We start from the raw sequence: 288,358 nt of genomic DNA on the forward strand, positions 1-288,358 counted from the left end.
AGTTTTAAGTTAGGCATTAAAGGGGAACTGCTGCTTTTTACAACCTGGACCTTATTTCTGGCATAAAATACGATCATTTACTCACCCATATAACTTTGGTGTCATTTGTAGTCCTTCGGAAGATATTTAGATCCGCGTATATCCATATAATGGGAGTGACTGGGGCACCGAAATGCAGCCTCTAAATAACACATTATCTGCCGCAAAACTCGTTCATTTCACCAATATTTTGTTATCGTACGCTAGTGCTATTCCCCGTTGAGTCCGGAGTTACCTGTTATTATCATCCGGGGTCTGTAGATTGACCTACAGCCCCCGGAAGATGTCTTCTGACCTGGATGATGACAGTCGGCTTGTTTACCTGTAATTTGCTATTGCTATGGTTCGTCCACATCCTCAGAATTGGAAAAATATTCAGCCGTGTTGTAAAAAACTAGCAGTAGCAAATTACAGGTAAACAACCCGATTAGCACTAGCATACGATAACAAAATATTGGGGAAATGAACGTGTTTCGCGGCAGATAATGTGTTATTTAGAGGCTGCATTTCGGTGCCCCAGTCACTCCCACTACATGGATATACGCTGATCTAATTATCTCCCGAAGAAATAGAAAAGTTATATGGGTGAGTAAACGATCGTATTTTATGCCAGAAATAAGGTCCAGGTTGTAAAAACAGTAGTTCCCCTTTAAAATAAAACCACAGAAACACCTCCAGTTTACTCAAATGATGTCAAGTATCATCTCATTAGAAGTCTAAAGTCAAGAAGCTGCAGCCAAACGAGGAATTCGGTAAAATGAGTTGATGAGACGTGATCAAATATAAAAGCATGTGAGACACAAGCAACATGGGGGACTTTATAAAAATATAAGACCGAACAAAATAAGTGTACGTATACATATCAAAATACATAGTTACTGGCGAGTACGTAATATTAATTAAGACATGAGGTAAGAAGCCTAAATATGCTAAAATACTCTTGTTGTGTTCACAAACAGGCTAAACAGACGGTAGCTAACTAACGCTACGAAGCAGTGCAGTGGCTCCACTAAGCTACCAAGCTGCTATTTCTACGTACACCCGAGAGGTTTATCTACATGGCATTTCATTCACACGATCGATGACAGAAACTTACCTTGTGAGGACAGCTTCAAGTTACAACATCTCACTAGGTTTCTCACTGATGACAGGGGCGCATGTTTTTCTCCTCCGCTGCTGTCTCTATAGCGGCTAGCTCGGGCTAGCTTTACTTCCTGTAACCCGGAAGTACATTTCGGTAACACCGCCTTAACCGGCAATTATTTTGTTCCGACCCCTCCATCCTTCCCTCAAACTCCGTTTGTTCAATATAAAAATAAACAGATAAAAAGAAAATAACAATAATAAAACACGGGCTTACCTTTTTCTTTAATGGAAATGGGATTTACAGTCAACCTCTGATTTATACTACCACTTTGAATATAGGATAGAAATAAAACGAAATAAATAATCTCTTGAGTAGGTTATTATATATAATAATAATAATAATAATAATAATAATAATAATATCTTCTGTTTATGTGTATTATTTTATTTTTGAGAAACTTATTTTGTTGGCTAGTGAAGAGATTTCAGGCACTTGTTTTTCATTCTTTTATCCATCACCTCCTTGCTTGTGTCTTGTGTGTCTTGGGCTTGAGGTACCATGATGTAGTCGAGGGTAATAGTGCCTAATAATAATAATAATAATTTATACTGTATTGATCCCAGAGGGGAAATTATGTTCCTGCTGTTTGACCCATCCATTCGTTCACCCACTAGTGTGAACAGTTGGAGCACCCGGGGAGCAAGTTGGGGTTAGGTGCTTGCTCAAGGCAAGCCATGGACACGGGGGAAGGTGAACCTGGGACCCTCCAGTCCCAAGCCGGCAGGTGAAAACTGAGTGGGCAGACTGCAAATTTACAGTATAGGGATGTAACAACTGTGGAAAGCCATGTTGTAAGGTGAGGACTGGTGCAAAAAAACTGACTATGTTGACAGACAGGCAATAAAGGAACTGTGAGACAAAATTCCCAAACAGTTACTTGGTTGTAAACCACCCTGGGTTTGATAAGGACTGGGGATGGGTGTGAGACTCATGAACGTTGGCAGCTTGTGGAGCACAAATACTGTGAACTGCTGGCCTCCGGCAAAAAGCAGAAGTGTTGTCAAAAAAGAGGGTGAGGGGTCTGACAAATGAAGGCGCTGTTCTATTCACTGGAATGAAACTGTTGATTTAAGCAAGTAAGTGGTGCATCCACTCCCACTTGCTTACTCCCTCTGTGGAGCCTTGAGTCATGAGTGTGCCAGTCTTGCATTTGGAAGGAGTCCTAATATCCAAAAATAACTTCCCCTCCGTGGACCAGTCCAGCCTGTGTCTGAGGATCTGGATCTTTCAGGTAGAGAGGCCACACTGGAGCAGGAGCAGCCTGGGAAGAGTAAGTAACCCAATCATGGTGAAACCATTCTCCCAGAAGTCCGGCAGCTTGAGAGAAAATGGCTGTCATGTTTGTAAAGAGCAGAAAACGCTCATCGGTGGAGAAAGTGGCAGAGCAGACACAGACAATTTCTCTCTGAAGCCACTAAGCTAAAACAGCAAATCCTCCAAACCTTAAAGGGGCCATGCACAAGAAACACACAAAGTCATAAATTTAAATTTAAATAAACTTAAATTCTTCCTTCAAACATGCACCAAGGCCAGTGTGACTACATGCTTTTTGTCTTTTGAAATAATATACCTCCTGTACAGTTACCTCCAAATTAAAAACATGCAAAGAGAGTAAACCTGTACGTATCCGCTTTCCTTCTTCCTTTTTTGCTTTAGTGGTTCATCAGGGGAATTTCTGTAAAAAGGCACCGTTTCCAGGAAACCGCATATTCACAAAACCAAAAGTGAAAGTGAGTTCACCGAGCATTAAAGACGCACTGTGCTCTGACTGCAGCACTTCTTAGTCGTACCAGGCGAAGAGATACGCTTCATCAGTAACAGCAAAGTTTAATCGAGATTGAGGCATGATTTGAAACAACCTTTTGAATAAACAATCAAATTTTGCAGCAGGCTCATCTCCTCTCGGAAGGTGAGTTGCTTTAGTCTACTGTTTTCTCGCTAATTTTCGCATCAACATTTGCGCATGACATGACGAAGATGGAAAGATTAGCGGTTTTTGGACAAGCGACTACTCACGCAGTGATTTCAGGGCTATATCTGTAAAGTATTCACACTTGAATCTCACTGCAGCCTCAACCCACAGCCGAAGGGGTCGAGTTTAAAGCATATTAATCTATAATGCTATACTTCCTTCTAGCCAGCACGACGCTCCATGTATTTTCTAGAAGCAAGCTGTTTTTTTAGTCATTATATTTCATGACGCGATATTAAAGCTACAGTTTTGCTAAGAGAAATAAATAAAAAAAAAATAATAAAATAAAAATAGAAATGCCATGACCCAAACTTTAATGCAGTTGTAAACATGGTTGGCTGTGTTGAAATGACAAAGCGTTTCCTTAAGGCTTGTCACAACCACGTCCTCGCCAGACCTTCACTGAAGAGTCTCCGGTCTCTTTCTGCTTAATTGCTCGGGGCTGTAGTAGTGATGGGAAGTTCGGTTCTTTTCCGAGAGCCGACTCTTTTGACATGACTCCCGAAGAAGAGTCGACTACTTTATTTAGTATCTGTTATGGCCTGATATTTTAGCCCAACACAGCATGGTTTGTGTGTTAAGAAGCCCTTTTGCATTCAATGTTTTTAATGATAAGTCTAATAATTGTCTTATTTTGTGCAGTTATTCTGTTACAAAAACATTCTTAATTTTGTTTAATATTTCAATAAAACTTTAATTATGCAAATAAATGAACAAAACACTGCAATGAAATCCACACAAGAAAAAACAGAACCAAACTCAGTAAACAACGGTATAAATGTCCTTATGCAGGTTTGTGGTGGAAAGTGATCTTTATATATTTTCATTTTGCAGTGAAGACACTAAGCTCTGCCATTCCCAATGTCTTTAAATGTCAGCTGCTGCTTCCTTTACGGGCGTCACTCATAACTACATGCGCTTGTACTCTTTTCCTCACCGCTGTCTGCTGTCTTACTCAGTCAGCAGCATCTATCCCCCTCTCTCTGCTTTCACATAATGGTATGACCCTAAGTCCTCACATGTAACTGGCCACATGGCGTTCCCATCAAAACAAAGTTCAGCTTCCTTCCTCACAGGAGCAGAGATGAAAGCAAAAGGCAAAAAAAATATAATAATAATAAAAAATAGTGGGGAGCCAGCTCTCACTGGATGGGAATCGGCTCTTCTGATTCGCTAACAAGCATCGGCTCTTAAAGCTGGCTCTTGTGTGAATGACACATCACTGTTGTCCAGTCACTGTTAATTGAACACAATAAAAGTTTGAACTGAATGAAATATGTTTTGTCAGTTTGGGGTAAAGACTTAAAGACTTGTCTGCCACTTCTTGTAGAGAGAAGCTGCCTGAGTAATCTGGAGCATGTCTGCACCTGCAATGGAGGTAAACTTATTCACAATATAACAGTAATACATTGCCCGTATATAGTGTCTGGGCTACTTATATATATATATTTTTTTCCTCATTTATCCTAAGGTATCCAGCGATGAGGATTCATTCGTTGATCTTTACAGTGAGGCTGTGGGGGACCAACACGATTGTCAACAGTCTGATACAGGAGGTAAAATTTGCTTTATACAGTTTATTGTTTATGCAGAAATACAGTGGCCAAGAGGTGTAAACCAGTACTACAAAATGTGAAACACTTTTACAAAGCTTGAGAAAAATGTACAATTTAGAAAACATTTTTACATATCATAAAACAAAATTACATTGTCATAACACATTTATGTCCGAAACAAATTTACATTTCAGAAAACAAATTAACAAGACACGAAGAACTTTTACAAACGCCGAAACAAATTTACAAGTGGCGAAACACTTTTACAAGTCCCGAAACAAATTTACAAACATAAACCATCAACCGGAAAGGGAATGTACCAGCTCCGGGGTTAAATGGGAACGGCCAGTACGAGTTGTTTTTGTCGTTGATGGAGTTTGTGGTGAAGCAAGATGGACAGCGATCGAGTGATGTTTTGCCTGTTTTGTGGCAAGCACAGTTTTGTTTTTTGTGATCACTCACTATTTTCTGTCATGTGTGCTCATTCGGATGAGACTAAGGACTGACTGTGACATGGTGAACGGGACCATGGCCGCAATTCAGTGCAGCCTACTCTGAATTTGTCACCCACAGCTTCATTATTTCAAAGTGGGAAATATATGAATAAAAAATAAAGCAAAGTAACGAGTGTTTATTACATTTTTGTATTATAGGGAAAAGGTTCAAAAAAGGCAACTGGACTTGTAGAGTTTTTTCAGAAGACGTTTCACCACTCATCCGAGTAGTAGTTCTGAACTGAAGAAGCTACTTTGGATATACCATGACCTGGATGACTGAGAACCTTCACAGACATTATAGAGAAAAAACGTCTTGAAATACTTGTTTGATTCATAAACAAGTATTTGAGACTTGTGGATCTAAAACAACTGAGAAAACACATGTTCACATACTTTAACATTATAAAAACCTCTTTAACAAAAGCAACTGCACATTTAGGTGCGCCAGTGACAACAAAAACAAACAACATTTTTAGAATCCAAGCTCTGAAAAATGCTGCGTTACGCGGCTCATGTGTTAGCTACAAAACGGGCAAAACATCACTCGATCGCTGTCCATCCATCTTGGGTCACCACGTGTTGAGTCTATTGGTAGCTTCGATGAGGGGAGACGCCTTCATCTGTTGTGTGACGTATTTTCCCATATGGAAGTTGAGGGGTGTTCCCAGTGTTTAAAGCTGAGCCATGGAAATGCGCGCTCATAGATTGTTTAGATTCCTTGATCCCCCCCCCCCCACCACCACCACCACCACACACACACACACACACACACAGACAAGTTTAGTTTGTAAATAAATAAAAGAATCGCCTAAGGACTATTTTTTATCTGCACCTTAAACCATGAACTCCATCAACGACAACAACATCTCGTATTGGCCGCTCGCATTACCACTACATCCCATTTCCGGTTGATGGTTGATGTTTGTAAATTTGTTTCGAGACTTGTAAAAGTGTTTCACGTCTTGTTAATTTGTTTTCTGAAATGTAAATTTGTTTCAGCGTTTGTAAAAGTGTTTTGCCTGCCACTTGTAAATTTGTTTCATCGTTTGTAAAAATGTTTGGCTTCTTGGTAATTTGTTTTCTGCAATGTAAATTTGTTTCGAGACTTGTAAATGTGTTACGGCAATGTCATTTTGTTTTATGATATGTAAAATGTTTTCTAAAATGTAAATTTGTCTCAAGCTTTGTAAAAGTGTTTCACATTTTGCAGTTTGCACCTCTCAGCCATCGTACAGACATGCCCTTGTAAGGTGTAGTCCAGCTTTAAGTAATTATCATCATTATTTATGTTATTCCAACAGCATCTAATGATAGCAGTGAGTTAGTGTCTCCTCACGTGGACCTTCCTGTTGGTGCTGGGCAACAAAGCTCCTTCCAAGCTCCTGAAGAAATGGAGCATGAAAGTATGAGCATGTCTGCTGTGACACATGCACTCCCAAGTAAGTAAAAAAACATGGTTTAATGCAAATTCAAATCTCCATATTAAAACCTTTTTATAAAATTAATGATTTAATATCCCTGGGGTTTGCAGTGGCATAACTTATAATGTAACACTGCTGCAAAAACTAATCACAGTTGAAGTGCTTAATATGAATGATGATGAAATCTACAAGGTGCTACATTAAATCTTTCCAAAGGCTGCCTGACATGCAATGTTGTGATTCACTCTAACACTTAAGCAGAGTACAAACCAAACATGAATGTGAATTGGGTATGAGTCATGTGAACAGCATATACCATTTAAAAATCCCAAAGCAGGAATCAGCTAATATTTATTCACTTCTCTGATGCATTCTTTGCATATCCATACTTAGTGTTAACAATATGCGGCTAAGTCTGCATTTTTAACAAAATGTTTGACACGCAGTCTCTCGCTTGTTTACAGTCAGCTCTGCGAGTTGAACACAAAGCACTCAATAATTTGCAAGACGAGAGATTAATGCCCAGATGGCAAGTCCACATTTCTGGTCGACATGAGAATCACATCTAATATAAAAATCAGATATATTAGTATGTAAAATTAGCTTTGATTAGCCTTGTAATGAGCTTAGTGGAATAGAAAATATTGATGTCAATTCAGTGTAGTAATGAATGACTAATAAAATGTTTCTGTTGGTTTAAAGTTGCATTTGAGTATTTAGTTTATATGTAGTGGATTGCAGAATATGGTTATGTAAATGTTCAGTGTTTATACAGTTTTACTAATGGCATTTTTGGAGAGGGATAGAAATTTAAGAAAACTAAACTTTATAATCCTGCTTTTGCTAAGAAATAACATGAGTCTTTATGTCCACAGAGACACACCTGGAGAGCTTATTGGAAGATCTGGGGTTGGAGCATTACTATAGAGAGAAGCTATCACTCAAGAAAATACTTCAGATTGATGAAAAGACCATCACTGATGAACAACCCGCCACATGCCAATCAGACCTTGCATGGTATTTTCTAAAGAAACTGGTGATGGTTAATGTGTCAGCAAGGAATGTGAATTGTACATCTGCATGTGAGCCAAACTGTGATGCTGCATCAGAGTTCGATTTTGATGATATTTTTGATAGGCAAAGTTCAAACATGCTAAACCCCCTTGACTTAATCACTGCTCTCTTTCTATGCTCTGATGGTTTTGTACAGCAGGAAATGGCACTCAAAATGTCTATGTGTCAGTTCTCTGTGCCTCTGCTGCTTCCCAATTGTGACACACGGCAGTGTACACTTATGCTGTGGGCCATGAGAGACATTGTTAAGAAGTATAGACCTCAGTCTCTCTCAGACTCCAAGGGCTTCATTGAAGACAGAATTGTTCTTTCTGAACTTCCCATGGTTTCTTTTGTGAGACTGGGTGAGTGCACCTTGTCTAAGTCTGAGAGCCTCAACAAGCTTCTGAGCAATCCTCAGCAATACCATGACACCTTTGTTCACCACAACATGGATGGTGGAGACAGTCTCAGAAGAATATCCAATGGACTGACTGAAATTACTTGGTACCTTCCTGGTGGAAACAAGAACATGGACATTTTCAGCGAACCAGTGGCCGTTGCTAACCTTCGTGGGGACATTGCTTCATTTGAAACCCAATATTCATTTCTGTGTCACACATCTGCAGCAGTTTTTGTGTTCTTTGACAATTTAGACTCTGGGTGTAATCTGCTGACTAACCAAATCGGCAAGGCACAGATCTTCTTGGTGGGTAACCACCAGAACAACAGCTTTAGTCGAGATGCTCTAAGAAAGGTAGCAACCCAGTTGGGCTTGACTAACACCAACATCATTATTAAGACAAAACAGAAAAATGATGCAGATTTTGTCAAAAGTTTGAGGAAGGCAGTCAGTGATATAGTTGAGAACTCAAAGGTGAAGATGCCAATAGAGCAGATGGCTGACATTGCTCATGAACTTGGAATTTTGGTTGATGAAGATGTTCCAGAGTGCAAGATTGGAAAGAAAAATGCAGATGCAATCACTGAAGCAATCCGTGACGCCCTGAAATTTAAAGAAGAACAGCTTCCCTTGCAAGGCCAAATATGGAAGGATCTGACTTGCTTAGAGAAGGAAGAATTCCGACTTCGAAATGTTGGGTCTAAAAACATAGAGAAGTACAAAAGTGATCTTCAGGTGCAGAAAACACAACTGCGTCAAAAACAGAACTCTTATGACATGTCAACTGCTATGTCATGCTTCATCAATGCAATATCAAGCCCCGGGATAGAGAGGCGTTACTTTCTGAAATGGATGAGAATGAACCTTGATAACGTGTCTCGTAAAAAACTGTCTGGACTCAGGGAGCGGTACAAAGTAAAATGCAAGAATTCTGACAACAAAGAGGAGATCAAGGAAATTGACAAACAGCTTTCTAACAGCTCACTGGGGACTGAACACTTCTTCCGTGAAATGGGTCAGCTCTACGAGGCTTCACTTTCTCTTCCAGAGACACACCCATCACGTCAACAATTACAGCATTTACCCAAACTCTGTGCTGAACTGTTGCTTGATGGATTTCCCCTTGAGCTTGTAGATGGAGATGCATCCAACATACCTCTCAGATGGGTGAACGATGTTCTCTCTCAGCTCAATGTCTTGGTGTCCTCAAAGAACAAGATACGAGTAGTCACAGTTCTTGGAGTTCAGAGCACAGGAAAGTCCACTCTCCTTAATACCATGTTTGGAGTGCAGTTTGCAGTCAGCAGTGGTCGATGCACTCGAGGTGCCTTCATGTTGCTCATCAGAATCAATGACGATGCTAAAAAACTTCTCAACTGTGACTTCATGGTGATCATTGACACTGAGGGCTTAAAGTCGCCAGAGCTGGCACAGCTGGACAACAGTTATGAGCATGACAATGAGCTTGCAACACTTGTTGTAGGGCTGAGTGATATCACCATTATCAATGTTGCAATGGAGAATTCCTCAGAAATGAAGGACATCTTACAAATAGTTGTGCATGCTTTTCTCAGGATGAAGGAGGTGGGCAAAAAGCCCAAATGTCAGTTTGTTCATCAGAACGTGTCCGATGTTTCTGCCCACGAGAAGAACTCACGAGACAGGAAACTGCTCTTGCAACAGCTGAATGAGATGACCCAGGCAGCAGCAAAAATGGAACGAAAAGAGGACAACAAGAGCTTCACTGATGTGATGGAGTACTGTCCAGACACGGGGAACTGGTACATACCTGGACTCTGGAATGGAAACCCACCAATGGCACCAGTCAATGCAGGATACAGTGAGGCTGTATATGAGCTCAAGAAGAACATCATCAAGCTACTGGGAAATTGTCAGTCATCTACCAACAACATCATGGAGTTTGAAGAGTGGATGACAAGCTTGTGGAATGCAGTAAAGCATGAAAACTTCATCTTCAGTTTCAGAAACAGCCTGGTCGCTGACGCATACATGAGGCTCTGCACAGAATTCAACAAATGGGAATGGGAATGCAAAAAGGAAATGTACACCTGGGTGACAAATGCAGAAACAAGAATTTCCAATTTTGGTACAGTTGCAGATAACTCTAATATGCCCAACATGAGAGATTTTCTCACAAGTTTGAAAACTGAAGCCTCCACAGAGCTGTCTACATGGGAGAAAAAGCTTCAAGACAATTTGACAGAGTACTTCAAGCAAACGGAAGGTCACGTCTATCTGATTGAAGGATACAAAGAGGAATTCTCAAACAGTATAAAAAGCCTTCGACGAGAAATGGAGAGGTCTGTAGTTGATCAGCTCACAGCAGCAGCTGACATCAAAACTGGAATGACGGAACTTGACAAGATCAAGAACAATCATACGAAAGAAATTGAAAAAGCAGTGCATGCTTTAATTGATGAATGTCGAAAGAAAAAGGTCCAGATGACAGACACAGAGCTGGACAAAAGATTTGATAAGATGTGGAAGGAAACACTGGAGAAACTGTCTTTTACTGAACAAAAGGCCACAGATGTCTTCACCAGTGTAGCTCACTACCTTAGATCAAATCTGTCACATAGGGGGGCTCACGCATGTGAATTGTTGAGTAAAAAACACCTCAGAGAGTGTGGACTGGTGCCTTTTAAATATACAGCTGAAGGATTCATCAACCAATGTACACACAAACTGAGCAAGCTGTTCAAGATTGAAGATCATACAATGATTGTACAAAAAATGGCTGACAACATCATAGATGATTGCACTCTGTCTGTAGGAGAAAAAATGTCAAGAAAGACCAATTACCATGATACTTACATCCAGGAGATCCTACACATAATCGATGAGGGTCTGAAGAACAATCCAGATGTTAAGATTGACATGGAGTTTGAAGTCTCTCTAAAACAGCACATCTGTGGATTTGCAGCCAGAAACTTTCAGGAGATGCATGAAGATTTCCTACAGGTCAATGACCCCTTCAAATGCCTGATGAAAAACAAGGGAAAATATTGTGCTGATTTCAAAGATGTCTTCCATGAACGAGACCAGTGTCAGAAGAAGGCAGAAGAATTCACGGACCAATGCTTGAAGCCTGCAGTTGAGGCCTTTGTCAATCGTTCCCTGGGTCCTAACATCATTGATGAAATGCTGAGAAAAGAGCAGTTCAGCACAAGGATGTCTTTCCAGTATTCAGTTTTACTGGATTTGCTTTCAAAGGACAAATTCGAAGACTATTTGAGCTACAACAGCTCTTACGAGAGTTTTGTAAAGAAAATAATACTTCAACAAATAGAAAAGTGTTTTTCAAGCAGCTCTGCAACACTTGAGTTTGAAGAGCGACATCTTGAGTCAAGTATCAGCAGCATAAATGACGCCATCAAAAAGGCCAGAACAGGAAAGAGTAACATGAAGACATTTGTTGAAGGAATCTGCAAAGAACTTGGAGATAAACTGGTCATTTCCCAGGATGCTCTTGGTGCTTTCATGATCCTGAACAATGCCAACCAGGAACAGTTTGCTGACTGGCTCACAGTGTCTGTGAAGGACATGGCAGAAGCTCTTAGAGAGAAGTTTAAAAAATCAGACATCAAAATGAAACTAAAACATCTCCATGTGCAGCCCCAGAATGAGCTTTTCACCAGAGTGATTGGATGTGGCAAACAGTGTCCATTCTGTGGAGCTCCTTGTGAGGCGGGAGGAAAAGACCATGGGAAGCACTTTACTTCACTGCATCGGCCACAGGGTCTGGGAAGATACAGGTGGGACAAATCAGAAGAACTCATTACTGACATATGCTCATCTTTGGTGAACAGTGACGCTTCTTTTCGCTGCAGTGCTACAAACAATGAATGGCACCCTTACAAGCGTTACCATGAAATCTTCCCAGACTGGGATATTCGTCCAGATGTGAGCCTTGTGGCGTCAGATTACTGGAAATATGTGATGACAAAGTACAACAAGGAGTTTGCTGAAGCATATCATGCAAAGCCTGCTGATATTCCTGGAACATGGAAGATGATCTCATCAGTGCAGGCAGTACAAAGTCTCAAAGAGTCATTTAGCATCAACTGATTCTAACCATGTGAAGATTTGTCCGTATGTTTTTCTCTATTACATAAAGGAGCATCCCAAATGACTTTACATTAGATGAGGTTAAACATATTATCAGTACACCCAGATATTTAACCTCCATGACTTACAATAGAGAAATACCAGAGATTTACTGAAATTTGTTATCATTGCCTGAGTTTGCATTTTAGAAAAAAGTTCATGTCACTATCAAAAATGTATGTAGCTGATCAGAGCCGTTTCTTCTTTTCATGAAACAAATATGATATGTATCCTTTTTATCTTTGTTTTATCATTTCTATCGTTTCTGTGCAGCATCTGATATTAAATGTTTGCATTTTTTTTTCTTATACCTCACTTAGTCTGTATAATACAACGTGAAAAGGTTGTTGACAAAGAATTTCAATAATTCTGTGTTTGTGTGAGGCATAGTGGATAAGTTATTGTTCATCAAACAAGAGTTACACATTTTACAAGAAATTTAAGTTAACTTAGTTAGTTAGTTAACTTAGTCACTATGCTGCTGTGCTAAAAGCATTCAACTCTAAATTCATTTTCAGAATGAGAGAGGTTGAAGAATGTGTAGAGGTCATGGGTAAAGCTTGTTGTGGAGAAATCTGTAAGGAAAACATTCTCACTGAAAAAGGAGATGTGATAGATGCAGTTTGTTCTCAAAATAAACTAAATATGATAGTGTGCATGCAATGCAGCTGAAAAGTGCTTCATTAGAACTACAAATAGCTAGTATGATCACATATCCCATTATATGCAGTATACTGTAATGCTTTTATTGTTTATATTAGATTATAGAAGTCTCTCCATCCCCTTTATCAAAAAGCTTTAACTAACTATTTAATATATGTTTTTATGTTCCATTTTTTAACATTTTTCTGCACCTCAAGTCAGGTGGTTTTGGTTTCAACAAAGAGAGTAAAAAGAAAACAAGTGACAATTTTACCTTGAAGTTGAAATTTTAAGCAGTGAGTGTGTATCATTGTTTTTGTGTATGTTTGACATTATGAAGTGTTAATCGTGTGCTTTCATGCACCGTCGACATAGGATTTTTAAATCACTTCAGTGATGTGCATGAAGTCTTCGTTAGACTGGCAGCACATTTCATGGCCTGAAATGAGACCAAGTGATATCTTGTGTGAACCATGAGGCTCAGTGTGTATGAACCTCTTCTCTTTAGAGTCAATGCTAGTCATGTGTAGGCTGTATAGTACATGATCTGCTGTCTGTGTAACTGTTCCTAATAAAATGCTTGGTGAGTGTAAACACATGTGTCTGGGTCATAGCAGTGACGGTGACAGTTTCTCCAAAGGCTGTGTGAATGTACATCCTGTAACCCTCCTCATTATAACATGACTCATATTGTTTCCTCCACCAGCATCTTTCATTTATCCCTCCATCATTTTACCACAATATCCAACTACTGAGGTTAAACATGCTGCCAGGAGAGACTGTGATGAAGGACCATGTGAAGAATGTCTCAACGTCATGGTTACACAAATCTAAAGATGTTACTATCAACATGTTTGTGACATTTGTGACTGTTAGTGTTAACTCTAACTGAAATGGTTCATGATGGGTCACTAACTGTCTCTTTGGAGCTGATTCTGGACCGGACTGATTTCTGAGCTGTGGAAAAATAAACAGGAGCCAAACTGATAAAATGAATCTAACATGAAAAATAAAGGCACTTGAATTAATTTGTATATTTTGTGTCAGTCTATTTGAAAAGTTTAAACCAGCTGTTCACTAGATGTTTTAGTAGATTTATTGTAGGTTTGTTTCAAAGGAATTGATTTAGTTTATCATAATCTTTCTGATATTGTTTATTTAGATCACATTCCTTTAATAGATGGGTATTTTAACAGAATACGAGACAAATGATTACCAGATTTAATGAAATATTGTCAATTTTGATCTTATACTTGACCTTCAGCTTTAATTTAATGCGTCACCTGGTGACAATGTGAAATCTACTCTGCAGGTCTCACAGCTTCAACACTGGTTCTTATCTGAGATGTAAGGAGGGGAAACAACTTTGTGCACATAGGCATCTGAGGGTACTTTCTTTTTCTTCCATCAGGGGATTTACTGGGAATGAGCAGTTTCTGAGAAAGCATGTGATCAAAAACCAAAAGTGAAAGTGAGTTCACCCAGCGTATAAAAGTAACGGTCTGCACTGCAGCACTTCATTGTCGCATCCAGTGAAGAGAACCTCTTTATCTACAGTAACAGCAGAATGAGAACAACTTACTGAAGACAGAATTCTAGTTTGTAATGGCCAGAACCTTTTTTTTTTTTTTTTTTTTTACAAAGGTGAGTTGCTTTAATGTAGTATTTTAATATGTTTTTTCATTAGGTTATGTGCCTGATGAGGAAAATGAAAAATGTTTGTAAATAAGGTAACAACAGAGCTGCTATTTTATACAAGTGATTATTCATGCATGGACAACTCACGTAGCATGACAAACTATTTCAGTTATTCACTAAAAATAAATTTACGTTACCGCCACTTTTTAAAACCCGATGTTTGTGCTCTTGCTTGTTGTTCTTTGAACTTCATGAGATATTTTTATTTCAGTTTGGGATAAAAACTTGAAGACTTGTCTCTCATTTCTTTCAGAGAGAAACTTCCTGAATAATCTGGAGTAAACTGGAATGGCCGAGTCTACACCCACAATGGAGGTAAACAGTTATGTTGAACATGTCCAAAATAAAATACAAATACAGCCTTCTTAACATAGTGTGTATGGGATAATTTTTTTATATTTATTTACAATTTACTCTCATTTATCAAAAGGGGGTCAGTGATGAAGACTTGTTTGTTGAGCTTTACTGTGAGGAAGTAGAGGATCTTCCAGCAACATGTTCTATCTGTGAGGATGATTGTCAACAGACTGATACAGGAGGTAAAGGTCAGCTTTAGGAAATGTATTGTTTCAACAGAAAGGTCAACATGATATGTAGTGTAGCTTCAAGTAAAATCATGATTATTATTATCATTCTTCTTCCTACAGATCCTTGCCTTCATGTGAAGAGGACAGTGTATAATATCAGCAGTGAGATAGTGTCTCTTTTGAAAAGTCCTGCTGGTGAAGTGGAGAGATGTATCGTGACCACATGCAGGGACGGACACATTGTACATGGGACAATAGACACAAGCCAGAAACCTGAAGATATAAGTAAGTGAAGCAATGAGTTACAATGAGTCCTTCCACCCATGATCCACCCACAGAAGTAATTATCACTTTATATCTGGGAATCCAAAACAGAAGCTTAATGTACTGTTACTCCTAAGCATGTTAATCATAATTATCAGTGAGTTTGTGAGTGAAGGTAGCACCATCTCTTGGTGACAGTAACACCCTGCAGTTTAAAGAATGGGTGTGTTGGGGGGGGGGGGTTGTTTATCATTACTGAGCTCTTCTACAGACCATAGGAGACTTACATTGACAAAGATTTACTGAAGTAAAGTTCAAAGGAAATTCTGTTGGTGAGGAAATCTGATTTTATTTTCTAGTAGATTATTTTGTTTGAATTCATTCACTTCCAGCCTTACATGTCATGTTCTAAATCATCCTGACTGTGACATAACATTATGTGAGGTAAAAAAAAATAACAGAACATGACCATGAAGCATTACAGAGCAGCATAAATTATTTACCAAATCAAAATATATACTTAACTGGATTATTTGACTGCTTACTGACAACTATGACTAAGCTATGACAACTGTGGATGCAAATGGTTTGGATTTATGGCAGAAAAGATTAAACCCCACAGGTTCTGGAAACACTACAATTATTCTGTTTTTGCATCCTTGCGCTGTATTTCATTGATCATTCTCCAGTAGAAGAATCCCTCAAAAAATAAAAACCCAACCAAAAAGAAACAGTATTTCAATTCAGATTTCCTTTGTCATTTTTATGCACCTCTCCATTTAAACTATGAGAGTAATTATAAATAAACTAAAAATATGAGGCCAAAAAGAGATTAGTTATAAATAAAGAAAAGGAAAAAGAACAGTGCGTATGCAGAGATTTGAAGAACGTCTGTGGCATTCATCAATATTTGTGTACTTTTCACTTGTTCTTAGGTAAGAGCATAATTTAAGAGAGCCCTTGACTGTGCTTAGCCAGTATGCACGGTAGGGCTGAACGATATGGACAAAATTTCATATCTCGATATTCATGCCAGATATCTCGATATCGATACGATACGATATGACTACGGGTTTGGTGTAAAATCAAGCATTTTTCAGAAAAATAAACACATCATAATACAAAAGAGTGCAGTTTTATGATTAGAACTCACTGCCAGTCATCAACATTACTATAACATAGTCACCAATCAATAAATAAAAAAAATAAATATGTTTACTGCAGCTCTGCTTTAACAAAAAAGTTGTTTCAGGTGGTGAAACATGTTTGTTGTGCTACCTTGCTTCGTCGCAATTTTCGCCAAGCACAACTTGCACAACACCTCGCTCTGGTTGACATCATCCTTTCTAAATCCAAATACCTCCAAATAATGGAGGATTATTTATGTTTTGGCACAAAATTAGTTTCTGCATCGCCACCGGCCGCATTATCTTCCGCACTCATGTTACTTTCGTTTTGATTTCCCCGCTGTGAATGTCCTGTGTGTGTGCGTCAGTCTCCGTCTCCCTCACTCCTGCCCTTCTATGTTTGTCATTGGCTGGCTTCAGCTGTCGATCCACATGAATTAAGCTTTGTGGTTGGCTGGCCGTAATGGTGCGTTCAAGGGCAATCGTAAAAGTGATTATGGTGACTGCCAGAGCTGTACATGCAGGGCGTGCGCGGAGGAAAATCTATCGTTTATATCGTTACTTTTTCGATATTAATATCTTGAATGTTCATATCTAGATATAGATACGATAACGATATATCGTTCAGCCCTAAACGGAAGTCAGTTTTATTTAATGCAGTGAAATAATAATAATGAACCTGATAAAGCAATTTAGATTATTACAACATGAATAGAAAAGCTCTACAATTATTCAGTGATTCAATCATTTTAATTGATTACACTTAAATATAATATTCATGCTAATGTATTTATTTGAGACTGTCATTTATTTGTGAATAAGTGGATGATATTTGCTGAGAGAATATCTTGCTTTAGGACCGTGATGATAAGGACAAAAATGTCCACTTCTAAAAAACTGCTACAAAAACTTAACTGATTCTTGAGTCATTAGCGGACAAAAAAGTCCCATACACTCCCATTATAACCACATTTTTAATCTCACAGTCTTGACACAATACATATACATTTTAGTCCTTAATGACTCAAGACAGTAGTATTTTTTTTTTGTTTTTTTTTTTTTTTTTTGTTTTGTTTGAATTTCACAGTTTGTGTAGAGCTATGCTGCCAATGCTTTAGTATGCTGCGGTATGAAATGCCCCAGCATGTCACAAGAATACTCGAATGAATTCTAGCGACATGCTGCAGCCACAAGCCACTTTTCAAGTTTGGCTCCTCTATTTCGTTGTCATGTTGCCATTGTACGCTAACCATCAGCAACCTCAGTTGTGTATGTTCAAATTAAGTCACTAAATAGTTGACCAGGGTTCATGGTTCAAGATTAGGTGCACTGATTTCTATTGATGCTATAAATTGTAGTTGTTTTCCAACTCACCATTGTAGAGCTTATTTTTGGAGGCAGTGATACCATCTTGTAAGCGAGCCAGGCAGGTATCGCACTCATCACTGTGGTCTATCTGAAAAGTGCCGCGTTTCCCAAATGCGATCGTTCTTAAGGACTTAAGAAGGCTCCTAAGAAGGGTTCGGCTAAGAAGGAGCGCTAAGATACGGGTGTTTCCCAGAAGCGTTCTTAACTGCCTTCTTAGGAGAACCTTAAGATCAAGCCTAAGAAGCTTCTTAAGAAGCTCTTAACGGGAGCTGTCAACCGCGGTGGTGCTGAAACTGAATCAATCGATGCCAGGCTAATCGATCACCCACTCCTTCATCAGCGCTGAGCGCAGCGCGCAGTCACACACAGCGTTGTTTATAAGCGTCTCTCCTGCTCAAACAAAGTGTTTGCACGTGGATATAGCATTAAGTTAATTTTTGTTTTAAGTGTGTGTATGCCATCAGGTGTATCCAAGTAGTAATCAAGCCCATTAGCGCATATATACCCCCATGAATATTGGCACACACATGTGAGAATGGATGAAACTGGCAGCAAAAAGAGCAAGCGGGCACCGTCGTTTACCGCGGAGGAGATGGGCGTCCTAGTGGACGAGGTGTGGCAGCACCGTGAGGTTTTATTTGGAGGAACAAAAGGGGAAAAGAACCGTGTATGGCAGGCTATAGCGGAGAAGATGTCCCCCTCCAGCCCATGTGGCCTGCGTGACTGGGGTGCTGTCAGAAAGAAGTGGCAGGAGTTTCAGAGCCTGACCAAAAAGAAGAGTGCCAAGGTGAGAAGGGAAGCCATGGGCACGGGTGGTGGAGCACCGGGTGGGACGACCCTCATTCCCGATGAAGAGAAAGTCCTCTCCATCATAGGGAAGACGGCCTCTGAAGGCATCACAGGGGGCATCGACGTTGAGGGGGACGAGGGCCTCTCAGAAAGTGAGGAAGAGGAGCCATCCGAGAGCGGAGTAGGGGCGTGCAGGCCCACAGGAGAGGACTACCCCACACAGCCGTGCCCTGTCCCCGCACAACCGTGCCCTGTCCCCGCACAACCGTGCCCTGTCCCCGTGCGCCAACCAGCACGGCCCAGTGTCCGCATGCGGGGAGGCTTAACCAGGCGGCCTGCAATAACCACCACACCGATCACCCGGGGGATCCCAGCCACTGCGTGGAACTCCTGATGGACCTGGCGGACCTCGTCCCGTGTGGTGGGCATCTTAATGTGGGTACGGGCATGGCGCAGGAGAATCGGTGTCACAGCTGCCACACTCCGGGACACAGATGCTTTGCTGAGGCCTGTGCCGTCCCCTACCACCTCCAGGAAGCTCCCCACTGCATAAAACCGCAGAGCAGCCAGGAGCTGCACCTCCGGGCTGAGGGCAAAATTGCGGCGGGTTGCTCTCTGGATATGTGGAGACACCAGAGTGATCAGCCGTCGGATCGTCGCACGGGGCAGCCGGTACTTTTCCTGGACAGCCCGGTCTGACAGTACGTCGAGTGGGGAGAAGTGCTGACGCACATAAACATTTATATAAACCGTCTGGCTCCGCGCTCGGCGACGCTGTTGATTACCAGCGAGAATGTGCTGTATTGCAGCCATGGTTTCTCACACACGCGGACTTTGGCAACACCTTTATATAGTAGCAGGTGAAGCCTCTCTGGATTAGGTTCAGCTGAGTTCAATTACATCTGTTTCCTTGATATCTGTGAAATGCCACAGGGTGGTTGATGTTTTTTATGTGTAAACTCATATGCAGATGTGTGGAAAACTTAAACGTGTACTTCAATAATATATTTTTTTTCCTTCTCTACTATTAGCCTATGTTTCTTGCGCCAGTGCTCCACAGCTATGAGTGCATTTCAACATTAAACATTGTTTTATTATTTCAAAAAGTGGAGGATATAAATTTCCCTGACGCAGCTTGATCACTGTAGCCTAGAAATCTAGACGCCCCTGGTGGCAGGCTATGATCACTGAGCATTTGATCGCTAAGAAGGCTGTTAAGAGTGGGTCGGATCGATCTTACGTTTCCTTCTTAGTGAAAGATCTTCTTAAGCTAAGAGCGACTCTGGGAAACGCGTTCTTTCGGAGCGTTCTGAAGAGCGCTCCAAAGAAGATCTTAGCGCTAAGAGCTTCTTAACTCGTTTGGGAAACGCGTAATTAGTAACACCATCACTAATGTCGGGTGTATTTCACCTGATATAATATAACTGATAAAAAATACTTCTCCTCAAAATATATTAAAGGGGTCCTAGAACACATTTTTTGACCATTAGGAATTGATCTTTGAGCCTAAATAATGGCATATGTAAATTTGTGGGGCTGAAAACGCCCCAGGAGCACTGCTAGAGAGCCTAATACAAGGTCATAAATAAGCCCTGCAATGAAACAGTTTGTTTTTCCCGCCCACTCAGCAAGTTCATGAATAATGAAATGAGCTGCGTGCTGATTGGCCAGTTTACCCAAAGGCTGATTGGCCCACATATCCTGAAAGCTGATTGGCCTAATCCACCGGGCTGAAGCTAGAGCCAAAGCCATCGATAGCTAACCGAACTACGTTTACTGCTGAGAAAGAAATTAGTCGAATTCGTCGGCGTTAGCAAACGCTATGCCAATTAGCAACACTAATTCTGCCCTGTATTTTTCGAGCCGGGCAAACTTTGTTTTCAATCCATATAATGACAACAGGTGATCGATCCACAAACGGGGAAAAAACAGGGAAAAACATATCCTAACACACAGCAAAAAGCCACAGGTCGGACTCGAACCCTTAGCTGCTGAAACTAGGAGTCAGCCTCAGCACATGGGTCACCAGCTTTACCCACTGAGCTATCCCGGCGACTCAGCCGACTTGATACTGTCCGAGGTTGGAGAAACACTCCGGGGTGAAGTGGGCAGAACAAACTACCAACCTCGGGTTGAAGCTCTGTGGAACGCGGTTGTAAATGAACATCAACCATTCCCGCTGACAGTTGAGTTCTTGGGGAAGTCTGTGTAGAGTCTTGACCTGCCCCAAACATCCTGGAACATTACACGCATAGTCCGACATACCGTATCCCTCTTGTCAGAAACTGCGGTTAGCTGTCGCTGGGGCTAGCAAGCTAACGCCTCCGCCCTTACAGTGGGCTGGAACATGCAAATGAGAGAGGGTGTATCCAAAAGGGCTGGGCAGGGCTGGGCGCCTATTACGTAATATCGGAGCTCTGTTCAGATTTGCCCATTTCAACACGGCCGTTTCTAGTTTTGAATTTGCATACGAAAGCAGGCTGGAGAAGGCGGTGAAGTTTTTGGTGTGGTCCTTAGACACCACTCGGAGCCTAAATTCAACAGGAACAACGTAAATGTGGTTTTGATTCTAGGACCCCTTTAAAGTCCAACAGTACATGGTATATTGAGTTACTTTTATTTTATTTTCAACTGTAAAACTTTCAACTGTATAGGGGTCCCTATAAAAAGGCTGTAAGATTGGTGAAAAAAATAAGTGAATCTAAGCTGATAGCTGTGCACGGTATGTTGCCATAAAAATCCGGTTCCCAATTATTACAATAGTGTACTAGTGGTATTGCACTTTTTTTGCAGTACTGCTGAGCTCAAATAGTAGGGTATGGCATGCCACAACATTCTAGTGATATGCCACGCCATACTGGCATACCATCTGCACATTCTTGCCATCAGTAGCTATGCTAACAATGCTCTAGTATGTCTTTGGTATGAAATGCCCCAGCCTGTTACGAGAATACTAGAACGCATTCTAATGACATGTCGCAGCATGCCACAAGCCACTTTTCAAGTTTGGCTCCTCTATTTCTTTGTCATTGTTGTCACTGTTAGGCTCCACAACGAACACTCCTAAGATGTGCAATAGTACACCACAAGTGTAAATAACATTTTTACAACTCAATCTGTGCAATATTCCAGTGCAATATCTGTTCCACTATCTATCTTCATAGCTACCCTTGCTCTTGTTTTTGCTATTTTTTATTTATTCTTTCTGTAAGCTGTTGTGAACTGCAATTTCCCCATTGTGGGACTAATAAAGGTTTTCTTATTATTCTTATTCTTATTGGACATACACAACTGAAGTTGATGATGGTACAAATTAAGTCACCAAGTAGTTGATCAAGGGGTTCCCCAAGGTTCAAGATTAGGTCCACTGTTTTTTATTGATCTATAAATTATAGTTGCTTTCCAACTCACCATTGTAGAGCATATTTTTGGAGGCAGTGATACCATCTTGTAAATGAGCCAGTCAGGTATTGCACTCATCACTGTGGTCTATATGAAAAGGTTGGCTGAACATCATTTCTCTTCTTTTTTGACAGTTGTTCCTCCACCAACAGAAGTAACTGTTCTCCATGCTGGCCTTGACGCAGTTTCTCTTGGCTTGGCACCCAGTGGTTCCTCTGTTAGGTATAAACTTCATGTAGATTATACCTGTAACACACAAGGAGGCAGTGTGGACATGGAAGACTGCAGCCCTGTAGATGTTGAAGGACTGAATCCTGGGACTGAGTATACCTTCAGCCTCACAAGGATAGCAGAAAATGGAAGTCAAAGCACAGTGACCTCTATATCCGCCTTCACAGGTAAAGTTACTGGTCCCTGGTTTTAAAGGTTTGTGTCTGGTAAAGAAATGCATTTTTAAAAAATGATTTTATATTTTTCTCACAGAGGTTGTCCCTCCTGCATCAGTAACAGTTTCCAGTATCAGCAGTGAGTCACTGTCTCTGCAGTGGGACACTCCTGCTGGTGAAGTGGAGAGCTATAATGTGACTTGTTGCAGTGAAGGAGAAACTGTGCAAGTGCTGAACACAGACACAAACAGTGTGACCTTCAATAGCCTGAGACCAGGGGTGTGTTACTCCCTCCATGTTTCTGTACAACTCAAAAATGGAAGAAGAAGCAAGCCAACTGAGACATCTGCTGAAACAAGTAAGTCAAAGTTAAACATAATAAAATCAAGAAATTAAAAAATCTTTTTCAATAAAGTTCCAAAATTTCTTAACTTATAAATAATGCCACCCTGTATCTGTGAACAGCAAATAAAAGGAGTAATGCTGATAAAAGCTCCATTTAATATGATCTCCTTTATTTTGTGTTGTCCCAACCTCTTAGTAACAAACTGCACTTTTAAACGATTACACCTCCACCTACAGATGAAGTGAAATACTTTCTCTCAGACCTCCCTCCCTCCTTTCACTTGTTTCTGTAGGGATGAGAGGAGCTCATGTGGTTGGGCTTTGGTGGCAACATTATAAAAGTTATGATTAAAACTTGTGGATAGAAAATTGTAAGGACTTTTAAATTCATCTTCATTCCTAAGTAGTGAGGAATAATGGGACACAAAGACAAGATGTGTGCGTTGTGGCACATGCAAACGTCAAGGACAACAGTGAGGGCATTGACATTTCTTGTCAAGTGGAAAGTTGGTTGAAGCCTACTTGACGTCACCCATAGATTTCCTGAAGAGCAGCTTTGAAACTCAGTGTGGTGGCTCTGGCAGTTGCCATCTTGACAGACTCTGACAATGGTTCGTTTATGGCGTATAACCCATCAGAAACTAGCTTGACTTGTTTCTATTAACAACAAGAAACTGACACTACTGAATGAACTAGTGTCCATTATCAGTATTTGGTGCCCTGGGTGAAGTTTGGTGAAGTAAGCATTTCTAAACAAGATCACATGGCCATCACTCTTAGCAGGTTTTTCACAAAATCACATTTGTAAAATAATAATAACTATAATGAAATCTAAATTGATTCCTATAATATGGAATCTTAAATACACACACACATGCACAGAAACACACCTGACGAATACTGGGGACGAGTCGAGGCAAATGTGTCTTCAGTCTCAGGATCAGATGGGATTTCTGACTGTGATGATACTTGTGTAGCTGAGGTGGTGGATGGCTCCTCATCCTGACTAGAAGATGCTCCAAAACACTTCAGAAGTCCTCCTAATTTAGTATTAAGGCAATGTAAGTATAAATATAATATACAAGTCTCAAACCATACATACATTTTACACAATTAAATACACGTCAGCATGCACAACTGATCAAACTTTCTGAAGCAGAGTCAGATGTATTTCCAAATATGTTTATACATACAATAGTTTGTGTTTGCTTAAGGTGGGACCTTGGTCTTAATACAGTATATTCATTCATTCATTTATCTTCTATACCCGCTTATTCCTGTTAAGGGCCGCGGGGGTCTGCTGGAGCCTATTCCAGCTGTCATCAGGCGAGAGGCAGGGGTACACCCTGGACAGGTCACCAGTCCAGTACAGTATATAATATAGAATTTTTACTGTTTACAATAGGAACAGTACAACCTCCTGGGTATGTGGCTGATACTAGACATTAGACATCCCCAACATGCTCAGTATGTCATAAAATATACTAAATGTGTCTATAATGTGTACATCTTCTATGGGAGCTTAATGAACTCAGGATCTAATCAACATCATGGTGGTGTCATATCATAAGTTCAAAAATAAATCATGTGTTGGGTTGTAACAGCATTAACTTTATAAGACAGAGTTTTATATCAAGTTTTAGCTGCTAGTTGGACTGATGATGGAAACCGTTGCCCTATTATAAGAGTATAGTGAGCAAGCACCATAGCAACAGGCTAACATAGTTCTACCATCCATCCTATTTCATTATTATATGCATGATATCACCATAATACTCATAAATAGATGACAGCAGCATACCTTTATCTCTTGAATGTTTTTCCTCCTCTTTTTTCTAAAGTAGGCACCTGATGGCTTTGACCTCTTCTTCTCCATGGGGTTAACGTGTCACTAGAGAATCAATACTTTACTCGTCCCCTCAGCGCGTCAGGACCAAACCAATTGATAGTGTCCACACTGCTTTTGTATTAACTTCATTATTTAAGACAAACCAGGACATCCTGTCTGTGACATCATGGGCCTACATTAACAGTAGAATGAATGAATTAATTTGTGGTTTATTTGACAGTGTTTCATGGTGTCATTTTAACCCTAGAACACTAACATTATAATTAGTAACACCATCACTAATGTCGGGTGTATTTCAACTGATATAATATAACTGATAAAAAAAAAATACTTCTCCTCAAAATATATTAAAGTCCAACAGTACATGGTAAATTGAGGTACTTTTATTTTATTTTCCACTGTAAAACTTCTCATAAAACCAAGAAAAGGTATCACAGGGGTCCCTATAAAAAGGCTGTAAGATTGGTGAAAAACAAAAAGTCAATCTTAGCTGATAGCGGTGCACGGTATGTTGCCATAAAAACCCTAACCCCAATGCCTCAGCATGTTACGAGAATACTAGAAGGCATTCTAGTGACATGCCGCAGCATGCCACAAGCCACTTTTCAAGTTTGGCTCCTCTGTTTCTTTGTCATGTTGCCGTTGGACAGGTTGTTGATGGTTACAAATTACGTCACCAAATAGATGATCAAGGGGTTCCCCAAGGTTCAAGATTAGGTCCACTGCTTTTTATTGATGGTATAAATTCTAGTTGTTTTCCAACTCACCATCGTAGAGCATATTTTTGGAGGCAGTGATACCATCTTGTAAGCGAGCCAGGCAGGTATTGCACTCATCACTGTGGTCTATATGAAAAAGTTGGATGAACATCATTTCTCTTATTTTTTCACAGTTGTTCCTCCACCAACAGAAGTAACTGTTCTCCATGCTGGCCTTGACACAGTTTCTCTTGGCTTGGCACCCAGTGGTTCCTCTGTTAGGTATAAACTTCATGTAGATTATACCTGTAACACACAAGAAGGCAGTGCGGACATGGAAGACTGCAGCCCTGTAGATGTTGGAGGACTGACTCCTGGGACTGAGTATACCTTCAGCATCACAAGGATAGCAGAAAATGGAAGTCAAAGCACAGTGACCTCTATATCCGCCTTCACAGGTAAAGTTACTGGTCCCTGAACTTTACAGACCTTACCATACACAAATGTATTTCTTACAGTGACGTATGTGACTTGGTTTTAAAGGTTTGTGTCCGGTAAAGAAATGTATTTTTAAAAATGACTTTAAATTCTCACAGAGGCTGTCCCTCCTGCATCAGTAACAGTTTCCAGTATCAGCAGTGAGTCAGTGTCTCTGCAGTGGGACACTCCTGCTGGTGAAGTGGAGAGCTACAATGTGACTTGTTGCAGTGAAGGAGAAATTGTGCAAGAGCTGAACACAGATACAAACAGTGTGACCTTTAATAGCCTGAGGCCAGGGGTGTGTTACTCCCTCCATGTTTCTGCACAACTCAAAAATGGAAGAAGAAGCAAGCCAACTGAGACATCTGCCAAAACAAGTAAGTCAAAGTTAAACATAATAAAATCAAGAAATCTTTTTCAATAAAGTTCCAAAATTACTTAACTTATAAATAATGGCATCCTGTATCTGTGAACAGCAAATAAAAGGAGTAATGCTGATAAAAGCTCCATTTAATATGATTTCCTTTATTTTGTGTTGTCCCAACCTCTTAGTAACAAACTGCACTTTAAAACGATTACACCTCCACCTACAGATGAAGTGAAATACTTTCTCTCAGACATCCCTCCCTCCTTTCACTTTCTGTAGGGATGAGGAGGAGCTCATGTGATTGGGCGTTGGTGGCAACATTATAAAAGTTATGATTAAAACTTGTGGATAGAAAATTGTAAGGACTTTTAAATTCATCTTCATTCCTAAGTAGTGGGGAATAATGGGACACAAAGACAAGATGTGTGCGTTGTGGCACATGCAAACGTCAAGGACAACAGTGAGGGCATTGACATTTCTTGTCAAGTGGAAAGTTGGTCGAAGCCTACTTGACGTCACCCATAGATTTCCTGGAGAGCAGCTTTGAAACTCAGTGTGGTGGCTCTGGCAGTTGCCATCTTGACAGACTCTGATAATGGTTCGTTTATGGCGTATAACCCATCAGAAACTTGCTTGACTTGTTTCTATTAACAACAAGAAACTGACACTACTGAATGAACTAGTGTCCATTATCAGTATTTGGTGCCCCGGGTGAAGTTTGGTGAAGTAAGCATTTCTAAACAAGATCACATGGCCATCACTCTTAGCAGGTTTTTCACAAAATCACATTTGTAAAATAATAATAACTATAATGAAATCTAAATTGATTCCTATAATATGGAATCTTAAATACACACACACATGCACAGAAACACACCTGACGAATACTGGGGACGAGTCGAGGCAAATGTGTCTTCAGTCTCAGGATCAGATGGGATTTCTGACTGTGATGATACTTGTGTAGCTGAGGTGGTGGATGGCTCCTCATCCTGACTAGAAGATGCTCCAAAATACTTCAGAAGTCCTCCTAATTTAGTATTAAGAGGCAATATAAGTATAAATATAATATACAAGTCTCAAACCATACATACATTTTAAACAAATTAAATACACGTGTCAGCATGCACAACTGATCAACCTTTCTGAAGCAGAGTCAGATGTATTTCCAAATATGTTTATACATACAATAGTTTGTGTTTGCTTAAGGTGGGACCTTGGTCTTAACACAGTATATTCATTCATTCATTTATCTTCTATACCCGCTTATTCCTGTTAAGGGTCGCGGGGGTCTGCTGGAGCCTATTCCAGCTGTCATCAGGCGAGAGGCAGGGGTACACCCTGGACAGGTCGCCAGTCCAGTACAGTATATAATATAGAATTTTTACTGTTTACAATAGGAACAGTACAACCTCCTGGGTATGTGGCTGATACTAGACATTAGACATCCCCAACATGCTCAGTATGTCATAAAATATACTAAATGTGTCTATAATGTGTACATCTTCTATGGTAGCTTAATGAACTCAGGACCTAATCAACATCATGGTGGTGTCATATCATAAGTTAAAAAATAAATCATGTGTTGGGTTGTAACAGCATTAACTTCATAAAACAGAGTTTTATATCAAGTTTTAGCTGCTAGTTGTACTGATGATGGAAACCGTTGCCCTATTATAAGAGTATAACGAGCAAGCAACATAGCAACAGGCTAACATAGTTCTACTATCCATCCTATTTCATTATTATATGCATGATATCACCATAATACTCATAAATAGATGACAGCAGCATACCTTTATCTCTTGAATGTTTTTCCTCCTCTTTTTTCTAAAGTAGGCACCTGATGGCTTTGACCTCTTCTTCTCCATGGGGTTAACGTGTCACTAGAGAATCAATACTTTACTCGTCCCCTCAGCGCGTCAGGACCAAACCAATTGATGGTGTCCACACTGCTTTTGTATTAATTTCATTATTTAACACAAACCAGGACATCCTGTCTGTGACATCATGGGCCTACATTAACAGTAGAATGAATGAGTTAATTTGTGGTTTATTTGACAGTGTTTCATGGTGTCATTTTAACCCTAGAACACTAACATTATAATCAGTAACACCATCACTAATGGCGGGTGTATTTCACCTGATATAATGTAACTGATAAAAAATACTTCTCCTCAAAATATATTAAAGTCCAACAGTACATGGTAAATTGAGGTACTTTTATTTTATTTTCAACTGTAAAACTTCTCACAAAACCAAGAAAGGTATAACAGGGGTCCCTATAAAAAGGCTGTAAGACTGGTGAAAAAAAGAAAGTCAATCTTAGCTGATAGCTGTGCACGGTATGTTGCCATAAAAACCCTAACCCCAATGCCTCAGCATGTTACGAGAATACTAGAAGGCATTCTAGTGACATGCCGCAGCATGCCACAAGCCACTTTTCAAGTTTGGCTCCTCTGTTTCTTTGTCATGTTGCCGTTGGACAGGTTGTTGATGGTTACAAATTAAGTCACCAAATAGTTGATCAAGGGGTTCCCCAAGTTTCAAGATTAGGTCCACTGCTTTTTATTGATGCTATGAATTCTAGTTGTTTTCCAACTCACCATTGTAGAGCATATTTTTGGAGGCAGTGATACCATCTTGTAAGCGAGCCAGGCAGGTATTGCACTCATCACTGTGGTCTATATGAAAAAGTTGGCTGAACATCATTTCTCTTCTTTTTTGACAGTTGTTCCTCCACCAACAGAAGTAACTGTTCTCCATGCTGGCCTTGACACAGTTTCTCTTGGCTTGGCACCCAGTGGTTCCTCTGCTTGGTATAAACTTCATGTAGATTATACCTGTAACACACAAGGAGGCAGTGTGGACATGGAAGACTGCAGCCCTGTAGATGTTGGAGGACTGAATCCTGGGACTGAGTATACCTTCAGCATCACAAGGATAGCAGAAAATGGAAGTCAAAGCACAGTGACCTCTATATCCACCTTCACAGGTAAAGTTACTGGTTCCTGAACTCTACAGACCTTACCATACACAAATGTATTTATTACAGTGATGTATGTGACTTGGTTTTTAAAGGTTTGTGTCTGGTAAGGAAATGCATTTTTAAAAAGGACTTTATATTTTTCTCACAGAGCCTGTCCCTCCTGCATCAGTAACAGTTTCCAGTATCAGCAGTGAGTCAGTGTCTCTGCAGTGGGACACTCCTGCTGGTGAAGAGGAGAGCTACAATGTGACTTGTTGCAGTGAAGGAGAAATTGTGCAAGAGCTGAACACCGGCACAAACAGTGTGACCTTCAATAGCCTGAGGCCAGGAGTGTGTTACTCCCTCCATGTTTCTACACAACTCAAAAATGGAAGAGGAAGTAAGCCAACTGAGACATCTGCTGAAACAAGTAAGAATAGAATAGAATAGAATAGAATAGGCCTTTATTGTCATTGTCACAAGTACAATGAAATTAAAAGTGCTCTCCTATCAGTGCATCATTGAATAAAGATATAAAAAAGAATAAATAAAAACATATAACAACATTAGCAGCATAAATAACACACAGTCATGCACACCTAGTCATTGCATAAAAGTGCATATTATTTTTTTGAAGCATTGAGGGTTGTTACTGCTGTTGGATAGAAACTGTGTTTAAGTCTATTTGTCCTTGCGTTTATTGATCTGTGCCATCTGCCTGAAGGTAAATGTTCAAACAGGGAGTGACCAGGATGGTGGGTGTCCTTTAAAATGTTCTGGGCTTTTTTGAGACAATGGGAACCGTGCAGTTCTTCCATTGTGGGGAGAGGGCAGCCGATGATTTTTTGTGCGGTGTTGATGACCCTCTGGAGTGCTTTCGTCTGAGCCACTGTACAGCTGGTGTACCACATACGCATGCAGTATGTCAGTATACTCTCAATGGAGGCACAATAGAAGGACACCAACAGTCTTTGTGTGATGTCATTCCTCCTGGAAATTCAATCTCTGCTGAGCCTTTTTCAGCAGCTCAGAGGTGTTCACTCTCCAGGATAGGCTCTCCTCTATGTGGACTCCAAGGAAGCGGAAGTCTGCCACCCTCTCCACATAGTCCCCGCTGATGATTAATGGTGGAACCTCAGTTTTCTTTCTCCTGTAGTCTATGATGAGTTATTTGGTCTTTGAGGTGTTGAGGTGTTAAATATAATATACAAGTCTCAAACCATACATACATTTTACACAATTAAATACACATGTCAGCAGAGTCAGATCTATTTCCACATGTGTTTCTACATACAAGAGTTTGTGTTTGCTTAAGGTGCGACCTTGGTCTTAGTACAGTATATAAATATAAATTTTTTTACTATTTACAATAGGAACAGTACAACCTCCTGGTTATATGACTGATACTAGACATTAGACAACCCCAACATGCTCAGTATCACATAAAATATACTAAATACGTCTATAATGTGTACGTCTTCTATGTTAGCTTAATGAACTCAGGACCTAATCAACATCATGGTGGTGTCATATCATAAGTTAAAACATAAATCATGTGTTGGGTTGTAACAGCATTAACTTTATAAAACAGAGTTTTATATCAAGTTTTAGCTACTAGTTGGACTGACGATGAAAACTGCTGCTATAAGAGTATAGCGAGCAAGCAACATAGCAACAGGCTAACATAGTTCTACCATCCATTCTATTCCATTATTATATGCATGACATCACCATAATACTCATAGATGACAGCAGCATACCTTTATCTCTTGAATGTTTTTCCTCCTTTTCCCTTTTTTTTTTTAATTTTAAGTAGGCACCTGATGGCTTTGACCTCTTCTTCTCCATGGTGTTAATGTGTCAGTAGAGACTCAATACTTTACCCATCCCCCCAACGCGTCAGTCCAGAGTCAGGACTAAACCAATTCACCTTGATGGTGTCCACATTGCTTTTGTATTAACTTGTTTATTTAACACAAACCAGGACATTCTGTCTGTGACATTATGGACCTACATTAACAGTAGAATGAATTAATTTGTGGTTTATGACAGTGTTTCATGGTGTCATTTTAACCCTAGAACACTAACGTTATAATTAGTAACACCATCACTAATGTCGGGTGTATTTTACCTGATAAAAAATATTTCTCATCAAAATATATTAAAGTCCAACAATACATTAAAATATTAAATAGAATCACGGGGCTGCCTATAAAAAGGCTCTAAAATTTGTGAAAAAATGTGAATCTTAAATGAATAGCTCCTTAAAAACTAATGGGGCTGGGAACTTGAACTTTGGTCCACATGTTCCTGGGACAAAATGACGAGCTAACTATAAAATAGTTTTTGACCATATGAATTCCCTTTGAAGGATTACATGGAAATTCCAGGACCGCTTATCTTGCTCTAGTATCAAAGAACAAATACATGTAGCTAGCAATTGCTAAAGTAAACTACCTTTAGTTATCTTGTACTCACTTGCTGGCATGCCAGATTAACCAGGCGTCTGACATGATGATACCTGTGCACGGTATTTTGCCATAAAAATCCGGTTGCAAATTATTACAATAGTGTACTTGTGGTATTGCACTTTTTTGCAGTACTGCTAAACTCAAATAGTAGGTTACAGCATGCCACAGCATTCTAGTGACATGCCACGCCATACTGGCGGCATGCCGTCAGTACATTCTTGCCATCAGTAGCTATGCTGCCAATGCTTTAGTTTATCTTTGGTATAGAATGCCCCAGCATGTCACAAGAATACTAAAATGAATTCTAGTGACATGCTGCAGCATGCCACAAGCCACTTATCAAGTTTGACTCCTCTATTTCTTTGTCATGTTGTCATTACACACACACAACTGAGGTTGCTAATGGTTAGCGTACAAATTAAGTTACCAAATAGTTGATCAAGGGGTTCCCCAAGGTTCAAGATTAGGTCTATTGTTTTCTATTGATGTTATAAATTGTAGTTGTTTTCCAGCTCACCATTGTAGAGCATATTTTTGGAGGCAGTGATACCATCTTGTAAGCGAGCCAGGCAGGTATTGCACTCATCACTGTGGTCTATATGAAAAGGTTGGCTGAACATCATTTCTCTTGTCTTCTGACAGTTGTTCCTCCACCAACAGAAGTAACTGTTCTCCATGCTGGCCTTGACACAGTTTCTCTTGGCTTGGCACCCAGTGGTTCCTCTGTTAGGTATAAACTTCATGTAGATTATACCTGTAACACACAAGGAGGTAGTGTGGACATGGAAGACTGCAGCCCTGTAGATGTTGGAGGACTGACTCCTGGGACTGAGTATACCTTCAGCATCACAAGGATAGCAGAAAATGGAAGTCAAAGCACAGTGACCTCTATATCCACCTTCACAGGTAAAGTTACTGGTTCCTGAACTCTACAGACCTTACCATACACAAATGTATTTCTTACAGTGACGTATGTCACTTGGTTTTCGGTAAAGAAATGCAATTTTAAAAATTAGTTTATAATACTCCCACAGAGGTTGTCCCTCCTGCATCAGTAACAGTTTCCAGTATCAGCAGTGAGTCAGTGTCTCTGCAGTGGGACACTCCTGCTGGTGAAGTGGAGAGCTACAATGTGACTTGTTGCAGTGAAGGAGAAATTGTGAAAGAGCTGAACACAGACACAAACAGTGTGACCTTCAATAGCCTGAGGCCAGGAGTGTGTTACTCCCTCCATGTTTCTGCACAACTCAAAAATGGAAGAAGAAGCAAGCCAACTGAGACATCTGCCAAAACAAGTAAATCAAAGTTTTACATTACATACGTTTTGAAACAATTTCTTAATTTATTTATTTATAATAGGGCAATTGTTAACTTATAAATAATGCCACCCTGTATCTGTGAACTGCAAATAAAAGGAGTAATGGTAAACGCAGCATTTAATTTGATTTTTCTGTATTTCGCGTTTCTTTTAGTAACAAACAGGATTTTAAAAAAAGATTACACCTCCAGCTACAGATGAATGAAGAAGTGAAATATTTTCTCTCAGACCTCCCTCCCTTCTTTAACTTGTTTCTGTAGGGATGAGAGAAGTTCACGTGATACCAAGGCGGGCTAGTGCCCCCTAGTCAGACAACTAGCAACCAGTTAAATATACATAATTCTAAGCCTCAATATAATTCAGACTGGTGACTTGTATAAAAATCTATCCATTGTACAGTTGTCATGAATGGTGAAATTAACTATGGAGACCAAAAATGTTTTTGCACCAGGCTCTAAACTTGATTATTTCTTTTGCTAATTAATGCAGCAAATCATGCATGCAAATCATGTTGTTGGTGTAGAAAATACTCTGACAAAAATAATATAAGTAGGTTAAGCCATTAAAACACCATGGTTGTCCTCTATAAGTGATCACCAAAAAAATATCAATGCACACCACCTTGAAAAGACGAATTTCCTCATAAAATGAAGTTGGCATCTCGGTAGTTCGTATTTCCCTGAAGATTGACAAACCACTTTTTTTCCCTCAGTGTTCCCACTGCACCAGTTTTCTTGGTAGAATGTGAATTATTTGTTTTCATGACATACCTTTATTAGAGTTAAGTGTATGATAGCTATCACAGATGTGCCAAATGGGACAATAAAAAAGTGAACTTTCCCCACCCACAAACCTTTTGTAGAGGAAAATTGGTTTGGTGTCACTCTGTTGGGATCTGATTATGCCACAGTAAAGATTGGCCTGACCAATGAAATTGTTTGGCTGGGATTCATGCAGTGATGGACAGAAGAGTAACAGGGACACAGTGATACAAGTTATCTAACCTCTGACCGCTGAATTTACTTAGATTACAACAAAATATGTCTGAATGTACTATTCAGTTGTATGGAGTTCTTTTTTCTGCTACTGTGATGTAGGGCAAAAACTATTTTACACAATTCCTTCAAGCCTTCTCTACATAACGTATCTTGTAAACAGCAAAGTGACTATTTAGCGGGGACATACAGGCATAGCTGATCTATTACGGTATTTATTAGTTTATTACTTGGGATTTGGGCTTCAGCAGTATAGTGAGAAACTGCTGGCAGGACTTCTACTACTAGATGGCTGATGCCTTGAAGTTTGGATCCATGATTTAGTAAATTAAAAACAATCGTGATTTTAATGACCATTTTCTTTATGTCCACAGAGACACAACTGGAGAGCCTGTTGGAGGATCTTGGTTTGGAGCAGTACTACAACGAGAAGCTATCACTCAGACAAATACTTCAGATTGACAAAAACACAGTTGCTGATAAAATTGCCCAATGTAAATCAGACCTTCCATGGTATTTTCTAAAGAAACTGATGATGGTTAATGTGACAGCTATGAATGTGAAATGTACATCTGCACATCAGTCAAACTGTGAAGCCAAATCAGAGAGTAAAAAGTTAGATCTTAAATATCTCGTCAACAATCCAAATGCAGTTGACATGCTAAACCCCCTTGACTTGATCACTGCTCTCTTTCTATGTTCTGATGGTTTTGTACAGCAGGAAATGGCACTCAAGATGTCTATGTGTCAGTTCTCTGTGCCTCTGCTGCTTCCCAACTGTGACACACAGCAGTGTACACTTATGCTGTGGGCCATGAGAGACATTGTTAAGAAGTACAGACCTCAGTCTCTCTCAGACTCCAAGGGCTTCATTGAAGACAGAATTGTTCTTTCTGAACTTCCCATGGTTTCTTTTGTGAGACTGGATGAGTGCACCTTGTCTAAGTCTGAGATCCTCAACAAGCTTCTGAGCAATCCTCAGCAATACCATGACACCTTTGTTCACCACAACATGGAGGGTGGAGACAGTCCAAGAAGAATATCCAATGGACTGACTGAAATTACTTGGTACCTTCCTGGTGGAAACAAGAACATGGACATTTTCAGTGAGCCAGTGGCTGTTGCTAACCTTCATGGGGACATTGCTTCATTTGAAACCCAATATTCATTTCTGTGTCTCACATCTGCAGCAGTTTTTGTGTTCTTTGAACATTTAGACTCTGGGTGTAATCTGCTGACAAACCAAACTGGCAAGGCACAGATCTTCTTGGTGGGTAACCATGAGAGCGAGAGGTTGAATTTAGATGGTTTAGAAAAATTAGCAAATGAGTTGGGCTTGACTAACGACAACATCATTATTAAGACAAAACAGAAAAATGATGCAGACTTTGTCAAAAGTTTGAGGAAGGCTGTCAGTGATGTAGTTCAGAACTCAAACAGGAAGATGCAAATAGAGCAGATGACCAACATTGCCCATGAACTTGGGATTTTGGTTGATGAAGATGCTCCAGAGTGCAAGATTGGAAAGGAAAATGCAGATGCCATCACTGAAGGAATCTGTGACGCCCTGAAATATAAAGAAGAACAGCTTCCATTGCAAGGTCAAATATGGAAGGATCTGACTTGCTTAGAGAAGGAAGAATTCCGGCTTCGAAATGTTGGGTCCAAAAACATAGAGGAGTATAAAAGTGATCTTCAGGTGCAGAAAAAGGAACTGCGTCAAAAACAGAACACTTATGACATGTCCACTGCTATGTCATGCTTCATCAAAGCAATATCAAGCTCCGGGATAGAGAGGCGTTACTTTCTGAAATGGATGAGAATGAACCTTGATAACGTGTCTCGTGAAAAACTGTCTGGACTCAGGGAGCAGTACAAAGAAAAATACAAGAATTCTGACAACAAAGAGGAGATCAAGAAAATTGACAAACAGCTTTCTAACAGCTCACTGGGGACTGAACACTTCTTCCGTGAAATGGGTCAAATCTACGAGGCTTCACTTTCTCTTCCAGAGACACACCCATCACGTCAACAATTACAGCTTTTACCCAAACTCTGTGCTGAACTGTTGCTTGATGGATTTCCAATTGAGCTTGTAGATGGAGATGCATCCAACATACCTCTCAGGTGGGTGAGTGCGGTTCTCTCTCAGCTCAATGTCTTGGTGTCTCCAAAGAACAAGATACGAGTAGTCACAGTTCTTGGAGTTCAGAGCACAGGAAAGTCCACTCTCCTTAATACCATGTTTGGAGTGCAGTTTGCAGTCAGCAGTGGTCGATGCACTCGAGGTGCCTTCATGTTGCTCATCAGAATCAATGAAGATGCTAAAAAACTTCTCAACTGTGACTTCATGGTGATCATTGACACTGAGGGCTTGAAGTCCCCAGAGCTGGCACAGCTGGACAACAGTTATGAGCATGACAATGAGCTTGCAACACTTGTTGTAGGGCTGAGTGATATCACCATAATCAATATTGCAATGGAGAATTCATCAGAAATGAAAGACATCCTACAAATAGTTGTTCATGCTTTTCTCAGGATGAAGGAGGTGAGCAAAAAGCCTAAATGTCAGTTTGTTCATCAAAACGTGTCCGATGTTTCCGCTCATGAGAAGAACTTACGAGACAGGAAACTGCTCTTGGAACAGCTGAATGAGATGACCCAGGCAGCAGCAAAAATGGAACGGAAAGAGGAGAACAAGAGCTTCACTGATGTGATGGAGTACTGTCCAGACACGGGGAACTGGTACATACCTGGACTCTGGAATGGAAACCCACCAATGGCACCAGTCAATGCAGGATACAGTGAGGCTGTATATGAGCTCAAGAAGAACATCATCAGACTACTGGGAAATTGTCAGTCAACTACCAACAACATCATGGAGTTTAAAGAGTGGATGACAAGCTTGTGGAATGCAGTAAAGCATGAAAACTTCATCTTCAGTTTCAGAAACAGCCTGGTCGCTGGCGCATACATAAAGATCTGCACAGAATTCAACAAATGGGAATGGGAATGCAAAAAGGAAATGTACACCTGGGTGACAAATGCAGAAACAAGAATTTCCAATTTTGGTACTGTTGCAGATAACTCTAACATACCCAACATGAGAGATTTTCTCACACATTTGAAAACTGAAGCCTCCACAGAGCTGTCTACATGGGAGAAAAAGCTTCAAGACAATTTGACAGAGTACTTCAAGCAAACAGAAGGTCACGTCTATCTGGTTGAAGGATACAAAGAGGAGTTCTCAAACAGTATAAAGAGCCTTCGACGTGAAATGGAGAGGTCTGTAGTTGATCAGCTCACAGCAGCAGCTGACATCAAAAATGGAATGACAGAACTCGACAGGATCAAGAAGAATCATACAAAAGAAATTGAAAAAGCAGTGCATGCTTTAATTGATGAATGTCGAAAGAAAAAAGTCCAGATGACAGACAGAGAGCTGGACAAAAGATTTGATAAGATGTGGAAGGAGACACTGGATAAACTGTCCTTTACTGAACAAAAGGCCACAGATGTCTTCACCGGTGTAGCTCACTACCTTAGATCAAATCTGTCACATAGGGGGGCTCACGCATGTGAATTGTTGAGTCAAAAAAGCCTGAGAGAGTGTGGACTGGAGCCATTTAAATATACAGCTGAAGGATTCTACAAACGACTTAAACACACACTGAGCAAGTTCTTCAAGATTGAAGATCACACAATGGTTGTAGGAAAATTGGCTGACAACATCATAGCTGATTGCACTCAGTCTGTAGATGAAAAAATGAAAAGAAAGACCAACTACCATGATACTTACATCCAGGAGATCCTACACATCATCGATGGGAGACTGAGAAACAATCCAGATGTTAAGACAGACATGGAGTTTGAAGTCTCTCTAAAACAGCACATCTGTGGATTTGCAGCCAGAAACTTTCAGGAGATGCATGAAGATTTTCTACAGGTGAATGACCCCTATAGATGCTTGATGAAAAACAAGGAGAAGTTTCGTACTGATTTCAAAGATGTGTTCAATGAACGAGACCAGTGCCAGAAGAAGGCAGAAGAATTCACAGACCAATGCTTGAAGTCTGCAGTTGAGGCCTTTGTCAATCGTTCCCTGGGTCCTAACATCATTGATGAAATGCTGAGAAAAGAGCAGTTCAGCACAAGGATGTCTTTCCAGTATTCAGTTTTACTGGATTTGCTTTCAAAGAACAATTTTAAAGGCTATGTGACGTACAACAGTTCTTATGAGAGTTTTGTTAAGAAAATAATACTTCAACAAATAGAAGAGTGTTTTTCCAGCTGCTCTGCAACATTTGAGTTTGAGGAGCGACATCTTCAGTCAAGTATCAGAAGAATAAATGACGCCATCAAAAAGGCCAGAACAGGAAAGAGTGGTAACATGAAGACATTTGTTGAAGGAATCTGCAAAGAACTTGGAGATAAACTGGTCATTTCCCAGGATGCTCTTGGTGCTTTCATGATCCTGAACAATGCCAACCAGGAACAGTTTGCTGAATGGCTCTCAAGGTCTGTGAAGGACATGGCAGAAGCTCTTAGAGAGAAGTTTAAAGAATCAGACATCACAATGAAACTAAAACAACTCCATGTGCAGCCCCAGAATGAGCTTTTCACCAGAGTGATTGGATGTGGCAAACAGTGTCCATTCTGTGGAGCTCCTTGTGAGGCAGGAGGAAAAGACCATGAGAAGCACTTTACTTCACTGCATCGGCCAAGGGGTCTGGGTAGAAGGAGATGGGACGAATCAGAAAAACTTGTCACTGACATATGCTCGTCTGCTGTAACCAGTGACGTTTGTTTTCGCTGCAGTGCTACAAAGAATGAATGGCACCCTTACAAGCGTTATCACGAAATCTTCCCAGACTGGGATATTCGTCCAGATGTGAGCCTCGAGGCATCAGACTACTGGAAATGTGTTATGGCAAAGTACAACACTGAGTTTGCTGAAGCATATAATGCAAAGCCTGCTGATATTCCTGAAACATGGAAGACGATCTCAGACAAGCAGGCAGAACAAAGTCTCAAAGAGTCATTTAGCATCAACTGAGACAAGACTACTCATATATTTCACATTACAGAGGGACACGTCTTCCACTTGTGGATATTTCTTTTATTCTAATTTGTTTTCTATCATACAGAAGAAGTTTGCAAGTAACATATATAATAAAAGAGTGGCTTTAAGTCTTGGTTTTAGTTTTTTACTACGCATGATTCATGTCATTGTGAAAAATGTATCAAGCTAATCAGAGCTAAAAGTTGTTTCTTATTTTCATTAAATCAGTATGATATAGAAGCTGAATAACCAAATATTTGCTTTTATTGTTCTTATACATCACTTAGTCTGGATGTTTTGAAACAAGTTTAAAAAACTGAAGGATGTCTGAATCTATTGTTTGAGAATTTAAATCAATGTGTGTTTGTGTGAGATGTCTGATGTTGAATTAATTCTCAGTATGAAAAGATAACTATTAAAAAGTCTGTCAATATGTACTGTATACATGACAGAAATGTTTTATTGTTAGCTACCTACTCAGGTAGTGATTTACTTCAGAATTTATAACTGCTTTATTTTATTTTCACTGAAGTGTCAGATGTCAAACATTCACACTGGAGAAATTAAGGATGATTTGTTTCATATGTGATACCATCATGTTATATTACTTCTTTTAACTGACTGAATAAAAACACACAGTCTGCAGTCTGGCTCTGAATGTCTTCAATGTTCCCCAGAAACAACTTGTTTTCAGCCAATGCTCCTTTGTACACATTAGTCTGGGTGACTCTGACTCATGTGAATCATCCAGAACCAAGGACTTTTTTCAGCAGGGGTTTTAGGTGACAGACTTAACAATTCCTACAGTGACTTGACCTCTAAAGTGTATTTCTGAAATGCTCATATGAGAACTGAACAACAAACTACTCCTGTCTTGCTGGACCTGACAGCATTAAATTCACATTTCAATGTTTGAACAGCTATTTTGTAAATGACCAAAATAAAATAGAAATACTATCCTCAAGATTTAGTGTGTCAACACCCCTTACACAGGTCCAGCTCAGAAAACTGTAGAATAAAAGCCTCTTGGACCATATAAGTCTGCTAAAATATATTTCCTCACATACAGAATTTCATTAAAAGACATTTTTGTCTTCTCCTAAACTGTATATCTGATGGCTTTTATGTTGACTAATGAAATTCCAAAGGAGCCCGGTTCAGAATATAAATGGACAAAATCATAAACAGCTGGGCCAATAATCACAAGAGAAGTTTCAATGTAGCAGCACAAACACACCCAGATCAACCACGAGGAGGCGCTACAAATCCAAGTGCTATTCAATTTGGTGCACATGCTCTGGGGTCAAGAGTTGCAGATGGTAAGTTATGAGCAAGATCCTACAGCTTATGTGAAATCAGAAAGGCAAACATTCTCACTGACTGACTTTCTCTAAAACAGAAAATATATGTGCACTAAAGAGATGAATGATGGTAGTGTGTATGTCCTGATGACACACTGTCACACACTAATCTACAAACAGAAAGTGACCACAATCACAAAAACTAAAATTGTTGTACAGCTGTTCAGAAACAAGAACTTCCTCCCAACAAACCCCAAAGCAGCTGAAAACATCAGTTAAGAGGAAAGTGCCTCATCTAAACTTCCAGTAGATATGTGTGATCACATCTCCAGTTCACAGGTGGGTACCTTTGTGTGAGCATGTACTTATTTCAGCATATAGCTCATATCTGGACTTATAGAATAAAATATAATATACTGTAGTGTTATTTCACTTCAGCTCTTACCTCAGGTTATTGTCTTGTTTTTCACCACACGTTTTCATCCCTGCAGATCAGAAACACAGCGTACAGAGTCTAATAACTTATCAAAGCCAGCTGAAAAACCTTCAGATCAGTTCACTGTTTTTGTGTATGTTTGACACTATGGAGTATTAATCATTTCTACCCTGTATAGTATATGATCTGCTGTCTGTGTAACTGTTCCTAATAAAATGCTTGGTGAGTGTAAACACATGTGTCTGGGTCATAGCAGTGACGGTGACAGTTTCTCCAAAGGCTGTGTGAATGTACATCCTGTAACCCTCCTCATTATAACATGACTCATATTGTTTCCTCCACCAGCATCTTTCATTTATCCCTCCATCATTTTACCACAATATCCAACTACTGAGGTTAAACATGCAGCCAGGAGAGACTGAGATGAAGGACCATGTGAAGAATGTCTCAACGTCATGGTTACACAAATCTAAAGATGTTACTATCAAAATGTTTGTGACATTTGTGACTGTTAGTGTTAACTCTAACTGAAATGGTTCATGATGGGTCACTAACTGTCTCTTTGGAGCTGATTCTGGACCGGACTGATTTCTGAGCTGTGGAAAAATAAAGACGAGCCAAACTGATAAAATGAATCTAACATGAAAAATAAAGGCACTTGAATTGATTTGTTTATTTTGTCTCAGTCTATTTGAAAAGTTCAAACCAGCTCTTCACTAGATGTTTTAGTAGATTTATTGTAGGTTTGTTTCAAAGGAGTTCATTTAGTTTATCATACAGGACGTAATCTTTCTGATATTGTTTATTTGGTTATTTTTTCTTTTAGTTTTTTTTTTTTTTTTTCTTATACTTGTAATGTTAATCCTGTTGTCTTTTCATCTTGTCTGTGTCTGTGTTTTTACTGCGCTTGAACATCCTGCCCAGGGACTACAGGTGTAAATTAGCTATTTAGCTAACCCTGGTATAGAAGCTATTCTATGCATGGTCCCTGTCAAACAAAACCAATAAACTAAACTAAACTATTTAAATCGCATTCCTTTAATATTTTAATATTTTGAGTATGAAACAAATGATTACCAGATTTAATGAAATATTGTCAATATTGACCTTATACTTGACCTTCAGCTTTAATTTAATGCTTCACCTGATAAAATCTGAAATCTACTCTGCAGGTCTCACAGCTTCAACACTGGTCCTTGATTATCTGAGATGTAAGGAGGGGAAACAACTTTGTCTGTCAATGAATTAGGAACTTGAATTTGGCGCAGTGAATTAGTTTATTTTCATGTAAACATTTTAAAACAGTTGTTCACTGGTATTTAGTTTAATTAGTCTTATGTATTAGACTTATCTTCAAAATAAGACACTGTTGCCCATAAAGTTGTAATAATTTTGTTTTCAGACACATTCCTTTTTTATTCCTATGTATACACATCAGTTACATGTTTGGAAGACATTGATCAATAAAGTTTTGAGAGGATATAAACTTTATCTTTTAGGAATAAATCATATTGTCACAAGGCTATAAGACAAATTGTTAAAATATTTGATTCATCTTTCAGTTTTAATCTTGAATTTGATCTGTTCTTGTTTTTGTTTTAATGCTTTATTTTATGCTAATAATCTCACTTCAACTCTACAGGTCTCATTGCTCCAACACTGTGTGTTTAAATTGTTATCACAGCAGGAAATACAACTTTGGACCCAACGTTATCTGAAAGATTTTATTACATTTCTTCAGTGGGATTTACTGGAAAGCACGTCATCATTAAACAAAAGTGAAACAGAGTTCAGCTATCAGATAAAAGCAGAGCTATTTACAGCAGCACTTCATTGTCATAGAAGGTGAAGAGAGGAGCTTTATCTACAGTAACAGTAGAATATATCAACATGATTTAGGTGTTTGGCAATGGCCAGAACTCTTCTACAAAGGTGAGTTGCTTCAATTCATTGTTTACACTTTTTCATTAGGGTATGTGCATGGTGAGATAAATGAGAAATTACTGTAAATAAGAGAAAAACAGAGCTGCTATTTAGACAAGTGATTATTCATGCAGTGCTTTTAAGGCTTCCTGTAAACTTGAAGCACTCACCCTCCGTGTTTTCAATGTTTACATTGACATTTTAAACCGAATTATCCAGTTTGGACTCGTCCTGCTTTGATTTGCAAACATCATATATGCCTCCAGATATCACAACCCCCCACCCTGATTTATAGGAAAATGTTTCATGTCCATTAATGGAGCTTCTAGTCAACGACAGGCGTTGCTCACATAACAGAAACTTTTCAAATGTTCAGAACTCACAATTTCCGGTGTGGCTTAGCTGAAATAATCAGTTTCTACTTCTCATGTCAGATATTTTATGGCTTGATAATGAGCCAATAACATATTCAGCTATAAACTTTGGGTGCAGTGTGACTGTCTGAAACCATTGAACCATTTAGCTATAGGAGGAGGTTAGCTGTCTTTTTTGAAAGTTTGAACTTGAGAACATGAGATATTTAGAGTCAGTTTGGGATAAAAACTTAAAGACTTGTCTTTCATTTCTTTCAGAGAGAAAGTGCCTGAATAATCTGGAGCAAACTGGCCGAGTCTACACTCACTATGGAGGTAAACAGATATGTTGAAATGAAATACAAATACAGCCTTCTTGACATAGTGTGTATGGGATCATTTTATGTTTATATTACTCTCATTGATGAAAAGGGGGTCAGTGAAGTAAAAGATCTTCCAGCAACATGTTCTGTCTGTGAGGATGATTGTCAACAGACTGATACAGGAGGTAAAGGTCAGCTTTAGGAAATGCATTGTTTCAGCAGAAAGGTCAACATGATGTGTAGTGTAGCTTCAAGTAAAATCATGATTATTATTATCATTCTTCTTCCTACAGATCATTGCCCTCGTGTGAAGAGGACAGTGTATAATATCAGCAGTTAGTGTCTCTGCTCTTGTAAAGTCCTGCTGGTGAGGTGGAGAGATACATCGTGACCACATGCAGGGACGGGGACATTATACACGGGACAATGGACGCAAACCAGAAACCTGAAGATATAAGTAAGTGAAAGAAATACATAAATGATCCACCCACATAAGTAATTATCACTTTATATCTGGGAATCCAAAACAGAAGCCTAATGTAGTGTTACTCGTAAGCATGTTAGTCATAACTATGAGTGGCTCTGTCTGTGTTTATCATTACTGAGCTCTTCTACAAAACATAGTAGACTTACATTGACAAAGATTTACTGAAATCACGATGAAGGGCCAAAGTTCAAAGGAAATTCAGTTGGTGAGGAAATCAGATTTTATTTATTAGATGATTTTGTTTGACTTTATTCACTTCCAGCCTTACATGTCATGTTCTAAATCATTCTGACTGTGCCATAACATTATGTGAGGTAAAAAAAAATAATAATAATAATAACAGAACATGAACATGGGGGGGGGGGGGGGTCCAGACTCAGTGTTACGGGGGCACTGGCCCCTGTTGCCCAATTCAAATCTCCATGTTAAAATCTTTTTATACAATTAATGATTTAATATCCCTGGGGTTTGCAGTGGCATAACTTATATGTAACACTGCTGCAAAAACTAATCACAGTTGAAGTGCTTAATATGAATGATGATGAAATCTACAAGGTGCTACATTAAATCTTTCCAAAGGCTGCCTGACAAGCAATGTTGTGATTCACTCTAACACTTAAGCATGGTACAAACCAAACATATGCTCTATCACTTAACTAATATTCTCAGAAAACAAAAATATTGTGAATTGGGTAAGAGTCATGTGAACAGCATATACCATTTAAAAATCCCAAAGTAGGAATCAGCTGATACTGATTCAGTTTTCTGGTGCATTCTTTGTATATCCACACTGTGTGTTAACAATATGCGCGATAACAATATCTCTCGCCTGTCGAATTACATCTAATATAAAAAGTAGATAGAGCAGTATATAAAATTAGTTTTGGTTAGCCTTGTAATGAGCTTAGTAGAATAGAAAAAATTGAAGTCAATTTAGTGTAGTAATTAATGATTAATAAAATGCTTCTGTTGGTTTAAAGTTGCATTTGAGTATTTAGTTTATACTGTATGAGGTGGAATATGGTAATGTAGCTAAATGTTCAGTGTTTATACAGTTTTAGTGTATGCTTGTGAACTTCAGCTGATTCCTCATAGCAGTGGTTCTCAACCTTTTTGGGGTCCTGGACCCCTTGCATATTTTTGATCGACGCTGAGAATTTAAAACCAAATCGTCACCTTAATCAAATATATATTATATATATTAATATTGCGTTGTTAAATCTTTTGGTGATCTGATTAATTTTTAATTCAGACTGTTTAAAAAAAATATATTCCATTATTTACCAGTTCGTGTTTTGACTGAAGGTTTAGATTTAAAATCAATTTTTATCTTTCACACAGAGAAAAGATCCCAATTAATGGATCGACGGTACAGTTGACTCAGCGTAGAAGAAGAGCAACAGAATGAACCCGTGGCTCACTAGCGCCCTCTTCCATGAGGCAGAAGTACTGGCTGCCTCATCTCGTTGTTTTTCAGTGCGATTTAATGTCAGACAAACAAGACTAAATATGTTACACTCATACATGAAATACAGGACATGGGAGATTATGACACCTGATGCAAATGTACAACCAATATATTGATGGCATACAGAGAGTTAGCCACAGGCACGAGCCTAACGCAGTTTGTGAGAGATTGCGCAACCCGAGGCTCGGCTTGCTGCCTCAACTCGAGTCGCTCTCTTTGGCCGCTCTATATTCACACAAGAAATACGTAAATTCAGCGATTTTGACTAAAAAAATGATCGAAATGACGGGAATCATACAGAAATTGCACTTATATCCAACTTATATCAGACCAATGGACAAATAGTATGATTTATTTTATCAATAGTATATTTTATCGTCCTTTCGTGATGCTAGGTGAGGCACTGACTCCCCTGACCGCACGTCTGTTTTCTTTTTCGGTGCCCCAGAGTCTGCTTCGTCCGAAACAAGCGGTATTATTCTCATTTGAGCCATTTCTCTATGTTGTCATGTTGAAACGTCGTCTTCTTCTCTTTGTGCTTATCATCTTCTTCGTTTGTTTGTAACATAAGCATAATTTCAATCTAACCTGAACCTTGCAGCTAATGAGTTTTACCACATCAGCTTCCTGTAAATATTTCACAATAAAAGCATTATTAAGAAATTAATGGTGTACCCCCACATGAATGGAAGCAAATAAATAGAACTATCAGCGTGTGAATACTGTGCAAGTGAGTTTTCACACATTTGGTAGGATCATTTTTAAAGTATAGTTTACTATTTATTTATTTGTATGTAAAATATTCCACAGTCTTCATAGAGATGAGATTCTATTATTACGTCTACTAATTTGACGGTCCATTCTAGGCCAATCTTCATCAAAAGTGTATTTTTATCTAGCTTTTAGGATCAACCAATCACACCTCTTGAAATGATGACTCATACCTAGCAACGGGGTCAACCACACCTCCTCACTAAGATAAGAGTTTCTGTCCATTCCTTGCTAAGAGTTCTCTGAGAATTTTCTGGAATCACTCCTAAGCTAAGACTCCTAGCTAGGAATTTTTAGGCTAAGTTAGGAGCTCTCTGAGAGGATTCTCAGAATCTTTAGGAATACAGGCCAGGACTTTGACTTGGCCATTCCAAAACATTAATTTTGTGCTTCATCAACCATTCTTTTTGGCTAAAACAAGGACATGATCACCCACCCCCATGTTTCAAACACGGGATGAGGTTCTGATGCTGGAATGCAATGTTTTTGGAATTGCAAATTTAGGATAACTAATGAATAACTAACTTTATAATCCTGTTTTTGCTAAGAAATAACACAAATGTTTATATCCACAGAGACACAACTGCAGAGCCTACTGGAAGATCTGGGGTTGGAGCATTACTACAGAGAGAAGCTATCACTGAACAAAATACTTCAGATTGATGAGAAGACCATCACTGATGAACAACCTGCCACATGCAAATCAGACCATGCATGGTATTTTCTAAAGAAATTGGTGATGGTTAATGTGTCAGCAAGGAATGTGAACTGTACATCTGCATGTGACTCAAACTGTGATGCAGCATCAGAGAATGCAGAGTTCGATTTTGATGATATTCTTGATGGGCAAAGTTCAAACATGCTAAACCCCCTTGACTTGGTCACTGCTCTCTTTCTATGTTCTGATGGTTTTGTACAGCAAGAAATGTCACTCAAGATGTCTATGTGTCAGTTCTCTGTGCCTCTGCTGCTTCCCAATTGTGACACATGGCAGTGTACACTTATGCTGTGGGCCATGAGAGACATTGTTAAGAAGTATAGACCTCAGTCTCTCTCAGACTCCAAGGGCTTCATTGAAGACAGAATTGTTCTTTCTGAACTTCCCATGGTTTCTTTTGTGAGACTGGGTGAGTGCACCTTGTCTAAGTCTGAGATCCTCAACAAGCTTCTGAGCAATCCTCAGCAATACCATGACACCTTTGTTCAACACAACATGGAGGGTGGAGACAGTCCAAGAAAAATATCCAATGGACTGACTGAAATTACTTGGTACCTTCCTGGTGGAAACAAGAACATGGACATTTTCAGTGAACCGGTGGCTGTTGCTAACCTTCGTGGGGACATTGCCTCATTTGAAACCCAATATTCATTTCTGTGTCAAACATCTGCAGCAGTTTTTGTGTTTTTTGACAATTTAGACTCTGGCTGTAATCTGCTGACAAACCAAACTGGCAAGGCACAGATCTTCTTGGTGGGTAACCACCAGAACAAGAGCTTCAGTCGAGATGCTCTAAGAAAGGTAGCAAGTAAGTTGGGCTTGACTAACAACAACATCATTATTAAGACAAAACAAAAAAATGATGCAGACTTTGTGATAAATTTGAGGAAGGCAGTCAGTGATGTAGTTGAGAACTCAAAGATGAAGATACAAATAGAGCAGATGGCTGACATTGCTCATGAACTTGGGATTTTGGTTGATGAAGATGCTCCAGAGTGCAAGATTGGAAAGAAAAATGCAGATGAAATCACTGAAGCAATCCGTGACGCCCTGAAATATAAAGAACAACAGCTTCCATTGCAAGGCCAAATATGGAAGGAGCTGACTTGCTTAGAGGAGGAAGAATTCCGACTTCGAAATGTTGGGTCTAACAACATAGAGGAGTACAAAAGTGATCTTCAGTGGAGGAAAAGAGAACTGCGTCAAAAACAGAACTCTTGTGACATGTCCACTGCTATGACATGCTTCATCAATGCAATATCAAGCCCTGGGATAGAGAGGCGTTACTTTCTGAAATGGATGAGAATGAACCTTGATAACGTGTCTCGTGAAAAACTGTCTGGACTCAGGGAGCAGTACAAAGAAAAATACAAGAATCCTGACAACAAAGAGGAGATCAAGGAAATTGACAAACAGCTTTCTAACAGCTCACTGGGGACTGAACACTTCTTCCGTGAAATGGGTCAGATCTACGAGGCTTCACTTTCTCTTCCAGAGAGACACCCATCACGTCAACAATTACAGCATTTACCCAAACTCTGTGCTGAACTGTTGCTTGATGGATTTCCCCTTGAGCTTGTAGATGGAGATGCATCCAACATACCTCTCAGATGGGTGAGTGCTGTTCTCTCTCAGCTCAATGTCTTGGTGTCTCCTGAGAACAAGATACGAGTAGTCACAGTTCTTGGAGTTCAGAGCACAGGAAAGTCCACTCTCCTTAATACCATGTTTGGAGTGCAGTTTGCAGTCAGCAGTGGTCGATGCACTCGAGGTGCCTTCATGTTGCTCATCAGAATCAATGAAGATGCTAAAAAACTTCTCAACTGTGACTTCATGGTGATCATTGACACTGAGGGCTTAAAGTCCCCAGAGCTGGCACAGCTGGACAACAGTTATGAGCATGACAATGAGCTTGCAACACTTGTTGTAGGGCTGAGTGATATCACCATTATCAATATTGCAATGGAGAATTTAACAGAAATTAAGGACATCCTACAAATAGTTGTACATGCTTTTCTCAGGATGAAGGAGGTGGGCAAAAAGCCTAAATGTCAGTTTGTTCATCAGAACGTGTCCGATGTTTCCGCTCATGAGAAGAACTTACGAGACAGGAAACTGCTCTTGCAACAGTTGAATGAGATGACCCAGGCAGCAGCTAAAATGGAACGGAAAGAGGAGAACAAGAGCTTCACTGATGTGATGGAGTACTGTCCAGACACGGGGAACTGGTACATACCTGGACTCTGGAATGGAAACCCACCAATGGCACCAGTCAATGCAGGATACAGTGAGGCTGTATATGAGCTCAAGAAGAACATCATCAAGCTACTGGGAAATTGTCAGTCATCTGCCAACAACATCATGGAGTTTAAAGAGTGGATGACAAGCTTGTGGAATGCAGTAACGCATGAAAACTTCATCTTCAGTTTCAGAAACAGCCTGGTCGCTGACGCATACATGAAGCTCTGCACAGAATTCAACAAATGGGAATGGGAATGCAAAAAGGAAATGTACAAGTGGGTGACAAATGCAGAAACAAGAATTTCCAATTTTGGTACAGTTGCAGATAACTCTAAAATATCCAACATGAGAGATTTTCTCACAAGTTTGAAAACTGAAGCCTACGCAGAGCTGTCTACATGGGAGAGAAAGCTTCAAAACAATCTGACAGAGTACTTCAAGCAAACAGAAGGTCACGTCTATCTGGTTGAAGGATACAAAGAGGAATTCTCAAACAGCATAAAGAGCCTTCGACGTGAAATGGAGAGGTCTGTAGTTGATCAGCTCACAGCAGCAGCTGATATTAAAAATGGAATGACAGAACTCGACAGGATCAAGAAGAATTATATGGAAGCAGTGCATGCTTTAATTTATGAATGTCGAAAGAAAAAAGTCCAGATGACAGACAGAGAGCTGGACAAAAGATTTGATAAGATGTGGAAGGAAACACTGGAGACACTGTCTTTTACTGAACAAAAGGCCACAGATGTCTTCACCAGTGTAGCTCACTACCTTAGATCAAATCTGTCACATAGGGGGAGTAATGCATGTGAATTGTTGAGTGAAAAACGCCTGAGAGAGTGTGGACTGGAGCCCTTTAAATATACAGCTGAAGGATTCTACAACCGATTTAAACACAAACTGAACAAGTCGTTCAAGAGTGAAGATCACGTAATGGTTGTACAAAAAATGGCTGACAACATCATAGATGCTTGCACTCTGTCTGTAGCAGAAAAAATGAAAAGAAAGACCAATTACCATGATACTTACATCCAGGAGATCTTACACATCATTGATGAAAGTCTGAAAAACAATCCAGATATTAAGATAGACATAGAGTTTGAAGTCTCTCTAAAACTGCACATCTGTGGATTTGCAGCCAGAAACTTTCAGAAGATGCATGAAGATTTCCTACAAGTGAATAATCCCCATAAATGCTTGATGAAATACAAGGGAAAATATTGTGCAGATGTCAAAGATGTCTTCCATGAATGAGACCAGTGCCATAAGAAGGCAAAAGAATTCACGAACCAATGTCTGAAGCCTGCCGTTGAGGTCTTTGTCAATCGTTCCCTGGGTCCTAACATCATTGATGAAATGCTGAGAAAAGAGCAGTTCAGCACAAGGATGTCTTTCCAGTATTCAGGTTTACTGGATTTGCTTCCAGAGGACAAATTTGAAGAGTATTTGAGCTCTTATGAGAGTTTTGTAAAGAAAATAATACTTCAACAAATAGAAAAGTGTTTTTCCAGCTGCTCTGCAACACTTGAGTTTGAGGAGCGACATCTTCAGTCAAGTATCAGCAGCATAAATGACGCCATCAACAAGGCCAGAACAGGAAAGAGTGACATGAAGACATTTGTTGAAGGAATCTGCAAAGAACTTGGAGATAAACTGGTCATTTCCCAGGATGCGCTTGGTGCTTTCATGATCCTGAACAATGCCAACGAGGAACAGTTTGCTGACTGGCTCACAGTGTCTGTGAAGGATATGGCAGAAGCTCTTAGAGAGAAGTTTAAAGAATCAAACATCAAAATGAAACTAAAACATCTCCATGTGCAGAAAGTGCTTTTCACCAGTGATTGGATGTGGTGAACAGTGTCCATTCTGTGGAGCTCCTTGTAAGGCAGGAGGAAAAGATGGGAAGCACTTTACTTCACTGCATCGGCCAAGGGGTCTGGGTAGAAGGAGGTGGGTCATATCAGAAAAACTTGTCACTGACATATGCTCGTCCTCTGTAACCAGTGACACTCGTTTTCGCTGCAGTGCTACAAACAATGAATGGCACCCTTACAAGCGTTACCATGAAATCTTCCCAGACTGGGATATTCGTCCAGATGTGAGCCTTGAGGCATCAGACTACTGGAAATATGTGATGACAAAGTACAACAAGGAGTTTGCTGAAGAATATAAAGCAAAGCCTGCTGATATTCTCGAAACATGGGAAAATATTTCATCAGAGCAGGCAGTACAAAGTCTCAAAGAGTCATTTAGCATCAAGTGAGACAAGACTACTCATATATTTCACATTACAGAGCAACACATCTTCCTCTTGTGGATATTTTATTCTATTTTGTTTTCTATCATGCAGAAGAAGTTTGCAAGTAACAAATGCAACGAAAGAGCTGTCCAGGTTTTACTTTTTACTACGCATGATTCATGTCATTGTGAAAAATTTATCAAGCTTATCAGAGCTAAAAGTTGTTTCTTCTTTTCATTAAATCAATATGATATAGGAGCTGAATAATCTAATATTTGCTTCGAGTTTTCTTCTATCACTTAGTCTGGATGTTTTAACTACAGGTTTAAAAAACTGAATGATGTCTGAAGCTATTGTTTGAGAATTTAAATCAATGTGTGTTTGTGTGACATGTCTGTTGTTGAATTAATTCTCAGTATGAAAAGATAACTATTAAAAAGTCTGTCAATATGTACTGTATACATGACAGAAACGTTTTATTGTTAGCTACCTGAGTGTGTGATTTACTTCAGAATTTATAATTGCTTTATTTTAGATTCACTGAAGTGTCAGATGTCAAACATTCACACTGGAGAAATAAGAATGATTTGTTTCATATGTGATACTGTCATGTTATATTACTTCTTTTAACTGACTGAATAAAAACACACAGTCTGCAGTCTGGCTCTGAATGTCTTCAATGTTTCCCAGAAACAACTCATTTTCAGCTAATGCTCCTTAGTTCCCATTAGTTTTTCCTCACATACAGAATTTCTTTAAAAACACATTTTTGTCTTCTCCTAAACTGTACATCTGATGGCTTTTATGTTGACCAATGAAATTCCAAGCTGGGCTAATTATCACCAGAGAAGTTTCAATGCAGCAGCATAAACACACCCAGATCAACCACAAGGAGGCGCTACAAATCCAAATACAATGTGTTATTCAATCTGGTGCACATGCTCTGGGATCAAGAGTTGCAGGTGGTAACTTATGGGCAAGATCCCACAACTGATGTGAAATCAGAAAGGCAAACATTCTCACTGACTGACTGTCTCTAAAACAGAAAATATATGTGCACTAAAGAGATGAATGATGGTAGTGTGTATGTCCTGATGACACACTGTCACACACTAATCTACAAACAGAAAGTGACCACAATAATAAAAACTAAAATTGTTGTACAGTTGTCCAGAAACAAGAACTTCCTCCCAACAAATCCCAAAGCAGCTGAAAACATCAGTTAAGAGGAAAGTGCCTCATCTAAGCTTCCAGTAGATATGTGTGATCACATCTCCAGTTCACAGGTGGGTACCTTTGTGTGAGCATGTACTTATTTCAGCATATAGCTCATATCTGGACTTATAGAATAAAATATAATATGCTGTAGTGTTATTTCACTTCAGCTCTTACCTCAGGTTATTGTCTTGTTTTTCACCACACGTTTTCATCCCTGCAGATCAGAAACACAGCGTACAGAGTCTAATAACTTATCAAAGCCAGCTGAAAAACCTTCAGATCAGTTCCATCATTAAACATCAGCATGGCTCATTAGCAAAACTTCAATGAAGAACAAACTGAAGGTTTAAGTGAGTGAGTATGTATCACTGTTTTTGCGTATGTTTGACACTATGGAGTATTAATCATTTATACCCTGTATATTACATGATCTGCTGTCTATGTAACTGTTCCTAATAACATGCTTGGTGAGTGTAAACACATGTGTCTGGGTCATAGCAGTGACGGTGACAGTTTCTCCAAAGGCTGTGTGAATGTACATCCTGTAACCCTCCTCATCATAGCATGACTCATATTGTTTCCTCCACCAGCATCTTTCATTTATCCCTCCATCATTTTACCACAATATCCAACTACTGAGGTTAAACATGCTGCCAGGAGAGACTGTGATGAAGGACCATGTGAAGAATGTCTCAACGTCATGGTTACACAAATCTAAAGATGTTACTATCAAAATGTTTGTGACATTTGTGACTGTTAGTGTTAACTCTAACTGAAATGGTTCATGATGGGTCACTAACTGTCTCTTTGGAGCTGATTCTGGACCGGACTGATTTCTGAGCTGTGGAAAAATAAAGAGGAGCCAAACTGATAAAATTAATCGAACAAGAAAAATAAAGGCACTTGAATTAATTTGTTTATTTTGTCTCAGTCTATTTGAAAAGTTCAAACCAGCTGTTCACTAGATGTTTTAGTAGATTTATTGTAGGTTTATATATTAACAGACTATAAAACAAATGATTACCAGATTTAATCAGTTTTGACATTAAACTTGACCTTCAGCTTTAATTTAATGCTTCACCTGTTAAAATCTGAAATCTACTCTGCACGTCTCACAGCTTCAACACTGGTTCTTGATTATCTGAGATGTAAGGAGGGGAGACAACTTTGTGCACCACGCTGTCAATGAATTAGGAACTTGAATTTCAGTAAATTAGTTTATTTTCATGCAAACATTTTAAAACAATTGTTCACTAACTGGTATTTAGTTTAATTAATCCAGGTGGAATTTGCAGGGTTTTTTTTTGTTGTAGAATTATCTTCAAAATAAGACACTGTTGCCCATAAAGTTGGGATAAATCTGTTTTCAGACACATTCCTTGTTTTTTAAGTTTGGAAGACACTGATCAATAATGTTTTCAGAAGATATAAACTTTATCTATCAAGAATAAATCACATTGTCACAATCATTTCATGAAAAGAGGTAAAAAAACATTTTATTCCAACTTCATGGGCAACAGTGTATGCTCAAACAGTACATCTTCTTTTTCTTACATTACTTACTCAGATTTTATAACTTTAGAAAAATAGATATTCATGTAGCCTATAAGACAGTGGTGTCAAACTCAATCAGGGAGAGTTGGCCAAAATTAAGAACTGACTCCAAATCACGGGCCAACCAGAATGGATATTTATTTAAAATGAGACACAATTAGTCTTTTCAGATGAATTATCAGACATCATTCACAGAAATATGAATCTAACTTTTTCCAAGCCATAGTAAAGAAATTAGAAATCTAAACTCACTGATTAAACAAGCAATGAGAACAAATTTTGAATAAAAGACATATCTGTGGGTGTTACTGGGAGATTTCAAATGAAAATGTTTTTTCTCACAAATTCAACAGATTTGAAGGGGACATAAATGGGGAAAAAGGGGATGAAAATCTCACTTTTGAAGCTTTTTCAATATTTGGTAGGGTGTGTGGCATGACTGCCAGCTCAGAAAAGCTGATAAAAAGCTGTGCAGTCAGTTTATCATGAAAAATGCTAGCAAAGCGAATCCATATGTCATTTCAGAATGCATCGTATACACATCAACAATAAAACGGTGCTGGCATATAAGTAATTTCCATTAAATACTGTACATTTCATTGAATATTTGCTGATTATTATTTTAAGGGCCTGAGATGGGTTAATGATTGATGATTTCCCTGGGCCTTCTACTACAAGTAAGTCATTAACCCCATGCTTATACCCATGTTGAGTTCTAAAAATGATTAAAAATACAAGATCAGTTTGAAAAAGAAAAACATTTATTTTATAAAGATGAACATTGAAAAAGAAACATGGAACATTTTGTTTGAAATGGGGAGAGGGCAAAAGACAGAGAGGGCAGCGAATGAGAGACAGAGAGACAGAGAGACAGAGAGAGAGACAATGTGTCTGGGTGAGAGTCCAACTCAAGTGAGGTAGAGACTGCAAATGGACAGACTGTGGCAGGTGCTTTTTGTCCGTGCAAAAGCCTTCCTGGTCTTACCTTTACTGATGAGAGAGGCGCCTACAGCAGCACCCTGCAGATATACATCTATTGATGAGTGGGAAAGGCGCCCTCTCTTCTTGATGTGTGGTGCGACCAGCATTTCTCTCACCTCTTCAATGTTGAGCCTCATCTGGTCTGGTTTCTGCTGCTGCCAGGATGGCTGGATTGATTTCCACACGACGCAAGCGTTGTACAGTCAAACTTCAACCAAGCTGTGGAAGAGAGCCAGTGGGCAAATGAGAGGGAAGGTCGGGCCTATTGTGGCGAATTGCGCTAATCAGGGCCAGTCTCCTCCTAAGCAGCTCCTCTGTCAGCACGAAGGAGGTGAAAAAAATGTCACAGGTAATGGTGTGTCTCTAGAGCCCCTCTGTCATCTCCAGGACCACCCTCATCCCCTGGTTGACTGCTTTACCTACTGTATGAACACCTGCAGTCTCTAGGCACAGGTCTTTTGAGATTAAAGAATGTCCAAATCTGTATTCCATATTTGACCGGCTTTTTTGGCATGTACTGTCTGAAGCGTCACCTGCCTCTGAATGGGATCAACTGTTCATCCATGCAGATGTCCCCGTCTGGGCTCAACAGCATCGGCAGGGGGTGCATCAACATATCTCAGAGTTGGTAGCAGGCAGCTTGTCATTACAGGGTCAGGAAAACTTATCATTGAACCGCAGTGTTCGACAGATGTGATGAAACCTCTTGTGGGACATCACCGCCCACAAAATGACCCGTCCTGATTTCTCACTGCAGAACCTGAGGGTTGATTCAGTTTTTGACCTGTGCAAACACCGCCCAAAATGAGAAGCCCTATATGAAAGCCTTCAGCTCCTCTGTGTCCAGATCTTCCCAGCCTGCAACTGAACATCTCCCATCCAGGTTTGTCATGGCCACAATATGCTGCAGGATTTCATCCATCAGCAGCAGCAGTGCAAAGCCGGATGTCAGATTCAATGATTCGGGCAATGGCATAGTGTGTAGGTCCTGGGACCAAGCCTCTTGCTGCTGGGATGTAGTGTTTGTGGGACATCAAAATATTTTTCCCAGTTTTTAAGTCCATCCCGTCCCTGTTTTATCCATCTCCCCTTCCACCTTGATCTTCAGATGAGTCAGAGTTGGACTCCAGCTGGTGTCCAACCAGCTGGAGTCCAAGCTGCTACCTCTGAGGCCTCCTCCATGCCTCAGTCCTTGGAGGAGCATGATGAGCAAATAAACAATCTGAGAGTGAAAGAAAACAAACAGCAGTTTTGATTTGGTTCACTCTCCGTATTTTTTTTTTGTTTACTAAATTAGTTTATAACACAGTGTGGCCTTCTAAGAGAAAAGACTTTGCACACACACACACACACACATTTATCCAACATCAACAGCGACACACATTCATATCCAAGAAAGGTTCATAAAATGGCAACTGGACTTGTGCAGTGTTTTTGAGAAGACCCTTCTAATTTCCATTATGGAAATTAGCTGCAAACAACCGGTTTCTGGTTGTTAACATAACAAGCTGCACCGGTTTCAGGTTAACATAACAACCAGAAACCTTTTTTGGATATACCATGACCTGGCTGACTGAGAACCTTCACAGACATACCGACACACACTCATGATTTCAGTAGCAAGACACCCTTGCAGAAAACTGTGTGAGAAACAATCTGGCACAATCTGGTAGATAACTATAAAAATGTTTAATTGAAAGCTGATTAATGAAATCTTAACATAAAGAAATGCATTTGTTTATGCCATTGTATGCTCATTTTAGGAACTGTCACAACAATTCTAATAAATGTTTAAAAATAATAGCCTCTGGCAGATTTCAGCTATATTTGTTCAAACACAGCCAAACAGTCTTGAAATTAACAATAATAAAAAAGGTTATTAGTTCACAGTTTGGTTTCTTAACGTTATCTGCTGTTATCGAAACTTTGAACTGACGCCGGAATAAAATGAAACCATAGCGGGGTTACTATATGGTGGAGACAGAAGGCTAACCAATTTAGCCCGTTGTCTGCTAACTGGTACAGCGTTACTACGTCTTGGTGTAAGAATCTCCGTTAACATGTTTAAGTATATAGTGCTCTAACGCTTGTGGCTTGAGCTTCTATGGGTCAACAGTATGAACTGATGGAGCTTCAGAGCGCCTCGCTGCCATACTCTACCGACACGCTGAACTGTTGTCAGTACAGTTGGGAGGAGGAGCTGATTGACGTAGGTGTCTGATGCGCAACATTCAGCTACCGCAGTGCAGTCTGGGATTTGTAGTATCAATGGCGCGCACGAAAAAAACCTGCGGGTTTATTCTAATAGATATAAAATATTATATTACGGGCCGGATACAATTGTCCCGCAGGCCTTGAATTTAACTGCTTTATTTTGTGTTAAGAATCTGACATCAGCTCTATGGGTCAATGTATCACAGCAGGAAATACAACTTTCCCAACGTCATTTGAATGTTTTTTTGAACCTTTGTTGGATATGGTTTTAGAACATCTCCTCAGGCGGATTTCCCGGAAAGCACGTGCTCATTTCAACAATAATGAAACTGAGTTCAGCCATCAGATAAAAGCAGAGCTATTTACAGCAGCACTTCACTGTCGTAGAAGGTGAAGAGAGGAGCTTTATCTACAGTAACAGTACAATACATCAACATGATTTAGGTGTTTGGCAATGGCCAGAACTCTTCTACAAAGGTGAGTTGCTTCAATTCATTACTTATTTTCATTAGGGTATGTGCATGATGAAATAAATGAAAAATAACTGTAAATAAGAGAAAAATAGAGCTGCTATTTAGTCAAGTGATTATTCAGAGCAATGCTTTTAAGGTTTCCTGTAAAGTTGAAGCACTCACCCTCTGTGTTTTCTATGTTTCCATTGACATTTTAAACTGAATTATCCAGTTTGGACTCGTCCTGCTTTGATTTGCAAACATCATATATGCCTCCAGATATCACAACCCCCCACCCTGATTTATAGGAAAATGTTTCATGTCTATTAATGGAGCTTCTAGTCAACGATAGACTCTGCATTTGAATACAGGGCGTTGCTCACATAACAGAAACTTTGTTCAGAACTCAGAGTTTCCGGTGTGGCTTAGATGAAATAATCAGTTTCTACTTTGCATGTCAGATATTTTGTGGCTTGATAATGAGCCAATAAAAAAGTCAGCAATTACTTTTTTGGGTGTGGTATGATTGTCTGAAAGGCAAAATCTTTTAAAAACTTTACCAACACACTGCAAAGCACGCCTTTTTCTCACTGAACCATTTAGCTGTAGGAGGAAGTTAGCTGTCTTGTTTGAATGTTTGAACTTCATGAGATATTTAGAGTCAGTTTGGGAAAAAAACTTGAAGACTTGTCTCATTTCTTTCAGAGAGAAAGTGCCTGAATAATCTGGAACAAACTGGAATGGCCGAGTCTACACCCATGATGGAGGTAAACAGATATGTTGAACATGCCCAAAATGAAATACAAATATAGTCTTCTTGACATAGTGTGTATGGGATCATTTTATGTTTATATTTTACTCTCATTTATCAAAAGGGGGTCAGTGAAGTAGAGGATCTTCTAGCAGCATGTGCTGTCTGTGACGATGATGGTCAACAGACTGATACAGGAGGTAAAGGTCAGCTTTAGGAAATGTATTGTTTCAGCAGAAAGGTCAACCGATCTGAACATCTCCCATGCAGGTTTGTCATGGACTCCAACTTATATGTTTCTACCTCTGAGGCCTCCTCCATGCCTCAGTCCTTGGAGGAGCATGATGAGAAAATAAACAACCCGAGAGTGAAACAAAACAAACTGCAATTTTGTTTTGTTTCACTCTCTGTATTTTATTTTTTATTTTTTTTACTAAATTAGTTTATAACACAGTGTGGCCTTCTAAGAGAAAAGACTTTGTACACACACACACAATTATCCAACATCAATAGCGACACACACTCATATTCAAAAAAGGTTCAAAAAAAGGCAACTGGACTTGTAGAATTTTTTTGAGGCAAAATCTTTTAAAAAAACTTTAGCAACACACTGCACAGCATTTTCTTCTCATTGAACCATTTAGCTATAGGAGGAAGTTAGCTGTCGTTTTTGAATGTTTGAACTTCATAATATATTTAGAGTCAGTTTGGGATAAAAACTTGAAGACTTGTCTCTCATTTCTTTCAGAGATAAAGTGCCTGAATAATCTGGAGCAAACTGGAATGGCAGAGTCTACACCAACGATGGAGGTAAACAGATATGTTGAAATGCAATACAAATACAGCCTTCTTGACATAGTGTGTATGGGATCATTTTATGTTTATATTTTACTCTCATTTATCAAAAGGGGGTCAGTGAAGTAGAGGACCTTCTAGCATCATGTGCTGTCTGTGAGGATGATTGTCAACAGATTGATACAGGAGGTAAAGGTCAGCTGTAGGAAATGTGTTGTTTCAGCACAAAGGTCAACATGAACATTACACTGTTACTGCCACAGTTTACATCTTTTTAATTGTTTTATATTATTCCCACAGAGCCTGTCCCTCCTGCATCAGTAACAGTTTCCAGTGTCAGCAGTGAGTCAGTGTCTCTGCAGTGGGACACTCCTGCTGGTGAAGTGGAGAGCTACAATGTGACTTGTTGCAGTGAAAGAGAAATTGTGCAAGAGCTGAACACAGACACAAACAGTGTGACCTTCAATAGCCTGAGACCAGGGGTGTGTTACTCCCTCCATGTTTCTGCAAAACTCAAAAATGGAAGAAGAAGCAAGCCAACTGAGACATATGCCCAAACAAGTAAGTCAAAGTGAAACATAATAAAATATAGAAATTAAGAAATATTTTTAAAAAAAAGTCCCAAAGTTAGTTAACTTATAAATATTACCACCGTGTATCTGTGAAGAGCAAATAAAAGGAGTAATGCTGATAAATGAACATGATAACATGATAAAAGTTATAATTAAAACTTGAACAGCAAACCTACTATTTGGCTGATCAGCTGTTTGTTAAAGATAACCCCTTCTTTTTTGTCAGATTTGGGTGATAGAAACTTTAATATGATGCAGGAGAGAGGGAGGAAGATAGCTTCATTTTTCAGTGTTTGAACTTTCTGAGATATGTATATTCCTAAAGAAATGAAGAGTTAAAGGTTTGGTTCTTGTTACTTTCAGAGAGAAACTGCCTGAATGAAGTGAATGAGTCTGCACCTACAATGGAGGTAAATAGATATTTGGTACATGTCAAAAATTAAGTAGAAATACTGTCCTCATTAGATAATGTGTATGGAATATTTACATTTAAAATTATTGTCATTATTATTATTATTATTAGTATCATTATTAGTCGTCTTCTGACGTGTCTCAAATTCTTGTGAGCTACAATGAGAGACACTGAAAATGCAAATGATGTGCAAATGGTTCACATGGCAACACCTCTAACATAAATTTGAGTCAGAAGTCAATCTCAATGTACGTTCCAGACTCCCCCCGCGAAAAGAGAATCCGCGAAGTGACGACCACATATTTTATTATTTATACTGTTTTATATGTATTTTAAACCTTTATGTACCCTTCCCACACATTTATTAACCTTCCAGACTCTTATAAACACTTTCCATGCTCTTGAACACTTTCTACACTCTTAAACATGCTGTGGCGTCCGACTGGATGTTAAAAGGATGACGAGAAGTTGGTCCGCAAAAAGTGAACCGCGAAGTGGCAAGGGACGACTGAAGGTCGAGATTTCTGATTTGATCAGTATAGGAATATAGTGATTTCAAAATATGGACCCAAGAAATTCCCAAGGGAGGTGACTCAAGACATAAACAGACAAAAATCTACAACTGTTGGGCCAATCATCATGAATATGTTCATGGAAGTATTTGAATCCTCAAATCAACCACTTGGAGGTGTAACAATTGCAAATGTGGAAAACTGGAGCTAGACAGTCACAATCAGATTCAAGATTTTTGTGTGATGTACCTAGACTCATATTCTTATCAAAATATTCTGATATCCTTATCAGTATATGAGTCTGGTAACACATTATTGGGCCTATTTCAACCAGTACAGAGGAAAAAAAAACACTGCATGCAATTGGATAGTCATACAACTAATCAGAGCAACAAATTATGAGGCGTATGCTACTTGTCATGTGCCTTAACTGCTGTTTCCATTATACAGTCTTATCAAATATACTTTAATTACTCAATTTTTAACTGTCTTTCCTAGAGGACCTATCCATATTTCCACGTCTTATTTGTTTCATTCAAAGCGATATGCTTTAGTTTTTTTGGTTTATTTGTTGCTCAGACTGACAAGATGCACACATTGTTGTATTTTATCACTATATAATCTGCATTGCTTATTAGATGTATTATTTTTGCCTGTTGTTTTGTTTTATGTCCAGCTGATCTTCACTGGACATAATGAATACGGGACTACTGACCAACTATTATCTCCAACACTAAGCCTGAAACCTGCTCATTACTTTTTTGTTTTGATACTGGGGGGTTGAAATGCTTCCTTCTGTTGTGCAAAAAAGAGGTGGAATGTGTGAACTGCCACTTGTGGCTATACTTTAAATACGGTGCCCATATATAGTATGCAGGGCTAGTTATTTATATATATTTTTTCCTTATTTATCAAAAGGGATCCAGCACCGAAGATTCAGCTGTTGATTTTTACTATGAGGCAACAGAGGACCTTCCATCAACAAGTTCAACTGGGAGGGATGACTGTGAACAGGCTGATACAAGTGGTAACAGTTTTAAAACACTAGAAAGTAAAAGCTAATGAAATGAATAATCATGATCAGTTCAGAAATAATTCAGGTAGTATGATGTAAGTGAAGAATGATTTTTTTTCATTAAGATTATTTTATGTGAATGAATTCACTTCCAGTGTTCTCTGCAGCCTTTTAAATTATTCTGACTGCACCATAACATTTTGTAATGTAGAAAAGAAACAGAAAAGAAAATGCTTCTTTTGTTTGAAAGTTCAATTTTGATAAAAAACTGAAAATACAGTTCAACCAGATGTTTACATACACTGTGTTAAAAGACACATAAACCCTTTTTTCCTTACTGTCTGAAGTTAAATCAGACTAAACCTCTCCTGTTTTAGGTCAGTTAGGATTTCCAAAATTATTTCTATTTACTAAATGCCACAATAATGAGAGAGAGAATTTCTTAGAGAATTTTTTATTACTTTCTTCAAAGTCAGAAGTTTACATACACAAAGATTACTATGTCTTTAAACAATGAAGGAAAGCCCTGATGATGATGTCATGGCTTTGGAAGCTTCCGATAGGTTAACAGACAACATTTGAGTTAATTGGAGGCACACCTGTGGATGTATTTTAAGGCAAACACACTGCTTCCTTGTTTGACATCATGTGATAATCAAAAGAAATCAGCCAAGATATCAGGAAGAGAATTGTGGAGCTCCACAAGTCTGGTTCATCCTTGGTTCCAATTTCCAGATGCTTGAAGGTGCCATGTTTATCTGCACTTTGTTAGCACTAATCCTGTCTGTTGTCAGTGAGCCAGGATGAGAAGGTTTACATACTGGCAGGTTGGACAAAACCTGTGGAATCCTGGTTGTCCATGCAGAGTTGTTTTGTTGTTCCTAGTCTTATAAACTTTGTATCATATATCCTTGTTGGACATAAGACAAGATCGGATCAGATAAGAAAATCCTTTAATTTATCTCACAATCATGTCCATGGACATGGACACAGAGATCCTCCTCTGTTCTCCTTGCAGAATTCTCATCTGGGTGCTGGCTTGTTTTGTTGCTTTTAGTCCTAGTAAACTTAGCAGGCAGATATTGTGACAAGGCTGTTGGCCTACTACTGGCCTAATAACTCGTTTACTCTCGGCTGGCAGGGAATTCATTGCTGATGATTCTGAAGACCGGAGTCCAGAATGTGTTGAAGAGGTCACTCATGGAGTCAGCGAACCATAAGAGTGGTAAGAGTTTTTAGAGATTAAAGAGTGAACAATATCAGAGCTGTCAACAAAGTTTTGCCTCATTCGAAAAAAACAAACAAAAAAAAAACCCCACACACCACTGCTATTAGCACTGTAACTGATGTCTGTTCATTAGTAAATAGAGCCTTTTAAAATACTGTCCTCGTAGCTGCTACTTAAATAATGAATAAATGACAAATGAACTAATAAAATTACATACAGCATCATTGCCCTCAGTCTACGTAAGCACACCTCTTCCTCACTCCACGTAAGGAAGGTGGTCTGCTCAGACTTATATGCGCTATATGTGCATGGATTTGCTTATGCTCCTGTGTGGGGAAAGGAGGGTGACAGAAAACCCACAGCTCAATCGGGCAATTCGACAACGCTGGGTTGAAAACTTTAAGTACAAAGGCAGGATTAGGTTTCAGTAAAACCTTGGAATTCCCCATCAAAAATTGCATACATAACGGGTTAACCAACACTTACGTGCTTGACAGATGCCAGTGCAAGCTACAAAGCTGTTTTGATAGATAGCTAGATCGATAGATAATTTATCCCGACGGAAATTCAGTGTCCAGTAACTTGATCACATAGAAGCACATATGAAAGATAAGTTATATAATCATACAGTATATAGTCTGGAATTCCAGACAGTTTATGTGAGCCGACTGCATCTGTGAACTCCATGCGCCATTTACTGTCCTGCCCTCGTGCATGGCTCCCCAGCCCGCTAGGGAGGCATCTGTTGCAATAACTTTCTTGCCAGGACCGTTCCCAAGGTAATGCCTGCAGTGAGGAAAGCTGTGCATCTCCAAGGGTTCAGCGCTACGACACCTGCTTTGGCAACCAAAACTTGGCGATGGCTGCCGCGTGTCAGGTCCAAGCCCACTGACGCAACGTGATGCAATACAACTAGGGATGCACCGAAATTAAAATTCTTGGCCGAAACCAAGGCCGGAAACTGAAACACCGAAAGAAATTATTATGACAATTATTAGAACCATTTCATTTATAGCTATGACTGTGTACTACCCTCACTAATATCAGGGCATTGCAATTGCATAAATTAATAGAATAAATCAAAGAATAAATCAATTACAAAATTATGAAAATATTTAGCACATTCCAACAATGCACAATATAAAATAAAATTCAAAATAAAATGTCTAACTTGACTCCACTCATGTTAAATAATAATGGAGCAGAAGCTTTTGCAGCTGGAAATCAGCATCGATCCACTGTGCGGTTAGACTGAGCATATTTGTTTTTATTAAAAATAAATGGGTGCACTGCACCTTTAGAAAAATAGCGCTGTCCCTTTAAGAAGGACGGTAGTCTTAATTGAAGCTGTGCACGGCTGTGGATGTGTGCCGCTGAATGGGCATGTCGCAATAAAAAGTGAAAAAAAAACCAAAAAGATGAACGTTTGTTTTGGAAGTGCAGCAGATAAATGATTTGACTATTTTTTTTTCCAATGGCATGCGATCTACCCGCACTGTCTTCGCGATCTACCGGTGATCGACGTAATGGGCACGGGCACCATCACTATGAAACTTTCTTGCTTGGATGTTTGGATTTCAGGTGATAAATTAAACCCGACTTTGCAGATGCACGCCTCTTGAAATTTCAGCATCACACATTTTGCAAATCGCTATCAGTGGGTCTTTATATATTTATATAATACTTTATATACTGAAATACGTCCACACGGCAGACATGTCCGTGCTGGCTGCTGTTGTTGCTGCAGTGGCGTCATCACAACATCCTGTTTCGGCTGTGTTGTTTCTGCGATAAAAGGCGATTAATGATAGAATATTTTCGGTGGCCGAATATTCGGTGCATCCCTAAATACAACGTGACGCCACACAACGTGATGCAACACAATGCTTCACTTGCGCAAACATCTGCCAGGGTGCAGTGGAGTGGAGGAGGAGGCATTTTCCTGGGGAGATACAGTTGAAGTGAGAGGCCAACAGTGGTTCGACCTAGGACAGGTGCGAGAAACCACTTTCCTCTATACCGATCCAATCCAGCGCCCTCCCTGGACAAGGGATCGGGTTGCTTCCACAAGGCACTCAGGAAAGACAGACAGCAGCTGTCTGGTAGATGATTTCGCTCTGGGCAGCCTTTTTCCCTCACAGCGAGACATGGTGGTCTTGGTGAGAGCTTCAGACCACGCGATGCTAAGCTTTATAGCCGTTCTTCTACAGGCCTTGTGCAGGTCCATGCTAGCTGTCAGGTTTGGTGAGCTGCTGCAGGAGCCCCCTGTGGCCGTCAGCTTCACAGCCTGTGGGATGGTGAAAGTCACATTGTTCTCTTCATCATGCTCAGAGCCGAGGTGTCTCCCACAATGTGGCCGTGCTCCACCATGAGGCTGGTGTCGTGCTCATCGGTGTCATAACATCCTTGCAATGGCCTAATTGAAACTAGTTTCCAATCCAAGGATACTTGCAAGTTTGAGTCTGCGCAGTAAGGTCCGAGAGAGGAGGCACTTGAATTTAAGGGTCTCTCATTCAAATTAGTGTCTTCAAGTTCAAGCTGTGTTAGTGTGATTGCTGTCTAGTAATGTGTTGTGATACAGTATACTGTATGACCTCAATAAAATGTCTTAACTAATTAAAATAAGGGAAAACAAACACAAATGCGTGAAAACGTGCTGTAATGTGCTGAATGGTATTCTCTTCTCTTTCAACAGATGTTCCTCCACCGGTAAAAGCAACTGTTCTCCATGCTGGCCTTGACACAGTTTCTCTTGGCTTGGCACCCAGTGGTTCCTCTGCTAGGTATAAACTTCATGTAGATTATACCTGTAACACACAAGGAGACAGTGTGGACCTGGAAGACTGCAGCCCTGTAGATGTTGTAGGACTGAATCCTGGGACTGAGTATACCTTCAGCATCACAAGGATAGCAGAAAATGGAAGTCAAAGCACAGCGACCTCTATATCCGCCTTCACAGGTAAATCTACAATAATAAGTTGTTGCTTGAATTAAAATTACTAGAGGTGGGACTCCCCTAACCTAAAAATTAGTCTAAGTAATTAGAGGCTTTGTAAGTAATTAATCTTGATTAATCACATTTTAACCGCAAAACAATATTTTCCCCAAAAAGCACTCACTGCAACATGCTTTGCATTTAGATGGCACTGTAGGGTTGAAGTGCTTCGGTGGTATGCAAACTCATCTGATTCTTCCATTTTGGTAGCGGCCGTTAGTCGAGCTCTGACGTGTGCATCAGTGTAATTGGTGTACCAGGAAATCGTGCACTGACAAAAGTTCTGCGTTGTTTGGAATGCAAACTGCAATAATTTTGGTAATTAATGTGTTAAAGTCCCACCCCTAAAAATTACAACTACTTCCCAGTGCAGACAGCTGTTGGCTAAATGATCCCTGAACTGCACAAAACCTTTAAAACATACAAAAATGTAGTTTTCACAGTCATGTATGTCAGTTAGATATACAGGTCTGTGTCAGATTGAATAGGTAAAAGCTATTTGTTTGTTGTATTTTTTTAAATTAATGAAACATTTTTATATTATTCTCACAGAGCCTGTCCCTCCTGCATCAGTAACATTTTCTAATATCAGCAGTGAGTCAGTGTCTCTGCAGTGGGACACTCCTGCTGGTGAAGTGGAGAGCTACAATGTGACTTGTTGCAGTGAAGGAGAAATTGTGCAAGAGCTGAACACAGACACAAACAGTGTGACCTTCAATAGCCTGAGGCCAGGAGTGTGTTACTCCCTCCATGTTTCTGCACAACTCAAAAATGGAAGAAGAAGCAAGCCAACTGAGACATCTGCCAAAACAAGTAAGCAAAGAAAAACATGAAAACAAAACAAAAAATTAAGCAATCTCCGAATTAAGACACTGAATTAGTCAGTATATTATGATATATGAACCCTGTGTCTGCGTGTGTTCTCTCCGGGTTCTCCCACTGTCGATAGACATGCTCGTTAGGTACTCATCCCCAGCAAGTTCGTTAGGTTCGTCAAAACTGTTTGTAAGTAGAGCTTCAGAACGCAAAAACAAAAGACTGGAGCAAGAAACTATGAGAAAAGAGGAGGCAATTCATTGAAAACAGCATTTTAACTCAAACAGGCTGTTCAAGTTAAGACCATAGCATTAAAAAGGGCAAACTCTGTGCACAAATCTGCCTTTTATGTCATTTTCTTTAAGACAGGGGTTCCCAAACTTTTCCATGCCAAGGCCCCCCGAACAGCATTAGCTTCTGGCCGAGGACCTCCTTTTGCAAATCCACAGACAATGCTACAAAATATGTAAAGAAACATCAACTTTAAGAATCCTTTTTTCTTACTTTTATTCACTGTATAACATTATAATAATTATTAAAAATAATTAGATTTTATTTTTTTATTTTTGCAATTTTTTTTTTCTTATCTTCCTTCCAATTGTCTGAGGCCCCCCTGGCCCCCACTTTGAAAACCACTGCTTTAAGGCATTCACACTGTCATGACATTCTGATGGCAAAAGCAAAAAGACTTTCTGTCTTTAAACGTGGCAGGATCGTTGAGCTCCACAAGCAAGGCCTCTCGTAATGTGCCATCAAAGTTGGATGCTGTAAGACAGTAATTTCTTAAAAGATCCTGAGGGGTGGTAGTAGGGCTGAATGATTAATTGCATTTGCGATAATATCGCAATATGATAAAACGCGATTTTCTAACTGCAACTTGCGCGATTACAAGGTGGTCACATGACGCGAGTGACGTGGATGATAAGCTTCTGACCTGGACGATGTCTCTGAGCGGTGCGCGCACCCGCAACGGTTGGCTTGTTTACCTGTAATTTGCTACTGCTATTTTTTTGCAACATGGCTGAATATTTGTCCGATTCTGAGATTGTGGATGAACCATAGAAGTAGCAAATTACTGGTAAACAAGCCGACCATAGTGAGTGCGCGCCGCTCAGAGGTCAGAAGACATCATCCGGGGTCTGTAGGTCAATCTACAGACCCCGGATGATGTTAACACGTAACTCCGGACCAATGCTCCGGACTTAATGGGGAATAGCACTAGCGTATCATAACAAAGTATTGGCGGAATGAACGAGTTTCGCTGCAGATAATGCGTTATTTAGAGGCTGTGTTTCGATGCCCTGACCACTCCCGCTATATGGATATACGCTGATCTAATTATCTCCTGAACAAAGTGATATTGGTGAGTAAACGATGACATTTTATGCTAGAAATAAGGTCCAGGTTGTAAAAAACAGTAGTTTCCCTTTAAATGCACAATGGCAAAGCCACAGATGTTTCTGTAATGAGCCGTTAAATAAAAATTTATTTCAAGTCATACATCTTTTAATTTAATTCTAACAAATAGGCCCAGCCTATGGGAAAGAACATTTTACACTATGTATCTAATATTGTGTTGTTCATATTTAAATCATTCATTATGTTTTGTTGGGAAAAAAAGAGGATAAAATAAAAAATAAAATAAAAAAATCGCATATTAAATCGCAATCGCAACATTGGGGGGGAAAAAAATCGCAATTAGATTATATTCACAAATCGTTCAGCCCAAGGTGGCAGACCCAAAACAATTTCACTGAGCTGGAAGATCTGTCAGGCTGTCTGTGAAGACATGGACCGATCCTTGACCCAAATGAAGGCCCTTACGGATGCCGACTACAGCCCAATAATTATCTACGTCAGAGACACTTAAAGAACAAAAAACAAAACTAATGTCATGTATGTGTATTGCTGAGGCCCAACATAATTGCTCAATGTCAGTGTTTAATGGTTATGTTTAATGTTTAATTACATAACACAAAACATTCCAGGCCAATTTCTGAAGCAATTTAAATGCAGCCTTACTTCAGTATGTAATGACTTGCAGTCTTCTTCTTTAGGGCCTTCGCCAGTAAACATTTCTATGAGTATGTACTGATCCACAGTTGTGAAGACGAAATAGCGACCCACTTCTGCCAGATGTCTGAACCACAAGATTACTTTAAAGTTTGGAGCCATGCCGTATTACATAAAAAATATTCATCATTTTAATTACTACAATCTTCTTCTCCACAGAAACATACTTAAAGAGTCAACTGGAGAGTCTGAGTTTGGAGCAGTACTACAGACAGAAGCTATCACTCAGCCAAATACTTCAGATTGATGAGAAGACCATGACTGATGAACAATCTGCTAAGTCTAAATCAGACCTTCCATGGTATTTTCTAAAGAAACTGGTGATGGTTAATGTGTCAGCAAGGAATGTGAATTGTACATCTACATGTGAGTCAAACTGTGATGCTGCATCAGGGATTACAGAGTTTGATTTTGCTAATCTGCTTGTCACTGCAAATGCAGTTGATATGCTAAACCCCCTTGATTTAATCACTGCTCTCTTTCTATGTTCTGATGGTTTTGTACAGCAGGAAATGGCTCTCAAGATGTCTATGTGTCAGTTCTCTGTGCCTCTGCTGCTTCCCAATTGTGACACACATCAGTGTACACTTATGCTGTGGGCCATGAGAGACATTGTTAAGAAGTATAGACCTCAGTCTCTCTCAGACTCCAAGGGCTTCATTGAAGACAGAATTGTTCTTTCTGAACTTCCCATGGTTTCTTTTGTGAGACTGGGTGAGTGCACCTTGTCTAAGTCTGAGATCCTCAACAAGCTTCTGAGCAATCCTCAGCAATACCATGACACCTTTGTTCACCATAACATGGAGGGTGGAGACAGTCCAAGAAGAATATCCAATGGACTGACTGAAATTACTTGGTACCTTCCTGGTGGAAACAAGAACATGGACATTTTCAGTGAACCAGTGGCTGTTGCTAACCTTCGTGGGGACATTGCTTCATTTGAAACCCAATATTCATTTCTGTGTCACACATCTGCAGCAGTTTTTGTGTTCTTTGACCATTTAGAGTCTGGGTGTAATCTGCTGACCAACCAAACTGGCAAAGCACAGATCTTCTTGGTGGGTAACCACAATGGGAAAAATTTCAGCTTAGAGACTCTAAGAAAGGTAACAGCCCAGTTGGGCTTGACTAACAACAACATCATTATTAAGACAAAACAGAAAAATGATGCAGACTTTGTCAAAAGTTTGAGGAAGGCAGTCAGTGATGTAGTTCAGAACTCAAACAGGAAGATGCAAATAGAGCAGATGACCGACATTGCCCATGAACTTGGGATTTTGGTTGATGAAGATGCTCTAGAGTGCAAGATTGGAAAAAGAAATGCAGATGTTATCACTGAAGAAATCCAAGATGCCCTGAAATACAAAGAAGAACAGCTTCCATTGCAAGGTCAAATATGGAAGGATCTGACTTGCTTAGAGAAGGAAGAATTCCGGCTTCGAAATGTTGGGTCCAAAAACATAGAGGAGTACAAAAGTGATCTTCAGGTGCAGAAAACACAACTGCGTCAAAAACAGAACTCTTATGACATGTCCACTTCTATGACATGCTTCATCAATGCAATATCAAGCTCCGGGATAGAGAGGCGTTACTTTCTGAAATGGATGAGAATGAACCTTGATAACGTGTCTCGTGAAAAACTGTCTGGACTCAGGGAGCAGTACAAAGAAAAATACAAGAATTCTGACAACAAAGAGGAGATCAAGGAAATTGACAAACAGCTTTCTAACAGCTCACTGGGGACTGAACACTTCTTCCGTGAAATGGGTCAGATCTACGAGGCTTCACTTTCTCTTCCAGAGACACACCCATCCCGTCAACAATTACAGCATTTACCCAAACTCTGTGCTGAACTGTTGCTTGATGGATTTCCCCTTGAGCTTGTAGATGGAGATGCATCCAACATACCTCTCAGATGGGTGAGTGATGTTCTCTCTCAGCTCAATGTCTTGGTGTCTCCAAAGAACAAGATACGAGTAGTCACAGTTCTTGGAGTTCAGAGCACAGGAAAGTCCACTCTCCTTAATACCATGTTTGGAGTGCAGTTTGCAGTCAGCAGTGGTCGATGCACTCGAGGCGCCTTCATGTTGCTCATCAGAATCAATGACGATGCTAAAAAACTTCTCAACTGTGACTTCATGGTGATCATTGACACTGAGGGCTTAAAGTCCCCAGAGCTGGCACAGCTGGACAACAGTTATGAGCATGACAATGAGCTTGCAACACTTGTTGTAGGGCTGAGTGATATCACCATTATCAATATTGCAATGGAGAATTCATCAGAAATGAAGGACATCCTACAAATAGTTGTGCATGCTTTTCTCAGGATGAAGGAGGTGGGCAAAAAGCCTAAATGTCAGTTTGTTCACCAGAACGTGTCCGATGTTTCCGCTCATGAGAAGAACTTACGAGACAGGAAACTGCTCTTGCAACAGCTGAATGAGATGACCCAGGCAGCAGCTAAAATGGAACGGAAAGAGGAGAACAAGAGCTTCACTGATGTGATGGAGTACTGCCCAGACACGGGGAACTGGTACATACCTGGACTCTGGAATGGAAACCCACCAATGGCACCAGTCAATGCAGGATACAGTGAGGCTGTATATGAGCTCAAGAAGAACATCATCAAGCTACTGGGAAATTGTCAATCAACTACCAATAACATTGATGAGTTTGAAGAGTGGATGACAAGCTTGTGGAATGCAGTAAAGCATGAAAACTTCATCTTCAGCTTCAGAAACAGCCTGGTCGCTGACGCATACATGAAGCTCTGCACAGAATACAACAAATGGGAATGGGAATGCAAAAAGGAAATGTACAAGTGGGTGACAAATGCAGAAACAAGAATTTCCAATTTTGGTACAGTTGCACATAACTCTAAAATATCCAACATGAGAGATTTTCTCACAAGTTTCAAAACTGAAGCCTACACAGAGCTGTCTACATGGGAGAAAAAGCTTCAAGACAATCTGACAGAGTACTTCAAGCAAACAGAAGGTCACGTCTATCTGGTTGAAGGATACAAAGAGGAGTTCTCAAACGGTATAAAGAGCCTTCGACGAGAAATGGAGAGGTCTGTAGTTGATCAGCTCACAGCAGCAGCTGACATCAAAAAGGGAATGACGGAACTTGACAGTATCAAGAGGAATCACACAAACGAGATTGAAAAAGCGGTGCATGCTTTAATTGATGAATGTCGAAAGAAAAAAGTCCAGATGACAGACAGAGAGCTGGACAAACAATTTGATAAGATGTGGAAGGAGACACTGGAGAAACTGTCTTTTACTGAACAAAAGGCCACAGATGTCTTCAGCAGTGTAGCTCACTACCTTAGATCAAATCTGTCACCTAGGGGGGGTCACGCATGTCAATTGTTGAGTCAAAAATGCCTGACAGAGTGTGGACTGGTGCCTTTTAAATATACAGCTGAAGGATACTACAACCGATTAAAACACACACTGAGCAAGCTGTTTAAGATTGAAGATCACATAATGGTTGTACAAAAAATGGCTGACAACATCATAGATGTTTGCACTCTGTCTGTAGATGAAAAGATGAAAAGAAAGACCAATTACCATGATACTTACATCCAGGAGATCTTACACGTCATCGATGAGAGTCTGAAAAACAAACGAGATGTTAAGATAGACATGGAGTTTGAAGTCTCTCTAAAACAGCACATCTGTGGATTAGCAGCCAGAAGCTTTCAGGAGATGCATGAAGATTTCCTACAGGTGAATGACCCCTATAGATGCTTGATGAAAAACAAGGAGAAGTTTCGTGCTGATTTCAAAGATGTGTTCAATGAACGAGACCAGTGCCAGAAGAAGGCAGAAGAATTCACAAACCAATGCTTGAAGCCTGCAGTTGAGGCCTTTGTCAATCGTTCCCTGGGTCCTAACATCATTGATGAAATGCTGAGAAAAGAGCAGTTCAGCACAAGGATGTCTTTCCAGTATTCAGTTTTACTGGATTTGCTTTCAAAGAACAATTTTGAAGGGTATTTGAGATACAACCGTTCTTATGAGAGTTTTGTAAAGAAGAGAATACGTCAGCAAATAGAAGAGTGTTTTTCCAGCTGCTCTGCAACACTTGAGTTTGAGGAGCGACATCTTCAGTCAAGTATCAGCAGCATAAATGACGCCATCAAAAAGGCCAAAACAGGAAAGAGTGGTAACATGAAGACATTTGTTGAAGGAATCTGCAAAGAACTTGGAGATAAACTGGTCATTTCCCAGGATGCTCTTGGTGCTTTCATGATCCTGAACAATGCCAACCAGGAACAGTTTGCTGAATGGCTCAAAGTGTCTGAAAAGGACATGGCAGAAGCTCTTAGAGAGAAGTTTAAAGAATCAAACATCACAATGAAACTACAACGTCTCCATGTGCAGCCCCAGAATGAGCTTTTCACCAGAGTGATTGGTTGTGGCAAACAGTGTCCATTCTGTGGAGCTCCTTGTGAGGCAGGAGGAAAAGCCCATGAAAAGCACTGGACTTCACTGCATCGGCCACAGGGTCTGGGCACATACAGGTGGACCATATCAGAAAAACTTTGCACTGACATATGCTCGTCCTCTGTAACCAGTGACACTAGTTTTCGCTGCAGTGCTACAAACTATGAATGGCACCCTTACAAGCGTTACCATGAAATCTTCCCAGACTGGGATATTCGTCCAGATGTGAGCCTTGAGGCATCAGACTACTGGAAATATGTGATGACAAAGTACAACAAGGAGTTTGCTAAAGAATATAATGCAAGGCCTGCTGATATTCCTGTCACTTGGAAGATGATTTCATACAAGCAGGCAGAGCAAAGTCTCAAAGAGTCATTTAGCATCAACTGAGACAAGACTACTCATATATTTCACATTACAGAGGGACAGATCTTCCTCTTGTGGATATTTCTTTGATTCTATTTTGTTTTCTATCATACAGAAGAAGTTTGCAAGTAACATGCAGTAAAAGAGCTGCTTTAAGTTTAGTGTTTTGATGTTTTCCTTCATGTTTTATGTCATCAAAAATGTATGCAGCTAATCAAACCTAAATGTAGTTTCTTCTTTTCATTAAATCAATACGATATAGAAGCTAATTAATCAACTATTTGCTTTTATTGTTCTTATACATCACTTAGTCTGGATGTTTTGAGAACAGGTTAAAAAAACCGGAATGATGTCTGAAGCTATTGTTTGACATGTCTGATGCTGAATTAATTGTCATGAAAAGATGACTATTAAAAAGTCTGTCAATATGTACTGTATACATGACAAATGTTTTATTGTTAGCTACCTGAGTGTGTGATTTACTTCAGAATTTATAACTGCTTTATTTTATTTAAGTGTCAGACGGCAAACATTCACACCGCAGAAATTAAGGACGATTTGTTTTATACGTGATACAGTCAATGTTCCCTTATTTCTTTTATATTTTCATATTTCACAACACATTGATTGTAGGTTTGAATTGTTCACTGACTGGATGCTTCACGTATCGTAAATTTATTTGAGGGATCCATACTCACCTATTCTCTATGGCTTTCAGGTGTATATTTAAATATTTCTTAGTTTTTTTCTTTAGCTGTTGAGCGGGATGTACGAGCTAGCAGCATTTATTTAGTTCATATTACATTGACTGTAGGTTTGAGTTGTGCGAGCCTAACTTAAGGAAACATCAGTGAAGGGAGGTGCCCACTTGACATGCTGCATACCGTCGTTGACTAGACATCTGATGTCTTCTTGGTGGTTGGTAGTTGACCAACTGGCTGCTAGCCTGCTGGTCGGTTTTTCAGTTGGACCGGGCCTCTAAATGTATTTTGCCTGGGATCTTGGCACAAAAGATTGTAACATCATATCCTGTGTATTAATGAATGCTTATTTTAACTGACTGAATAAAAACACAGTCTGCAGTTTTTCTCTGAATGTCTTCAATGTTCTCCAGAAACAACTTGTTTTCAGCCAATGCTCCATACACACTAGTTTGAGTGACTCTGACTAATGTGAATCATCCAGAACCAAAGAGTTTTTTTCTAGTTTTTTGCAACATGGCTGAATATTTTTCTGATTCTGAGGTTGTGGATGAACCACAGCAGTAGCAAATTACAACAACCCGACCGTCGTGGACTCAGAGATGACATCACCCAGGTCAGAAGACATCATCCGGGGTCTGTAGGTCAATCTACAGACCCCGGATGATGATAACAGGTAACTCCGGACTCAACGGGGAATAGCACTAGCGTACGATAACAAAATATTAGTGAAATGAATGAGTTTCGCAGCAGATAATGCGTGATTATTAAGTGTTAATCATGTGCTTGCATACACCGTTGACATGACACAGGACTTTTGCATGAAGTCTTAGTTTGACTACAGGCAGATTTCATGCCCTGAAATGAGGCTGAGTGATATCTCGATCCAGTGTGTGAACCATGAGGCTCAGTGTGTCTCCATTATTTAACAAATTGTGTGAAAGTGAACTGAACCTCTTCTCTTTAGAGTCCATGCTAATCATGTGTAGGCTGTATGTTACATGATCCGCTGCCTGTGTGACTGTGTTCCAAATAAAATGCTTGGTGGATGTAAACACGTGTCTGGGTCATTGCAGTGACGATGACAGTTTGTCCAAAGGCTGTGTGAATTTACATCCTGTAACAGTCTTCATTATAACATGACTCATATAGAACATATTCTTACTGATATCCTCAGTTTAATGCTTAACCTGGTGAAAATATACTTGGTAGGTCTCATGGATTCAACACTGATTTTTGAATTTGAGCAGGGGAAACAACTTTATATCTACAATAACAGAATAAAAATGCAAAAATTTTGCAACAACCAGAACTGTTCTACAAAGGGGAGTTCCTTTAATTCATTGTTTAAAGTTTTTAGGTACAGGGGAAATGTAATAGATAATCAGGTAATATAATCAGATAATCAGAGCCACTTAAGTGAAGACCATTGTGTACTATTTCGCATGAGCTTGATGACAATTTGATCCTGAACACATCCACATCCCAGACTATAAAAGTTGTGTACTCATATACAATTATGTGGTATTGTCCACATGTTGCATTTCTTACTTCCGTTGACTGAATCAAGAGACAGACATCTCGTCTGGCTATGAATGTCTTTAATGTTTCCCAGATCAGAATCACAGCATACAGTGTATAATAACTTCTAAAGTAAACAGAAATATCATCACCTCATGTATTTATATAGTTTTACTTTACTCTTTTTTTTCTTTTTCTTTTTTTTTTTTAATAATGGTCTTTTTTTTAAATTCAATTATTTAACATTTTCTTCATCTCAAGTCTTGGGCTTCTGAATTCAACAAAGTGTAAAAACAAGACAACAGGGGCAAATTTGCAGTGTAGACCAAGCTGAAGGATTGAATTAGTGAGCATGTATCACTGTCTTTCTTTATGTGTAAATCATAATACATTTAAACTGACATGACACAGGAAGGAATCATAAAAAGTAGTATGAGGCAATTTCACTTCATTTATCCAACTGCCATTTTTGAACATGAGAATAAACTGTAAAACTGCTGTAAATCATGATGCTGAGTGTCCATGTAGATCCAACCTGATCTACTGTTAACCACACATTCTCAGAGTCTGATAGGCTTTTCTCATTTACTCAACTAACACGACACCAATGTCCGTCTGTGGTTTAGGGCGTGATACTATTTTCTGCTACATCATGTCACTTTCAAGAGAACCGCAGCCTCCATGACCACAATGCAACAGAGTGTGGAAAGGGAAAACGTTGGATCACCTGTGTGATCTCATTGTTCTAAAGCCACGTTTCCACCCAGAATGAGAAAGAAACATTTTTCAAGAAACTAAAAGGTATGCATGGAGACCTTTTAGACTGGACAGTTAACACCGGTGACATATGGAATATGAAAGACTGATTTTTCATATTAACTGATGCGTCTGCATGGACACTCGTCCACTAGTCCTAACTGGAATGAAAATGCCTCACATAAACAAATCAATCTGAACAGGTTATCCTCTCAGTCAGACTGAGAGTTGTGGTGTGATTACATACATGCCTAATAGCCATGTATACTAGTTGGAACAAATATATTATTTCTGTAGATTGAACATCAGGTGAGGTGACGAGTTTCCGGGAGGGATAAAAACATGGCAGCAGTTCTACAAGTTGTTCAAACAAGTGTTTGAAAAGACGAACAAAGCAGAAGCTTAAACTTGAGTCCGTCTTGGTTGAATTTAATCATCTTCTTCTTCAATAGAATACAACAACAGCTGTAGCTTACTGGATTCAACACAACTGAATGCCAGACTTAGACTAAGCAAACACATCTTACAGTGTGTGTGTACCGATCAGTAATGTTCAGTGCTGCAGAACTGGTCCCCACCTTAGAACAGAATTTCAACCATAAGGGGGAAACACACAGTTTACTTCCAAAAGTAGCTAGGGAAGGTTCCTGCAGTGGAACCACAGCTTATGAGGATATGAGGCATCTTATGGTATCAAAGCCCTCATGTGTGTCCAACACGTATGAATAAGGTGGCTACATGTAAACACTGCTACATGTTCAGTCAGCTAGATGTATGTTCTCGTGTTTAGTGTTTATGTCCTGACCATGAATCACTGAAAGGCAAGGCTGGCTTTTAATCAGTGCTTTTAGCCTCTGAAACATAAACAGATCGTACACACGATGCTGCGCAGATTTATCAGGAGTTTTATTTCAAAATAAAAGCTTGGAGAAAAGGGTAAAATTGTGGAGGGTACTTGATTCTACTACATTTTATTTTAAAAATATTAAAAAATGACCAAATACTAACTAAAGTATTTTTGTTTCTCTGCTGTACGCAGGGCGTAAGTGGAAATTCATTTTGCTACAGTGACTTCCCTGGTTAGGAATGATGATGCTACAGTATACCCACATGACAATGGGTAAAAAGTAAAATTATATATATATATTTTTTTTTCAGTTATCAGTGGCAAGCATTTGTTAATTTGAAACCTCAAGCAGTTGGGCTGTTTCATTGCAAATTGCACCTGTTGTCTTTTTTGTTGTCACAAAATAAGCATATCATTCATTCACTCAAAAAAAGAAGAAAACAAACGAGAAACTTAATATTTACAAATATTTTGTCTGTTTGATTCTTACACTTAAAAATGTACAGTTTTGATCCTCATCCAGGTGTTGTGTCTGTCTCCGTCCTGCCATCCAGTTTGGTATTTTCTTCACACTTCCAGTGGTTCTGACTGCTGACACAATGGCGCCCTCCAGTGTTAGCTTATAAAATAGACAGGGAAAAAACAACAGGCACCCGAACTAAATACCTTGTTTCTGCTCTCACCTCCAGTGGCATCATTGCTGCCGTGTCGTGGTGAGGTTTGCTTCGTAACCCCTCACTGCCTCTGTATTCACAGAATTGAGTACAAAAGGGTTCATACGGACATATCAGTTCCCTTGTGGGCAGAAAGATGGCCATGCCTTTGAATGTCCTTTTTTCCCTTGTGGTCAGTTTGTCCTCTCTGATTCTAATTTCTACATTTAAGGCTGTGAGTCTTTTTCCAACACCCTCTCGGAGGCTCTTTTCCACAGCGTGTCCCTTTACTTGCGCTACAGTCCATCATCAGTTCCAGTGCATTCGTCCACCCGCGGCACACCCAAGTCAGTTGTTTTGTGATTTACATTGTGCACGTTTCCCTTTCAGTAAGCTTACAAAATCTCTGACCGGAGCAGCCAGGTGGGTTTTTTCCCCCCTTCCAGGCCTCCCCCACCACCCCTTTAGGCAGTAATAAAATAGAAAACAAACAATCAAACAGGCTAAAGCTAGAGCACAAGCAAAGACAGCACCGGTGACTAACTTCTCCCATACTGGATATAAGCTACCATTTGTTCCTGTGGGCTCAAAAGACAGCCCACTGATTCAGCTAACATACTGTGTTAACCCATGATCCATGTTTGACATCTTTATCAGACAATCAGAGGGGGACATCTGTTTTGTACCCTGTGGAGGAGATCCAAGTCCCCTTTTTGTCTTGAAGCTCGGACTCTGTGGTCGTGGAGACCTACCGGTTGCCCTCAGTGTGCTTAGAGTTTAATTTACAACCCATGAGTTGACAAATGTCACTAGCGCAGTGAGCTAACTTTAATGCGAGGACAATAGCCGAGCCGAACTGAGGTCAGAAATCGTGTGGAACGGCGGGAGCAGAGGAGTTATGGGCGATCACTGCAATGTGGACGCCAGTTTTGAATAAAAAGGTAGCGTACTGATGAAGGGAGGACACGGGAGGAAGAGTGTGGTGATGATACAGCAAGGGGTGATGCTTGGAGGTCATGTTTGAAAGTTTGGGGTGCTCTTCCCTGTCTGCCTCTCCATCTCTTTGTCATCTAATTCAAGGCCCACCTATGCAGGTCTGATGTCACGCGCCAACACACACTCTCTCTTACGGGCACACATCAAACATAATAAATGCATAAATGCATGTGTTGGAAAAGAAACGTGGGGAGACAGGACAGGGAAGGTGTACGAGTCGGAGCAGAGGCTCTGTACACTGAAATACAAACAACAGATTGGGTACCAGATTCAGACGCAATGAAAAAGTAGCTACTTGTAGGACGATGGGCTTTCTGTTGGTGTGCTGAGTCGCTTGGTTGGAAAAATACATATAAATAACACCATGAAGGACAGAATGAATGGAAGAGAGTGGAGCATCTTCGGAAACGAGTGGCTATTCCTAATGTTTTTTTTTAATGCACGTTGGGAGGTGCAGCTGATTTGTGCAGCGACGTCAGGAATTTCTGCAATACTCGTGTTCTGTGAGAGAAAACCGAGACCAAAATACTAAAAGTGGACAGATATGATTTGATTAGATTTGGGAAACGTGCATTGACAGATACGTTGTCCTCTCCCCCCGCCCCGCCCCACCCGTCGTCATCTTTAAAAAATAATTCATGCATAGATCCCCACCGAGAAAACCCATTTATATACTTTCTCCTTTGTACACATTTATATAGAACTATATATAATATCATTTCTCTATATCTATATTTTCAGCAAAAATTCTTTCCACAAAAAACAACATTTAAACAAATGCTTGAAAAAACAAAAAAAGAAGAAACAAGATGAAAGAAAGCAAATCACAATCGAGGGCCAGTTTGGCACTTTGTCATGAGAACACACAGCCTCTGTTAGTTGACAGTAAATAGGAATACTCTAGAATTTTCTTTAGTTTTTTTCTCCCTCGATGCGAACGCAAACACAGTAGTACATACTTGGCACCAATAATGCTGGTAGGATGAGTTATCAGATATCAGTATTTTCATATCTATACGTTTACTGTATGTACTCTATGCTCCATCAAACAGCTCAGCAGATGAATCCTTAGAGCACAGGAGAATTATGTAGAGAGGAAGAGAATCACATGTCGAATAAGAGGAACAAAGCAGTATTAAGACACGGATGTAGAAAAGATATGTGCACATAACACACCAGGGACAGAAAAAAGAGATGACACCAAAGTAAAAAAGAGAAAACAGCAAGGGGGCAAAAAGCATTCGTCCCTCCCGACAAACGCTGGGTGCCTTGAGTCTGGAAACAGCAGACTTTCTTTGAAAACAGTATCTTTAAAAGATCTAACTCACCCCCAATCATTTGCTGCTGTGCAGTACAGTTACATCTCCACACACCACCAGTGGAGGCAGCTGCTAAGTTTTACAGCACATGATGGAGGGGGTGGAGTTGTTTTTGAAGAAACAAGAGAATAAGAGAATAAAGGCCCACATCCAGAGGCCTTCCTTCTAGATCTGTAGCCAGTGTTCCTGGCCTGGTCCTGGTGGCACTGTGTCGGGGCCAGTCCCTACTATACCCTGGTAGTGGAGTGGGGGTGGGGCAGGGTGTTGTTGTGGCCGGTGGAGGGGAAAGTGTTGAAAGCATGAAGTGGCTGCATGCTGGTGATGGTACTGGGGATCATGGTGATGGTGTTCGGCGTCATGAGTGGAACGTCGTCGGGGGCGCGGCGCAGAGCCAGCGTGTAGTCAGGTGGGCAGGCGGGCCGTAGGATGTCGTGGGGACGAAGGGGCTCCATGTCATGGTGGGCGTCATGCTCCGAGTGCTTCATCTGCAGGGACATGATCTCCTCCTCCTGGCTATGAGCCAGGTCGTTGGCAGGACCGCCCCGCTGAGGAGATAGTCGGTGCCGTCGCATCTCGTGCCGCTTGTCGCGCTTGTAGTAAAGGGCAGCAAAGGCCAAGATGTTGAGGAAGAGGAGAGATGCCCCCACCGCGACTGTCACACTCAGCTCAGTGGAGTAGTCACGGGTGTCTCCGGGAAAGAGGTCCTGGTGGGGACGCTCTGAACCCTCAGGCTCGGGATCAGAGGGGAAGGTAGGGTATGGGTGACGAGTGGTTCGAGGGCCTGGGGCTTTGGGCCAGGGTCTGATGGTGCCGGTGCCAGGTCCTGGCGGAGAGCGGGTAGTGGTGGGGAAGAGCTCTTCGTGTAGACTGTGAAGATGAGGGACTAATTCAAGCCAGAAGGCCACCTTGTTGGCCCTGTAGTTGTCTCTAACGCGAGGTTTTAAGCCAATGTGGAGGTACTGCTTGTCCTTTGAGTTGAACTTGGTCCAGATGACCTCTTCAAAGCGGTTGGGCTTGGTGTGAATGAACTTGGTGTCCTGAGGGACTGGCAGGTTGGGGTCCCTGGTGAAGAACAAGGGAGGTAATTGGGTTAAATGCATCTGGTTAAGGTCGTGCACTGAAACAAACACTGAATACAACCTGGTTTTAATTAAATTTATTTTCGAATTACTAAACTGTTAAAATCTGGTTAGTGAAATCCGTCCTAAACTGAACCAACACCTCTCTTGTTAAAGAGAGGAAAACACTGGAAAGACAATGAAACTCAACTACTGAGGAGGCATGACACAAGCAGGATAACCCTGCAGTCACACCTCAGAACAAAAACAAGTTAACATATTAACAGAAAATAAAACCTACCCAGTCTTAGCAAAGTTGGTCCAGTAAGTCATTACCACGGCGCTCAACATCACATCGTTCTTCGAGAAGTTGCACGGGAACAGGTCTGTGGCACCGATCATGGGCACGCCAAACACGTACGGTATCTCGTCTCCATGGGCGGCGTCGGCCCATTCGGGTCGCGTCTCGGTCTGGCAGTGGTGGTAGAACGTGTAAAAATAGACCGGGGACTGAAACTCGGCGTGGAGTTTGGCAGTGGCCACCGCCGGCGCAACCCACTGGTGGTCGGTAAACAGAGCTAACAGAGTCTTCCTTCGCATGTCGCCATTATCCCTGTCAGCCCAGTCTGTGTACATAAACTTAATGGTCTCCCTCAGGATGTCTTTGCCTGGAGGATAAGACGTGGGAGGGGAAAGGGGACAGGGAGAAAAAGAAAAAGAGAAAAAGGAGAAATTTGTGACAAGACTAAAGTAATAACAGTGCTAGAACATTTTCAGAGTGGACAAGAGAATCTGTGAAACACAGGGCTGAGGTAGGTAGAAGTACACACTGCTGAGATGAACTGGAATTACAGGAATGCTTATGTGAGAGAGAGAGACAGAAAGATAGAGAGGAGAGAGAAACTGAAGAAAGACTGAGCGACACGAAGAACAAAAGAAGAAAATATGCCTCTCAGAAAGCAGAATGAGTGACAAGCACTTGAGAGGGAGCGTGACTGCATTATCCAAACGTGTCTCTATTTTGACTGAGGCCTGCTGTGAGGGGTTTGCCGGCTGATCTGTTTGGAACAACAGCACTGTGATTGGGAGCTGGCTGCCTGGGGGATGATGAGCGACAGCATTAGTGCCCACGGAGCCTCAAAGGCCAAAGCACAGACCTACCACGGTGAAAGATAATCTCCATGATAGGCAACCTCTTTAGTATGCTTGTCTTGGTTGATACACTTCACTGCATTCACATTTTCATCTCTTCTCATTCTTTGCCCACATAATGTTTTAAAGACTTGGCTTTCCACAGGGAGCTGTAGTTCTGGTGTATATTTTTGTTGAAATACTGTGTGAATATAAGCATTGTGGGACAAAAGGTTACCTCTGCCTATGTGACATCTTGGGTTTAAGGGAATCTGTTTGTATTCAATTCAATTAATGATTTCTGTTGTCTAATTTTACAAGTATACACTTGTATTTTTGTACCTTTTAAACTTCTCTCTTTAAACTATCTCCAGTGTTTTTTGAGAGATATCGAGAGATGGTAGAGAAAATGACAAACAAACAAGGACAAGTTCATATTACTCACCCTCAGGGTACCCGTAGAGGTTGTCCACAAAGTTAGAGATGGTGTAGTCGAAAGCCGCGGCCGAGATGCCATCATTGTCCTCGCTGTCGTCCACAAACTTCAGCCCCTCTCCTTGGTTCACACCTATGAGGATGTCATAGTTGAGGAACTCCCCCTGGTGGTGCAAGAAGAGAACAACACGTTGAGTTGAAATGGCATCACATGGTCAAATACAGTTCATATTACAGTTATTTTATTTACGTGACGTTAACATAAAAATGCTGGATAGGATTTTGTAAAAGCTGATACATTTTGTTATGAGGCCATCACTACACTCTCAGGAAGAGACAATAATTTAAAATTGTCACATCAAAAGACAGTAAACACATCTAATGTTGGCTCAGCACCCGAGGATACGGACTTGGGACAGCACATCCTGTAGGTGCTGATCATGTGGAGGTTTTAAAGTCTATGGCGTCAATTAATGCACGTCAAGAGCCAGAAACCTTTTGATGCTCACCTCTAATTATGTCTGACAGGTTATGAATTCTTTTGGGCATCTAGTAGGGAAATCTAGCAGCTTAATAACAAAGCAGCTGCAGAAGTCACACCAGGTTTATGTGATATTATCACTTTTGTGATATTTAGGACATCATGAACTGTCACATCTTCAAATAGTGTCCCCTTTGTAACATTTTTGAACAAATCAAGATCTTTGCCCCATGTATGTACAAACTACCAGTTATGTAATATTAATAATCATATCACATTTGTACAAATATCCAAATCTGTAGCATTTTTAACAAATAATTACATCTGTTACACTTTTAGAATAAATCATTTTCACATTTTTGTTCAATAATTGACTTTAACATTGTCAGGGTGTTTCTCTAAAAACTGTTTTTTTTTTTTTTCCCCCCCCAGCCTTTTTTCAACGGCCTTGTGAAAAAGGCTGCTGTTAGCGGGTAGTTAGCATGCAAGCTAGCGGAACTGGAGTCTCTCCACACTGTGCCGCTTTGCCATTGCCACAGTAGCCCCACAAATGAGACATACAAACATTTATTTTACTGCTGTAGAACGCTTCTTATCACTCACTGTGAAAATCTTTCGCTTATCTGCCCTATTTTTCTGCCGTTAAAACCCACTTCTAGCAAATCAACTTAGCTGCGCCTGCTTTCATACACACGTGATATTAAGTAGGGGTGTAAAGGTACACAGAAGTCACGGTTCGGCAAGTACCTCGGTGCAAGGGGGAAAAGCAACAAAACCCCGTATAAAACTAGCTTTTTTTTTTCATTCATTTTGAACAGACACCAATAGACTTCTGTTAAATAAAAGTAAAAAATAAAATAAAACATAAAACAAATGCATTAGGAGAGTTCTCATTAGAGATGTTACGCTGGAAGCAGACGCTCGAAATGATGTTGAGCTTTCAAAGCAGAAGTATCGCGACAAGATGTTTCGATGCCTCGCTTCATCAGTTGAAAAATCACGTGACTCCCCAAATGAAGCTTCATTACGTCACACACGCATCGGCCGCGTCATCGGCGACATGTCACGGGATTGTTAAACTCACAATGATTAGAAATGCGACAGTCCCTCAGATGGTTGTGGGTTTTTGAGAGGAGGAGAGTTTTTCATATGTTAGGCCTACGTAGTTTCATTGATTTAGAACGAGGGAGAGTGAAGTTTAAGGTAAGATTAGTATAACATTAGATTAACTGGCATACTCACATTGGCACATAGGCATTCACACACTGTACATTGATTTACATACCTGTATACATACATAGAAGAGGAACATACTAAAGCCTAACTCAGCTGAAATTATCATAAAAATCTCACCCAACCACCCAAATCCCCTTCCCAGTTTCACAAGCATTTTGTACAACTACTGTCATCACTGTCCCTAGATGCACAAGCATTTCACTTATTTTGTAAATATATTTTTGTATTTCTATCAATCTTATTAAAGCATATATTTAAAACATACAGTATTATATGATGGCAAACTCATACAAGTATATTATTAAAAGAAAAAAAATCAAGCATTTCAAAATGCACATACTGTAGATCCTGTATTGTTAAACACAACTTTCTGTTTCACGACCCGTTTCATGTGAATGCTATGTATTATCCAGCAGATGTCGCCACATTTAATTGTATCAAATGCTTCGAAACACCTGAACCATTTCAACACAATTGCTTCAGATTGATTCAGTGGTTCAGAAAGCTTCGGTTTCTCCATCACTAGTTCTCATACCATTCATTCATTTTGTTCATACCTACAGAGGAAAAGAAAAAGCACAATTTCTTGTAGGGATAAACTGAGGTAGTCAGGTAGCAACTGGCAACTAACTTCATTATAGGAAACTAAACTAACTTGTTGATAGATATATCGGGTGATGCCGTCTTTTTTGCGTTAGCATGTTTGATGTGTTTCCAGCGACGTACCGCACCTCCGCGAAACATCGTCGGCAGACAGTCTTTGTCCGGTCCATCACTCGCGTGCCATCGCCGTTATGTTGCACCGGGAAACCAAAGTGTTCCCACACTGGTGATTTAAATGAAGTCGGCTGCTATATGTCAATGCTTTCATCGCCACACTCTCCATTACTTTTCTTCTTCGTCTGTTTTTCTTCTTCTGTATTCTAATGACGTTAGCTGGCAGCTTTAAGGCTCATTACCGCCACCTGGATTGAAGTGAGGACTTTTTTTTTTTTTTAATTGGCTGTATTCACCGTATGACAGCCTGCACCAAACAGATACCATAGTGGTATCTTTGAAGTGCTATTTTTTAGAACATGCCTGCAGACTTTTTCCGCCAGTAGTGCGCTACCAGGTGGGTAGTTAGCATGGAAGCTAGCGTGACACTTACCGGATTGAAGTTGCAACAGTATGCACAAATGAAACATAAACACGTTTCTTTTACTGTTGTAAAACAAAACAAAAAAGAACGTTTCTTCCCACTTAGTGTGAAAATGGCATGTTTTCTTTAGCTTTTGTGCCATGTTTTCTGTCCTTAAACCCACATCTAGCTCCTCAACGCAGCCGTGCTCGCTTCCATACGTTGGTTAAAAGAAAGATAGCGGTTTGTCTTGCGCCTGACATTGAACTTTGACACCAGACAAGGTCAGAGTCCATAAATATGTAAAACTTTAAAAATATATATATTATTTAATATTCAATAATGCCATGTTCAAATCTACATTAATGCGCGTGTTATTGATATAAAAAGAAGAGTAACACAATTAAATATAATTTTAGAGGAGCTCCATGGCAACAAGTGTTATTTTTAGAACATGTCCTGCAGGCTACTCATGTGGTTCCTGCAGGGGACCAGGTGCCCAGGGGTGTCTACGCCAACACGTATAGCCACAAGTACCTCAAACCTCCACTGACAAACATACACTGCTGATGATAATAAACGTATTTGTACTGTGTAAAGAGAGACCCCAAATATTGTATATGAGCATACACCGATCAGGCAAAACAGTTGTGACTCATCAGAGAATGGACATGGGCCTTCTGAGGGTGTCCTTTGGTGTCTGGCAACAGAAAGTTGTTAATGGGGGGCCTTTGGGTCCTATGGGTTGAGGGGAGGGGCCTCTGTAGATCATCCCACAGATACTTGATCAGTTTGGGATCTAGCGAATTTGGAGGCCAGGTCAACACCTTGTGCTGTTCTTCAGGTTTTTTGTTTTAGTTGTTATTAAAGTGTTATTGTGTGTGTGTCTGTGGAGATGACTGCTGCCATCAAGGAGTGTTATTGCTATGGGGTGGGGGTGCCTGGTCTGGTCTAGGTGGGTGCTACATGTCTAAGTAACATCCACACGAATGTATGCCACGTCCAAAAGTTTCCAAGATGGTCAATGTTATTCATTTCTTCTCGTCAGTAGTTTTAATGATGTGGCTGATACACAAACTGTACTCTAGCAAAAGTGTATACAAACAGATATTTGTGTTTTTTCCTCCACATATTCAGTTTATTTAATGTTAACTACCTGTGCTGTTGTGTCTTTTCCTATGGACGCTCAATAATGACACGAAGCTCATCTTTTATTCCACGCCTTGACACAGAACACAATGCCACGGAATAAGATGCAGTTTATTTTGTGATGAGCTGTACTTCGCAGTTTCATTTTCTTCCCCTTACGGGAGAGACTTCCATTGTTTCACCAAATGGCTTTTGAATTAAACTAACCGATTTCCGCTGTGAGTCAAAAGAGCAGGTTAACAGAGCCACTAAGTGAGGACAATATTAGGACTGAAAGATTTTCCCATCCACAGAAAAACTGAGTCATGTGTTATTGTCAAACGCTTGTTCCCAAACCTAAAGGCCACCGGATAAAGTAAGAATGAAAGGGGACAAAGGGAATGAAATTCTGGAGGGAATGAGCATCACCAACGCTGCAGTTATTTTTCACTGCTTTACAGCTTTGTAGGGTGCGAGTTCACACCAGCTGGTAAACGTCACAGCCAGACCTGTAACTCTGTGGAAAGGTCACACTCACACCTACTCCGGATGAGTTCTTCCTGTTCTCTTCTGTCTCGAGCCGCTGTACTCGCTCAGTGACAATCCAGCAGGGATTAGATTATGTAGATAGCTCACCTGCTGCATGAGGATCTCAGGATCGTCTGGCACCACGTCTCCGTCCACAACGGGGCCAAAGGCGATGTGGTAGCGGGCCGGCTGGATGTCCTGGTCCACCAGCTCCCTGAAGTTCTTGCGCCGCAGGCAGTCAACGAGGTCGGCCGTCTCCGTGTAGGTGCAACCCACCTTCCGGGCCAGGATCTTGGTGTACTTGAGGGGCTGGTAGTTGACAGACCAGCTGGAGATAGCCGTCCCACTCTGAGCTATGGCTCTGTGGAACAGACCTGAAAGAACAGAAAAGGGTGTGTTTTTATTAAAGCATGAGGAAAATATAAATGCAACTTTTATTATTTCTGCAGGCGGTATGTAGCCCTGGGAAGAGTTTCAGATTAGGGACAGGACAGGATGTGGAGAGAGATGGCTTGATGTATTGATGCTACCAGATATTAAACACTGACAAGTTTTGAAATTTTCAAAAAGCTGGCCTATATGGGATGATGCAACAGACCCAAAGCATCACGGATAGAGCAGACTATAGTGCTCTAGCTCAGAAAAACGAAGGTGGCAGGAGCGGGAATAAGCTCATCTGAGATGTCAAAACATCCATTTTCCAATTTTTTTTTTTGTGTGTGTGCCAGCTGTTTCTTCTCTCAGCCTGTCTTCTAGCTGTATCCCTCTCTTCATCTTCATCTCCCTCTTTCTCTCGCCGTCTCCTCAGCTCTGCCTGTCCTGTGCCATTTGAACCACTCAAGTGGCTCGTTAAGGGGCCGCCTGCCTCACTAGTTTCCTCCCTTTTTTCTCTCCCGGGCTGAAGATCGGTCAGTTAATTATTAAGCAGAGCCGCAGAGTCCCCTTTCCCTGGGAAATCAATTAAGGTACGAAGCGGCTTGGAAACACCTACACCTACGTATCTGTACCGAGAGAGACGGAGATTGAGAGACGCCAAGAGGTGGAAGGTGGATATATTTTATTCCTCTTAAAAATCAGTTTCTTTGTCACTCCCTAAGTGCCTCTTGCCTTCCCTCTTGTGGTACCTTCCTATATTAGCCCAACTATTTTAGTTTCCATTTCAGAGCTCTCTCATTTCTTTTTTCTCACTCGACGACCTCTCTTTCTATCCCTCCTCTCCTTTTCTCAACACTCCTTTTAACACGTGCATGGACCCCCTCCCCCCTCCTCCACCACACCCTTCATCATATCAGTATCACTTACAGCATCTCCCTCCATCCCGCCTGCCACTTCCAACCTGCTATCCATCCCCTCACGTCTCAGCTGTCTGGCTTGATTTGTGTGATGTTGTGTTGCTGACATGATTGGTGTCCCTTCAGCGTGAGGATGACAGACTCCTTACCTGGCACCGCCGGCGGGGGTGGGGAGAAGGGGGAGCGTGACAGACAGGCGGCGTCTAGCGGGCTGATGTTACACGGTTAGATGCTGATGACGATGAAGTGATGACTTAGTGGAGACATGAGAATGGAAAAATGGGGTGGGGTTGGTTGTCAGCAACAAGAGACAAGGGGTTAATACAGCCTTTCTCAATCGGTAGGGTCCATTCACTCATTAAAGTGGGGTTCCTCTGAAAAACTAAACTATAAGCTGTTGAATTTAGGGAATACATTCATTCACTTGTTTTTTTGAAAGCTAAATTTCTACATGCAGTACATGTACAGAAGAAGTAAGGGTCTTAGGAGGCTTCTAAAGGCTAAGAGGGTCACCTACCAATAAGAGAGAAAGCTTTATGAGGTGACCGGGTTCGCGTGAAGGGTTAACAGACATCAGTGGTAATTACAAAGGTTGTGTTAAATGGATACACGCACACAGCAGCAGCACACAGATGCTCACTCGAGCTTTGACGACACATTTGTTTTCGAGGCACATCTACGCAGACGGAATGAGTCAAATATAGAGACGAGCCAGACGTCTACCCGGTGTCTGAGGCACACACACACACGCACACACACACACATAGACAGAGAGCAGTAATTGAAACAGAAACGTGGTTGTGTGAACACGCGCTCTATAATCTCCCTCTCTCTTCTCACCCACCATTCCTTCCCCGTTTGTGTCCTTCGCAGTTTGTGTGTGCGAGATGGAAAATGAAGGAGAGGAGAGAGAGATATCGAGGGAGAGTCCTCGAACGGCGCCGAGAAACGGAGGAGCTGCGGTCGGAGGAGGACAGCGTGATCAAAGGAGGCGAGTGCGTGACCATTTGGCTGCGGATCGCCAGCCCCACTGATCTCAATTCAGATCAAAGTCGATTGGTCTGTGGGCTCCTGTCTTTTGGTGGTGCAATATTAACACTTAGCCCTCGGGGTGTGTTGTTGGTAATGGGAAGCAAGAGGTCAGATAGATGTAGGTTTTGCGATGGAGGCTGAGACTTCCGGCCGCAGAGCAGTGGACCGTTAACGCAGCCGAGGAGAGATCGCCGAGGCAGTTAACGCGGGGGTCATGTCTGTTGGCGCCGCCGCGTCATTTATCCTCCAAAGACAAAAACGACACAACCTGGATCAAACCTGGACTCGCTCGTTAGCCACATGACTGCTTAAATTCCTCAGTTCAAAGGACATGCAGTGTTCAGGTATCAACGGACATAATGATTCCTGGGTTGGATGCTGAAAAGCTGCATTTCCATTTGGCATTTTTGGCTGTGATCACAGTTTACATCAAATAAAAAAAGTAGGTCATCACATAGCCAAAGGATAAATGAAAGCAAAGATATTTTATATAGTAATACTAAGAATAACACAAGTACTGTAATTCAAGCGACACGCGAATGCACAGTTTTAACTGGATGGTCTGTAAATATATAATGCTCTGTGGCTTCTCCGGGATTAGCCAGAAATCATGTAAGCTGAGGACTGAAACATCACTGAGTCACGTAGAATTCATGTAAGCAGCAAAAATCCATTAGTCAAGAAACGTATACTACTCAGGGCTGGATCCAGGCCATTAGCTATCACAAATAAAACATTATACTCCACAAATCCCTTGACCAGCGGGGACTCTGTGCTTGGCTGTACTATTCGCGCATTTACATTAGGAGAACAACAAGTTTTGCTGCGACGAGACGACAACCAAACATTACACGGAAAATTTCAACGCAATTAACACATCCGCAGCGCAGAACGAACGTCTCTGGCAGCGCATTTCCGGCAGTTTGTGAAAGTAGAGTTACCGTCCGGCATGCGCAAAGGGGCAGTCGATCCGGTAGTGACAGGCTGAGGAACCAACCGCGCTGTTTAGCGTCTTCCCTAAAACTTACCCTCCGAGTGGTGTGAGAGGATGAGGAGGTTGACGCAGGAGGCGCCAGCTCCGGAGCCGAAGATGGTGATCCTGTCTGGGTCCCCGCCGAAGTGGCCGATGTTCTCGTTGAGCCAACGCAGGGCCTGAATCTGGTCCAACAGGCCGTAGTTTCCCTTGGCGGACTGATCTCCGGTACTCAGGAAACCTATTAGAGGTGAGGAAAGATGGATGCAGGAAGAAGGTAGGAGAGTATATTGAAGAGAAAATAGATAAAGAGAGAGAAGGATGGGATGGGGGCGGTTGGGAAAACAGAAAAGGAAAAGAAGGCAGGGACAGAATAGATGGGATCGGGATGAAGAGGGAGCAGAGAGACAAGATGATGTTATTATAAGCACCTTTAGAATTTAATACCTGTCCGGAAAATGATCTTTACTTTGCCCTGTAGATCAGCTTCTAACTGAGAAGGAACCACACGACTGCAGAGAACAGGTATGTGTTTGAGTGTGCAACACCACCATCCATCAGCGAGGACTCACAGAGAAAGAGAAGGGAGAGAGGGAAGAGATTGCTTTTTTTAGCGGACCTCATAGTGACGCTTACGCTGTCGAATGCTATTGGCCGGAGACTTTTCACACAAAGCCACTTAGAGACCAGCAGCCTGCACGCTGAGGAATACAGGTGACCCTCATCTGAATCATCATAACTGGATTACAAGCGACGACACGGTGCACTTGTGCTTTAGGTTTGTGCAAAGCCCCTCTTTTTCAGTCTCTTTGTTGGGGCAGTGTTTTATTTCACAGCAGCCATCTCATGACATGTGAGAAATGTTTGAGAAACTCTCAATTTAAAGAGGTTTGATTGAGTTAGTTTAATAAAAACCACACACTAACCTGTTCAACATTTTTTTAGGGATAGGGTTAGCGCTTTTAATCAAGTCTTTATTCTTTATTCTTTATTCTTTATTCTTTATTAGGATCCCCATTAGCTTCCCCAAAAAAGGGTCGCTAGTCTCCCTGGGGTCCTGTAGTAAGTCTTAACCCCTTGACGCCTAAATTGATTTTTCAATTATATAAAGAAATGAATTATTTGTGTATTTGAATGTGCACAAACCGACTCTGGAGGACTACATGCGTTATTTTAGCTGCAGTCTGAGCGGAAACAGTGCGTCGCGAATTTGCAACACTCTGCGACAAGGGGTTAAGCTATATATTGAAATTTCCCATTAAACGATTAGACTTGTCGCGTTCTGTATTTCTCTTAAAAGCAAATTCCTCCTAAATGTGTGCTATTCAAACAGCTGAATGAGTCAAAGGGTGATGTTGGGACCATAGCAACTCCACAGGTCATTACTTTTTGCTGTATTGTGAAAGCAGTACAGTAGATTGGCAGTCACACCTCTCTTCTGGTCACTTCCTTCCACAGGAACTTGAAACAACGACCCGATCGGGAAAAAAAAAAAAACTCCAGCTCACCCATTAGTATCTCCCTACCACTTCAGTACACTCCTCCAGCCGTACACTACTACAGTTGTACACTGTTCTCTGTGTTATTTGTCCAATACTCAATGCCTAATGCCTTTGAATCTAGTTCCAAGGCAGTATTCTTTTATAATGACTGTTTCTGAATCAATCGTCCCTTGTGAACAGACCTAAATGAACTCCCCAGTATTTCTGCGTAAAACAATTATCCTTTCATCAGAGCACTGTAATAAAAGCTCACCCCCCCTTTTTATTTTATTTTTGCGGTTAGCTGACATTTGCCTCTCACGATTACTGTCGAGTGCCTTCGATTGTTCCACCAAAGACCTAAATCTTTTTTTTTTTTTTTTTTTCTGTTTAAGTACCCATTAACTGGCCGCCTCTCAGATCCTAATGGGCCTTCCAATTAGAGCTTTGTTAAAGACAGGTGCACTGGAAAGGTCGTCCGTTAAGCCGATACAGTAGATGTTAAACACTTGTATAGCGCCGGACTCCGGTCTCGCACAAACATACAGTATGGAGCCTAATTAGCGTTTTCAAGATCTCTGGCATCTCCTGTTCCCATTCCCCATGCATCATTTCCTCTGGTCGGTGCAGGTCTTTACGGGGTGACAGTCAGGAATACCCCCCGAGGATATATGTGTAGGACACAAATATAAATGGAACTGCTCAGTAACTTGTGTTCACCACAGGCAACAATCAGTAAATAAGACAACATGTGCTGACGGCAGAGGCAGATGGTAGCGTTGTGTTGCATCAGCTGTGCTAACTGTCTGAGTTTGACAGCCCTATTAATAATCTATATTTGTATTAATCAGTTATTTATCGTTTATATTTTATTGCATTTCTAATTACTTTCACGTTTATGTTTCACTCATGGGCTATGAATGTACCCTACAATTCTCAATGGGTAGGTAGCTGTACAGCAGATAAGGATGTGGATAGATTCATTCAAATACAGTAAAAGCCATCTTAACCTAAGATACTAGGCGGATTTACACAAATGAGTCTTAACAGTATCTAAATGAGGACGTACATTTTAATGACTTCAACCTTAGAAGTCAATACACAGAAATACCAACACCTTTTAGGACAAGGTGCAATCATGTGGTGAAAACTAGACGAGCAACCTTCACTTTCTCTAAAAACACCATAGAAAGAACAGGCAAAAACTAACTAATACCAAGGTTGATGCGCACAATTGTGGCATGAATATGAAGTAGATGTAAGCGTGCCTGAACGCTGGTGGTACAATTGCGAATTAAGGTAATGGTCACTAAGTACAAGATAAAGGGAAAAAGGGACACTCTTTTACTCACGTATTCGACAACCTACACCAACGCGCTCACCACAAACACACTCTCTAGTCGGATTACAAAACTTCAACCATGAACCGAGAAGCTGCGGGAGTCATCTGCGTGAAAGGGGATTGCTTTCTGCGCGGACTGTTTGAAATCAGCTCATTTTGTTGGACGCTTAGAAAGGCATACAGAATTTATCTGCATTTGACCAAAAGCAGTTGTCTCTATTACACTGCACATAGTGAAGGGAAGGCAACAGAACACACGGACCAATCATTTCTTTCTTCAACTACAGCCAAAATCAATCAATCTTTATTGGAAATCATCTGCAAAGGCGAAAGGGATTAAAGCGCAATCAATCAACGAGCGCCTCATTCCATTAGTGGCCATTGTCCTGCTCTTTAAAGACCACAAACACACACACACACAAATAAGCGGCGCGCTCGGGTGCATTAATTAAACCGAGCACAAACAAGAGGCAAATAAGCTGCCCAGTGCCCCACTGTAATCACCATGATATATTAAACATAACCAATTATGCTAATGAGGTCATTAATTCAGCTAATTAATGGAATTCGTGGCAATACTTCTATGTCAGCACGGTTTGTGGCAGCAGCGCTACAGCTGAGTGAGGATATGCAAGGTGGATGATACAAACATTTGTTTTTTTTTAATTATTATTAACGCGCGACCTTATGAAGGATCTACTGCATTCCACGGAAAGCAGACAACCGAGATATTCGCACGTTATCCCGCTGTGGCCGAAGCTTCCGTCTTCGACCGCACCTTCACGCTGCGTCCATCCGACTGTGAGTGAGTGTACAAGCAGCAGGCCACTTCACCCGTCCTGCCCGCCCCCTGTAATCTGATAAAAGGCTTGAAAGTAAAAAAAAAAAAGAGCTGGTTAAAACGCAGAAATGCGAGATGAAAGCGCAGCTCTGCATGAATAGCCTTTAAAATGGCTGTGGTAAGGAATGGTGGTTAGAGGGGTGAGGGGGTGAGAGAGAGAGTGAGAGAGAGAGAGAGAGAGAGTAAAGGCGAAGGCGCGAAGGATAGTGGGTGTTCTGTGAGTCCCGGATAGAGGCACACTGTTTCATCTCTCTCCAAGACACCAGGGGTTGGCTCGCGCACACACACACACACACACACATAGAGAGACACACAGAGAGACACACAGGGACACTGATCAAAGGCTGACACTACAGAGAAGACTGCCTCCTTTTCTCTCCATCTCCCTCTCTCTTCCAGAAACAGACCGCTCGCGTACATGTGAGCGCACAACAACAGAGGAACCGTGCAAATAAATACCGAAAACAAAGAGCCTGCGCAAATCATTCAAAATTGCCGCCCCCCCTTTTTTTTTTTGTTTCTTTACAAGCAAACACACAAACCCTTTTGTGCACCTAACCTACAGTCACAATGAAGCAGCGGCGGCAGCGGCAGCGAGCCTTTTTATGTGCCATCAGAGAGCCATGAGATTATGCTTATGGACCCGGTGTTCTTGCACAGGTTAGTTATGTGTGTGTCTATTATGATGTGTGTGTGTGTGTACGCGAAGGGGTCACGCGTCGGTGGCTATGAGTGCCATGCATGTGGCAATGACTTGTGGCTGCTGGATAACAAACAGCGCTTCCATCACTGTACGTCCCCGGTGAATTCATTGTTAGGGGTTGACATGGGTGAGAGAGAGAGTGAGTGTGTGTTCTTGGCCGCGTAGTAATTATTATCTTTCAGAGGAGTGTGTGCATCGTCCAGAGAAATGAACAGATGTGAGCGGCTCCAAACATCTGAATAATGTATGGGACACACACACACACACACACACACACACACACACACACACAGAAGCCTCAGACCGTGCCTGATAAAAGCTACCTGTCTGTCAGACAGACTTCAAACTGTGTCTAAGTGTATTATTACAATTACAGCAGCGTACCACCGTTGCGAGGGCCGGCCCGCGCCATCATCCCGCCGCCACGCTCAACGTTTGTCGATTTCCGGAGTTTCACGCTGAATGACGCAAGCGAGGAGAAGGAGGCTTTTGGGAAGAGGGGGAAACGAGGAACATTTTCTTCATTGAGCTTAAAAAAAAAAAAGAGGCTCCACAAACACCACTTTGGCTTAGACACAGCGGCGATCGGCCTTGGGTGATTCGCTCCGCTCTCCTCCCTCTTTCTCTTTGTGCGCTTTCTCTCTCTAAGTTTGTTATTACCGCTGCCCCGGCCGAGGCAACCGCATTATCCGTGAAATTATTCAGATTTTATGCCCTCGCGCTGGGCAGGATCCCTCTGACTGCGTGCAGAGGAGAGGAGTCCTCTCCTGAGCAGATAAACAACAGCAGCCACAACAACGCACCAAATGAGGGGGATACCTGCTCGCCGTCGGCAGCAGTCAGCACGTCTCCCTCCCTCGCCCGCTGCTTCCACTTTCATAGTTTTTTATTTAAAATGACAGCCGCGCTCTTTTCCCGCTCCTGCTCAACGTCCACAACTATTTCTTTAACAGTCGCCTCTGACTTTGTGCGCGGCAAAAGAAAACAACAGCGGTGCGTTAAGGGTGCCGCAGCTCTTACACGCTGTAAAATAAATACAGCATCATCTCAGTTAAGATCAATCAAACCTCACTGTGCCAGACTGGTTCGAATTTTAGCGCTGCCCAATCAATGTTTTGTAATTACTCCTGTGTAGTGTAGTTTTCAGTGGAAAAGAAAAAAATATCTATGCGTGAGAATTCATCACGTCAGAACAGACACCGTTTAAGCCTATTTTTAAAGTACTGAATAATAGAAGTCAGATCAGGCTGAAATCTGAGGCTTTTATTTCCGCCTGAATTTCTTTTTGCAAAACGGATGCCTTCATGAACTTAGGTAGGACTCATTAGCTGGAAAACACAATTGAACCTAATCCCAGGTCAAATTGAATAGTAATACCACAAAAGGTATGTCAAGGTGTTTCAAAAGGCCACTTGGAGACTCATCTTTCAATGTACAGTCATTATCTAGGGCTAAAATAAGAAATGATTAAAAACAGGCAACAAAAAAAAAAACCTTGTCAATCTCACAGGATACTAGCTTTTAGGTCTTTTGCTTTACACAAGCTCCCCTTTGTTGTGGCTTTGAACCTTGCCACTGAACCAGCATGGCGTCATGTTCAGGATACAATCGGCTATACAAAACACCAGTCACCTGCAGGACCGCCTCCACGGCAACTGGGTCAGTCATCACAGAAATGTGGAGGGACGGGCACGTCCTTTGAATGCTGACTCGTTGGCTTTTGGTAGGCAGCGTACGGGACGTGGACGTCCGTACTTTAGGTGTCAAGTTACGTCGGAGAATACTTAAGCGCATACGGTGTGCCCCTCGGTTCAAATGACGCAGCAGCAGTCTGTGTGGATTTAATGTGCTTTGGACGAAATACTTGACCGGACTCGATAGACTGGACCTTAGAAGATGTGGACCGTTTTTGTCAAGGCATCGCCACTGTTCCATCGACTTTGTAGTAGTTTTGTTTGTTGCTGGTGTGACTGAAGCACTGGTTTAATCTTAGCTTTCCATTAGTATGTGAATAATTTGTGTACATACGTGCAGGAAACACCCTATCAGATCTCTATTAAGTTTCATACTATGAGTAATTCATATTAAAAGCATTCAATTTATGTAGCTGTCAAAGGAAACTCCTTGTATTTAATTTAATAACATTTGTGCACACATGCTATTACCACCTCTGACCACTGGTGAAACTAAATCAATCTGGGGAATTATACAACTAGAAAGACAACGCTATTGGTGTGCCAGGTGTTAATATTCAAATATTCATCATCTTTTCCTTTTTTTTTTTTTCCAGGGACACTCCTTGAATCATTTTTATGTCATTCATTCTTTTATCTCTCAGGTCCCCTGCGGTTCAGTCTATCTTTCAGGGTTTAGTCTGGAGCGAGCCTCTGAAGTCCTGACGCTGGAAACCAGGCCAGCTCCCAGAAGAGTACGACCACATGCTCAGTAGCATTTCTCTCAGCCTCAATCTGCACATGCATGTTTATATATATATATGTGTGTGTGTGTGTGTGTGTGTGTGTGTGTGTGTGCTTTTAGCATGGAGGGGGATGCGACTGCTCTTGTTCTTGTCACGGGCCAGTCCAAGTGTGTCAGAAAGACGCAGAAGAACACACACACACCTTCATGCACAGAGGGAGGATGACAGCGAGGGGAGATAGATGACAGAGACTGAATGAGTCACAAAGGGACAAACACAGAGAGAGGAAGGGAGATGATAGATAGTCAGGTGTGTGTGTGTCCACAGGGACAAGAAGAAGGACCGGTGTCTATTTCGCTCTTCTTCTTTAACTAGAGTCTTTATAAAGTGGCGGTGTGCGTCTATCGATCAGATTTTGTTGCCCTGTGAACACTTTTACAGCCCCGAGGAACAATAGCTCATCGTCCCGATCACACACTCCCATCGTGAGCCCTCTCACGTGCGAGTGTGCCCAGAATTGAAAAAAGCTTCACCTCCTCGACCGCTCTCATCCTGAGCCCAACTCTTTTCCCCTGCTCTCCTGTTTATCAGTCATTTGCCTCCCCTCGGGTGCTGCTGTCCCTCGGGGGCCTCTACGCAGTCAGAGGGTAATGACGAGTGAAATGGGGGGTGCCACGGGCCAGATCGGACATGATGTGAGGTGTGTGGCTGTGTGGATAGAGCTTGTATAGAGCTACAGTAATTGTTTTTAGTCATTGCTGTGTTCAACACCAACTAAAGAGATTTAACCTCCTCCTGTGCTACTTTTATAAGATAAGGGAGTCATTATTACAAGAACTTTACAATGGATCCCTACCCAGGCACATTTATAAGAACTACCACACACTCTGTTTCTTTATTGAAAGTCATATTTAAACTACTACTACTACTAAGAGCAGTAGAGGTCGGGCACAGAAAAAGCAAGTATTGACCAAAACATTTATTGCCGCATGAGGTGGTTAATGAGAGCTGTGGGGTCAGTTTATTGCAAATTGCTTAACTCGCTTTACCCATTCACATACACAAGCTGCAAGATGCTCGACTGCCACTCGGAGCAACGTTGGGTTCAGTGTCTTATCCAAGGTCAGTCGGGACCTTGGATAAGATGCTGTTGTTGGCCACGGACTGAACCGCCAACCCAGCAATTGGCATTTTCTGTTTGTGTACATACACTAATCAGATAATCACAACATTAAAACCACTGACAGGAGAAGTAAATACCATCGACCATCATGTGACAATACAATGTTCTGCTGGGAAACTTTTGGACCTGGCATTCATTCATGTGGATGTTACTTAGACATGTAGCATCCACCTAGACCAGACCAGGCACCCCCACCTCATAGCGATGACACTCCTTGATGGCAGCAGCCAAAAAAAGGTCTAGGAACAACTCAACAGCACAAGGTGTTGACCTGTCCTCCAAATTCACTAGATCCCAAACTGATCAAGTGTCTGTGGGATGATCCACAGAGGCCCCTCCCCTCAACCCACAGGACCCAAAGCCCCCCCCCACTAACAACATTATGTTACCAGACACCACAGGACACCCTCAGAAGGCCCACATCCACTCTCTGATGGGTCACAACTGTTCTGGAGGTACCCACTTTGTGCAATGACGTCATGGAGGTCAAAAATGGTATTTTGAGTTCCATCTGAGTTCCAACTCCCCACATCTGAGGTTTAGTGAATGCAGCATTAGACCCTCCTTTGCTGGTAAACACACAGTTTACCAACTCCTCGCCCCCAGTTGGCAACCCATGCTTTGTGTAGCCTCCATACCCTTCAATCAGAGATAATATTGATCACATCACTGGGGTGAATTATACAGCTGTTTTCACAGACTTAGAAGAAGAAGAAGAAGAAGAAGAAGTCAAAACTTTGAAAAATATCAGCTCCACAGAACCTGTACCATGGTCCCTCCTTAGACTTAACCGTTTATACAGTGCTCCTGAGCAGGGAAGCAGGGAAAAAGAAGGGATGGAGGGGGGGAGGGACAGAGGGAGGAAAACAAGCTAATGAATCCCCAAACTGCCGTCCGTGCCTTCAACAGCAGCAGCAGCTGTGCGGTGGTTAGGATTTACTGAGCAAAACAAACAAACAGCAGAAATAAATGAGTAAATACTCATTGTGGGTCTGCGGGGGTGCGTGGATGTGCGCGCTGCGGCATGCGACTGTCTGCACAGAAGCCTTTTGTCTGAATGTTTAACTCGCAAACGTTTGAAGCCGTCTTCCGTTCACGTTTTCGCCTTCGACGGCCGCAAGTACAACGGCCGGCTGTTGTGTCGGTGCATCTCTGGAGCTCTGCTGCTTCGCTACAGTACGGCGCTGGCAAAATTCTGCAACACTTCAAACGGACCCCGTGCTGAGTTGGCCTAGATATCTGTAACTCCCCCACAAGCAGCGCTCAGTTTGCACGGCACTGCATATACTGTAGCAAGTGTGGTACGATTTGGCTGGGGTTCGGTTCAGGCAGCACCGCATCGTTCAGTACGACCACCTCGAACATTTTGAGATGGAAACTGTGCCATGAAACTGTGATACTGGTGGTAGTGTCTGTTATGGTTCACTCATAAATCAGTCTTTTGTGTAATTACTGTGGAAGAAGTGTTCGTAGGAATCAATCACGTAGGGCTGCATTGCGAAATTGACTAAAAAGACTGCTCCATAGGGGTTCATTATCAAACTCCTTCTTAACTCTCGGAGTCAGCCACGAGCGATTGCGATGAAACGCTCCTCGTCCTCACGATTCAAACTAAACCTCAGTCAACTAACCTGACAGTCCCGTCCACCGAAACGTCTGGCGTTTCCCCACTTCTGTGACAGCGCAATTAAAATATGCAAAATAATACGAGAAAACGCACGTCCCCCTCGTGGCAGTCGTGCCGAAAGCCCTCGGAACGGGAAGGTTACCGCCAGATAAGGCTGCTTCTCGTCTAAAAGTGCGGTCGACGTGAGCCCGAGTGTGTGAGACAAAAGGGGAGTTCAGAGCTTTATCTCCGGCGCATAAAGAAGCTAATCTGACTCCTGCCTCGTAAAACGTGCCAACGATAGCTCCTCAAGTCCCTCTCAGCTGCTCATCCTTCACACGCTCCCCGCTCAGCACAGATTTCAATTATTTTGACCTTCCACTTGCATGTATTTCAAGCAAACAATTTAGATGAATAATGTGCTGGAAAAAAAGGGTGCCAGCTCCTAGAGGTTTGGTGTGTGTTTGCCGACAAACACACAGTATTTTCTGCATGAACTATATTTTGCGTCGACCGTGCAAAGAAAATTATATACTCCCAATTTTGGGAATTAAACAGTTCAACCAAAGGACAGGGTTCCTCTTAAAAATAGACCATGAAAATCAATCTGGATTATCAGTAAAATGCACCGTTAGGGCTAAAAAGTTCGTTTTTCTATAGGGTTGCCTCATTTTCCACTCTCTATTCCAGTAGTTAACATGACCATGTCCATTTGATAGATATTAGAACAGAAATCCTGACTGTTATTCACTCACAATTATGATTCTTTAATAATAATGAGGACAAAATGTGATTTATTAATCATGAATGATCATTGATGAAAATTTTACAACTCAGGCCACACTTTCTTCACCAGATCACGCAATCTTATTTATAAGTAATATCAGTCTTTTCTGTTCATTTCTATATTGTAGCTGGTTGAAACTGCTCTAACTATAAACCGTTGGGTAAGTAACCAAATGTTGCACACACCAATCATATTTCATGATAACAGCCACTACTGATGCACGCCATCATCCCGTCAGAGAAGTCCAAGGCCGCTCCTGTTATTTCAGAATGCAGTGAAAACAAACAACCGGTGCTGGAGGCTCTTGTCAGAGGTGGTGTTTTCTCTCTTCACACCATCACATACAAATAGAATATGCTGCTCCCACGTGCAAAGCCAGATAACGCTGTTTGTCAACCTCGTGATTTCAGCCTGCGCCTCGTCGTATCACTCATGGTTCTGAATGCATGGAGGTGACGCCCCGAATGAAATCGCTCTACGGAAGAGGAGGGCCGCAATCGCCTGTATGATCAAGTCGTCTGTCTCTGCGGGATCACCCCTGATATTAACATACATCTTGGGTCATCCGATCACGAGTAGGCAGCTCTGAGTACGCCCGATCACACCTGGCATTAAATTGCACCTTCACGTGCGTCTCCAGTGACCGCTGAACGGATCTCAGGCACACGCCACCTGGTTTCATTTACACAAAAAGTTAGGGAGAAGAGGCGGTTAATGAAATAGAGCGGGTGATTCCGCTCCCTGCTTCGATATAATACTGCTTCAACAGCAGAGCTACGATACGAAACATGCTGAAGCAGGCGCAGCTGACGGTGTAGTCACAGGGGTGGACATTAAAATAAATGGAGGACGTGCAGTTCCCTTTTTTTTTTTAATGCCAAAAGAGGAATGTCTGCAGGGAAACTAAATGTTTGCTGCATTCTGAGAAGAAATCAAGGGTACACCTCACATACACCTCACAGTAGAATGAATAAGATAGTGGAGATGTTTGAGAGCCACATACTAGGCAGTTAGACAAAATGTTAAGTATACCAATATCTTGACAATTTTTATTTCTTATAACCACTTGCAGTAAATAATTTTTTGGCGGTATGACTAATCTGTGACCTCCCTGCCCTTCCATGCGCATACATGGTAAGCCTAAGGCGGGGTACGCAGCAGAAAAAGATCCCCGTACGGGATCACAGAGCAAGCACCAATGCCGCTGAAAGACGGGCGCAGCATTGAAGGAGGAGCTGGGGTGGAGGTGGGTTGCAGAGCAGCCTTCTGAGGAACTTGAACAGGCGCCCTGAGCGAGACTGCCAATGATGCTTCAGCTGATATGTACAGGCTTGTAGATGAACTCTCAGCTGGTGAGCTGAGCGTGACTCTTAGCCCTGCCTGAGCTGCTGCTACCATCCATTTATGAAGACTAAAGACCAATGGAAATGCACTTCCTACCAAATCAGCTGTGATAAGACGTCATATCTTGATATATCTCTTATTGAGGAGGTTGATCCCGCTCCTTTTGTGACACCCGGCCATTGTTTTAAGTTTAAAGGACATCTGGACAGGAACCAGCCACCTGACCGAGACCTCTCTTGGCCACTACTGCATGTATTAAGTCTGGCTTTTTATAAAACAAAACGATTCTTGGCCTTAATAAATATATAAAATGAAACATTTATCAATCAAATGAATGAAACATAATGCAAATAAGTATAAATCCAGTAAGCTTTGCTGTGCTAGAGCCAAATAGGAGACGATATGCAGTAAGTTCTTTGTTTTACTCAGACTGATGCAAAGATTTCTCGGTTTGTCTGGCATCTGGCCCGAAAAGAAACTAATTATAATGAAAGCTATAACATATATTTATGTAGATATATAATAGAGAAACTAAACTTGCAGAAACAGGTTGATGCTATAATTTACACTCAGCAGATGTGCTTAGTTGCCTTATTGAATGAAAGCTGCAGCAAATCACTCAAGTCTCTCCAGTTTGTGAACGTGTATGAGGACATGTCCATATGCTGTGGTGACGTACTGATGTGTCTGTACCTCTTTCATGATATCTAGCAGTGGTTAGCTGACAAAGAACAGAGGGACTAAAGTAAACGTATCCACAGCGAGTTCAGGGAAAAGGCAATAAAAATGTCTCCTACAGACTCCGGACAACCGAAAGTACAATCTGCAGGGTAAACAGTTTGCAAAGAGAGAGCATCTGGACATCAGGTACATCAAGAGGCGGTGTGTTTCTATTTCCGGAGTTTGTCATCTCTCTCTCTCTCTCTCTCTCCTCTCTTATCTAGTTTATCAGTCCCTCAGTTCCCATCTTTCCTCCACTTTAAGCCGGCTGTGCCCTTGCAAGCGCCACGTGCTAATGAAACTTTCCAGCATGTGTGTGTGTGTGTGTGTCAGAGAGTGTGTCTCCGAGCCGTGGACGCCACGACTCTGGTGACAGGGAAGAGTATATTTCATCTCCCCTCGTCGTCCGTCATCTCACCGTCCATCACCCATCTCTTCTGATCTCAGACTGAAGTGTAGGTTCTGCACGTACGTGATCAGCTGGTATGACTGTGTTGAGCCACAAGACTGAGTTTAAAAAAAGCTCCGATAGCTCACTATAGTCTGAGGTTGCGTGCTCTTTTCGCTCTCCCCTACCACTCATAAAAAATATAGATTACTAGTTGTAGCAGTTTTTCTCAGTCTGATTACTGATACGTCTGTGATGGCTTTCCATTTCATTACTCATATTTATGACAATATTAAAGCAATAAGACACTGTCTTCAAAGATAAATAGCATAAAATTTGCTACCTAGATGCCTCCCAGATATGGATGCGTATGCATATGCAGGAAGAGTCGACAGTAGTGCAGAGAGACGGGAAGTAATGGAATGAGAAAGAGGGGGCGACCAGCAGCAAAAGAGTGCAGACTGGATTTAAACCATAGACTGTATATAAATATGGACGATGTGTCCCCACTTCCTTGCACTGGCCAAACTGATGCTATTTTCCTGGGGATACGGGCGGCGCCATCTTGCGAGTTTGGACGCAGAGTCTGCTCAGTACGGTCCAAGGAGCGGATGTTATGGCAACTGGTGGTCGCCATTATGTCACATCCTGTTTCTTAAATGAAACTTATCCAAACAATTGACACTTGAACATGCATCAATATATATTAACTACTTAAAATGACCAAAACCATCCTTGTTAAAAAATATTTGACGTGTATGTTAGTGTTTTAGTTTGGCCTAAGTCCCACCCACTAACATGGAGGGGGCGGAGCTTATGACCTATACTGAAGCCAACCACCAGGGGGAGCTCTACTTGCTTGGGTTTCACTTTAGAGGAGCAGTTCTGCCGTCCATCTTTATATAGACTATGATTGAAACCTGCACCACTGTAGTGAGGACTATACCCTCGGTTTATGATGAACTATCGAGGTGTCCTTTTCAGGCCCATTCATGTTGACATGACTGGAACGGACATGATACGGCTCTATAACTGTGTCTTTTTAACAGGAAAGTAGGAAGTTGTTGTGTTTTTCTCAGACTGAGGAAAAAACATTCAGAGTTGATTTTATTCTCTGATCTCCTGCAAGTTCAGTATACCCTGAAAGGTCAGCAGGTTTAGGTTCAGACTGTGTGTGATCCCATGTATTGTTCTTTCTATACTGAAACAACGGCAAAAGCTGTTAGAAAGCAATACTAAGAGAGCTAGGGGTAAAGGGAGAGACTGAGACAGAAACACATACGTATGTGTGCTGTGATTCTACAGACGCTCACATGAAAAAGGGCCTTGATGCATTATTCATGCAACATAAATAGATGCAGGACGATCTGGAGCCCCTCCTCTGTGTAAAGACTGGTGTACAGAAACACTCCGGTGTGGCTGCGTACACGAGAAACGGCAATTATTCAGATGATTTCAAAATCGCCACAAAACATCCCTCAGAAACCCTCGCCGTGAAGTCTGTGTACGTTTAGCGGACCATAAAAGAAGCAAATTAACAAATGCACTCACACAGATTTCACTCCGCTCCTCTTGAGGTTTTGACAATTATTTACACTTCGGCACAGAGCGAAGGGATTAAATCTTGTGACCCATCCGAAGTCACAGTTTGGCCGATCAATTTGCTCGTCTGCGCCCGCTGGAAGCGGTGCCAGCTGAGATTGGCAGCGGCGTCGCTTCTAGCACGTGGACCAGCACAGGAACGGAGATTGTAAATAACCATTGTGTTTTCGCAGCTGCCAAAAGAAGCCGTTTCTCTTTGAACGTGTGCTCTGGGTACTTCCTGCATCCGGCTCGGGCTCGTTCCAAACACAGCATGTGTGTAGTGTAATATCTCCCCGGACAGACTAGAAACACACTCACTCACAGTTCTTTGTTTTTCTTCAGCTCACTTCCTCTCAACCTTCGCTTTCTTCTTCTTCTTCTTCTTCTCAGCCGCCACCTCACAGCACCAACCAAACGGCATCAGTCTTTAAGCGAGCCAGTCTATCAGCCTCCTACAGCGTGGAACTATTAGACTTATCTTAGCCAGAGTTGCTCCTAATTTGGCATCCTCAGAGCGGTGGGTGTAGCGTGTTGAGAGTTATCAGAGTGAGGCCGGCTCCCTATTTGGCAGGCGGAGGGGCAGTGGCACCGCTGTCTGTCTGCCAGGTTGATTAATAAGTAGCGGCGGAGTAGCGGCCACGCTAACAGACTGGCCTGCCTGGACGCTTCCAGAGCTCTGCTAAATTAATGACACATCAACACACACACACACACACACATAATGTGTTTACCTACGCCGACACACACTGCCGCTCATTTTTCACCCTCTCTCCCTCCCACACATGTACATGCGCGCAGACACAATGAACACACACTCAAAGGCGCGAGCAATACTGCAGCACAATGCAGGTTTGCTGATAACACAGAACAGACATATCGAGTTGTAAATTAGCATAAACATGAGGCACACACACACACACACACACACACCTGCACGATGTCTCATCCTACCCACACGCACACACAAACCAGAACCGCCTCCGCCCCGTCATGTTTTCCAGCAGCGAGGCGTCTGACTGACAGCTCATCAGAGCCGAATTATCGCATTATTTGAAACGCACCATTTCTCTTAAGCGGAGCCAGGCAGCCAGGCATAACGGAACACCTCCTCATCCCGTTGCCATTAGTTACTGCCGGCATGTCAGAGAGGAGGGGTCGGGGCGAGTGTACGTGGAGGATAACACATGGCGTCAGACGTGAAGGAGAAGGATAACCATAAGCGGGTGTGTGATTAAAAGTCAAGTCGAGGCGGCTCGTCTGCTCAGTTGTACACCGGTTCATGCATCCATCAGTCACGTGTGATGGGCCAGATGGGCAGAATGAATAATACACGGGAAAGGAACGATGCATTTAAATATAAAATAGAAATTTGATATATTGGTAAATAACTGGCAACTGCAGACTAGATAATGAATTCCTAGGATGACGTCCTCCCTGCTGCCTTTTACGGGCAGGAAGTAAAAAGGTTCATGATTGTGTTTGTGTTTTTTTGTGTTCATGTTGATACGTTGGACTGTTTGAAGCTTAGTTATGGCTTCCGCTCCCGCCAGGAGCCTTAGAGAATTTGACTTATTCCAAAATACCCAAGCCCTGATTGTCAAAATTGCGGAAAATATTAAAAACGAGAGCATTACAACTGCAGTGCATGAGAATCTCAACAGATAAAATCCCTGGGGTTTCCCGACCAGACGGCAGCGTCTGTATTGGGACAATTACAGTGAGTTTTTGTCTGATTCTTGGTTGGTGTTTAGTTTCTAGGTGTCACTGCTGCGTCAAAAACTCAGTAAGGACTCTCAGGAGCAGTTAACGAAAACGAACGAAATAACAAAAACTAAAATTGAAAAAAACAATTTCGTTAACTGAAATAAATAAAAACGAAAATTAAAAGAAAAAAATAATAACTAACTGAAACTGTATTGCGTGTTTAGAAAACGAACTAAAACAAACTGAAATTATAGCTATAATTCCCTTCGTTTTCGTCTCTGTCAATTTAATTATAAGCCTCAACTGGTTGGCTTCATATGATCGATTTATTCCACTCTGGCAGTTTTATGTCAGCTGACAGCAGCAGCAGCACCTTACGGTCTGTGACGTCACCTGGCAACACCATGGCGGTTTGCAGCAAAAGCTGGGAGAAAGCGGCAAAGTCCTGTACGGGACTTTTTTGAATTTGACGACGAGAAACATAAACGCAAGTGTCTTGTAGTGGAAACAGACTGTGACAAAATATGTGCCTTGCTTCTCAAGGGGAGAAACTCCACGAATCTCAAAGTCCGTTTAAGAAGCTCGCACAAGGCGGCTAATGTCGAGTACCAAAACAAGCTAGCCTCTGTGAGTCCGCCGCCACCACCGCCCCCGAAAAAGAAGGATTAAAGGACTAGTTCACCTAAAAATAAAAAGTCAGTCATTATTAACTCACCCTCATCACCCTCACCCTGACCTTTTTGAATCCTGCACCTGACAAATAGCCAAATAAGTATGAAAAAACTTAACTAAAACTAAGCATTTTTGGGAATATAAAAACTAATAAAAACTAGCAAACCCACATTAAAAACTAATTAAAACTAACTGAATTGGAGGGGAAAAAGTAAAAACGAAATAAAACTAAACTCAAATGAAACATCCAAAACTATTATAACCTTAATAGGTAGTAACTGTGGTTCCCGGGCACCTGCAAGTTGTAAACACTTAGCTTAAGAGCATAGAGATCTATAAAACTAAACACAGTAGATTTTGAGTAAAGACCTACAGTATGTCGGCACGTAAAACCTTTTGCAGATAAACGTTAGAGCTGCATTTCTCAGCACAGTTGAGAGCCTTTCTGTGTGGAGTTTGCATGTTCAACCTGTGTCTGCGTGGGTTCTCTCCGGGTACTCCGGCTTCCTCCCAACGTCCAAAGACATGCTCTGTGATTCTAAATTGGCCTCAGGTGTGCAGGGTGTACCCCACCTCTCGCCCAGTGACAGCTGGGTTACATATAATGAATTAACGAATGATGCGTTGCCACTTCCCTAAGCCATCTGAGACTGCAGTCAAGCTCTCTGAAATCAGGTCACACATACAGTATCTAGTCTCCTTTTTTTGAGCAAAGCTTCCTAAAAAGCTTCCATTTAGACACACTCAACCCGCAAACACAATTTTAGCTATTGCATTAAATGACTTAATGTCACTGAGAGCAATAAAGCGTCAATACAGGCCGAGTACACGACAGAAAACACGTTGAGATGTCTCACTCCACTCAGATGACTTCTCATATCACATTCTCTTTCTACTCAGCTGCTCGCATCTGCCACCACTAGCCTTTCTTCTTCACTTCACTCTCTCTCTCTGTGTGTGTGTGTGTCTAGTGTATCAATGGTGCTATTACCATAAGCAACAGGTGTAAACAGTGGTGGGCCTCTATCAAGGTGTTTGCTTGGAGACTAAAAGGGAGCAAAACACAGGCAGGTGGGCTCATACGCGGTGGGACGCACAGGCACTCACTTATTCATAGCCCCAGCACGAGACAGTGGGGGGAGCAGGAGTGCTGCCTCACCCGCATCCTCGGCCACAAGTGTGTTTTAATTTCTCTCCGGCGAGCGTGTGCGCTGCTTCCGGAGCTCGAGCTTGTTGAGATGACGGTTAATTCTTTATCAGGACTTTGACCCGTTTCCTCCCGCAGGTAACCTTGGGTGCGCATCGGAGGGTACGTTAGACGTCGGCTTGCCCACGACTCCTTGCTGCGACGGGGAGAGCCAAGATCCTCGGCTGTTGTCAAGCACACCGTTGCCTGGCAACTGGCCAGAGGTAGAACCAACGGAGATGACGAGAGGGGTGACGACCTGTCTGTCTGTCTGTCTGTCTCCCCGTCGTTTTCCCTACCTCACGTTCGTTCCCGTACGCCAATTTTGAACTATTAGAAACATTTTATCCCTTCAAGTTGTTTACTTCTCAAAAAAACAGATCGGTCAAATTTCTCACGGATCTTTGCCTGCGACAGTTTTAACTCCTGAACCTTTAAATTCGCTAGCTGAAATGAAATAAGGCACAGTGTTTAAATTTATAAAGACTTTTAAGCACTTCATGAAACTTACAAAACAGAGAAGGTACCACTATGAGTAAAAGCCCCTCGGCCAGACTTGTTTACTCCACTCTCTCCCCGTTTTTTTTTTTCTTTCTCTTTCCTCTTGTTGTCATTCATCTCTGCTTCTTTCTCATTCACTCTCTCAAGCACAACCCTCTCCAACTTGTTTCACGCTCTACTTCCTTCCCCCTCTACTTTTCCTGAGCCCTGAGAGTCCCGTGACCGGGGCCGCTTTGTAGAAAACAGGCCCCCCCCCGCACACCGGATTCAGCTCCCGTTACGCGAATGTGGGTTTTTGATATCGATGAATAAAATAAAACTGCGAATAAAAAAAATAAAATGTGAGACAGCCATTTAACATTTTCCTCAGGTCCTAAACCATTTGTGGTAATGTGCTGTAAGACGTAAGTGTATGAATTTTGTTTGGGGGTTTTATATGCGCTACCTGTCTACAAAATAATGCAATAATTCATGACTGATTCACTTTATCCCAGCAGAGGGAAGCATTTTTACATTTTTACGGCGTTCATAAATAGTGTGTATCAAAGGAGAGAAAGACGAGGGGACAAATCCTTTCCACTTCCTTCCTTCCTACTCGTCTTCCCTTTTCGTGTCCCCCCCCTCTTTTATTTCTTTCCCCTCTCTCTTTCTTCCTCTTTGCCATTCTTTCCTGATCCCGCAGACTTGATGCTCTGGATGCCTGGCCGTGTTTGCGCTGAGGGCAGCACTTTGTCACGTCCCTCATACATATGCAACGCACACTCCAGGTAAGACAGAGAGCGAGAGAGAGAGAAAGAGAGGGATGGAGAGGCAATGGAGGAAACAAATAGAGAAAATGGGAAAAGAAGAAGTGCAGAAGGCGTAGAAGAAGGATAAGTCGGCGCCGGGATATAAGGAGGTGAAGGAGACGGGAAGGGATTAGGAGGGAGAGAGCAAACATTTGAGTAGGACAACAAAATGACAGGAAGAGAGAGAGAGATGGAGACAGAAAAGAGATGGAGTGGACAGGAGTCAAAGCCATTAACCTACAGGCTTGGAGACGCTGCTGCTGAGTGTGTGTGTGTGTGTGTGTGTGTGTGGTCGGTAGGTGGATGGAGACATAGTCGTATCCCGAGGCCAGGCCAGCCAGGTCTGCTGTCAACCCAGCCCCCTCCCCTCCCCGTCCTCTCCACCAACCAAGATGGATGGCCGGCAGAGCCGACTAATCACGCGCTCTGTTGGCCAGAACACACGCACCTGAGGCCAGCGGAGCCACGCAACTGTAACAGGCGCTATACATCCTGGAGGACATATGTGAACCATTCGTATGATTTTTACACGGAACATATAAGATTAATGCACATCTGGACCGCGTACAAAAAATGTGTTGGGACAGTAATGAATTCACGCATGGCTGCTGGTAAACAAGTTAGTATTTACACAGGATACGTGCACTGGAAATAGCCCAGCAGTCCAACAATGTGGGGACCATTGGCTGTCTTTAAAGACAGATGACCCACCCCAGGATGTCATGTTTGTGAATATGTGATTTCGTCTTTACTTGCCTTCTTGTGAAACGTCCCGATTCGCTGCCCAAGGACTGTAAACTACGCAGCTAATCAACCACAGTCTAAACGTCTGGATGTGTTGCTGCTGCACCCTTTTTATAAAGAATGCATTGGGATGTAACTTGTGTGGATTTGGGACAGTCAGATTTGGGCGGCACAGTGGTGTGGTGGTTAGCATTGATGCCTCACAGCAAGAAGGTTCTGGGTTTGAATCCACCAGCCGGCTGGGGCCTTTTGCATGTTCTCCCTGTGTCTGCATGGGTTCTCTCCGGGTACTCCGGCTTCCTCCCACCATCCAAAGACATGCTCGTTAGGTTCATTGGTGATTCTAAATTGGCCTTAGGTGTGCAGGGTGTACCCCACCTCTCGCCCAATGACAGCTGGGTTACATAAAATGAATGAACGAATCATGCGTTGCCACTTCCCTAAGCCATCTGAGACTGCAGTCAAGCTCTCTGAAATCAGGTCACACATACAGTATGCTCGTTAGGTTCATTGGTGATTCTAAATTGGCCGTAGGTGTGAGTGTGAATGGTTGTCTGTCTTTCTGTCATAGACTGGCGACCTGTCCAGGGTGTACAAGTGATTAAAGAAAATGAATGAATGCATAAATGTAAGTAACTACCATGGTCCAGAGTCTATACTTCCGAGTCCGGCTTGTCAAGGCCGAACTAACAAGTATGTATGTTCAAAATTTGTGGTGCTTGGTATTGATAAAAATTGCCCGTAGTGTGCCAGGAGTGGAGCAAAAGCATGCAGGTGACACCTAGGTAGACACCAAGCAACCTTTGAGGCGTAATTTAAGTCTTGATGTAATTAAAACAGTTGTCTTGAATGGAGAGATTAGCTCAATATGTCTGTACCAGGCTGCAAATGAAATGTATGCTGCAAAGTTGGACATTTGGACATGGAAGTCTATGGGGACTGAGTCGCTTTTGGAGACAGCCTCAAGTGGCCAGGACAGGAGGTCTCCGCTTTTTGGGGACGCACATTACATTTGCTAAGTCAGTAATAATCATGTTGCGTTGCATGTGAATGGACCAGACTGCTGGTGGTATAAGCCAGTTTAGTGTTGGCAGCTGGTAGATTAAAAAGTACTTTAACTAAAGTGTCTCTCAAATGTGACTGCGGGTCACCTCAAGTCTCTAGGCCTACATTTAAATCAAGGTAGGCCCTCATACATTCCAGAAAGGTGGTGGCACAGCTGCTAGAAACACCAGAAGAAGAATGACTGGCGCACACTGGGTCCCTCATACCAATCAGCCTCTCTCCCACTCATTCCTTTGTAGGACTGATCAGGGAACAGATAGGCGCCGCAGCCGCTCGGCGCTCTTTGTGTTTCACCGTATGCAGAAATTGCTGGAGCCGTTTTTCATTGCTGTTTTTTATGAGAGAAAGCTAGCTTAAGCGCAGGAGGAGAAAGCGTCATGATTCAACGCGCACTTCCTTTCAAACATAAAGGATTCGGTGCAGAGCCACATCTCCACTCCATTTGTTTTACAAAGCAGCACGATAACGTAGCATGTTCTCGAGTTAGCGTTAGCCATAATTTCTGCATGTCGGTAGATACAGTCTTACATGTGGGCTTATTCTTATTTTCAGAAGTTTTAATAATGTTACGTCGTGTTTTTACTGGTACAAAAACTCCAGAAAAATAAAAAAAGAATTAAACATCCAGACAAACACGCCTGCTGTTCTACAAATATAGAGCCACTCGCACTTATCACATCCTCCCACCACCGCCACAGAATAATATTGGGCTTGTAACTGATGTATTTGTGCAGACAGCTTGCAGAGGAGCCTGACTTCCCTCCTCCTCCTCCTCCTCCTCCTCCTCCTCCTCCTCAGTCTTCCTCTCATTCACGCAGATGAGAGAGCCAAAGTCCCTCCATCCGTCTCTTATTTCAGCATGTCAGAACTCGGAGCTATTAGCCCGCTAATTACCTCTCAGAATCCCTCATTTACCCCCAGAATCCAATCACTCTCTGATTATAATGGGAGAATTATGATAGACCGCATTAAAGATAGAATATGGGATTGATTGGTCCGCATCGAGACCGAGGGAAGCGGAGGGGTTGGAGAGAGAGAGAGAAAGAAAGAAAGAAGGGAGACAAGAGAACGGGAAAACAAACGGAGCAGAGACAGAAAAAAAAAAGAGAGAATGCAATCAACAGTACGTATTTGATCTACTACCAGACTTTAGCGAGTGAACAGAGAAAATCAGGCGTGGTGCCGCAAAATACTCCCAAATAATGACTGTCACCCTTAATAAGGTGCCTAACAAGAAACAACACACACTCTGCATGTGTGTGTGTGAGTGCTCACGCCTTGGGTCTGAATGCTAGCGGACCGGTTGCAGCTTGTAATTAAAGAGAGTTTATTCACACGTGGCCCTTTATCCTGGCCACTGGCAGGTCGTGCTGCACAGTTATCATATTCATGATGGGGGGGTGTTGGGGGCATGTACACACATATACACCCAAAAGAGACACTGAAACTCACAACCTTATCTGGTGGTCTGAGGCTAATATCTCAGGAGCTTAATAACACCCACAACCGCACACACCTTTCACCCTAAAGGTAAAGATTTTTTAGTAATGAGAATTTGCTATCGCTAAATACTACAACTCGTGCGGTGAAAGAGTGTGTGTGCGTGCATACATGTGAGTCCTGAATGTTATTAGCACGCCGTGTTCCTACAATGGGTGCAGGGAGGAAGATTAAGGTTCGTAATAACCACTCAGAGGAAGTTAATCACGTTTTAATGACAGCATCCGTGTTAGGGAAGGAGCGGTCGGAGCGGCGGAAATCGAGGACGGTGGTGCTGGTGGCGACTGACTGTGGCGTTAATAATAAAGAAGGCTACCTGGTGTTTTTTTTTTTTTTCAGTCTCGAATAATGTGGAATACGTCGATGCATGCGATCCGCACACGAGTCTTCCTCTTCCTCATCCTGCTGAAGCCACCGTGTTAGCGGCAGCTCAGAATGACTACCGTGCCTCCTGTTCCTCCCTCTCACGGCCTGTATCACTCCACTCCCGCCTCCCCCTATCACGATAAGCGAATCTTCAGCACATCTTGACCGTGCTGGAGACAAAAAAGAACAAGAAAAACCTGCCGCTGCTGCTGCTGCTGCTACTGCAAAAAAAAAAAAAAAAAGCAGGGCGGAAAGGCAGACTACAAGACGACGGAGGAGGGAGGACGGATACAAGTGAGACAAAACTAAGATAACGTTGGGGAGGTGTGAGTACAGTGTGGGCTGCCTTCTGGGGATGGGTGGGCAGCGACGGCGGTAAAGCTGGATACTCGTCCTAAACAAAAGGCTTTGTGCTCCCATTGTTTTCCTGGCAGGGCAAGCGGGGTGTCTGTGGAAAGGCCGATAACAGCAAAAAAAAAAAAAAAAAAAAAAAGGATGATTCCATTAAAATAATGCCCCTTTTCCACCAGAGCAGGAGGTGGCAAGTGCGTCGGTGTTTCTATATTTATGTGCGTGAGCGCGGTAAGCCATCTTAATGTTGTTTTCTACGGGGTGGTCGCACAGATCTGGTCCACATTTCCATTAGCACATGAGCAGGATTAGGCGTTGTGTGGTTGGTATGTCGGAGCAGATAAATTGACTAGACTGGCATGTTTCATAGGATTACAGTCTGTGGCAACATAAACCTTGTTTAGATAACCATTACTGCCACCTTGGCACAGGATTATACTATGTGTACTTTCTTCTATAGGTACACAATAGGGAGAAGAAGACGCCAGTGTATGACATATGATATGTTTTTTATTTCCTGCCTACGTAATGATTTCCGGCGCTGGGACTCTTCGGGATGAAGAGTATTCAGCTCTAGCCCTGCCGCAAATTGGTCTGCAGCAGATAACCACGATGATTAAGATGCTAATGATAGCCTAGCCATCTGTTGGCAATGGCCTGTGACAGCACCCTTTAATCTGCAACAGGTTAGGATGAAACGCTTCCCGTGTTGTTGCCTGAATCCGCGACAAAGAGCGACGACCCCGCTGTATGGATTGCCCGGCCCGCGGTGCCTTGTGATGTTGAACGGAGCATGCTAACAGAGAGAGGGAGGGTGATGAGCCTACGAAAGGCAGTCGATGCACCGTTAGACTTGCTAATTGTTATTGTGCCCGGGCTTGACTTGCACCACAGCGGAGAGGATGGACAAACCTGTGTGCATCTGTGATGTTCACAAGCCGAGCCGAGGTCTTTAAGCATCGTTTCTATGGAACGTATTTAAGTATTTCATTTGTGGTGCTGCTTTATGATTCCACTTTATTTCAGGGGAAGGAATTTCACATTTAATGATATTTATTTCCTTTATCAACAGTATTTAGCACCAGCAATCACACAAGATGGCTCAGTTGGAGAATAAAGTTATGCGGTTTGGTAGTTTTACCTATCTATTAATGCTTACCGTTTAAAAGGTTGTGGAAAAGGCTGGAGCCTAAACCAGCTGAGACTGGGCGAGAGGTGGTGTACACCTTGGACAGGTCCATAGTCTCTCACAGGTTCTAACACAGATTTATCTAGTACAGGGGTGTCAAACTCATTTTTGTTCAGGGGCCACATACAACCCACTTTGATGCCAAGGGGGCCGGACCAATAACACACGATAGCGTATATACCTATAAATAACGACAACTCCAAATGTTTCCCTTTGTTTTAGTGCAAAGATGTTCATTATGAAAATGTTTACATTTAATGAACAATTGGATATTTCTTAAGAACAAGAAATACAATTTCAGTTTAGTTCTAGGTCTCAGTGTTGTGTTATGTCCACAACTCTTATTAAATCTATGTGAACCCTTGGAATAGCAATTACCTTTATTGGAAAAATTGCAGTTAATGTCTTCAGTGTAATTTTTGCAATTCATCCCGTGGGCCAGATTAGACCCTCTGGCTGGCCGGTTTTGGCCCCCGGACCGTATGTTTTACACGTATGATCTAGTAGTTCCTAACCTATGACTGATAGAGTAGGGATGCTACCGACACACATATATATCAGTAACAGGTGGTATCACGCTGCAGGATGAGTGCTTCTACTTTCTTACTTCATCAGAGATGCAGCAGTGTATTATTTTATACAATAATAGAGGCTGAACTTACCACAGTAATAAATGTTCATTCTGCCACTGTCTTTTACATCATTGTACTGAAAGATAAGTGCAGACCTAATTAGATAAGGTGTTGTTTGTTATAATATGCCATAAGTTAGCGTAGATGGAGTTGACTTATTGAGTGGCTTGTACTGATTGTAAAAAGGAAATGCACCTTTATTATTTATATGTAAAAATCATGCTTAGAGCGCAACTTTAATAGAATCAGCGTGATTTAGTTTTATAGGTCTGCAGAGCAAACACAACTGATAAGCGTAGTGGTCGTGCTGCTCTAGTTGCTTTTTCATTTTTGACAGTTTCCATATTATCTGGTCTCTGTTTAAAGAACTTTTGACGATTGGGATTTAACTTTCAAGTTTGTCTGGCAGCGGGAACCACAATAACTGGAGTCAAAGTATTCCTAAAGCAAATAAATAAGTATTGAGGTAATCACATTCTGTAAATTAATAGACGTAAGGTGCAGGAGCATTTTACATTGTTGCATGTTTACTAGAGAACCAAAGTGACATGCAACAACACAGAGCTCTTCAAAAGTGCTAATTGCTTCCCTCAACTCGGCTCGTCTACTCATTCCCCGTCGCCTGGTCTGTCAGCACAGGCCAACGGGGAGTACCCGGGATCTTAGGTGTCCAAATGACAACAACGTGGAGCAACGTGGTCGGCCTCAGGAGAGGGAGGCAGACGAGAGAGAGAGGGAGGCAACAGGATGCCAAACAGATGAAGAGGCAAGGTGAAATAAGAGGAACGTGTCTGTTAATGAGTTGTTGTCCAAGTAAAAGAGAAGTAGAAACGTAGTGGCGTCTCATTAGGAGAAGCTTCGTCAAGCTCATAAAGTAGAAGAGCACAGAAAGAGACTGACCAAGCTGAGACTGTCAACCTTGTGATCGCGTGGGATTTTTTAGGGGGGTTGGTGGTTCTGGAGTCTATCCTAGTTGTCACTGGGCGAGAGGCGGGGTACACCCAGGACAAGTCGCCAGTCTATCAACAATTAACCTAACAAGCATGTCTTTGGACGGTGGGAGGAAGCTGGAGTACCTGGAGAGAACCCAGGCAGACACATGGAGAACATGCAAACTCCACACAGAAAGGACCCAGGAGGCCGAAGGATTTAAACCCAGAACCTTCTTGCTGTGAGACATCAGTGCTAACCACCATGCCACTCAGGAAAAACATTATGACCTGAAAACTCTAAGAAAAACATCAACGCTCACTACAATACCAGACACTATTCCTGGAATTAGAACGGACATTTAAAGATGTATTTTGGTGTGATGTTTCTCCTGCGAGACGCGGCTTTCTCCGAGATAAACGTTCCTAAAAGACTATTTGTTGCTCAGCACTATGGTGATTTGAGCTTTAAGTGAGGACGTTTTGACACACAGTGCTGACTGTCTGCAGCCTGTGCCCTGATCATGAGGCACTCACCTCGTCGATGCAAACGCACGCAGGCAAAGTCTGAGAACGCGCGTGGCATGTCATTGGTGAATTGACTTGGACAAAGTACAGAGATTTGCCTCAATCTTTGCTGATTACACCTCTTTCCTATACCACTCCTCTGAGAGTGGGACTCTGCGAAGCTGCCTCGCCGGTGAATGAGTAAGCCAGTCACCTGGAGGAAGATGGAGCGACGTGAAGAGAGAGAGAGAGGGGGAAGGAAGGAGGGAGGGAGAGTGTAAGTCGTACGCCACTCAACAAGCTAGCCAGTGGAAAGTTTTTTATTAATTCATCACTCCATGTTCCAAAATGAAGCGGTGGGCAAAGCTGAGGGGCAAACAAATTCCACTCGCTCAGCAATATTATTATCTTTACTAATAATGTGGGATAATTACAACGATATACCACATTCCTCCTTCCTCCTTCCCTCCACTCCTCGCTCACACCGGCAGCGACCTGAATTAATAAATGGAAAATTAAAACGCGGTGCTTCCGTAGGCGGCGTCAACAGCTCAGGAGTTTGCCAGGTCTCTGCCTGTCTACCTGTCTGTCTGGATCGACAGTGGCAGCGGCTTCGCCCCGTTCATCCGGGCCCCGATTCATAATTAATGGAGGTTATAATTGCAAAGCGAGAGCACGGGCGACAGACAGAGAGTGAGGAGGAGGAGGAGGAGGGATGGGAGCAATAATGAAAATTGAAAAACACACACACACGCTCACTGACACACGCACACGTGCACAGTTGACATTTCACACGGCTTTCATTTAGCCATCCTTCCACTTCTTATGTCATTAACATTTACGCGCGCACGCACGTACAAAACACGCGCGCACGGCTAATGAAATCACCGTTTCCCCGCGCTCGTCCGTCTGAAGGTCTCTTAAGCGACGAGAGGAGGAGGTCAGCCGCCGAGAGCAGAGTTTAAACTTTGTTCTCAAGACTGGAGTTCAACACAAAATCCACAACCCTCTCCACTGCCTCAGGTCAGACAAGTTATATTAGTTTTTATTTTTATTATTTTTTTTTTTTTACATATTAACATTTCCACTATAAGCAGACAGAAATTCTAGAGGACAGAACTGCAACACGACATCAACTGTTCTTTTGAAGCCGTAAGTGGACCTCTAATCCATACATATTGACTGAAAGGGCTTATTGAGTTTATTATGAACCCTTAGCCGTTGCCACGGCAACAGCTATCTTTCCCTGGGCCCACAGGCAGAAAAGGTCATAAAATAAATATTCTTAATATATCCGCACTGGAGAGTCTGACCCCATTCCTCTGAAGATGCGTTGCGTAAGGAGCCCATGCTGAGTGGCCTTGGAGACAGCGCTGGTACAATCTCAATGTTTCTATGGGAATACAAGGTAGAGGATGGAGAATAAAGCCTGGGAAAAATAACATAAATAAAAAAAAAAACTTTAATTTCCTATTAACTTAATTGGTCTAAAAAATGATGCCGTCCCAGTTCATCTCCCACTGTTTCACAATTCGACTAAATTACAGAATTGGTACCTCAATGTTTGGAACATTTTGCAGACAGAAATATTTTCGTGGTTGATGCAACTCAGTAGTGGTTTATCCCTACCCCCCTCCCCATATGATACCATCTTCACACAAAATATTGGTACGAATGAAACTTTCAAGGCCAACGTGTGCTTTAAACTTAACAGGTCTAAAGGTAAATGTGTTTATTCACATATCCCTTGCTTGGAGGCAGCATGCATGTTTGCACAACTCCACACAAATGACTGCTGGATGAAGTGGGTATGCTTGTTACAAAAAAATTGTTGTTTAACCATACGGCAAGCGATTAACTGGAGCGCAATGAAAGCTTAAAGTGCGGAATCTCTTTATTTTTTAAGGTAATTTAGTCATGAAGAGGGCCATTTGTGATGGGATATGTTATAATTTTGATTGTTATTTCTACAAATACACAGTAAAATTAAATTAAAAAAAAAACAAAAAAACAGCACAACAGGCAAAAGTCACAGCTGAAAAACATGTTAGGACAAGAACTAAGGGAGATTAATTATCACCACCAGAGGAGGCGTCAAGAAATTGTGTGAAACTCAAAAACACATGGCTGTCTCCTACCTCAGACGGTCTCTTTATCGAGGCCGACACACTCCATTCAGATTTCGTGGTGACTCACTCTATCATCTGCTTCTGTATGTGCTAAATGCCAGCAGTGAGAAAACACAACAAAGCACCCTTCGTTTTCCTTGACTCCGACGACTTCACTCTCAATGGGAGCGAGGCGAAGCGCTGCGAGCTATTGAAGCTGCAGAGATGCAGGACTTTGCTGAGGGTATGAATTAGGGAGATTCATAATTCATTAGCGACCTTGAGAAGGGAAACGGAGGGAGTGGGAAGAATAAGAGAAAGGTAGACGTGGGTGAAAAGAGTAAAGGAGTGGAGAGGGGGCTGGGGGCTGGGGCGGGGACACTGATTTCCGTCATGTTAGGGTCAACTGAACACGAACTTGGCTGAGCTACAGCTGGTTTAGTTCAGTCTTGTCTCTGTGGTTAGAAATCACACGCAGAACAAAGAGAATGAGATAGCAGATGGGATGTGTCAGGAAAATACTGTATTGATTGTGGCAATGTAGATTCCAAGACAAGGTCTCAGTCTGTGCTCTTTACGGCGCCGGCTCTTGAACTCTGATTAAGAAGCACTTTGAGGCATGTCGCTGCCCTTTGAACACAATGGACGTAGCCAATCCGGTGAATTTCGACTCGTGTAAAAGGGATTACGCATACTTCAAATCAAGAGGTGTCAAAGTTTCTGATGCCGGTAAAGAAGTTGATTCTTGACAGAGGTGAACAAAGAAAATCTTAGTAAATGTCTGTGTTTGAAATGTCCGGCTATTTTATGTCGACGACCACTGCATAAGCAACACTTTCCGAACCTAAAAAGACAATTCTTAATAGCCAGCTAACCTGCTAAATATTGCCCACCCTTTTCTACTTCTTTTGGGTTGATTAGCAGCTGGCAAAGCAGCTGTGAAGGTCCATTACCGCCACCTCCTGCTGCTGCCTACCTCTGTATTCAGTGTTGGTTACATATTGTAACTCCAGATTCCATGATTGCATGCATAGTGCATTGCCGAGAAAGTGAAATCTGGCACTGGTTGTACATGAGCGAAGTCATGACCAAAAAAAAGAACAATGGGATTTAGCAATTTAACACTTACGCCAAAGAAATCTTTGTTCCCCTTCCCATCCTCTAGAAGTGTAAGTGCTACAGAATTAAATTAATAAAACAAAAATTGCGCAAAAGATCTTGCCCTGCACCTCACAAAATGGGGTACACCATAGGAGGCACGTCGCGGTGGCTATGCGAGCATGGTAAGCAAACTTGACTCAGCTGTAAGTCAATTTTCCTTCAAGCCCCCGTCTCAATAACAATCTATGATCATTCTCCTATCCTTCCACTTTACTGCTTTGAATTGTATTTGGATTAAGTAATGAGTTACACACACAAAGGTTGAATGATTGATGGCGGGACAGATTGTCTAGTACATGTGCATTTGGGAGAAGAGTGTTGGAGCATTCATTTACTGTCAACAACAACCCGAACGAGGCTGAACATCAAAACCCCTGCGCCATCTCAAATCATTCCCCTGAGTGGCCTGTAGAGAGTTAGAGAGCCGGCGGAGGATATGACACTCCTTTGTATTCTTTGACGAGTGTCTGGAGTGGTTATCTTTCTGTCCTCCCACCCCTCTTCCTTCCCCTTCCCCATAGATCGATCGTCCCCCTTGGGACACCTGAGGCAATCAGAAGGTGTTGATTGGTGTCCCTTTCGCTTGCCTGGTCCGTCCTTTCCATTCTCGTCAATGCAGAACTCTCGCATACACTTTCATGCTCTCCAACTTTCATTGCCATCCTTCGTCAACCCGCTTTCCCTTTGCAATTACCCTCACTGATAACTCACTCCAATCCTCTCTTCTCCCGTTTGCCTTCCTTTCCACGCTGGATCTCTTTATCCCATTACCGTGTGGTCTCTCACGTCTTGCTGTCTCGCAACGCTCAAGGACCACTGAGGAACATTGACTTCCGCCACAAAGCACGGAGCTTCTTAGAAGTAATGCTTATCCTCCAAATCCTCCGTCATTGCATTTAAAGGTGAGAATCAAAACACAATTATATGTCTGAAGAGCTTAAATGGAGTTCACAGTCACAGACTTGCGCCATGGTAATTTCCTTGGTCTTATCTACAGAGAGGAATCAAAAATTCATCATTTCAAAGTTTTTCTGCAAAGAAATAACGGCTCTCTGTGGAATATATACAGAAAAAAAAATGCATGGCACAAAAATAACTATCAAAATTCCCTTGAACATGCCCGCAATGAAGTGCAGCCACAAGGGCACTGAATACGGTAGCTACTGGACGTGAAGACCAGAGAAATGACCCAGAAACAGCAGATCTGCATCCTTTGGGCTTCTACACAAGCACCGTTGGTGGTTATTGATATGGTGAGTGCGTCAGTGTGTGCACAAGTACGTGTCTGCTGTCACGGATACTGGATGACTTGGTTGGCAAATGATTCAATGTGCATTTTACGTAAGTTGTGGGCTATGACGGGTAGGGTGTTTATTCCAAGTTCAGGACGTGCAGTGACAATGACATAGGACAATGAAATAGTAAATATACTATTGGTTATTGTAAGGTTCAGACACAATACCTATGCTTTCTATTGCTGCAGGAGTGGCTTGTATGTTATTCGCAACAGTGGGACTTGTGCTTCCTGTGTGTTGGTGTGCGAGAGTGGTGTGTTGGATGCATAAGCAGAGTGAAATGTGCATCGGTCCGTCATTCTCTGCGTGCTTGGCTCTCCTCCACCCGGCTGCACTGTCAGTCATAGTAATGGGAAGGGAAGGCTGGGGCTAAACGGCTGCTAATGGGAGACGACTAGGAAAACCTTAGCACTGTCCTCGCTAACCACCAGTTCAGACCAGTGAAGGGCGAAAACCCAGCACCGCTCTGACTGATTCTAACAGCTAATTCAAAGCAATTAAGAAGGAAGAAAAATTTCAGGGTTAGGTTAACTGCTAATTTACATCAGAGAACGTATGTGGCATTTCTTCTTTCATTTCAGGTAGTGGAAAAGATAAGAGTTAACACCGCCTTAAATAATGGCTGACGATGACACCAATTAGTGTGATAACAATCATATTGTGACATAGTATTGATTACTCTCAGGGAGCCACTCTTTAGTCTTGTTCACAGCCAGGAGTCAGACGTCAGGGCTCAGGCACAAAACACTGCATTTCTTTTTTACCACTTTAACAAAGGGGATGCTTAACAGAAGGAGAATAAGTTTGACGCATAGTGGTGACGAGGTTGCTATTTTCATTGTCTAGCCTTCAGGAAAGAAATGTTCCTTTAATTTTTCTGCATCAACTAGATCATGTGCCAGACGGTTTCTTGGCTGGTTGAGATGAATTTTATCCTCTGGCATCTTTGGCCTAAACTGAGTGTCAGAGCATCAGACATAACAGCGACTTTAAAGCCAATAAAAGTATTTCAATCACCCATTTAAAGCTGGGGCTGAAATATTACCCTATTGTAGCACATTTGAGTTTCTGTGTTCAGGATGTCAAAGAGATGGGTCGCTGAATACAAAAAACTAATTAAATACACCAATCAGGCATAACATTATGACCACCTTCCTAATATTGTGTAGGCCTCCAAAACAGTTGTGACTCATCAGAGAATGGACATGAGCCATCTGAGGGTGTCCTGTGGTGTCTGGCAACACAATGTTGTTGTGGGGACCTTTGGGTCCTATGGGTTGAGGGGAGGGGCCTCTGTGGACCATCCCAAAGATACTTGATCAGTTTGGGATCTAGTGAATTTGGAGGCCAGGTCAACACCTGTTGTTCCTAAACCGTTTTTGTGTGTGTGTCTGTGAAAGGCTGCATCCTGCTGGAGATGGGTGCTGCCATCAAGGAGTGTCATTGTTATGAGGTGGGGGTGCCTGGTCTGGTCTAGGTTGGTGGTACATGTCTAAGTAACATCCAGGTCCAAAGGTTTCCCAGCAGAACATTGAATTGTCACAAGATGGTCAATGTTATTTACTTCTCGTCAGTGGTTTCAATGTCGTGGCTGATCGGTGCATAAAAGTCAAGGGTTTTCATAAATATCAGCAAGAATTATAAGCTACGGTTATTATCTTTTCTCCTCTTGCACTTAAAGCTCACTGTGGAAGGCTCTCCATAGGGGATAGTGTACGTTTGAAGGTTATATTACAAAGTGAATTGAATTAGACTCAGCAGCGGTTCCATTCCATGTAAGAGCATTCTCCTGATTGGATGTAATTATATGTGGGCTGATGCAGACCGAAGCGGATTTTTACAAGGTTTTATCCTTACCTAACATTAATTGCTAACTGCTGAGCACTTGTAGAGAGCATTAGCGCAAATGAACATGTACAGGTAGATCGATTGGGAATATATTCCAGATGGGAATGAGTTTAATCTACGAAAGAGTTTCAGATTTGGAGGAGCCGGACACAGAGACAGATAGATGATGGATAAGAGAGAGAAAGACAAGTCGGGAGGCAAAGATTAATGAACAGACGGGCCGGTTGTAACGCAGAAAAATGAAGATGAACGATTCCCAGTTTCAGAACGAATGGATCTTTTCATTAGGAAAATGTACAGAAACAGAAGAGAAGTGGAGAAAAAAAAGAATGAATGAATGAGACGGATGAGGGACAGAGGAAGGTGGTGGTGTGGCGCAAGAGGAAAAAGGAGGAGACAGGTGAACTGATAGTGACGGGGACAGAGGGACAGCTTTTAGGGTTTGAAACATATGCATGGCAATGAGAGAAGACAGGAAGAGGCTTTGATGGATGGGGGAGGCTAGACAGGGTTACAAGAGAGGAAGAGAAGATGACAACGACTGGACGGGAGCACTGGAAAGAAGAGGAAGAATATGTTGAAGTGGACAGGAGTGTGATCACAGTCGGAGACTAAGGGCGGACCAGGAAGCTCTGAGAGTTTAGAGAAGCTGAGACTGAGAGGACGAAGGGTTGGAAGAGGACGGGCAGGAGAAGAGAGGAAGGTGTATTCACTTAGACAGGCTGTCATAACGGGAGCTGACTGCTCAGCCTGACGTTTTGAACTGGCCTGACCCACACAGTCGAGGACACAGGGGGGCGGCGGAAAGAAAGGAGGCAGAGACGAGGGCATGAAGATGGTGAGGACATGGAGGTGGAGATGGAGGAGGGAAGGCAAACTGTGAAAGATAGGAGGAGGCTTCACTTGAAACTGAAGTCTGACCTGCCTGGCTCGTGATACCACGGAGATAGAGGGAAGTACAAAGAGGTAGACGCTTGAAAGGAGGGTGGGCTTGTCTGAACTGATCTGCTTACTCCTTGGCAGGGAGGGGAGATGGGGGCTACTGCTTTGCAGGGAAGGACGGCTGGAGAGACGTTGGAGAGAGCAGTCAGCAGTTTGTCTGGCCTGACTGCTGCCAGAGTCAAACATCAAAGATCTATCAAATAATTCACTGACAGAAAAAGTGTTTGCAACTAAGGCTCAACGCCTGGACGTATAAGAATGCCCTAACAATACTGATGGGATAACCTTCAAACGGTCGAGTTTGCATGTTCTCCCTGTGTCTGAGTGGGTTCTCTCTGGGTACTCCAACTTCCTCCCACCGTCCAAAGACATGCTCGTTAGGTTAACTGGTGATCAACGAGCACCCCCGCCACCCTCAAGAGGTTACGCGGTTACAGAAAATGAATGAATGAATACCCTTCAAATCACCTATTCACCTATTAAACGAAATGAGACCAAGATATTCACTGAGGAGTATATATTTCAATTCTGTACTGACATTTTTACATCCTTTTGCATACTGGAAGCCACTGTCACAGTTCAGACAGATATCACACTGTAATGTTGAAAGAAGACCAGCTCATTATGTTCCCTTTGCTTGTTAATTTGACTGACAATAGGAGCCAACTTTCATTGGGAATTAGTAGATTGGATGTGGGCCATGTGGCGTACGGATGGCAAAGAGCCTACTCCTTGGCGTAGATGATTTTAAGTCTGTGTGCAATTCAGAGAAGCAGGGGACAAACCTGTGTAATGCATGCCTTTCAGTGCTCTGTACGTTTTCTGGGTTCGTCGGGTGCGTTTAGACAATTTCTCGGCAACCTCCCGAAGCTCCACGCGTCATAATTTGCATGGCCCTCAAACACTATTATGAATAACTGTCATACACACATCCAAAAGTTGGCCAGATTGAGCACAAAGAACAATCTACTCATATAACATCAACCCATGTGGCACTTGAACCTGAAAACCCAACGCAAGGAGTGTTTGCAGCTGTTAAAATGTCAGGACAGGCCGATGTTGTAAGCAAAAACCCCTAATCAGCCATTTTTATGAGCAAAATTCGAACCAAACAATGTCCATTTATATTTTTGGCATATAATCTTGTGTTGAAATAGCTGCCGTTGCAATGACACGTCTACGCCAATGCCAACCGCTGTGACGTTGACCTGAATCCTGTAAATCAAGGGGCTGATAAAAATGTGTCTTGCTCCATGGAGCGGGGATTGTCCCGCTAACCCTCCTGGTTCGTGGACAATCTGCTCTAGCTACTGAGCCTCATCTGCTCTCGCTACATGTGTTGGTCACCGGGATAGTGGCCACGAACGAGCCAATATCATCACTAAGGGTCGGAGGCAGGATTACGAGTGATGAAAATAATGAAACTGTAAGGAAATGTCTTTATTTTTTGAGCTTCAATGCACTGTGTTATAAAAGTGTACCACTGAACATTAAAATTTGCTAACAATACCCTCCATTAGCTTTTTTTTTTTTTTTTATACATTATATATGTATAGTCTTTGATACCACATATTACACTTGGAATGAATAATTTTTGTCCGCTGAAACAGCTCAGAGAGGCAATTACTTATTAATACTAGGAGAATGAAAGTGGATGATGATGTTGAGCTATGCTTGATGGACGTTTAAAATTTAATCTTGTATTAATGGGGCTGATAAGAAAAAACAAAACAAAACAGTCAAATTTTCAATTAGAACTAATGGTTGAAGAAGTGATTAGACACGCGTTGCAAAAACGTCTAATTTAATTTCCCCTTTTCCACAGACAAACAATTCTCTGGGAAATTAATTATATTTGTGTATTTCACACTTGGGAGAGAGATGAGGGTAAATGAGAGGGGACCGTGGTGACGGTGGTGGTGACGGTGGTGGCGGCGGCTTGTGTTGGGAGAGGCATGGGAGCAGGTTGAGGCACATAGAAAGGTGTGAAGTCACACTGAGGAATAAAAAAAAGAGGAAGAGGAGGAGGAAGTTGGAGAGTGAGAGGCTGGCAGTGGAGTAAAGAGATGGGCCTGACTGAAGCTCGGAAATGAAGGAATTCCCAGTGGAGTTCTGTGCAGTTTTCCCCACAACAGAGGAGAAGGAACATAGAGCCTCTCCCTCTCTATTCTCTGTCACATGCATATCACTTCTGCCAGGAAATATGCCACAAGGCAATATTGTGTAAGTATGTGAATAGACTTTTTTTTTTTTGACTCATGAATACTTATGGAAATGTATATAACTACAGTCTAAGCTAGCACCCTCCCCCTTCACAGCGGTCTCCATCTTCCCTGGGAGACGTGAAGCAAAGAGCTGAGGGGGGACGACTAAGAGCCTTCGGGTAGAAAATCAGTTTGGGAGTCAAGATGTTCTTATGGCATGAATGTGAACGCACACCCACACAGTCACACACACAGTGGGCCCACACAGCGTATGAATAATGTTGAAGGTATAGAGGCTCCGCGGACTATTCCACTTCAAATACATTCATGTCATGCATTATCCATGGTATATCTAATGAATGAATGAAACGGGGGTATGGTGCACTGCTAGTGTGAGGAAGCAAATGTACTGCGTGTGACGGCTAAATGGTTTATGCCACATTAGTTTTGAACGTGCCGTGTACTGCATTCGTGTTTGTGGAACTACCTTTTATATAAAGACCATTAAGTGTTTTTTTAAAAAAATTAAAAGGGACCTGTTATGCGTTTCCTTATTTTCTGCAATTCAAATAATATTACAATGTCAGATTATAATTCAAATACTGTGGTAAAGCTACAGTGCCTATAAAAAGTGGATGTTTTCATCTTTTATTGCTTTTATAAATTGACCCAGGGTCAATATAATAAGGCTTTTGTAGTATTTACCCAAAAACTCTTAAATGTCAAATGTTTCTAAGAGTTTCTAACTAAAAAGTCAATGAATTAAAATATGTATAATGTAATAAACTGTAAGTACATAAATATTAACCCAACAAATGGTGCTAGTAGTCTTACAATTAGCAATAGCTGCGGTACTAAGACACTGGATGGTGGTTAATCAGTATTCTTCACTACAATCATACCTAGCCTAGAAGCCAACCCAACTTCCTCAGCTCACAACAATTTTGCAGCAGAAAGCTGGCCAAGCGTTGCTCCGTTGTGAACTGATTAGGCCCCGGTCAATCTAATCATTTGGGCGAGATTTACGTGATACTTAACAGAAGAGTCATCATACACGTCATCTGGGCGTCATGGAGTTACATTTGTTAACTACAAAATTGCTCTGAATGTTTGTCGTTGGTTGTAGGACTACCCAGTTGCGTGCAGAGTGATTTTCTTTTCTCTGTATTAGTTGAAACATAATGAAATCCAAATCCTTTGTTACATATTCTGATGATGAATTGATCTGGCTATGCCACTCTACAGTCACACAATGAAGACAAAAGAACACCCCAAGCCACTCAGGGGATGGAAAGAAAAAGATTCAATTCACTGAACGTACCCTGGAGTTCAGTTAAATCCATCGTTAAGAAATATAGGGAACAAGGCACATGTGTAAATCTGCTGAGAGGAGGCCACAAAGACATCTATGACTACACTGAAGGAGTTAAGAGCTTCAGCAGCTGAGACTGGAAAGACTCTTCATACAACGTTGCACGAGTTCTTCACCGGACAAATCTTTATGGCAGATTGGCAAAACCTCGACGAGAGTTCACCACAAGGCTCGTTGGTGACTCCAAGGTCAACTAGAAGAGTTGAGACCAAGATGGTGTTTGTTGGACACCAAACATACCAATGAGCTGTCAACATCTCAAAACAGATTTCTTAATATAGTCATCTGCTGAAGGTGCAAGATGCCTACTATGTCAAACTTATAGACTGTATAAAGATGGACAGCGGAACAGCTCCTCAAAAGTGAAGCCAAAGCAAGTAGAGCTCCCCCTGGTGTCTGGCTGCAGTATAGGTCATAGGCTCCACCCCCTCCATGTTAGCGGATGGGACTTGGGTCAAATTAAAACAATAAAATACACGTCAAAGACATTTTTCTCAAGAATGGTTTCTGTCATTTTAGGTAGTTAATATAACGTTCAAGTGTCAACTTTTTGGATAAGTTTAGTTTTAGTGAGTTATTTGACACTACAGAAACTGGATGTGGCATAATGGCGACTACCGTAATAATGGCGACTGTAAAGCAGTTCCGTGGGACCGTGAGAGTTGTAAAAAAAAAAAAAAAGAAAAAGAAAAAACAAGTACAGTGTATAATCCAATATTTCTTTGTAACTGGTGGAGGTTAAACGAAAACACAAAGTGTGGTCGGGTTATTGATATCGCGGTTCCGCTCTCAGACCATCTCGGACCGTGCAGATTCTGGCTCCAAAGTCTCAAGATGGCGCCGCCCGTATCCCCAGTAAGATAGCATCAGTTTGGCCAATGCAAGGAAGTGGCAACGCATTGTCCATATTTACATACAGTCTATGGTCAAACTATGTGTCCGCCACGCATGCTTGATGTGTATTAGCGGGTTTATGCTTTGCTTAAATCACCCACAACACAAGGGATGAGGCAGTGCACAATGAAAAGGCTTCTGCAAATCAGAACAAAACAGGCTTTAAATGAGGAGGGCCTTAAAGAGACAGACGCTAGTACTGGCCGTTTTAAGACAGAGGCTGATCTGAGGTAGCGAGAGATAATCAAGGATTTTTATGGGACCGTGAATCAAGCAAAGCTTTTCTAGTGAAGTACCACAATAAAAATATAAAGCTGGAAATGAGCCTAATATGCTCCCTTTAAGACAGGCTGTGAAACATCTCATCTCTAATTAGCTGGGAATAATAATAATAATACGTTCCTACAGCTCCAAAGGTAGCTGTGTTTTGAGAATCTGCTGACATCTACAAACTTGCAGGCAAGCCAAAAACGAGAGACGGAGATAGAGAGAGAGAGAGGGAGAGAAAAAATAAAAATAAACGCATTCCCTCATCTTATTCCCATACGGGGCTGCACTCAATTTACCACGCTCACATTGAGGACGGGGGGTAAGAACACTGCCAAGCTGTCAGATCAGATGCCAATTCCAATTTGCTTTTTCCACCACTCACATCTGCTCAAAGCCCGCTCGGAGCCAGCTCATTTCTGCAAAGTCACCCGGACGTCTCATGTTTACATGTGTAAGGCAACACCCCCCCGTTTGATCCAATCCTATTTTGTACACCACAAATAGTCTCCAGGCGCTTTGTTCACGGGTTTTTCCAGTTGGATGTGATCTCTCATCAGTAGAAAGGAATTGATATTTTTATTTTTTTGCTTTTTCCTGCGCTTTATTTCTTTCTAGTGAGCCCATTCATGAGCACGTTTATTACTTTGTAATTAAAAAAAAAAATGCACAAAGGAGGAGGGACGCGTGGAACGTGGCGAGGGAGGTCAGATGAAGCGGGGGTAGGTAAAGCTTTGAAGAGACGATGTGAGGAGGAATAAGAAGAAGGCATGCCTTGTGAGCAAGTACAACAATTACAGAGATTTTGAGAGCCAGTGTGTATTCTGCAAACATAATTATACTCTCACCCCAACCTGCAAACCCCACCAGCAATTTATTCTGCTGCATTCTAATAAGAGAGTCCTCCGGGAAAAAAAAGGGCATAAAAGAGGCAACCAAGAGATGATCAGAGACTGAACATGGTTAAGAACATGTATCAAAACACTCCTGTACGTGATTCAGATCCAGTATTGCGGTGTAATGAAGTTCTTCTAAACACACTTGACATTATAAAAAAAAAAAAAAAAACTGAGCAAATTAATCTCTCCCCACATTTCGGGGTGATGCCCCGAGACCAAATATTTGACAAACTAGTCTTTCAATCAGTAAATTTCCCACAGAGTGGAGACCGGGTGCAGTTTTCTTTGTCGGATGACGTTGGAGTCGCTGCGTCATGCATCATGCGGTCTTCTCGAGGGTGAGCCTCCGGGGTACCGGAGCACTAATGCTTCACACGGCGCTATATATGGATGGTCACATACTGTAGCTGGAGGCTAAAATACATTACAGACAACTTTCCACCGTGTCTCAGAGGACAGCTGTGAATCACATTCACTCAGCCATGGTTTGATTATTCTTATTTTTATTTTTTCCACACACATTAGTTCCGTTCAAGTCAGACACAGGTCTACTTTGTCTTATTCGATCTTACGGTTCATGCTCACACAGTCCTGCCCCCTTCTTAGCGACTTTTGCTGTGGCTGTCAAGCTAGCCATTCTAGCAGGTAGGTTTCTAATGATAATTCCAGTGGATTTAACAATTATAACAAGTTTTTTTTTTTTATTATTATTTTCTTTCTGATTAAAAGAAACACAGGCTTTCATTTCAAACCATGGACAGATGGCAGAATTGCTCCTCAAAAGTGAAGCCAAAGCAAGTAGAGCTCCCCCTGGTGGCTGGCTGTGGTATAGGTCATAAGCTCCACCCCCTACATGTTAGTGGATGGGACTTGGGCCAACTAACTTTTCAAGGATGGTTTCTGTCACTTTAGGTAGTTGATATAACGTTGATACATGTTCAAGTGTCAATTTTTTGGGTAAGTTTCATTTTAGTTATTTGACGCTATAGAAACAGGATGTGACATAAAGGCGACTACCAGTTGCCATGCCAACTGCTCCATAAAGCAAAGTAAAACAAGTACAGTGTATAATCTAATGGACCGTAGCGTGCAGACTCCGGCTCCAAAGTTGTCAGTAGTATCAGTTTGGCCAATACAAGGAAGTGGGGACGCATTGTCCATATTCATATACAGTCTATGCTTCAAACCAACATATAGTGTATTTGCCCTAAATGAACATGACCCTACAAAGGCTTCAATGCTTCCAGAAAAGCAGCAGCTGCTCTTCCAAAACCTCTCAGGCAGGGCATTGTTTGGTTAAGGTGACGCTTTCATTTGGTAAATTTACAGCAGTAGCAGCGATGCCAGCAGTGACTGCTGCATGGTTATGTTTTATCGGCTCAAAATTACTGGATGTAAAGGCAACTACTTTAGTATTAATGAAAAATAAACTGACTCCTCACAGTCATTTGGTTCAGTTTATCACATTTCATTTTTAGGTGCAGGCAATCCAGAATTAAGGGCAGTCGCACTCATAATGTGCACTGCATTAAAAAACATTTACAATGAAACCATTGGACAGCAGTCATATAACTCACTATTTCAACACTCTATACTGAAAGCAGCAACATTTTCTTTTACAGTCGCATTGAATTCAGGCGACTAGATCCCTCGACCTGGATAGACCGGCCGGTGCATTCAAGCCAACTGGCTGCCCCAGGGTTACACAGTGAAAGCATGTTGGTGCAAGACTTGTAAGCCATTCAAGCTTCAACTGTAGTATGTGCAGTTTGGAAAATGATGAGAGTCTATGGGAACGACCAAGGATAGCTACAGCTAACCCTTACACTGTTGATGGCCCAAATGAAGGAACCGCCTATGCTAAAATCATACTTGAAAACATGCTTCTTACTTTTATAAAGTTAGGATTTTGGACAGCAGGCTTCAACAGTTCGGTTTACTCAGAGCTGTACACTGTAAATGGCCTCAAATCAGTTTAGCAGAGTCACTATTATGACTGAGACCCTTTTGCTAGAATGCTAAATGTTGTTGTTTTGTATCCTGACAAGCTAAGATTTGCGGCATTCCTTTCATAATGTTGGTTTTGGAGATGCTTGCAAACAGACACCACACTCCAAACATATCATGGATTATCATTCCTGTTGGACACCGCTCACATCACACCATTAGAAGGAAGCTTAACACTGTGTCTTTAACTGATTCTAACCTATGATTGGACCATTTCTGTTCAGGGTATGCATCTTCCAAAAGGTCAGCAGGTTGCTTCAGGGTTTCGTCTGGTCCTGTTTCTTCTGGATTTTGGGACCTGAGGATAAACCGACGCTGCAACTGTGCTCATCACTAATTCAAAAGTCAACTGTTAAGGCTCTTGTATGTGCAAACATTGACAAAAGCAGGCTGAGGGTACAAGAGAGGCTGTGAGATTATGTAGAGGGATATGCATGCAAACCACTGTGCAAATGAATGCAGTTGGATCACAGACACGCTCCTGCCCTCATCCCTCTGAGTGTGTTCACGGTTAGATTCAAACATATAACGTCTACTTCACTAAATGAAAGCTTGTAATGACCTGTGTATTTTATCCGCGACTCACAGAACATGGTAATCGTGCAACCATTTCAAGCCCTCGTTCATGTAGTGCGCTTTGAAAATGCTTTATGTTGCAGAAGTGTTCATGAAATGGCTTAGCATGGAGAAAAAAAAAAAGAAAAAGGCACATTTTGACACAGGAGCTCAGGCTTGTTGTGGCGCCACTTTAGAGGTACCATCTGCCTCATTCAAAGCTCAACACATTACAGAAAGGCTCTCTATAGGAAAACGTGAACTTGGTTCCGTGCGCGTCCGCCCACGCGCCTCCATCCAACAACAAGACAGAGCTGTCTGAGGAACAAGTAAACGTTTATTATCATCAGCCGTCTTTGTTTCAGTCCAGCCGCTCGCGAGTGGGCACGGCGGGGTCGCGGGAAAGCAAACGCGGCAGAAAGATACACAGCCGGGGCGCAGCCTTCTCTTTGGATTAGCGAATGCAGCACATCCAGGCCTGTTGATTGGCAACGGGTTCGTTCCCCGGGATGGGCTGGTTAATTAGTTAATTAGCTCCAGCAGCTCCTGATGAGATGCCTACGCCGCTTCATCCGTGATCAGAGGAGGAGAGCTGCCGTAGCACAGGTGGATAACACATACGTACACACTAGACCCAGCTACACCCACTTTGTACATGTTCATAGATCATTCCTTCACCGACACATGAATTATTTCGGTGAAGTCTTTAATGAGTTGAGTAGCAGGACGTGTGCAGATTCTTCAAATGCACACACACACACACAAGGCACGTTGGGTTTTCAATTAAAAGGCCAGGTGTTGTAACAGGTTGAATCTGGAAGTGTGTGTCGGTGTTTGAAGCAGCAGTTTGCCAGCATTTACATGGGATTTTAAGCTCTTAAATTCACATCCAGGCTCTCGGTAAAATAACAGGACCTTATTTGCATATATGCACCGATCAGCCACAACATTAAAACCAGTGACAGGAGAAGCAACTTGTGACAATTCAATGTTCTGCTGAGAAACTTCTGGACCTGGCATTCATTGGTGTGGATGTTACTTAGACATGTAGCACCCATCTAGACCAGACCAGGCACCCCCCACCCCATAGCAGTGACACTCCTTGATGGCAGCAGCCATCCCCAGCAGGATGCAGCCTGACACAGACACACACACAGTTTAGGTGTTGACCTGGCCTCCTAACTCACTAGATCCCAAACTGATCAAGTATCTGTGGGATGATCCACAGAGGACCCTCCCTTCAACCTATAGGACCCAGAGGCCCCCAACTCACAGCTGACACCACAGGCACAGGACACCCTCAGAAGGCCCATGTCCATTCTCTGATGAGTCACAACTGTTTTGGAGACACAAGGGAGACCTACACAATATTAGGAAGGTGGTCATAATGTTATGCCTGATTTGTGTAGACTTCCATAATGTGTAAAAAGAAAGATAAAAATATGTTGTACCTGTTACTCTGTGTGGTTTTCTGTGTGTGGTTTTTGTGTTTGCGGCTAATACCGCAATCATTTGGCCTCTGTGTCGGAGCAAGCAGGTGGAGAAGAAGAGAGGGCGGGGTGGTGGGGGGGGCTGGTAATGGCACGTATAGCAGCCTGGCTGAGGAGTGACCTGGCCGGGGAAGGGGAGAGGCAGGAACTGCGTCTCCGTGGGTGCAGACTCGCGGGCCACGGAGGAGGAGGTGGTGCAGCAGAGGAGAGCAGGTGTAGCCTGGCTCTCACACTGCTCACAGCATCTGTTACTGGGCCGGTGAGTTACTATGATTTGCCTGCGTTTGGCGCTCGTGTGGGTGTGTGTGTGTGGGTGTGTGTGTGTGTGTGTGGGTGTGTGTGTGTGTGTGTGTGGAGGAGAGTGAACTGCACGGATGAGTGAACTCTATTTCTCTCACTGCTCTGCTTTTCCTTTGTCCAACTCCCTCTCCCCCGGTCCTCTGCCGCCCCATTTTATTATGCATGTGTACACACAACTGTGCGTGTGTGTGTGTGTGTGTGTGTGCTCATGTAAGGTGTCCTACAGCATCACCTCTGCCATTATCATACTTTTCCACCTGTCAATCACGGCCACCCAGGCCAACCGCGCAGTCCTGTCCTTGACCTCACTCTCCCTAAAATGTAAATGACTTGTGCTACTATTAATAATGCTGCCGTGTGTTTCCTGTGTGTGTTTAAGGCAGGAAAACAGGTGAACATGAGCATAAGCAATGAGGCGAGCACACACTGGCCCCAGGTGCTGGGTTAGCCAGATTTGATGGGTTAATATAGTGGTAAAGGCCGGGTGGACATATGGAGGAGTGAGGGTTAAGAAGACGAAGTGTGTAGGAGGAGGAGGGTAGAAGGGGCCGCGGCGCCCAGCTGTGCCCTAATTCGAAGCCCATTCCAAGGACGCTGGAGCTCGATCTGGTGTTTCTGGAACGGAAGGGGTGTAGCGGCGGAGCAGCCTGGCTGGAAGGGGCGCAGGCTGGAGTAATTGGCGGAGGAAATTGCAGGCGGTGAGTAGACCGACGAGGAAATGATTCAGAGATGAGAAGGAATATTTTGTATCTTACCGCAGAGGAGGAGCGGCGAACGAAAATACTCGTCTGAGAAACATGACCGCTGTCCGTGGAGCTGAATCGAAGCTGCTCTGGAGATTCCTTGACATTTGTATAGTTTTGAGGGATTGTGCTGTCGAGGACTAATATGGAGTGGTTTTGCACTCACTGTTCGGTCTAAGTACTTACCTCAGTGGTATACAATATATATCACCCACAACATTAAAACCACCTAGTCTCTCTCTGGCACTTGGATGTTATAATGTAGTGGGGGCCTTTTGGGCGCTATGGGTTGAGGGGCGGGGCCTCTACGGATCGGGTTTGTTCAAACATCCCCCAGGCACTCGATAAGTTTGGGATCTGGGGTGTTTGGAGGCCGGGTCAGCCCCTTGGGCGACTTTATAGATTTTTTTTTTAAGCTGTTACTCTGCAGTTTTATTGGTGTGGCAGGACATTACAGCTGGATGGCTTCATAAATCATAAATGGCAGCAGGTTTTGATATTTCCTACGGTTCTTTGACGCCGTAGCTATGGCAACAGAGCAGAGCATACGCAGGCCCTATAGCGCCGCAGCCTGACGTGCTCCTCTCCAGAAATGTAACTACGTGCCGCGGCGATGCAGGCCTCAAGAGCTGTGATTGGTCCACTTGGTAGTAGCGTGTTTCCGCTTCAGTATTTCCGGCTGCTTCTCCATCTCCGCAATTTTGGAAAAGATTATTTTGGATCAATAAATATGGGACACATTGAGGAGAGGTTAACCGAGGAGGTTTGGAGATACAAACATTTGTACGACTCGTCTTCTGCGAAATTTTGGCGAAAGTTTCAGTCGCCATTGTTGAAAGTGAAGCAGGAAGTGGAAACAAAAATGAACACAACTGGCAAAAAAGACACAGCACTGACTAGCGTTTGGGTGGCGTTGTTACAGAGCGAGCCAGAAGTATAAATGTCTTGCACCAACGTCGGCTATGTGCATAAGTTACGGCGTCTAAATGAGCCTCTAGACGTTATATTTAACAGGCTCATACTGTAGGTCCAAACCTACTGCTGTAGAGGCATCGACAGCAGCCTCACTAGGACTAACAGACAGCAGACTAACATTTAAAGCCATGCAATGTGGAAATAGCTGAGGGAGAGACAGACCTCAGCCTGTCGTTCTATCATCCAACAGGTGACAGCAACAACATCCTCGCCCGTTCTCTCAGGATGATTGAGAACCGTTTGGAGAACTGCTGGAGCCCAAGGTGGAGAAGAACCGAGAAGAAAGGTGAACAAAATGGAGCAAAAACACATTTAATGGTGTAATATTTTCAATGAGGGATTCATCTCTTCGGCGTGTTCCTGTTTGCGATGACATTAGTGATGCACAGCCACCAAAGCAAACACTTATCTTTGAGCGAATGCTTAGAGAAGCACATACACAGGCAACAGTGGTTTGCAGCGTCAAATACAAAGCACTGTAGATGTCTTATGTTAATTATTGTGTCTTTGTGCTGCCTGCACGCACAGACACAGCTCAGAGGCTGACACGAACGTAGCATCGCAGCAGATTCACCGATACAAATGCTGACTGCTTTCCTTTGCCGTACCGACTAACGGCCTGTCTTTATGAGTGTCAATCTGAATATACAGATGCACGGGGACTGCAGTTTGGCTCCCCAAACAATTCCGCCATCCCCCCCGTGGGAGAGCTAAGCCTCCCAGTCAGCCCCTGTAGCGCCACGGCATGATTCAAATGGCTGTCATCCCGCTGTAATGATGATCCATCCCCTGCTATTACGAGCCCATGGTTTCTCACTTACAAAGCTGATTGTTTGACATGTGAAACATACATCAGCGTAATCTGCCCCATAACTCAGTTTTTAGAAGAGTGCCCACAGCGAGTCACGGGGCTGGGTTCAAGGGGTGAAGTCAGTGGAAGAGAAGATGAACAGGGGACAAACGTGGGAGAAGATTGAGTATGAGCAGTGAGAGGAACCAGAGCAGCTTGTCTTTCATTTGCTTGTTTGAATGTTGAGATACGACGCATGTAACTTTGTCTTCTGCAAATATGTCAGAATTATCAAGATTTGAGATTGACTGAAAGTTGAACCACAGCCGGCGCAAGAGCTTTCTTTCTAAATTAGATCCCAAAAAATCTTGTTCTTTTGAAAAAGCTTCAAATGCACAACAAGGCAAGCAAAATGTGTCTGAAGCAGTGTGGTGTTTGAGTAAACGCATGACGTCTGCGAAGGTTCTCAGTCATCCAGGTCATGGGCTTATCCAAAAAGCGTTTAAGATGGCAGCTGGACTTGTGGAGGTGTTTTGAGAATACGTTTCACCACTCATCCGACTAGCTTCTTCAGTTCTAAGGGACTGGTGGGAAGTTTGAGGTTTAAACAGGAACATCTGTGAGTGTAGCCCATCAGAAACTTGCTTGACTTGCACGACTAGTGTCCATTAACGGCTAATGGACGGCTATTAATGAAAAAAAAACATGAAGATCAGTTTCTGATGGGCTACACCCACAGCTGTTCCTATTTAAACCACAACTTCCCACCAGTCCCTTAAGACTCTTTTATAGTACTGCAGAACGTAGACGCCGTAACCTACGTATGCAGCCAACGCCGGTGGGAGACATTTATACTTGTGCGCTCGTGTCTCTTTTGTCAGTCGGGTTTATTTCTGTTTCCACTTCCTGGTTCACTTTCAAGAATGGAGACTGAAACTTTCGCAGAAGTCGTACAAGTGTTTGTATATCTGAACCTCCTCAGTTAACCTCTCCTTGATGTGGTCCATCTTTATTCATCCAAAACAATCATTCAAAAATTGCGACGGAGATGTACGCACGCTACTACCAAGTGGGCCAATCACAACTCTTGTGGTCTGCGTTGTTGCGGCACGTAGTTACATTTCTGGCTAGGTGCTAGGGTCTGAGGAAGCTCTGCACTGTCGCTGGAGCTTCTGCGTCAACTTAACGCCTATTAGAACTGAAGAAGCTACTTAGATGAGTGGCGAAACATCTTCTCAAAACGCTTCTACGAGTCCAGCTGCATTTCTTAAACGCTTTTCGGATAAGCCCACGATATTACATAGGACTCAAAGACAAGCAATCTCCACTGAACGAGGCAAAACTGAAGTTCCTCTGGTAAAACCTCAGCAGGCTTTCCAAATCTGAACAACAGCAGCTCACATTGAAAAAAATACCACAGCAACTGAATGATTGCACCTTCCAGTGACTTTTTTTGATGAGTTGACCCTTCAAGTTGAAGGCTGCTCTAGAAATAATGAGGTTTTGTCCATCCGGCCGTTATATACAGTATATATATTTTCCCTTTAAACCACCACAGTTCTGTCCTGGAGAGCAAATAGAGAGATGTAACAGGTTACACTTCATCTTCCTTCACGTTTAGCCTTCAAGACCTTGCTCTGTACTGGAGAGGCTACTCATTAAGTTCCTGAAGGGTGCATCTATAGGTGACAGCGGGAGCAGGAGGCATCAGGTCAGGCGACAGGATATCAAGGCCGCGGACACACAGAGGAGAAACAGAGTCTGGGGAGCGATCAGGAGTAGTTGTGAGAGCCGTCTTAAAACATGTCTGTGGCTGTGTTAATGCGAGTGTGCATCGGGGCGTCCTGCCCACGGGAACGTGTGTTTGTCTGTGTGTGTGTGTGTGACACAAACCAGCTGAGGTGCTACCCCCCCATACTAAAAGAAAATAGCGGGCCAGCCCGTCCTCTTCCTCAAAGTCACACTACTCTACAGCACACCCACTCAAGACACTACAGTCCCCCCTTTCTCTCCCCTCACGTAAGAGTCAATAGGACTTTGCTCATCAATTCTGTGGGGGTTGCTATGGAGACTGAGAACAGTGCAAGTGTGTGTGTGTGTGTGTGTTTGGTAGAGGTGTGTGTCTTAATATCTTCCCTGGTCCTGTCAGGCTACGTTAGACAATGATGTCTTCTCATGGGGTAGCGCACACACATCCCAACCGAATGCATCCCGAGTGCGCCCCCCGCGCCCTGGCGAGGCTCCTGAATACCAACTCAAAAGTGCGAGTGAGGCTGAACCATTTTAAGAAAATATCCCTCCCGAGCACAAAACCTTCTCCTCTGTGTGTGTGTTTGCGCGTGCAGTCGGTGCCATATTGCAGAAGATGCCGCCATCTCCGCAGCGTGCATGTGCGCAGACAGCGGCGGCTCAGAGTATATATAATTGTGCTCTAGATGAATGTCTGCTCTGGTGCACACTCAAAAAGCAGCGCCGCTAGTTTTATTTTTAGCATCACAGGCAAATGGAGCCCCTCTTCCCCCACTCTCTTCCCTCCCCTTCCCTTCCCTTCCTCCTGCTCTCTGGCCTCTCTCCCTCATCTCTCTCCCACTGTCACTTCTCTCATCTCTCAAAATCTCTCGCCCTATATTCTGTGTGTGTGTGTGTGTGCGTATCATGGCCGCAGCGCCCTCGCACGCACACAGATCATGCTGCCCGCAGTATGTCGGCGTAAGCATCAAATAAAACCTGCTCCGAGCCTCGTACTGTTATGTTCCACCCCTCTGCTCTCGTCACCGTTGTTAATGTCTGCGTGAATGCATTGTCTGACTTTCATCCTCCTCATGCTCCTTCCCCGTCTCTTGCATTTTTTTTTTGCAGCCGAGGAATATAAAAAGCTCCGCTGGGGTGGAGGTGACGTATGTACTGTAAAGCATGCCACTGTCGCTAAGGCAGCCAAGGCAAGGTCAAGCGCTCAGTGGCCCGGTGAAGCTTTTCATTACATATTTAGCTCCTGCCGAAATCCCTGCAGAGTCCTCTTGCCGGAGACGGCCTGCTGCTCCTTCCTGCCCTCCGCCGCCGCCGAACCCGCCTGTCTGGCCGCAGACAGGTACATCTCTACATTAGCATACGGCTGGAGCTAGCCCCGCTACGTGAGCGCTTCCACGGGAGGTTAGCGTTAAATAAAAGTGTCAGTGGAGACACGGAGGCGGTTGATCACATCTCTCAATCAGGCCCGATGGAAAAGAGATTGAGATTTATCTTCCCTAACCTCCGATGCCGCCATTGCTGCCTGTCTGCTCGACTTAAACGCTCGCGTGTAGATTCTGTCACGCATGCATGAGAGGCGAACGCACAGATAAAGCCCAGGGCGGAGACAAATTAGCGGAGAGGGCGCCACGTACAGAATTTATTTAAATGACTTTAAATGAGACTAAACATAAATTGAAAAGACTGTTGTCAAGTGAACAAAGGAGCACTGTAACTGGGACTGCAGCTCCCTAAATGAGAAGCAGTGAAAGGTTTAGATTAAGCCACAAGTGGAAAAGAGGTCTGAACAGGTAGCAAAGCAGGACAAGAGGGGCCGGAGTCTTACAGGTCAGTGGGGCAGCTGATATACTTGTATGTAGTTATAGCCAAGTATATGCAAAATGTAATGTAAAATGCTCTTTTTCACCACAATGTCTTTTTGTAAAGCTGTGCAAGACCACTTTAAGAGATCATTCCTCTTTTATAAAGTGCTGCTGGTCAGCAAAATAATAACATACTGTAAGAATAATAACAAAAGAACAGCATCACTTACAGTCCTCCACGGTAAAATGAACCGTCGGCCTCGTGTTAGACTCCACAGTCCAGGAATCTGCTTTCGGCTACGTTGTTGTTTTCAATGTTTCTAAAGCCAGTTTTTTTGGCTTGACTCCCGATATGAAATACAAGCATTTCTGCAGCCCATCAGTGCCCTGTCCTGTCCTGTCCAGTCCTGTCCTGTCACACAGAGGCACTGAAAAACCACGCTTCTGTCTTCATGTTTTGATGAGGATCGCGCATCGAGATTAGTCCACGTGTGAGGGAAATCCAAAACATGACAGAAGCTACAACTCTGAGAGCACCGTCAGCCCTGAATACCTTATCCAAAAAGCGTTTTAGAAAGGCAGCTGGACTTGCAGACAATAAATAGTTTAGTGAAAATCCCTTTCATTACTAAGTAAAACTGCTTTTCATAACTGAAATATCTCTAAATGAATTGATTTTGAATCTAATTGAACTGGGACCTTGTGAATTGTAATAGAATCAATTTAGGAAATCGGTAGCTACACCCAGCTATATACTGTATATCACCCTTGAGTGTCATTTGTGTGACAGAGTAAGCACCATCTTGTGGATCATCCCACAGATTCTTCATCAGTTTGGGATCTAGTGAATTTGGAGGCCAGGTCAACACCTTGTGCTGTTCTTTATGTTCTTTTGAGTTGTTCCTAAAGCGTTTTGTCTGTGTCAGGCTGCATCCTGCTGGGGATGGCTGCTGCCATCAAGGGTGGGGGTGCCTGGTCTGGTCTAGGTGGGTGCTACATGTCTAAGTAACATCCACATGAATGAACGTAAGGTCTAAAAGTTTCCCAGCAGAACATTGAATCATCACGAGATGGTCAACGTTATTTAGTTCTCCTTTAGGTCATAATGTTATGGCTGGTTGGTGTATCAAGGCCATTCTCTCATCAGAAGAATATTTAGTCTTCATATCAGAAGTCAGTTTCAGGTTCCCCTGGTTAAGAGGGCGCCCCATAAACTGAAGCTTCCCGTCTCTCTCTCATCTATTACTTCCTGTCTCTCTGCACCGACGACTAAAAAGGGACAAAGGGCCAAAAGGAACATAACTTAAGAAAGAGAAGTCAGGTTCAGTTACAGAAAAGTAGTTTTCATGCTTGAGAGCTCAAGAACACTTGAAGAGGGAGGACACTCGGCGCCACAGAAGCCTCCTCGAGCTGCACCCTTTGTAACCTCGCTGCCGATAAAAACGGTCATATTCTATATCTTTCTCACAAAATCTTGTGAAAAGGCTGAAAATTAGAGATCAAGTAGTTTCTGTGAAGCCTGAGCCCGAAGCGGCGCACTCTCAGACCTCAGCTGTAGTCCAGAAACGATTCAAAATAAATGAGACTCATCCACATCCCGCACGGTCCTGAGCAATCAAAATGTGCCGGACGGAACCTGAACCACCTAGTGCTGCAAATACTCACCGCGCAGCTCATTAATTATTATTTCTGTTAATACAGCATTCCTTTTTTTTTTCTAGGGAGACTATGTGAAATAGATTTATTATTCAGCAACTACTGCAGATTTGAAGTCCAGCAGCAGAGAAATTTCTTTTTGCAATCTGCTGCTCTCCAGATACAGAGGAGGCAAGGCGTGTTTTAAAAGACCAGCTTTAAGTCTTAATTAGCAGCAGTGCATTCAGCTCCAGCTGTAATCATTTATATGATCAGGCTAATTAAATATCCTGCTAAATTGAAAGCATACGGCAACGGAAAACTTTGCAACCCTCAAAGTAATTGGCGCTAGGCTTCGTAAACCAGAGCCACAAAATTAAACTCTTGCTCTGCTGACTGAGGCAGGAGAGGTCTGACACTTGATACCGAAGATGATCCCATGCAAAGATTTAGTCTGCAGACAAACAGAACACGCACCGGGCACTGAGTTTACATTTCACATGACTACGTTTAGCTTCTGTATCAATAATCCCTGCACCGCCCTTCCAAATAGGCATGTCGGATTGCTGGAGCAAGAACACAAACACAGCAGAAAACCATCGCGCAGTGTATCAACAGAGCAGAAATTGATATGCATGAGTGCACGCGGCCGCACGTGCTCCACGCACGCCACCTCCAAACGCGCCCTCGTCTCCAGCCAGCCCCCGTTCTGGCTTCGCCTCCACCGCGTCTCCCCGCGCGACTCGCTCCGTCAAAGCAAAATGCCATCCATCATATAGGATGCATGGGGCGAAAGATTACTCACATTTCTCCCAATCATGGCCAAATTGCTCTGGACGGCTCTCATATTTGGGAGATAGCTGCGGCTGCCTCCGTGCATACAAATGACAGAGTCTCCCTTTGCAATTTGCTTTCTCCTTGACTCAAAGAATGTGATGAGAGTGTCACAGGCGGGATGCTGAAAGAAGAAAGTGCAGACGTGCTACCAGAGTACTGAAGAGAGAGCGAGAGAGAGAGAGAGGGAGAGGTGTAAATATATAGATAGAAATGTACAAATCCACAAGAGGTGACAAACAAGTCCTAAGGAGACTTTAAAACATTACCGTCATCTCTTTTCAGCTGGTTATTGTCTAAGAAAAGTGAACGTCTAATGTTGGTAATCCGTTCATTTAGGTGCCTTCTTTTACAGATCTGAAACTCAATATCAATATTCAAACTGGCATAAGGCGTCTCTATAAAGACAAACACTAACTGAGTTGTGCGGCAACGCTTGTGCACGCCACTTTCCGCTAAGACAGATGCTATAAAACAATATTCTGCTCGGTATTCTCCTGCAGGACATTCGCACAAAGCCTCTGCACGGCTACAAATTCTTCTGCTTACAGCTAAAGATATGTCACTGACAATGTTCATTCACCACGGTGCAGTGAAATCTTGTTGTGTATATCAAATAACAATGTTCATATCCTGTGGTATTGCATAAATCAAGTTTTCACAAACACAATCCACCTTTATATCTACTGTTTATACATTATTTTGTGTCATAACATATTGTAGTTGTTAAAGTGGTAAAGTAAATTAGCAGAAGAAGTCTGTGACTTGTCGTCATATACTGTACGTGGCGCCTCGGGAATATGTATGAGAAACACGATTTTACACCTCTGTATGTTTTCTGTGACATATTGTGAAAGTGATAATAAACACGACTTGAATCGTGAATCTATGCCTTGGAAATGAGCACCTGTGATAAATATTACAGAATGATGTTAACCGAACTGATAATAATCCCCAGAGCAACTCACATACCTGGTGCAGCTGTTTGACTGCATGTGTAAAATACACTTTGGTGGGAATAATACAGTATATTAATACAAACAAACATAATAGATATTCATTAAACAAGACGATCTGACTGGTTAACAGGTCAGCAGTTTGATCTAGTCAGGGAAATCTTTGTAAAGTAGAAAAACACCTAAAATGTTAATTTCTACACTGACCAGCCACACTGACCATGTTGTGACAATTCAATGTTCTGCTGGGAAACCTTTGGACCTGGCATTAGGAAAAGCCCAACAAACATGAAGAACAGCACAAGGTGTTGACCTGTCCTCCAAATTCACTAGATCCCAAACTGATCAAGTATCTGTGGGATGATCCACAGAGACCCCTCCCCTCAACCCATAGGACCCAAACGCACCACAGACACCACAGGACACGATCAGAAGGCCCATGCCCATTCTCTGATGAGTCATAACTGTTTTGGAGGAACAAGGGAGACCTACAAAATATTAGGAAGGTGGTCATAATGATAAGCCTGACCGGTGTATGGACGCCTCTGAGCATCCTCAGTGTGCTGTCAATTCTCAAACCGAAGAAGGCACCACTAATGAATGAATCATGATCAGTAAATCCACTATATGAAGGAGGAAATCAGTCTGGTCTACGTTTCTGACTTGGTTCTAGGTATAACGTGACTCTCCTTTCAGGAACATTGTTCCTTAACGATAATTTTTTTGGAGAACAATATATTACATGCAAGATAACACATGTCCAATACTACAGATAAGAGAGACAGCCATCAAAAACAATAATAAAAAATATCTATATGTGTCGCACACTGGTTTTAGATTTGCGATTTGTCATCTACTTGACCAAAAAGTCAGTATAGATGCAATAAAAAGCAAACACTTTAAGTAATTACATGCAAATGAGAATCTGTCATCACTGTAAAGGCTGTGTAAGTGCTCCAAGAAACAACACGGTAACATTCTTTAAGAGAGAAAGAAAACAAATCAGAGGCAGGCAGCCTATTTGGAAACAGCTTCCAGGAGCACACTCGCTCTTCGGCTAATGAAATATCTAATGTACTTAGTTTTCTTTAGTTAGCACCTGCCTCCTTAGAGGCATGTTCCTCCCCTCCACACTAAATTACTCGGTCTCAGTGGAGCGAGACAGAGTGCGGTGAGTAACAAAGAGAAGTCAAGTGTATTTTCAGAGAAAGGATGACAAGCCCTTGCCAGAGAGCTGAGGTGGCAGACAAAAACCTTTTTTTTCCAGAGCAGACTGTGGCAGATCTCCCAGCGACCCGAGCAGACAGGTTACAGTGTACTGCACTCGGCCTGCAAAGCCACCTTAACCACTTTCCAAGTCCCTCACTTCAACTGTGAAGCGTCTGGTGGTAACAGCTCACAAGTGCATCATAACCTAGCCTTTTCTTCTTCCAAAACACTTTGTAAATGCCCCCCTTTCCCTTCTACAGCCCCTGCTCTTTGTGGAATGAATTATACAGCTGTGAAATAGACATCTAGAGGTTGGAGGTGCCGGATGTCGCCGCGCAGTTAAAATGAAGAATCGGGTGGTGCATTTCTGTGTCAGTAAAAGTGCCAGAGCTGTGTCTAATTTGCTTCTTCCCGTCTTTGCCTTCTCCCTCATGACGGCTGTTATCTGAAAATGAATGGCAAATGCAGAACTCACTTCAGCATGTCAATAACAGAATGGCGGTCATGTGACGAAAAGAGCAAAGGTAGCGCGAGACAATAAGTTTGTCTAAAGTAAAAGGTAGGGTTTGAATGACTGTTTTTTTTAAAAGTGGACTAATATGCAGTGAAAGTCAAGTCGACTAGTTGACGGCGTCACACATATAAACACAGTCGAAAGTACTGCTTACCTGCTTGACCCGGCTCTACAAACTCTCAGCTCTACCATAACTTCCATCTCTCGCATGGTGCATTCACTGACATCAAGGACAAAATCACGCTCTACAACCACAACAACATGTCAACTGAACATAAACAAATGAGCGTCTAAATTATCAGCAGTTATGTTTAACCTATATAAATCAGCACTGTCAATGGTGTTTAATAATACTTCACAGTATAATGTAGCCGGGATACAGATAAATAAATTAAAAAAAGCGGTATATCTCCGAAGCTTTTCCATGTATAGCAGCTAAAGGTCTCCTAACTTTCGAAAATGAAATTCACCGGCAAATGGTTGATTTGCAGCCTCCTTCTCTCTGTTACCACAGGTAAAGTTGTTAATTGACTACTGTTGACAGGATTTGGACCGTTCTTCTGTTAGCGTATACCTTTTCAGATGAGTGTGCATTACAAAGTATTAGATTTATTGTATTTCAGGACTGACTTATATATTCTGCAGGTCACAGTAGAATGGGCTTCATCTTTAGTGAAGTATTTCCACACACTGCTCTCTGCTGCTAGTTTGCTGCAACGACCCACTGGGCTCCTCACCTGTCTTCTAGGAAGCGTCCGTGTTGTTACTGTCACATGATCGGCGACTAGTCAACTTCCTGCTTAAAGCGACATGGTACAGCAGTAAAGTCGACTAGTCGGTACAAACCCTAGTATAGGGCTGTGAATATTTGCCTTTAGAGCCTTCATTAAAATACAAACAAGAACTAGTGACTCGAGATTGTATGTGTCAGGTTTTCAGGTTGACATCCAGACTCATATAATATACAGTAGATAAGTCTCTCATGTATGAAAGTGTTGTTTCTAAAAGTTATGGCATTCTAGTAAAAATGTCTTCTGACACTAGATTTTAAATCATCAATTTGCAAAAATAAATAAATATAAATAAATAAAATAAAACGTATATTTTGAGCTTGGCCTTTGACCTTTAACTACTTAAATTTGAGGAAAAAGTGAACGTTTGTGCCAAATTTGAATAAATTCGACAATAAAGTCGAACAACACTGAAATCGTAATTCCTTCGGCTTTGTCTAATTAAACTTAAATGATCGTGGTGTTATATCTCAACATGAACTTGTAACACTTCCTTTAGCAGCAGCGATGCTCTCTGACGCCGTCTGATTCCGCACTCATGCATAAAGAATCAACCAACCACACACCCGAATGTACGGCTTTCTCAGACCCATAGACCCACTCACATTTTATTTCTCAGAGGGTCAGTGAAAATAATATATTGGGGGTTTTGCTCATAAAAGTTAAAATATTTACTGCATTGGTTCATTATTGAGATTTGCTACAATTTATCTGTATTCTCTCATAAATACTTTGGTATACATTATCTTTCATATAGTCGGAAGAGAACTATATCAGCAAAACTGAAATCAGAGCAGATCTTTTAAAAATGCAACGACAAACAGCGCCATTTGAGACTGGAACAAAACGCTCCCGTTAAACCTCATTCAAGCTGATTGTTGTTTTGATGTGTGTAAATATGGTGCTTTTATAGTGCTTTACCACTGTGTGAGGGGGAGGGGAGCTGACATCCAAGGAAACAATTACACAATCAGAGACTTTAGACGGGAATAATCAGCAAAGGAAATCCATGTGAAAGTGAGCACTGGTTGTCATTAGATTGATGAAGTCTATTGATGACATCCATCACTGACTAAATCAATTTGGGTAAAAAGAAGAAGAAGAGCCAAGGGAAATTGACTTGTGTGTACGAGTGACTGTCGGCTGTGCACACATACAGCGAATATGAAACGTGTACACACCCATGTTAAATGCCAAAATCAATAATTTCAGAACTTTTTGAGGAACTTTTGAGGCACCTTTGGATGTGTGCTTTGGGTCGTTGTCGTGCTGAAAGATGAAGTTCTTCTCCATCTTCAGCTTTCTACCAGAAGTCTGAAGGTTTTGCGCCAACATTGACTGGTATTTGGAACCGTTCATGATTCCCTCCACCTTGACTGAGACCCCAGTTCCAGCTGAAGAAAAACAACATGATGCTGCCACCACCATGCTTCACTGTGGTTGTGGTGTTCTTTTGCTGATGTGCAGTGTTGGTTTTTGCACCAAACATACCTTTTTAAGTCATGGCCGAAAAGTTCAACCTTGGTTTCATCGAACAATAACACATTTGCCAGAAATTCCTGCTGCTTGTTTAATGTTGCCTCCCTGACAGGTTTTCTCCTCTACTTTTCATCAATTTTGGAGAGCAGTCTAGTGCTTGATAATGCCACTGTTGTGCCGTATTCTCTCTACTTGATGATGACTGAATTCACTGTGTTCCATGGTATATCTAATGCCTTGGAAATTCTCCTGACTTAACAATGAAGAAAGTATGGGGGTCACTCACCGAGTACACCGAGCCGGTAGTTCATGGTCACCACGATCACGTTTCCATAGGCGGCGAGGACGCTGGCGTCGAACATGTTCCCGGTGCCCTCCATGTAGGAGCCTCCGTGTATGAACAGCATCACGGGTTTCTTCCTGCGGTCACGAATATCTATTCACACGCAGAGAGAGGAGAATAGAAAGAGGGAATAGAGAGCATAAAAGAAGGACAAGTCAATAACCATATTTACCCCTCTCATATTCTCTTTGATCACACAATGTGTAACATCATATTATATATTGAACAAACAACAAAATTGCTCGGCTGGATGAAAACACAGCATTGTATCAGAGCACTGTTCCCTGCAGCTGGATGTCAGCAGCTTTTAATAAAGGTAGTTTAGATTTCAGGCAACGATTCCACAGCACCAAGAGAAACCGCAGCCCGATTCTAATCAGGCGTTTTCCTAGCGATTAAAGCAATAAAGTGTTAAGAATACCACCGGCCAGTGTTGCATATAAGAACTAACCTGCCTATCACTGCCTTTATTTCACACTGAGGCCCAAGACAATGGCTACAATCACACGGTCAATATATCTTCAGCCCAAACTGATACTGGTTAACATGATCCAAAACATCGATCAAGAATCTAACTGGTATCTAACAGGTATATAAAAGTGCTCCTGCCAGCTGTGGAGAATTAAACCTGCCTGACATGTAAGAGAAGTTGCAACTTTATTGACAATACTGGATTCATTCAATAAAAAAAAAAAAGAGAGATGTCCGAGATGGACCCACATTTTGAAGGGCACTGTCCACATCGATAACAGCTTCAGTCATATTTTTAAACACTTCATTGAACATCTGATATTTTTCAAGTTTTTAATACTTTAATAATCCATCCACATTATTGCCTTCCTATGTATATATAGTACTGTCGCCATTTCTTGTACATTTGCCCATGTATACATTTTATAAATTTTTGCTTCCACTGTTTTATTTTATTTTACTTATTTTATTACACCTTATTTTTATTTTTAATAGTGGTTCACAAGAGTGTTTTTTATGTGCAACTGAGCTACTGTGACCAAGCAATTTCCCTTGTGGATCTATAAAGTCTGTCTAAGTCTAATATGCTTTATTGCTTTATATAAATGTATGTCAGTTTTATTGCAACACAAAACGATGGCAAACACTGTCCAGAATACACTGTCCAGAACATTTAGTTATTGCTGTAGAACGCTGGCTGTTTGTAAGGTAGTCCAGGCGTCTCTGTTTTAGTTAATCCAGAGGGGAAGGAGGGTTAAAGTTTTGAACCTAAACTTGCCGTTCAAAGGTTTCTTTATCCACATCAGCATGATTTATTGACGATTGTTCAATAAACCATTATCTGCATGGTTTATTGACAACGCCGAATTCATTCAATAAAAGATTATGACCTAGATCAGTGGTGTCAAACTCAATCAGAGAGGGGGCCAAACCTAAGAACTGACTCTTAATTTGTGGTTACTGTGTTACTATGGTGGAGAGCGGAGCTAACCATTGGGCTAAGTTAGCATGCTAATGCCGTGTTAAACATGCTACTGTTATTTGACTAACGGACACTTCCAGTGTGTCTGTATGTTAGTATGTTTGTTAAGCAACTGGTGTTTAGCTGTAGTAGTGTTGTCATTTATATTTTAGTAAGTTTTCTGTTGGTGCTACCGTGGAACAGAAAGCTAACCAATTTAGCCCGTTGTCTGCTAACTGGTACAGCGTTACTACGTCTTGGTGTAAGAATCTCCGTTAACATGTTTCAGTATTTAGTGCTCTAAATGCTTGTGGTTGAGCTTTTATGGGTCAACAGTATGGACTGATGGAGCTTCAGAGCGCCGCGCTGCTTTATAGGCGGTTAAGACTTCAACACATCGAGGAAAGGTTAACAGAGGAGGTTCTGAGATACAAACATTTGTATGTCTCGTCTTTGGTGTAATTTCTGTGCAATTGCAATTGCAATGCAGTCTGGGATTTGTGGTATCAATGGTGCACACTCCAAATACCTGCAGGCCAATTCTGATAGATATAAATTGTATCTTGCAGAGTGTGACCTAGATGGACCCACATCTTCAAGGGCACTGCTGACATCGATTCAAGCTTTGGTCTTATTTCCAAAAACCAAAACTTGTTGTTTCTCTACTGCTAAGTTTCGGCCCCTCCCAGAAACTCATCAGCCAAAAGAATGGATTCATTCCAACCTGTCTGTTCCTAGTGAGGTGCTTACATGAGGCACTGCAGCTCTAACTAGGCTGTAACTTCAAATATTAGACTACCTACTAGTGCCTATAAAACATAGCCACTGATGCAGTCCCAAACTAAGTGGACAAGCAACTGTATTAGGAGCTGATCTTACCTGAGCTAGATTATTTACTGAACCACAGCAGAAAACTGAAGGCAGACACAGATAATTACTTCAAAACTGAGAATGTACAAACTTCTATGTGCGCAAGAGCTTTTATGCTGGGGGGGATGTCAAAGTTCAGCACCAAAGAGCTCTCTGCTGCAATGAAGATGAGATGTTTTAGCGCTCTGGGACAGCACAGTAAACACACGGGGCACCACAAGCACACTCTGCAGGAGGTGGAAAAAAAAGGGCACCTGTATGACATGAGGAGACATATTAAAGCCAGGGAGCAGAGCTGATGTCTGTACTCCCCTCTGAAAAAACAACATCATGTGTGCAGCCAGCAGAGAATACAGGGCCACTGGCTCTTGATAGATCATGTCTGCAATGAATTTCCATAATTTCCTCGTTTTATTTCACACCGTGGAAACTCCCGTAAATGCAAACTCCCCCTGAGCTGCGGGGACAGCTATGTCAACCTATTTCTAGGTCAATTCCCCCGCGGGGGAATCCGGGGAAAACACGGTGCTTGGATGCTATCATTTGGCACTGGCACAAATTGTTAGTGGGTCCTGCCTTGAGGTAGAAAAATGGAATAATATCAGGAAGGTTTCACGTAAAGATGTAAAGTCAAGTCTTATAAGCGTACAGTGGAGGGAATCGTTTGTTATGAGCTTTTCTGCCGGAATATGCTTATAAAATGTTTACTTCACTATGAGCAGAGCTTTCTATGAAATATCTTGTAATCATAGACATGTGTGGGGAGTTCAGAAACCATCCAAAATCATTGACGGGAGCTTTTTTGACAGACGCCCACTCCTGCAGCGCTGCGTTGTGCATGCAGGGTGGTCCCTGATGGGCCCTCGTTGGCCTTTGAACCAGTCCCCCAGCCGACTGCGAGCAACGATGCTCCTGCCTGCCAGGAGCCCCACGCTAGCATATGGCACACAAGACTTAGAGCCGTGGCACCGTGACAGCCCCTGTTGGCTTGTGTGTACGCCCGAGTGTGTCTGTGTGTAGGCCCGGGGACATGAGAGAGCAGTAGCGCAGAACAACCACATAAATAACCGCCACGGCATCTGCCATAGAACGGAAGAGAGGCCGAGGCTGCCGGGCTCCCTTTGAAACCTGCTTATGTATTATATATGTACACAAACGTGGTATGTGAAACACCTGCTGAAACATGCATGAAATGTTTCACACTGGAGACACGCCCCGGACACCCGCGAATCGCCAGGGTATCGCATACATATACGCGGCCGTGACGCTTAAACCGGAGCATCCGTCAGGCAGCACACTCTCACACCAGGGAGGGAGAAATTTACAGGCAGCTGCAATGGAGAGTCGCTATGGCAACTGCCTCTCCTCTCTCTCTCCCCGAGTCTCTCCTTGCACGAGCCACGCTCACGTGGACGTTGGGAGTCTCATTGACTGTTGCTGTGGCAACATATTACTCCCGTGCGTCTCGAACCCCCGTGACGACGCCCTTCCGCCTCGCCTCCACCTGCGTGTCATTTCATTTAGCAGCAAACGGCCACGGACGCGCCTCCTCCACGGACGCCCGGCAACGGGAGACGGAGACTGACGGCCGCTGGCATCGCGGGAGACAGGATGCAGATGCACCGATGTGCCCGCCCCAAACGCGCACGACATGCAGGTTGTCACAGTTGACCTGTAGACTCTGTCCATGGATCAGTTACAGGGCGAATACTTGTGGCACAGTGACAGATAGGACTAAGGCCCTCGGGGGCTACAAGCTCTCTCACTCTCCTCCTGTCCTCTACCAGGCTCTATGTCTCTCTCGCTCTCTCTCTTTCTTTTTCTGCCTCTGGCTTTTTCGTGTTTCTGCCACAACTTAAGTTTAGCATGCCATGCCCACAGAGGGGTGGGTGGTTGGGTTCCAAGCCTCAGATTTCACATTTGATTCCCAGGTTGGATAAATTCCTCCAAAGCTTTTTTTTTTTTTTTTTTTTTTTTTTTTTAAAGCAACAACAACAAAAACAACCTGAGCTTCAATCAATTGTTTTATGCATCAAGGTGCTAAATCAGTTCATCATCTCTACTGGGAAAACCTGCGGTGTACATATAATATTTGCATGATTTGTTTCATGAGTTATTTTGTTTGACTACAGACAAGCTAAACAAGCGCCGCATGACAACGCAGCGCTCTGTAACATGGAGGCAGCTGGGGAGATGGGACAGTTTCCACAGTATACATACATACAAAGCCTCGATAAATCCTAGACATCCTATGCTTGATTATCGGCAGATGGTAAATACTCCCGCACAGGCATGAACTCATTCTGCAGAGGGAGGGGCTTAATCGTGACATGGCACAGAATTGTGTTTATTTATTTCTGTTTATATGCGATTACAAGGAATTAAAGGGAGCGGCATTATGGAGCAGGTTGACGTGAACCACTGTGAATGGTTGACTCATTTGCACATAGAAATTGTGTAAATTATATCTTTGCATACAAACTTGTACTTTGAGTATACATGTTATATTTACTAGTTTGTAGGGCTAAATTTAAATATTTAATCGCGATTAATCGTATGATTTTAATCGCGTTGTGGTGCGATTAAAGCAAATTAATCATATCCTCTTATCAAAATGTGATTGGACAAATATATTATTTTACAGAAATGGTAATATTAGTGCAACAGTCCAAAACAAGGACAAATTATGTCCAGAATATACCTATCACTAATAAGAGCTGGAGCTGCGATTTTTTTGTTGCTATCGATGCGTTAACTTTGGCATCTCTACTAGTTTGGACTTTTAGACTGTACAGGGCGAATAATTTAACTTAACATTTAACTAAAACATCCGCAGACTGCCAGATCATGGAAATACTGAAATGCATTTGTGCTGGTCAAATAGCCCACATATAATATGAGGCAGAAAATTATGCAACTGACTAGATTAAAAGCCAGGATGACAGTCCAGCAGTGCAACATTTAGTTTCGAACACAATGTTTAGATCCATACAACACTTGTTTTTATTCAGATGGACCGATGCGCGTAGACTACAATTGCAAAGCTATCACCATTTCTATTCATCACTTCAACAGTGTATGAATTTGTACTTTCCACTTTGTGCAGCAGTTTTCGTCGCCAGCGGCAGGGTCTTCCATTTCCGCAAGTGATTCAAATGGTTATGTACTCAAGAGATGAAATGATGCATGAATGTTGTCGAGCATCAGTGCTTGGAAATGCATTGAATTTATATCATCTCCACTGATCGCTGGTGGTTGTATGTTCAGTGTTATAGCAAATCAGTGCTGCTGCTGTCAAAAAAAAAAAAAAAAAGAAAGAAAAAGCTTTTTACATGTAAGGGCCATAACAGACAAAGCTGATGTTTTGGATGTCATAGCATCTGTGGCCCTATTTTGTCCTGCAAGTCCCGCACCGTTAGCACTAGTCGGACCTCTGTTGCCAGCAGTTTAAGTATGTTGAGTCTGAGCCGGTGATAGAGATCATTCTGATTGGCTGTCAGCTTAGAGAATTAGGGCACAAGATGAAAAACAGAAGTGACTAAATTGAATAGTTCAAAAGTCTCTAGATTTATATATTTATCTAAATATAAATCAATCACAAATCATGAACATCTAGAATTAATAAATTGTACACCAAATGACCAGCACAATTCGGGAGAGGAAAGCTCTGCACTATAGTGTGTAGCTCCTCATAGCTTCCTTGCCTCCAAGCTTCTAGTCAGCCTTAGTATTTTCCTTTTTACGCAGGTGCAGAACGTGTGTGTCAGCTGGATGTTGGCTGTAGTCCTTGCGGCGTGTCCAAGTGCAATTTTTGGGCCCAAACACGTGATGTGGTCTTCGTTGCCGGTAGTTCTTTGACGTCGGTTTGGTGCGTCCGTTGGTGTGACATTTATTAATGATCACAATACTTGGTCCAGGTAAACTGAGCACAAACTTAAGTGACTTTAAGACTTAAACTAAAAGCACATTCAGAAATGCGAACAAACCAAACAACGCTGCTGGACAGAAACGTTTCTGCTCCTTAAACACAAACTGCAGCAGCAACAAAGACAAAGCAAGATGGCAGAGAGCAGCTGAGGGCCGGCACCCCGAGGAGCTTAGCAGGGCTGTTGATCCTTTCAAGCAGAACGGAGACAATGAGACGATTAGCCCCAAACTTGTGTCGAGCGTTCCAGTTTAGCACGCCGCCCAGCGCTGCCCTCGGAGGCACCGCCCTCTGGTCTCCTGACGAGACGCAGTCCCCCGTTTCCGTTATCAACTGACTGATTAGTCACGGGGACGGAGTGTGGACTGCTGCGCTGTGTGTGTGTCACTGTCGGGTTCAGATTTGATAGAAACTGATGTTTGCTGTCAGTAAACACAGAGGGGAGGCTGAAAAACAGGGATCCAAAGCCTTCAAGTTTAAAGCCTACATTAATATTTTAGCAGTAGATTTTTTTAAATGACAGCTGCGGCTAAACCAGTGATGAACCTGAACCACGTCTTGACTTTCCTCTTCAACACCGGAGCCATGTGTGATTGTTAAATGTGGAGCACACAGTGTTTAAAAAGCACATATTACTTCTTAACAGAGCAGGAGCCTGCTGAGATACCATCTTCCATATGTTAAACATAGCGTGGAGAAATGGGAGCGTAAGGCCGTCTTCTTACACCGAGGCATAATTAAAAAGATATTGAATCAAGGTGAAACGATAACTCAAGAGGGTATAGCGAATCCCGTAGCGCGTTATACCTTCAACAAATTACAATTTCAATTTTTTTTTTATATATGCAGGCTTGACTCTATTTACATTAATATGGACGGGCCAGCGAGGACAGTGTGCACAAGCACATGAGACAGAGATAAATATTGACCTTTTACACTTAGGTTCCAAACTGTAATAATAAGGAAATTGCTCGCAGCAAATGATGAACTGTCATCCGTGTGCAAATACACAGAGGCCCTTTGTACTAGTAGTCCAATTAACAGAAAGGTTACAGAGAGCGGAAAATATTGCCACAGTGTAATGGAGGGGATATATTTGAGGCCTGTAATTTTAGTCATGACGGAGTGGAACTACCACAAAAAGCTTATCTTCAACGTGCAGGTCAAGCTGCTTAAGAAATATGTGGATTTGCCCGAACACATCACCGTGGCTAAATATATTCCGAAACGCAGCTTTCCTCTTACTACTTTTGTGCATGGTAACAAAATTATGCAACTGGCAATCCTCTCATTAACTGCAACCACACCAGGGCCCAGTAAAATAGCAAAAAAAATACATAAAAGATGGAAAGATAATTCATTTTACTCACCAGAACTTAAGAAACAATTTAGAGTTCCCCTCAAAGCGCTCATAGTTGCTGACCTGAAAGTGGAGGACACACCCTTTCCCCGGCTGTTCCTCACAATATCCAACTTTTCCTTCAAAGTCCGTTGTGAAAATGTCTTCCTAAGAAGACCCGCAACCAAATCGACAGCCTCTCCTCCTTCTGCCATCGTGGGTTCGACAAATAGCTATCAAAACGTTAACGGGGACGATTTGCTTGTGCAGCTAGCAACAGATGAACATGAACCGCTAGCTTGGATTAAACAGAGCGGCCCTCCGACCCTCCAATCAGAGGACGCGAAAACGCTACAATATGAACTTGACATGTGACTGGTGAAAGGAACAGCGTCATTACATTGTGTTTCAAGCTTCTTCCGCCTGCAGTTTTAATTGTGAAGGCCCAGGCAGATATCTTTGACTGCAGCAACACATGATGGCTGAAATATGATTGGATAAAAGCTCTAATGCAAAGTTAGACTGCCAGAAGCACCGCAACTGAAAGACAAACGGGCCGTAATCGGAAAATATTAAAAAGGAAGTCAGTGATTTTGATAAAGTTCAGGTCAGCAGAGAAGGCTTTGCCGGCCCTGATGGCCCACCACTGTTCAAACGGTTATGTACTCAAGAGATATATCACAATTTCAAATTCCTTAGTAATGCCTTTTTGAGGAACCTTGTTTATGAAAGGAGGTGTTCTGCAGGTATGCACCTTATCCCAGTTTCTAACAACTGCAGACTCGCTGTGTCATAACAGTCCTTGCAAATGTTATTCTTGGCTTATCTGAGAGAGAAGGCTAAAAACAGACGCGACGACTCACTCAATCTGCAGAAATACATGTACACGGAGAACACACTGCTATTCTTGAGACTTTTATTAGCTGTAAGGTATTATTCATAGGTGTGTATGAATGTCAGTTTGAAGGTGAGCGATTGTAATCATAAGTAAAGCCAGTAGTCACCAAGGATGTTGCGCTGTAAACAGAAAACCAACCGTGGGCGAGTCGTGAGCAACCTGGAATTATCTGCATTCAGGAAATAAAGAAAGAGAGAAAGAAAGGAAGAAAGGAAGTGTGCTGCCATGTAACCGTGTCGCTATCTGTCTCTCACAGGAGATGTACGTGTCTGTGTGTGTATATATGTGGGTCAATGGGAGGTCAGTGGGAGGCTAATGTGGCAGAGGGTGGCTGGAGGTGGAGCCACGTGAGGAATGAGATGTGATGAGACGCAGAGAGCGAACACCAGAGCAGGGCTAAGGCCTAATCGCTGGAGAACAATGGATCAAGGCCGTAAACTGCATCTGAAACACGTGTGTGTTTATTGGTATTACAATACTTACAAGAATCAGTTGGATTCAAGACACTACTCAACTCACAGATTAATGGGTGTTTTTCTTTCCTATCATTCATCAGTGCAGAGAGAAACTCAACTCAATCACATCAAAAGATGACGGATTGGAAACTGCTCCGACTTAATCAATGTTGGAAGCCTTGTGCACGTTGTCATCGGATTACTTTGCCCCAAGTTCAAGGAACAATCTTCGGCTAGAGCTCCAGCTTCCTGGTCTATTACCTGTTTATGTCAACACAACAGTAGATACAGTACATATTTAATGCTTAAACCTTGTTATTGTTGCCCAGATCTTGTGAGAAGGATGCAGACAAATTTCCTAAATTTCCTGAATCTGATCAATTCAGAGTAACTGATACCACGGTTAAAATATTGCATTAAAACCTGGTTTGGTTTTGTTCGAGGGAAGCTGAGCTGGCACCGAGTTCTGACATGCCCCCAACACTACTCCCTTGCAAATAGTTTTGTGTTTGAGCATAACTTTGCAGGAAAGCTAGATTTCAAGAATTGTGAAATAATCAAATCGAAAATGGAGCGTCCAGCATTGAGTGCAGGCTCTTGCATTTATTGCTGTTCTGTGGACAGTGTTATGCACATAAACATCGAATACCTTTACGCTAAGAAGGCGCACTGCTGCTGCCAGACAGGAGGCGTAACAGTAGGCACGACTGTTGGTATATATGTTGCAGGAGAGCTACGCACTAGAGTAGTCGTTGCAACACTGATACGTTTGAGTTTCATGTGGAGTGAATGGGCACAGATGGTTTGTTAATGAGTTTGCTATGTTCAATAAACTAACTACCCTGTTGGGTAGAAATAATGAATTCTGCAAATTAACCGTTCCGGGAACAACTGGTTTGAGACAACCCTTGGTAAACGGTATCAGATCAGTTGATTTGTCCCAGAACCAAGTGCGACTGCGAACGCTCCCAGTTTTGGAACAACCACCTAAGTGCCGCTCAGTATTCTTCGAAAGTTAAGAAGATATGCTGACTGTAATAAATGCATCCAGCGTTTAGCTTGGTGGCAATGGAGCAACATGCAATCATGTTGAAGTGAACAGACGTGGTGTTAGATTCAGACCAGTCATGACCCAGATCTAGGAAGAGCACCATCTCGTTTCTGAGCCGCATCGCGTTTTTTAACATTTATTTTACGTCTGATCGGGGAATGCGAGGATTGAACTGCTTTAATCTTGTCTTTGTGCTGCATGCAAGAGATAACGTGTGTGTTTTTTTCCGAAAATCCAACCCAACCAGCAAACAGAAGACAGAAACAAGAACGGAGGAGGCAATGAATCTCTTTCACTGGGAGCCTTTTAACACCCTGATGTGGTTTGATGGCGATATCTGATGATGAAATGTTATCAGTCATAATGTGAAGATTAAATTAACAAGTCCATTGCCTTTTATGAAGTTACTGCAATTTCATAAGTAGTCGGGTTTATTTAGCAGTACTAAAACACCTATTTCGCCGCCTAATTTGAAACCATTACATAAATAAATGCATTTGTGCACCACTTTACCGTGTGCAATAGAACGAAACACATTTATATGAACAATAACTCTACCCTACGGGTAACTGGTCAGAAAAGACTTTCTAATGTTTCAAACAGGGTTAAATCTGATATTGTTTCATGGCGCTGACAGTTACGGAAAGGCCAGAAAAAAAAGCTAAATGGTTCCCCATGATGCTGTGCACAGATTGAGGAAACACACATACACACACACACACACACACACCCTGCCGTCTCTGTTCAATCTGTCTGCCTGAGCTTATAACACTGGGGCTGTGGGGACCAGCATGAAGTTTGGATGATCCTGCCTGCTGAACTGTTTGTACTCTGTCTACACCGACTTCACTGCCGGCGACAGCAAGCAAACACCCACCTCACGGTTCAATATGCTCCAAAAGATCAGACCAGCAAAGTCTACAGGCCCCAAAAATAAGCAAACGGCGCTTGCTCTCAGGCATCCGTGGAACCTATCTAGCGCCGTGTGACAATTATCACAGGCGTCATATAATGTCACGAAGCACGATCCAAGACCAGCAGAAAAAACGTCAACGCGGCGCAAAGTAAAACTTGTTTCGATCCGCTGAGCACCTCCTCCCTCGACTGTTTTGTATTTTGAGCTCGACACCTCCTGCAACCACTCTCCCTTCACCAAATCAGACAGCAAGGCCTCTTTTTCCCTCAGCAGATTAAGTGTAGGCGAGGTAAAAAAAAAAAAAAAAGGAGCAGAGAGAGCAAGAGAGAAAAGATGAGTCCGACTGCTGGGAATAAGAACAGCCGCCCTGGTCCGTCTTACAACAACATGCTCTTATTAGACTCAATAACATCTCCAAAACCACAAGTACTCCTGCCTAATTTTCTCTCCAGGTCCATCCATCGCTCTTTCTTCTTTCCCTCTTCACTCACGCTGCCCCTTTGCCTCTCCCTCTTGCCAACAGCAAAGCTTCCTGTTGCTCGGGCTATCTCAGATTCTTTCTCTTCCCTGTCGTCCTCCAGCAGCCGCTACGCCGGCCCCTCTCATCTTCTCAACTTGTTTTCTGATCTCCATTTCCTTTGTGATACGCTCCTTCTTTTCATCTTCCACTCTTTCTCCCACTGTCTTAATCTCAAGCTGGCCTCTAGCCTCTCGCTGGAAGAGTCTATTTGCAACCTCTCTCGAGCCTCGGCTAGAAGCCCAGCGCGCTCGAGCTCCTTGTTTTTATTCCAATTGCGCTGACTGGTCTTTCTTTGTGTCTCTTCATTTGTCTTCCTATATATTTTTCTAATCTATCCGTCATATGCCTTTGTAGCGCTTCTGTTGTTCAATTATATCTCTCTCCCACTCCTCCCTCCCATCTGGGTTATAAATAGAGGTTGGATTAGTCCGACTTTTTTGTTTTGCTCACTATTAGGGAGCGGATCAATTCCACAAATTGAGTGGACGGGGAAGCGAATGCACACAAGCAGCCCTTCTGTCCTCCAAAGCGCCACAGTGACAAAGACGGCACAAACACGAGCATTGTCCTCGTTTTCCCAATGCTGCTTCTCTCGCTTTCCCCTCCTAACAGTCCTCTTCCCGTTCATTTTCCACATCCCTCATTTTCTAGCCTTAAGCCTTCTGAACTCGCGGTGACCCCTCTCCTCTCCTTCCTCATTTCCCTTTCCTTTATCTCCACATTCTTTACGCCTCACTGCTAACAAAATATCAGCTTTTTTTGCTTAAGTGTTTATTTGCCTGAAGATTTTTTTGAGTGTCGTGAGATAAAGGTCTTGTTTAAAGCATCGTGTAACATCAACAACAGCTAATTCTCTAGTTACCTATTGAGACCATTTCAGAGCATTTTGCTTAAACATACTCTACATTGTGACTTCTTGCTATGTAGAGTCTATCCTAACCTTTTAATTCACATAGTAGTTTCTAGTCTTGTATAATACTGTTAGATATGCTTTTTATACAAAAATATCCTAGATTATAAATGCTTAAAAGCTTAAAATCATTACATACCTTGAGACTGACCTAATAAACCATTGGTTAAACAATATCCAATGGACTATGTCCCATTAATGCTAAAAATGCTCCTTGCTCCTTACTTCTTTAACACTCCCTTGAGTCCTTATGTTTCAACAATCATATTTGTTCCTTACTGCTAAAAGACTTTGAGTCATTATTGTTTTAAAGACTGTATAATAAGCCCTTATAAGCCCTAACCATGCATTGCCGGTATACACTCATCTGACCTCTTGGTGCTTTAGGATATTTCTAAGTTCTAAGTGCTTTAAAGACAGCCCTAACTCCCCTTTTGCTTTAAGACTACCGTAAATCCTTATTGCTAAAAGATTATTGTAGATCCTTGCTGCTTCAAGGTCAAGCTATGTCTTCACTGCTTCAAGACTACATAACGTCCTTGTTCATTCAAGACTACCTTACCTTACAAGACTACCTAACTCCTTACTGCTTAAAGCAAGCCCTAAATACTTATTGCTTCAAGACTACCCTACATCCCTACTGCTACAATACTGCCCTACCTCCTTAGTGCTGCAAGACTAGACAAAGTCCTTATTGCTTAAAGATTATTTTGGACCCTTATTGCTTCAAGACCAAGCTATATCTTTACTGCTACAAGACTAAACAACACCTTTATTCCTTCAAGACTACCTTACCACTACCAATGCCAATACTACCCTAACTACTTGCTGCTTAAAGCTAGCCCTACCTCTTTATTGCTTCAAGACTTCCCTACATCCCAACTGCTACAATGCTACCCTGACTCCTTTATGAGTCAGTACAATCACTGCATACATTATCACTTCAAGACTACCCTACCTCCTCATTGATTCAAGACAATCCTGCACCCTTATTCTTTCAAGACTACCCTGCATCCTTATTGCGTCCAGGCTACCCAAACTCCTCACTGCTTCAAGATCACCCTAGCTTCTTATAGTATCAAGACTGGACTAATACCTTATTGCTTAAAGGTTATTGTAGATCCTTATTGCTTCATTGCTATGTCTTTACTGCTTCAAGACTACACAGCATCCTTATTCCTTCAAAATTACCTTATGGCTACAAGACTACACTACTTCCTTACTGCTTAAAGCTAGCCCAAACTAATTTCTGCTCCAATACTATCTTCCTCATTGCATCAAGACTACCCGATATCCCTACTGCTACAGTACTACCCTAACTCCTTACTGCTTAAAGCTAGCCCTACCTCCTTATTGCTTCAACCTTACCCTGCATCCTCATTGAGTATCCAAACTCCTCTCTGCTTCAAGATTACCCTACCTTCTTATCGCGTCAAGACTAAACCAAGTCCTTATTGCTTAAAGACTATTCTATCCTACTTACTGCTTCAAGATTATCCAAAGATAATCACTTATTTATAGACTTACTTGTTTAAAAATGATCCTGATGCTTGTATTTCTAGTGTGTTTTGTTTGGGTAAACTTTTGTTTCTTTTTTTACACAATAGATAAGAAGACAAATACTTTAAGGTAAGTTAATTAGGTTGGGCCTTGTGATTGAATCTGTTTTGAAAAAGCACATTTAAGTACATGTATCAGCAAAAGACATAAACATCATGTTTTTTTATGCTGCGTGCGCCAGCAGTTACTACATTAGCTTCACTTTCTAAGTGAATCATGAATTAAATACACTCTAAATCTCTTAAGCAAGAATATAAATGTACGTATATAAATGTGAATGCACATCTTTGTTTCAGATTTGTGCGTATGTCTATAAATAAAATGTAATCAACCATAATCTAATGCTCTTGTTCACCTCTCTCCTCATCTGTCCTCATGTAACCCCTCATTATCCCCAGTCCACCTCCCTCTCTGTCGGCCTCTCTGCCCTCACCACTTTCCTCTCTCTTATAACGATCTGGCCATTACTGGGACCGATGCAGCTCTGGTTGCATGGGATGTCTGGGGTCTAATTGGGACTGAATGAATATGAGTGTGTGTTGCTGTGAGGCCACATTGACTGGGGCTGGCTCGGCCATCCCCCCCATAGAGATGTACTCTGAGTTTTAACAACACACATATTGTAATAACACTTAAAGATTTCACTATGCACATTTGCACAAAATACAGGCAAGTTAAACTTTTAGAAACCTGCATGAAACAGTTTACTTTTTAAATTTTTGAATCTTTAGTAGTTCTAATCAATTAAAATATGCAAATTCTCAAACTCTTTGCATTTAAAACAGGCTCCCCATATGGCCATAAAAACCTGTTGCAAACCTCACAATCCATGGCAGCACCACAGTGACTCAAACTGTCCTTTTCATTTGTTTAGCAACAATATCAGCATTTCAGTTTTTTTTTAATTGGGAGTATTGAACTGTACATTTGTTGAAGGTCTACATTACACATCGGGTCATTTTAATGGCTATTTCTGGCACAGCTCAAGAGTTGATTAGTGTTAATTAGAGTGTGCCGTGATAAATTTGTCAATAAATGCAAATGCTGCCCACGACCATCTAAAGATAAGCAGTATTAGATAATGGATGGATGGTTTGCCGATTAACTTTTTGTAGATTTTGTCAATATTCAGTATTATTATCCAAATTTCATACTTTAGCTAGCACATTTAAATATTTAGGGCTTTAACTGTATATGATACCAGGAGATGCGAGAGATATTTTATTATATGCAGAAAAGTAGAGTATACTACCTTGTAAGTGGAATGAATCTTTTTTTCCTATTTGCGACTTCCAGCAGTAAGGAGCAGAGAAACAATAAATTGGGTGCAGAGAGTGTCCGCTGTCGTCTCCATTCAGACACCAGCGTTCCCATTAAGTAATGCTGTCAGCTCTGTCACTACCCACCGCTCTCCATCTCATACATAACAATACCCCCTTAATTGGAATGCTCCTCTGACAGTAACAATACAATCCGGGAGAAAACACACAAACACACGCCGGTACAAAGTGAGAAAGAGACAACATACCCTGAAAAGAGCAGTGGCTGGTCAAATTGAGTGGAACTTTGGTAAGTTAACACAGCAACTTAGCTCAACATGCATCAGCAGAACTGCATGTGTGCGCAGTGGGAAACATGATTCATCTCTCCCACTGTTTATGTCAGTGCAGTATACGAGCGTGTGCACCCTGCAGTTTGAGCTGCAATCTCTGAGATATGCCAGGAGCCTAGCTACGCTTCGCCACGGGAAGTATGTGTGTACTCATGTGAAAGTGTGTGTGCAGCTGTTAATCTGTAATCAAACAGTTTCACATGCATGGAGATCTTCCTGTTTGTGCCTCATGTCACCCCAGCGGGTGTATGGATTATCAGCAGCCACTTATCTCGTCGTGTCTGTCCTGACCGGTAATCTGATGGTGGAGTGGCAAATTCTACTTCTGCTCCAGAACTGTCAGAGCCTCTAGTCTGATTGGTTTTCCAACACGGATTCACTGTACTCACATTTCTGTCAACCAAAAAAATAAAGAAAAATACTGGACTAGCGTATAAACTTGTCTTGTTGATTGAGATGGAACTGTTCTTCCTAGAGTCCTGCTTGGTCTCAACTATCGCCTGAGATGTGTTAATTTTGCTTTGCTCGCTACACTTCCACAAAACAGTAATTGCATTTACCTGCATACCTGAATATTTTTACCAGCTACACTATCTACATGTAGCCCATCCCAAAAGAAAGGCCTCAGTACCTGTAACAGACTTTTAGATGCTACTGCTGTCTGTAAGTTTAGCATATTAGTGTAATTGCTTTACGCTGATGACACTATAGTATTCCTTTCATTATCATTTCGTTTTTAAAGCTACATTTTAAAGCTACACTGTGAAACTTTTGTGAAAACATTGTCGACTCGTGTGTCGACTTGTACATTCAATGTGTGCCGACAGTCTACAGATGTATGGATACAGATTTCAGTGCTGTCCGACAAGGACAAGAGAAGGCAGTGATGATGTGTGTTTGTCCTCACATTGACTGCTTTTGTTTTTACACTTTAATTCTCAAGTTTTCATTTCAAATTTGTCTTAGAGACGGTTCATAGATTATATTTAATTGTTCCGGATCACCAGAGACCTAGAATTCATAGAACCTTAGTTACATTTGTAACTCTCATTTCACCGCAAGTTTTGCCTATATATCTAATTACTCTGCAACTGTCAAATGAAACTGCTTTTCTGTCGTATTATAAAATGAAATTGGCAGGAGTCTGAGAATATTTCCTGTAATTCTTTTTCCACATTAAACCAAAACCGCAATCTTTCCCCAATTTTAACCAACAGATTTGATATTACTATAGAACACGCTTTAGTTGCTTTGAGCAGCAGATATTGTAGTTTGAGAGCAGATTTTGCAGGCAATTGCATGAAAATTGCTGCCAGTGAACTTCCCCCTGAGATAGCGAGTTCAAGACTTTGCACATATAGTAATTTCAATCAAACATTTCCATAGTACACTGCGGGCGGCATTATGTTTCCCAGGCTGCCAGTTTTCTGAATATAAATCAGATTTCTAGCAATCAGATCCGAATCACAAAACACAAATCAAACCTTGTGCAAGGCTGAAACAAACTATTTAAAAAAACAATACGATAAAATGTCTTCATTCCTACTGTATTTAGTCTCTTTTAGTCTAAAACGAAGGATAACAGCAGTTCATTGCGGTTACGTCACTTTTTATGATATCTTCAAATAAATTCCCAAGATAGAGTGAAATAATTACCGTCATTACTATTATGACTAATTGTCATTATCCAATCTGTCCATCTAGTCACAGTCCACACCATAAGCTAAGATTGTGAAACTACTTCATCTCCTTTTTTATGAGAGAACAATGTGCAGTGAAATATAGTGATTATTAAGTAATGACTAAAGAAGCTCGGCATGCACCCATAGCTGCTCTTGGATCTCTTTATCCATCAAGCCTAACAGTGGATATAACCCTGCAATCTTTGAATCCATATTTCCAATAGAGAGTTGCGGGAGAATAAAAAAAAAACTGCTGAAGCCACTGAGGATGTTCGCTGTTGTGGATTATTATCTATCTATAAAGCAGGTAGCACTACCCCAGGAGTTTTTTGGTAATTTTTGGCGCAGTATTTCACAATGTCTACGTTTCATTGAGATGCTCCTTTACTTCTCTCCCATTGCTTGGATATATGTTGTTTTCTCCCAAAACTATGCGCCAACCAGCCATGAAATAGTGTGCGCAATGCTGTAATGCTTCACTATAATTACTGATTTCAATAATGCCTGCTGGGAGGTAGTCTCCGCAATACAATTTGACAATTCCAAACTTCATTTATTTCAGTGAGCAATTTAAAGTTTATTGATTCGGACTAAATAGACCCACAATAGCTCTTGGCTAGCTCAAAGCCAGCGTTCGGGTATTCACTGAGGTCCAGGAGTGGAAGGGGAGCTGCGCCAGCCTTCATGGTCGCTTCCCTCGGTCCCTTATAGCCATTACACATGGCAATAAACCCAGCCAAGTAAGAAAAAAAACAAAAAAAAAAAAGAAAAATGTTGAGCTTTTTCCCAAGCACCAAGCTGGCTGACAGGCCGGCAACACAGAGCCAACAAGCTCTCTCTTTCCCCGTTTCCTTCTTCCTCGCCTGTCCCGCTCAATCTCTATCTATCCCTTCCTCAGCCTCCCTCCTTTCCCTCCTCTTCACTTTCTTTGCCTTGTCAAAAGGGTTTCGAGCTCAATAAAATACTATCCGTCAGAGTAGGTGTATTCGACACTATATTGACACAACCTTGACACGACGTGGGCCGAGCACTGAGGTAATGGGGAGGCAGGGAGATTCAGCTGCACGTACCCGACAGGCCCCGCGAGCAACCGAGTCAAGGAAAAAGACAAAAGATTGAGTCTCTGTAGTAATGTTAAAATAAACTAGGGCTGACAGTACCGTTGATCTTTTCCTGCACAAGATTCTGTTCGTTTCTGGGCTGGGATCTTTTGTATCGTGTCGAGCTGTGCAGAGCTATTTTATCCTTCGACATGGTAGTGCGCGCAATTTTCTGTGCCAGGCCTTCATGTTTTTCTCGTTCCATTTTGCATGTTCACATTGTGCAGTCCTGCTCAGGTCCACATCTTTCGGCTCCTCGCTGCTTTTTATTTCCATTGTCCTTTAATCATTTTTCAATACACCGTACTACTCAGTCTTGTCCCTGTGCCACCTCATTCCATTCAAAATCCTCTTATAAAGTAATTTGTACTCCGCACGTAAGGATGTAAAATTGTGAAATAAATAATATAATGGATGCTGGCCTGCGTATTTTCCATTGCTGACTGCTCACGGTCTCCTCGTGCTTTTGTATTTCACAATTTGGGGATTTAAGAATGCGTTTATTACGGTATATTAAATATTACACCGTGTTCATGGTGAAAATCCACCAGGATAAAGAGAGATTTAGCAAGAGAGCATCTCCCCGGATGCTCCTAATTATATGAAAAAGATGAAACGTGCCAAGCCTGCGTCGTAGCTTGGCGCTGCTTTCCAAATCGAGGGGTTGCGAGTGAATACTGTAGGGGCGGGCGGGTAGGTGGGGTGGGATAGTGGTGGTGGGGAAGTGTTTTAGAGTAAATGTGTGTGTCTGAGAGCAGGAAGACGATAAAAAGATGCAGCATTGCCCAAAGGCCAGCGTCTGTTAGCAGAGTTATAACCAGAGTGGAAACACCACATAACACAGAGAGACAGAGAGAGGAGGAGGAGGAGGAGGAGGAGGAGGAGGAGGAGGAGGAGAAGAGGCGAGGGGGGAGTAAAAGTCAAAAAGAGGAGAGAACAGAGGAAAAAGACATTGATGCAGACAAAAAACAGAGTGGAGACAAAAGCTTGTATTTGTCTCAGAACGATAAACTCTTATTAATCCTTCAGACCATTTATAGTCTAGCCATCCCGGAGACAGCATTGTTAATGTTTTCTGTTTTTTACCATCTGTTTACCATCTAGCCATCCAGGAGAGAGCATTGTGAAAGTCTAGTGCTGTTTCTTGCTGAAGAGCCTGAACGATAAAACCACTTAGACCCTCTGACGTCCTTCATCTAGCACTAATATTGCATCTTTTTGTCAATTTTTCTTGTCGTTCTCTCCGTCCTACTCATCTGCCGTTTCTACTGATATTAATTTACCCATAACTATATGAAACGCAGTTCCAGATCTCGAAATATAGATTTTCCTTTGGAACACACTTTGACATCCGAGCAATTTTCAGCTCTTACCGCGTGTGACACATTCTATTAAGAACATTAATTAAGAGCTGATTCAGTAATCTGTGCTCGCTCATCCGGACAGCGGAGGACAACTTTCTGCAGAGCCGCAGTCGCACGCTGTTTATCACAAGCCTGACGAGACTCTTTGTTTTGCTGTGAGACTACAGCAGTCGGCAGGAATGACACATTTTACAGATTAAGTTTTACAATCATCTGGTGCTTGGACAGCATTCATTTCAAAGCCTGCAGAGTGAGCACCGTAGTTAAGCATTTGTTTAAACTGAAGCATTAGCTGTAAACACACTTCTACAGAACTGTATTATAGTGTATCATATCATACAGTATTGTATTATATGCAGTATTGCTTCATATTGTATCATATTATACAGTATTGTCATGTATCAAATCATATAGTATAGTAGTACCATATCATACAATATTGTATCGTATTGTACTGTATTGTATCATAAACTACACAGTATTGTATTGTGTTGTATCATATCATACAGTATTGTATCATATTGTATCATATCACATAGTATTGTAACATATTTTATCATATCATACAGTATTGTATCGTATCCTACAGTAGTGTATCATACTGTATCGTATTGTATCATATCATAGAGTATTGTAATGTATTGTATCGTACTGTATCATATTGTATCGTATCATACAGTATTGTATTGTACTTGTATTGTATCATATCTTACAATATTGTAACATATTGTATCGTATTATATTGTAACATATTGTATCGTATTATATTGTATCGTACTGTAGCTTATTGTATCATATCAAATAGTACTGTATCGTATCATACCGTATTGCAACATATCGTATTGTATCGTATTTTATCATGTATATAGTATTGTATCATATCATACAGTATTGTAACGTATTGTATCGTACCCTACAGTACTGTATCGTATTGTATAGTATCCTACAGTATTGTATCGTTTCGTAACATGTCATACAGTATCATAACATATCGTACAGTATTGTATCGCATCGTAACATATCATACAGGATTGTATCGTACTGTCTCACACAGTATTGTATCGTATCATATAGAATTTATTTTAGCCATTTCAATTAATGAAGTGTTTTAGGTTTAAACTTATTTTACCTTGTCAACTTGATGTCAGATTTTCATTTAGGGGATGTTTTTTATTTAGAGTAGAAGGAAATGTTTTAAGATGAGCAGGGATATTAAAATTACATTATTCTTATTTCAGTACTTACTTTAGTTACTGATAACCTGTTTTGTGCCTCAGTAGCAATAAATTATAATTAATAAAATGATAAAGTTACTAACTCTGCAAGATTCTGCGATTTGAGCACAGACACTTCTTTTCTGCCTACCAGGTCATTTTGTCTGCTTTTGCAGCCAACGCCACCAAAACAAGGCCATCTAAAGACACTATGGCAACGAAAGAAATAGTTTGTCTTCTTACTGATGTTCTTTTTCTCTATGAACGTCAAAGACCAAACAATAAACTCCTAGCAGCTGCTTTCAAATAAATAAAGATCTAATCCTTTTTTTGAACCTTTTTTTTGATCTAATAATGCATAGCACTGTCATGCTTTGCAACTAAGCTGGGGGCATTTCTCTGTCAGATTTGTGGCTGAAGTCAGATGCAGTTTTTTTTTTTCTTTTTTTCAATAAAACTTGTTTGTAAGAATTCGAATAATCCATATCATTTTTATGTTCACTGTTCATTGACTATTTACTGTCTGGAGTTTGTTAACAGAGCAAACCCAGAGCAGACACACACTGAAAATGTAAGCTTCAACATTTGTATATATATTGCCATCGCAATATTCAAACATGTTGCTGCATATTGCAAGTTTTTCTGATATTGTGCAGCCCTAATACTTATATTACATATCGTAATGGTGCAAGCACAGTATTGCAGTGCTGTATGGTATTAATGCCATGGCACTTTGACTTAGCCATGGCGCCATCTTGCAAGTTTGGAGCCAGAGTCTGTGCAGTGGAGCCAAGCGATTGCATTATCGATGACCCGACCTCACTTCCTCCAGACTCACTCACGTTTTTGTTTAATTAATACTACGTTCTGCTCTACCTCCACCAGTTACAAGGAAATGTTTGATTAGACACTGTACTTATTTTTTAGTTTTTAGTTTTTTTACAACTCTCACAGTCCCACAGGACCGCTTTACGGAGCGGTTGACATGACGATAGTCATATAGTGTCAAATAACTAACAAAAACAAAACTTATCCAAAACATTGACACTGGAACATGCATCAACATTATATTAACTGCCTGAAATGACAGAAACAATCCTTGAAAAAAAATATTTGACATGTATTTTAATGTTTTAGTTTGGCCCAAGTCCCATCCACTAACATAGAGGGGGTGGAGCTCATGACCTATACTGCAGCCAGACACCAGGGGGAGCTCTACTTGCTTCACTTCTGTGGAGCATTTCCCCTGTCCATCTTTATACTGTCTATGTATAAAACCAACAGCATCAATCCTGTATGTAGATTAAATTAAAAATAGTCCTTATTCAAATTTGAATCTCATGTCACAAGAAAGAATCAGGACTATGTGACGTCACAGATTACAACAGAGGACATTTTTGGACAAAATACACCTTTTTAGCTGATGCTACTTTCTGGAATTTGCACTATATATCCAGTAGTGCGATCGTCTGCTTTGGACGTTTCTCGGTTGCATATATTTGTCATTTTGTTGCATGTGGTCGTGTCTGTATATCTTTTTATCTGCTGTACGTAGCTGTCCAGGAATACTCCAGGAGATTATTAAAGGCTCCACACACTTTGTAGGTCTTAGATAATGGTCCAGTTTTAGGTCAGTAAACAATGTTCATCTGCATCACCACTGTTTTGTTTGAAACTTCAAAACGCTTCGGTGGAGTCGGTAAGCTTCAGTTGCGGCTGTCTGTCTTTTCTTTTGGAAAACATGCACTTGTCATGCATTCTTTATCGCAAAAGAAATATGTGAAAACGCTTAATAATTGAACTCTGTTGTTTGTCAGCTGTCGTGCAAACAAACAGATTAGCACCAATAAATCTTTTTATATAATAATTACATAAGTGATTATGTGTAATATGAAAGGAACTGCTTACAGTAACAAATGCAGAGATAAAAATCAGTTGACTCTGGATTTCCCTTAGATCTACAGAGCATCCCAGCTATTATCCACCTTGTTATCTGCAAACATGTTCCGCTAAGCCCAGTGTACACTAACTGTAACAGCCGGCGGTGCATTAGAGACCAAAACATAGGTAAATGAGAGTGAATATTCACCTCAGGTTGCCAGAATCATCACTCCACATAAATGGAAATGCTTTGTGGAAGGCAACACATTTGCCGTGACAACTTAACGGGACGATTATATGTCAGAGCGGTGTTTACATCTTGTTACCCTTTCCCCAAGTGCTCAAATAATATCGGTTAATTCTGATTTAACGCAGATTTTGTCATCGTCTGGTGTGTGTGCCTCTGATTTATCAGCTGAGACTAATCGCTGGTTCCATTAATTCATTATTGTGCTTGGAATTTAACCACTTTGTTTATATTTAGGCCCGTTTAAGCGCTACAAGCTGAAGTTGGTAATGTGTGAACACATACACGCTACGGGCTCCATAATAAATTCAAGGTTTGAATTTTCAGTGCAGCTGAGATCTCTATTCATTAGGGATCATTGTGCGGCACAATGGTCCGAATTAGAAGTTATTATTTGGTCAAATAAAAGTATAAAATCAAGCGGCTGTAGACCCCCTGTAACCTGGGAGAGTAACTGAATTAGTGGCTTATTATCAGAGCTGCAGAGCAGGCACATCTAAAGCTTTCACTGCTTTGTTTGATTAATGATACTATTTCACTGTAATTTAATACCCAGCTGGATGGTTCATGTTCCTATTATTATCACAAGTCATGAAGAAAATTGACTGCATTATTGAAAAAGGCCTTTAATCCACCATATAATTTACACGCTTAACGTTTGAGAAATGACACTTTGCTCTTGAAAAGAGGATAATCGGGTAGATTTTTTTTTTTTTTTTTTAAACATACCGTAACATGCCTCTGACCTTTCTATTTGTTTTTATTTCTTTGGTGTTCGTGCAGCTTCAGATGTTTTTTTTAATTTTTTATATTTTTTTTTTTTGCTGTGATTTGTCACGCTGTCAGAAAATCAAAGAGCACTTTGGGGGCCCTATGAAACGGGGAGTCTTAACTGACTGCCTGCAGATCACTAGAATCTAACGAAGTACCGCCAAAAGCTTCCGTCTCTCCACTATTAACTCCTGCTGTCCTTTTTAATCTACCCTTCTCCTTTTATAGCTGTACAGAGCAGAAAGAGATTCACTAAGATGACGGCTTGGGTGCCACCACTGTACTCTATGTGTGAATATCTATTATGAAATGTTCACATTATATTATCACTGTTTTGATTTCTGTCATTGTTTCATAAGTACAATTAAAAATAATATGTTTTTTCTTATAAAGATGCTAATTTATTTGGGTGCTACACACAAAGCTCTAATCGAGTTCTTGCCTACAATCACAGTTGATGTGTTTGACAAGCGTAAAGGTTTGAGCGACCAGATTTTGATGGCTAGACAACTGGGTCAGATTATCTCCCAAACTGCAGCTCTTGTAGGGTGTTCCTGGTCTACGGTGGTCAGTATCCATCAAGTCTGGTCCAAGGAAGGAGAAGCGAGGCGACAAGGTCACGAGCGACCAAGCCGCATTGACGCACAACTGCAACAAGACCTGGTCCAATCCAATGTACAATTTGGGTGCTTTTCTACACACGAAGCTCTAATCAAGTTCTTGCCTACAATCACAGTTGATGTGTTTGACAAGCGTAAAGGTCTGAGCGACCAGATTTGATGGCTAGACGAAAGGGTCAGATTATCTCCAAAACTGCAGCTCTTGTAGGGTGTTCCTGGTCTACGGGTGGTCAGTATCCATCAAAACTGGTCCAAGGAAGGAGAAGCGAGGCGACAAGGTCATGAGCGACCAAGCTGCATTGACGCACAACTGCAACAAGACCTGGTCCAATCCAATGCACAAGCTGCTGTAGCTCAAAGTGCTGAAAAGGTTAACGTTGGTCCTGATACAAAGGTGTCAGAACACACATTGATTGCACACACGGGTGGTCTTCTGTAGGACTGTGTAGCTGCAGATCAGTCAGTGCGTCAATGCTGGCCTCTGCCTGCTGACAACGGAGACATGGATCCGGATCACGAAGCATTGGAAGGAGGTGGCCTCGCCTGATGAATCACATTCTCCTTTACGTTACACGGATCACCAGGTGGGGAACATAGGGCACCAGGACGCAAGGAGCATGGTCTTCTGGAACAATGTACGAGGTCGTAGGTATCTGCTCAGGTTTCCTAGACTGCATAGTAACGAGATCATCAATGCCATTCACTTCACTGGTTGCTGGTTTTAATGTAGCGGCTGTTCGTCATTTGGCCCTTTCTCTGTGCATTAGGATAATTGAAATTCATGATCTCCAAAGAGCATGAAACATGCCCAACAGTGGCCGTCACTCTGGTTTCGGCCCAAATTAATGTAAAATGTAAATGTAAATTCTTCTCTTGATTATTTTTCACGTCTTCTTCTTTGAGGTTTTGGTTTTGCGACTTCCAAGTCTTCGTTTTTTGCGTTTAATGAGGCCTATAACACCACCTTCTAATGACACATCCCTCTCTCTCTCTAAACCAGTTGATTCATTTATCTTGTGCGACATTTCTGCTTTAAATTTGCATCAGGATTTTATGTAAATATGGCCATTGTGTATAGCTGCATTCTGATACCCTCTCATATGATGATGACATCTTATTATTCAAATGATAAAATGGTTAAGGTGTATTTTATTCAAATGCCCGATAGATAGAGTTTTTTTTTACCCCGTCCCTCCACTGTAGACTATTCCTGTCTCACGCAACGTGATGCAATTTGTAATCCAACTGTTCTCCATCTGAATCTGTCAATCTGGTTTCGGTGGAACATGTCCTTTAAGCGGCGTGCCCGTGTTTGTATTGTGTGGCCTTGTTTGCGTTCGCCGCGTGTGCGCCCGTGTGTGCGAGCGTGTCGGCGAGAGGTGACATTGTTCCTGGCAGAAATATGTTCCAGGTTTGGGGCTCAGGTGGCTCGTGGCGTGTCTCTGATCAGAGCTGACGCGCAGGACGGCACAGTAACACACTGTCTCTGTCTCGCTCTAGGTTTAGCTCAATCTCGCTTCGGTTTGTAATCCCCCTCCTCTCCGTCTCCACACACACACACACACACACATTCGCGCACGCCGTGAGCCCCCATCAATCTTTCTGAACATCGATATTGAGCAGTGCCGCGGCCCTGTACCCTTTGCTTTCTCACATATGAGGCCGAAGCAGGAGCTGTGGCTGAATGAAGCCGTCTAGATGGCTCGCTGCTTGAGAGTACAGTATGTATTTTTTGTTACTTGAACAGAATAGCTCATGAATAGGTTTCTGCGCGGCTTCGAGTATGCTGCTTCAAAGCATGCCAGTATGAAAAGGCCGTTGATACGCGGCTGAAAGAATGAGGACAAAATGGTGGACGAGACGGATGAACCGACTGCCATGTATTCTCTTGGTTCCCTCACTTAAATCTACCCCGCATTAAGGATGTTGTTGATTTTGCCGCGCGGAAAATAATAAGTGCCGAGAGTGGAGGCTTTATGCAAGGTTGATGTAAGATTACAGCCGCTCCACGCTGGCTGCTAAACACTAACCTCTTTATTTGTGCAACAATTCAAACAAGCGCAGGTCCCTGACAGGTAATGGTGCATCGCCTTAGAGCAGAAAACTGCACAGGTCAGGTCGAGGAGCAGCTTGGAATAAGAGTGCATGGATCACATGTGTACTGTCCCACCAGAGACAACTGCCAGTTGTGTTTTACTGCTTTATTTTTACACGATGTAGCCTCTGTAGCAGCACCACTTACGCTATGTTATGTCCCGAGACTAATAATGAACTTTTTCTATCAGTTTTCAGGCGTCACAACTAACAAATAATGTTATTTTTTACTGCTTAGTTGAAACACACTGGTGTTATCAATATACCTATCCTAGATTTTGGCATTAATACCAGCTGGGCAGTGGCATCCAATGAGAACACTTCATGTCCTCTGTAGAGTTCTCGATAGTTGAGCAACAATCAGACCAAAGGACTGGTTTACATTTTCCAATTACAGGTGGCAGGCTTTTAAGGCTGATTCGTGACGCACTATGGCGACGCTCGGCCGTTTTCCGCGAGCGTCTGTGGCCCTAGCTTTTCCAGCACTAGTCGGACCCCCCCGTCGCCAGCTTTTCGGCTGAGTCGGCATGTTTTATTGACTACAACATGAGCTTCGAGTGATGTAAGCAAACTACGCGACAAAGTTCAAAGGGCGCACTGAAGGCTCTTCTCGTTTTCCATCTTCGTCCCATCTGAACATTCGAATACAGGGATGTATTCCCCCAACCAACGCGATCATCTAGAAAGAAGACCACCTGATCAGAATGATCCAAAAGACGCCAGCTCTTCATGAGGTTCCTTTTTAGCCTCCTAGCCTCACGGCTAAAAGTAGCTCTTCTGGTCTACTGGACGAGTTAAATCCTTTCACGTGGGTGTTGACGATACGGTTCCAGGTGTGGTTCAAGTTGGCCATTGGCGGTGGTCTTCACCGTGGCTCACACAAAGGCGATGTGAGGCGGCATCACAGTCTGCAATATCAGTTTGGTGCGTCCGTATTTTCGGAGCAAATATACTGAAACATTGACATGTTTCAAGACTATAAATCACATAATTCAGTTTAAGTATATGCAAATTGTAAGTTTGATGTATGCTGAATACTGGATGATGACCAGCTTTTAAATCAACTACGGTCTATTAGTGTTACAACTTGCATATAAACTATTCTGCACCATAAGGCTTATACTTGTTTATGAGTTAAGAGAAGCTTTGGACGCTTTGTAAATTACGAGACGCACTCATTTTAGATTTGACAGAGCATTTAAATCATTATGTTGGCATATCATTTAAAAATGTGCACAGTTTAGGACTCAGGGATTTGGACTCGTAACCCCTGAAGTTTAAAATTCTTGCTCCCAGTTTAACCAAGTGTGTTCATTTCCTTTAGGGGCAGCAGTGTGTATCAGCAGCCTTATGTTAGTAAGATTATATGCATTGTGATAAGGTTCATGTTTTCTGTATCTGTGGAGAATTAGTCTCCAGTTTCCCCCCCTCGTACCGGCAATGAATCCCAATTAAAGACAGTGATGCAGAATTAGAGTACCAGGATTAGACGTGCTCGATCAAATGAGGTTAACTGTAGGTTGTGATGAGGGATGAAAGACATATTTAGAGGAGGTTGGGAAGGAGGCCTCGACTCTTTCGCCTGCTTTGCTGACTGCGGCAGCTCGGAGGGAAAAAAAAAAGTTGCGCGTTTGATCACCAAGAAAATCCTCCCGTGTCAAACTTACTCCCGACTCCCAACTTCAAAAAAAAAAAAAAAAAAAAAAAAGGCCCCAAATCAAAGAGCATCACGGAGCAAGAAAAAGACTCGCCCGCACACACAAACCCCAAAATAGCATAAAGAGAAATACGTATCAAAATATCATCAGTCATCTATTTTCCTCCAAGAAACAAGTCCAAAAGAACACGGAGAGGAGATGGGGGGAGGGAGGGGGAGGGAGATGAAAATACAGATAAAATCGCCTCCGCAGCGTAAGTGCTGCAGGTAGGAGATAAATTAAAAGCAGGCTGTGAGTTTTTGGGCCCTTATTCCAGCAGCAGATTAGACCTAAATCTTCCACAAGAAGTGTCCTTGGACGTCCCCATTTTTTTTTTTTTTTTTTTTTTTTTTTTTACCTGATTTGATGTTATCATCATTGACTTGGAATAGGGCTGGCTTAATATTTGTGTATTTCCTTATTCAATAGCAATTTCATCCTTGAGCCCGGAGGTTGAGGCGCAGTCATAATGCACCTCATTGTGCGAGCGGGTCTCAATTCGCCTTCATTGTGTTGGCCGGCCTCAATAGGTGCTTTGTTGCTCAAAATCCTGACAACAATTTGGCGTCGGGGACAATGCTGTTAGTTGGCAAATGTGTTTTCAAGGGCACTGTTGCGGCGGCGGCGGTGTCCGAGGCCCTCTATCATTTGAGAGCGAGATAAGGACCTCTGGAAAAGGGCTTTATAATAGGTATCTGGTTCCAATAGCCGGGCGTTATAATCACCAGAAGGTTACAGAAGGTTAATGACTTGCACAGGAGAGACACCTTTTTTTTGTTTTGTCAGCACATACACTTTCACCAACACACGGGTTATGCATCCCATATCCAAACGTCCCACCTAACAAGATGTCTTGACTTGTGCGTGTGTGTGTGTGTGTGTGTGTGTGCGTGTGCGTCCTCCTCTAAGGCAATGTGTACACATCCCCCAAAAAGACTTCAAAACAAGAAAAAAGGAAAAACATGCAACAAAAATACCTTCGTCTCGAGGCTTGTTCATTGAAGATTCATCATGTTTTTTTGTGAGCGGACCTAGGGTTAAGAAAAAAAGGGGGGAAAAAGAGAAAAGAGAAAATTCAAAAAAGATTACTGGCAAAAACCGAGAAAAAAAAAGAATATCAAAAAAAGAAAAGAAGCAAGAGCAAAAAGGACAAATCAGCAAGAGTTCATGTTCGCTTATTGAGTTTCTGTTTTTTTTCTTTCTTTCTTTCTTTTCCCGTTTAAAAAGAGTACAAAAACAAAAACAAAAGGCATCACAGACACAGATTTATCACAAGAAAAGACACAAGATCAAAGAAAACTGCTTTTTTTTTTTTTGGATTTCCTTTTCCCCCCCTGTAGAAGAAAATGGCTGCCATTGTTTATGGTCCCTCTCCCTCTCTTTCTCTCCTTTAAAACCTTTTTGTTCCTTGAGTGTAACTTTCTGGAAGCTGTGTCGGTAGTAGTAGTGGTAGTGGTGGTGGGGCAAGGTGAAAGGGTGGGGGAATGTGGATTAATAAGGCCTGAGTGGTTTGAAGAACAGGACCCAGCCCCCTTTTTCCAACCATACACAAAAAGGAGATTTTTCTCTAAAAAAGAACGGGCAAAGAAGTGGACACCTAAGGGAAGAGTGGCAGGTTTGGGTCCTGATGCTCAAACCCCCGAAGCTTCAACATCTCAGCAGTGAAAGCACACAGAACATTTAAATGTAAAATCAAGACCTTTTTCTTTTTTCTTTTTTTTTTATTTTAGAAAGACAAACCGAACACAAAGACACCTTTAATTAGACAGTCGCCGGCAAGCAAGAGAGAGACAGTGACCCTGCAACGGTAGAAAGTCATGTTAAACACGTTTTCAGATAACACAAGGGCGCACGTGCTTCGGCGCCGTTTCCGTCGCCGGCGGCGCGCGGATCGTCATTATTTAGCGGTTAAACCAGAGCGCCGTTCCCCAGGCGGGTAAATAATTACACGGCACAACAGCAGTGTGTCAATTTGAAATGACAAGTAAGCGTGACGCTAATTGCGCCGAGGAGTGCAGGTAAAAGGTGAGCGCAATTTGATCCCCATCTGCCCACTGGCTGTTTTGTTTTTTTTCAGTAAATTAAAAGAGAGAGGAGATGAGAAGTCAAAGAGGAAAAACAACCTCTTTCCCTCGCTCCATCATCATCTGCGAACATTATTTATTTTTAATTTTTTATTCGTTGATGAAGAGCTCGTGTCACATTCAAGGAACCCGACTGTGACCGAGTGGTTCCTTTGTCATCATCCGTCATTAAGTGTTTCCAGGCCTCTTCCTCATCAACAGGAAGTGAAGGAGAAAAATGCTTCAAAATCAGCTTTGATGACAGCCTTGCTTTGACACCCCACCCGCTTGTCATTTTTCCATTTTTCCTGTGTGCGTCAGTGATTACAGATACAGAAAGAGATACGTTTTTAGTCATATATACATATATATATATATATATATATATGTACTGTATTGTTCACCGCATCCTTAAGAAGGTGAAAGCTCTCTGAGAACGTCCTCCTCACTCCACCAGTCAGAGACCGAGTACTACAAGAAAAACACTCTTCACCTTTCATCGCGTTCTCTTTCATCTGATAAATTCACTTTGGGAACTTGAGGTTTGGCAAAGAAACTGTTTCCGGGAGAATTTGTGAAGACAAAAAATAAATAAATAAATAAATAAATAAAACACCTTATATAAAAGCACTGGCTGACTGGAAGTATCTGCTCTTCACCAAAAAAAACAAAAAAACACTGGCTACACACACACACACGCTCTAAAAGATGGATGAATACTGGTTGATTTCCAATAAGGACGAGACACACACACACACACACACACACACATAGCTCAGAGGGAAAGGCGCTTCACCTATAACACAGAGATTTCAAAATAAAATTACACAACCAAATGTTTTGACAACCTACGGAAAAAAAGACAAGATGTAGAAGGACTCAAAACCTATTTGACGAACAAAAACCTAGGTTGAAAGCTCCAAGAAAACACATTTAAGCATGATTATAAAAAGCCAACTCTTCCAGTAAGTCAGTTAGCGTAAATTATTACACACAGTTTTACATTTGTTCTTTTGAAACCTGGCTAGTACCAGGGAGGTGGTCGGGGTTGATGGTAGGTCCATGAAGCACAAAACTTTTACTGCAGAGAATTGGGTGTAGGTCAGGTCCAAACTTTTACAAATAAAATATATTGCTGGTGGTCAGGGTTGATGGTAGGTCCATAAAACACAAAACTTTCATAATTTCCAGTAAGTCAGTTTGAATAAATTATCATACACAGATTTACATTTGTTCTTTTGAAACCTGGCTAGTACCAGGGAGGTGGTCGGGGTTGATGGTAGGTCCATAAAGCACAAAACTTTTGCATCAGAGAATTGGGTGTAGGTCAGGTCCAAACTTTTACAAATAATATATTATTGTTGGGTTTCATTTTTGAATAAGACTAAGCATATTAAACAGTGTTGGTGATTCTGTACTTGGGTGAAGTGGTATTTTAGACTAAATGAAAACGTAGGTTTGCAAAAATTCTCACGGTAACAATGTTCACATCAATATTCAGGAGATATATATATCTATATTATATCTATATTATCAATGTTTATCAACTCATTTTAACATGCATCAGAAGCGTTCTATCGTGTGTTTGGTTTTGTAGACCAAAGCAGTAGACTAATTTCAGTTTTGCATGAACCAAATTACATGTTAATCCAACAAGCAGTTGTCGAGATATTTTATTTTAAATGACTACGCACAGGAAATACAGGTGTGGCGGATGTGGCGACAGTCTGTTGCGCAAATGTGTTTTTATTTCACAACTGGTGAAAAGCAATGGAATCGCTAAAATCAGAAGGATTCACCATCTGGGGAAGATAATTGTTTCTAGAGAAGTTCCGTTCATCCAGCAGTTGGCGAGGTATCGTGATGTAGACCAGTCAACAAACTGGTTAGCAAAGGTATATTTCACCACGAACATACAATAGTGGAAGTGTTACAGTTTGTGGAGATTTAAAAGTGAAACGTGCAAAAAAAAATGTGTTGCACTGAGCTCCGTCTGACAGGTGAAGGATTATCTAATTATCACGACTAATTCAACGCAAACTGTCACTTTCAGGAGTAAAATATGACTGATGAGACTGATGATTTAATATTTAAGGTGATATTTAAAAACCTGACAGCTGATCTCTGTATTTTCTACCTGAAGGCAGAGGTTAGTGATATGTTAACATTCTGGAAACTGAGCTTCGCGGCCAGGAGCCTTTATCCGGCAAATTCTAGGAGGATTTACAAATAACGAACGATCGCATCTTTTCTGGAGCTTCTCCTCGTTTGATGAAGACCTCACTTTTGTTGACAAAGGAAAAAAAAATGGAAGAAGCAGGTAAGTAGGTGTGAATTTTTCTTTTGGCAAACACATAAATGGAGGAGGAATTATGTAACCAGTATCTTGTCTCTATGAGGATAATGCACCTTGATTGTTTCGTAGCTGAAACTCGTGGAAGAAAAATAAAACGTTAGTAACAGTTAGTAAAAAGTTTGTTAGGGAAGTTAGGGATAAAGTTTAAATACTAAGCAGTTTTTTTTTTTTTTATATACTTTCTTTCGGGAAAAGCAAAAATCAAGCAACCATTACCGGCCCAGAAACATGCTGAGAAAAAGTGTAAAGACGGCGCTTGATTGACAACCTTTTTTTTTTTTTTTTTTGCAATGAGTGGGTGAGGAGCCTAGCGGTGAGAATCAAGCTGTGGGGGGAAAAATAGCTGGTTTTCTTGACATTTTACGGCTCTTTTCACCAATCAAAAGAGCTGCAGTGATGGGAGCATGTGCAACTTGATGGGAGAACCAAACCCCCAATCCCCAATCCCCCCTCCTTACCCCCTAAGCAGAACAACTGTACCATGATGCCAAAAAAATACCAGCACGTGTTACAATAACGCGCCCAAAAATCAGACGGCAAAACCTGGCATCTGCTCGACGAGCAGGAATAAAAGAGAGATGAATTAGAACTTGTGTGACACCTACTTCTTTCAGATGTTATTATATGCACTAATCACCTGAGCTACATTTGCATAAAGGAGCCGTTGCACTTGTTTCCCCCCCTCTCTCCTCTATACGGTCTCTTTCTTCCATCCTCCTCTCTCTCCTTGCGTTATTCTGTGTCTGTATTGCAGGCCGACTGCAGCTCACTTTGAAGCTAGTTATATAAGGCTTCACTCTGGCTCCACTTATCCCGACGGCCACACACACACACACACACACACAAAAGCCACACTCGCACATCTCCAAACAGTAAACAAGCACGCCAAACAGACGGATAAGGCAGACGGGCAAGGAAGAGGTGTGGAGATGCTAACACGTTCATGTACGCTGAAAAGGTGATCAAATAAAAGCGAAATGAAAATCAGTGTTCGTCGTATTTCCTTAACGCACGCGCCGGGGGCGGTGTTTGTGCAAACGGGGGGGAAAAGACACGTCGAGCAGCATTGACAGGATTTGCTCAGTTTGCCGTCCTCCCTGCGGGTGCTCCGTCAAAACTGGGAACTTTTCAGAAGGAATACACAATGAACAACAGGTTTTTAATCCACGGCACCGTCCCTTCTGGTGGAGCAACGTGGGAGCTAAGTTCATGAAAAAACACGGCGAGAAACAAGCGCAAGAAAAAGTTTTTGATCCACTGTCATTCATTCATTCGTTCAATTTCTGTAACTGTTTGTTCTCTGGAGGGTTGCTGAAGCCTAAGCCCCAGGTGTCATTGGGCGAGAGGCGGGGTACACCCTGGACAGGTCTCCAGTCTATCTCAGGGCTAACACAGAGAGACAGACAACCATTCACACTGGCCACCTAATGAGCATGTCTTTGGACGCTGGGAGGAAGCTGGAGTACCCGGAGAGAACCCACGCAGACACAGGGAGAACATGCAAACTCCACACAGAAAGGTTCGATGGATTCGACCTTCTTGCTGTGAGGCATCAGTGCACTGACTTAAAGTCAAGATCTGTGTGATAATGCTCTACATCTCTTGGTTCACACGGTGTACATCACCCACACCAACGTGGCCATCACCTGGCACATTTCTGGAAGAATGAGAGAGAAAGGATTAAAAACGCTGAGGTAAAAAATTATGTGTGTGCACAGCTTAGTTAGCAGAGCTAGCTAATGCTGGATAGCTTGTGGACATTTCTTTCTCTCGCAGTACTATCATTTAAACTGACAAAAATAATTACTTGTCTCATACCACCGACTACCATAGATACTTTTCCAGAATAAAGTCCACCCTCCAACAGAATGGGTAAATAGATAGACCTTGCTAACACAAAAAAGTGTTTTGTGTCTAAAGCATCACTTCAAACTCCCCCAAAGGTGAATCAGTGAAACATCTAATATTTCCATTCATTAAAAAATAAAAAATCTTTCCCTTCAGATGAGAATATCAATAAATGTATACTGTATCTTCATTTCTATCTTCTGTATATGAAGTCCATAGAAGGTCTGCAGAAAAGGGCAATCATGTTGTCTATTTCAACTTGCTTAAATGGTTTCAAGGAAGTCGAAATGTAAAGAAACTTGAAGTGTTCCACTTTGTTGCTGATGTTTTGATGCTTTGAAAGAAATTCTTCTTCAGGTCAAATATCAGAATATATCATATAAATCTAAGATAAGCACCTTTAACTTATCGCACAAGACTTGATTAGATTTGTTGGCAATATACGCCGCTCTTTCAGCAGGTCTTAACATATACTGTACTAACACCATAAGCATGTAACTGGTGCTGATTTACTTTTTACTAAGAGGATGATCTTCATGTACGTGACGGTTCTCTGGCCATCTAGGTCACGGCATATCTAATAGGGGGTTCAGACTTCTGTGTTAAATTGATGCATCTCCCCAGAGATTGCTCCGCTTGGTTGCTACGTATTTCCGCTTTAGTATTTCTGGCTGCTTCTCCATCTCCAAAATTTTTGAATCAATTGTTTTGGATCAATAGAGATGGAACATATCGAGCAAAGGTTAACTGAGGAGGTTCGGAGATACAAACATTCGTCGTTGGCGAAATTTCGGCAAAAGTTTCAGTCACAATTGTTGAAAGTGAAGCAGGAAGTAGAAACAAAAATTAACCTGATTGGCAAAAAAAGACACAGCACCAACTAGTGTTTGGGGGGCATTGTTACACAGCGAGCCAGACTGGCGATCGCACAAGTATAAATGACCAGCGTAGGCTATGTACGCAAGTTACGGCGTCTAGGTCCGGTAGTACCCTAAAAAAGCTTCAAGAGAGGAAGCTAAAACAAAGGCAACTGGACGATGATTCACAACTCATCAAAGGACGAGATAATCACGTGCAATGTTCTTCAGAATTAGCGGAAGATGTTCGTTGGTTCCTCCATTGCTTGTTAAAATTGTTTATTCTTAACATGCCATGTTTTTCATTGGAAACGCTCACTGAACTTAGGTTTATTAAATATGGTGTTTGATCATGGGATTTATATCTACTCAGAACTTCATCTAATATATGATCCATTAACAAAGCTAAAACAAAAGCAACTGGACTTTTTTTGAAGTTTGCCACCCCACTACTCATTTAGATCTAAAGAAGCCATTTGGATGGTGGATAGTCCACACCTTTGTTTTAGTTTTGTTTCCTTATTATTGATGTACCACAAGCTGGATGACTGAGAACCTCTGCGGACATGGGAATCCAGTTCCTTGCTTGGAATAATTCATATTAAATCTCATATACTGTGTAATTGCCATGTTTTGAGGTCAGTACTTTTCACCATATTTCTTGATTCCGTCTGATTATTTGACGCAGACAGTAGCTCACGCCCGAAAACAGACTTACTCCATTGCATTTATGGATACGAGGGGACGCGTGTAAAAAATGTTTACGTGCCGACGGAAGAGTGAGTAGGTGCTGAGTAGCTCATTTGGGCAATGCGTGCCAGTCCGGCTTGATCTACGAGGGAGTGGAAGTGTCTCTGACAGCTTGTGAGCGAGCGTCGACTGTGAAAGATGGACGCTCGGTCAGAGCTGCGCGGAAGAGTGTCTGTGTGAGCGAGAGAAAGAGCGAGATGAAGATAAAGGAAGAAGAAAGGGCGAAACGGGGACACTGTCCTAGAGCTGCAGTATTTCAACAGAAATGCACCGAAAGGCTCGACGGTCGTAGATGAGTAACCGGGATGAGTGAGATGTGACTGTCCCATGTGAGAGTAGGCTCACCCAAACACATCCTCTATGTCACGCACTGTAGGTACAGGTTTTTAGTGTACATGTATGAGTTTGAGAAGGGAAGTAGGGGTTGTATAGAGTCGTCTACTAGTTGGGTTGTCACTGATCATGTGACGATAACAACATGGACGCCTCCGAGAAGACAGGTGAGGAGCCCAGTGGGTTGCTGCAGCAAATTAGCAGCAGTTCATCAAGTTTTTAGAAATACTTCACTAAAGATGAAGCCCATAATAGCGCGACATGCAGAATATGTAAGTCAGTCCTGAAATACTACAACAAGGCACACTCATCCGCTAACGCTAGCAGAGGAACGGTCAATTCACAACTTCACCAAATGCGGTGAAGGTGAATTTGATTGTTAAATATATTACACGGAGAAGGCTACACTATCCCTTCTTACAACACCCTACGGAGTACTATTAAATGCTATTGTTGGTGCTGACTGTCAGCCTGTTCTTATACAGGCTATACATATCTGCAGTGCTCAGTATGTAACACATGAGCTGTCTGTTCTCAGCTTATGTATTCAGGTCAAGAATATAGATTTCATTGTCGCAGCATTACTTTCTTCTGTGTTTTTGTTAGTGACGTCGTCTGTGTTTAATTTCATGACATAACAGTCGACTTTAAAGTATCCGAACCCCCGCAGGGAAGCAGACGTACCACTGCAAACCTTCTGCTTCATTTCCACACACCGCTAATCTCTGCATATTTATGTGTGTGTGTGTGAGTAGCGTGTGGGCAGGTCACAGATGAGTAGCTGTGACTACACGACAAACAAGCACGAAGTCCATTTTCAGACGAGCGGCGGTTAAAAAAAAAAAACAGGACGCCGCGCGAGCTGGCGGAGCGTCTGTCCTTTTCAGGTGGCGCTCAGCGTTCACCCTTCAGAAATACTCCGAATGGATTTATGCACCCGTCGTTAGTCACCCTGTCACAATTAGTTTTCTGCCGCTCTCATATCATTAAGTCTCAATTCCGTTCTCTCAATTAGGCGACGTGATTCGCATGACTGTTTATCAGACAATGGCGCCGAGGCAGACTACAGAACCTGAGGACTTAAACCCGGCGAAACAAAAGGCACTGTGAAATCACCTTGATCGCGTCGGAGAACTGCAAATGTGATCAATTTAATGGTTGGAAAATCCGTTTTTTGGGGCCTTTGTGTGAGAAGTGTTTATCCATCGGGAACGGCTTCCAATCAAATGATGCCATGTTACGGCTTATTTAGTGTTCCTGTCGAGACTCCGCGGGGACTCTTCTCCTCCTCTCATGTCCATCTCACTTAATACACAGTAACCTTGCCTGCGGCGGCATTAGCTGAATAATAGCCTGTTTGGGGGAGATTTTTTAAAGTAGAGACAGATGAGACTGTCAAGAAGATGTCCGAGCCTGTTCCGAGGCCACCGGGAGGAAAACCGCGGCACAGTTTAAAGTTTAGCCTCCTGCCAAAGGACAACAAATTCAACGAGAGGTTATGTGAACTTATGAATTTTGATTTATTGCGTTCCGCACGCTCTTATCTCCACACATTTCTGCATTTGGAACACAGAAAGGCAAAAGAGGTGAGGCGGCGTACGCTTAAAAGTCGGACGCATCTGCATATTTGAGACGTGCTCGAAGAACTTTGGGATTATGCTGCCCATCTCCTAATTTCAAACATTCTGAATTATTTATAAGGTACGGGCACGCACAGCCTCTGCCTCCACTCCATCCTTGTTTTGGGCTATGAGAAGTGGCTGTGTTGTGCTTGAGCCGGCTTTGGCATGCTTTAATCTCATTCTACACCCTTCTCTCTGGAGTATACGCACATAAAAAAAAAAAAAAAAGGATAAGATGTGAATATGTGTGGAAGGTGCAGTTTTATTAGATGTATTTATATCTGTATACCACAAGGGTTCTTTTTGAGGCACTGCCGCTAGAATAAATAACAGGGGAAAAAAAACAAAGAGCCTGATTCAGACTGTTGCCAGCTGTATTAACTGGAATCTTTGGGAAAAAACACAGTTTTAAAAGCCGAAATAAAAATGTTGGGGATGGCTACGCTGTCTTCCAGTCTCGCTAAATGCTTGTGAGTATTTACCATAGACTGTATAAAGATGGACGGCAGAACTGTCCCTTTAAAAGTGAAGCCAAAGCAAGTAGAGCTCCCCCTAGTGGTCGGATGCAGTATGGGAATGGCTAGGCGCTACGTCATCATGTCCAAAAAAGCCACTTCCGTGTCCATTCGCTAATATTCTAACGGTTACGGTGCTCTGTCAAACTGGACTACAACGGCATTAAAATGGTGCAGTGCTGTGTACCGTGTTGCAATAACAGAAACGACGTGAACAAAACGATCTCTTATTACCGATTTCCCCTCGACGAAAAAGAGAAGAAGAGATGGCTGAAGTTGATACGGTAAGTTGGATCTCAAATGATGAACATTAATAACAAAAATAATAATAATAACCGGCTAGCGATTACTAGCGAGCTAACGTTAAGTGGAAGTCAAAGTGCTGACAAAACAAACAGCTAGCAGTAGCTAGTAGTACCTAGCTAGTAACGTTAGCTAGTAACGTTAGCTCGCTAGTAATCGCTAGCCGGTTATTATTATTATTTTTGTTATTAATGTTCATCATTTGAGATCCAACTTACCGTATCAACTTCAGCCATCTCTTCTTCTCTTTTCCGTCGAGGGGAAATCGGTAATAAGAGATCGTTTTGTTCACGTCGTTTCTGTTATTGCAACACGGGACACAGCACTGCACCATTTTAATGCCGTTGTAGTCCAGTTTGACAGAGCACCGTAACCGCTAGAATATTAGCGAATGGACACGGAAGTGGCTTTTTTGGACATGATGACGTCACACTAGCCATTCCCATAGGTCATATAAGCCCCACCCCCTCCATGTAAGTGGGTGGGACTTAGGCCGAACTAAAACACTAAAATACTGATGGCGCTGCCCGTATCCCCAGGAAAATAGCGCAAGTTTGGCCAATGGAAGGAAGTGGCGACACATTGTCCATATTTATATACAGTCTATTTGGAGCATCTCACCACTGTCAGTTGATCTCACTTGTCAGTTTATGTAAATGCCTAAAAACAACTGCAGACCTTCATCACGGTATTTCGAACATTTCTAAATGGCATGTCTCCTTGAAAGTCTTTAAAGGAGGGAAGAGGGAATGATCCAGTTGTACGTCTGCTAATAGACCCTTTGGCTAAATACACAGAAGGAGAACAGCACTTTGTAGTTGCTGCACTAATTACCAACGAGCTGCTGACAATGTACATTTTTTTTTTTTTTTGTGGAATAATTCTGAACAGTGCTGTAATTATTGGTTATGAAGCGCTCAAAGTGGATAATGGAGTTACAGTTGAGCGATGGGAGCAAGATGTAACAATTATCTGAAGACAGCAAGTGCTGGAGTCTCTCCAGATACGAGCCTGTGTGTGTTGTTAATATGCTTCTCTAAGTCTAATGGTATGTGTTTACTGTGCTGTCCACATTATAATCAAGCAGTAAATAAAAAAACAATAATCAGCTTTTATCTTTTATAATAAAACGTTAAGTGAACTAGAATTACATCCATGTCATTGCAGGCTCATACTCCGATCAGGCATAACATTACGACCACCTTCCTAAAATTGTGTAGGTCTCTCGTGTGACTGCAAAACAGTTGTGACTCATCAGAGAATGGACATGGGCCTTCTGAGGGTGTCCTGTGGTGTCTGGGAACAGGATGTTGTTAGTGGGGGTCTTTGGGTCCTATGGGTTGAGGGGAGGGTCCTCTGTGGATCATCCCACAGATACGTGATCAGTTTGGGATCTAGTGAATTTGGAGGCCAGGTCAACACCTTGTGCTGTTCTTCATGTTTTTTCTGAGTTGTTCCTAAAGTGTTTTTGTGTGTGCGCCTGTGTCAGGCTGCATCCTGCTGGGGATGGCTGCTGCCATCAAGGAGTGTCATTGCTATGGGGTGGGGGTGCCTGGTCTGGTCTAGGTGGGTGCTACATGTCTAAGCCACATCCTAAAGTTGGACCACTGTCAGTGGTTTTAATGTTATGGCTGATCAATGTTAATATATGCATTGAAGACTTTGAAACAATTGAATTCAAGCATTTTTCCATAACACTATGACGTTGCAGCAAAGCATATGACTTTTAACCAACTCAACTCATTGGGGTTTCATTATAAGATGAGTTTAAACTGTACCTCTGCGTGCATCTGGATGGTATATGACAAATGCCTTAATTGCTGCTAACTGTTCGTAACTTAAAGTTATTTCACTTCTAATATCTTTTACAAAAGACGCAACAGCTGAATCTAAACACCTTGCTATTTCAGGTGTTTCAGAAGTTCACAGAGTAAACATTTGTTGATGAAATTTCCTCACTTTTGGAGAAAATGTGCTGCAATGATAAACCGATTCAATATTAAGCTTGGTGGACACTGTGAAGCCCACAAAATGAGTTCTATAACCTCAGAATAAATATTGTTTTCACCACTAGGAAACAAAACTCCACAAAAATGGATTCACCGGGACATTGTAATGTTCTGCAAAACCCACTTTTTTATTAAATTCCTTCAAAGTCTTCACTATATATATACTGAGCGTGGACAGACATGGATGGAAACTGCAGCTGTAGCTTGACTAATTGGCAGAGAAATGCATGTCTTCAGAGGAAAAGTGTTAAGTTGCCACCTGGATTTAACTAAGCAAACAGGTACGAGCCTACTATTGGATAATTACTGCATGGGTGATTATCTTTCAGCTGGAAACAAGTTATTTAACCCCAACTGATGCAATGAGTAGCTTCTCATTTCTTAAACAACCATGTCTAAAGACACATCCTGTGGTTGTGGAAAAGATGTTAGTCTGTCTGAGAAGGGTCAAATCATTGGCATGCATCAAGCAGAGAAAACATCTAAGGAGATTGAATAAACTACTAAAACTGGGTTAAGAACTGTCCAACGCATTATTAAAAACTGGAAGGATAGTGGAGAACCATCGTCTTTGAGGAAGAAACGTGGTCGGAAGAAAATCCTGATTGATCGGCCATCACTTAAAGGTTTGGTGAAATCAAATGGAAGAAAAACAACAGTAGAACTCAGGGCTATGTTTAATAGTGAAAGTAAGAGCATTTCCACACGTACAATGTGAAGGGAACTCAAGGGATTGGGACTGAACAGCTGTGTAGCCTTAAGAAAAACACTAATCAGTGAGGCTAACTGGAAAAAAAGCCTTAAATTTGCTAGGGAGCATAAAGGTTGGACTCTGGAGCAATGGAAGAAGGTCATGTGGTCTGATGAGTCCAGATTTACCCTGTTCCAGAGTGATGGGGGCATCAGGGTAAAAAGAGAGGCAGATGAAGTGATGCACCCATCATGCCTAGTGTCTACTGTACAAGCCTGTGGGGGCAGTGCTATGATCTGGGGTTGCTGCAGTTGCTCAGGTCTAGGTTCTAGGTCTAGGTTTGGTTGTTTTGCTTATGGAGACTTTGGGTAACCTCCACCTGGGCTGACCATGAGCCGTTGCTAGTGATGCTAACGTTGCCGCCTTTAGATGGGACTATAGTGATTACGACATGGGAGGTTGTGTACACAAACCGCTTGGCATTGAAGTGGTAGCGTCGTGAGAACAAGGGTGCTGGGTAAATAACGGTATCTTGAAGCAGCCGCGGCGGCTCAGAATGCCAACGATCAGGTATTATAATGTAGGCACAGCCTCATTTGAAGGCATAATGTGTAGCAGGTCCGTTTTAATGTAAGACAGTATTATCTGTCAGTGTAAAAGTATAAAAGGCAAAGTCCACATGCCGCTGCCTCATGCCTCATTGTTTGATTAGTTTAGGTGTTGGCTTCGAGCTGTTTGCCTTGCTCCTTCCCTCCCTCCCTCCCTCCGTCTCACTGTTTCTTTTTTTACACAATTCGTCATTCACTTCCTTTATTTCTCTTGCCTTCTATTTCGTTTCCCCTTTCCCAATACGTTTCCCCCCCCTCTTCCCTTTCCGTTTCTGCGCACCATTTTTCTCTCCCTGTCAACCCCGCTCCCCCCCCCCTTCAGTCTCCCGGTGCCTCGTTCTCAAGCCTCAGACTGAGAAGCCTGAGAAATATCGATCGGCGCTGCTCGAACGGGGAGAATCGAGTAGGCAGGGGGAAGAGGGAGGAGGAGAAAGAGAAAGAGAAAAGAAAAGGAAAAGAATGATGGAGAGGGCGGGAGAGAATAAGATGCTGACACGAGGGGATTTCAGAGTGGTGTGGTGTGTGAAGGGGAGGGAGGTGGGGGTGACGGAAGGGATAAGATGGAGCAAAAAACGAGAAGGATGCCGCTATCTGTGCAGGTACGGAGGTCAGGAGGGGGAGGAATTAGAGGGAAAAGTGTGAGCGCGCCGTGTCGAGGGCGCTATGTTACAAATGAGGGCAGAGGAGGAAAGTGTGACTGGAGGGTATTTCTAAAGGCGGGGGAACGGGGAGGTGAAAATGAGGTGGGAGAAAGGGTTAGAGTGAAGAGAAGAAGAAGAAGGAAGGAAGGAAAGAGGTGTTAGAAGAATTTGGAGAGAGAGATTATGTGAATCAGAGAGAGAGGTAAGCATGGACGTAGAGAGCGGCGGGGAGGAGGCAGATGGAGTGACATTTACGGAGCGGTGATGATCGAGCAGGCGTGAAGGTTACAGACATTTTCTCCCCCCGCGTAACGAGACGCACGCTAACACGCGAGGCTCATCGGTTCGTACGCTACGCTGACGAACGCGCACGTGCGACTAACCGCAGGTTCACTACGGGCGCAGTCGATACAGAACGGAGGCTTCCTAGCGACCTAACAGACGGCCGACACGTTGAACGTAATTGGAGATCCTGAGCCGCCGCATTAACTTCTCATAGGACGACTGTTGAAGCCCAATCTTGTGATGCCATTGCTTTGCCACTCCTCCCAAAAAGGCCTCGAGACGCTTTTCCCTCCGAAAACAACAAAGACTTCACATGTGAGTGAATCATGGACGTTACTCACGCTCGTTTGTGCATTTTGTGTTTGAGTAAGTATTCCAATCATAGCATTTTGTTCTTTGTTAGCCCCCGCGACCCTTAACAGGAATAAGCGGGTACAGAAGATGAATGAATGAATGTTCTTTGTTAGATTGCTGTTTGCATCACTTAAGTTGAATTGAGATTACCATAAAACTGGAGGCATAAATGAAGCATGTGGATTAAGGAAGCAGACTTGTTTGTCATTCTTTAAAAGATTATTCATGATTGCAATCTTTTTTTGTGTGGGAAAATCACCCACAAACCGTTTTTTTTATATAAATAAAACTTGAAAGCGTCAAAGTTTGGATCCTGTGTTTAAATGTGCACCCTACAATAGATGTTCATACATCCCGGCCATCGTCAACACGAGCTGCTGAGCTTTCACAGCGACCAAATGGAGACGGAAAGAGAGAAAAAAAAAAAAAAATCCGATAGTTACATTGCTTCGTGTGTCGTACCGTATCCCCAGTGGAAACACTGCATACAATTTTTAATGAACAACACCACCTCCCTTCCCCCCAAAGTCAATACATTGATCTGTACGAAGGTGTGCGGTGGCGTCCCCTGGCAACGTCACGATGTTAAAAATGACGTCTGAAATCCCTGTAAAACATTTAATTGTCCGTACTCATTTAGCCTTCTTCACTGCAAAGTATAAGGAAGCTACACCAAGTTCTTCATAATTCATAACCAGCCTACAGTTGCGTTACTGCCACCTGCTGGACTGGAGTGTGGATCACTACATTTACAGATTTACAGATGCTTTGCTGCATCTCAGTCTCAGCTTTGTTTGTATCTATTTCACATCAGCTGGTGCCTTCAATGCTCCGTTCCTTGGGCTGTTTTGTATATTTTCATATCGTGTGTTGTGTGCAAGCTTGACAAAACTCCCGTAGTCCGAGCCCAGCTCTACACCGTCAGCTAATCTAACACTAGCATTAGCCTCAGCAGCTAAATTGTAAGTCAGAATATCATTTGATAAGGCGTGTCTGCTTAGCGCTTTGCCATTATTACCACGGCAGAAGTCGTGATTGCATTTAAATAGAAATGCCTCGGCTCTCAGCAGAAGACAAATAAAGATTTATCTTTGTCAGGACTCCGAGGTAACACGGGCCTGGAGAAAATAAGCACAAGCTAAAGCAGAAAAAGCTCATTGAGATATCTCCCTCGGATTGTTTAGCCTTGTGTGTGTCTGTGTGTGTGTGTGTGTGTGTGTGTGTGCATGCTGAGCTGGTCTCAATAGACTCCCTCTGCTCCAGAGGAGATAGATTACTGAAGAGACTCTCACCTCATCTCCCATGATACCACGGCTCAGTCAGAACAGCGCCCGCTGTTTGCCTCTCCATGTAAAAGATAAGAGGCATGTTCAGGAAAGCCTGCTTTTTAACCATTCTGACATTTGCAGTTTGGCCAGCAGAGCTGTATGTGCTCTTTATTAGGCTAACCTTTGAAAGGCAAAGAGTCTTTATGTTGTCTGACATGCGGGAAAGGTGGAGAAGGTAAAAGGGAAACAAGAAAAAATACGGAGGGAGGCCGTTACGTCGGGCTATCAAAATGCCGACAGGCTCAGCTGCTCTGGTGCCATTTCGTGTAGTATTTCATCTCTGAGGTAATCTCAGCGGTATATTGTCTTTCCTTGCCTTTGTCCGTGAAAAATACAAAGGGATCAATCTGTGTTTGGGTCTTTGAACAGTCATTCAATCCCGGGGCTATTTCTGCCCCCCAAACAAAGGCCTGTTGGTGATCTGCGCTGTAACCTTCTTGTACGGTCCAACATCACTCTCCATGTTGGCTTTGAACTCTTCATGCTGCTGTCGCACCAAAGCATGTCGCGCCACATGTAGCACGGAGGCCTTCTCCTCTCATCTGAATAGACAAGAATGTGGACGGTGTCAAACGCTAAAGAGACACGAGGCTGTAAAGTGTCTCAGAAGACAGTTGATATAATAATCTGATTATTTGAGTCAAAAACACAAAAAAATGGTGGATTTCACCCACTTATATGTAGATGTACTGATGCTGTAGTTTGTTATATAAATGGACTACAAAACTGTTTTATAAAGAACACATTAGAAGTTGAATCTACTTTTGATTACCGCTAGGCTACACTGATCAGCCATAACATTATGACCACTGACAGGAGAAGTACATAACATCGACCATCTTGTGACGATTCAATGTTCTGCTGGGAAACTTTTGGACCTGGCATTCATTGGTGTGGATGTTACTTAGACATGTAGCACCCACCTAGACCAGACCAGACCAGACCAGGCACCCCCCACCCCATAGCAATGACACTCCTTGATGGCAGCAGCCATTACCAGCAGGAAAATGGTTTAGGAACAACTAAAAGCATGAAGAACAGCACAAGGTGTTGACCTGTCCTCAAAAATTCACTAGATCCCAAACTGATCAAGTATCTGTGGGATGATCCACAGAGGCCCCTCCCCTCAACCCATAGGACCCAAAGGACCCCTCTGAAGGCCCATGTCCATTCTCTGATGAGTCAGAACTGTTTTGGAGGCATATTAGGATGCCTGATCGGTGTATGTAACTGTTGCTATGGCCACTATTCCTCAAAGGAAATACCAGGACACACCCATGAACCAATGACAGAGACAGGCTGGACAGGTAGAAGCATTAATGTCAGGTAAACGACAGTAAAACTGCTGAACACAGTGAATTAAATACAGTTAGAAAAGTTCCATAGTGTCATTTTAAATAGAAAAACAAATCTAACATGTTAGCTTAAATGATGAGGGATGATCCCACTACACAAACAGCAAAACACTCAAAATGGGTACGTCCACTTAAACCAGCAGCCTCAGCACGCCTTCAGAAAACTTTGACTGTCTTTTGACGACCGGTCTGGGAGCGCGGGTGCAGAGAGGCGAAGCTTGTTTGCGGCCGACCCGACGCTAGCCCTCTTCCCCTGCCTCCATCTAAATCCATCTCCTCCTCTCCGGCCAGCCTTGTAAGAGCTCATTCCACCGCGGGCTGCAGCGCTGGGACATTACTAACCAGCGAGCAGATGAGGCAGTGGCCCTAATGCTGACAGAGTGGAACTCTAAGGGAGTGTTGAGATTGGAGCACGGGGAGTAATTTAGGTCAAAAGGACCAGGAGGGACACCAGGATTCAGACACATGCCTATATATATTTATATATTTATATCTAGGTATATTTCTTTACTTCTTTGTGCCGTCATTTGGCTCTTCATCCGTAAATCCTCGCGTAAATCATCTGTGCATGTTCCATTAAAGGAAAAACTCTTAAATATGCCCGCTAACGCCGAGTTATGAAACCATTTTTCCATTAATACTAATTTGTCTCAGTAAGGTCTTCTAAATCGGGACTAAAATCCTGTTACACTTGAACGCAAAAATAAAGGAGACTTCTGGGAAATAAGGCCGAGCTGACAGCGGCGCTCCAACAGAGGAGCACATGTTATGTTAATGCTTTTGGACAGCTCAATTGCCATCTCGAGCTCGAGCCGCAGTATCTCCCTCACGCTACGTCGTACCAAAACACCGACAGTGTGATCTGTTGTGTCACCTAGAGACCGAACCTGCTGCATTCACTGTACAATAAAGTGAGGTCTGGCTCTGTGGACCTGGAAAAGTGTTTGACTGAATGAGATTTAAGCTTAAATATCTGTGATGGCGGTGAACGCACCTACGTTTGACCTCAAAACAGTGTCCTGAGTGTGTTTACAGTTTGCATCTGTTTATGTGGGTGAGCAGCAAAGCTTGGTCTTTGGGTTTCAGGCTAGTTTATTAGTTACTGGCGCTATATCAATAAAAATTTAACTGGTTCTAAGAAATATAGCAATGAGGAAAGTATGAAAATGTGCAATAAACTCTGTGTTGAAGAGGTTTTTCATTGCATGCATCATAAAAAGTAGTGAACAGCAGATGATTGCTAACCCAAAGCTCGCTACTTGGCTTCATGCAAAGTGGATTTAATTGGCGTTCGTCATTGTTGCGTAACAGAGAGTGATTCTGGTGGAGTTATAAAACATTTTTTGTTGAATTCATAAATGTATGAGGTAGGAGGGCAACAGCGTAATCGGTGACGTCAATCACCAGAAGTGTGGACCAGAGTTTTCTGTAGATGCACAACCACAATGTTTCCTATATAATGTTAATACTATGTCTACGCTATTACGTAGCGTGAGAAGCTATTTGTGTTGTTCACTACGTAAACACCACTTTTTAAAACCCTGATGTTTGTGCTCTTGATTTTTTTAGACCACGGAGACGATTATTATTGAAAGAGAGTTGGTCAAAACCAGAAGGAAACGACTCAAGACGCAACGTTAGCTAGCTTAACTTTATAAGCGCTAGCTAGCAAAGTTAGATTGAAAGTCAACTGTTTACTATAAATTTCAATTTATTTAATCTTACATACATTTGCCCACATAATGCCACGTTTAAACAGCTCATGTTTATTATTTATGTACACAAACCGGACAGACACGCGCCCCTCCCCCCTCCAAAAAATAAAAATAAAATAAAAACAGACACCGGGGTCTCATGAAATTTAGTGGGAAACACCGCAACCGCTATGGAGCACAACAGAGATGACGCCTCAGCTTCCAGGCCTCAAATCAACAAGACGGCGGGGTCAGCGCTTGGACTAATACAGAAAGTTTTGTGTGATTCTCAGCTATTGTCTCCTGTTTTGGATAAGAACTGTGTTGAAAGTTAATAATGAAAGTTAAATCCATAAACAGCAGGCTTTTATTAGGCCTGCAGTGAATAACTCCTAACTTTGGTGATGAACAGTATCATTAGGTGAAAGTTAAAGTTTGAAATGGTTGCTTAATTCATGGATTTTACAAGTTATTAGAAGAAAATATCTGAATAAAAGGTGGAAAGGTTCATATTATAAATAGATTAACTGGTTGCTGCAGCCTTTATACTAAGTAGTTAATTACATATAAGAGAATAATTTCAGACAGAGGCAGAAACTATTTGTGTCAATGCGTCGGGTCTGTTTTCTGTGGCGCTGTCCGTGGTGCTGAAATCTGAACTGACGCCAGTGTGCTGCTCACGCTGCCACCAAACGACTGACTGACTTCACACTGCATGGTGGTAGTCCAGCGAGGGGAAACTGTTTTTGGACCGCATTACGGGACAATTTGAGGACTAAGTCAAAAACCCGAAGCGTTTCATCAAAAAGAATTCAGGAAACGTTTAGAATCTGAAAACTGGATAATTTACTAAATACAAAATAGCAGTGTGGTATTTGTCCACGTGCATTAGTCAATGTGAGCGGTATAGTTATTTACTTTACTATAAGGTCATTATTTTTAAAAAAAAAAAGACTAATCACATAATACAATATATTTACAGCAGAGGCGTTTATAGTGTGACTCCTGTTTATGTCAGGTGTATTTCTTACAGTGCTGTCCCAACTATCAAAAACTATTTATACAGTATATGGCACACAGAATAAGATTATGAGTTTAGTATCAGTCCGTCTTTAAATTACAGTAACACAGAGGATATTGGATCTATTGATCTAGTTCATATATAGGAATACTAAACAAAATGCCGTTGAGACGTTGCATTGTGTGGGCGAATGTACGATTAAATAAAGTCTCAGTCAATAAATCCAATTTATAGTAAGCCGTTGACTTTCAATCTAACTTTGCTAGCTAGCTCTTATAAAGTTTAGCTAGCTAGCTAACGTGACATCCGGAGCCGTTTCCTTCGGGTTTTGACCAACTCTCTTTAAATCTCCATGGTCTGAAAAATCAATAGCACAATCATCAGGGTTTTAAAAAGTGGTGATAACGTACATTTTTTATCAGTGAACAACACAAATAGCTTCTCACATGCTACGTGACTTGTCCGGGCCGGTGAGCGACAGGTGTGTGTGGAGAGTCTCGGGGGAGGCGGAGGGAGCAATAGGAAAAAACAACGCAAGCACAAGTCTGTGTGAGATGTGCAAAAATATTTCCGATTCGTTATGAAACCATGGCGGAGTGAATCAGACCCTGGCTGGCCGCCACAGTATTAACATTATAAGGGAAACCCTGTCTTAGTTCACTTCTTTAAGACTTCTGCCTTTTTGTGAGGATGTTATTTCACCACGAACATCACGCCACACTTGCCACATCACGTGTTTTTGCACAGCATTCGCGTCATCATTCATCTGTGTGTGTGCTAAATTAAGACCGCGTGCATGCGCCCAGGTGTTGGAGCCGCACAGATAAATTGAACCGCGCGGACTTTTCCATCATTAATGCTCAGCATCTGTCCGAAACCCGGCAGCGCGCCTCGCTAACCAGTGATGAATTGCATCTCAGTGACGCATTGACTTTTTCCCGCGTGAGCGCGTCGTCGGACTTGTTCCGCGCGAGGCCGGGGCCTTACCTCTGGATAACCTCCTGCTCTCTATCAATCCCTTCAACCCTTCCTTCTTTTAATCTCTCCTTTTTTTTTTCTCTGCTGTTACCATTCAGTGTTGTGGGAGGCACTGTGAGTTGGAGGGAGGGGGGCGGCTGGCAGAGGGAGCTTGTGTGTTTGTGTGCGGGAGGCGTAATTTGCATTCGCTGCCACCGGGCACCTCAGCCTCAGAAGCCCTGAAGAGATGGCCCTTTGAGCTGCATTGAAAGAGACAGAGTGTGTGTTTATGTGTGTGTGTGAGAAAAATAGAGAGAGGCGGATGCGAGGTAGCGACACACCTCATAGTGTAGAGTGAGGAGCGCTGTGTGTCCCGCTGCCAACAAGTGTTCGGGCCTCCGTGTGTGTTTGCATACATGTGCATCTGCGGCAAGTTAGCCTCGAGGCGAACCACGACCATTATTAATCCCCAGACAGCTGAGTCCTGCTTTCTTCCCTGTTAGCCTCACAGGTTGCTGGGCTCTTTGATCTACCTATATCTCCTTTTCTTCCAAGGTTAATAACAAGTACACTCGCGGCCTGAAAGCGTGATTTGCTTCCGTGCCCAGCTTCCACGGATTGATGGTAAAAGAGGTACACGGGATCCCGTTATGGTCTAATCTGTGCTGTAATACCTTACAAACAAGCGGCTCTGCGTGATTTCTGTTCCAATAAAGTGAAAAACTAGTCAAAACAACAACAACAAAAAAAGCAAATTTAAAATTGTTTCATATCAGTTTCACTCAGTTCAACACAACAATTCAATATTTCTTCCAACGCCGAACCACGTCTTTTATATTCTCTTATCTCTGCCGAAGCATTGCTCGGTAATTTCCACAACGCCGTTAGTCTCGCCAACAACGCGGTACCGGGGTAGCTGACCGCGCCGCCCTGAAAACGGCCGACTCAGCAGTTCAAAATGTGAACGCTATCAATAAACCGGAGAGGATTAATTATAAAACGCAAACACGCCGAGAGCTGGGGGCTGTTTACGAGCGTCCGCTCCCTCCAACACATTATATGAATCCTGTTTATGTTTCTGACTGAAAAGCGCCACCAGAAAGTCACGACGGAAAACACAAGGAGACCAAACGGGAGGAGATATTCTAGAAATAAAATACAGCAATGCGGTGTTGACGGTCCAGGAGACGTCCTCAGAGATGTACACCCCTAGGAACTTGGTCCACAGCAGCACAGTCGGTGGTCAGTGGGGGGTGGGGGATAAATAGTTCGGGAGGTGTTGGACAGAATACGTAGATGTAGTCATAAGTTTTGGGCCTTTATCAATACTAAGTATGCAAAGTTTGGACTTGTGTACTTGCCAAGTTCAGCTTTGAAGTACAGAAGGGATAACTGGAAAGTAGCGTACTTGATGATGCCAGCAAAAAGGGTTCGAGGGATACCCGGCCGTCCAATGTCCACACAAGTTACTTCCCAATGCGTCCTCGATAACATAAACACATCTGGGGCCTCATGTACGAACGTTGCTTAAGTACAAAAATGTTACGTAAGTACTCGCTCACGTAAAACTGTCATCAATGTGAAAACTATTACTCCGACCGATCGGGACTGTGCCGGTCGACCCTGAGCAGATCCATGCAAGCCGCGTGGGACGGAATTATCCGCATGTCAGCCAGGTATATCAGATTCCCATACAATGCATCTGAACAGGTCAACATTAAAGAGCAATCTGCAGCAAGAGACGGTTTTCTGACTGTAATCAGAGCTATCGACTGCACACACATTGATATAAGCGCCCTCGCATGAATTTGTAAATGTCAACAGGAAACATTTTCATTCGATCAGTGTGCAGATCATACGTGATGCGGAAATGCAAGTAAACATTGTGGCAGCGTGCCAAAGAGGACATTTTACGCATCCCCACTCCAGTGAGTAGCGTCTCCAATTCTATTTCTGTGAAGTTCTTCTTCTTTCCCGTCTTACTCATGCTTATGTTTTCGTTTTCTGATCGCGCAGAGATGGGAATCTCAGGTGCAGAGTCAATTTAAATATAATTTCCATATTTAAAATGGGCGTGGACAGGGAGGAGTCGGGTACGTTCAATCGGGATGTACAAAGGAAATGTGCTTCGAAATGCTTCTAAATCTGAACTTACGTCACGATTTAGAAGGAAATCTACGCAACTGTTAGTACATGAGGCCCCTGGGCTTTTGGATCATACTTGGATCAGATGCGTACTTTGAATTGGACCGGTTTTGGACAGTGAGTGGTGACGTTTCCCAAATCTACAAGAACACAAGTTCAGACAAGTACAGTGCACTCACAATAAAACGCCTTTTTGTTTTCTGGTTTGTTGCAGGACTGTCCAGTTAGGTGCAATTTGTTATTCTCTTTGTATTATAGTGAAATCCCAACGGTGCGTCACCAGACCCAGATTCTGATGAGAAACCCGACTGAAATCCGTCACCAGGCTTTTGTGTTTCCCTAAACGTACATGACTATTAACAATTTAGAATGCATTCGGGGGTAAACATGTAAGCAAGTAGTTTTTATTTTATGCTTCCAGCAGTCAAGGAGCAACATTAGCATTTATTTAGAGCCTTGTTCCTGGCCAGTATATAATATCAGCCCAGTCTTGGATTAACTGCCTTCTATTCTGGTCTCCATCTCCCCTAACGGGGGGGGCTTAATTGCTCCCTTAAGTCCACTATCCAGTTTCTAACTTTGGCTGAGCAGGTAATGTTGTGGGGCTGGGAAACTAAAACACTCAGCTAAAGACTAGAAAGCTCTGTAAGAGGGCAGAGGGGATGATAACTGTCTCAGGTCATCACAACAGTGACCACCGTCTCCATATTACACACAGTTTGCTAATTTAGATTAGCACGCTAACAATGTTAGCTTTAGCACATCCTTTACACACATTTACACTTAAAAGAGACACGAGAAGAGAGAGTTTAAGTGTTTTTGTTCAGATGGGACGCGTTTCTCTGCATAACTCCGTGCATGTCATTAAGGGTGGTGTTTAATTGATGGTGCGGGGTGTATCGGACCTCATCAAACCCCATTAGATGCACTTCATCACTGCCCAGGTTAAATCAAGACGATATTCAAGATTTCGCTGGAGCGCCGCAACCGAAGCCAAGCCAAAAGAACGCGGATAGTCAAAGCCTGAGAGCTTATTATTTAAGTACCGTTGTAAAGTCAATTCACTCTCCTGAGGCAAAAAATAAATAAAATCATTTAAATGGACTGTCTGCTGCTAAATCCTATTTCTGCCTTCATTGCTCATCCAGAGCGTACGGTGACGACTGGGAAGCTGTGAGAAATTCAGAGGAGAGGGGGGGGGGCGTAGGGGACATTCTTCAGAAAACAGGGAAGGATTGAGGGCGGAGGGCATGAAGGTAAAAATGGTGGGAAGAGCGTCTGGATGAAAAGAGTGGCAATGCATCAAGGAGAGGAACAGGAGATGAAAAGGAGACTCGATCAAACCGATGACCCACTTGAACGCAACAAAAAGAGTAAAAACACACCGCGGAGATTAGAGAGATCATGTGATCCACACACACACACACAACGCTGCACACACCCACTGGATACTAAAACCCACACACACACACACACACACACACACACACATGCATCAACACACATATTCCTGCCTCTTTCTTTCTCTCCATCTCTCTGGCTTACGGGCTATAAATAGCTGGAACTGAGCTCTTGCTAATTCCTTCATTCAGAGTCTAGTGGAAAGGCAAAAAATGCACGCGGCCTTTGATGCGCGCCCCGACAGGAAGACACAGGAAGTGGTGGATGGTTGCCAAGACGATCCCTCCGCCTCACTCCCCCCCCCCCCTTCACTCCTCAGTCCTCCCTCCTTCCCCGGTTGGTTGCCATCTTCTCTTTTATGTCAGCGTAGCTCGCTAACTGCACCGTTGATCCTTAAGAGGCTAACCGAAGGCTTTCAGAATGTGATCGATATCGTAATCTGGCAGTGCACTGCGGCTCAGTCGGGAATATGCGAATAATTTCTCTAATTACAGTCATTAGCGGTATCTGCATTGGGTATTTTACGTATAATGACTAGATTCTCTGCTCTAGCACAAGATCCTGCTAACTAGCTCGCCAGCTAAATTTGAAACTGCGTGTTACTTCGAGGGAGCCTTTAGTTATCTGAATACATTTGTCTGAGGGGCTAGAGTGATGATAGTTTATACGCTATGTCGTATTTCCCAGCTGCACTGAAGCTGGTAACAGATGCTAAGTAAGTAAGCTAGCTAGCTAGGAGGAGACATACTAGCTAGCCGTGTTCCTCTTCTTTTGTTGTGACAAAACCAATAACATGGGCTTGAAATCTACCACTGAATATAAAAGGCATGCAGTGTTTTCAGCCAGTCCATGCAATTAACACTAGCTTAAGTGGCTAGCAAGCTAATATGTGTTAATACCAAAGGCAGTGTATAAAGATGGACGGCAGAACTGCTCCTCTAAAATGAAGCCAAATCAAGTAGAGCTCCCCCTGGTGTCTGGCTGCAGTATAGGTCATAAGCTCCACCTCCTCCATGTTAGTGGGCGGGACTTGGGATGAAGTAAAATACTAAAGTACACTTTTTTTTTTTTTTTTTTTTTAATCCAAGGATGGTTTCTGCCATTTTAGGTAGTTAATATAATGTTGATGTATGTTCAAGTGTCAATTTTAGTTTAGTTTAGTAACAGGATGTGACAAGTATAGGGACGTAGTGACTACCGTAGTGACTGCTAGTTGCCATGCCGACCGTGAGAGTTGTAAAAAATAAATATTAAAAAAATAAGTACAGTGTATAATCCAACATTTCTTTGTAACTGGTGGAGGTAGAGCAGTCTATGGTTAATACAGGTAATAAATGATTATTTACTGGGTTCTGAATTGTTATGCTGCCTTCAAATGTGGTCGCATTTAACCTGTTTGTGAGAAAAGTTCATATGAACAGGGCTCTCTTGAGGTATTTACTATAAATAATAATATTAATTTATACTGTACTGATCCCCGAGGGGCAACTATGTTTCTGCTGTTTGACCCATCCATTCGTTCACACATTAGTGTGTACCGGGCTGCAGCCTCTAAGCAGACCGTGCCTAGGGAACAGTTTGGGGGTTACATTCTTGCTCAAGGCACCGCAGCCATGGACACAGGGAGCGGTGAACCTGGGACCCTTCAGTCCCAAGCTGCACCTCTAACCACTACTCCACAGCTCCCTCAGATCCCCCACAACCTTGGAAAGCCTCAATAAGTTCATGAGTCGGGACATGTTTGGTGTTTACTTATCAGGAAGTTCACTAGTAAATGGTTAAGTTAATATATTGCAGTTTAGTTATTCAGTGGTTTCTTTGTAGTAGTACGATGTTAATATTCCCAACAGCCTCATCTATTTCATCATGCCTTTGGCTCAGTAGGTAGATAGGTAAGTTGTCCTCGAACCAGAGGGTTAGTGGCTCGATTCCCAGAACGTGCTACACGCCGAAGCATCCTTGAGCGAGACACTGAACCCCCAATTGCTCCCAGTGGATGGGAGAACCAATTTCAGGTTTCTGTTGGTACTCAAAGCGGTATATAAAAACAAGACCATTTACTTTTACATTTCCTAGATGTAGTTACCTGGTCATTAGCTTGCTAACTGTCAGACTCGGTTGGTTTTACATGCCAACAGTTGCCTACTCAAGACTTGACGGTCAATAATATCCACTTGAACGTCAGTCATTTTATCTCCACCGCTTCCAAGTCATAACTTCAAGAAGATGAATTTGAAAGCAGCATAAGTTTTGTTAAAATATTACAATATAATGATCAGTACATTATGGTAATACAAGAATATATACATTCCTGGGGATTTTGTTCCTCCGTTTACCACTAATTTCTCTCCAGTTGAGTATATTCTGATATTTTTTTTTTTGCAATAATTTTAGGGCCTTAAGTAAAATCTGACTATACATGACTTCCCATCTATCATGTTGTCAAACCATTTTCCCCGCTCAGATGAGAAAATCACCAGTGGTGTTGTCATGTTCCAGCCGGTGGGCAGAAACTCGATGAAGGAACTAGATTTGCAAACTAATTTATCTCTGCCGAGTGACCGACCATCTCGAATGGCAGAAGACACGCACTTTAATGAGGTAAAATGTTAAGTCGGAACTTAAAGATTTCAAAACTTTCCAAACCGTAACCAGATTTGAAACTAGAGTACAGTACATCCCACACGCCGAGGGGAGATTCTCAGATAATGCTTTCAAACCCAAACACAGGCTACGAGATTGGAAAATAACAATCCTTATATACACACACACAGCACAATGTGAAGATCATCCATTCTTGACAGGCTCGTTTCACATGCAAAGACACACACTGCATGCCTGAAATGGGTTCTCCCGTTCTCATTTCTTTGTCTGCGCAGATTTATCTTGTAAGACACGTTAGCCTCAGTAGCTCTGGACACATTTCTAATAACCTCTCCTCCATTTCAACAGTCTGTCAAACCCAACGCATGCGCTAGCTTAGTAGTCAGCAATTTAAAAAATCCACTTTTCTCCCTTCCCGAGCCCATGCCTCGCCTTGAATATAGTAAGGCCTGCGCCGCAAAGAGTCACTTTACAGTCACCTGATTTTAGCAAAGAGACAGAGTTATGTCATCGCCGGGGGGGCGGGGTGGGGGGGGCTCGGCTTGGTGTCTTTGCTGACATGTCGAATGCTTTTTGTCATGTAAATGTCCGCAGTTTAATAAAAAAACGCTCACATTAAAATTTAAATGAATACCTACAAGTATACCCAGAGGCACAAGATCAAAGGCAGCTGGATTTGCTGATTTAGTCTTGAAGAGTTTCTTTTTTTTTTTTTTTGCCACTCTACCAAGAGGTTTCATCAGTTCTTAGGGGTGTATGTAATCTGATTATTTTGGCTTAACCTCAAGTCAGTTACACGTCGTACATTTAATGTTCAACTCCGCCGATCATTATAAATCCCCTCTCTCTAGTCAAACTCAGCAGTTTACATGTCTGTTTTTTATCCGTCTTCGTTAGCTACCGGCAAAAACTATTTCAGGGTGCTTTCACACCTAGTTCGTCGCTCCGAAAACCAAAGGGTTTTCCCTCCCAGATTGTTTCATCAATCGCACTCTATGCCAGAACAAATCAACCGCAGCTGAGGCCAAACACTGTATAAAGATAGACGACGGAACAGGCCCTCAAAGCAAGTAGAGCTCCCCCTGGTGGCTGCCTGCAGTATAGGTCATAAGCTCCGCCCCCTCCATGTTAGTGGATGGGACTTGGACCGAACTAAAACACTAAAATACACGCCAAATACATTTTTTCAAGGATGGTTTCTGTAATTTTAAGTAGGTAATATGATACTGATGCATACTCGATGCAAGTGTCCATTTTTCAGAGAAGTTTTAGTATTTGACGATGTAGAAACAGGATGTGACATCATGTTCACTGCAAGTTGCCATGTCAACCGCTCTGTGAAGAGATCCTGTGGGACCGTGAGAGTTGGAAAAAACAAATTAAGCAATACATATAGTGTACAATCCAACATTTCCTCATAACTAGTGGAGGTAGCGCAGAGCGTAGTATTAATCAAATGAAAACGCAAGTGAGTCCGGAGGAAGTGTGGTTGGGTCATCAATATCGTGGCTCCACTCTTGGACCGTATTGCGCAGACTTTGGCTCCAAAGTTGCAAGATGGCGCTGCCCACATCCCGGGTAAAATAACGGCAGTTTGGCCGATGCAAGGAAGTGGAGACGCATTGTCCATATTTATATACAGTCTATGCCTTAGACCAGTCAGAAGGGATGGTCTAAGATCTCTTATATTCACTCTCCAAAGCAGCACTGCACACACTGTACACAACCAGAGAGCGTCTTCTCCTCTGTAGGTGTCTGACAGCATCGGTCCACCTTCAGTGTAACTTCTCAGCACGCTTGATCAAACTGAAACACGTTGTTCTTGTACAGAACACAGCAATCAATGCCAGCGCCCACACTCGCCGCCGAGGCTCCGGTTTCAATTCAATTATTTCCTGAGATTTCCTGCAAAATTACGACCACTAACAGAACAGACCGCACGCGGTGTCGAGGGCATGTAAGAGCGTTGCCTCGACTGCGCCGGGAGCACAATCCCAACCAAGGTTAAAAAGCAACCGCACAACATATTGCATCACATTACTGAAGCGCCCTAACGCTCTAAACATCATTACCTTACACTCATATAGCCTCAACCAGACTGTCGGGTTTTTCTTTTTCATCCTAATTCTGGCAACGCATCCCACAGAGAAACTACACAAAGGGCCTATCGACAGATTTCTGAGAGCTGAACTGAATGCTTTGTAAGATCTTTTTAATGCTACATGAGATTGGACTGAAGGCCAATTTAAAAACCAATTAGCGATATTAAAACCGAGTGAAAACCATTATGACTGAAAGCTCTGAAAGCAATTTCCTTCCACGTCCTTCACTCTGACACTGCACCCCGCGAATTTGGGAGTCAGTTAGCTGCATTTCGCCCTAATCTGAGCCCTACCTCTGTTACTCAGCAGCAGGTTAGCCACCAGCTGGATGATAACCACAGCTGGTGGTGAGGAAACTTTCAGAATTCTCCTTGTCAAAACTTTTCAACTACAAGCAGACATCCTGTGCATCGTGGCCTTTTCTGAGCACATCCCGGATCCCCCCTAGGTGGATGTACGGAACAGTTGAAAGGGAGTGACCAACCCTTGCTGATTTGATTCTCTCCTCAACACCCCTCCACCTAAAAAAGAGGAAGACAAAGGCTTCGGCTGAGAAGGCCAGCCTGCACACCACCGCGCCTCGGGTTAGAGAACAGAGCAGAGAGGAGCAGCCGGAACAAAGGAGAAGGAGAACGGGGAGGCGAGGAACAAGACGAGGCGCAGACAGAAGCAAAGACGGACCCGGACCACAGGCTGCATGTGGCCTTCTGCTCTGACCTTCATCTCCCGCAAAAACCACCTGGAGACGCACTTAAATCCCGTCTCTGCCTCTCGTTGCGTCCTTGTCTTTTTTTTTTTTTATTAAAGGCTCTGGTTTGTCTCTCTCGGTTCTGCCGAGCAAGCTCACATCAAAGGAAACTTTCGGGGATAGAGAGAGAGAGAGAGAGAGAGAGAGAGAGAGAGACGGAGGAAAAAAAAGAGTAGATTTCACACGTCCCTGAGGAGCTACAGGCACCCATGCTGTTTGTAACGACTATTGTTCATTCTAGAGGAAGAGTATTCTGCCAGCAGATAGATGGTGATCTATTTTCCCCCTATCATCTGCTTTTTCTACCATTTTTTTGTTCTTTTGGGATGATTCTAGAAAGATATAAAGAAAGAGATGAGTTTTTTTCTGGCATCAGAAGCGATATATATCATATTTCCACTGCTGCACGCTGGCACTTCTCTGTTTTTTTTTCTCCATTATTTATCTGTTTGTTTTTATCCGTTTCATTCATTTATTTATTTATTTATTTATTATCTCTGGCTTCTTGACAACGCCTGCGTCACGGGCCCCCAGCCGACGTGCGCATTATTGCATTAGTATTGAATCCTTCTTGATGAATCTCCTCAGAAAACTGAAATATTGCAGAACGGGGAGATGTGGGAGCTTGAGCCTGATGCGCGGAGATAGCTGGAGCATCGGACGGAATAATTTATGAGGCTCGCAGCCCGCACCCCCCCCGCAGCTCAGCTGAAGAAGCGCGCAACTGAGGTTAGTGGTTCAAATCCCTCAGGATTTTCTGGCAAAACCGATGTACGCCCTCGACGAAGGGACTAATTGAACAGAACCAGCAGCTTAAAAGGCGCATTTGAACAGCTTACCAGGGTTAAACTTCCAGCCTACCACCAATAAAGGTCTTTTAAGAGAGGTAGAGGCTACCTTAGCTGCTTTCAAGACCCATGCCGGTCCATTTTTGTTTTTTTTTATAACTCTTAATTATTTATCTTACAATACGGCCGACACCAAATGCAAGATTTTTACAAGCAATCCAGTTCCGGGTCGTCCTGCCTGCGGCCACACTTGCTGCTTTTTAGTCTCACATTCATGCGCCTCCAGAGAACCCTAATCGGTCTTGATTGCGGTTTTTGTGGCAGCGACCTGAGGAAAAATGTCATCCGAAAGCTTGCCTCGGCTCGCGAGACATGCGCGCTCTCCTACTGTAGATTGGACGGATAGGGGGATAGAGGCTGAGAGAGAAACAGCTCGGAACCAATCAGTACTTACACGTCACGTGGACGGTTCAGAAGTAGTTCGGAGGGGAAAGGTTCTCGCAGCACCTGTGTAAAAAGCACCTTGAGGTAGATGTGTTGGAACATAGCTACGGAAAATGATTTCCTGGGATGATCAGTTGAAAAAATGGGATGAATTATTCATTATTTGGGGGGGAGGAAGAAAAAAAAATGAAACCATTAATTTGCCTGGCCCAGGGAGAAACGCTACACGGTCGTATCTGACCATCGGCTCACCACTTAAAAGAAAATCAGCAAATGAATCCAGCTCTGGTTGATTCTGGCTGCCCATTAAGTCCGCTGATGAGATAACCCTTGTTCAAAAAGAGAGGCTTTTTACTAACTTGCCTCTGCTAACATCAAAGTGATGGTTCCTTCATTACTTCTATGCCCTCTGACTAACTGCAAAAAGCACGGCTATAATGGACTCTGTATGCCGGGAAACATTTACAGCGAGCTCCCATTTGGAGGCTGCTGAGTCAAGCTCCTCCAGCTCGTTCACCACGAGGGTTTTTCTCTGCGTTAACGGCCGCCGACTGCTGAGAGAAGCATGTGGCTCCTCTGTGGGCCCAAGGCGGCGGCAGGGGCGGCGGCGGCGGTGGCAGCGGCAGCAGCAGCCGGTCCTCCCCTCGCCTCGTCCATCGATTCAGCGTGACTCTGCAGGAGCCAGATGAAAACCTCTCGCTATGATTTATGGGACGTCATCTCCAGGGGGAACCGGTGGAGCCCCTCCCTCCCGCGCGCTTGGTGAGGGCGCCGGAAGGCATAAACAGTTCCCCTGGGTCCTAAAGCCTGACATTAAATACTACTACAGGGACGAGGAAACAAGCTGTGTTATAATAAACACATACATTCTATTAGTGTTCCAATTACCACCCAATTCATTCTAATGGAGGTACTCAAAGAAAATGAAAAGGCCCATCCTTCACTGTAACTCAGATGGTGACAACTACTTTTTAAGGTACTTGGTTGAAGAGCTCGCTACAGTTCTATGTATTTAGGTTCTGGTTCTCCATGGTGTTGAGATCAGGGCCAAACCATCTGTTGCAGGACTCTTTGTTCCTTAATGCTAACTTTAGTTCTTTAAACCTATGTTTGTTGTCTTGTCTCCTTGTGATACTGCATTTTTGGGAAACAATCTGACTACTACAGTATACACCGATCAGGCATAACATTATGACCACCTTCCTAATATTGTGTAGGCCTCCCTTGTGCCTCCAAAAACAGTTGTGACTCATCATAGAATGGACATGGACCTTCTGAGGGTGTCCCGTGGTGTCTGTTGTCTGTTGTTAGTGGGGGCCTTTGGGTCCTATGGGTTGAGAGGAGGGGCCTCTGTGGATCATCCCACAGATACTTGATCAGTTTGGGATCTAGTGAATTTGGAGGCCAGGTCAACACCTTGTGCTGTTCTTCATGTTTTTTTGAGTTGTTCCTAAAGTGTTTTTGTGTGTGTGTCTGTGTCAGGCTGCATCCTGCTGGGGATGGCTGCTGCCATCAAAGAGTGTCATTTCTATGGGGTGGAGGTGTCTGGTCTGGTCTAGGTGGGTGCTACATGTCTGAGTAACATCCACATGAGTGAATGCCAGGTCCAAAAGTGTCCCAGCCGAACACTGAATCATCACAAGATGGTCAATGTAATTTACTTCTCCTGTCGGTTTTAATGTTGTGGCTGATCGGTGTATATTATCTATGAAATGTCTAAATAATAAGTGTGTCGAGGCCCACGTTAAAACTTACATTTCAAACTCTATTATAGTGATATATTGAATGTAATAAAATGTAAAAGCATTATAATTCTCATTAGCATATTAGATTAAGCTGCAGTTTGTTAAATAGCAAAGTTGTAATTTTACATTGCGAGATGATGAGCTGTGTTTTCTTGATTTGTCCCCAACAGTGTTTCAAATTCAGACACATATTTATCAGTGAGCGCCATGAAATTAATAAGAAGAAAAACAAAAATATGACAACACATGGCTAGCTTTGCGACTTGCTAAGCCTTAAGTATTAATTAAAGAGCCACGAGGACGCGCCAAATGTTAGCGTGTTTGTTCATCAGCGAAACAAACACACACGTTCGTGTCAGAGTGTCCCACTTTCTTCCGTTTGCACTGATTGCGGCATTAAGAAGTAATTCTCCCGGCTTAATCTACTTAAAATTAGAGGAGGTTTTTAAGGATTCTGTCTTAAGAGTGTCCTAAGATATAAAAAAGAAAAAAAGAAAACGGCCTGGGGAGAACGAGACGTGTGGTGTTCACGTTTTCAAAAGTGAGAAGAATGGAAGGGCAGAGAGTCGGTGTGTGTGGTTACGACAGTAGATTGTGTTATATTTGTAAGACAAAAAAAAAACACCACCACCTCCTCTCCTCCTCCTCTCTCAGCTGCACATGTAAAAAAAAAAAAAAAAAGATGATTTAAAATCAAAGCCTGAGGAAAAGCAGAGGAAGGAGGAGTTGGGGGGGTGGGTGGGCGAGGGCAAGGAGGAAGACAACCCTGGGGCTGCTGGGAAACTGCTGAGGCCAGCAATGTCATGCCTGAGTTGACCACAATAAATACACCAGCAGAGATGATGAAGGATGGGGGGGGAGAAAGAAATGAGTCCATATGTTGCCAATGCTTTATTTCTAAAAATAAAACATGATGTATGTATTTATATATATATATATACTAATTAGGCATTCACAGTGGTGAGAGTATCTCTCTAAGCTGCACGCACATCGCAACACTGATGAATGAAGGTCACTGTCAGGAGGTGTTTTTTTACAGCTCTGTGACATTTCCAGAGACTGCACTTTACACCAGCATGAAAGCCAGTGGCTGGGAGTGTGTGTGTGTGTGTGTGTGTGTGTCTCTGTGTCTTATAAAAATCTGCATATCCACCACACCTCGGAAAACACACAGAAGAAAAGAGTTGTGAAACCGGACGGATGGATGGCTAGAGCTCCATATGTGCCCGAGGAGCTATAAGCGGCCATGACGGGGTGTCAAGGGCTGGGGGGGAGGGTGGAGCTGTGAGGCGGCTAAAAAAAAAAGTCAAGTGATGGAGGTTAGACTGAAATTTGAAAGACACGCACACTGACGTCCACACACAGACAGTTAGAGAAACAAATAATACGGACAAACATGCGCTACCTCTGTCAAAGCACACAGTCTTTAGAGGTACATGTATGCGCTTATAGATGCATCTGAGCAACGTATATTTAGCGACATTCGGCTAAGTTTCTTTTTTAAAAAAAATGTCCAGTTCGCTCTGACGTCAAAAAACTTCTCCAACTGGAACCTGCCAATGCGATTTTAAAAGGCTCATATTGGAGACACAGAACTGAAAAGACAAATGTGAAAGCCCTATTATAATAAAACCCCTAGGCAAGGAGAGAGAAGGGGGGGGGGGGGGGGGGGGGGTGATGGAAGTCTCTACTCTTTATGTCACACCTGCAGACAAGATTGGATATATTTCTCTTTCACCGCTCGCGCATATAATACTGCCTGGGCAGACAAAAACGCTGAGAGAAGAGGGTTCTTAGGAGTTTAAAAAAAGTACACCAAGTCAAAAGTCTTTTTTAGAAAAGTGCTCCGGCCCCTGGACTTTCGTTCCCTTGAATGGAACGTACCATAAAACCAGCGAGGGGGTAGTTGACTTCTATTTATTTTTTTGTCTTTCTGTGGAGTTTTGAGCGTATTAATACTTTTTGATTAAAGCCCCGTCTACACAGTCGTGAAAGAAACTAAAAAAAAAAGAATAAAAAACAACTTTCCACCTTAACTATGTTCTTCGACTGTTTACTAAACCCCTCCCCTACAGTGACTGTCCAGTCATTGCACTGCAATCGTAACGAGATGCGGGAAGCCTGTCAAGCTTGGATTAAACACTGCGTTTAACATACTAAGCTGCGAATATTAGCACGTGTCGCTAAGTAGCTCAGCACCTACGGTAGAAAGAAGCATTGGCTCCGTAGGGTTAGAGGTTAAGCGACTGTACTGTAGCGGGCTGGTCCTGCACGGAAGCCACTTTACTGTATATCATTATACAGGCTGCCGTTAAGAACCCCGTACTGGAATTGGATTGGGAGCAAATTTACACTCTAGCAATCCCCAGCCAAACTCATTATCTGACGCAGAACGCACCAAACGGTTTGTCCTCACTGTACAGTAACTGCCTATTATCCTGTAATTGTGCAATATAGATACAATAAAGTATAAATCTAACCTCTGTCTGGCTCGTCTAAGTGTAATATGTGAGTTAAGCTGATGGTAAAGCTGGACGAGGTCCAACCAGCTCATGAAAATTATATGTAAAGCTTCAACCTGTTGCTCAAGTGCAACGTTTGCTCCTGCATGAGTACATGAACTAGCTTGACAGGTAGCAGTAGCAGTAACCGAAGGGGCGGGGCTTAGTGAAAAGTCAACTAGCTAATCCCTCCTTTTGCCGTTTCTCACAATAACCCTCAACCCCCTCCCCCCGCCTCCACCAAGCCTTCATGTCACCCTGTCCACTCACCATCCTCCGTGGGCACGTAGACGTTGAGGTAGAGGCAGTCCTCGCTCTGGTTCTGGATGTAACCCGCGGCCACGTCCAGGTTGTCCGTGAACCACACGGGCAGCATTATCTCCGGCAGCACCCCGTGGACGTTCTGAGGGCACACGGGGGCAAACTGCGTGGCGTTGCGGATCTCCTGCCAGGACCCCGGGGCCTCGGGCGGCTGGAAGCGGCGGTCGCCGATGGGCGCCGTGGCGTACGGCACGCCCAGGTACTGCTCCACGGGGCCGAGGATCTCGTTGTTCAAGTCCTTCTTGATGCCCCTGAGCTTGCCGTAGTTGGTGGTGACGATGGGGTGCTTCGACGGATCCATCTTCTGGCTCGAGGCCAGGCTGAGGAGCAGGAGGACGCCTAGGACGCTCATGAAGTACCAGTCTGTCATGAGAGTAAGTGGACGTGTCCTAGACCACAAACCCCGCCGACTTTGTTTACTGAGAGCAAGTGGAAGGGGGTACATGGCTGGATTCATACTGTTCAGCCACCTGCTTCTAGTCTTTTCGGGGAGAACTCTTGTCTTTATGAGACAATGTGGATTATAACCTCCTATCTGGAGGGTGACGCATAAGAGGGGGGATTAAAACAACAAAAGCAGGCGGACGGTCCGTAAAGAGGCGCTAAAAGGAGCTCGATCAAAACCAGGAGAGCTGAGAGACGTTGCTGAGGGAAGGAGGGTCCTTTTGAGGGGGGCTGGAGAAGGGGGTCGGGCCTTGGTGCGGGTGCCAGGTCAGTGCTGATTCTGAGCGAAGGTGATCCAAAACACTTCCTCGGCCATGGCTCTGTTGCGTTCCATACCTATTCGTCTTCTATTACCCAGATAATTGGATTGATGATGAACCCTGCAGAATGAGACAGAGGAGCAGGAGAAGGAGGGGAGGGGAAGGGAGGGGAGGGGGAGAGATTTGAAGGAGGCCGGAGACGTGAGAGAGGAAAAACACGAAAAGAGAGGAGGCAAAGGGGGACGGGGGGGAAGAGAGAAAGATAAGAGAGATTATAGCTTATCTGAAACAGAAATATACTCCATTAAATGTTGTCGGTGCAACATTTTTTTTTTTTTCCTTTCAACTGCTGCCAAGCAGAAGACATTTCCTGAATTGAAAGCAGCATTGAAATGAGAAGACAGTCTAAATCTGGGGTGTTTCTGGGGGGAGATCAAGGCAACAGTTGTGGGAATGCTTCATGAGGTGATCAACGTATTTCGCTATCCTTTATGAAATCACAAGCCGGCCTCAGGAGGAAGGAAAAGCAACTCAAACAAATGCAATTACCGTGATTGTCCCTCTGGTGTCGGCAACGTGATCTGACCTGAGGAAATCTCATGTCTACTCAGTGCTGAGTGCGCGTTTCTGCATGTCTCTCCCTATCTATTATTCATGAAAAACCCTTAAATTGGACATGTTCTGGTCCGACCTGTACGAGGACAGGGACCAAATCCCTCCGGGTGAACTGCACTCAACCCGCCAGCTTACTCTCAGTACGTACATATGTCTCTGCAGGGCGCTAATATATTGCACGTAGTCTTCATCTAACAACGCTGCCAACGATGCCTCCATGTTTACGCTGATCAATTTCCTAGAGGCTTCGGGCGTCGCTTTTGGAGATAACCGCACAGCGGACAGGGAGGACGAGGAGTCGAGGCCGGAGATTAGGGCGAGCCTTTCACTGCCCAGCAAGTTCAAAGGTCAATAATCTGCACATGTAAGCAGCTTATAACAGCCCGGGACACTTTCTGGATCTATATGCACACAGCGCACACATTTGCACGCAGCCGATCCACACATGAATGACACACTGTACGCTCATTCATGTAATCTACGGCTGAAATGTGCAAATCCTCATGTGACAAGACGCCGAGTCGGCAAATGGACGAGATTATACTTTGGTAATATTGTTGGGGTGGTGTTATGTAAAGGGTACGGACCGCCGCGGCAATAATGAAGACAGAACAGGAAAAAAAAATATCTCTTTTATGTTCAGCCGCTACTTCAGTCTTATCGGATTTATTTTTTTTTAAATTCACCAGTCACCCTTTTTCACACTCTCTTTTGCTTTATCACAACGCCATTACCGTCTCATTTAAAGCCGTCATTAACCGTGTTATTGCATCGCCTGCGCCCACCGAAGCGCCTCTGTATTTTTGTTGTCTCTCACCCCTCCCCCTCCCTCTCATTTCCAATAAAGCCATCTGAATTCGAAAGTATGGGAGTTAAGTGTCCCGAGGCAAGGCGGCAGATAATTAGAGTCTATAGGCTGATGAGCAGATAATAAGAATAAGGAGGCTCATTCATGGTGTAATAAAGTTTTTATGTACAACAAGCTCTTTGAGGGGAGGATGTGCTCAGGCTCGTAGCAGAAAAGTGTGATGAAAACAGATTTGAGTTTTTTTTCTTTTTTATTCCAGAGAGCGGTAATTGCGAGCGAGTCCTCGGCGTCGGCAATCGCTCATTGTCTTCTTTTGCTCCAGCGCGTTCAGAAGAGACGTACTGGTGCCTTGCCTTTGTTCCCCTCTGCGTGGACTTTGTTGTTCGGCCCACGCGCCCATCCATGTGTGCGCCTGGGTGTGCGCCTGTCTTGCGGAGGAGCGGGCAGCGCGGTGTGCGCTCTAATTAAGCCGCGGAGAGTCTGGAGGGCCGGGCCCTGCCTCACAACCGTACGCGAGAAACGAGCCCTTCACCCACACATACCGTCTACAGTACCATTAAACTTTCATCCTCCAAAATACATAAAAGAGACTGGGAGATTTGAGAGGCGAAGATGAAGGGAGTGGGTCGGGAAAAAAAGGAGAGCGGGGATGGTGAGAGACAAACAGGAGATGAAAGGCGGGAATATAGATGGAGAGGAAACAGATTGTGTTAATGAAAAGCGTCTCCGCGGTGAGAAGCGGAGATGTTACATAAGGCCTGGAGAGTCTCCGGGAAGTGGACAGCTCAAAGAGGAGGTCAACCGGACTTCTCTACGCCCAAATCTTGGACCTTCGACGTCGGGGTAGGCGCAGAGGGGGAGCGGCGGCCCACATGAGTCCGAAATCCTGGTAGAAATCCAAGACCCTGGCAGACAAGTTTGCCTGGAGGGACCTCCAGAATTTCGGGGTGCATCTGAGTGTTTAATTGCTAATTGGCTCAATTAGAAGGCCTAATTGGTCCAGCTCTGCTGTGAGCAGTGGGAGAGCTTAAGTGATTGATGAAGCAGAGAGGGAGAAACGAAGGAGCGGGGGGGAGGGGACTGATGGAGGGAGAGCTGAGATGGCAACAGAGCCGTACAGCAATTATCAACAGGAGTATCTGTGTGTGTGTGTGGTCGTACTCACAGACGCACATTTAAAGAAACAGGTTTTTAAAAAATGCTGCATGCACATAGTACTGTGAGACACGTGTCCCAGGAGGAAGCAGACACTCACGTTAGTACAAACGTCCACTTCCTCTAAATGAGAGTGGCCTCCACCAGCCTCTTCCATTCACTGTATTGCTACAGGTGTGTGTTACTCTCACAAACACATGCACGACATCTGTAAAGCAATATTCAAATTGTGCACAAACCAAGCAGAGAGGTGTTTGACACGGTGCTTCAAATTAAAAGGTGCAAACCCACAACCTCTCTCTCTCTCTCACTCTCACGCTCAAAGAACTGTGTTACCCACATTAATTTGGCCCATAAACTTGCAAGCGATACAATTTCGCTGCTTAATTTGTTGATCTGTAATGTCGCCCGCCCGTTAATAAATTCGAACGGATGGCGCCGTAATGTTCGTATTGTTGGGCTTATGCAGCTAAGCTATAACAATGTCACGGGCGCCGCAAAAAATGAATGCCGCGAAGGAGTCGACAGTGAATGCCGAGCGTGTAACGCAGAACGGACAGCTGAATACTTCTCAGTGAGGTAGAGGGGGAAAAAGAAAGCAGAGATCTGTCAGGAGCAGCTGCTGAGTAGAACATCAGACACTAAAAGAACTGTCTTAAGAGAAGAAGAAAAGGCTCGCAAGCCTGGCGTGATAATACATGTTTACAAAGCCATGAATCTTTCAGAAGTTAGGAAACCGTTCAAGTCAGATATTTTTCACTCACAAGACAAGTTACAAAAAACTTACTTTGGGATCGTGGCTTGAGAAGATACTGTGATTTAATCGCACTATACAGTCAGAAGACGGGCTCAGGCTAGAGGAGTACTGGTTTGATTCATCTCCGATTCATATCCCTCCAAGAACTGGATGAGTATTCCAATCGGGGCCTCGATCAATAATGCAAGGCGTGTACATAGCTGCTCTTAAACCTCCTGAACCGCTCGCAGACTGCTCGGGGCCGCTCCCATTAACATGAAACACGTTTGAAATTTAAGATTTAAGACCTGGACAATTGCGTAAATGCCTTCACAACAGCCAATGTGAGAAACACGAGAAGAAAACACATAGCAGCAGGTAAATATTCAAGGCCTTGTGGTGTACGTTAGACGCATTAAAACTGACAGAAATTCTTTTATTTTTAACTAAATTAAATGTTTTAATGTTTTAAGTTTTTTCTAAGGGATAGACACTCCATGTTGACAACATCATCACGTCAGGTGCTGCGTTCAATGCTCTCTGATCTGGCACAACAATCCAAATAATATCCTGTAGTAATCTCATAGCATTATGAAATAATATCCCAGAAATATGCAGGATTTCATAGGTGCATGTACATTTATGCTTTATCCTTATCCTATATTAATAATTATCCTATATTATTAACCACCACAATGATTCTGAGTGAATTAAGAATAATGGAAATCAGAATTATGGCTCGCCAAATATTCTTGTCGTCACCACTCTTAATTTAATTGACATTTGATACAGCTGATTTGTATGGTTTCCCTAAACTTTTCCCACTGACAACTTTAATAATATAAGAAGGTTACTGAGGCATCCACACCCTGGATGCCCAGATAACCTTCTTATATTATTAACCATCACAGTGTTTCAAAGTGAAACAAGAAAAATGGAAACCAGAATTATGGCTCGCCAAAAAACAAATATTTTTTGATTTCCAAAAAAAACGTCTAGACTCTGATGGTGGGGGGAACTTAAATGGTGGGAAACGTTTGGGAAACTCTTTAAACAGTATCAGTTCAACCAACCAACCGTATCAGTCGCTGTCATTGGTCGTCACCTCAGATTAGTTCACATTTAAAGCAATTCGGTTGTTGTTGACCAATAATGTAAGAAGGTCACCTAGGCACCCAGACCCTGGATGTGTCAGTCAACTGTATCAGTTGTCACCATTGGTTGTCACGTCATTCGCCAGTTAGATTAGCTCAACTTGGTACCTGCCAACTTCCTGTCGCCAAAGCTTTTTTTTTTTTCTTCCTTTTGCCAGTCATCACTTCAATGAGCTGAATTCTTTGAAATTTCTTCTCGTCACACTCATGCTAATCTCCTCCTGCGTGTGCTCCCCTTTAGTTTTATCTAAATTAATAATTCAACGTCTAAATAGAAGCTCAGCCCTGAAACCCACCAGCATAAGCAGAAAAATACTAAAAAAAAAGCAAGCTACGAGCCGAGTGATAATTCCCAGTGCGTGCATCACTAAGAGCCGCTCTTTTCACATGCAAGGCAGACGCTGTGCGAAAGCGGCGCCGATCTCCTCGTCTGATTCTCGGCAAGAAAGCGAACGGGCCTACTCCACAAAATGTCAAACTATTTCTTTAAGTAAAAGAACATGGCTCAAAGTAATACTCAATTAACTTTCCGCCTTTTGCTATAACAGAGGAGCTAATTGCCTTGGGGTAATTACGAGGGGTTAGATTTATTTGGCGCAGCTTGGGAAAAGTGAATCCTCTGAGGGGTAGTGGCACAACAAATGGGTCAACAAATAAAATTATTGATGAGGAAGATCAACAATAAGTCCTGAATGTCACAGGGAAGTGATTTTTCTTACAATTTAAAGAAGAAGTTGGAGCACAGGTTGTGTTTTCAGCCGGGTGACGGCTGGCCTAGATACACATATGCACATATAAGAATACACAACCGACAGATGTGGGGTGTTATGGTGTTTTAGACAGATGTTCTGTTGGTGTGTCCTCAACCTCTGCATCTGTCAGCCGCCTCAACAAAAGAAGGAAATACTGGATTTGCAGGAAAATATCCACCACAGTATAAAAACCAATGTGCATTCAGCATAAAGACGTAATACATCTTCTTTGACATTTCTGTTTTTAGTTGGCTTTAGCGTATTAAATGTGAAAATGCTATTTTAATGCTACATCTGGTGCCATTCATTTGCTAAAAAAAGATTGCTTATGCTTGCAGCAAAGATGAAGTAAATGTTCGTGAATATTACTTTAAGAGGTGAAGAATTATTTCCATACAGTTTCACTCCGGCGAGCAGCACAGCCCTGCAATCACTAATGAATGTGGAACTTTGCAGTGCAATAAAATCCAATACAGGACCACAAACTGTGACTTGAAGATTTTACAATCTAGTTGGGGGAAGAAAAAAAAAATAAGAGAGAGAAAACTATTACAAACTGTGCAATTTGCAACACAGGCAATTAGATTGGATTCTAATTTTGCAATGTTCTTCTTATTTTGTCATTCTCTTCTACATGTGTGAACAATTTTCCCCCTCATTAGTTACAACAAGCCTCGCCAGAGATCATATTTCACAAATTATTACTCGTGCTTTTGCCCCGCGCGTCTCCGCTTCAAAACTGACACCAGACTTTGATGTCGGTGTTGCCACGGGCGATGGAGGAGCCGCTCCGCTGCTCACATTAAGGCGAGAATTACATAAAGTGCTTGTGATATCGCGTTTTTCGAACGGCGGGGCCCGCTTTTGTTATCTTTAACGGCGACGGGGAGCGTTTAGCACCACTTTTGTGGACTGTGACGGGGGCTTCCTCCAATTAACCTGCCGTTAATCTTCCGAGTGAAGGTCGCGTCTGCGCTCGCGGAGATTGAAGTGTGATCGGAGAGAGCGACTGGAAGTGCGCCTCATTTGGGAGAAAATAAGCAGCCTTCCTGTATGTTTCCTGAGGCTGGGGGAGGGTTTGATTTAGAAAGATCTGTGTAGTTTACTAATGTATACATCAAAAAAAGGCGTTAAACTGAACCCCTGTATGCTTCACATGTAGATCTCAGTCTTTTTAGAATTCAAACAGAGGTCACGCCTCTAGGCTAACAAGTATTCCTAGATTTCTTTTGATACAGGAACCAAGATTTCAGCGTTTTAGATAAAATCCCAATCAGAGAAATGGAAAAGTTACTCAAACCAATTAAAACACTAGCTACATTTGACACTAATATCCTGCTAATGATTGGAGTTATAGCTCATGTAGACAGCTCAATCTCAACTGGCCACTGGGAGCAAACTTTTAGATTGAGACGGTTATGAAAAACTGAGATCATAATAAATGCTTTCTTTTTGACTGTTTCTGTGCATTTTTGCTCCACGTAGGCTAAACAGTAGGTGACGGGTTTGCAGAAGGTGGCAAAACACAGAGATATCAATGCATTGAGTTGTCAAGAGTCAAGTTGGGATCCCTAACCCGAAGGATTTCAATCAGGTCAAAGAAATGTCTTCTGTGTAAACGTAGCCAGTGACATTCAGTCGAAACAGCCTGGCCATAGATAGACCTATTAATCAACAGGTGATCTAGAAACTGAAGGTAGCAAAGGTCACCACCTCCAAAAATATTCTGGTACAATTATGTTTTATATCGGAGAAAAAAAAATTGGTAAAATTTTGTTTTTTATTGAATAAAAAAAGCTCAAAGACAAAAAAAAATAATGAACCAAAACAGACTTGTGGAAAACCTAGCCAAACCTGACACGGAAAATGAGTTACTCTCCAATCATAACCCTAAAAAACAGGTCTAACTCTAAAGTATCTGTGCTGGACAAAATTTGTAGTTTGGATCTTGGTTCCTGGAAGACAAGAGACATTTACAACCCAGATACTTTGTTGTATATTCCTCATCAACGCCAAAATGTCACTCCTGCCAAGAAGTTCTCCCCTCGTCTTCCGGCTTTGGTCCTATCGGCCTAGAAATCACAGGCTCTCAATCACTTCTGTCACCACTGTGCCAAAAAGGCTCACCAAGCACAAATCTAAATGTCTCCAAAACCAATTCCAACAATTCGACTCTAATACAGCAGCCGAATTGCCCACTACAACCTCCCCTGTAATTGCCTGCCACCTCTGCCTCCGTGTTGTGCCGCCAGTCAGCCTGACAGTACGCTCGCTAGATTCAACTTAATGACAGATAATAAACTGACTTTGCCGGACTGAGGCTGCTGGTTGATGGCTGGTGTTCTGTGCGTGAAGGCGCTGGACGGACGAGGTCAAAGGAGTCCGCTGCTTTAAAATTGCTTTGGGGTCGGGATAAGGAAAGACAAAGCAATGGAGAGCCACGTGAAAGTGGGCGCATAAACACTGTGCCTAAGCGGACCTGTGTAGGTGAACATGCAAAACACATATGCGCCACGTTTACCTCATCAGCACTCGAGCCCACGCACACAAACGCATCATGGTCATTATCATCTCAAGGCTGACAGCCTGTGAATCAGCACAGCGCATTTGTTTTCACGTTTGCTAATTAATACATCAAGGCTGTGACAGGAAAATTAGATATTTAAACGTTAGTGTATCCTGGTGTGTCTGTGCGCGCCCATAACACATCAGCGTGTGCAACATTTGCAGAAATAAAAGACAAAATAACTGTAATGGCAGTGGTGCTGGTGGTGGTGGTGTGTGTGTGTTCTATCTGTGTGACGGGAGCTTGATGGGTTGATCGCAAAGGTAATTCTGAGGGCACGGTAGAGTGGACGCTGAGTGGCTGAACAGAAAAAGGCCCGTTACATCTTGGCAGATGCCACATTAACGGCAGTAGATGGGGCGGATGGAAGTGTGCGCGCGTGTTGTATGTTTGCCGTCCTTCTGACAGCTTCTGTGTGGGCTCCGAATAGAAAAGAGCCGGCGGGCAGGTCAGCGTTCACTCAGGCTCCTGTCAATCCCTTATTTTTTTCTTTTTTCATTTTTGAAATTATTTTTCATTTTTCATCTTTCTATCTCTCCCTCAGTTCAGAAGATATACAGTAGCTGGGGGAAGTAGGCACATCAGAAGATGGAGGAGTGTTAAGAGCAGGCCAATCAGCCAACATTTGGGATAATTAACAGCAACCAAGGAAATAGAAACATTAAACAATGTATAGAGCTCAATACGCTGAGGGTGATCTCAGCTGGCTTGCAAAAAGGACATCGGTCGGATCGACAAGTTGATCGGGAAGGCTGGACATGTGATGGGCAGAGAGGACATGCGATGGGCAGAGAGGACAAGGGACAAAGTGCTCTCCATCAAGGACAATCCATCACACCCACTACACTGGACTACAGAGGGGCAGCGGAGCTCATTCTCCAACAGACTGATCCAGCTCTGCTGTGGACTTCTGTCTTTATTTCTTGTAGATTTTTTTTGCAAATTTTGTATATTTTTGCTTATACTTCACTAGATTTTTACTTATATTTTATTTTTATTTTCATGTGTGCTTCTCAAGCATGTTTATGTGCAGCTGAGCTACTGTGACCAAGCAATTTCCCTTGTGGATGAATTAAGTCTGTCTAAGTCTAAGGTCATCCAAAAAACTTCACAGCCGACACACAGTGCGAGCATTAAACCCGGCATGATATATTTGCATCGCTCAGCAATGCTAACCTCGCTCAAAGATCATCCTCGCCGAAATAATACTCTTGGCCCAACAAAATTCAGATGGAAGAGGGATTGATCACAGTTGAGCATTTGGCAGATCAGGATGCATCAGTAGACTGAGAAGCAGAGCTAGTGGGAAAACCAAGCCAGCCATGGCTACTAATCAAAGAGAAACTCAACTTTTACAAAGTTACCTCTTTCGCCGACTTGTTCCAGCACCTATAAAAACACACTGAGAAGCCAAAGGCGGGGGGTCACATGGTGCAGGACACCAATGCCTACAGGCAAGACGGCTCGACACCAGAAAACCTTTGGTATGTCACAGGCTTGAGATAGAGGTATTGTAAAGTTTGCAGCCATTAGGCTAACCCTAACACAAACCCTAACACCATGGGGCACAAACTGTACTGTACGTCGGACTAATTGTAGCCGAAACATGATGACAGTTACAGAGTACTCTGGTCCCAAAAACACTCCCACCAAGGGGTAAGTGGAATGAGTGAACAGTTGTTTAGAAAAGCAAAGAACTGACATAGATATATACAGACTTTGCTTCCTTTATTGTTTTATGTACACATAATATACACAGCTGATGAGGACATTTCTACTAAATTGCCAGTGAATTTTCTACTTTGCTGCTAAGAGATGTAACAGTAACAGAGTTTAAAGACGAAGCATAAGGATTTAGTGAAAATAAATGGAAATAAGAATTATTTAATGGACCATAAACACTTTGATTTCACTGACTGTGGGAGAGAAAAAGACAATTTCTCAGAGTTTGGGTAATTTTCTGGTGAAAGCAATTGATACAAAACTGATATATTAGAAGCCCAGTAAGAGTATGTCGACTTTCTTTCTTCCTCTTACATTAACAAATGTCTTTAGCTGCAAATTTAGCCCAAAATTACTCAAATTGAGCAGAGAATCTCACATTTATTTCATTTTATAACTTGTTGTCTTTAAACCCAACTGATGGTTGACTTGTGGACATTTATCAGACTCTGTCAGAAGAGTTGTTTTAGCAGTATTTCCCAAAATTTGATGTGTGAGACTACTCTTCATAACTGTGGCCATCCAGAGTATTAACATCCAATTAATTAAAGGGGAACTTCTGTTTTTTACAACCTGGACCTTATTTCTGGCATAAAATACGATCATTTACTCACCCATATAACTTTGGCTTCATTTGGAGGCGTTCAGAAGATATTTAGATCCACGTATATCCATATAGTGGGAGTGACTGGGGCACCGAAATGCAGCCTCTAAATAATGCATTATCCGCCGCGAAACTTGTTAATTTCACCAATATTTTGTTATGATACGCTAGTGCTATTCCCTGTTGAGTCCAGAGTTACCTGTTATCTATTCGCGGACGCAGCGGTTTGTTGTTCTTTGCCCAGCTGTTCCTCTCTCTGCCTCCACATCCTCCTTTCAACGAGCTCCTCATCTGTATAATCTGGCTCAAAACGGTAAGGACGTCATAAACCAAGTCGTCGTCCACAACCTCAGAATCGGAAAAATATTCAGCCATGTTGCAAAAAACTAGCAGTAGCAAATTACAGGTAAACAAGCCGCACAGGGTGCACATGGTGCTCAGAGATGACATCATCCAGGTCAGAGGTTAGCACGTCAATCTACAGACCCCGGATGATGATAACAGGTAACTCTGGACTCAACGGGGAATAGCACTAGCGTATCATAACAAAATATTGGTGAAATGAACGAGTTTCGTGGCAGATAATGTGTTATTTAGAGGCTGCGTTTTGGTGCCCCATTCACTCCCACTATATGGATATACGCTGATCTAAATATCGTCCAAACGACTCCAAATGAAACCAAACTTGAGTGAGTAAACGATCGTATTTTATGCCAGAAGTATGGACCAGGTTGTAAAAAACTGTAGCTCCCCTTTAATTGCGCATTAGATAGTTTCTGATCTGGTAACAGGTTCTACAGGGTCACAACACAATGTTGCAAGCAAAATTGTAAAAACTGCATACAAGAGATTATTGTGTTGATACCTGATGTACCTGTGAGATGCAACTGCGGATGGACTCTTAACTTTTGAGTCTTTTTCTCACAACACCATCCAACTTTACTGCAATCCTGTAGAAATCACAAAGGATTCACTGTTACAGTTCCGTGCTTGCGTCTTCATACAATGTTCATTGTCCTCCCTCGATTACTAGACTCCATTCACTCGGTATAGAGACTCGACTTGTCTGACAGCGGAGGAGAATGCGCTGATAGACTGCCGGCTACAATACAGACACAATGGGAGGACGCAGAGACAGGAAGGAAGGAGGGCTAGACGGAGGAGGAGGAGGAGGAGGAGGAGGAGGAGGAGAGCGTAGGGACTGTCAGCAAACCTGTTGACAACACAGAGATGCGCACACATATGGCATACGTCAGCGGTGGGCAGCAGAGGTATGAGTGCGTATCTGTGTGTGGTGGTGGGAGAGAGGAGGGTGTTGGGGTCGCGGACCACCGGAGCACAAAATTGGAAACAATGTGTCTGTAAGAGTTAAAAGCAAATATTTACAGGGCTTTAATTTGCATTGGGAGCACTGAGTTTCCGGTCCGGGTCAACGCGTCTACGGTGGGAGCTGAAGAACACGGAGGGGGGCATGGGTGGTAATTAGACAGACAGTGGTAGATTAATCACAGGCTGACAGCACCGCCTCGCAGCCACACACAAACACGCTCGCACACTATACTTAGCCAGGCTCGTCTGGCGAAATGCTCAGTTTTCCCCCCCACATTCAAAGGCCAACATCCAGCTTTGACGAACGCGCCTTGTTCTCCCTTATTTCCAGGTGGTTTTTTTTAACGCGTATTCAGACTCGTCGCCCTGCCGTCTTGCTCTGATTATTTCCTGCTCCCTCTCCATCTATCTCCTTAATAAATCACCGGCTATAAATCCCCCACCTCGCCCCCTTGAATAAGGACAGCTCCTAAGCTGCTCGGCCCCTCCCCTACAGATCCTCCAGTGGGAGCGTCCAGGAGAGGCCGAGGACGGCGCGGTCCTGCCCAGGTGGAGGAGCTCCTCTGCTCGGCGAGTTGGCCGAGGAGCGCCGCCGTTAAACACTTTCCATACGTCGTAAATATTTTACCGTCTTCTAAGTGGTTTTGACCTTGGATCGGAGTACTGTAGGTTACACCGCAGCGGAGACGCGAGCAGTTTTAAAACTTTTAAGGGAGTCTTACGGTGGTAATTAAATTAAGCTGAAATGGGTCTTTTGAGAAGGGCATGTCTACGTGATCGGAGAAACGTACATTTACCACAAGTTTTTATCCGACGGGCACCGTAGTAAACGGTGCCGAGAGGAGATTTTGATAAATACATTATGATAAATTAGTGTTACTCAGGATGTTTATTGTTTAAATTGCGGGGCCTTTTAAAGCGTCGGTTTGTGACGACTGCTGCAATAAACGCTTAAAAGATCACAAGGTTTTTTTTTTGTTTTTTACAGCGATGTGGTCAGTAAAAGGTTCTAGTCACATAGCATTTATTTAAAAGAGCTTTTCACTCGACCCCTCTGGGCATCCGAAGTGAATTCCAACAGCCTGAGGAGAGCCGGCGTCCAAAAATGACAAGGCAGTAACAGGATATTATTGACTTTTTATCCTTGGCATGAACGCATCTCTGGATAAACTGTGAGATTTTTGTCACATCGGGGACCGAGCCGACTTCCAGCAACTCTTCGCTGAATGAAAACATGTGCAGTCCTCAGCCAGGGTGAGTAAACATCCCAGCCCGGGGGGGGGGAATAGAAAGCCTCTTCGAAGACCTGTTGTCCTCTTAGCCGGTCGCCAAAAACAGCAGCTCGCCGAGCTCGTCGCCGCCGCCTCAAACGCTCGCACAACCGATATATTTAGACGTAGCCCAAGTTCCACAGCAAGGATAAATGGAGGGTCACTTTTTAAAACTGGGTGAGTGGGACACACCAATGGGGAGGACTTAGCTGAAGGCAACAGGGGGCACAGATACCGGCTACGCTGTGTTTGTGAAACAGGGTGAGAGGGGTCTAATTGAGCAAATGAGTCCCGCCGAAGGGAAACACACAGACGCACAGGGCCACGCTGGCAGGACGGAGGGTGCAGAAGGACAAATTTGGGGTGGGCGACAGGGGGGGGGGGGTTCCCCAAGCTGATGAATGTCAGCTATAGCTAACAGCCGCTCACTTGACAAGCAGGAAGGCATGTGGACTGTGTTTACAGCCAAACAGGGACTCGCCACGTGGGACGGGTAAAAGTTTTTGCTAAAATATTGACTTATAGGATTAGGCGAGTCATGCAAATTTAAATAAATCTGCAGGTTTTTCCATCTGAGGTAACGCCGCAGCTCTAGAGAAAAGAGATATTAAGACGTCAACGCGCTAATTGAAGGTTTAATCTGAATTATTTGCAAAGTGAAATACAGTAAATAAAGTGTAAGTGGTAAAATTCTGCTGCTGATCTGTTTCCCAAAAGTAATTTTCAGCAAGAAATCAAACTTGTTGATGCTGTACTGGCGTCGCGGTGGCGTATTATTATGTTAAAAGAATGAATAAGTAAGGCAAGAGAAAGCTGCTTCCTGTTTACTCAAAGCCGCGTTTTACATATAACTGTATAATGTTGTAGTGGTTTGCTATAGATTATGCCACCAGTAACGCTATGTGTGGCCAAGAGGTAGCGAGACATGCCCTACATGAATATTAATACCACTGTTAACCGTTCATCTGGAAAAAACTTGTGACAACCGGCAGCATCGGGCGCTGGAATCTCAAGCTGTGCAGCTGCACACTGTTCACAGCTTTTTTAAATTTTAAATCTGAGCTCCCGTAGTTTCTAAAAATACCGCGGCTATGTCATGAGTCTGACAGTGTTTTTTAGGGGAACGGGCCACAAAATATTTAAACTTTACGGAACGGCGGAGTTATAGCAGCAAGCTGCTGTGTGTTTAAATATGTCAGTCACTGTGAAACTGTAAAGAAACAAGAAAAGACCTGGACTAGTTGATGCAGAACATCAACGACACTGTGGAACTGAATGGAGGGTTAGGGTTAGGGTTAGGGTTAGTGATTTTTACAACTATGATATTCTTATGGACATAACTGGAGAAAAGTGGATGTCAATGGGTTGCCTTTATACTCAGTTGTAAATACAGAATAAGTCAAAGGTCATCAACTACTGGCCCCCAGACTTGTACCAAGACTCAAGGATTTTTGCTTCCTGGCCGTGATTGATTCAACAAGAACCCCTGAGTAATACAAATACATCATTATAGGCTATTAGAGGAGTAATTACACTGAACTTGGCACCGTCCGTCTGTCTGTGCTGCGCCCTCCGTCACTACAAGGGGGGTTTTTGAACCGCCGCAGAGATTTCTGCCAGGGAAAAAGGTCACCGCAAGCAGCACGCGACGAGAAGCGAATGGCAAGACGTCACATTGGGCGCTCGCTTCCGTTTGCGCTTCGGAGGATAATGACAGCCGTCTTCACGTGTCTGCATTCAAAGCCAAAACTGGAACAGCGAGCATATTTAACACGTTCCTGACGTTAGCTGGTGACAGAACTTGCCCGTTTCTTCAGACCGCAAGACGGATCGGTCACCCGTTGGTGAATACGTTCCTGCAAAGTGTCCACGTCAGCAAAGATAGACTCCTCACGTTTGCAAACTACTGAAAAGTATGCTTGCCAAAATATCTCCGCCGTCCTGAGCTGCCCACAAAGCCACCGGAACCGCTTCCATTTCATGACTGAAAACTAAATAGACTACGCTGTGGGTGTCTCCGTCTCACACCACCAATTGAAATGGCTGTCTTGTTGCAGGGAAACACGCCCGGTGATATGTCCATGCAAGAAAAAAAAAATGCGTCTACCCAAATAAAAGCAGTGTTGTATTTAGTTTGCAATAGTCTTGCTGTAGCCGCAACTAGATTGATGGTAAACAGTATCCTGTGTGATACCGGGGCAGTCATAAAAGTAAGGGCCAGATGAGGATGCAGCCCTGAGAAATGAATTCACACTCATTTGACTTGTAGTGGCCAGCGATGAACCCTGAGCGAGAGAGTCGTATACACGGAGACGAATGCCAAAGACGGTGTGAGACAGACAGGAAGAGTTAGGGTTTGGAGAGCTGCCACCCCGATCTAGTTGTCCCTGACAGATGGCCGGTGAGACGCACGAGCAGCCCGATGAGTATGATTTCCCGCTTCCCAGACAAGAGGGCGCATCACCCGTCGCCGCTCGCATGCATCTCCACCCGTCCCCCTCCGCCAACGTCTATTTTGGGTCCTCAATTAATTTAATTTATTGCGGGGTAGGACTGCGCATGCATCCTTGTAAAGCCAAGGAGAGGGCGAGGCATATATATCAAAAGAAAGGGCATGGTTGGAATAATCCTCAGATAATAATCAGTTTTATTAATAACAAGCTGCGGGATCTAAACACATCTTCTTTCCTCCCCCAGATCTCCCTCCCTCCCTCCGTCCTCCCCTCTTTTGGACCATTAACATGAGCAATGAATATTCATCCAGTGCTTTAATCTATAGCTGAGCTCATCTAGAAGAGCGGTGTTTGTTTTACAACTGAAAGGGAGCTGGAGATAGATGTGCTCATAAATATGAAGCACACGATCGCCACAGTAACGCTTGTTTTCACACAGGACCTGATGTACGATGTGTTCTATATGGTGTAGATACAGTAAGTACCGAGGCTGCAAATGCTATAATTGTCTCAATTAACCGAGTCTGAAATGTTTAAACCACAAAATAGGAAAAAAATATTGACGCCACAATGGCGAGGAGAAAATAAGAAAAACCCGTTAGTTCCCGTTTTTAAATTTGTCAAGTTTTCTGTTCTTGTGCGCCACATATGCAAGTTACAATAATAGTTTTTTCTTCGTTAAATTTACTTTACTTCTCCCTGATTTCAGGCAGCAGTAGGACGTAAGACAACAGCAGGCTTCTAGTCGGCAACCATCAGCTCTGTCAGCTGAAATGAATAGTCATCATCTAGAAGCAGACTTTTTGTGGTTGTTGTAAATCGTCATTACCGTACCTGCGGTTTTAGATTTAAGGATAAAAAAGCGTATCCTGACTAAGATGTGTGTTAGACTCAGCACTGCTCTTATTTATATCCAGCCATATTTAGAAGGGGGCTACAAGCAAGCCACTTCAATCAAGGAGAAAAAAATGAATAAATAAATATTCTGACCTATTCTGGACTGTAATGGCCTGTGAGAACTTCCAATCTACAGCCAACAAGTCCATATGTGGCTCTACAACATACAGTGTCCTCTAAAGCACTTTGCATCCCTCAGATTTTCTTCATAAAAACGATTAAAAATGTGGATTTTCAAGTCCTGAAAGTTTAAAAAACGAATGAAACATGAATATTCTACATGTGCATTTATTTATTTAAGAAAGCCAATCATTTGCACATATATGCGAGTTAAAAAAAGGACTGCGGCAACTAAACGTTTCCGCTAACTGCTGAACAGTCGTCTACAGTCATCGGCCTGGAGGAATTTAAGCTAACCGCATCAACCGCTTGCTCCAGGTGTAATATTTCTGTTAAATTTGTTTGACTTTGTCTATTTTCAGGACTTGAGAAAACAACCAGTCATTTTTATGCTAAAACATTTAAAGGGGAACTACTGTTTTTTACAACCTGGACCTTATTTCTGGCATAATTATGATCGTTTACTCACCCACATAACTTTGGTGTAATTTGTACTCCTTCGGGAGATAATTAGATCAGTGTATATCCATATAGTGGGAGTGAATGGGGCACCGATGCGCATTATCTGCCGCTAAACTTGTTCATTTCACCAATATTTTGCTAATTACAAATTACAGGTAAACAAGCCGACCATCGTGGGTGTGAGCAGCGCTCAGAGAAGACATCATCCAGGGTCTGTAGGTCAATCAACGGGGAATAGCTTATCATAACAAAATATTGGTGAAATGAACGAGTTTCGTGGCAGATAATGCGCATCGGTGCCCCATTCACTCCCACTATATGGATATACGTTGATCTAATTATCTCCCGAAGGACTACAAATTACACAAAGGAGTAAACAATCGTATTTTATGCCAGAAATAAGGTCCAGGTTATAAAAAAACAGTAGTTCTCCTGTAAGCGGCTCTGTAGATGGCAAATCACCAACAAGGAGAAAACATACAACCTCTCTATCTGATAACATATCTGAGGGCTCACCTGCTAGCTTTCCACTCAAGTGAGGCCAATAACTGTCACAAAGCCTGCTACTTTAACCACCCTCATCCTCAGGTCCCTAACAGGCCTATATGCAAGGATATGCAATCGAGCTGAACAACAGACTTCACTGAAGGGTGCTGAGTGGGTACTGCATGAGGAGGAATATCAGCTCACTCTTATTTTTAAAGCTCGGTTGTAACTCCTAACTATTATAGCGAGCTAATGATTATTTTAACTACAGCCTTTAGGGGTAACTCTGGGCTAAACTAGTAATAAAGACATGGTAATGTTTGCAGATTAAGCTAGGCCACTGTATTATCCATTCTGGACACTTCCGCTCTTGTGTTTTTGGTTTTTAAAAAGGCTAATGTGACTTTTATTATAGTCTCATGCAAACTCAAACCAAAGCTCGCCACACCTGCTAACCATATTTAGGCAGTTCATGTTCAAGAGAGGGCTTTAGCGAACAGTTGACTCGTTAATGGGATAATCGAATTTCAGTTTCTTTGTCCTTCTCTATATTTGTGTACAATAGTTAGTTTACCAAGTGACAGACTTAAATATCTGCACCTCATTTTTTTTTAATGACAGTCAAAAACTCAGCGATGTTGCTATGTCCTGCGGAGCGGTTGTGAAGCTCAGCGTGGCGCCTCTGGCAGACGCCATCTTGGCAGCGCCCGACTCCTCCTAACTCCAGTGTAAACAAAAAATGGGCAAAGAGGCGCAGCATGAGGAGAGATCAGGCAGGCGGGTGAATCTTAAACAAACAACTAGCAAGCTGTGACCGCGCCCATTTGTTACTCAGAGAAGCCATGCCCTAATTAGGCATAATTAAGCCTTGATACAGTTTAAACAGGTGAGTTTCATAAAAAAAAATTCACCTCCACACGATGGAAGCTACATAGACCTCAATCACATGGATGTAACACGCTGGATTCTTTTGTAAAGTTGGGTGTTTCAACAAGGATGTCTACGGGGATCGAGTCGCTTTTGGAGCCTCCCTCCAGAGGCCGTTTGAGGAAGTGCAGCTGCTAGAACCTCAAAGTTGGCTTCATGTTCCAGCGCTGGAGGCTGCAGCAAGCAGAAACGCTCTTGCATCTCTCCAGCTACCGCAGGGCTCGCCGGTGAAACGGGCGCCAGCAATAAGTTCCTGCTTCTCACATGCCTTCCTCTGCTCTTGCTCTCTTTCCAGCTGACACTCTCTCCCTCTCCGTTCCATCTCAGACAGTTTGTCTTTTCCCTCCGCCCCCCTGCCACAGCACAACTCCCATAATCTGTTCCCTCCCATTCCCCCTCCTCCTTTCTTCACCCACCTCCTCCGCCGCCACTGTACTTCAATCTCTGCGTGAGCGTTGGCATGTTTGAGGTTTCTCAGCGGCGTGGCGAGGCTCAGCGGGACGCCGAAACGCCGCCGCCACCGCCTTCCTCTCTTGCCGTTCGTCACTCTTTTCTCTCTATATCGCCGCATCTGAGGGATTGGAAGTCTTTGCCCCTCGGCGCCCAAGGAAATAATGAGCTGCCAGCAGAGAGTGGCGGCACCACAACTGAAAAGCGACTGAAGGCCGACTGAAGAGAGAAACGCGAGGAGGAGGACTTGTTCCGCATGGCGGCGGGGGTCACGCTCAATCCTTGGTGGCGTGTTGCCGTAGGATTCCGGGAGTGAGGGTGTAACACACGTGTCCCAATTTCCTCTTTTATTTTTTTTGTACTCAGAGCGCCGCTCCAACCTCTGGGACCCATGCTCCAGTGTTCTCGTGCACCAACTAGAGCAATTACAGGCAAAGTGTTTTAGTGCGTGCACGTGCATGTGTGCATGCAACTCGTTAAGCTTCTGCATATGCACCCGGCGAGCCAAAAAAAAAAAAAAAGAAAGGAAAAAGTAGGTTACTCTGGTTTGTTATTTTCTTTCATTCCCCCAGCCTCTCAGTTTTTTTTTTTTTTGCCTCTCACTCCTTCTTTCTTTGGCTTCCTCGGTGCCGCGGCATGAAAAATGAATAAGACAGCACACATGTTTGATCCCCTCTCGCAGCCCGTGCCGTAATTTGCAAAGGGTTGCCGATGGGGTGGAGGGTTCGGGGTGGGGGGTGGGGGGGAAGACGACCATAAACCCGCTTTTAAGAGATGACGCAAACCTAAACGAGGCAACTGCAGCCAGCAATGCTTGACTCTGTCTCGCTCCACTTTCCTCTTAAAACTGTCCTGCTTCTTTTTTTTTTAGGTCTGATTCGTTTTAGCCGGCTTCCTTTGTTTTGCCTTCTCTTTGGCACTCGCTGCCTCTTTTCTTTCTTTCTCCCCCGGGTGCAATTTGCGCCGAGATATATTCCACGCTCAATACTCATCTACTTTTCTCCTAAATCTTGGCGCCTGTGTGTGCATTGTGAGTCCCTTTTAGTGTGTGGGCAGGCAGGCGGCAACAGCCCTCTGACCACAAGGAGAGGACAAATCCCCCGCTCATAGACCCGTAATCTTTATAGCTCCCCGACAAGAATAATTGCCCCTCCAGGCCAACAGTAGGGGCTACCACTTACCGTAAAGTGTGATTCCCCCCCATTTAAATGCATAGTTTAAATTGACAATTTAACAGCGAAATAATTCGATGTAGAATCTAAGATAAGTCAGTCATTCTGATCTTGGACCATATGCTCGTCTGCAGACTTGTGCCAAATCAAGATTAAACACTTTAAGTGCTCAGCTGCAGTGTCTTCTTCTTCTTCTTCTTGGGAAAAAACCGCACAGCGTGCTTTGTCGAGATTGGCATTTAGCTCGGAACGGTCCAGCAGCCGCATCGGCGCAGTTTGAAACACCCAATGACACCGCTGAAACCAGAGGGGGGTGGGGGGGGGGTGATCCCGGATTATGGCTGCCGGCCGCTCCGAGGCTCTGTAATTAATTACAGCGGCCAATAATAATTAAGGCCCGGGCACAATCGAGCGCGGCGCAGAAAACTGGCGGTTGATCCGGTGTCCGTCTATGAACCCCCGAGGCCTGAGGTTTCCGCCGCCAAGGCCACGCCGGCGCACCTGCTCGCAATCTGCGGCAGCTAACAGCTTTTCGGCGCGTTTGTAAGGGGGCGTTGGCGAGGGAGGCCGGGTGACGCAGACTGAGAGGAGAGGGGCTAGCGTCAACCGGTAGCCACTTGGACTGCAGACCTCCGTCTCTGCTCTTGTGAATGAACTCACCCGCGCTGAGTGAACAGCTGTATGAACACAACAAGGGCTGTAGTATCACAAACAAGCGCACAGTAGCAGACAGCAACAGTTTGTTGCGCACTTGCAGCTTGCTGGTACGACGTTATCTTAATTTACTTGCTCTTACCGAGCGACTGAGCACACAATGATGCATCAAATATGAGCGTTCGCGCAGCCGTGTTGAGTTCATAGGTTTGTATTTACTGTAGAGTCATGGAAGTATAGAAGAAGAACACAGCTGGAATGTCTTAAACCGTGTTTTACCAATTGAACATTACTAGAATATGTCTTTATATATATACCAGTTTAATGGCGTATAATACGACATAATGTTTTTTATTGCACATGTGCACACACTTTAGTTTATTCCCAACATTTGGCACGTTTGCTGGTGACCTGTAAACATGTCACTACTAGACTAGGCCGTGTTGTTTTATGCACTCTTCCATCGGCGCTTGTCGTTAGCGCTCTCCTAATCATTTTTTCGGAAGGCTGATTATAATTGGTGTTTTTTTAGAAGTCTGTAGCCTGGCAATCACTAATCAGAATACTGAATATAAAGTACGCCGTGGTGCACTTTCTTTAGACAAATAATCTGGAAACAATGGCACACAACGAGAGTAAACACCGCGTATTTCCATAAAAGGAGTGGGCTCGTAATTACGCATCGCAAAATGAAGCCTTGGGTTTTGATGGCGCTATTAAAAGATATTGAAAACAGAGATGAACTGCTCGTAAACGGCTGACAATAGCTCTTCTTTAAGATGCATTTGCTCTGCGTTAGCGACCTCCGCTTTGCATGAAAAAAGGTTAACCGAGCTGGAGACGTCCCCCCGCAATCCATGCAAATTGAGACGTGCGAGCTGTATAAAATGAGCCCCCGCCAAGGGAAACCCCACATCTAATTTGTAGGCGCTCGTATCCGGTCCAAAAAAACTTTCAGCGTCACCTGCGCTACATTAGGAAGGCCTTCCTGGCTTCGCAACCCCCGACTAAATGCACCTTTCACACCTCATGCCAAAACCGAGGCGGCTGCCCAAAATATTCGGCTCTAATCGCGGCACATTTTAAGCGCTCTCTTCCGCCACTACCTCTTTTTTTTCCCCCCGCCTCCCTCCGCGAGATCTCCCTCACGACCCACCCGCCGGAGCTGGGCATCTGGCAGGCTTGCTCGAAGGCACGCAGAGCACGCTCATCTGCATATCACCCGCCTGATGCGCTCGCAGTCGCAGGGGTGCTCATTTGTTTTGCCAAATTAGGAGCTTTTGTTGTTGTTGTTGTTTGCATTCTGTTTTTAGCTGAGGGATTTTCGCCCACTTTTAGCTGAGATCCCGCTGCGCTAGGAGAGAGCAAGAGAGGGAAAGGCTGACCCCCGTCACATTAGGCCCGCTCTCTGAACACTACTGGACGATAATGTAATTCAGATAGTGGCTGAGCAGCACGGCCGACCTAACAAACAGTGTGCGTGTTTGTAAATCTGTGTGAGCTCTTTGCCATCATTCCACCCACTCACATATGGTCACCTTCTGCTCCGAATAATTCAGGCAGGACTCGCCTCCACGTACAGTCATAAATGCTTCCTATAATGTAAACAGTCTTGCTCCATTCATCGTGCACTCACAATGAACAGAATGCATGACCAGCGGACTGAGTGGCATATGTTTGAGGAAAACAAATTGACATAGTAAAAGACACGTAACTGACTAGACCAACTGTAAGCACTGTTAACTGCTACTGTCAGACACAATAAACAACTTTAAATTTTAATCTGAAGTGGCATGTTCCAACATTTTAATCCCGGTTGATTTGGCGCCACCAGAAGTTACTGCTGGGATTCGGTGGTAAGTTGGAGATGTGCAGCTCCTCATCTAAAAGCTCACTGTGGCTGCTTCTTCATCTTCCGTTTTTCAAACTATTATAAACTTCACAAAATTCCAGCAGTGACTTTAATTCACTTCACAAAATAAACTCGGATTTCTTGTGACAACTTCCCTTAGTTAAGCTGCAATAGTCCAAGGCTGCTGCATGCGGACGATGCACTGAGCACATGTCCTCTACTCTCTTCTCTTTCGCACCAAGCTCCTATCCTCTAATTTCTTTTCTCTGGCACCAAGCTCTTGTCTTCTCATTTCTTTTCTCTGGCACCGAGCTCTTGTCCTCTAATTTCTTTTATCTGGCACCCAGCTCTTGTCCTCTAATTTCTTTTATCTGGCACCGAGCTCCTGTCCTCTAATTTCTTTTATCTGGCACCGAGCTCCTATCCTCTAATTTCTTTTCTCTGGCACCGAGCTCCTATCCTCTAATTTCTTTTCTCTGGCACCCAGCTCATGTCATGTAATTTCTTTTCTCTGGCACCCAGCTCTTATCCTCTAATTTCTTTTCTCTGGCACCCAGCTCATGTCATGTAATTTCTTTTCTCTGGCACCCAGCTCCTATCCTCTAATTTCTTTTCTCTGGCACCCAGCTCTTATCCTCTAATTTCTTTTCTCTGGCACCGAGCTCCTATCCTCTAATTTCTTTTCTCCGGCACCGAGCTCTTGTCCTCTAATTTCTTTTCTCTGGCACCGAGCTCTTGTCCTCTAATTTCTTCTCTATTACTAGTCATGCAATTCTGTGCTACTACTGCATAGCATATTAACCGCTGTGTGTCCCTCTCCCCCTACTCCTTCCCCTCCTCCATCTTCTTCTCGTCTTTGACCTGGAGTTGTTTGTTTCTGACCTGTGGAGCTCCATACTACGTCTGCTGTCATGGTCTCATCAACCTGCCGAGTCCTCATGGTCTCCCGCAGCTATCCAATTTTCCAACCTGCCTGATACCTCTTATATTCTCAAACTGTCATGTAACGTCATCACCTATATATTGGATTTGAATCACCGTCAGATTCTACATGTAGGCTTTAGTCTGATCTATGTATCTATGACAGATGTTCTCTGCTCTTCGGGCCAGGTTTCAGACCAGATTTTGTATTGTTACTGATGCTATGTAAATAAAATTGAAATTAAAACTTCAAAATAAAAGGCGCATTTATATGCTTTGCCAGTTACATGCTTTTAATGTGAAGCACAAGCAGCAATCTCTGCTGACAGTGGCTTTAGCATTCTGCATTCATATCCAGATATATATATTTATAGAGATTACATTAGCAGTGACTTCACAGAACATTTTTTAAGGAATGTTGCCACGTACAGTTCTTAATAATTCATATATATCAATAATGCAATAGTTTCATCAGTGGGCCATTGGCTCAACACTGTGTTACCTTTTTTTTAGAGATAGATAGGGAAAATCTTCTATAGGTTACCACTTTAATTTTGAATAATCGTACAAAAAAAAAACAGTCTACCTGACGCGGTTTTTTGTAGATGATATATGAATACATATTGGTATATTTGAACATGTAAATACCAGATAACTGGGACTCTTTTTTTGTTAAAACTACACAAAAATACAGGAATTATTCTCTTGTGAATTCTACAATAAGAACTTTTCAGTTGACATAAAAATGTGAGGTTAGGTACACCGGCTCTAAAATCCCAGTATGTTTTCTTGAGCAGCAGAGACAGCTGCCGAGAAACGAACCTAACAAAACTCCTTCAGTTTAACTTGTGATGTGCTGCGGCGCTTTTTATCTCGGCAGCTCAGCTTACCTTCTAGGTAATTTCAAGGCGATGTTTTTTGTCATTACGTGCGTTTGAAATGCGATACCGACGCGCCCTATCCACTTCTCCTGGGAAACAATACGTCTTTGACACAAGTGAATGAGCTAGCCAGTATAGCATTAACCGAGATAACGGGGGATTAGCATGATATTAAAGGAAGTGATGAAAGAAACTGAGCACTGGAGTGCATTCCATTAAAATGAACATGTTTCAAGTTATTCGGCAAAAGATTCAATTGAACTGCCCCATCCACGTCAACAGCAAGGTTTAATATTAAAAACAGCCAGTCTGTGTTGTCTCATTCCTTGGGGGTCATTAAAAATAATCGAAAATGAAATTCTAGACAAGCAAAGGTTAAAGGAAAAAAATCATCTGGCACATAATTAAGACCTTAAATACTGCAGCTCATAGTAATTAATGTATGACGAGACTTTAATTAGCAAGGAGCCTGCCGCACATTAGTCACTGTCATCCAAACCCCACCGTACAAATCCATACGTTCAGTTTTCCGGTCTGCGTGTGTGGATGTGGCGCTAAACTGTTTGCATTAGGTCACTCCTCCTGCGAGTGTGTTTACGCAGTCTTTAGTTAAAAGGCACTGTGCTTAACCAGGTCAACGCGGGGAGACCGTGCCTTTCTACTTTAATTTCTAGCTGTGAAGCGTGTGTGTGTGTGTGTGTGTCCACGGTATGGAGCGAGATGGACCAGCGCTGGGAATAATTAACTCTGGTGACCCAGCCACGGCAGTGACGGGACAACCGCTGTGACTGGAAACGCCTGTCAAACAGCCCGGTCGTCACACTCCTCGGGCGCCATCGGATAAAGAGGAGCCTTCACACATACTCGCGCAGATATATACATAACTATATACATATACACACACACGAGGGGAAACGTCTCGCCACGTACAGAACATAAAGCTGTCGTGTATTAATTAGCGTGTTTACCACCTCTATAGGCTGAATAAACACACACCATGTCACACCAGCTATATATACACACGTGTACTTGTCTCCTTAGTACACTTGGCACACACTCATTCACACCATGCTGCAGTAACAGCACACACACACACACACACACACACACACACACACACACAGGGGCATATGGCAAGAAGCTGGCTGTTCGTTAGCACCCCTGACATCTCTGACAAATTGACTCCTTTATGCGAGTGGAAGTGTGTGGCAGGTTGGAGGGGGGGGGCGAGAGGACGGAGGCAGGGGAGGCCGCCCGAAGTTGGATCATCTCATTCGCGCCGTCTTAAGGAGAGCGATATCGCACCGAGACGGGCGCGCACACAAGCTCCACCTGTGACATGGCAACGGCGAGCTAAGATGGAGGAGCTGGAGGGAGGGGGGGAGGTAGGCGAAAAGGAGGAAGAGGATGAGAGGATAGAGGGATGGAGGGCAGGGGCAAATGAAGGACAAGTGGAGGAAATGTCAGACGGTTTGGTGGATGAAAGGAGGCAAAGAAGTGGGGGTGAATGGAGGAAGTGCTGGGGGGGAAAAAAGTAGAGCGATAAAGACGCTATTGAGAGGAGAGAGCAGCAGGGATGTGCTGCAGGAGGACTCCATCTTAACTCTGTTTACTGTGCTGTTTAGCTGTGAAAGAGAGTTTACTCACCTTTACTGAGCTCATGATAAGAGTTTATAGCGTGAGGTGCTCTTGACTTTTTATGAGAACAAAATGTCCTTTGAGCTGCGACAGTAAAACCTGAGTTTTTTTTTTTTTTGGAGGAACACTTTTAAGGAGTTCCTCTTTATTTTGTTCACACATATGTGATATATTTATACAATATCTGCACCTGGGACAACTGCCTGCATTGGTGCTAAAAGCTTCAGCGTAGGACTTTTACTACATCAGTACTACCTACGTCAATACCGATTGACGTAGCTTGACGAATCAGAATATGAGTCTGGTAACACGGCACTTGGATTTCATTATTGCTGTGTTTATTTTCAAATTAAAAAAAATGACCTACACGCAACTGGATAGTCCTACAACCAATGACCATAAATCCCGCCCAAACAATTTGTTTTGCCCAGCTGATATTTGCCGGGGTATAATCAGTTCCCAACGGAGAGACTCCAGACCAACTATCCCGCACAAAAAAAATAAAAATATGACAATTCATGTAAATTCATTGGGATCAGTTTCCATCAGGGTGATAAAGAGAAACAGAGAACCACTCATGCGACAATATTCCGACAATAAAGTCCAACAACAGTCTAGGCAATGGCACAAGCAACCAGAGCAGACAACGCTGACGCCAATATTTGAGATGCGAACACGTCCAACACGTCTAACCTGAGGAAAGAGTATTTCAACAACCTGAAGAGTTTACTGTATACCAAAGCTAACGTTAGCCAGCGTCAAAGTATTTAAACTCTGCATGGATGGAGAGAAAAAGTACCCAACCTTACTTCAGAATCACGAGTTATGAGATGCAGAATCTCTTAACTCACAGTCATTCCCCTAGTCTTGACCCCCCAACAGCACAACAAAATAGCTAAAACTAAAGCTAAAATAATAAAATATGATTCATTCACACCAGCTGCAGTGTTTCGACATTACAAAATGTTGTGGTTGCAGCCAAATCCACTTCAAATGAAAAGTTACAGTTCTACAATTATGAATGAACTTCCAAACATCCGGAAACCTTGTTAAGACCACTTTGCTGCACACGAACTAGAGTTATATAAAGCTCAGTGAGTGCAAGCATGAGTGGATTTTAATACCTAATAATCAGCTTTGGAAAAAGGTGAAGTGTCTTGCAAATATGTCGAAGGCACTTTCAGAGACGCAGTAACCTACGTATGTAGTCTACGCCGGTGCGAGTCATGTGCACTCGTCAGTCTGGCTCGCTCTGTAACAACGCCACCCAAACGCTAGTCGGCGCTGTGTCTTTCTTGCCAGTCGGGCAAATTTTTGTTTCCACTTCCTGCTTCACTTTCAACAACGGACACTGAAACTTTTGCCGAAATTCTGAACACGAGTCATACAAATGTCCACATCTCCGAACCTCCTCAATTAACCTTATCAATTCTTTATTGAGCCAAAACAATCAATTTTGCGGAGAAGGAGAAGCAGACGGAAATACTAAAGCGGAAACATGCTACTACCAAGCGGACCAATCACAGCTCTTGCGTAGCCTCTGCGTCAACTTAAAGCAGAAGTATAAACCGCCTGTAATGTGAGAGAAGCTAAGACCAGCCAACAAACACTCGTCACACTTCACTAAACTTCCAGCCAACGTTGATCGGGTAAAGAACGTAGCACAAGGTCTTGACCTCCACCCTTACACCACTGTGGAAGATAACAGGTTTCCCCAGCGCTTGCACTGCAGCAGAGCATCCTCATCAGACGGGGGATGTAACATTAAATACACCGCAGGCGAACACTTTCTTATTTATCTCCAAAGCTCTTGTGGACCAGCTTCTTTTGCAAAAGACGTTTTATTTCATTCTCCTCATACGGGAGGAAGGCTGCGCACTCTGATCAAATTGTGGTCTCCATCAAGAGCAGTTCGCCTAACTGCCAGTTATTGCTGCAAGACATCTGATGAAACGTCCTACTGCTTTTTTTTATGTTATCAATCCGTCTTGAATTTTAAATGAAACCGTGGCACCAGGAATCTAAACGGAGAGATTCTGACGTTAGCCAGCTCTCGAGATGGGACACTGGCCAGCTGAAACGGGAGGTTCAGGTTCAGGGTTTTCCCCCGAATGTGTTGCTCCCTGTTGCTGATGTGCTTCTGGTTGCCACGCAACAGTTATCTTCCCTGGAGTAAAAAGCGTGTGAAAATAAATCCGTCCCTCCAGGTGCAACTAAATTTCCCCGTGTCACACTGCTGCGGCATGTAGCGTAATTTAAGGTGAGACCTGTATGGCTCGGGGCGCGGTGGTGCCACGAACCGAAGCCGTAAACGTAAACTACGTGTAGACATCTCGCTCTGAAATGAAAGTCCTGCTGATTATCTCGTCTCATAATGGGCTCGGGCTGTCTGCGTCTGATCTCGGTGTGCGTTTTAATCTTTGTCTTGTTTGTCAAGTGAGACATTCTTCGCGGCGCCGCGCTGATGACAGTAAATTTGAGGATTAGAAAACACAACCCGAGGAAGACAGAGACGAACGAGGCGGAGGAAATGGGTGAGGAACGGGACAGCCTCGCAACTCTTAACTAATTCATTCGGTGGGGAGGGGGGACAGCGCGGAGAGCATGATTCATATCCGGCTTTATGAAGAGAATGACGAATCTACTGCCGTCAGCGATGCATTGTCCTCGGCTAAGAGTAAGAATATCCCCCCCTGCATCCAAAACAAGCTGTAAAAGTGTATCGCGACAAATAATAGCACGCCGCCGAGGCGCGTTCAAGTGCACAACTCAAAACGGAACCTGCGACGAAGCGCGTTTTATATGTAGACATGAAAAGACGTGTAAATTCACTGTGTTACATCTCATTTGGCTGGATTAATATTGCTGAGGGGAAACGCTGATAGAAACGAGCAGCTGCGAGATAAAAGAAGCGGAAATTTTCCTTTAATTACTATCATTACTGAGTAATTATTTAATAACTGCTAGATATTTGAGCGTCTTATGAATGTAAAAATGTAAAAATGTTATCTATTTCATATCGTTTTAATTATTTAACGTGTTCTCTTTGGCGACACCTATGGCAGTAAGCGGTAATTGCGGCGATAACGTGTGATATTGCCAGCCGTCTCTGGCGGAGAGATAGTTGCTGGGAGACGGCTGCTAATTGTGTGGGGTGTCTCCACAGACACAACAGTTCGGAACACTGTAAATTAAAGGACTTTCATATCATTTCGTCAGCGGGTCACGGGCTCGGTCGCCGTTTTGTTACCTCATTAGGCAACTTTTATTTAAAGAAAGCCCTCTTTAAAATAAAGCTTCTTCTATTGCAGCTCTGTGCTTTACAGTCCTGGTTATCACCTCTAACTGCCCTCTGGTACTGTTTTAAAAAAATAATGACGCAACGAAGAGTAAGACGGTGATTTAAACTTCTCCCCTCCGTTTGCCTCCATCGCACCTGTGCGCCGCAGCACTTCCTGCTCGCGTTGAAGCCAACATCTCGATTTCTTTATTGAGTTCTCGGTGAAAACGCGGAGAGCAGACCCGGGCCAACGCGGCGCCCGTCTGACATTTTCAATTTGTTCGGGCCGGTCCTCCTCCTCCCCGCTCCCTCACCTCCTGTCGCGGCCCGGGGCTGTTTGGCAGCGGCTGGTGAGGAACCCGTGGCCGGCTGCCGAAGTGTTTGTTTGTGGCGGGTTGCTTATTGCTGATGCTGTTTGATATCTTGGCCGGGGTCTTATCTGTTCGGTTGCCGCGGCGGTGCTGCAGTTGCTCTGATATCTTGAAGGACAGCTCGGTTTGGGCAGCTGTCAACGCCCGCTCCTTCCCGTCTCAATTCCTATCTCCCTCAACCTCGCTGGCACAAATCTCAATCTCCTGCTTTTTAATCGCTCAGATCAAAACAAGGGTGGCAGGAGTGTGATGTTAAAATAATTGTACGCTTATTGATTTTTTTTCCCAATTACAGCTAATTCAGTTAAAAGTGCTCTGGTATTACTGGAAACTGTTCAACAATCACAAACTCGCCTTAAACTGTAGGCGCATCTGGTCATTTATTTTCCTCCCTATAAAACCTGTTTACCGCGTCAGGCACAGACATAAATCTAGTAAAAGTGTTTACATTTCGGTTGTTAGCCCGAAGCTGCCCGTTCACTACATTATCTTATCCTCAACGGCACCAACAGCTGTTGAGATACAATCAAGACTTATCTATTTAAGCCGCTTCTTTGTGCAATATCAGGAGTTTGTGGCACCAACTGGCGAGCAGGAGACAAGTTAAAAGGTTTAGACGGCGCTCATAAAATCTATTTCTGTGTTGGGCTTTGGAGTATTGGTGTGGGGAAGTTGGTTTTGTGGAGATGAGTCCGCCTCAGGGAGGAACCGTCAAGTCGTAGCGCGCTGATGCTAACGCGCAGATCTAAAACAGCAGGAAGCTAATGCAGAGTATGGTGATATTAGCATGATAGCAGCATGGATTAGCTGCTTTCAGACGCATCAGAAAACACACTGAGGTCTTTTCTTGCGATAAATATTTCTTAAAAATTAGTCCGAGGTGACGCTAGCGGCTGTGTAAGCTACACGCTAACATCAGCAAGCTAGTATTCTGAAAAAGCTAATCGATAGCAGGTTTAATGGTTCGTCATCATAACTTGGCATGGTAGCACGCTAACATTCGCTAATGATGGGAGTGTAATTAGTTTTCTTTATGTACTTAGTCACCGACTTCCTTTCACCGTCCAAAAACATGCTCGTTAGGTTGATTGGTGATTCTAAATTGGTCGTAGGTGTGAGTGTGAATGGTTGTCTGTCTCTCTGTGTTAGCCCTAGACTGGAGACATGTCCAGGGTGTACCCCGGCCTCTCACCCAATGACAGATGGGATAGGCTCCAATTTCTTGACCCAAAAATAGTGCCATGGGTAACGTTAAGCCATAACCACAGTGTTTTAAACATATCTTTAATGCTAAATGCTTAAAGTGTGTAGCTAATTTCAATAGGGCCCAATGTCAACTACATGGTGGTGCTAGAGGTGAAACATAGGGATCAAGTTACTGGAATTCATTATCTGGAAACCAAAGATGTGTAGCAACTGTCAAGCTATAAAGTTGAGGGAGTCTTGGAGATTCATCCCACGGAGACAATGGATGCTTACACCAAATTTCATAACAATCGGTCCAATAATGGTCAAGATATTTTACCCGAAACCAAAAGTCAACCTCAGTCAGTCAGTGAAAATCTTAAAGGATCCGCCTTATGCCCCCTGCCAGACTATAACCCCACCCATCACACAGGGACCCTACCTCACCTGCCTTAGTTACAAAAAGACTCAACCTGACAGTAATCGGCACATTACTGCACCTTTTTGCACATTTACTGGGAAAACCCAAGCTGCAAACTATACATTGCACTAAGTTGTACATAGTAATTTCTATTTCTATTTCTATTTATTCACTATATTTATACATATATTTATACAGAATGTTTACATAGTAACTGTTTCACTGCCACTTCATCCACTTTAGGTCTATTTAGGTTTTTCTTTTTTATTATTGTGTGAGAAGAGAGAGAAACATTTTTTCGATTTTTCTGTATGTTGTGAACGTATTGAAAAATTGACAATAAAGAAATCTTGAATCTTGATTCATCCTCTGAGGATAATGCATGACAATCCATCCAATAACCAAAGTGGAAATATCATACGCCACTTCCAGAACCATACCACTTACAAATCTTCTCACTTCCTGTGATCATAAAGCTCAATTACCACCTTCTGACGCTGGCACGACATGAACTGAACATTATTTACTGCAGGACTGCTACATTCGAACGCACCCACTTGCTAGCGTGCCTAATGTTTTGGCAAAGTCAGAGTACATTCACTTTAACCCAGCGCAAAGCTAAGACGCAAACGCTTTAGAATTCGGCAGGAATTATTCAGAGGTTGAGCAGAGCTTGACGTTTCCAGGCTTCAGTGGCAGCCAGGGCTCTAAACAAAGCAATCAGCTGGTTAAGCGTTATCAGAGCACCTGGAGAAAATGAGTGGTAATGCCTCTAACATTTCTCCCCTTATTTCCCTTTCCAGCTGATCAAAAAGCCGTCACGCCACATTGCGCCCTGTAATGGTTTTTCTTTCTCTCTCACCCTCTCTCTTTATTTTTTTCAGTCTGAACTCCTTGGTATTTAAATGAACAAAAGGAGGTGGCGTGCCAGTCTCTAGCTCTGGGTACTCTGTCTACATACGAGTGTGTATGTGTGGACTCACTTAGTGTGCTAAAGAGAGATGGGGAGGGGGACAAAAAAAAAACAAGACTGACTCATCCAGAAGAAGAGAGACAGCTAGACGCAGATAGAGAGAGGACACGGTGGACAAGGTGACTGATCAGGACACATCAATAATTACGTGTGCTCGCTGTGCTTTCATCCGCCTGATAGTTAGCTATTGTAGTTATTTTTTAGCTCATTCTGCACCGTCGAGGATGGGAATATGAAGCAAAAAACGGTGTTTCGAGACGCCGCCTGTGCAGCTCGCAAATGCCGGCGCACACCTAGGTTGATGTTTTTGTGTCTGTGTGTCACGGAGTTTGCTCCATCAAAGCGGTTCTATAAATAGCGGCAACACCGCTCGCCAGCTACGCAGCGAACTGTGTTATATAACGCCGTCCAAATGCATACCGAGACCGCATCAGCATCAACAACGAGGCCGCTACCTGTTTAAATGCTGCAAGGCTTCTCTCTCTCTCTGTATCTCTCTCTCTCCATTTCTTTCTCACATGAACCAACACACAGATTACATGCTGTTCTTCATTATTCATGTGGAATTTGTGCCTTTGCTAGAAAGTGGCAGCAAGGAGGTATGAAATGTGAAATGGCTGAAAATGCTCCCTTTGGAGTCACATTTAATTATCTGTTAAATATTTTATAACCATTAATCTTGAGAATCTATTCTCTTTATTGTTTTATATTAGTGGGAAACACATCCAGTATAATTACAATATAAAATCTGCTGGGTTTTAAAGGTTAATTTGCTTAAAGGTGCTATAACTGATGATATTCTAATAGCACTTTTTTTCATAACGGTGGATCAAACGAATAGAAGTTGCTCTAAGAGATGAACCCATTAAGAATTATCACCCCCTTCTGCAGTAAAGGGCGTCTTTGCGTCTTTAAGCCTATTGTTTTGGTTTGTTAGACTCTACTGTTTTGATTCACTAATGCTGCTCTCAGAGCACCTTTTGAAGCAGAGTTGCACCAACAAAAGCACTATACACCGCCTTCCCGACCCTTAAAGGGGAACTACAGTTTTTTATAACCTGGACCTTATTTCTGGCATAAAATACGATCGTTTACTCACCCATATAACTTTAGTGTCATTTGGAGTCGTTTGGAAGATATTCGCCGCATATATCCATATAGTGGGAGTGACTGGGGCACCAAAACGCAGCCTCTCCATTTTTTTAGCTCAATTTTGGTCTCCACCAGCAGCTGCAGTCCAGGGACATCTCCAGGCCTTGAGTTTATCAGTTAGTTGCTGAATTTTTCTCCTTTTAAAGGAGAACTACCATTTTTTTACAACCTGAACCTTATTTCTGGCATAAAATACGATGGTTTACTCACCCATATAACTTTGGTGTCATCTGGAGTCGTTCAGACGATATTTAGATAGACAGAAGATATCCAGTGTAGCGCTGCGTATATCCATATAGTGGGAGTGACTGGGGCACCGAAACGCAGCCTCTAAATAACGCATTATCTGGGAATAGCACTAGCGTATCATAACATAGCACTAGCACTGGCGTATCATAACAACATATTGGTGAAATGAACGAGTTTTGCGGCAGATAATGCGTTATTTAGAGGCTGCGTTTCGGTGCCCCATTCACTCCCACTATATGGATATACGCGGCGAATATCTTCCGAACGACTCCAAATGACACCAAAGTTATATGGGTGAGTAAACCATCGTATTTTATGAAAGAAATAAGGTTCAGGTTGTAAAAAAATGGTAGTTCTCCTTTAAAAGGAGAAAAATTCAGCAACTAACTGATAAACTCAAGGCCTGGAGATGTCCCTGGACTGCAGCTGCTGGTGGAGACCAAAATTTAGCTAAAAAAATGGAGTAAATAGCTGGAAACACAACTTGAAATAAATGCTATGAATTAATGCCACAGTAATCAAATCAATGTCTGCTGGGTGTTTGAAGGAACGACACATTGCTATGGAGTTTGCCACATCAACTTAAAGGCGCTAATATGTCAGTGTTAGTTTGTCCAGATTAAAGAAGAGACGTTTCCTAACCCATAAAAAGAGCTAAATCCTTTCATATATATATATGTATATATATATATATTAGAGAGAGAGAGAGAGAGAGAGAGAGAGAAGAATTTAAAACATCCAGTTATAAGGAATTCCAAACATACATATATATGTACAGATAAATTATTAATGTATAATGTAGGAATGTAGCTCTGAATGCTTTACCAGCCAAGACACCTGAGCTACTATTATCTAGGCGACTTCGCACATGATTTTTATTTCTTTCAAAGAAAAACATTTAGAAAATCGTTTCAGGATTCAGTGACTTTCATTTCAAGTTCTCAGCGAGCCAACGCGCAATATGCGGATTAACTGTCCATAAAACACTTTGACGCACTCAGCATCTCACAGACATGGGGTGACATACTCTACACATCTTCGCTCCCCGGGCCCCCCCTCCCTCTATATTTATCACACCACTGGCTGCCGCTTGATTCCCTACTTACTTTTTACTCCAACGAGGTGTGTAATGGCTGCAGTGACTTGGAGGGGTGGCGGTGAGGGGTGGGGGGGTGTATAAAATGAGCGCCGCGGTCACGGCTCAGGAGAATATGGCTCATCTGCCGGAGACGCGGTCCTTGGCGACAGCGCCATGCCTCTTATCTCCAACCACTTAGCGTTGATCTAAAACAAGCTGATAGGGGGGGGAGCTAATTGGAGCAAATGTCACCACTGGACCATTTAGAGGCCAAATGGAGATAAAGATTTACTGTAAACTACTGTGGCTAACACATGTAGAGCTGGAGCACATGTATGTTTCCTTGACGTGTCCTTTTACTAATATAGCTCCGTTTTTCGCTGCTCGTGACAAGGCGTGAAAATATAACCCGCCTGCAGTGTTTCTGCACAACACGTGTGTGACTTTGGTCAATATAGCGCAGGCATAGACGCTGCCATCGAACGAAACCGTCCCGCACCAACCCCCGCGCTGCCGCCTGACGGGCGGGCTGACAGGGGCCTGCTGACTCAGAATTAAATACGCCGAGATAGAGAGAGAGAGAGAGGGAGAAACTGTTAAATTGGACCGGAGGAGGAGGAGGGGAAGTGTCTAACAACCTGTGTGTGAAGTGGATGGATTATTAGGAACGTGCGCAGTCGTGTGGGAGGAAGGCGGCTGGGGAAAAAAAAAAAAACGCAAGGACTTGAGTGTTATTGTACAAGTGCGCTCTTATCTTAATTGAGATTTTCATATCAATTTTGGGTTCATCCACAAGTTGAATTGCGTAATTATATTCAACTTGGTGTGTCAAGTACGCGTGTGTGTGTGTTTTTCCGTCGAGGCGTCACCTGTATACATGTAGTGAAAATAGGCACGCCGATCAGGCATAACATTATGACCACCTTCCTAATATTGTGTAGGTCTCCCTTGTGCCTCCAGTTGTGACTCATCAGAGAATGGACATGGGCCTTCTGAGGGTGTCCTGTGGTGTCTGGCAACAGGATGTTGTTAGTGGGGGGCCTTTGTGGATCATCCCACAGGTACTTGACCAGTTTGGGATCTAGTGAATTTGGAGTGTCATTGCTATGGGGTGGGGGTGCCTGGTCTGGTCTAGGTGGGTGCTACATGTCTAAGTAACATCCACACGAATGAATGCCAGGTCTAAAAGTTTCCCAACAGAACACTGAATTGTCATAAGATGGTCAATGTTATTTACTCCTTCTGTCCTGTCAGTGGTCATAATGTTGTGGCTGATCGGTGTATGTCACAATTATTACATAATAATCATTTTGCATAACCGTCTCTATTCACCCGTGCTGTCATATTTCACATTGTTCTGATTATTAGTAGACAACCAGAGTCCATGAAAACGTTTCCTTGATTTATGCTGCTGCATGTTTGACAATGAAATCGTAATTATTTGTGGGGCTATTAATCATCAACTAAACGTCGTGTCATTCTGAAACCTCGCCTGTGTCTCATCCCGTCTTAATTCCTCAGCGCTCCGTGTCCTACTACCCTATTTGCCGTCCACCTCGCGGCGTCTTGTAGCCTTAAATCTCTCTGAGTGCTCTCATCATTCTCTGTTCCCCCTTGTCACCACCTGTGACTTGCACCTCCACCTTGCCTCATTTCCCCCTTCTCCCTCTCCCTCCCGCTCTCCCTCCCCTGCCTCCACCCCGCCGCCGCCGTGGTTCGGCTCGCACCCGGACGCAAACCTCTGACCGCAATCTCTTCGGCTGCACCTGGTCGGAGGCTCAAAACACACACCTTTTGTCCGTGATACACACACATCAACGCTGATTCTCCGCCCTAAAAAAAAAAAAAAGGATGGTCTTGCGCTCTTGTAGCCATGGCAACTATCTCAAATAAAGGCACAGTGAACTCTTGAGTCTTTAATCAGTGCCACATTATTGATCACCGATCAATGATTCATTAAAGGCTTTTAAAAGATGAGATGCATGTTTTTCCCAGAAATAACCTTTAACTTTATGAGTTTTTTTTTTTTTTTTTTTTACATCACTTCCTGTAGGAAATACACATAACTGATAAATTACATAAAATGTAATTATGTCGTTATTGCTCAAAATCGCTTCCTCTGCTCCCCACGTCAGGTCAAACTTAATTAAACAAGCGGCTACATAGAATTAAAGAGATTTTTTTAGCTTAAATAAATTTGATCAGTCAACACAACGTCCATTAAAACAAACCCTCACTATTCTTGTGAGCTTGAATCATTATTCAGATATTTAACTATGCCCCCGAACGTTCACATCACACGCCCCTGCGCTCTCTCGACAACGTTGGGACCAAACGAGGGAACCGCTGCGCTCAGAGACACTGAAACGAAAAAAGGGGGGAAAAAAAATAAATAAAAAAAGGAAATGTGTGGGCAGGATCAATAAAGACATGTGTTTATTAGATTGAGGTGAGCTGCGACAGCGCCCGGCCCAGGAGTGGAACACAAGCGTGTAATCTTGTACTGTTTTCACTCTCCCCGTGGAGCGGCAAACTCACTCACTCACGCCCCGGGCCATAAAGAGGCATGCAATAAACAGCCGTCAATCCAGTTTGGGACTATCGACCAGGGGAAAGGGAGATAGCGCAGATGGACTGATTGCAGAGAAAACTCTTACAGTCCGCAGTAATGCAGTGTTGTTGTTGTTTTTACAAGTTCTGGATCCAGTTTGCTCTCAGTGGTACTAATCTATTGTTACTATACTGCGCTACATGCACTTTAAATTAAGCTTTCAACTGAGGTATTCCACAATAGAGCACCACACGGCTCTCAATAGTATATGTGCCCAATTAGTGCACTGTTACAGTTGTTTGTTGTGATCCAGTGCCCATTATTCTCAATGCCACTATTGATGCTTGCGATTATTCTCCAGCTAAATCCACCGTTGGTCTCTTTAAACAAAACCGAAGGGCCATTTGTAAAGAAGGGCTGTTGGCACGCGCGCATCTCACATTTTATTTGCGTAATGAATACGTGGCGTATCATTCATTCGTTACGCCCGGCGACGTTCCCTAAAAAGTAACCGAGCCGGAATGATAATAGAAGAAGCCCGGTGATTGAGACGAATGGCGCTCCGCCGCGCAATGTACAGTAGCGATACATCAGGCGAAAGCAGCGGGCGTGCTGCTACCCAAAGGAGGATTGATGGGGAAAATAAGAGGAGAATTTGTCCTCTCCTTCATTACTGTGCTTACTCCACACAGCAGTAAGCCAACATGTCTGAGTCAGACTCGCACGAACACAAACTCCCAGGCACGGACAATGGCTTGGCTCTTGCCGAGAAGAAACACAAACTAAATGTCGCTAAATTAAATAGAAAAAGTGAGCAGAGATCTAACCTTTAGAAAATTGCTGCGTGTGTGTGTGTGTGTGTGTGTGTGCGCACAGATTCTTAAACGGACAGGTGCATTCAGGAGAAACCGTGCTCCCAGCTTACTTTTATTGAAACTTTCTTACTTGTCGTTAAAGGCACGCTGTGTGATTTTCTGCCACTAGGGGTCTCTCAATCACGATAATAGCAAAACTATAATTTGATGGCTACGTGAAATTGTGTGGGATCGCAGGAGTTGTTTTTATTCCTCACCACTGCCAATGAGAATCTATCCGACGCGACAGAAAACATAACGTCAATTATTGAAGATAGCAGCTAGCTAGCCGTTTGCCGACTTTTGTTCCTTCCACGCTTTACCGTGTTTTCTAATGAATATTTGCCGCCATTGACAGGCATTCAAAATGAAATGATGATTTTTTTTTTCTGACTTTTAACATGTTTGTTAAAATAAATAGTTTGGGTTGAAATAACACAACGAGAACTGATATGAGTAGCTAATCTGCTACATCAGAGCTCAAACGTAACTTGTTTTTATTATTTAACTATTTTTTTGGGAGTTGTTGTTCCCCAGGAAAAAAAAAAAAAAAAAACTATTATAATTTGGTTGTGGTAAATTCCACAAAGTTGTTAAACAGCAACAGAACCGAAGCTACCTAATGAAACGTTTGATGGAGAATCAGTTTAAAGAAATCAAAAAAACAAAGACAATTAGCTTAAAAAGCAATTACCCGTCTCGCTGTTTGAATCTTTCTGTTTTGGAGAGGCAGTACGGTTTTTCCAAGATGTACGACGACAAATAACAACTGTTGCACTGTCTGATTGCCACATTACTTATAATGTGCTCTGTTGGAAGCAAGATGACGATCAAATGAGGCCGACAAAATGAGTCTGTAAAATTCAAACTTATCCAGGCCATGGTATATATATATAAAAAAACAATGGCAGAATAAAGGCCACTGAACTTGTTTGAGCTTTCTTGGAGACATTTCACCTTTCTTTAGTAAAAAGCCACAGGGATTCGTGATGAAACGTCAAACAAGTTCTTTTAGCTTTGGGTTTATCATGTTACTTTCTTGTTATAAAAATCAGTGCATACTCTCTAACTCTATGTTTGTTGTGGACCTTTACTTTATTTGCTTTCACATTAAAAGCATTGACTAATTTAGAGGGATAATTATAAGCCTCATCAGGTGATAAGACTGCAAATCTACTGTTCCTCCGTCTTGTTTGACAATCAGTTTCCACGACCCGACTGCCTGATGGGGTAAGACGGAGCAGAAGTGAAACGTCTCAAATCTGCGGCTCGTCAGCAGGCTGCACATTTATTACGGGGCTCGGTACCGAGGTGGCTGCGCTCCGCCGGTGATCTGAATCCATTCGGCATCTGGTCTGAAACAGGCGGCGCTGCTCCGTCTGTGACAAAACATGACACTGTTGAGGAACCGGGCCATATTGCCGAGTTAAGCAGGCTAATGGGTAGGTGCTTCTGAGCAGGGCGACCAGCTTCAGCTGTGCGAGCGCAGGTGCGTGCTCATTCTCTTCTCGTTTAACTTGTTTAAGCAAAAGGGACAATGTCGGTGGCTTGTCGCGTGATGATCTTGACTTTTTCCTGCTACTTTTATCTTTAAATAAGTGTTTGCTGAACAGTCTTAGGTGGACGTGTACAGTTCCAAGTCTACTGGTTTGATTTTAGAGCTGATAACAAATATTCCTTTTCCGTCCAAGGCTACATTTAGATGCTAATTTGGGCTATTTTACACAAGCCAAGACTCGTTTTCCTATAATTTGAGCTGCTTGTTGTTTTTGCATTACCTTTTTATTAGATAAAGTAGGTATGATCTTTACCATAGTAATTTTCCCCCTACATTCTGCCGACGTCTGATTAAATTTTTATAGTCTACCAGGGTCCTTTAGCACTAACAAGAAGTCTTTCCTCATCTGCTCAAGAGTCAGTCTTGCGTGTACGGTGCAAATACAAATAAGAACGTATTCAAACTAGAAATTAGTCCTCCGAGTACACACACACACGCGCGAGCCCACGTTTGCATATCTTTGTTGGCATATGGCACGTCCTCCAGCGAAGTTGCCCTTTTCGCCCGCTCCCGTACGCGTCTGCCCCGAAATGTCTCATTGAATATTTAATATGTGCACCAATGTAATGATGACAGAGACCCGGAGCGTGGCTCTAATTATTAAGGCGTCCACCTCCGAGTCAACGGGGCCACTGTGGATCCTCCTCACCTCCGTTTCCTCCCATCCACGGCTGAGCTCACACTCTCACACGCATTTACTTCTGGCAGGAAACCTTCAATCTCTCTTTGCAATTCAATCTCTTTAAGCGTTTTTGTCTTTAAATTCCATTAAATGCACATTGCATGCCCATATGTAGTACATTTGTTTAGTGCAGTTAGGTAGAGCAATATTTAAATGACTGTCACCCTGCTGTTAGATGTGGAATGCTGCCACAGCGTTGGCACAAAGCACCTCTATGAATATGTAGAGCAGCTACGATGATGTGTAATTTACACCGAATGTGTTTGTGTACTGTGTGTGTGTGTGTGTGTGCGCGATTGAAAGGGGCAGTGAAGGAGAACATTTTGCTGAAATGCTCCCATTCTCCTAAACCTTGTTGCTGGAGAGCGGCTCATCTATACAGAGTGCTGCAGAGCTGAAAATAGACACATAGTGCCGCCCTGAATAAAAGATGCCGGGACAGCAGAGGCCTGCCCTCACAAAAGCCACCCCGAGTGCATGCGTGTTCACGGACGCGTGCTAGCATCATGGCGCGCGGCACGCCTAAGTGCGTGTTCGACATGTCCCGAGTCGGTACGCCCTTGAGCTAGGGCTTCCTCTTTCGTCACCGGCGGTACTGTACGTCCGCAAATACTGCACGCATTGTATAAAAATACCGATCAAAAAGCGTCTTTCGCCCACATTTGCACACATGAGTAATTTCCTTTCACCTCCAGTGGACCAATCATGTGAAGTGAACTGGGAGAGGATAATGATAATAATGTGTGTGTGTGTTGGGGGGGGGGCGGGGTATTATTTCTACCCTTTATCCCTGTTTAAATTAAAAGCCACAGACATGACAGGAAATTAAATAGAACCACTTTATATTTCACAGAAATCTTCCTTCCAAGAAACGCTTCAAGGTTCAGGTTTTGCACAGATTGTGGTCCTGCCTTGTACCTCTCTATATGGATCCTCACCCCGCCGGGAGCCGCGCAGATACAATCAAATGACCACGCCACAAACTTGAACGGCGACGTGAGGCGATGGCGGCTGCTTCCCTTCCCAGCTAATCTGTATGCTTTCCAACAGGGAGGCTTAAATCCCCCCAGTCTGCCCCGCGTGCCGGGGGGAAAACAAAGCCTTTACCTAATAACGACTCCCAGCCATATTTCACACAACACTTTGATTTCGCTTTTGTTACCCGAGCACGAACGCGCTTGGCTGGCTGCGCTGGGGATTGAGGAGGATTGGAGTCGAGGGACGGGAAAGAAAGAAAGACAGAGTACGCGTTTGTTTATGGAGCGCGAGTTAAGCAGGTAATTATTCCAATATTTGAACGCCGGGATTTGTGTGGAACGCGCAAATGTTTGCTGCCATCTGCCCTGTTTTGTGAGCGCTTCATTTTACAGTTGCTGACCCCAATTTGACTTGAGTTGTACTAAGTAATAAACAGGTCAGATGTTTTTTTGTTTTGTTTTTTTTTTAAGTAGGGTTAAGATGAGGTTACAGTGACGGTCCATTCAGTGCAGAAACCTCAAGTATCACTTGGACGACGATGCCTTATCTGCATACTCACCCATATAAACGAGCACGGGCTTTCTGGGAAGACCTGTACCGTCACTATGCCTCAGCGGTTCTAAAAGGATTCCCTGTTTCCATTTGAGGCTAGCTCCAAAAATAAGTCTATCCCCATAGACCCTCCATGTTTGCATGCTCAACTTCACAGCAGAAGTGAACAGGTTTACAGCCTGGGACAAAACAAAAAAAAAAAGACTTTGGTCCATTTACGACAACGGTACAAGATGTAAATGTTAATATAACACTTTATCTGTATGTATTAAAGCTTATTTGTTAACCAGCCAGGAATTAAGCAGAGTCTGGCGTTGGCAAGATGGCGACGGCTGGAGCCACCACGCTGAGCTTCAAAACTGCTCTCCAGGAACATTATGGTCGATGTCACAGAGGTACAACTTTATATACAGACTATGGTCAGAATCCCCAATCAGATTATTGTTCAGGAGACACAAGAGTTTAGCAATAAGAAGTTCTCACTACATATTTGTGTCAATGCTGGTTAAAATTCCACGTGTATAGCATGACCTGTCGTTAACACTGAGTCTAATTAACAGCCACTAGTGATTCTGTGTGGCTCCATGAGGGTAGTTCAAGCTAAAGTAAATTCTACAGTCAGAATACTAATACTAAAAACAATCACCGTGCTCACATGTTGATGCTTTGCAGGTGTTATATTGTTCTGTGTGGGTATCTGGTTATTCACCATACCAGTAATGGACAAGCTCAGATACATACATGAAAAGTCCAACTACTATCAAGATATTTCACTCAAAAACACAAGTCAAGGTGACGGAAAGGTCACGTTACTACCAAAGACGTTAGAGGAACACATCAGACCACTACGAGTATCTGTACAAAACGTACAGAACGTACCAACAGTTTGATTTCAAGGCTCGACAAAGCGGTGGACGAACCAAATGAAATCCTATCCCTAGAGGTCCATGTGACAAACAGGTTGGATTATTCCAGCAAAGGTCACAAAGCAAAGTCCTACGAGGACCAACCAAGTAGGTGGGAGACGCTCTCATATACATATGTCATCATGTGTCATCAACAAATTTGTCTCTGAAAAGGAAAGACTTTCAAAAATGATCCTTAGGAAATTTAGTAATGGTAAAATATGCAAGACTTGACCAAGAACTTAAATAACCTTCTCTGCTCTTAAATCCTCATTTAAATTTTCTGCCGTCAATTATTTAGCCAGCGGGACGTTCCTTAACCTTTCAAGACGCAAATTAGCCAGTATCTGCTGGATTGTCCCCGAGTAGTACACTCTGTCCCTACAAGCTCCAGGGTGCTTTGACTGCAGTCCATCCTGACAACTCGGGTGGACAAAGCGAGGCAGCGAGAGGATACTGGTTGACATGGTTGGTATTTCGGCAGACGGACGACGATGTGTCTCAACACAGTGGACGTCTTCCTAATATTGTCACTCTTAACAAGCAAACCTAAACCCACCAAATTCCTCTTCCGTGTACGTGCTAATATGTAATGTGATTTGAGATTAAGCCTACCTTTTATACCAGTTTGTGAGTATTAAAGAAAGGTTTTTTTAGTTTCCACATCTTTCTGAAATCTCCACAGAGCATTTATATTCACTGCTGTCAAACTGACGCTTTAATATGATAAAAAACGAAATGTTCTCCTTTCGAAGTTTCAATTCAACGCAGAGGAGAAATGTTTGTGTCTAAGTGGACAAAATACTGTCTGGTTTTTATGCCTTTAATGCAGCTCTCTGTAGTGAGGGGGAAAGAAAAGAGCGCACGGTGAATGTATTATTCCAGGAGACGTCAAATCTTTTGCTTGGGGCGAATGTGACTTCACAAAAGCCTGTTTTAAGAAAGGCTTGCTATTTTGAGCTATTTTTAGTTCCCCCCCCGCCCCCGCCCCCTTCTTCTCCTGCCCTCCCTTTCCTCTCCTCTTCACCTCTATCCATCCCTTTAATATACTGAGGAGTGCTCCGCTCACCAATGAAACACCCCTGTGCACACAGGTATTACCAAGGCCTCACAGTTCACATCAAAAACCCCTGTGTGTCACTGCGTCTCGGGGAGAGGCCGAGAGATGGAGTGATTTAGCTTGACAGACAGGTTTTGTAATACAGCGCTTTGAATTATATTTCCCCTTCACCAACCTGCCCGAGCCACTTATTCACAGCTGCTCTCGCTCTAATGGAAGCTATGGCTCCTCAACGGTCAACTAGTGTCCACCAACATGGACATGTCCTTCAGAAATGTCTTTGAGCTAAGTAATATAGCAAAGGCAGGAGTGTGTTAAAGCCTTAGCAACAACAACAAAATAAAGACCTTCAGCCGTGCTAGTGGCTCTTTATAATGTTTATATGCTATGATTTTACTGGCACGTTTAGCTGGAGGCACCACTGTGCAATGATAATGCTAACATACCACACTAAGATTATGGTTTAATGTCTTAGCATGCTAGCATTTGCTAAATTAGCAATGAATATACCGATCAGCCATAACATTACGACCGTTGACCATGTTGCGACAATCCAATGTTCTGCTGGGAAACTTTAGGACCATTGGCATTCATTGGTGTGGATGTTCCTTAGACATGTAGCACCCACCTAGACCAGACCAGACCAGACACCCCCACCCCATAGCAATGACACTCCTTGATGGCAGCAGCCATCCACAGCAGGATGCAGCCTGACACAGACATATTCACAAAAACGCTTTAGGAACAACTAAAAAAAAAACATGAAGAACAGCACAAGGTGTTGACCTGGCCTCCAAATTCACTAGATCCCAAACTGATCATGTATCTGTGGGATGATCCACAGAGGCCCCTCCCCTCAACCTATAGGACCCAAAGGCCCCCCCCCCAACTAATAACATTCTGTTCCCAGACACCACAGGACATCCTGAGAAGGCCCATGTCCATTCCCTGATGAGTCCCAACTGTTCTGGAGGAGACCTACACAATATTAGGAAGCAGGTCATAATGTTATGCCTGATCGGTGTATAATACACAGCTGAGGGTGATGGGAATCTTTTTTGACGTGACAGACAAAGTAGTATGAAACTGAATATTTGACCCAGCGTTACCCAGGTATCACCAAAGTTATCAGAATTCATCTTCACAGCATGAAAAGTCTGATGTAGTGGCAACACTTATCAGTCAGGGCAACACCAAAGCCACAAGGATTCTTCGTGTTTGCACCGTGGACACATTGTCTGTACCAAATTTAATCCCAACGCAACCAACAGTTGTCAAGACCATGTCAGTAATCTAGAAGAAGACGTCAACCTCACTGCGATACCCGAAATGTTACCAGAGCCGGGGAGATTAAAACGTTTGCACGAAAAAAAAATCCTGGTAAACAATATTAGCTGTTGGGAGTGGGAGCAAAGTAGTGGCGCCCGCACCGCCATCTGTACAGCCTCACAAGCTACTGTGACTTGCTATGCTGCAGTCGCTGAGCAGAACGGCAACTGCTAATTTAGAAAAACAAACAAGGGAAATGTCTCACATTCAACTTTGCAGCAGAGAAGAATTAATTATTTAATGCTCAAACTTCCCTCAGACCTGCTGGGAGCAAAACTCTATCAGGTCACTAGTCGGGACATTTCATTCTGTTTAAATATGATCCTGGCTTGTTGGTTAACTTGGAAAATTTTAATCTACGGAGAGAGAAAATTCAACATTTATTGGGTTTTTTTCTTTTGCGACATGAAATTAAATGTATTATGTATAAGACCACGGGGCCGTGTTGTGTATAGTCTGTTCCAACTTGCTTTAGAGGTAATGGGAGAGCGAGGGGAAGATTGCGTAGTTAGGAGAGATGGAGGGACGGGGGAGAAAAGGTGAGGGGGTTACGAGCTTTCCTGATGGTCTGGAAGAGAAAACAAGGGGAGGGAGGGCTGCGGTGGAGAGTAACTGTAATTGAGGCGCTGCATGAGGCGGCGTGATTACTAGTTGGGGAGTTGTTTAGACGAGCGAGGGGGTGGGACGGGGGGAGGCAGGGTGCAGGTGTGCTGATGTACTGGTCGGGCCCTGCTGCTTCCTAACACAGGACCCCTGCCATCCACACACCACCTGAGCCAGCCAACATCCGGATCTCTGCAGCAGCAGCAGCAGCAGCACGCCACGCCTTTCCCTCTCATTTACCCCGCGTTGTTTGCTCACAGCTAATTTGGGATCTGTTCGCGGGAGTTCGATACTCGCTGCCTCATACCTGAGCAGCCTTTATTAATATAACATTAATAAACTAAAAGGCTGATTGATAACTGAATATACAGAGCGTCAATTGTAGATTTTAATTATCTGTGGATTCGGCTTTCCCGTTATAAGAAATATGTTATTTATTCTTTAAAAAGTTGCACATTCTGGCTTTAAACGTGAACTTTCTCATATCCGCCATGTTGTATTTCATTTTATTAGTGCCGATATGTCATTTCTGAAACAAAAACACCAACATTAACCGTTCTGCAGCGGTTTCTGCTTCATAATATTGTAAATTCAATATTTTCATCGTAGTGTTTTAATCATTTCTTGGAGAAAAACCGACATCCAAGGATTCTACCTTGGGTTCTGCAACGCCGCGCTCGACCGTTCGTCAGTATTCTCCTGGCATGTTATCCATGACGAATTTATCTGTTCGTGAAAGTAACCGTTAGCTGCAGACCCCATCTCGAACGTCCACGCCGTTCCTAACCGCATCAGAATCTGGGTGCGCAGTACATCTTTTGCACGATTTGCAAAAGAATGCGCGCTTAATTAGACGCGGATAGATATTTCATCAACGGATCTGATACAAGTCGATATCTTTTATTGATCCCCGAGTCGGGCAGCATCTGTCCTTGTTGAATCCCTCCACCCACCCCTCCGCACAAAACTCATTTACAGCCGCCGAGTCGATCTGTCTCCTTCTGTTTGCCGTCCTTGGTCTCTTTCTCTGACTCACTTTCAGCTCATCTCGCTGCTCTCCTCTCTCTTTTTTATCTAATCCCTCTCCACATGCACTGCTGCATTGGCTCCAGCCTTCTTAGCAGCATGCCGAGAAAGGGGAAAACGAGGCAGCAAGTGGCGTCGGGGTGGGGGTGGGGGGCGACGGTGGGTAAAGGAACGAGGGGTGGAGGAAAAAAATGAACGGGGGAAAACAAAAAGAAGGATTGCAGTGGGTCAAAAAATGGAATGAGATAAAGCGGGGAAAGAGGGAGACGGGATGAGAGAGGTAGGCTGCGTCACAGCTCTAACCAGAGATGACAGAGAGACACAGGGAGAAAGGAGGGTGAGAGAGAGGAGGGGAGAGGATTGATGGGTTTAGGAGGCAGAAAGCCATAAAGAGGCAGAGGTCTATTAAAAGTGGAGTGTTGGGACGTACGTGGGTGCAGTGGTGATTTAAATTAAACGTGTGTGCGTGTATGTGTGACAGCGGTGGTGTTTGTGAGTCTTCCTTGTGTGTCTTTTGTGTCCGTTTGCGATTCAACTTGTGTGTGTGTGTCTGTATTTGATTTGTCCACGTCCGTCAGTCTGTCTATTTATCTTGGTGGTGTGTGTGTGAGTTTGTGTGCTGATGAGTCAATAGTCTTATTGGAACAATCAGCCTCTCTCCCCTCCCATCGGAGAATTTTTGGTTTGATCGTACAAACCTCAAAACACAGAGTGGGGGGAAAAGAGCAGAGGGTGAGGCAGAGAGGTGGCTGAGGACAGGCAGAGATGGAGGGCCGGAGCGATGGATGAAGGAACCGCAGAGCAACACAGTGCCATTCGCAGTGGCTCCCTGCCAGCCGACCGTGGCTCGGGGTCTATTTCATCCAGCCTGAAGGCGGGGAAGAGGAATGAGTCTTACATTTGTACCGCGCCACAACAAACAGTTCTCATTTCAATCAACAGTCCGTATTGACGTGCAAATCTCAAACAAAAGAGCAATCACTCCAGAACGAACGCCAATTAGCATGTTTCACAGATTAGTCAGGGCTGGCTCAATGAGATGCGACAACGGTAAACTGTAGCACGTCAATTCTAAAGGTTCAATTGATAATTGATTACTTATTTAGTCTACACAAAGTTGAAAAATAACAATGAGTCAATCCTAATACAACTGTCCCAAGGTGATATCTTTAAATCAGCAAAGGTGACCATCTTGTGACAATTCAATGTTCTGCTGGGAAACTTTAGGACCTGGCATTCATTCGTGTGGATGTTACCCACCTAGACCAGATCAGGCACCCCCCACCCCATAGCAATGACACTCCTTGCATGAAGAACAGCTCAAGGTATTGACCTGGCCTCCAAATTCACTAGATCCCAAACTGATCAAGTATCTGTGGGATGATCCACAGAGGGCCCTCCCCTCAACCCAAAGGACCCAAAGGCACACCTGTTTTGGAGGCACAAGGAAGACCTACACAATATTAGGAAGGTGGTTATAATGTTATGTCTGATCAGTGTATATTTGACTGCCGCAAGGTTGATTTTAGTGTTAGCTACTGCATTTTACCAAACCAATCAAGCTGTTTTGGTTTGATCATGGTTAAAACAGGTTCCACAGGTGTCCTTTCAATTTGATAACCATGAAGGTACCAAAAGATTCTGTGCTAGGTCAATTATTAGGCTCTAATGGACCACAAAAAGTTCTTTATAGTTCTTGTAACTGTTTAAAGATGCTATGTGTCTAGCTGTGTCTGCACTGTTAGACATGAGAATGAGCGTAGCTGGCATTGGGACAAATGGTGTGCTGACTGGTTGAAGACATGAATGTCAAAGTGGCCAACTGTTCTTAAAAATGCTTGACATTGTGTTGTATGTTGTGAAGAATTGAAATGGTGTTGCTATGATATATATGGTCTAGTATTATTATAAAATTCAAGAATACCATTGGCAATGTATATGCAAACAGAAAAGAAGCCCTTTAAAGTATGTAGTTCTAAGTAGAGGTGGTTTGGTCCAAACGCCTCTCTATTATTAAGACGACATAAACAGCATCCAAAAAGACGAGCAATTTATATGCAGATGATGCACTCTTGTGTCATCTGCATATAAATTGTGCATCTTATGCACGGCTCTTTATTACAGTGTGCCTTTAATCCTAAATACAGACCTTCAAACTTGTCATTGCATTTTGCATATTCCTGTCAATTTCTGTCAAATATTCTAAACAAGTCAGAGTCAGACAACTTTTGAAAAATCTGATATTCTCGTATGTGTCTGTGAAGGTTCTCAGTCGTCCCGGTCATGGTATATCCGAGTTTTTGAGAAGACGTTTCACCACTCATCTGAGTAGTAGCTTCTTCAGTTCTTGGTGACTGGTGGGAAGTTTGAGGTTTAAAAAGGAAACTCTGAAACGTCTTCTCAAAAAAGCCAAAAAAGTCCAGTTCCCTTTTTTTTTTTTAACGTTTTTTGGATATTCTTGTAAATGTTGAAAATATTTACCAAACAAACTTATTTATCTTGCCCTGACTAGATTATTGTAAATCTAGCCTCGCCTCTAATATCACTTTAACCCAATTATATTTGTACTGTATATCCAGTACAATACATCTGGAAGACAGTGACAAATAAAATGCCCCAAACTGTGCTTGTGTACATTTCTTCCCTGAATACATTTCTCCCTTGACTGATTATACAGTATTTGCATATGTGTGCTTACAGATATTGGTTTTTAAATCAAATGACTGTTGGCCCAGTATGGCATGTAATCAATTTCTTCCCCAACCTTTGTTGGCAGACGCAGGTCTCGGCTGTCCTCAGCAGCGTTTGCCCTTCAGTGCCTACTGATGCCAAGCCAAGTCTTGCACAAGCCCCCTTCCCCCCCCCGGGGTCCGTTCTGCTGATGGCAAGGCCGGCTAATATCCGCTTATCTCGCACCCACACAACGCTCTGACACGGGGACTATTGGTAATATCATGCCAGGAGATGCCGAGTCAGGAGAAATGGGAGGCATTGTGGAGAGCGAGGGGCCGGAAATGTGAGAGTCATCCAGTGCAGGGGAAGATCCTGCTTGTCACAAGAGTCTCTCCACTCTTGTAATAAGCGAGAGTTATACTGGGCTCTCAGTCATTATTTATCATCTAATACATAGATCATCCATAACATTATGACCACCTGCCTAATATTGTGTAGGTCTCCCTTGTGCCTCCAAAACAGTTGTGACTCATCAGAGAATGGACATGGGCCTTCTGAGGGTGTCCTGTGGTGTCTGGCAGGAGGATGTTGTTAGTGGGGGCCTTTGCGTCCTATGGGCTGAGGGGAGGGGCCTTTGGGTCCTATGGGTTGAGGGGAGGGGCCTCTGTGGATCATCCCACTGATACTTGATCAGTTTGGGATCTAGTCAATTTGGAGGCCAGGTCAACACCATGTTAAAAAGAGTTCAGCCGAGACATTGATCTTGATGGGATCACTGTCACGAAGACATTATACGACTATGTTAGTAGGAATAGTCCATAATGAAAAGACTGAGCTTGCAGTTTCACACATGGTTTAAAGATAATACAGTATACCACTGAGTGTACAGTAGACTCAAATGGAAGCAGCAGTGGAAGCTGAATCTTAAATACACTGCTATTTAACCATCCCCCCAAGATTCTCAAGAGACCATTGCTACCTCCTCTGTTCTTTCCCCGACAGGGCCGTGGACAACCCGGAGCTTGTTTAACAATAAGTTTAACACTGGTATCACTGAGCGGCCCTTCAACCTGAAGAGCCAAACCTCCGCCCAGCAGCCACTACGGCACCTCTCCACAGGTCCTCAACACCGGCTCGCGGTGGCCGAGGGGCCCGCTGGAGTCGTCATTATCATCTTTACACAAGGAGAAAAACGCCTCCTACTTGCTAATCAACTGGGGCCATCTTGACTCGGAGCCTCTCTAACTCCTTTCTCAAACACTCGTGGGCTGACAGGTTTTACGGTGAAGTGCGGAATAAGAGGTAAGAGTGTGTACGTGTGGGAACTGTGTTTTGGGAGATGTATTCTTTAGTCTTTGTGCAGGCACGCCTAAATGTGTACGATCAGTACCCATCCCTTTCCACTACGCACATTAGGATTTGTACGGTTTTTGTTTGTGAGTATGTGTGCCTTGTGTGTCCACAAAGCCTCTAGGACCTCCCAGCACCTCTTTAACTGTGTTTGTGTTGCCAGGCCCGAGGACCACAGAGGTTTGCTTCAGTTAATGAATTGACTGGCAAAGCAAGTTCCACCGAGGCCACCGCAAGAGTGCTCTTGCCACTACACTGCAATCAGAGGCATCTGTTTTATTATTATTTGCCAAGAATTCACAAAGAAGACGGGACATTTTTTTTGTGTGTGCGTCCCAGTCCTGTAAGTGATTATAAGGTGGGTCTAAAGGCGCCGCAGTAAAAATGACTCCGTTCATCCAAAGCTCATAAACAAAGATCACTCACCAATCACTCTAATAGAGCAGAGACACGGCTCTTAAAAAACAATATCGGCTGTCGTAAAATTGTAATGAAGGTGCAGGCCCGAGGTGATGGACTGTAATCTACCCGTTTCTTTTTTTTGTGTGCCCCAATTCAAAAGGATGAGAAGCAATATCCAAGGTTAATTATCAAGTTCTCACATACTCTTCACAGGACACACCATCACGCTTACAGTGATGTAAAGCTATGAACAACAGCTATACTGGACCAGTATCTGCAGCTTCGTCACAATGACATTAAAATGCTCTTCCCTGCAGTAATTTTCCTCCAGCATCCGTGTATAATAAACAGCAGTGCAGTGTTATCAGAAATGTCCCTCCACTTTACCATAGGAGGAAGCGTTCCCTTAATGCATTCAACATGGCCTCTCACATTCCCTACCCGCGCTCCACTTGATGGCTCTATTTATTTGTTGATAACACTTACATTACCTTCACGCTTTGCAATATTTTATGCTGCGCCACAATCCCACTAGTTTGTCTCCCTATTAAATGTAAAAAAAAAAAGAAGCAGTTACTCCAAAAGCAATTTAACTCCCCCATATCACAATTTCTCTTGTCTTAAAATGTTTGCATATATACCAAATAGTGTGTCCCAAGTGAAACTGTGGATTTGAATCTGTTTCAAACTTAGACCATATTGGATATTGTGCGTTAGGTCACAAGTTTGGTGCTTTAATATGCTAATTTGGATCCGAACTTACTTGTCAAACGCATCAAAGTCACACGATAATACAAACTAACTAATCAAGAACACAGACTGTATAGAAATATGGACAACACGTCCCCACTTCCAAGCATCGGTCAAACAGATGCTATTTTCGATTGGACACTGGCAGCGCCATCTTGCGACTTTGGACTCACTCGCGTTTCATTTAATTAATACGGCCCCCTGCTCAAGGAAATGTTGGATTATACACTGTACTTATTTATTTATTTTTTCCTTCCTACTTTCACGGTCTGCTTCACGGAGTAGTTGGCATGGCAACTTGTAGTGATCGTGATGTCACATCCTGTTTCTATAGCGTCAACAAACTAGCTAACTACAACGGATTTGACTTGTATTTTAGTGTTTTAGTTCGGCCCAAGTGCCATCTACGCTACTAACATGGAAGGGGCGGAGCTTATGACCTATACTGCAGCCAGCCACCAGGGGGAGCTCTACTTGCTTTGGCTTCATGCATCTTTATACTGTACATGATTAAGGCAGTGGCAGACAAGAAATACTGACACTACTAAGTAATTTTATTTATTTATTTTTTTTTGGTCAATGGACTCTGATGTCTTTTAAGAAAGCAGTCTGGTATAATGGTTTCAGTCCCACGTCGAAAAAAAATAGTTGTCTAACAGAACCGTAACCACCACACCTGTGCAGACAACGTTGGTTACATATTGTGACTCCAGTTCTATGATTATACACGTAGCACACTGCTGTAAAGTGAAATCCGGTGCAGTTGTATTTAAGCTGCTAGAACAACAAACTAACTATTATCAAACTATAGATTTAGGGAAAATAATCTTTTAACAGTTTAACCCTTTAGCCTTTAAACGAAATTAATCTCAAAGTGTAGAAAAGTAACACGTTGCCAGCAAACTGTACATACTGTAATACAGAATATAATGATAAAAATGATTATATTCTGACTTCTTTAATATTTATTTCCACCTCCTTACATATAAATTAATTACTCACTTACATCCAGTGCTGAGCTCAACTAACTCCTACTCATGGGAGGGCAGCAGCTTCTATTGATTTCTTAGCATGTTATCATTGAGGAACACGTTTCAATTCATCCCTTCTGACTTTGTTACCGCATTTGTTTTTTTACATTTGCATATCGCATATAGCAAATAGCTGCACAGTTCACATGCTGGCTGTATCCGACAGAGGCACACTGCCCACTCAAAAAATCCAATCCAAGCTTAGCTTTGATGTAAACTTCTAACTTATTACACCATTTGCCAAACACCTAGCACCAAATCCCAGCCCACGGCTCTACCGTCGCTCCACGTTCAATATTCATGGGCTACGTGGGGAATTCTTAATGGCTGTTCTAAGTGATTCTTATTGTACCAACAACACATAAGCTCTGACTGCAACCTGCCCAAAGCTCATGACTAAATTCCGACGCATAATTATTTCATGTCCCATTTCAATGAAACTGTTTAAAATCAGTTATCCCAAACAAACATATCAGTAAAAAAGAGCTCTCAGTTCGTAGATCCAACATGGCCGCTAGAAGGTTGCATGTTTGCAGCGTGGACACACTCAAGGGCGATGCTGGAGCCAGGCTGTAAACCACTGTATATGCATGCGTGTGTGCGCAGGACTCGTAAACATCGAGCCAACACGGGGCCAGACAGGACTCCAATCAAATCAGTGCTGGTTCAACATCTATTGCCCTGTGTGTGTGTGTGTTTGTGTGTAGGCGGGCCCCTATCACAGGATCAATCCACAGGGGACACAGAGGTTCACAGAATAATGACCCACCCTGTTTTCGTCCTCCCTTCTCCTTCTCTATGCAGCCTTTCTCTACTTTCTTGCATATGCACATTATCTTCTTCTCTTTTATCTCTATATCACATATTTCCGTCTTTTCTTCCTCTTGCTACAAACCGCATTACTTCTTCATTTCACTGTTGTTGCCAGTCGCCTTTCTTCCCTTATTTTTTTTTTTGTAAAATTCTCTTTTCAAGTGACCCCTCCCCTCTACCCCATCTCCGGCCCAATAACTCAAACAGTCCTTTTCTTTGATGCATCATTCATGGTTTTGTTCCCTAATGCACTCTCTATCTCTTCCTCAGCCACACTATCAAATCTTCATCATCGGCTTTTATCTAGTCTTCCAGCTTTCCCCTTCACCCCCTCTTGTAATGTCTTGTCTTCCCTCGCTGCTGCTGCTGCTGCTGCTGCTGCTTCTTGCCCCTTTTCTATTTCTAACCATGCAGCAAAAGCTCGGTCGCTCACTTCATCCCTGCTCTTTCAACCCATTCTTTTGTGCTCCCTCCCTCCCTCCTATCTCCCACTCATTCCCTTTTCCATCACTTTCACTTTTCTCTCCCATTTCTTCCTCATTCAAGCCAGCCATCCTCATCTTTTTCATCCAAAAGAAACCCTCCTCCTCCTCCTACTCCTCGTCTTCCCCATTTCACATGCCCCTCCATTTTCTTCCGTTCTCCGTCTATCATTCCCCGAGGTGAGTGGCTGAGTGCTAATGCCCAGGTCTCAGTAATGGGATAATCCTTTACATCAGCCGCAGCATCAGTCAGGCTACGCGCCGCTCTCTAAAAGCCATCCTTATCATTGTGTAGGGCCCGGATCTCCGCATCGCATCGCCATTCGTGCGCCAGAAACGTACAAACGCGCACAAAAACACGCCGGCCGAACGTCTTATTGTCGAGGCCCGGCCACGTTCCACGTCGCGCTTTGCTTCTTATCAGCCGAGTGGCACAATCGTACTGAACGTTGCATTCACTCGCAGATAAACGTGCAGGCTATAGGATGTTTATCTTCCCAACACGGCAGTTAAGGAGCACGTATGTTGTGTGGCGTGACTGAGCAGATGTATACATGGCGAAAGGCAGATACGGCCCAGCCCTGAGGCTATTAAAACCAGCGTCACAACGGTTTCTGAGAGGAAGATAAATGTATTAGTGGCCGCGAGTCTGACGATATATACTGCAATCTATTATTTGTTTCCTTGCAGTTGCGGATTTTCAGCAAATGTCAACGTGAAGGGCTTTAACACTAATGCAGCTATACACACTGGCACCTACACACACACAGGACCGTTCCTGCCAGGCCCTGAAACATCTGGGCTCCCCGGTTGACAGGATCATCTGGGGAGCGCGATGCGTTGCCTCGACTCTTTTGTGTCCACCTGTGCCCAGGAATAGCTTGAAGAACACAATCTCTCTACAACACCTGCTTTGGGCCTTACATAACTGTAAGTGGAGACCGCACAGGAGCGGGCATGGGGGGGGGGGGGATAAAGAGGAGAAATGGATCGGGAAGTTAGGAAGAGCCCGGTGCTTGTGAGTGTGTTTACGAGTGTGTCTGCGCGAGCTGGAAGGATAGGGAGGCCGGGACTGGATCCTGACTATATCCTACAAAAGCCTGGTTTATACTTCTGCAAAGGAATCTACTGTACACAGGGCCTAGGCTGTTGTAAGCACTGATGCGTACAACTATCAGGCATAACATTATGACCACTAAGAGGGGAAGTAAATAACATCATGACCATCTTGCAGGGAAACTTTTGGACCTGGCATTCAGTCATGTGGATGTTACTTAGACATGTAGCACCCACCTAGACCAGACCAGGCACCTTCACCCCATAGCAATGACACTCCTTGATGGCAGCAACCACCCCCAGCAGGATGCAGCCTGCTTTAGGAACAACTCCCAGCCTTCACCAGATCCCAAACTGATGAAGTATCTGTGGGATGATCCACAGAGGCCCCTCCTCTCAACCCATGTCCATACCCTGATGAGTCACAGCTGTTTTGGAGGCACAAGGGAGACCTACACAATATTAGGAAGGTGTACATAATGTTCTGTCTTATCGGTGTCTGCATCACTTTGGGCTAGTCAGCTGTATTGAGTTGGCGACTGGAACCGAGCGGCTCATGCTGGAGTTGGAGCTGATTTTGGAGCTCACTTTTATTGCAATCACTGCAACGAACAAATATGTTCGAGTCAACGGTGTGCAGGAGGCAGAAGGAAGGGGAACCGTCTGTGCCTGTCCGGTCACAGCGCAGGTTGTTGCAGTCTGGGGTTCTGGGGAGGTGCAGGTCAGGCTACAGCGTAGGACACACAGCTGTTGTAGGCAAAAATAAAAAAAAAAAGCTATCTCAGGCGTTCGTTTAATTTTAGTTTTGTTGGGCTATTCTCTCACATAATTAAAACGAGCTTTTGCATTCCTTGATAGAAAAGGATAGACGACGCCCAGGAGCTCTGTGTTGGCACTGATCGCCATATAAACGATCAGCATATGAGATACAGATAAAGAGGAGCCGCCGTAATAAGGACGAGCAAACCCGAGCGAACGCGGATAATGAGAATCATCGGGGGTGGCTGTATTATCATACTTCGCCTCGCATCAGGTAGAAGCCCTGACTGATGTGCTTTGATAGCGCACCGCACTCAGGGCAACCTTTGAGAGGAGAACCTAAGATTCTCCTTGACGAGAGAGGCTCTGAGGCGCAACGCCTGTGAACTCGTCAGCGTGCCTCGTGCAAGACTTTGGCAAGGCGGCCATTGATGTGACATTTACACCGCAAAGCGATAAACAGAAGCCGCACTTAGCTGCGTCACTTGTAACCCACTGAGACAAGGTTGCGCTGTGAGAAGTGTATGTCCAGGTGTATGCGGGACATGGACAGCATCCATGTGTATTCCTCAAGCTTGTTTGGTGTGTGTGTGCGCATGTAGCGTAGGTTTCTCTTTCACAAACGACCTTGCGAGGTGAACTTGCGCCTGTATACACTCAGTTGCCAGTTCATAAGGTACACCAGTGAAAAACAAATGCATTCCAGTAATATAACAGCCCTGCACTGAATCTTAGCTTCAGGAAAGTCATGGTATTCAGCCTTTGTTTAAAATAACAAAGAGCTTTTGATTCAACCTGTGTTGGAGGCTGTGGTTTGTGGTACTATTGAATTGCGCCGTGTTGTACTGACACGTTTCTATTATTCTGATAACTCCGTTTTAGTCTAGGGCACAGGTGTCATGGCCGGCCAAAAGCGGCCCGCAGCAAGGCCACAATTTTTCAATGAAAATAACTGTTAGCCCTAATTTGTCCACTGTTTTAGTAATAGAAGTGGACAGAACACAACACTGAGACCAAGGACTACACAGCAGACAGCAATGTGCTCAAATTGCACTTATTTTTCTCAAGGAATTTCAATTTTTAGCTTATTAAATGTAAACATCCTCCTAATTTACTTGTTCTTTTTTGCACTAAAATATATAATTATCGGCCCGATATCTGGAAATTATGACGTCATTCCGATAAGTCCGATATCATAACGAATGGCCCCGATAATATATAATATATATTTTTGTCAGTACTGTGGTGTGAGTACTCCCACATGAGACCTGAACGGCCTGAAGTGAATGCTGCGTTCAAGTGGCATCGGTATAACCGGAAAAACAACATTCTGGCTGAAAAAAAAAATCATTAAAATACTCCTTCATGTCGGAAAACAACATGATTTTGGTAGCAGCTGCCATTACCCAGGATGTTACACATAAACCACAGAAACATAAAAGGCCGGAAAAACAACTCTCAAATCGGGAACGGGGAACTTCCGTCGCCACTTGAATGCAGCACAACGTGCATACGTTTGTAAACAAACAACATGGCGGCGGCGGCGGTGGTGTGGGACTTTTTCAAAGTTTCCGAGGATGACACTTCTCTGGCTGTTTGTAATAAATGTTTAAAGAAAGTGCCACGAGGTGGAAAAATCAGCGCCAGCTTTAATACCTCGAACATGAAAAGTCATTTGAAACATAGCCATCGATTCGTATGAGGACGCCAGTGCGACTTTTGCTCATTAGTCTTCCTCATCCTCAGGTATGTTATCGGTTATCGGTATCGGCCTTTGGAAGCGGAAAGTTATCGGTTATCGATATCGTTTTTTTTTTTTTTAAGTTATCGCGCATCCCTAACTAAAACAAATGGAAAATGTCTGGAGTTGTTGTTACTTACAGGTTATTATCCTGTTATCGTACAGGTTCGGCCAGCTTGAGATCAAACTGGGCTGAGTTTGACACCCCTGGTCTAGGGCTAGGCTAAATAGCAGAAATACCTTAGGGTTTAATTCAATCCAGTTCAACAGCACCACAGACTACATCCCCTAAATTGATCCTACAGTTGATTTACTGCCTTTCTGACTCCGATTCAACGTAAAACAATATTAAAATGGTCATAAAAGCTGCAGAACTGTTGTATTTGAATGCATTCATTTCCCCCAAACAGACTGGCGAGGGAGTCCATGTCGTGCGTGCCGGGCTGAATTTGTGTCACCAGGAAACTATGCGTGTTCCCAAAGGGCAGTCTGGTGGAAATTCTGAGAGAGTATCACTGTTTGGAAAGTGTGTGAGAGCACGACCCGCGGGGTGTTCGCTTCGATCGGGCGTATTCTTGTATCCGAATGCAAATGATCAATGACCCATTTAAATTACAAAAACTCAGGCATGTGCAGAAGGATTGAGTTAAATGGACAGAATAACCAGAAACCCATATTACAAGTAACAAAGCAAGACGTTCCTAGAGACTAATTTTTGTGCTTACGTTTGGTCAGACTTGAAAACTAACCAATTAAAATCAGCCGTTTAGAAAGCTGCATTGGGCACATGGTTGATGTGTGATGGTTTAGGTAGTTTCAATATGTTTTAAAGCAAAAAAAAAGAAGTGAAAAATATACATATCACATGCTGCAGACCTTTGAAAGTTGGATATTCTCAGATGCACCGAGAAAGACACGAGAGAGCGATGAAAAAGCCCTTCCCCTCGCTCCGACGGCGGGTACTTACATCTGGGGCTTGTGAGGGTGGCGTCGGCTGAACAGAGCTTTATGATGATGACTGACTGCAAGTCATAATTTACCACCACTTCACTGCTTCCAGGTTGAGGATAATGACGGGGATTAAGGTACAGTAGGTGGAAGGGGGGGCGGGTTTTTTCGAGAGCCGTGCGTCACAAAGTCTTTTCATGCCAGACACTCCATAGGTCACATCTGAACTCGGGCCTTAGTGGATATAAGCCCTTCATAGTTTTTTTCCTGGGAGAGTTGTACACAGGTGCAGTACGTAGAACTTTTTAAAGGTCACATTTACGTATCTGGTCTGCACTGGTTTCTTTGCATGAAGCGGTGCATTAAAAAGTCTGGCTTTGACAATTTATTAGTAACCTCTCTAGTTGGAGGCATCTACTTTACTATAAGTTACTATAATGCTGCCTTTACAGTCTCAATACACAGTGAATATATATATATAAGTTTAGTTTTTTAGTGTTTTTAATGTTTTATGTACTGACCTCATTCTGTATTTGCATATATAAATGTACAGTGTATTTGCTAAGCTGCGGTTCTTGTAATGCAAAGACAGTCGTGCCTCTGACCCTCTCCCTATGAATTTAAAATAAAAACTGCATTTTCCGTAAGTCTATTCATTGCTTTTGTCCGTAATACATTTAAAACGTAGGCAAAAAAGTAAATAATGTTGTGCCATAGGTTGCTTTACTGCAAGACTCGAAATTTTCTGCTTGCACTCCTAAAAGTTTCAACGAGGGGCCACACAGCGCTTTGTCTTCTGGTCGGATTCCAAACCACTAAATATATTCTGCAAATGCAGTTGTGTTAGAATAATAAAATCATCCTTGTGGGGGAAATTCAGCACAAAACGATCCAGTTTGCAGCGCTGAGCATTGGTCGACACGAAGCAAGTTGCGTTATCCTGAGAATCAAGCTTAAACAAACGTCACTCATAGTGTTGTAGTGAAAAATTGCTTCTGCCGTATGACTTTATGCATCTAAACATGTTGTCCGAGGGGCTGGCAGGTGCTACATTTGATAAAGTTGGGGTGGCGTTTAATTGTGTATCCGTCCTACGCCTTCCCTCAATGTGGCGTTCCGGCTGACCTTGCTTTGTCGAACCCTCGGGACCCGTTTTACTCCAATACACAAAACCACCGTGTTTAACTTGTTCTCCGCTCAGCTTCCAACTCTAAATCCCTGTCCGTCGTGACTGACCTTGAAGTCTGGCTTTGACAAGACTAAATGTAATAGCATTATAAGAGCTGTACGGAGAAGACTCGCAAGCTGGGAAGGTTGGCACTTGACAGATCAGATTATTCCCGAAAACATATTTACTCCCGCAGTGACGGCTGTGGAGGAATGTGCCGGCGGCTGTAAACCCGCGTTGCATGTGTGCGTGCGCGTGACACGCCGAGGCACGGAACCCGCCCGGAGTCAGCAGTCCTGCGACGTACAACACAACGTCGCCAGACGACAAAGAGAACAACTGTCCTCCGCTTAACGCCAGCCCCTCTAACTCCTCCAGATATTAACAGCAGGTGATAAACGCCGCCGCTCTGCCTCATTCTCGTAATATGCTGAAAAACACCAGCCCACACAAACAAAGACGTTCTGCTGCTGCTGCCTCCATGACAAAAAGAATCCTGTTTCTGTTACACACGCACACACACACAAAGACTGATAAATGGATAGACAGATGACCCCGTGAGCTGGATCGCTCAAGTCGCACATGGCAATAATGTCTTCCCGCAAAATCTTTTCCCTCAAGCCTTAGCAACAGTAGGCCCACCACATGAGCAGAAAGGAATCCATTCATCACACCCCTGGGCATGCTCAGCTCTTCTTAGCCCTGCAGGCATTCTGTACCTTTTGAATCTTCACTGTCTTTGCCTCTTTTTTTTATTATTTGCACAAGGCCACAAGGGACGACGCCACCTCCTGTGTATTTTATTACCATTGTGAGAGCCACCCTTTCAGGAAGAAGTGCCGATTGTCAAGGTTAGGAGGGAGAAAAAAAACAAAAATGCTAAATGAAAGCGTCTTCTCTTGACTCTTTCCCATCCTCTGTGCACATCTAGAGTTGTCACTTCCCTTGTCTTCTGCTCCTGTCTCCAGCGAGACCTTCACCAAAATTGGTCCACAGCGCCGCATCTCACTCCTCACGGTAGAGCCGTGCAGCAAAGATACGAGGCCTCCCTAGCTTCCCTCCCAGTCAGTACCTGCCAAAGGTGTAGATGGAGCACCTAGTGTAGCTGTAAGCTTCACGGCCAAGGTGCAAACCCGGCTCACTGTGGCGGTGGGTAATATTTCCCTCAGCGCGGAGAAGCTTCTACCCAGCGAGGGCTTAATTGTGACAAAGTTCTTGTCGCTACATCTTAATAGAAAATATTTCGCTTCTATATGCACTCCCCCTCTGCAGTTCGCCAAGGCGTTCTATATTTATCTGACTTCCACAAGTGCATGCGTAGCTTTTGGCTCGGTGAAAATTCCCATCCCTGGCTGCGGGCCAGGCAGGAGACTTCAGGGTATGAATGAATCATGCGCCAGCGAGACCGGGCCCTTAAATCAAACCATCCGCCCGCCCTGAAATCGGACCGTAGCCTTACACATTTTCCCAGTCCAGATCCGCTGAGCTCTCATAAAAACGCTCCTTTAGGTGAGGTTGACAGTGGGTGTGACGCACCATAGGGTAAGACACACATAAACGTCCGGGGGCACTTTATTGTCGCTGAGCACTTGTGCTGTTCTATCACGCTGGAAATCGGAAGTGCCGTGAATGCAGTCGCTCCGAACGGTGGAGGTGTCCCGTCATATAGGAGGTGGAGATGGGATATCATCTAAGATAATAAGACGCAACCAGAAACACGGCGCCTTCAGAAAAGTCACTCACAGCGTCGCAGTCAGTTGCCGGCACGAGGAATGACAGCAAGAGAGTTGTGCAACAAAGTGAGAAAAGCACCATCACAGAACGAAATGACTGTGGATGTCAAGATTGTCGGGTTTTTCGGGGAAGACGGAAATGGTCGAACACACACAGGCCCCCTTCATTTAGTGACAGAAAGGTACAACAGATGCAACAAGCATTTTTGAAATGACTATAATGCCCGTTTGTCGGCGAGGAGGATTTAACCGTGGAGGAAGTCAAGCGAGGTTTGACAAAGGGACGTCTGTCAGGTGGATTCAGGGGAGAAACAAGTAAAAACCAACGGGTAAAAAGGAGTGAAGAGGCTAAAGGAGGAATAAAAGGAGGCTGGGGGAAAGAACAAAGAAAGAGCAGAAAAGGCTAAGGGCTACTAGTGACGTAAACAGGAAAAGGAGTTAAGAGACTAAGAGTCGAGGGGCTAGGGTTAGAGAGGACTCCTTTCATAATGATCTCTGAGCTCCTCCTAATTGGGCAAATCTTTGAGTAGGCACCGGGCACCCTGCTCTGGAGAACAGGTCAGACAGAGAGCAAGAAAGTGAGAGAGAGAGAGAGAGACGGAAGGGAGGGAGGAAGGAAGGAAGGAAGGAGGGGGGAAACATTTACAGACACAAGAGGGGTGCCATGAAAAGGTTGAGCTATGCGAGTATAATGAATTGAGGAGTTGTACATGGGCAGAACTGACCTAAACCCCCATTCCCTGATCTGTACTCCGCTCAATTCCTCTTTGTATCCTTTGTACCCTCTCCTGCCTTCACCGTCTACGAGGAAAGGCGGCGTAAATCCACGAGGGGCCGCATTGACCGGAATTTTTAAAAAATTACACTTGGCCTCGGATGATGACACTACCGCCGCAGCAGCTAAGGGTGGCCGAGGGACTTTTTCAGCGAGAGCGTGGCCAATGAAAGGGTGAGGGGTGTGAGGGAAAGTGAGGAGTGCTCTATGAGGGCCTCTCCAGGGGACTAATTTATGAGTGTCCTGATCAATGGGTTAATTAAGTGGAGAGGGGAGAAAATGGAGAGGGCAGGGGCCTCGGCAACCATTGGCGAGGAAGAAAGCGGGGGTGGAAGAGCAAGTTGGCGGAGGTCAGGAGGGTGACACCGGGAGAGGTTGAGACATTTTGGCAACTTGAAGAGGACGAGGGCCCCATTGTGAAATTCAAATTCCCTTGTGTACTCAAGTAAATTGACCTGGACCGTCCAATAATTCTCTGATGGAAATGTCTTCACGTTAGCGATGATCATGAACTACCGGCTCACCTACTAGAATCGATAGCGGACCCACCTCGTCAAGATTTTTCGTCAAGTCTCGCCAAATAAGACGTCAAGAACACAATCCGCGGTTCGGAGACCTTTGGAAAATCAATTCAGATGTGTACCTGTCGACTAAATCTCGACAGGAGGAATCGGAAAAACGTGTGAAGAGCACGTCAACCGCGCGCAACACCACCCCTTTATATTCTGTCCTCCAAAATGTAAAGCACGTCCTCCGTTGAAAGGGTGCTTTGAAATGTGTTTATTCCCCACAAAAGGACAGAGAGAAAGAAGCGGTTAATAAAAAAAAAAAAAAAAAAGGGAGGGGGGGTTGTGGCCAGGAAATCCTGCTGACTTGCAGCCTTCTCAATCGACGGCCTCTTCTTCTATTCCCTTTCTTTTTCTTATTTCCCCCCGGAGTTTAAACCCAAACGGAAAAGAGATTGTTTCATGTCGGCTCAGAGGGAGATCTGGTTGTTTTTTATCCCCTATGGTCTTTGCAGAACCAACCCCATCCTGCCACATTCTGCCGTTTGAAGGCTATAGAAGCTGACGTACATCTCAGCTGAGCAATCTCACCACTCATTAGCGGTTAGCACTGCCGTGTGATCAAGGTTACACTCCCTAACCCTGGCTAATTAAGGTGACATGACCCCATCTTTCCTCTAATGGTAATCCGTACGACTCTATACACGCCACCTATACATCACTCCCCCATGCTCTTTGTGCTTTCATGTCTGTATTCCTATTGTTCCTCTCTCTTGCCTTCTAAATTCCTAAATCTGCGACCGGAAAACCTGCAAAAAGAAAAAGAGAAAAGTTCCTTGCACCTCTATCCCGTCTTTCTAACGCTCAAGGTAAATTCAGAGGGGGAAGTCAGAGGGGACGTATGAAGGGCACCGAGCGGGGAACATGAGTCATTTTCGCCAAGATACCGTAGCCTGAGGGTAGCAGATAAGTGCACTCAATAAAGTTTCGGAACGAGTCAGAACATTGACATTTATGTTCTTGGCGCTGTGAGCTGCAACCTGTGAAAATATAGTCTGCGGAAATCCGCTCATGCGGGGTGTTTGGCCCAGGAGTGATCCACACAGATTGGAAATTTAGCCCCTCTTTCCTTCAACCATTTGTCAGCAGAGGAATTGTTTCAGCCTTGAGAGACAGTGTGAGGAGTCACAGATGAATGATTCAACCAACACGCATTGTTTTCGGTGAAGGATGGAGGATACACACGCCGCATGCTTAAATGTTGGGGACGTAAAGGGAAAAGTAGTTTGAATAAATCAAAGGACAAAGGCGTGCCAGAGGCTCCGAGGTGTGTGTGTGTGTTCTTCGGGAAAAAGCAAAAACCTTCCGTTGTCGCGTCCGCATCCACACGTGTGTGTGTCCCTGTTTATCCTGAGGGTTGGAGTCTTCCTCGCTCGTTGTGACAATAACAGTGACGATCATCGCCTGCTCTGCATCGTCGGGTGCGAAAGTGTAGCGCTTCTATTCTGGTGCTCATTCATCACTGTCGCGCTTCTATTTTCGGTCGTAACCACCACACACACACACACAAATACAACCTGAACACAGCGAAGTAATAGACATCCCAATTCACTGCGTAACCGCGCGCTTATTGTTTTCATTAGCATCTGCCACCAGGACTTTGCCCAGCAGCTTAACTATGCATCAACTGGAGCTAGACAGCCGGCGAAAGTACATGAAATGGATTTCCCATTTGTGTAGAAAAGGGTTCGGGTGCGTGCTCGGTACTTTAGGTCTTGCACGTGTGCCGTAACGATAGGGCTGCACGGTTGTAGCGTTTCAGCACCGTCATGTGATGTGCGCATAGAAATGAATCGTGAAGGAGCTCAAACGCCTCATGCAACAACTTTTTTTGTGCAAACTAGCAGTCCATCCAAACAGCTCCCCACACCATCAAATACGTCAACCTGAAAAGGAGCGAGGAACAGAAGGAAAACGTCAGCTTGTGGAATTAATTCAGCTACAAAAAGCGTGCAAAGCCCGATCTGGATGCTATCCAAAACAAAAAAACTACTGTCGACGTCTTTGGGTTAGGGTTAGGTTTGGGGACAAGGAAGTAACCTTCCTCCTAAAGAGAAGGTTACTTAACCCATTCAGACCGGATCATGCATCTATGCGTAGTTACCATTAAGGCCGGCAAACGCGTCTGTGTCATTTTGAGCGTTGTCGTCTTTTTCGAGGCACATGGCCAATTATATGCACTGTGATTGGCTGAAATATTCTTGGGGTGAGTGACAGTGATGCTTAGGGATTTTTTTTAAACTCGTGTGACTAATAAAACGCTTTGTTATTGGTCGAAATAAGCCTACACGTGGAGTATGTTTTGGTCGAAAATTTTAAACACCGTGCTAGCGATCCGTCACGGCTGACTCAAGTGAAGGAAGTGATATTGACGAAGTAATTGAAAAAATAGATCTTTACTGATTTTCAAAATTTTAAAAATGTTTGGCGTTTATTGATTTTTAAAAAAAATGCATTTGAAGATTATGCCCTAGCAAGTCAGTCAAGTTGAAAGCCAAAGAAGTAAGCTGTCAAATGCTTTTTATCTCATGTTTTTATCTGCTACAGAGCCTGAGAAATTAAGGTTTAAGTGTTGACATATTCTGAAAAACCTCAGGTTTTGAGAGGGGGTTTACAGAAGAGTGTTTAGGCCTGAATGGGTTAAACACAGGCACAGGTTGTATCCTTCTACAAGCTATCGTCTACAAGTTAGACCCGGGTTGTTAAATTGGCTCCCTTTTTCTCTAAAGAAATAATAATTTGAACGATATTAATCGAAATAACGAAAAACAAATACCAAATTATATTCGATGTAGGGACCCTCGGAAAGAGCCAAGCACAACAGCAAACTTAATATAAGTTTATGCCACTCCATTAGAGGGTTGTTTTAAATCAGTCATGGTCAGATATAGGGTTCCAACTATCGGGTATGGTCAGGCATAGGGTTCCCAGTGTCGGTTAAGGTTAGGTGTAAGGTTCAAAGTCTCGGTAACACCTACTGAGAAGGACTCCAAAGAGCAGAAAGAAATCCCAGATGATGATCCAATGCCTGGACAAGCAGTACGTCATAACATCCCACACATATTTTTCCCAAATGGCCATAATTGACTGTATCAGTCATGGGTGTCATCCCGGAAAATGAAAAGGCCCAAATAGGAGAACTGTCACAAGTAGAAGCTACAATGGAGATGTGGTCAAGACGGACAACAGATCCCTACGTAAGTCTGACCGTCGATTTCGTTGCTGTGGGCTTCCGAATGCAAAGTCGGTTTGCAAATGTTATTTTTCCAGAAGGATCACACAGGAGAGAATAGCATTGGGGATGACGGGCCAAGACAAGACCTGGCAAGTCTGTATTACAGCGAACAATGTGGCGAACACAGGTGGCACAATGGTGTGGTGGTTAGCACTCATGCCTTACTGCAAGAAGGTTCTCTCCAGGTACTCCAGCTTCCTCCCACCGTCCAAAGACATGCTCATTAGGTTCATTGGTGATTCTAAATTGGCCGTAGGTGTGAGTGTGAATGGTTGTCTGTCTCTCTATGTTAGCCCTGTGATAGACTGGAGACCTGTCCAGGGTGTACCCCACCTACATACACACTCTTTTACAGTTCTATCCTGTCTCTGGATTTAACGCAATAAGAGATTTATGTCCAGTATCATAAAATGAGGAGGTAGGGAGCGTGTCGTTAAAAAACAGCCCCCCCCCCCCCCCAAGGCAACACTCCTCTCAGCTTCAGTAACCGTTGCGAGACGGACAGCAGAGGGGCCGGTATCTCCAACAACCTCAAGTGCCGCCATTAGCTGGAAGCACTGGCCATTTCTCAAACCCAACCGCCGCAGCCCGCCATCACTTACGTCAACAGTTGGACATCAAACGGATAACGGCCTTGGCCCGTACTTTGGGACAGCCACTGGCTATGCCACCGTGGAGGCTCATTATGTTTGACTGACTGAGACCCGCGCTCAGTGTGTGTGTGTGTGTGTGTGTGTGTGTGAGAGCTCGACAGGGAAATATGTGTGTTTTATAGCAAGCCGCATCATTATACAGTGCACAGTGATAACACTTCAGCATGTTGGCCAACACGGTGACTACTGCTGCTGCTCCCTTTCGCCAACATTACTATTCAACTGGTCCTTCTCCTGCTCGTTGTTAGGGCTTCAGCTGACAGCTCATACTAATATGTGTGGTGGTGTGTCAGCACATACTAACGCGTATGCAACAGCGGGGGGACGAGGTAGCATATAGCAGATGTTAAGAGTGCAAAATAGAGACGGTGCAGTTGTAATGTGGTGGCATTCCTCTTCCCTGCTGTGCAGCGTTACTCCTCCACAGCCGTCCCTTCTGAAACACCCTCCTCCTCCTCCTCCTCCTATTTGCTCTCCAGCTCGCTTTCCTCCGCTCTGCTCTATTTTCTTTGCGACATCTGCGGCCACTTGACTTTCAGAGCACACGCTCTCCTCCTCCTCCTCCTCCTCCTCCTCCTCTCTGTATGTGTCTGGGATAAGAGGGCAGGAACAGCAGCCTGCCTACCTGCCCGTCTCCACCTGCCCGTTGACCCGGGGCTTGTTTGCAATGCTGAGGGGTTTACTAGAGAGCACTTGCACGGATGCGGCCCGCCCCCCTGACCTTGAGAGGCTGCCGATGCCATAACTCACTCAATTTTCTTCGCCGAAAATGTGACACGTGGCGCGACGCACCGCAGAGCCGCGTTTACACGGGGGGGAACAGAGAGCAGTTTTAATCTCCAATGTTATGTTACAGTGAGATTTGGATGTAAAATCCAAATAAATGATTGCAGAGGGGTATTAAGGACACGAACGGAGCGCAAAGGCAGAGTTCAGATAGATGCACCAAAGTTGACACGAGGGAAGTCCCCCAGCTCGCCAGAGGGATGAGCTGCACTACAGCCAGCCAGCGTGATTGGCCAGAAAGTAGGATGTATTTAATCCCAGCTGTTGCTGACTCCACTGCCGCTGATTCCATCAAATCTATATTGAGCTTTCTATTCGGGACACACAAACACGGACGAACGAAATCCCATTGTGGCCTTGCACCTCTATTGTGAACGGATTTATTTCCTTAAAAATAATTTTGGAGATTTTAATCTGCGCAGGTGGAAGTGCGAATGTGGAATTGTAGAGGGGAGCGACGGGCGATCTGGGTGGTTTTCCTTTTCCGTCTTCTGTGTCTTCTTCGTCTCGGCTTTTATCTCTCTGAAGGAAGGAGACGGGTAAATGTGTTCCTTGATCTTGCCCGGTGGTCAGCCGGGGCTCTCGCAGGGAGCAGGAGGAAGGGGGATTTTTGAAGGTTGCTGCCGGTGTCGGGCTGAAGACCCGGGAAGCGATTTCAGTCAGATTTTTTTTCGATCAAAAAATGTGTCAGAGAGAGAGCGTTCGACCTTGATCTAACCTTAATGAGCCCACTGGGGACGACGCAGCCGGCGTTGGATTCAGGTTGACGGACAACACGGGGGGTTTGAAGACAAAACAGAGGAGGGAAGGGAAACGAATGTTTGGAAGAAACGAAACGAAATGGCAGAAAAATACCTCAAAACAAAGAGAGGCAGAGAGAGAGAGAGAGAAAGGAAGGAAGGAAGGAGCCGAGACAAATAATGGCTCTGAGTCCTCATCTCCATCTTGCATCCCAGAGAGCAAAGACCTCATTCAACAGTCGCAGACAAAGAAGAGAGAGATGGGCCGCTGTGGAGGAACTGTGGGAGACCAACCTCTCTAAGAGAACTGCAACAGGACAGGCGGTCTGAGCCGGGAGGATGGAGGTACTCGTCTCAGAAAACAACCCTCAACAATACATCTTTCATGAACTCAGATCATCAAGTAACACATTTGCTAAGACTGTATAAAGCTGACTGAGTTAAGGACCTCCAGCATTTGTAGATTATTTTCTTCCTCCTTGGCTGCAGAGAAAATGGAATAACCAAGACATCCCTAACGCTTAGCCTTGCACATTTTGATTGCAATAAAATATTTGCTCTTAATGATTTCATGTCAGGACTCCCGCACGGCACCAGAGAGCATTGTTTACCGGGCTTTATCATGAGGAAGAAAAAAAAAAAAGTGCAGCCTCCAGCAAATTTTACCCGCCGTCGCTGCATCGACTGCGGCAGTGTCAGATGTTTTCTTTGATTAATTTCGCCGCTCTTAATATACACGGAGAGACGCGCCGGAGCACACACACACACACACATGCCAGCTAGCGGGAGCGGACAAAGACCTAAACTTTCAGGTTTTCGAAATCTTTGCGCTGCCAAAAAAAGATGCTGCCATGGCAACGACACACACTCCTCTCGCGAAAAGCAGCGAGGCTCCCTTTGAGCCAAATGAATGAGTCTGCCACAATCGGATGGCGACGAGAAACAAATGAATACATCAATGAGGAATACAGGCAACAAAGGAGTCATGCAGAGTATATATAGTCTCAGAAATGCCTATTATCCTTGGGAGGGGGGGGTGAGTAGAGAGCAGTGACCTAAACGTGACAACAAACATGTGTAAAAGACTGATTCCAAGAGGGGAACTGTCTCTAAGTGGAGAAATTTGCATGTCGTTGCCAATCATGAAGTCTTATTATATAATTAAGACCATCTTTTGAAGAGTTATTTAGTATAAACTGCTTTATTTTCAAGTGGAGAAGCAGAATTTATTGTTTTAGTAAATATGGACGGTCGAACAGCTCCTCAAAAGTGAAGCCAAAGCAAGTAGAGCTCCCCCTGGTGTCTGGCTGCAGCATAGGTCATAAGCTCCGCCCCCTCCATGTTAGTGGATGGTAGTTGGGCCAAAAAAAAATGTTTTAAATTTTTTTTCAAGGATGGTTTCTGTCATTTTAGGTAGTTAATATAATACTGACTCATGTTCAAGTGTCAATTTTTTTGGATAAGTTTCGTTTTAGTTATTTGACGCTACAGAAACAGGATGTGACACAATGGCGACTACCAGTTGCCATACCAACTGGTCCGTAAAGCAGTCTCGTGAGAGTTGTAAAAAAAAAAAAAAAAATTAAAACAAGTAGAGTGTATAATCCAACACAAATCCAACAGTCGCAGTTTGGCCAATGCGAGGAAGTGGTGGCGCATTGTCCATATTTATATACAGTCTATGCGTGGCCATAGCAACAAGTACCAATCATAGAAGTTCATTAGGTACACTACTGAATTTAAATTCTACCATATTGGTCCTGCACTAAATCTTAGCTTCGTGACAGTTTTAAGTTTATATTGAAACAGTGTAAGAACAGAGGTGATTCAACCGTGTGATCACTTTGGAGGATGTAAGATTGGATTAAACATCATTAAACTGACTAAAGACTAATATCGGGTTGTCAAAAAAATAGATATGTGTCAAAAGAACACAATGCAATCATTAGTACTTATCAAACCGCAGCCTCCACGATGACAAACACAGTTGAATCACCAGCTCTCTTAGTTATTTTAAACAAATGCCAAACAGCACAACATTTGTGCGTAGATTGTGTTGCACTGAGATGCATTTCTTTTCCCTGGTGTACCTAATGAACTGGTGAGTGAGTGTATTTCTTTTACTTGCATAAATCAGGTGTAAATGGTGTGTGTCTGTCTCACTCGCTGCTCTCAAACCTTCATACGTACGTGCATGTCAATTTTTTCCGCCGCTAACTGTCACAGTTTGTCAACTTAGCTGAAAAGGGAAAAAAAAAAAAAACTATGAGACTAATCCATAAAAATGAGACTGCAAACACCTTCCTCTGCCTTCAAAGCGATGACTGACACATATTAGCTTAGCTCCGCCTAGCAGCAGGGAGACGGGAACAGCAGCGCCTCCCCGAAGACCGGCGCGTTCAGCCAGATGTGACTTTACTAATTCATTTCGACTTTGCTAAACAAACATTTCATTTCGCCGCCATCGACGAGACGAGCCTCCCAGTCCTCCAGTCGGCCTGTCAGCCCGTCGCACCCCTGATGATTTTTTTAACGCAGCTAACGCCTAAAATTAGCACCGGCTTCTGTCGCCGCCACAGTCAGAAAAAAAACGCCCTCGCCCACTGGGAGAACGGCTGTCAGCGATTTGTCTGCGGTAAAAAAAAATGACAAAAAAAAGCGCAATAAAATAAACAGATGGATAAAATTAGCAGCAGTTAGCGACATGCAGGTACGACTGTCAAAAGACCGTGAAGGTGCGATTGTGTGACGGCCACTTCCATCCCACCCTGTCACAACACAAAGGCCCGCATCTGCTGACTGCTCAGCGACCCGCGCTGGGAGACATCAATCTACCCCGGCGACACGCTTTGAAGACTTCAGTCCCATCTGCCTCCAGCTTTGCTTCACCTTGGGACTGATGGGACTGATGGGACTGATGGGACTGATGGCGCTGAGCAACGGTTTCATAGGCTTTGACGCTAAGAGACACAAAAAAAACGAGCGAATGATCGCCGACACATAAGCAAACAATGAGTGGTGGCCTCCTTTACAAAGCCACCCTTTATTTTGGTATGTCACAAAATACTACTACACCAATCAGCCACAACATTATGACCACTGGCAGGAGACGCAACGTTCTTCTGGGAAACCTTTGGACCTGGCATTCATTCATGTGGATGTTCCTTAGACATGTAGCACCCACCTAGACCAGACCAGACCAGGCAAACCAGATGGTTTTAGATCTGGCCTCCAAATTCATTAGATCCCAAACTGATCAAGTATCTGTAGGATGATCCACAGAGGCCCCTCCCCTCAACCCATTGGACCCAAAGGCCCCTCACCAACAACATCCTGTTACCAGACACCACAGGACACCCTCAGAAGGCCCATGTCCATTCTCTGATGAGTCACAACTGTTTTGGAGGCACAAGGGAGACCTACACAATATTAAGAAGGTGGTCATAATGTTATGCCTAATCTGTGTATGCATCCCCCTTTCTCTCAACACACCGCACTAGCACACCACCTTTATCCCCCCCCCAAAACATCTCATCTCCACGGGTCCTCAAACTTTCCAGCCGCTCGCTCGCCGACGAGATAAATAACAACTCCTCTGTGACAACATCTATTTAGCGCCGGGACATCCGCACGTTTCCCCCCGCCACCGCCGCCGCCTCCATTAAAACGCTTTCTCCCCACAGAGGAGATGCCCCTATCTCGCTATATATAGGGCACGCTAGCTGCCTAAACCAGGCGGGGGAAGCTGAGCTGTGAGCGGGGCTTGCCTTCACCCTTTTCTCGTCGCCGCAGATAAGAACAGAGGTCTTCTTGTCCCCGCTGAATTCTATCATCTAGCAGGCCGCGCCGATCCGAATGCCCCCACAACACCAGCCACAGCATATAAATGCGCCCCATTCTTTTCGCTGTGTGTGTGCGCTTTTACTTGTGTGTGTGTGGGGAGCATTTAAGGGAATATGTTCTCATGGCCACGGCGTTTCCTGGGGTCTTTTGAGTACATGGAAGTTGACGGATGATTCAGATGTTGAAGGAGGACTTTTGTGAGCGTGTGCGCATCATTTCAGACATCTGCCTGCTGCACAATCTAGTTTGCTCGCAAAAGCTCCCATGCATTCCTCATACATTCATATATCTCTCTCCAGTTCACGCACAATTAGAGGAGCATGTTCGCGCAGACTGATCGAGCACTGACCTCTAGAGAAGCTCTAATAAGCTACACACTGTGCATGATGCAGGAGGACGCAGGAGGGGAGCTCGGGCCGGACTGAATGGCAGCCTCTGTTTGTCTCATTTCACCGGAGGACCTACGAGTGCAGGTCCTCATTAACGGCACAGCGGATGCGTCTTCTCTGTTATCAGGGGAAGAGCTCGCCTTGCCTGCACGCGGCGAGGAGGCTTAAACATGCAGCAGAATCCAACACACTGCAGCTGAAAGGGCATTCTTATAGAAATGTTTTGGACAAGTGCAACATGCAGGTCATTGGAAAAACAAAAAAAAAACAAAAAAATTAAAGAAAAATCACTCATTTCACTGACATTTCATCCTCATTTCTTACCATTGCTTGTCACTCTGGGTGTTAAGAAACAAATCTCCAACATGAACACAATCAAATGTGACTATTTAACGCATATTTTACGTGTGCAACACATTTTTTTGTGTGAAGCATTGGCCATTTAAACCTCAGCCTACCTGTTAATTTTTGATCCACGGGTGCTGGTAGGTTGCCAGATCCCCACTGGTGAATGCCTCCTGGTGAAAACCTTCCGCACGGACGCGACAAAAGTCAAGCAAAAAAAAAAAAATTTTTTCAAAAAGTGTTGTTTTTTTTTTTTCTAAAAAAAAAATAATAAAAAAATAAATCTTCCAAAAAAAATAGTACCCTCCTCCGACAGCAGTTAGTACTTCAATCCGACTTCATGACATGAGCCAGTGACAGAGTGGACTAAACACCACAAATAAAGCTGCTCCACTGCATTACAAACCACAAACGGCTCGACATAGTCTCCTCTCAGTCCCCATCCGAGCAGACGAGCTCGGCTCGGTCTCCGTCTTCTCCAGCTCGGCAATAAATTAATTAATTTCTCGGCTGACAGTCTGGTTTGCCTCAAGAAGAAGAATGTCTTGTTTTTATCCGGGGGGGCCCTTTAACTAAACAACCCCTAGATAACGCGGACGTTTCTGCAGTAAAAGGGGGGTGGAAATTTAGCGGATCTGGCAACCTGGAAGTGTCACCTGTGTTGACTAGTGGTCTCAGCTACTCAGTTTTTTTGTTTTTTTGTTTTTTGTTGTTGTTGTTTTTCTCTGGGACGTCGTCGATAAATCCACAATAAATCCCCTCAGAGAGAACCAAGACACCGTCGGGCACCGGTGAAAGCCTTAGCAGGTCTCGGTAAACGCGGTGCTCCGGTAAGTCCGGTGAGAAGATGCTCCTTCCTCTGCCGTTGCTTGCTGCTGCTGCTGCTGTGTGGATTCCGTGACCGCGTCGGCTGGCTGTCGCGCGCACGTGCGCAACCGTTGATAAAAAAGCGCGCTCGTGCCCGGCGTGTGACGCGCGCCGCAGTGTCCTCTCTCTCTCTCTCTCTCTCTTTAACGGCAAGCCCGGTCGCCTTGGCAACGCTTTCCCCCTGACCTCAATATGGTCGCCTTTTCTATTAAAAAATTGTGTTTACCGTGCGTTTATCCTGACGCCACGGCAGCAGTCTCAGCGGTGAAAATCAGGGTGTTAATCCGGTATCTCGCGCGGAGGGTGCAACACGGGTAGGGCTCCATCTTCTCCCGCAGAGGACTCCAAAAAAAAAAAAAAAAAAAATCAAAAAAATTAGTGCTGAGGAGTTTCATTTGCTCGGCATCCCTCTCCTCCTCTCCTCCTCTCCTCCGCTCGCATCCAGCCGGGCAGATCTGCATCAGCATGACGTCAGAGCACCTTAAAGGGACACTAGCCCATTTTATTTATTTATTTATTTTTTATTTTTTCCCACCCTGCATCCTTTTCCTTTTCTGCATCCCCTCACCATTCACCCAACCTCATCAGTCTCCATCTCTTCATCTATAATTTACCCTTTCAGCACGCTAATCCCTATTGCATGGCTAACCATGTTAATCTGTGAGGGATGAATAACGCCACACCAGTAAAACCGTGCCAAATGTGTAGACGATAACATTGGGATGTACACCGATCAGCCACAACATTATGAACAGGAGAACTGAATAACATTGAGCAACTTGTGACAATTCAATGTTCTGCTGGGAAACTTTTAGACCTGGCATTCATTAGTGTGGATGTTACTTGGAGATGTAGCACCCACTTAGACCAGACCAGGCACCCCATACACCCCATAGAGCTCCGGTACCTGCACCGGCAATCACAACACCGCCATATTGGCAGGAAAGCACGCTTTTTTTCTAATTACTATTCGGCTGACAACTGCGAGCAGCTAGCTAACTTGTCCTTGTACCAGTTACATCCAAAAATGGT

General features: G+C 43.0%; 6 protein-coding genes across 6 annotated transcripts in view; 4 read left to right on the forward strand and 2 right to left on the reverse strand.

The window, feature by feature from the left end:
- pop7 (POP7 homolog, ribonuclease P/MRP subunit) overlaps positions 1–1,266 on the reverse strand; it is a 3,366-nt gene extending 2,100 nt beyond the window's left edge. Inside the window, exon 1 of the mRNA XM_084552848.1 lies at positions 1,136–1,266. The gene's annotated coding sequence lies outside the window, so the exon portion shown is untranslated. The remainder of the gene's footprint in view (positions 1–1,135) is intronic.
- Positions 1,267–2,980: 1,714 nt separating this feature from the next.
- On the forward strand, positions 2,981–12,177 carry LOC311488268 (up-regulator of cell proliferation-like; the record flags this gene model as incomplete). Its single annotated transcript, XM_084544873.1, has 5 exons — positions 2,981–3,095; positions 4,489–4,536; positions 4,630–4,714; positions 6,513–6,650; positions 7,508–12,177. The coding sequence occupies exons 2-5, from the start codon at positions 4,516–4,518 to the stop codon at positions 12,175–12,177; spliced, it is 4,914 nt and encodes a 1,637-aa protein (XP_084400999.1). The 5' UTR covers positions 2,981–3,095; positions 4,489–4,515.
- Positions 12,178–25,645: 13,468 nt separating this feature from the next.
- On the forward strand, positions 25,646–38,981 carry LOC311491574 (interferon-induced very large GTPase 1-like; the record flags this gene model as incomplete). The annotated part of the gene is made up of 7 exons (XM_084549535.1): positions 25,646–25,769; positions 25,908–26,168; positions 28,887–29,162; positions 29,266–29,553; positions 32,237–32,500; positions 32,629–32,889; positions 34,282–38,981. 7 exons carry the CDS (start codon positions 25,646–25,648, stop codon positions 38,961–38,963), a joined length of 6,156 nt encoding a protein of 2,051 aa, XP_084405661.1. The 3' UTR covers positions 38,964–38,981.
- A 7,609-nt stretch (positions 38,982–46,590) lies between these two features.
- Positions 46,591–51,253, forward strand: LOC311491580 (up-regulator of cell proliferation-like; the record flags this gene model as incomplete). Its single annotated transcript, XM_084549547.1, is given in 3 exon segments — positions 46,591–50,241; positions 50,245–50,819; positions 50,821–51,253. Coding segments are annotated over 3 exon segments (4,659 nt in total).
- A 6,332-nt stretch (positions 51,254–57,585) lies between these two features.
- On the forward strand, positions 57,586–75,044 carry LOC311490261 (interferon-induced very large GTPase 1-like). The gene is made up of 10 exons (XM_084547667.1): positions 57,586–57,673; positions 58,354–58,415; positions 58,524–58,599; positions 59,148–59,755; positions 60,130–60,176; positions 61,609–61,717; positions 62,847–62,930; positions 65,629–65,892; positions 66,481–66,741; positions 68,977–75,044. Exons 5-10 carry the CDS (start codon positions 60,171–60,173, stop codon positions 73,659–73,661), a joined length of 5,409 nt encoding a protein of 1,802 aa, XP_084403793.1. The 5' UTR covers positions 57,586–57,673; positions 58,354–58,415; positions 58,524–58,599; positions 59,148–59,755; positions 60,130–60,170; the 3' UTR covers positions 73,662–75,044.
- A 4,723-nt stretch (positions 75,045–79,767) lies between these two features.
- nlgn2a (neuroligin 2a) lies at positions 79,768–213,542 on the reverse strand (the record flags this gene model as incomplete). Its single annotated transcript, XM_084547678.1, has 7 exons — positions 79,768–81,492; positions 81,790–82,156; positions 83,065–83,218; positions 87,656–87,921; positions 90,900–91,085; positions 148,482–148,631; positions 213,035–213,542. The coding sequence occupies 7 exons, from the start codon at positions 213,540–213,542 to the stop codon at positions 80,658–80,660; spliced, it is 2,466 nt and encodes an 821-aa protein (XP_084403804.1). The 3' UTR covers positions 79,768–80,657.
- Positions 213,543–288,358: the final 74,816 nt, after the last annotated feature.

The sequence above is a fragment of the Chelon labrosus genome (assembly GCF_963514085.1).
Source record: "Chelon labrosus genome assembly, chromosome: 1".
NCBI classification, from domain to species: Eukaryota; Metazoa; Chordata; class Actinopteri; order Mugiliformes; family Mugilidae; genus Chelon; species Chelon labrosus.

Bases quoted from the DNA above. Each gene is read 5' to 3' on its own strand.
- LOC311490261 (XM_084547667.1), top strand. The intron at 61,718-62,846 runs GTAACAGTTTTA...CTCGGCTGGCAG, and splicing joins TGAACAGGCTGATACAAGTG to GGAATTCATTGCTGATGATT. The intron at 66,742-68,976 runs GTAAGCAAAGAA...TCTTCTCCACAG, and splicing joins TGAGACATCTGCCAAAACAA to AAACATACTTAAAGAGTCAA.